This window comes from Salmo salar, chromosome 11 (genome assembly GCF_965601325.2).
Source record: "Salmo salar chromosome 11, fSalSal1, whole genome shotgun sequence".
NCBI classification, from domain to species: Eukaryota; Metazoa; Chordata; class Actinopteri; order Salmoniformes; family Salmonidae; genus Salmo; species Salmo salar.
In genome coordinates, this window is record NC_138301.1 from 87,217,637 (window position 1) to 87,492,381 (window position 274,745).

The 274,745-nt window shown below is 43.5% G+C and overlaps 4 protein-coding genes, 1 long non-coding RNA gene and 1 other non-coding gene across 10 annotated transcripts in view; 2 read left to right on the top strand and 4 right to left on the bottom strand.

Moving 5' to 3' along the window:
• Window positions 1-83,318: 83,318 nt before the first annotated feature.
• On the bottom strand, window positions 83,319-102,590 carry LOC106563050 (cytotoxic granule associated RNA binding protein TIA1). Of its 2 annotated transcripts, none has more exons than XM_014128268.3 (12): window positions 102,336-102,590; window positions 96,321-96,417; window positions 95,174-95,272; window positions 93,631-93,685; window positions 93,287-93,374; window positions 92,834-92,909; window positions 92,460-92,568; window positions 92,221-92,316; window positions 90,140-90,224; window positions 89,856-90,006; window positions 85,065-85,210; window positions 83,319-84,899 (listed from the first exon to the last, which is right to left on the bottom strand). In XM_014128268.3, the coding sequence occupies exons 1-12, from the start codon at window positions 102,362-102,364 to the stop codon at window positions 84,761-84,763; spliced, it is 1,170 nt and encodes a 389-aa protein (XP_013983743.1). In that variant the 5' UTR covers window positions 102,365-102,590; the 3' UTR covers window positions 83,319-84,760. The 2 variants fall into 2 exon arrangements, with proteins under 2 accessions (XP_013983743.1, XP_013983742.1); XM_014128267.3 differs by having other exon boundaries at window positions 85,065-85,213.
• A 141-nt stretch (window positions 102,591-102,731) lies between these two features.
• trnag-ccc (transfer RNA glycine (anticodon CCC)) lies at window positions 102,732-102,802 on the bottom strand. Its single transcript has one exon. It is a non-coding gene; the product is annotated as a tRNA-Gly (tRNA).
• A 12,320-nt stretch (window positions 102,803-115,122) lies between these two features.
• Window positions 115,123-202,465, top strand: LOC106563047 (homer protein homolog 1). Of its 4 annotated transcripts, none has more exons than XM_014128265.3 (10): window positions 115,123-116,350; window positions 159,557-159,713; window positions 163,645-163,776; window positions 189,038-189,130; window positions 189,496-189,567; window positions 190,185-190,333; window positions 191,216-191,375; window positions 191,970-192,080; window positions 192,399-192,479; window positions 198,651-202,465. In XM_014128265.3, exons 1-10 carry the CDS (start codon window positions 116,346-116,348, stop codon window positions 198,843-198,845), a joined length of 1,155 nt encoding a protein of 384 aa, XP_013983740.1. In that variant the 5' UTR covers window positions 115,123-116,345; the 3' UTR covers window positions 198,846-202,465. The 4 variants fall into 4 exon arrangements, with proteins under 4 accessions (XP_013983740.1, XP_013983739.1, XP_082814252.1 ...); XM_014128264.3 differs by lacking the exon at window positions 115,123-116,350 and adding an exon at window positions 130,585-130,702; XM_014128266.3 differs by lacking the exons at window positions 115,123-116,350; window positions 189,496-189,567 and adding an exon at window positions 130,586-130,702.
• A 421-nt stretch (window positions 202,466-202,886) lies between these two features.
• LOC106563046 (junction-mediating and -regulatory protein) lies at window positions 202,887-239,834 on the bottom strand. Its single transcript, XM_014128263.3, has 10 exons — window positions 238,233-239,834; window positions 223,710-223,883; window positions 212,967-213,117; window positions 212,476-212,645; window positions 210,488-210,653; window positions 209,814-210,001; window positions 209,499-209,585; window positions 205,971-206,069; window positions 205,363-205,876; window positions 202,887-205,252 (listed from the first exon to the last, which is right to left on the bottom strand). The coding sequence occupies exons 1-10, from the start codon at window positions 239,130-239,132 to the stop codon at window positions 204,930-204,932; spliced, it is 2,772 nt and encodes a 923-aa protein (XP_013983738.1). The 5' UTR covers window positions 239,133-239,834; the 3' UTR covers window positions 202,887-204,929.
• Window positions 239,835-256,717: 16,883 nt separating this feature from the next.
• On the bottom strand, window positions 256,718-261,908 carry LOC100194600 (betaine-homocysteine methyltransferase). Its single transcript, NM_001139685.1, is given in 8 exon segments — window positions 256,718-257,571; window positions 257,813-258,041; window positions 258,170-258,352; window positions 259,843-259,990; window positions 260,178-260,369; window positions 260,894-261,006; window positions 261,219-261,351; window positions 261,824-261,908. Coding segments are annotated over 8 exon segments (1,203 nt in total). The 5' UTR covers window positions 261,848-261,908; the 3' UTR covers window positions 256,718-257,390.
• Window positions 261,909-273,196: 11,288 nt separating this feature from the next.
• The window catches only part of LOC123725183 (uncharacterized), a 4,205-nt gene continuing 2,656 nt past the window's right edge, over window positions 273,197-274,745 (top strand). The window contains exon 1 of the long non-coding RNA XR_006757631.2: window positions 273,197-273,546. This is a non-coding gene — a long non-coding RNA (uncharacterized LOC123725183). The remainder of the gene's footprint in view (window positions 273,547-274,745) is intronic.

The following is a 274,745-nucleotide window of genomic DNA, read 5'->3' on the forward strand; positions in this document are numbered from 1 at the left end:
TGATGAGCACGCAACCCGCTGTGCCTTGGTCCCCTTTTCGCTTCAACGACGACCGTGACAGGAGTACGATTGAGATTGCGTCAGCTGTGGATCTGTTGGGGTGATATGCGAATTGGAGTGGGTCTAGGGTATCCGGGAGGATGCTGTTGATGTGAGCCCTGACCAGCCTTTCAAAGCACTTCATGGCTACCGACTTGAGTGCTGCGGGGCGGTAATCATTTAGGCAGGTTACCTTCGCTTCCTTGGGCACAGTTGGTTAGGAGCATGTAAAAGCATGTAAAAGGGCCAAGTCAAATGTGCAAAAAGACGTTGGTACCCAGCCGCCAATGCGTCTCTCCTCACCGAATGGGCGATAGAAATCAGATAGAAACTGATAATGTGCATGTGACTTAATTGGATTTGAATGAACTGAATGATGAGGGTGAATGAATCACGGAGAACGGATGTTCTGCCCCCTCCATCCAGTGACTCCACTCCATCCAAAGCCATCTTCACCGCAAGAAGTTCACGATTCCCCTCACCGTAGTTCCTCTCTGTGGCATTGAGGCGATGGGAGAAGAAAGCACAGGGATGTATCTTGAAGTCCAGGGCAGAACGCTGGGACAGGACAGCCTCCACTCCGACATCTGAAGCATAGGCCTCCACCACAAACTGGCAGGACGGTTCAGGATGAACCAAGATGGGAGCTGAGGTTAAACAGTGTTTGAGATCCTGGAATGCCCGGTCAGCAGCTGGGGACCACGTGAATGGAACCTTGGGAGAGGTGAGTGCAGACAGGGGGGCAGCCAGGGTGCTGTAACCCCGGATAAAATGGTGATAAAAGTTGGTGAATCCCAGGAAACACTGCAGTTGCACTCTGGACGTAGGCTGGGGCCCATTCACCACTGCTCTCACCTTCCCGGGATCCATCTGTACACTCCCTGCAGCGATGATATAACCCAGGAAGGGGATGGTGGAGTGATGGAATTCGCCCTTCTCTGCTTTCACAAAAAGCAATTCCCCAGGAGGCGTTGGAGAACCTGTCACACGTGGAGCATGTGTTCTTGGACAGAGCGGGAGAAAATGAGGATGTCGTTGAGGTAGTTGAAGACGAACCAGTTCAACATGTCACGGAGAACATCATTCACCAGAGCCTGGAACACAGCAGGGGCATTGCTAAGGCCAGATGGCATGATCAGACACTCGTAGTGACCGCTGGCCGTGTTGAAAGCAGTCTTCCACTCGTCCCCTTACCGTATCCGCACCAGGTGTTAGGCTTTCCATAGGTCCAGCTTGGAGAACACGGTGGCTCCCTGGAGCGACTCGAAGGCTGAGGAGATGAGTGATAGCGGGTAGAGGTTCTTCACCATGATGTCATTGAGGCCCCAGTAGTCAATGCACGGGCGCAGGGTTTTGCCATTCTTCTCCACAAAGAAGAACCCTGCGCTGGCAGGGGAGGCAGAAGGACAGATTAACCCTGCAGCTAGGGAGTCCTCAATGTAGGTCTCCATAGCCTTGGTCTCCAGACCCGACAGAGAGTACAGTCATCCCCGGGGCTGGAGCGGGGTCTGTGTGGCAAAAGCGAAGTGGCCCGGGCCTTACTGAACACCTCCCAGAAGTCCTGGTACTCTGCGGGAATGGCGGAGAGGTCCGGGGCAACTTCCGAGCCCCCAGGAAGACGTCCCAGGGCAGGCTGCGCTGACTTCAGGCAATGAGCATGGCACCAGCAGACCAGTCAATTAGGGTATTTTGTCGCTGGAGCCAAGAGAATCCCAATACCACGGGAACCTGAGGAGACTTAATTAAGGATCGGTGTCCCGCTTGCAGGACAACGTCCTGTGAAACTGGAGGGCACGCAATTCAAATAAATAATCATAAATATTATGGATTTTAAACATTTAGGTAAATATAACTGTCTTATGTTGGTTGAAAGCTTACATTTTTATTAACCCTTGTGCGGCCTACGGGACGGACATCCAGCGAAAAATCATATCGCCATTAGCATAACAAAATTTAATAATTTTTTTAAAAAACACATTTTTTCAAATTATATCGTTTTATAGATACACCTCTCCTGAATCGAACCACGTTGTCCGATTTCAAAAAGGCTTTACAGCAAAAGCAAAACATTAGATTATGTTAGAGGAGTATATCGTAAAAGTAGCCACATAGCCATTTTCCGACCAACCACATGCATCACAAATAACCAAAAAACAGCTAAATGCAGCACTAACCTTTGACAATCTTCATCAGATGACACACCTAGGACATCATGTTACACAATACATGCATTCTTTTGTTCGATAAAGTTCATATTTATATATAAAAACAGCATTTTACATCGGTGCGTAACGTTGACTAACTATTTTCCCTCAAATGCATCCGATGAAACAGAGCTACAATTTACTAAATTACTATTCGAAAACATTTTTAAAATGTAATATTGTCATTCTAAGATTTATAGATGAATATCTCTTGAAAGCACCTGTAATGCCAGATTTAAAATTAACTTTACTGGGTAATCATACTTTGCGATGAAAGGGGATGCGATACTCTGAAAAATAGGCTAACGTTACAGGTCAGCGCCATCTTGGAACAATCGCATATCACATCTAGTCTTGTATACTATTGTCAATAATCCCTTACCTTTGGTTGTCTTCATCAGAAAGCACTTCCAGGAATCCCAGGTCCACAACAAATGTATTTTCGTTCGAAAAAGTTCATCCATTATGTTCCATTAGCTTGTTCTTGTTAGCGCGTCTGAAGGCTGATCCAAATCCTCCGTCGGTCACGGGACAGCCATTTCGACAAAAAGCATTTTTTTCCCATTTAGGTTCGTTCAAACATGTCAAACGTTGTATAACATAAATCTTCAGGGCGTTTTTCAACAAGAGAGCCAATAAGATTCAAGGGGGACGATTGCATTGTGTTTCAAAACGTTTCGAAAGGGGAGGGTAACCAGGGGCGCCGGCGTCATAATGGTGATGGCCCTCTCTGTGTGACCACGTTCCACAGCGTCTCATTCATTCTTCAGTAGGTCCTATGATTAAGTATAGTCTGGCCCAGGAGTGTGAAGGTGAACGGAAAGGCTGGAGCAACGAACCGCCCTTGCTGTCTCTGCCTTGCCGGTTCCCCTCTTTCCACTGGGATTCTCTGCCTCTAACCCTTTTACAGGGGCTGAGTCACTGGCCTACTGGTGTTCTTCCATGCCGTCCATGGGAGGGGTGCGTCACTTGAGTGGGTTGAGTCACTGACGTGGTCTTCCTGTCTGGGTTGGCGCCCCCCCCTTGGGTTGTGCCATGGCGGAGATCGTTGTGGGCTATACTCGGCCTTGTCTTAGGACGGTAAGTTGGTGGTTGGAGACATCCCTCTAGTGGTGTGGGGGCTGTGCTTTGGCAAAGTGGGTGGGGTTATATCCTGCCTGTTTGGCCCTGTCCGGGGGTATCATCGGATGGGGCCACAGTGTCTTCTGATCCCTCCTGTCTCAGCCTCCAGTATTTATGCTGCAGTAGTTTATGTGTCGGGGGGCTAGGGTCAGTCTGTTACATCTGGAGTATTTCTCTTGTCTTATCCGGTGTCCTGTGTGAATTTAAATATGCTCTCTCTAATTCTCTCTTTCTCTCTTTCTGTCTTTCTCTCGGAGGACCTGAGCCCTAGGACCATGCCTCAGGACTACCTGGTATGATGACTCCTTGCTGTCCCCAGTCCACCTGGCCGTGCTGCTGCTCCAGTTTCAACTGTTCTGCCTGCGGCTATGGAACCCTGACCTGTTCACCGGACGTGCTTGTTGCACCCTCGACAACTACTATGATTATTATTATTTGACCATGCTGGTCATTTATGAACATTTTAACATTTTAACATTTTGACCATGTTCTGTTATAATATCCACCCTGCACAGCCAGAAGAGGACTGGCCACCCCTCATAGCCTGGTTCCTCTCTAGGTTTCTTCCTAGGTTTTTGGCCTTTCTAGGGAGTTTTTCCTAGGGAGTTTTTCCTAGCCACCGTGCTTCTTTCACATGCTTTGCTTGCTGTTTGGGGTTTTAGGCTGGGTTTCTGTACAGCACTTTGAGAATATCAGCTGATGTACGAAGGGCTATATAAAAATTTATTTGATTTGATTTGATTTGATTCATTCAGTTTCCACAGGAGAAGGCTCAAACCAATTTGTGAAGACTGGGGACATCTAGTGGAAGCAATAGGAAGTGCTCAATGAACCATAGCTCACGGTGTGATTAATAGGCAACGTGATGAAGTTGATTTCGCAATTCAGAATTCCACTTCCTGTTTCGATCTGTCTCGGGGTTTTGACTGCCATATGAGTTCTGTTATACTCACAGACACCATTCAAACAGTTTTAGAAACTTTAGGGTGTTTTCTATCAAAAATCGCTTTAGCGCCCCCTATCCTAGGGGAACGCCAAGAGGTTAATCTAACTGCACTGTCTGATTTACAGTAGTTATTACAGCGAAAACATGCCTTGCGATTGTTTAAGGACGGTGCCCCACTTGCACAGGTTTCATACATTCACACATAACGATTAAATATTCACTTACTTTTTGAAAATCTTCCTCTGATTTGTCATCCAAAGGGTCCCAGCTATAACATGTAGTGTTCTTTTGTTAGATAAAATCCTTCTTTATATCCCAAAAAGTCTGTTTAGTTGGCGCCATCGATTTGAGTAATCCACTCGTTCAACTTGCATCCTAAAATCTACCCCTAAACTTTGTTTCAACAAGTCAAAATACATTTTTATTTACTCCTCAGATACCCTAAAATGTAATCAAACTATAATATTTATTTCGGAAAGAAGTATGTTCAATAGGAAACTGATTTTAGCAGGTGCGTAATGTCTTCATGGCGAAAGCAAACACGAATTTCCAAAACTGTGTCCTTCTACTAAAACTGTTATTTCTTATTCGTTTTTGAAGTTACAAGCCTGAAACCTTGAACATAGACTGCTGAAACCCTGTGGAAGCCATAGGAAATGCATACAGGGAGCTTTCAATATGACCTTTCTTGCATTTCTAAGAGGACAGTCTCTCAAAAAGAAAAATTCTGGATAGTTTTTCTTTGGATTTGCTCCTGCCATATCTATTGTGTTATATTCTCCTACATTACTTTAACCTTTCTACAAACTTCAAAGTGTTTTTTTTCCAATGGTACCAGTAATATGCATATCCTGGCTTCAGGGCCTGAGCTACAGGTAATTTACTTTGGGCACGTCATTCAGGCAGGAAGTGGAGAAAAAAGGGGGCTAGACCTAAGCAGGAATTGGATCGTCTCGCTGTGGTTCCCTGACACACGTAGGTTGATGGGGGTGGTATTATGGTGACCCGGCCTTTAAGATGCTGGTCCAGCGCTCTAACGCCCATGGGAATGGACAGGGGCTGAGTGGGGATGCCCAGCTCGGATGCCAGGGTAGTGTCCATAAAGCTTTCATCGGCCCCAGAGTCGATGAGTACCCGGTGAGATTTGCACTGGTTCCCCCACAGCCAGGTGGCATGTAAAGATGTGCGAGTAAGGGGAGAAAAAAGTTATCCATATGGCCCACCAGAGTACTCGCTCCTGGTCTTTTGGTGGACAGGTGGCCACAAAATGACCAGTAGTCCTGCAATACAGGCAAATCTTCGTGTGAATCCTGTTCAGCTGGGGACAGCCTAGCTCTGCCTAGTTGCATCGGCTCGGGAAGAGGTGAATTGGCAGACTTAGGGGACTCTCAGGGGAACTTTGATAGCCTCGGGTTCTCTCGGCAACGGAGCCGTCGGAGACTTTGGCGGGTGAGTGAAATCGAACCTCCTCTCCTTCCTTCACTCCCCTAGTCGCCCATCAATCAGAATGGTTAAGGCGATGAGTGAGTCGAGATCCGTTTGTAGTTCCCGGGCTGCAAGCTTGCCCTTTACTTCCTCCGATACTCCGTGCAGGAACATGTTGAACAGCACTTCCGGGCTCCAGGCACTTTCAGCTGCCAACGTGCGGAAATCCACTACATAGTCTGCCACACTGTGGGAGCCTCTCTCCCGAACAATGGAGCATCGAAAAACGTTCTTCACCTTCGCCATGAACTCCTCCAGACTGAAGCATATGGCCGACAGTTGTTCCCATACTGCCGTAGCCCAGTCGAGAGCCCTCCCAGACATCAGCGTGATGAGGTACACTATCTTAAAGCGGTCCGAGGGGAAGGAGGAGGGCTGCAGCTCGATGATGAGGGAATTCTGCGTAAGAAATGCCCGACAGGTGCCCGACTCTCCAACGAAGCGTTCCGGGGGAGGTAAGCGGGGTTCCCTGGAAATCAGGGAGGTGGCACTGATAACATTTTTTATAAAAATGTTTTATTTAACCTTTATTTAACTAGGCAAGTCAGTTAAGAACAAATTCTGATTTACAATGATGGCTTAAGCCTTGTTCAGGGGCAGAACAACAGATTTTACCTTGTCAGCTCGGGGACCTTTCGGTTACTGGCCCAACGCTCTAACCACTAGGCTACCTGCCGCCCCAAAACAGCTGGGTTACTGAGGGGCTGGGAAGTTATGGTTGTGGTAGGCTGCCTAACAGACAACCCACTGAAATGCTCCAGCAATGTGTTCAATGCTCGGTCATGGCGTTCGGCCAAGGTCTGGAAACCTTCCAAAAGACCACAAAGCAACTCCTCATGCCTTCTAATGGTGGTTCCTTGGGAGGAGATGGCGTTGCAGAGTTGGTCCTAGTCTGCTGGGACAGTCGTGGCCAGTTTGTACTATCACATTTCAGGAGAAGACCCAGATGCCGGTAGTGTCGAAGTAACAAAAGTTTATTACTAAGACGGGGCAGGCAAAACGACAGGTTAAGGGCAGGCAGAGGTCAGTAATCCAGATCAGAGTCCATACAGTAAAGAACGGCAGGCAGTCTCGGGGTCAGGGCAGGTAGAGGTTAATAATCCAAGGTGGTGTGACAAAGTACAGAATGGCAGGCAGGCAGGCTCAGGGTCAGGGCAGGCAGAAAGGTCAAAACCGGGAAAACAAGAAAACAGGAACTAAAAAAAGGCAGGAGCAAGGGGGAAAACACTGGTAGGCTTGACGAACAAAACGAACTGGCAACAGACAAACAGAGAACACAGGTATAAATACACTGGGGATAATGGGGAAGATGGGGGACACCTGGAGGGGGTGGAGACAAGCACAAAGACAAGTGAAACAGATCAGGGTGTGACAGAAGAGGATGATTGAATTTAGAACAATAGTGTAATGATAATGAAGAATTCTGGGCGTTGTGGGCGGTCCCATTATTTTATTATGAAAGGCTGGAAATGGTATATAGTCTACCCTCTGGGAGTCAAGTCAGACACTGAGTACAACATACAAAGTGTATAGTTCACAATGGAAAGCCGAACCAAACGAATGGATGCAGTGACAGCATTGCAAATGCTGCAGAATTTAGATGAGCTGGAATCGGATGGAGGATCAGATACTGAGCTCGAAATCTACGTTACTGTTGAAGAGTCTTCATCTGAGTCTGATATTGACTTCGAGCCTCTGCCTCCGATGCCTCGCCACTGAAAAAACAGAACAGGGCCAACTGAGACGGTAAAGAGACAAATTCAACAGTTTTCTTTATTTATGTGACAAGTTGATTGCAAAGAAGACTAGCCTGCTCGGAACAGTGAACAAACAGAGTAGGGAGCTGCTGCCTTCTGTGCAAAACAATATACCAGTGGAACTGTACTCCACATCAAATCAAATGTTATTTGTCACATGCTTCGTAAACAACAAGTGTAGACTAACAATGCAAAGAGAAAAAAAGAGAAATGATAGAAAAATAAAAACACAAGCATAGCTACGGGAAGTAAATACATTTAAAAAATGCTCTCCCTCTTCCCCCCACACCACAGCTCCAAGCAGGTAGCAGGTCCTGCTCTCCCTCTTCCCCCCGCACCACAGCTCCAAGCAGGCAGCAGGTCCTGCTCTCCCTCTTCCCCCTGCACCACAGCTCCAAGCAGGCAGCAGGTCCTGCTCTCACTCTTCCCCCCCGCACCACAGATCCCACTTGAGGAAAAAGAACATACAATGTTAAGTCGGGAAGATGCACACGAAACAAGGCCCATGAAAACTGTGTGTAGTGCAACTGGTTTGTTTGTGGGGCTTGCTCACACAAAGCCCCGAAGCTGTGTGGTGACTGTGACTGAGATTGATTCATTCATAAAGGCACGGATATACGGCTACAATACAATGTCCAATACAATCAACAAATTACTGTTTTTATATCTTGCCATGGATATACTGTATTTCCACAAATATTTATTTATGCAATTCGTCCTTTACAATTGTACATGCACTGGTGCTTTTGTTTAAGAATATGGGAAATAAATTCACCTGTCACCTGGCTAGGTATATTATTATTGTCTTTTACTTTCTACTTTGCCCAAAATAAACTGTAACTGGACAGTGTTACTTACTATAACTCTATTACTAATCGAATCTTCAAAAATAATGTATAAAATGTATTACACTGTAATGTTTTTCTTGTAAATGAAACTAAAATAGGCTATACATTTTTCAGTAGGACTTTGTAGAATTATACAAAGCATATCCTTGACTCACTCTAAACAAATACAGTACCGATAATATGTCTTTATGCAATTCACCCTTTACAATTGTTTATGCACTATCAACCTGGTCTCAGAGCATTTCGTATTATTCTGTACAAAAATCTGAGATACACTCTATTTAGTATGGCAAGTTACACTTCGAATAGTATGTACTAATTTGTGGATATCCATCACCCATTTAGTATGATATCTTGTGAATTACAATTCGTATTATGTGTTACAAATTTGCAAAATGTACAATATGTAAGGAATTTGCTAAACGTACAATATGTTACGAATTGGCTAAACTTATATGTTACGAATTCTAGCTAGGTGGCTAGCTAGCTAACCTTAGCTAGTCTTATGGGTTAGGGTTAAGGTTAGGTTTAGGAGTTGGGTTAAAGGGTTAAGGTTAGGATTAGGGGAAGTGTTAGCTATTTACATTTACTATCTTACCTCTAGTCGGCGAGACCAGACAGGCACTATTTATCAAGCATTGGTGCTTATGTTTGCTCACCTTGCGGGTTGATATACATTCTCAACGTTCTCTAGCGGTTACTTATAGGCTGAAAGGGTCAGCAGTTCTAGTGTTAAGAAACACTTTGCAACAGAATAAGCAGAATGAATATACCCCTGCCCGAGTACCTTCTGCAGTGCCACTGATCTAGAGGGTGTTATAGACTTTAGAATGGTGTGTGTGTATGTTTGTGAGTGTGTGTGTGCTTGCCTGCGTGTGTGCGTGCATGGGTGCGTGCGTGAAGCCCACCTACCGCATTCCAAAAGACTGCTTTCCAAAAGACAGACAGTCACAGGTAGATTTAATGGGAATGGGGAAACGAATACTTGTTTTTCATTCCTAAAAGGTTTGTATTTATTTACACGTTGAGCTATAATTTCCTTCAGATGATAAATAGCTGCTGTGGCTAACATTAGGCTGGAGCGTTGATGGGAGGCTGGCGCCACGAGCCAGGGAGCAGACTGGGCCTATTGATCAGCTCACATACTCTACTGTACTCTACTCATTCAGCGCAAACCATAGTAGTTATGATGGGGATAGCTGAGGGGGAATATATTCTGTTTGAATGTTTCTGTTTGAATAATACAATAGAGCTGCTCCTACAAGTTCCTCCTACAACAGGTCCAATTGCTCCTATGCAATTCTTCCATTCTTCTTGATGCTGCCAGTCCTCTTTCTATTCTTCTTCCTCGTCAAAGGACAAATACAACGTCGTAGAGATATGTCTGTTGTTCCTTGTTGTTCCTCTCCTCCTCGCTGCTCCGTAGTGTTACTATTGACAGAGAGAAGATAGAGGTGAATATAAAAGTAACTCGGCAGACAGTGACAAATCCAGATGCCTGTATTCCTTGACACGTTCCGCTACCACAACAAAGAAAAACCATAAACAGCATTTTTCATGAAGACATGAAGTGTGTGTCAGCATCGGAGGGATAATATTCCTCTTCATCTGGGGAGTCGGGAGAGAAAAGGCAGCAAGTGACAGTGTGCTAAGAGGCTCCGAGCAGAGCAGAGCAGCAAGCTGTGAATATGTGAGTAGCCTTCTGCTAGTGCTGTTGTTTCTCATGTTCATTATAGTCCATCACGGCTGACAGAGACAATGATGAAGACAGCAGTATCGCTGTAGCAGAGACAGCAGAGACAGTATAGAATAGTACACTACATGCTTCCTCTAAGGCTTCTCTGTCAGGCCCGGCACGGATGTGTCACAATACTGTATCTCGCTCCCTGTTTAATTGATACTCTCGCTTTCAGATCATACCAACGTACTGCACTTCTCTCTCCCTCTCATACTCCTCCTCTCACATCTACCCCATCCTGTCCTCTCCACCCCACACCTGTCTCGCCATCCTTCTCTCCCCCAGTCTCCAACCCTTCTCCCCTATCCCTCCTCTCACCTACACCCTCTCTCCCCAGCTCCTATCCTACCCTCTCTGCCTCTTTTACTCCTTCTCTATTCTCTCCCCTCTCTCATCTTTGTTCTCCCCACTTCTCCTCCATCTCTCCTCCCCAGTCTGCCCCCACCCCCATCCCCCCATCCCCTACCATAAATCCTGCACACTGGTGCTTTAATGGATAATTAATTGCTGGTGGCTCTGTACTGTAATAAGACGATAAATTAGGACATGGACCTGTGTGTGTGTGTGTGTGTGTGTGTGTGTGTGTGTGTGTGTGTGTGTGTGTGTGTGTGTGTGTGTGTGGTGTGAGCGGTGAAAACGAGGAAGATATCATGCTTTGTCTTCGGTCCAAGTGTGTGTGTGTGTGTGTGTGTGTGTGTGTGTGTGTGTGTGTGTGTGTGTGTGTGTGTGTGTGTGTGTGTGTGTGTGTGTGTGTGTGTGTGTGTGTGTTTGCATGTGTGCGTGATAACAGGATAAATGAGGACATGGGCCAGTGTGCTGTGTCAGTGTGTGTTGTTAATGGGCCTTCAGAACAGGGGCATCTGGGTAATAAATTAGACAGGGATTAACTGGTGGGCTACGGACCTCGGGAGGGAGGGAGGGAAAGTAACAATTAGATATTTAACACATCTTTGTTGTCTAAATTCAAATTAAGAATGACAGAGGGAGAAAGACAGAAAGATGAAGAGGAGAGATATTCTTTGGGTGCCTCCAACAGGGGATGAAATTATTTTACAGTAGCAGCTTGAAGTGGCTTGAGATGTAGACGTATGGTTGAGAGAGACATGGTTGAGATCTCCCTGGTCTGAAGCTCTCATCATGTCAAGTGGGACTGTGGGATTTTGTCTCTCTTCCCGGAGGACAACCACAGCTTAGTAAACAAGGACAAAATCTCCCACTTGGAAACCCGGAATTTCAGCAGATAGTCCCTAATCCCATTTTCCTGGTTGTCTGATTAAGAGGTGAGAGAGAGAGAGATTAAAGAACGTGTGTGGGTGCGTGCGTGCGTGCGTGTGTCCGCGAGCGCGTGTGTGTGTATGCGTAAGTGTATGCATATCTGTGCACACGGTGTGTGTGTGTATGTTTTCTGGTTGTGTGTTTGAGAGATAACTCGAGAAGAAAGAAGAAATAAACCAAGAGAAAGCGGCAAGCAGCTGCACACTTCGCTCAAACACGCGACAGAAAGAGAAAAAGAAAAAAAAGGGGAGAAATTGCAAATGAGATTAGAAGTGAGCAGCGGAAGAAAAATGGTCGTTCGGTTTATGTCACTTTAATTAAAAGCCCCGCCAATCTTGGTGCTCCTAATGTAGCCCTAACGAGCCGGGCTTAGTGGCAGTTATGTAGATAAAAACTCCCACTGATTGATCCCAATGGCCTGCTGAAATTCGTTTCACTCCAACATATTGATTTCATTCGGTTGGTTGAAAACTGCTAATTAATAATGATAATAAAAACGTCGCAGTTCATTAAAATCACCCAGACAGCTTTTTACTCAAGCCTTTTTACACCCTCCCTCCCTCGCCCTTTCTCTCATTCTTTCGTTCTCTGATTCTCTCTTTCTCTCATTCTCTCATTCTCTCGTTCTCTGAATCTCTCTTTCTCTCGTTCTCTCGTTCTCTGATTCTCTCTTTCTCTCATTCTCTCGTTCTCTGATTCTCTCTTTCTCTCATTCTCTCGTTCTCTGATTCTCTCTTTCTCTCATTCTCTCGTTCTCTGATTCTCTCTTTCTCTCATTCTCTCATTCTCTGATTCTCTCTTTCGCTCCATTTCTCTCCCTCTCTGTATTTTAACTGGCTGAACTGGGGTTCTCCTTGAAAAGCTATTTTAGCAACACATAGGCCTATATACAACAAATAAAATGTGAAAGATCTGTGGATAGTATTCATTCTTAACCTACCCATTACTGTTTCCGTTTGTAATTCAATACAGCACATATTTACTCTAGACCAAATACACTGTGACTGTTAACCACCTAGGGATGAACCATAAGGGAATCAAACCCATAACCACTATGTTGCTAGCACCACACCCCAACCAGTTGAGCCATGTAGACCACACAGTAGGAGGAATGTTCCCTGCCCGCTATCGTACACTATGTTGGAAGGAATGGGACGAGGCCTAAGTACAGTATTAAGACGTCACATAGCCTGTCAGTGACATTCTCACCTGTGACGTCATGTGTGTTTTGTGGAAAGAGGTATCTGTGGTAAACTCTGAGCTTTTCTGGCGTCGCTGGTGGTGCGACAACTCAATCCCTGTCCTTTCTCTGCGTACTTCTCTTTTTCTTTTCATTTGTCAGCCCCTTCTCTCCCGTTCTCCTCATGCCGCGTATTTCATTTCCACTCCATCCCTCTAGCTGTCTTCATTTCATTTCATCTCTCTTTCCCCCTCCGCCCCTCTCCTCCTCCTCTTCACTCCCACCTTCATTCCTCTCTCCCTCATCCCAACACTCGCCATTTCAGCTTGTCGTCCTTGATTAAAAAAAAAGACAAAAGAGGAAAAAAAGAAAGGAAAGAATGAGAGACAGATGAAATATTAGCGGTGGGGGAGTAAAGGCAGGCTTACTGTTCTCTCTCTCTCTCTCTCTCTCTCTCTCCGTCCCTGCATACCTCCACCCCCCTATCCCCCCTATCCCCCCTATCCCCCCCCGCCCAGCCATGTCAAGCTAATAGTTTTCAGAGGGCCCGTGTTCCACATTAACTATAGCTCACTATTCAGCTGGAGCCATACTGTGTGTGTGTGTGTGTGTGTGTGTGTGTGTGGGTGTGTGTGTGTGTGTGTGTGTGTGTGTGTGTGTGTGTGTGTGTGTGTGTGTGTGTGTGTGTGTGTGTGTGTGTGTGTGTGTGTGTGTGTGTGTGTGTGTGTGTGAGAGAGCCATCCAGTTAATGCAATCCCCTAAATGCCTACTGCGCCAGGCCTGCTGACAGTGACATATTAGTTCTGCAGCCTCCTGCAATCTGATATGAGCCGGTTTGCCGCCATACTAAAGATTTGATTAATGCGCCTCCATTTGGCCCGCGTAATTGGCTGAGACCGTACTGGTGAATAATCAGAGTGTTCTCTTGTCTCTGATTGGCTGACGAGGTGAAGGCATGCTAATGAGTGAGTGGGTTAATTAAGCTCCGGGCGCCACGGCGACAGTTACTGATGACTGTTATGACAAACCGCCGCCGGCTGCCAGGCAGCCCTAGCTGCCTGGCAAAAAGAGAGAGAGAGGGAGAGAGAGAGAGAGAGGGAGAGAGAGAGGGAGAGGGAGAGGGAGAGAGAGAAAGGGGCAGGGGCACACACACAGAAAAACACACATACACTGAGGCATTCAGAAGCCAGGATAGGGAGAGCGGAGTTCGACAAGTTTGCAGGAGGGAGAATGGAGGGAGGGAGGGAGGGAGGGAGGGAGGGAGGGAGGGAGGGAGGGAGGGAGGGAGGGAGGGAGGGAGGGAGGGAGGGAGGGAGGGAGGGAGGGAGGGAGGGAGGGAGGGAGGGAGGGAGGGGAAAAAGAAATATAGAACATACAGTATATTAACCAAGGTAACCTTCATGCTCATTTTTCTTTTCTTGTTCCCAAGTCCTGTCCTTGAGTTTTCCTAATGCTCCACTCTCTCTCTATACAGGCCCCAGTGGTGCTGGAGATGTATTTTTAGAAGAAAGATGGGTCTTCAGTGGGGCCAGTCACTATATAATTTCAGAGGAAATAGAGGGTTACCAGCGATGGAGGGAGGCAACAGAGAAATAGAAACAGGGAAAGGGGGAAAGATGGGGGAAATTATATGAAAAGAAGGTAGTGTCAGGTGTAATTCAGTGTTTTGACATTCCAGGAGAGTAGAGGAGAGGGTGAGTGAGAGAGAACCAGAGAGAGGGGGCAGTGAGAGAGAGGGGGAGGGAGAGAGGCTAAGAAGTGAGTTACTGACCCACAGAGAAAGAGAGAGGGAGGTATAGAAATTGGGGATGTCTGTGAAGGTGGGTGGTTCAACTATAACGAGATTTGACCTTTTGAACTCCACCCTGCTCCTGCCTGAGGTCAAGAAGTCGCTGACCCCAAGAGAAAGACGAGACAGTTAGAAGTGGCTCGTCAAACATCTGGTGATGAGCTGCTATTGACATGAAACCAACAGGTTCAAACCAGATATGTTTGTCTGTTTGTCTGCTGGAGAGGCCAGCTAATTGATATGGTGTGTTTACCTGTCAACGGCAGCAAAACCACATGATTGGAACACTTCACACGTGATCACGTTTTCACATGTGCTGTTTCATGTAATTTACATTTACATTTTAGTCATTTAGCAGACGCTCTTATCCAGAGCGACTTACAGTAGTGAATGCATACATTTCATACAATTTCATACATTTCTTTTTTTATTTTTATTTTTTATTTTTTGTACTGGCCCCCCGTGGGAATCGAACCCACAACCCTGGCGTTGCAAACACCATGCTCTACCAACTGAGCTACAGGGAAGGCATGTAATCACATGTTGCTTTACATGTTGTCACGTGATAACATGTGTTTTTGGAACACTTCACGTGTTCACGTGATATTCAGGTGCTTCTTCTGTGAGGGCACACACACACACATACACACACACACAAAGAGTTAATATCAAGGAGACAATGTTTGCTTCTGAATAGGAGAGTAAGACAAAAATAACAAGAGGAGAAGCCAGTGAAAACACGAGGGCGGCAATTTCCCCAAATGCCCTGCAGCCACGGTCAATACGTGGCCACTGTCAAAACAAGGCTTTGATGAGATATGTAAAAGGAGTGTGTGTGTGTGTGTGTGTGTGTGTGTGTGTGTGTGTGTGTGTGTGTGTGTGTGTGTGTGTGTGTGTGTGTGTGTGTGTGTGTGTGTGTGTGTGTGTGGACGGCCAAAGAGGAACTGACACTCACACCCACCCTGACTATAGCAGAGGGGAGGAAAGGGGGAGGATGAAAGGGGGGATGGAGGGGTGACAGAACCTACAGTGCGAGGGCAGTAAAACACACTCAATCACTCAGAGACTGGTTCAGCCACACAGTGCTGTGAAAAGACACTCTGGCCTCAAAACCGTCAGCTAAGTATTACTGTAATGCTAGCGGAAAAATATTTGCCTTGCCTTCTTTTTCCTCCAACACATGGGAATTTCAGGCGGAATCATTGAACCTGTGTGTTAATCAGAACCGGGCTCTCTAGACAAGGTCAGCGTGTTAAACAAGTTCAGACTCTAACTAGTACAGTGGAGAGGAGAGGAGAAAGATAAAGTGAAGAAAGCAAGAACAAAGCCTTGATGGAGTGAAAAAGAGAGGAGAAACGGAGCAAGAGTGAAAGCGAGATAGAGGGCAAGAAAGAGAGAGAGAGAGAGAGCTCAGAGGGAAGAAAGTGTAAGTGAGTGATTGAAAGAATGAAGGACATATGCCCAGATGGTCAGAAAAAAAGAGACAGAAAGGGAGGAGAGGAAGAGAGAAGGATAGCAGATGAAGAGGAATGTGTGGCTGTGGCAGAGACCAGCTCATTCACAATATAATAAGCTGTGTGTGTGTGTGTGTGTGTGTGTGTGTGTGTGTGTGTGTGTGTGTGTGTGTGTGTGTGTGTGTGTGTGTGTGTGTGTGTGTGTGTGTGTGTGTGTGTGATTAATGGGAGCTGTCTCCCTCTGCCAGCAGTTTGTCTGTTCTAGCATGGAGGATGAATGGCCTACTGTCAACCCAGCCTGAACCTCCCCACCCACCCACCCACCCATCTCTCTCTCTCTTTCTCTCTCTCCCCAGCTCGCTTACTCTCTCTGTCATTCTGTCTCTCAGTTCTCTCTTTCTCTCTCCCCCTCCCTCGATCTTTCTCGGCCTCTCTCCAGCTCGCTCGCTCGCTCTCTCTTTATCTCTCTCGCTCGCTTTCCGTCTCTTTCCGTCTCTCTCTTGTTCTCCTTATATCTCTCACTTCCCTCTCCTCATCTTGCTCTCTCTCACACGTTCTAATGTCATCTCCCTCCTGTCCTTGTCTTCTATCTTCTACCCTTTCTTCTCTCCTTCTCCCACCATCTCTTTCCTCCCCTTCTATTTTATCTCTGCATGCTCTTCCTTTTACATTATATGAATAGTCCCCATGATGTCCTGAACATCCTACCTATGAATATCAGGAAGTTGTACGAACATAACATTTATGGGAAATATTGATCCATTGTTTAATTAATAATGTGGACTGTGGAAGGGGAAGTCATTTGTTTTCGTCTAAATAACAAAATAATTCAACAATAAAGTTAGAAAAGCATAACTGTACTGTACAGAGACCCTAAGAGATCAAACACAACAGGTGTAAAACAGAACAGACTGATTATGTTCATAGTAAACTATATTCTCTGAGACACCTTTAGTATAAAAATCCTAAGCATGGACATGAAAAATAATAAAGTTCTCGCTGTACAGATTCATGTTTCGTCGACAGCCACCCTGGCCCTACATCCCTGGTCTAGGATATCTGTAGTCAGCTCCTAGGAGTTTGGCTTCACCTCGAATGTAGTTCACTACATATTGGGCAATTCTGCCGAGACACAGTTTGGGGCATTTCCCATCCTCCAAACAGCACAGGAGCTGATTTTGATTTACTCCTGGTTTCATTTCATTTTTATTCAATTTGAAATGGATTCAGTTTGGAAAGTGCAGTCAGGTTTGCATCTTCGTCAGCGGAATTTCCGGGTAGAGAGAGAGAGAGAGAGAGAGAGAGAGAGAGAGAGAGAGAGAGAGAGAGAGAGAGAGAGAGAGAGAGAGAGAGAGAGAGAGAGAGCAAACCAGCAGCAAAAAATAAAAGATGAATGAAGGGAGAGAGAGAGAGAGAATGGTTGAGGGATGTGAGGAGAAAGGGGAGAGGAGGAAGAAGGGTGGTGTAAGTGGAGAGAATAGACAGAGGCTCAAGAGAAGTTAAGACTAATGCACTCAAACAGATGATTCACAAAGAGAAATGACTTGGAACAAGTGGAGGAGAAATGAGAAGTGTAGAGGAAATGAGGGAATAAAGGAGAGGAAGGGGGAGGAAAGGGGGATGAGGGGAAAGACAAGTGCTGAGACAGAGGTGGAGACCACCCAAACACAGCAAGAGACAGATGTCCCAATTTGTCAACATTAAATATGAGACAAGCCGTCACGGTTTAGGACACACTCTCTCTCTCACTCACTCATTCACTCACTCACTCACTCACTCACACACTCACACTCAACACTCTCACACACACACACACACACACACACACACACACACACACACACAAATACAAACACACACACAAACGCTATTAGTGGAGGAGAAACTCCCAGAATGCTCAGAATGCTGTGAGAGCAGGTTTTATGGTGTGTTTTTGATTAACTGTGAGAATGAGATAAGTTCAACTCGTTATCCCCAGTAAAACAGATATAGCTACTTCCCAGAAACCTTCATAACTCATACACCAGAACAGAGCTTACACTCTAAGTATACTTATAATTACTAAGTAAAAATCGAACTGCTCCAAATTATACCCTCATTACAATTGCATATAAGACACTTAAAGCGTCCCATAGCAATAGGAGGCAGTTATTAAAGGGGATATACAGCAGTGGTGAACCATGAGGGTATTCTACGCCTTCAGAGAAGGCCTAAGGATTTTTTATTTTTTTTATCTGATTTAATCTCTTCAGTTTTTGTTGGAAAGGAAAGGGTTAATACTGAAGAGAAACTATATCCAACCAGGATTATTCTTTGGTGGTCTCTGTGGAGATAAATCTAGCTAGCTAAGCCATTGGCTACGCCATCAGAAGCTTGATAGAAGGCATCTGCCATTCAACTGTATTAGGGCAGAATTTTGGAGTGACAGTGTTATCAACCAATCACATTTTGACTTTTAATGGGTGGAACCGATTTTACTAAAATGTATGGAAACTTCCGCCTTCTCGACTGCCATCAGGTCACTGTGTAATAGTGAGCTGTAGTTTTCCCAAGGTCTAGCTAGCTAGCTTATGTTGTAGGCTAGGCTGCAGCAGCTGTTATCGAAGAGGATGTTGTTGCTAATTTGTATAACTTCGCCCTTTTCAAAATGAACTTTCAACAAGAAGTTAAGTTTCAAATGATCATCATCTAATGTAGTTGGGGCTGTAACACTGAGCTGGATGCTGTATGTTAAATCCAATATAGCATCCAGCTCAGAGTTACATCCAGCATCCAGCTAAGAGTTAAATCCAGCATCCAGCATCCAGCTCAGACATACATCCAGCATTAGGCTCAGAGTTACATTCAGCATCCAGCATCTGGCTCAGAGATATATCCAGCATCCAGTTCAGAGTTACATCCAGAATCAAGCTCAGAGTTACATCCAGTATCCAGCACAGCCACAGAGTTACATCCAGTATCCAGCACAGCCACAGAGTTACATCCAGTATCCAGCACAGCCACAGGGTTACATCCAGCATCCAGCAACAGCCACAGAGTTACATCCAGTATCCAGCACAGCCACAGAGTTACATCCAGTATCCAGCACAGCCACAGAGTTACATCCAGCATCCAGCACAGAGTTACATCCAGTATCCAGCACAGCCACAGAGTTACATCTAGCATCCAGTTCAGAGTTACATCCAGCATCAAGCTCAGAGTTACATCCAGTATCCAGCACAATCACAGAGTTACATCCAGTATCCAGCACAATCACAGAGTTACATCCAGTATCCAGCACTGCCACAGAGTTACATCCAGTATCCAGCACAGCCACAGAGTTACATCCAGTATCCAGCATCAAGCTCAGAGTTACATCCAGTATCCAGCACAGCCACAGAGTTACATCCAGTATTCAGCACAGCCACAGAGTTACATCCAGCATCCAGCACAGCCACAGAGTTACATCCAGCATCTGGCTCAGAGTTACATCCAGCATCCGGCACAGAGTTACACCCAGCATTCAGCATCCAGTTGAGATTTACATCCAGCATCCAGCTCAGAGTTACATCCGACATTTAGCATCCGGCTCAGAGTTAGATTCAGCATCAAGCTCAGAGTTACATCCAGTATCCAGCACAGCCACAGAGTTAGATCCAGTATCCAACACAGCCAGAGAGTTACATCCAGTATCCACCACAGCCACAGAGTTACATCCAGCATCCGGCACAGAGTTACATCCAGCATCCAGCATCCGGCACAGAGTTACATCCAGCATCCGGCACAGAGTTACATCCAGCATCCAGCATCAGGCACAGAGTTACATCTAGCATCCGGCACAGAGTTACATTCAGTTTCCTATGAGCTGGATGTAACAAACTTCAAAATAAGACTCCCCCAATTTGACATGTATGTTATTTTTTTATGTATATTTAATTTAAATTTAATAGTAATATAATACCCCAGGGAGGAATGTCATAAAATGTATTGTCAAGGCACAGATATACATTAAACACAATGTCATGTTGTTAACCCACCCCCTTGTTTTTGTTAGCCAAGCTAATGTTTGGCTGCCTCTGACCAGAACGGACAAATCTATATCTGCATCTATGTCATATTGCTGACTCTACATTTTATAAGTGACATTGTCTGAAAAAACTAAATTCCACAAAGTTATTCCAGTCTCAGCTTCTCCCCTAGTGTCACGTCCTGACCCTAGTAAGATGTCATTTTCTATAGTAGAGTAGGTCAGGGCGTGACAGGGGTTGTTTTGTGTTTTTCTGTGTTTTCTATTTCTATGTTTAAGGTCTAGTTTTTCTATTTCTATGTTGGGGTTGTTTGGGTTGATCTCCAATTGGAGGCAGCTGGTCCTCGTTACCTCTGATTGGAGATCATATTTAAGTAGGGTTTTTTTCTTCCTGTTTTTGTGGGTTATTATATTTTGAGTAGTGTTTGTTTCTCTCTGCGTCACGGTATGTTGTTTTGTCATTTTCATTTTCATATTGCAAAGTTTCACGGATTTAATCAAATGTGGAACTACAACCACGCTGCACTTTGGTCCGCTCCTTTTGACAGCCGTGACACCTAGGTGAAACAGCGGGAGTTCCCACCAGATCTAAGGACCTATATTGAACTGTATTAACAGGCGGAGCTCCCCATGCTCTTGTTTAAACCTGGAGTGAAATAGGTTATCAACACACATATCCCTTTACAGCTACATATATACAGTGCATTCGGAAAGTATTTAGACCCCTTGACTTTTTCCACATTTTGTTACATTACAGCCTTATTGTAAAATGTATTGAATCATTTTTTCCCCCTCATCAATCTACACACAATACCCCATAATGACAAAGCAAAACAATGTTTTTCAGAAATGTTTGCAAATGTATAAAAACTTTTTTTTACGGAAATATCACATTTACATGCACTACCGGTCAAAGGTTTTAGAACACCTACTCATTCAAGGGTTTTTCTTTATTTTAACTATTTTCTACATTGCAGAATAATAGTGAAGACATCAAAACTATGAAATAACACATGGAATCATATAGCAACCAAAAAAGTGTTAAAAAATCTAAAAATGTTTTATATTTGAGATTCTTCAAATAGCCACCCTTTGCCTTGATGACAGCTTTGCACACTCTTGGTAAGACCCTGATCATCGGTGCCTCAATGACATCACGATCAAGAATCGGTACCTGCTACCACTCCTCTCCTCGGCTTTCGAACCTCTCCAGGGGTCTACCATCTTTTCAAAACTGGACCTCCGGATGGCCTACCACCTTGTTCGGTTAAACGAAGGAGAAGAGTGGAAGACGGCTTTCAACACAGCCAGTGGACACCATGAGTACCTGCTCATGCCGTTTGGACTCACCAACACTCCGGCTGTCTTCTAGGCCCTGGTCAACGATGTGCTCCAAGACATGTTGAATCGTTTTGTTTTGTCTACCTCGATGATATCCTGTTTTTCTCCCGTTCTGCCAAAGAACACGTTCTCCATGTTCAACAAGTTCTTCGGCGCCTCCTGGAGAATCAGTTGTTTGTAAAAATCAGAGAAGTGCGAGTTTCACCTCTCCACTATCTCTTTTCTGGGATACATCATTACTGAAGGGAATGTTCAGATGGATCCGGAAAAAGTGAGAGCGGTGGTGGATTGGCCCCAACCCACATCAACGGTGCAGTTACAACGGTTTCTGGGGTTTGCAAATTTTTACTACCGTTTCATTCGGGGCTACAGCAACCTGGCAGCTCCCCTCTCTGCACTCACATGGTCCCCAGCAGCGGAAAAGGCTTTTGTGGATCTGAAGCAGCGATTCACTACTGCCCCCATCCTCATCCATCCAGATCCGACCCATCAGTTTGTGGTGGAGGTTGACGCTTCCGACGTGAGAGTAGGGGCCGTTGTTTCCCAACGATCCCTCCAGGACCAAAAGCTTCATCCCTGTGCCTTCATGTCCCATCGTCTCAACTCGGCGGAGAGGAACTATGATGATGGGAACCGGGAACTCCTAGAGGTGAAGATGGCTCTGGAAGAGTGGAGGCACTGGCAGGAAGGGGCGGAACATCCATTTTTGATATGGACTGACCATAAGAGTTTAGAATAACTCCACACTGCCAAGCGCCTTAACTCAAGGCAAGCTTGTTGGGCCCTGTTATTTACCAGGTTCAATTTCACCATCTCCTACTGCCCAGGGTCCAAAAATGTGAAGCTGGACGCTAACCGGATGTTCGTTCCTGATTCGGCCCGGCCTCAAGTACTGGAATGGGCTCACTCCTCCAGGTTTACCCATCATCCTGGTGCTCGTCATACCCTGGCTTTCCTCCGACAACGCTTCTGGTGGCCCACCATGGCTCCTGATGTCTCGGCCTTCATCGCCGCATGCATGGTGTGTGTTCAAAGCAAGACTCCGCAGCAAGCTCCGTCTGGCCTCTTTCAGCCACTCCCTGTTCCTCATCGCCCCTGGTTCCATATTTCCCTGGATTTTGTCACTGGGCGTCCTCCATCAGATGGCAACACTACCAGCCTGATGTTGGTAGATAGGTTCTCCAAGGCCGACCATTTTATCCCTCTTCCCAAGTGACCTTCAGCCAAGGAGATGGCCCAGCTCATGGTGCAGCACGTCTTCCGAATCCATGGACTCCCAGTCGACATTGTCTCGGATCGAGGTCCTCAGTTTTTGTCCCAATTCTGGAGGGCGTTCCGCACCCTTATCGAGTTGTCGCACAGCCTGTCCTCTGGGTTTCATCCCCAATCCAATGGCCAGTTGGAGTGAGCCAGTCAAGACATTGAGACGGCACCACGGTGTCTTGTCGCCAGTAACCCCTCCACCTGGAGTCAGCAACTGGTCTCGGTGGAATTTGCCAGTGACACTCTTCCCTGCTCGGCCACTGGACTCTCCCCCTTCAAATGCTCCATGGGGTATCAGCCTCCGCTCTACCCAGAGCAAGAAGTTGCAGTCAACATACCTTTAGCCCAGATGTTCGTCCGCCGCTGTCGGCATACCTGGAAAAGAGCTCGGGCAGCTCTTCTCACGACCACCTCCAGGTATCGTCGACAAGTGGATCACCACCGGACTCTGGCTCCACGCTATCGTATCGGGCAGAGGGTATGGTTGTCCACTCGGGACCTAACCCTCCGGGTAGAATCCCGTAAACTTTCCCCCGTTTCATTGGTTCTTTCCCCATTTCTAGAGTCCTTAGTCCCACTGCTGTCTTCCTGCTGTTGCCCCGTACCCTCCGTGTTCACCCTACTTTTCATTTGTCCAGGATTAAGCCCTTGTCTCACTGTCCTCTGTCTTCTGTTTCTAGGTCCATCCCTTCCCCCCGTGTCATCGATGGCCAGCCAGCATACACTGTGAGACGCCTCCTAAGGGTTTGACCATGGGGCAGGGATTTCCAGTACCCGATTGACTGGGAAGGTTATGGCCCGGAGGAGAGGTGCTTGGTTCCCGCTGAAGACATCCTGGACCCGGCCCTCATCGGCAATTTTCACCGCCGACACCACAGTCAGCCAGGTATGCACCCAGGTAGGACGCCAGTTGGCGGGGGCGGGGGGGTACTGTCACGCCCTGAAATGTTTCACCTGTTTTTGTGATTGTCTCCATCCACCTCCAGGTGTCACCTGTTTTCCTCATTAGTCCCTGGGTACTTATTCATGTGTTACCAGTTCATCTTGTCTTGTCAACCAGTGTGTTTTATCGTGCTCCTGTTTTTTCCTTTTTTTTGTTTTTGCTAGTCCTCCCAGTTTTGACCCTTGCCTGCCTCTACTCTGAACCTGCCTGCCTGACCATTATGCCTGTCCTGACCATGAGCCTGCTTGCCACCCTGTAACTCCTGGACTCTGACCTTGTTATTTAAGATCTTTTGCCTGTCCACGACCATTCTCTTACCTGCCTCTTGGATTATAATAAATATCAGAGACTCGAACCATCTGCCTCCCGTGTCTGCATCTGGGTCTCGCCCTGTGTCCTTATAGTTGGAAGGTGAACCTTTGCCATGTTATGAGGTCCTGAGAGCTCTGGATCAGGTTTTCATCAAGGATCTATCTGTACTTTGCTCCGTTCATCTTTCCTTCGATTCTGACTAGTCTCCCAGTCCCTGCTGCTGAAAAACATCTCCACATCATGATGCTGCCACCACCATGCTTCACCGTAAGGATCGTGGCAGGTTTCCTCCAGACGTGACGCTTGGCATTCTTGGTTTCATTAGACCAGAGAATCATGTCAAATCAAATCTAATTTTATTGGTCACATACACATAATTAGCAGATGTTATTGCGAGTGTAGCGAAATGCTTATGCTTCTACTTCCGACAGTGCAGCGATATCTAACAAGTAATCTAACAATTCCACAATAACTACCTAATACACACAAATCTAAGTAAAGGAATAGCATAAGAATATGTACATATACATATATGGATGAGCAATGACTGAGCGGCACAGGCAAGATGCAATAGATGGTATAAAATACAGTATATTCATATGAGATGAGTAATGCAAGATATGTAAACATTATTAAAGTGGCATTATTAAAGTGACTAGTGATCCATTTATTAAAGTGGCCAATGATTTCAAGTCTGTATGTAGGCAGCAGCCTCACTGTGTTAGTGATGGCTGTTTAACAGTCTGATGACCTTGAGATAGAAGCTATTTTTCAGTCTCTCGGTCCCAGCTTTGATGCACCTGTAATGACCTCGCATTCTGAATGGTAGCGGGGTGAACAGGCAGTGGCTCAGGTGGTTGTTGTCCTTGATGATCTTTTTGGCATTCCTGTGACACCGGGTGCTGTAGGTGTCCTGGAGGGCAGGTAGTTCACAGGTCTTGTCCCTAGGCACGTGACGCAAAGATCCCGCTCCCTCTGGACAGAAGAAACACAGAAAATCATCACACGTCCACTCCGAGCTACCAGCTTTAACAGTACCCAACTTCTTTTCTACCCAGCCTGAGACAACATAAGGATCAACCAAAAGGCAGGGATCCACCTTCTCCAAAAATGTCACTCCCGCTGGGCCTAAATCATCCTTTGCATGACCATCGGAGTGAGGCGCAGACTGAGGTCTTCACCACACCTGCCACCACAGATAATTCATCCTCACTCTTGTCTGGCTACATTTCTGAGCCATCAAAGACAGCACAATATAATTTGTACTTGATGCCATTCTTCCTCAACACACATCTTCTCACTGCACTCAGCCCTTCTCCTTCTCCCTCGCTGTCCATAACCATGTCTATCTGTTCACCGTGCTCATGCCGCGACTTCATCAGCTTTACTGCTTGCAAAACACGCACTGATGGCCTTTCTCCAATACCCAACGTCTGTTCCTTAGCCCAATTTAATATCTCTGGCCTCGCCATGCTCCCAAAACGTGCCACAATCGTCAGCCAGGTCTCCTCCTCGTCATCCATTTTAGCAAACAGTGCTGTAAGTGCTGTGGATTTTATATGGTGGTTAGCAACCAACTTTAAGGTGCATTATCGCCAACAACTAGCCTGGAGTGTGGACCAGAGACAGGGAAGGTCTAAATCCTACCCATTATCCTCGTCTCCCTAAGGAAACTTAATACAAAATGAATTATTACATCCCTTAAAGATTTCTCTGTTGTTCATTTAAGCTTGGCTCTTCAACGCCATTACTCCTTAAATCTAATAACAATCTCTCCCTTTCCCTCCCTTATCGCTAGCACTGAAATATAATATGTTCCACTTTCTCCAGCTCCTCCTGACAGTGGTCACACCTCCCAGTCGGATGTTTTCCTACCAATTTCAATGTACTGTTGAGCCTTGCATGTCCCAGTCTCAGCCTTGTGATTACAGTTTACACCCTTCTCCTCCTCATTCCCCTATACTTCCACATGAGATGGTACCCAGAGGAACATCACAAATACTCACCCCTATACAAGCACAGCAAAATCTCATGCAATACATCTTGTCTGATGTATTGATGAATTTAAGCTCATCAGCGCTGCACAGGAGTCAGAGACGACCCTATCTGGCCTCACCTCCTCCACACTCTGCAGCCAAAGGTATGGCCAGCAACTCCATTGTGTAAACAGATAAGTAATCTGTTGCTCTTTTTGTCACTGCCACCTTATTAAACTCAGGAACACTAAAGCTGCACCACTCATTCCTGTTTTAGGGTCCTTAGATCCATCTGTGAATATATTCAGGAAAGCATAGTACTGTGTTCTTAAATCTTCACTTGCAATATTTACTGAATCTACTCCTTCCTCAACAGCTCTTAACCTCTCAAACAACCCTAGATATATCTGCATCGGCATCATGAGTTGTGAAGCCAGAAGGCTTCGTCTCAGTGAATATATATACACTATATCTACAAAAGTACGTGGACACCCCTTCAAATTAGTGGATTCGGCTATTTCATCCACACCCGTTGCTGACGGGTGTATAAAATCGAGCACACAGCCATGCAATATCCATAGACAGACATTGGCAGTAGAATGGCCTTACTGACAAGCTCACTGACATGGCAGCTCTGCTTCTAGCTCCTAAGCAACATCGCAGTATTTTGTTTTTTTGTGTGTTATTTCTTACACCATTAGCCCAGAACATTGTTTGTGTTATTACATACAGCTGGAAATAACTTTTGGATATCAGAGCGACGTTAACTCACCAGCATTACGACCAGCAATACGACTTTGCCGAATTGGATCCTTTGTTCGCTGCATACTCAGCCCCCTCCTGTACTCCCTGTTCACCCACGATTGCGTGGCCACACATGCCTCCAACTCAATCATCAAGTTTGCAGACGACACAACCATAGTAGGCCTGATTACCAACAATGATGAGACAGCCTACAGGGAGGAGGTGAGGGCCCGGGGAGTGGTACTATGAAAATAACCTCTCCCTCAACGTCAACAAAATGAAGGAGCTGATCATGAACTTCCGGAAAAAGCGGAGGGAACAAAGCTGGGTCCGAGAGACTGGAAAAACAGCTTCTATCTCAACAGACTGTTAAATAGCCATCACTAGCCGGCTAGCACCTGGTTACTCAATCCTGCACCTTAGAGTCTGCTGCCCTGTACACATAGACATGGAATCACTAGTCATTTTAATAATGGAACACTAGTCACTTTAATAATGGAACACTAGTCACTTTAATAATGTTTACATAGTGCTTTACTCATTTCATATGTATATACTGTATTCTATTCTACTATTTTTTTAGTCAATACCACTCCGACATTGCTCATCCTAATATTTATATATTTCTGAATTCCATTATTTTACTTTTAGATTTGTGTGTATTGTTGTGAATTGTTAGATATTACTACACTGTTGGAGCTAGGAACACAAGCATTTCGCTACACCCGCAATAACATCTGCTAAATATGTGTATGGGACCAATAAGGTTTGATTTTATTTGACTTTCAACGTGGCACTGTCATAGGATGCCACCTTCCCATCAAGTCAATTTATAAGATTTCTGCCCTGCTAGAGTTGCCCCGGTCAAATATAAGTGCTGTTATTGTGAAGTGGAAACGTCTAGGAGCAACAATGGCTCAGCAGCGAAGTAGTAGGCCACACAAGCTCACAGAATGGGACTGCCGAGTGCTGAAGCGCCTAAAATCATCTGTCCTCGGTTGCAACACTCACTACCGAGTTCCAAACTGCCACTGGAATTGACGTCACCACAAGAACTGTTCATCGGGAGCTTCATGGATTGGGTTTCCATGGCCGAGCAGCCTCACACAAGCCTAAGATCACCATGCGTAATGCCAAGCATTGGCTGGAGTGATGTAAAGCTTTCTGCCATTGGACCCTGGAGCAGTTGAAACACGTTCTCTGGAGTGATGAATCATGCTTCACCATCTGGCAGTCTGACAGACTAATCTGGGTTTGGCGGATGCCAGGAGAATGCTACCTGCCCCAATGCATAGTTCCAACTGTAAAGTTTGTTGGAGGAGGACTAATGGTCTGGGGCTGTTTTCCATGGTTCAGGCTAGGCCTCTTAGTTCCAGTGGAAATCTTAACGTTACGGCAAACAATGACATTCAAGACGATTCTGTACTTCCAACTTTGTAGAAACAGTTTGAGGAAGGCCCTTTCCGGTTTCAGCATGACAATGCCCCCATGCACAAAGCAAGGTCCATACAGAAATGGTTTGTCGAGATTGGTGTGGAAGAACTTGACTGGCCTGCTCAGAACCCTGACCTCAACCCCATCTAACAACTTTGGGATGAATTGGAACACCGACTGTGACTCAGGCCTAATCGCCCAACATCGGTGCCCGACATCGGTGCCCAGCTCTTGTGGCTGAATGGAAGCAAGTCCATGCAGCAATTTTGCAACATCTAGTGGAAAGCCTTCCCAGAAGAATGGAGGCTGTTTTAGCAGCAAAGGGGGGACCAACTCCATATTAATGCCCATGATTTTGGAATCAGATGTTCAACGAGCAGGTGTCCACATACTTTTGGTCATGTGGTGTATATATGTTCGTACTATTGTCACCAAATTACTAGAGTGGTGAGGAGGAGGAGTCTACCGTTTCCATAAGCAACACCACTATTAATTTTCTGTATTCAGGGTTCAAGCAAACATCACAGCTTTTGTTGTACTACTAACAGTCACAGCTGATTTCAGGATTGTATATCAATTCGCTCTCCTTACATAAATTATAAGTCATCTGATTTATTTGTTTCCGTCTCTGAATTGTTTAATCAAACTGTTTGCCGCCAGCTCCTGATATCAGGGCATAAAAACTACAAACTGTCTCCTGATTTAGCCTAGTGTGCATGTGCGCCCACATTTTCCCCGGCTGTTCCCGGATAACCCAGATGGCTAGCTTTACTATGCTAGTTTTCATCTTCATTGCCAAACTTTATAAACACTGCTCCCTCAGCTTCAAAACTCCTCTGCTAGTTATACAATCATGTAGCTAAGAAATTAGCTGGAAATAAACTCGAAAATTATTTATTGTTTTATTGTTTTGTTAAATAGTCATGACTGGTTTGAGATATCTTTTGTTAGATGACGGTGGTGAAGGACATCCCTTCTTAACAATGGGGGTCCAAGAACAGTTTTGAGATCAACCGGTGTCATTAGCGTAGGGTTATGACCGGTCTTGGAACTGTGACAATGGGCAGCCTCTTCTCGCTTGGCTCGTTAAAATATGTAGTGATTTTGCCAACACAGCCAGATATGTACGCGGTCTTGTACCATTATAGGCAGTGTAGAACCTATTTCTCAATGCCAGAAATGATTTAATAGTAACTTAGAGCAACCCAAGAAAACATTCCCAAACTACAAACTTTTATATTAATTGTTATAATATTGTAATGCTGTTCTAAAAGTTTTCTCCAAATCAGCTCTAACGTCAGAAACAATCCCACAATGCATCTCAAACAGCCAGCAGCACCAGCAGAGACTGAGCATTATACAGGTTCCTGAGTGGCACAGTGGTCTAAGGCACTACATCTCAGTGTAAGAGGCGGCACTACAGTCCCTGGTTCCAAACCAGGTTGAATCACATCTGGCCGTGATTGGGAGTCCTGTAGGGCGGTTCACAATTGTCCCAGCTTCGTCCGGGGTAGTTAGTCAAGTAATAATTTAGCCACCCTATGGCTGCCCTTTAACTGTCTGCCAGCGGTTGGTAGCTAACTGCTGACGCTGTCATAGACAGTACAAGTCCATGGGAAAGAGTCATTTTCAAGGTGTTTGTGTGGGCTCCGGGGTTGCAATAATTCAGTCTTTCTGTGGCTCTGAGGGAGTTTTAAACTGAAATGCGACACTTCGACCATGGATCCAATCATGGATCGGGTGGCAGATAGCCTAGTGGTTAGAGCGTTGGACCAGTAACCAGAAGGTTTCTGGATTGAATCCCTGAGCTGACATGGTAAAAATCTGTCGTTCTGCCCCTGAGCAAGGCAGTTAACCCACTGTTCCCTGGGCACCGTGGATGTCAATTAAGCAACCCTCCGCACCTCTCTAATGCGGAAGACACATTTCAGTTGAATACATTCAGTTAGACAACTGACTAAGTATCCCCATTTAGGAGAAACCCCGGAGCCATACTTTTTTGGAAGGGGTGTATTATGGATTTTGCTCCATGAGAATGTACTTCATTTTTTATCTTAGGAGCAATGTGGTTACAGTTGCTTCTTGTTAAAGAGGCAGCAGATAACGTTGCTATAGCTAGCTATCTTCTTCCTCATTTTCTGAATACATTTGTGGCTATTTCTTTTCTAGCTGGCAAAATAAGTGAAATAGATTTGGTTTGTGTACTGCCATATGTCGATAACATAGCTAAGTTTGTCACTGGTATGGGCTAGTAAATATCCCAACCCTAGCCAGTTAGACAGTGATAGCCGCAAGCTAAAACCGGAAGAGTGGGAGGAGAGAATTTACTTTCGGTTTCATCTGTTGCTGGCTTGCTAATGTTCACTCAAATATTTTTTTCCACATGTAATTGACTCAATTAGATTTGTATTCTATACAGATGGCAATTGTGTCAATAAGTTGTGAATATTGTAGAAAAATCCTAACAGCCGTGAAGTGCCACCAGCTTACCATGTACAGTAGGCTGCAGGCAATATGTTCATCCATCATGTGATTCATAGAAAATTACAATCTTGCTTTCGGGGCTTTCCGGCAGTCTTCGTGGTTTATGTTAAAACCCATGTATAACAAAAAAAACATGTATATTAGTTCATATATGTACAGCACCAACTACATACATATCTGATAAGGTCCTTTATCTGCGACCTGGAATTTAACCTTTTTTAAACTGATTATCGTATTTGTTGATTAAAATGGACTTTATTAATGTAATGAATAATGAGAAAACTTGAGAAAATAGCAAATTTACAGAGTGTAATGGCTACAATGAATGGCTAAATTACTTAAGGTCCGCGGAGCTCCTAGTCCTCCTCCTCACCACTCTATTATACTCAAAATCATTTGAATTCAGATGCTAATCTGGCTGACGACACTAGCAAGCTGAGTCAGCTACCTAACCACACCCTTTTTGATAGTTATCTAGCATGCTAGCTAGCCTGACTGCTACACCCAAAATAATTGTGTTTGCAACAATAACAGACAAGTTTAATCTTAACAAATGTCTTAAACAATGTCCAAAATAACATATAAGCCTGTTAGAAAAAAACATTTATTATAAAATGTACAGGCAGAATAATAATCACTACAAAATACCTCCAGATCTGGTTACACTTCCGCATTCCAGTTGAGCAGTGGCTATCCCTGACAGAGACGTCCTGGCATCCCGTTCAACATCCAGCATCCATTTCTGACACAGACAAAAATCCAGCTCGTTTGACTTCAAGGGCTCCAAGACGAACTATATAGCACACCTGGACAGCCCCGCCAGGTGGAGCCCTCGAGTGGATGTTGAACCGGATTCGGAAGTTGAACGAGCGAGACGTCCCCGTCCACCTCGGAGTTATAGCTGCCTCTCATCTGCAGCTTGCTTGCTGTTGTTAGCTATCTCTTTTGAAAATAACTTGTGTGTGAAACATTGTTGCATTTCAACTTTAGATCAACGGTTACTTTGTGTGCTGAACGTGAAAAATATGTTTGCAACGGGAAGTAATAATTGTACATTTCGATTGGGAAATGCTAAGCCTAACGTTTTTTTTTTTTTGTATTCTTGTGATTGGGACCTACTGGCTTATTATGTCAGAGTTAATGGGCTGCTTACTCTTTAACAACATGCTGTGGGTGAATTTCCATCAGACCTATGTGTTTTACATAAAGTGAGCTCTCCTACAATGGAGTGCACTGGTGCATACGGTCACTGATCATTCAGCATCCCAAACGTGTTACACTCACATCCTTTGACGTGTCACTGTTGCCGCTTTTGGTGATAGTGTGATAGTGATGGCGTCAGGCTACCATAGGTTGTGTAAGCAGTGTGGTTCTTGTTACTGGTAGCATTATCCGTGAGGGTGCTGTCTCTGTGTGAGTGGCATCCCCCCGAAGCGTGGCTCAGCCTTAGGCCTGTTTGATTCAGTTGGGTGCATTAAGTGATGCTTGTTTTTGTTCTTTTTCTTCATTTTTGAGTTTGGTACAACGTGTTGGAAGATTTTTTCCCCCCCCACTGAAGGCAGAAGACCTCAAAACCAAAAATTCATGCACCTTACTTTCAGGTTCCATTTACTATTTATTCAAACATAAAGCCTATAGCAGTGGTGGTCAGTGCCATTTACGATGAGGGAGGACACTTTTTTTAATGAGCATGGCCTTATTTCTATTACAGCATATTGGATGACTTTCATTCATACTCCATTCACCCAGTTCAATGTAACATCGATAGGTTTAGGCTACTACGTGATACTCAAATTGTCCCTGTACCCATCATGAGGTTGCTACAACCTAGCCTATGAATGAAAGATTACAACATAGGTGCACACAGATAGAGAGAAGAATTTGAGGTGAAAGACAGTGACACATTCAATACCGCCTTACCTTGCCTGCATCTAGAGCGTAATCATTAGTCCAACAGCTGCACACGAGAGTTTCTATTGGACAAATTCAGGTATGTTTATCCCCGTTTCGTTCCATTTGCTTCCGTTTAATAAACATTTTTCAACAGAATCAGCGGAATGAATACACCTCTGATCACACATAAACACAGCTCACTTTCATAGCAGCCACGTTGTATTCCTTCTGGCATCTATGCGCTCTCCCCCTCTCACCTTTTCCCTTTGTTTGTGGACTTCAATGCACAACACATCAGCTGTATGTGACCAGGCAAAAAAACCTTTCCAAACCAAACCATATCATAACTGCTACACACAGCCTACATTGTTGTCACCATATTAGCTAAAGTAACGTCCTAGTCAACATAGCTAATAGAACTAATGCGTTAGTAAACCTGCTACAATCATGCAGTAACGTTACAGTGTATAGTCACTAAGCAGTTTAGCAGGTGGCAATAAATTAATAAAACCAAAAGCTGAACTTGACTTGGAAGAGTTCAAGTGTTGTGTTGGATAGTCATAGCCAGATAGCTAACATAGCATCCCTCTGTTTGAGCAGGGTGTTTTGAGTAAACTAAACTAGCTAGCTGCATTTGCTAGTTAAATAAATGCTTTTCCTTCATTTTTTAAGAAATATATATTTTTTAAACTGTTAATCTATTGCCTTTCTATCTCTTTCGGTCAACTACAGAACTCACCACATGTTATGCACTGCACTGCTAGCTAGGTGTAACTTATGCTTTCAGTACTATATTACTTCTCTGATCCTTTGATTGGGTGGACAACATGTCAGTTCATGCTGCAAGAGCTCTGATAGGTTGGAGGACGTCCTCCAGAAGTTGTCATAATTATACCTTCATTGCAAAACAGTGTGTTTTAGTAAATTATTTGGTGACGTGAATATTTTTTGTGTAGTTTTATCTAAAAAGGATAACTTTTTAAATGTTTAACAATTTACATTTTTACTACATTCTCTGAGGAGGATGGTCTTCCCCTTCCTCTGAGGAGCCTCCACTGGCAACAGTACCAAGTCATACCTATAGATCACTATTAAACAGGATGTATAGAGCGAGCAGAATATTGAATCTAAATCAATAGAGCATAACAGAGTATGGTAGAGCAGAGTACAGTAGAGCAGAGCATAGCAGAGCAGAGTCGAGCAGAGCGGAGCAGAGCAGAATAGAGCAGAGCAGAGCAGTGTGTATTGATCTAGGTCTGATTTATAGTAGGTTAGTTCTGATTGCAGGGTCATTAATCAGGCCTAGATTACCCTATCAATAAACCTGCCAGATCCGCTTTGTTTGGAAAGTGCTTGTGTGCAGAGGGAGAGGGAGGGGAGGGGGCGGGGGGTTGACACACACACACACACACACACACACACGCACGCACGCACGCACGCACGCACACACACACACACACAGCCCTCCATCCCACTGAGTTTGTTTAATTAAACAGAGCTATTCACTCAGTATTCAGTGTCTTCAGAAAGTATTCACACTCCTTGACCTTTTCCACATTAGGTTGTGTTACAAAGTGAGATTAAAATAGATTTATTTGACATTTATGGTCAATGATCTGAAATATGAAAAATAAAACACTAATATATCTTCATTAGATAAGTATTCACCCCCCTGAGACAATACATGTTAAAAACACCTTTGGCAGTGATTACAGCTGTGAGTCTTTTGGGGTAAGTCTCTAAGTGCATTGCATACCTGGATTGTACAACATTTGCCCATTATTCTTTTAAAAATTCTTCAAGCTCTTTTAAATAGTTTTTTGATCATTGCCAGACAACCATTTTCAAGTCTTGCCATAGATTTTCAAGCCAACTTAAGTCAAAGCTGTAACTAGACCACTCAACATTCATTTTCGACTGTAACTATTCCCCAGGTCATTGATGTAAATGAGAAAGTGTTCTCAGTCAATTTACTTGATAAATAAGGGTAAAATAAAATTAAATGTTGTCTTGGTAGGCATCACCAGTGTAGATTTGGCCTTGTGTTTTAATTTTGTCCTGCTGAAGACTGAAGCAGGTTTTCCTCTAGAATTTTGCCTGTGCTTAGCTCTATTCAGTTTATTTTTATCATTAAAAATCATCCCTGGTCCTTGCCGATGACAAGCATACCCATAACACGATGCAGCCACCACCATGCTTGAAAATATGAAGAGTGATACTCAGTGATGTGTTGTGTCGGATTTGCCCCAATTATTATCACCATCGGCATTGCGAAATCACTGAGCAGGTTCCTTCCTCTCCGGCAACTGAGTTAGGAAGGACATATGTACAGTGCCTTCAGAAAGCATTCAGACCCATTGACTTTTTCCACATTTTGTTACATTACAGCCTTATTCTAAAATGGATTTTTTTTCAATCTCGGCAATCTACACACAATACCCCATAATGACAAAGCGAGAAAAAAAATATCTTATTTACATAAGTATTCAGACCGTTTGCTATGACACTCGAAATTGAGCTCAGGTGCATCCTGATTGATCATCCTTGAGATGATTCTACAACTTGATTAGAGTCAACCTGTGGTAAATTCAATTGTTTGGACATGATTTGGAAAGGCACAAACCTGTCTATATAATTCCAACCGCAAGCTCTGAACCTTTTTTCTTTTTTTTCTTCACCTGGATCATTGCAGCTAGCTAGCTCCTATCCGAGTGGCCACTCCTGGCTAATGTCCCTGTCCCGAAGCAAGAACCAATTAGCCTGGAGCTATCCCTGCCAGGCCCATCTCCCAGCTAGCCAAAGAGGCCCATCAGCCACTCCCTGGGCTACAATACCTATTTTGCCAACTGGCCCGGACCCCCGCCGACCCATCACGACTGGACCACCGACGTGATTTGCCGATGGGGGTCCTCAACTGGCTCCACCGTCGCGTCGTCCCCTGAATGCCTATCTGTTAGCCTGCTAGCCGCGGCCTGCTAGCTGACCAGAGAACATCAGACTGTTAGCTTAAGAGGCCCATCGGACATATTCTTTGGCCACCATACCTATTTTGCCAATTGGCCTGGTTTACCACAAGGAGCCCTGCTGATCCATCTGGCGACGTAATAGCACGAGGGGGCCACAACAGACTTTCGTCTGTCACAACGTCCATCCAAGAACTTTCTGCTAACTTGCTAGCTGCCTGAAGCCACTCATTGGACTCCTTTGATTCACTCGACTACGCATGCCTCTCGCTAACGTCAATATGTCTTGTCCATTGCTGTTTTGGTTAGTATTTATTGCCTTATTTCACTGTAGATCCTCTAGCCCTGCTCAATATGCCTTATTTAACACTTTAGTTCCACCTACCACACATGCGATGACATCACCTGGTTTAAATAATATTTCTAGAGACAATATCTCTTTCATCGTCACTTTATACACAGGTTTACCCCCACTGTATTCACATCCTACCATACCTTTGTCTGTACATTATGCCTTGAATCTACTCTACCGTGCCCAGAAATCTGCTCCTTTTACTCTCTGCTCCGAACGTACTAGACGACCAGTTCTTTTAGCCTTTAGCCGTACCCTTATCCTACTCCTCCTCTGTTCCTCTGGTGATGTGGAGGTTAATCCAGGCCCTGCAGTGCCTAGCTCCACTCCCATTCCCGAGGCGCTATCATGTGTTGACTTCTGTAACCGTAAAAGCCTTGGTTTCCTGCATGTTAACATTAGAAGCCTCCTCCCTACGTTTGTTTTATTCACTGCCCTAGCACACTCTGTCAACCCGGATGTCCTAGCCGTGTCTGAACCCTGGCTCAGGAAGACTACCAAAATTCCAGAAATTTCCATAACTATAAAATTTTCCGACAAGATAGAACTGCCAAAGGGGGCAGTGTTGCAATCTACTGCAGAGTTCTCTTACTATCCAGGTCTGTACCCAAACAATTCGAGCTTCTACTTTTAAAAATCCACCTTTCCAGAAAGAAGTCTCTCACCATTGCCGCTTGCTATAGACCACCCTCTGCTCCCAGCTGTGCCCTGGACACCATATGTGAACTGATTGCCCCCCATCTATCTTCAGAGCTTGTGCTACTAGGTGACCTAAACTGGGACATGCTTAACACCCCGGCCATCCTACAATCTAAGCTTGATGCCCTCAATCTCATACAAATTATCAATGAACACACCAGTTACATCCCCAAATCCGTAAACATGGGCACCCTCATAGATATCATCCAAACCAACTTGCCCTCCAAATACACCTCTGCTGTTTTCAACCAAGATCTCAGTGATCACTGCCTCATTGCCTGCATCCGTAATGGGTCCGCGGTCAAATGACCACCCCTCATCACTGTCAAACGCTCCCTAAAACACTTAAGCGAGCAGGCCTTTCTAATCGACCTGGCCCAGGTATCCTGGAAGGATATTGACCTCATCCCGTCAGTAGAGGATGTCTGGTCATTCTTTAAAAGTGCCTTGCTTGCCATCTTAAACAAGAATGCCCCTTTCATAAAATGTAGAACCAGGAACAGATATAGCCCTTGGTTCTCTCCAAACCTAACTGCCCTTGACCAGCACAAAAACATCCTGTGGCGTTCTGCATTAGCATCGAATAGCCCCCGTGATATGCAACTTTTCAGGGAAGTTGGGAACCAATATACACAGGCAGTTAGGAAAGCTAAGGCTAGCATTTTCAAGCAGAAATTTTCATCCTGTAGCACAATCTCAAAAAATGTTCTGGGACACTGTAAAGTCCTTGGAGAATAAGAGCACATCCTGCCAGCTGCCCACTGCACTGAGACTAGGAAACACTGTCACCACCGATAAATCCACGATAATTGAGAATTTCAATTAAAAAAATTATACGGCTGGTTATGCTTTCCACCTGGCTACCCCTACCCCGGTCAACAGCTCTGCACTCCCTACAGCAACTCGCCCAAGCCTCCCTCATTTATCCTTCACCCAAATCCAGATAGCTGATGTTCTGAAAGAGCTGCAAAATCTGGACCTCTACAAATCAGCCGGGCTAGACAATCTGGACCCTCTCTTTCTAAAATTATCTGCCGAAATTATTGCAACCCCTATCACTAGCCTGTTCAACCTCTCTTTCGTATCATCTGAGATTCCCAAAGATTGGAAAGCTGCCGCGGTCATTCCCCTCTTCAAAGGGGGAGACACTCTAGACCCAAACTGCAAAAGACCTCTATCTATCCTACCCTTCGAAAGCCAAGTTAACAAACAAATTACCGACCATTTCGAATCCCACCGTACCTTCTCCGCTATGCAATCTGGTTTCCGAGCTGGTCGTGGGTGCACCTCAGCCACGCTCAAGGTCCTAAATGATATCATAACCGCCATCGATAAGAGACATTACTGTGCAGCTGTATTCATCGACCTGGCCAAGGCTTTCGATTCTGTCAATCACCACATTCTTATTGGCAGACTCAACAGCCTTGGTTTCAAAAATGATTGCCTCGCCTGGCTCACCAACTACTTCCTGTTGTCTGGACCTCTGGCAGTCTCTATGGGGTGCCACAGGGTTCAATTCTCGGGCCGACTCTCTTCTTTGTATACATCAATGATGTCGCTCTTGCTGCTGGTGACTCTGATCCACCTCTACGCAGACGACACCATTCTGTATACTTCTGGCCCTTCTTTGGACACTGTGTTAACTACCCTCCAGACGAGCTTCAATGCCATACAACTCTCCTTCTGTGGCCTCCAACTGCTCTTAAATGCAAGTAAAACTAAATGCATGCTCTTCAACTGATCGCTACCAGCACCTGCCCACCCGCCCAGCATCACTACTCTGGACGGTTCTGACTTAGAATATGTGGATAACTACAAATACCTAGGTGTCTGGTTAGACTGTAAACTTTCCTTCCAGACTCACATTAAGCATCTCCAATCCAAAATTAAATCTAGAATCGGCTTCCTATTTCGCAACAAAGCATCCTTCACTCATGCTGCCAAACATACCCTCGTAAAACTGACCATCCTACCGATCCTCGACTTCGGCGATGTCATTTATAAAATAGCCTCCAACACTCTACTCAACAAATTGGATGCAGTCTATCACAGTGCCATCCGTTTTGTCACCAAAGCCCCATATACTACCCACCACTGCAACCTGTACACTCTTTTTGGCTGGTCCTCGCTTCATACTCGTCACCAAACCCACTGGCTTCAGGTCATCTACAAGTCTCTGCTAGGTAAAGCCCCACCTTATCTCAGCTCACTGGTCACCATAGCAACACCCACTTGTAGCATGCACTCCAGCAGGTATATCTCACTGGTTACCCCCAAAGCCAATTCCTCATTTGGCCCGCCTTTCCTTCCAGTTCTCTGCTGCCAATGACTGGAACGAACTGAAAATAATCACTGAAGCTGGAGACTCATATCTCACTCAATAGTTTTAAGCACCAGCTGTCTGAGCAGCTCACAGATCACTGCACCTGTACATAGCCCATCTGTAAACAGCCCATCCAACTACCTCATCCCCATACTGTATTTATTTATTTATCTTGCTCCTTTGCACCCCAGTATCTCTACTTGAACATTTATCTTCTGCACATCTACCATTCCAGTGTTTAATTGCTTTAGTGTAATTACTTCGCCACCATGGCCTATTTATTGCCTTACCTCCCTTATCTTACCTCATTTGCACTCACTGTATATTGACTTTTTGTTTTCTTTTTTTCTATTGTATTATTGACTGTATGTTTTGTTTATTCCATGTGTAACTCTGTGTTGTTGAATGTGTCAAACTGCTATGCTTTATCTTGGCCAGGTCGCAGTTGCAAATGAGAACTTGTTCTCAACTAGCCTACCTGGTTAAATAAAGGTGAAATAAAAAATAAAATAAATAAAACACAGTTTACAGTGCATGTCAGAGCAAAAACCAAGTCATGAGGTCAAAGGAATTGTCCGTAGGATTGTGGATTGTGTCGAGGCAAAGATCTGGGGAAGGGTACCAAAAAATGTCTGCTGCATTGAAGGTCCCCAAGAACACAGTGGCCTCCATCATTCTTAAATGGAATAAGTTTGGAACCACCAAGACTCTTCCTAGAGATGGCCGCCCAGATAACTGAGCAATCGATGGAGAAGAGCCTTGGTCAGGGAGGTAACCACTCTGACAGAGCTCTAGAGTGAAGCACGGTGGTGGCAGCATCATGTTGTGGGGATGTTTTTCAGCAGCAGGGACTGGGAAACTAGTCAGGATGGAGGGAAAGATGAACAGAGCAAAGTACAGAGAGATCCTTAATGAAAACCTGCTCCAGAGCGTTTAGGACCTCAGACTGGGGCGAAGGTTCACCTTCCAACAGGACAACAACCACAAGCACACAGCCAAGACAACGCAGGAGTGGCTTCGGGACAAGTCTCTGAATGTCCTTGAGAGGCCCAGCCAGAGCCCGGACTTGAACCCGATCCAACGTCTCTGGAGAGACCTGAAAATAGCTGTGCATTGATGCTCCCCATCCAACCTGATAGAGCATGAGAGGATCTACAGAGAAGAATGGGAGAAACTCCCCCAAAACAGATGTGCCAAGCTTGTACCCAAGAAGATTTGAGGCTGTAATCGCTGCGAAAGGTGCTTCAACAAAGTTCTGAGTAAAGGGTCTGAATACTTATGTAAATATATTTCATATTTTGTATAAATTAGCAACAATTTCTAAAAACCCGTTTTTGCTGTGTCATTATGGGGTATTGTGTGTAGATTGATGAGGGGAAAAAAATATTTAATACATTTTAGAATAAGGCTGTAACCTAACAAAATGTGGAAAAGTCAAGGGGTCTGAATACTTTCCGAAGGCACTGAATCTTTGTAGTGACTAGGTGTATTGATACACCACCCAAAGCCTAATTAATAACTTCAAAATGCTCAAAGGGATATATATTTTTTATTATTGTTATTTTTACACATCTACAGGTGCCCTTCTTTGCGAGGCATTGAAAAACCTCCCTGGTCTTTGTGGTTGAATCTGTGCTTGAAATTCACTACTCGATTGAGGGACCTTACAGATAATTTATGTGTGGGGTATAGAGATGGGGTAGTCATAAAAAATCATGTTAACCACTATTAACCTGTTGAGGACAGACGTTCCGCCTGCGGAACCCCTAGCCAACAGCCAATGGCATCGCACAGCGCGAAATACAAAACCAACTAAAATACCACAATTCAATTTTCTCAAACAATCAACTATTTTACACCATTTAAAGATAAGACTCTCGTTAATCTAACCACATTGTCCGATTTCAAAAAGGCTTTACAGCGAAAGCAAAACATTAGATTATGTTAGGAGAGTACATAGACACAAATAATCACACAGCCATTTTCCAAGCAAGCATATATGTCACATAAACCCAAACCACAGCTAAATGCAGCACTAACCTTTGATGATCTTCATCAGATGACACTCCTAGGACATTATGTTATACAATACATGCATGTTTTGTTCAATCAAGTTCATATTTATATAAAAAAAAAGCTTTTTACATTAGCATGTGATGTTCAGAACTAGCATACCCACCGAAAACTTCCGGTGAATTTACTAAATTACTCATGATAAACGTTCACAAAATACACAACAATTATTTTAAGAGTTATAGATACAGAACTCCTTTATGCAATTGCTATATCCGATTTTATAATAGCTTTTCGGCGAAAGAACATTTTGCAATATTCTGAGTACATAGCTCGGCCATCACAGCTAGCTAATTTGACACCCACCAAGTTTGGGGCTCACTAAACTCAGAATTACTATTAGAAAAATTGGATTACCTTTGCTGTTCTTCGTCAGAATGCACTCCCAGTACTTCTACTTCAACAACAAATGTTGTTTTGGTTCCAAATAATCCATAGTTATATCCAAATACCGCCGTTTTGTTAGTGCGTTCAGGTCACTATCTGAAGGGTGACGCGCGAGCGCATTTCGTGACAAAGAAATTGTAAATATTCCATTACTGTACTTAGAAGCATGTCAAACACTGTTTAAAATCAATTTTTATGCTATTTTTCTCGTAAAATAGCTATAATATTTCAACCGGGCAACGTTGTATTCATTCAAAAGCTGAAAGAAAAAAATGGAGAAGTCTCGTGACCGCGCATCTCCAGTCTCACTGTCCCCAGGCTGACCACACAAACAGAGCTGCTGTACTTTGCCGAGAGACAGCAGACACCCCATTCCACTACAGAGGTTACTGCATCCGGCCCAGTACATCACTGTGGACAAGCTTCCTGCTATCCAGGACCTCTATACCAGGCGGTGTCAGATGAAGGCCATAAAAATTGTCAAAGACTCCAGCCATTGACTGTTCTCTCTGCTACCACATGGCAAGCGGTACCGGAGCGCCAAGTCTAGGTCCAAGATGCTCCATACTAGCTTCTACCCCCAGTCCATAAGACTCCTGAACAGCTAATCAAATAGCTACCCAGACTATTTGCATTCCCCCCACACACAATCTCTGTTATTATCTATGCATAGTCACTTTTAATAACTCTACCTACATGTACATATTACCTCAATAACCTTGACACCAGTGCCCCCGCACATTGACATTGACTCTGTACCGGTACCCCCTGTATATAGCCCAGCTATTGTTAATTACTGCTGCTCTTTAATTATTTGTTGTTCTTATCTCTTACTTTTTTTATTAATATTATTGGGGGGTATTTTCTGAAAACTGCATTGTTGGTTAAGATCTGGTAAGTAAGGATTTCACTGTAAGGTCTACATCTGTTGTATGTGACAAATACAATTTGATTTGATTTGATTTAAGCACATTTTCACTCCTGAACCTATTTAGGCTTGCCATGAGAAAGGGTTTGAATTCTTATTGACTCAAGACATTTCAGCTTTTCATTTTTAATTAATTTCACCAAATTTCACCAAACAAAATTCCACTTTTACATTATGGGGTATTGTGTGTGTAGATCAGAGACACATAATCTGAGTTTTATCAATTTTAAATTCAGTGACTGGTCCTCCCAAGTGGCGCAGCGGTCTAAGGCACTGCATCGCAGTGCTAGATGCCGTTACTACAGACCCGGGTTCATTCCCGGGCTGTGCCACAACCGGCCGTGGCTAGGAGTCCCATAGGACGGTGCACAATTGGCCTAGTGTCATCCGGGTTGGTGGAGGGTTTAGCCGGTGGGGCTTTACTTGGCTCATCGCGTTCTAGCAACTCCTTGTGGCAGGCCGGGTGCCTGCAGGCTTACCCCAGTCGCCGGTTGCTTGTTTGTAGGTGACCAAATACTTATTTTCCACCATAATTTGCAAATAAATTCATAAAAAATCCTACAATGTGATTTTCAGGATTTTTTTTTCTGATTTTGTCTGTCATAGTTGAAGTGTACCTATGATGAAAATGACAGGCCTCTCTCATATTTTTAAGTGGGAGAACTTGCACAATTGGTGGCTGACTAAATACTTTTTTGCCCCACTGTATGTGAAGGCACTGTACATGTATTTCCTACACTGTGTTATTCTCATCAGGCACTTTGACCGAGACCTGGCTATGAATCTAACTCACAACCTTAATCTCCATCCTTAAATTGCCAGCCGGATAAAAAGTTATTGTCCCTGTCCCCGTGCCAACAGCTTTACAACACGCCATAAACAGGGATGTTGGTGGGGTTGCTGTGGTGTTGGACCCACAACCACTATCTGGAATACAACGTTTATGGCAGCTAGCAAATTGCGAATAGTGATTTTCCTTTAAAAGCCCTGAAGAACATGGAAACGGTGTGTGTGTGTGTGTGTGTGTGTGTGTGTGTGTGTGTGTGTGTGTATGCGCGCACACGTACTATAAAGGCCCTGAGAGTTAATGACTGTGGTTTGATGGCCGGCATTCTTTAACAGGAGGGGGGAGTTCTCTCTGTCTGCCAGAAGCTCTTGTCTTGTTATTTGTGAGAGTCTTCCAGTAACTGAATAATAAAACACTGCAGAGAGAGGCTTCAACCCAACACACCCCATCCCCTCCATGTATCAGTGACGTGATCATAAGATTTCGTTAAGCTTACATAACGCTGTAATAAACGTGTCACGACACCTACTATAAACATGAATAACGGTTTGTGAATCCTGATGATGAATGACGAGGCAGTTCTGCTCTGGCAAGATAGGACACGGACATGCAGGCACAGTAGGGATATGAAGAGGCTGGGGTTATAGGTTTGGGCCTGGAAACAACGCTAGCTAATGCTAGCGCTAGGGCCAGGGCCAGGGCTAGGGTTGGGTATAATGCTATGGCAAGCAGCTAATGTTGTGGGTCATTACACATTTGGAATTCAATATGTCTCTAACCCATGTAATGTAGGTAGGTTGTTGAACACAGCTTGTGTGATGTGTAACTTCTCCTGTGACCTGAAGACTTGTGCTAACCCCCCCCCCCCCCCCTCCCCTCCGAGTGTGAGGCTTTAGCTCAACAGGCTGAAATAGTATTGGTATTGTGGGGCGTAGACGACCCAGGTTCAAGCCCAGTTGGTTATGCACATACACATACACACACACACACACACACACACACAGACCAAGGGGGTTTGTTTTTTCTAAGGCCACCTCACACTCTTCATGCTGTTAAAAGAGATTACATTTCAAAAATACCACAGACAGCATAATCAATCATTTGGGAAGTACAACACGTACACACACAAGATAACGACACACACACACTGTAGTGACTGCTGGCTGTGTCTGTTTGAGGGAATTGGACTCATAAATCAGCACTTGCCTGTCAGAAGGACTAACGTTAGGAGAGAGCGACAGTGTGTGCGTGTGCGTGTGCGTGTGCGTGTGCGTGTGTGTGTGTGCTTCTATAACACTCTCAAAACTATTCAGTGATCTAACTTCACTACTCCTCCAGGACCACACAACAACAAAGAGGAGAGACATAGTAACGTAACCATTATTATATCATTATATTTTCAACATTCCTTTGAATCTCCCTTCATTCTTCGTTCATTTATGATACCAGCAGCTTCATATTCGATTATGTTGGGGAGTGGACCGAACACACAGAGATGAGAAACCATCAAAGAAACCAAAATATTTCACCAATATGGCAGTAAATATTTGTGAAAAGCTCTGTGGCTAAGTACGTGTTTTGGTTGACAGTTAGTTTATGACTTGGACTGCTGAGGAGTGTAGTAAGATTATATGGTGCTGATGACAGTGATGATGGTGAGGCTTATAGGTATTTATACAACGTGTGTCTAATCCTGAATGCTGATTGGTTAAAACCGCATTTCAGCCGGTGTCTATTCCACAAGTTGGCACTGGCTAAATCTATGATGTTAAAATGCCTATTTACTCTGTTCCATCTGACTGCGCAATCCACTGTCTCATCAGCCCAACCAGGCAATTTATAAACTTGATCTCCAATCTAAAAGGCATCTAGACATTGTCTCACATTTCTTTTAGATCAACATTTTGTTTTCAACAGCAGAGATTTGTATAAACCTTGCTGTCTGTCTCTCTGACATTTGCAATATTGTTTCAATGTTGAAATTGGATCTCATACTGTCCCATTGTAATGAACTTGTTGGGAGTCGGGACGAGACAGACAGGCAATGTTTCTCAGCCAGTCAAAATCATGAATCAGCTGGCATCATTTTTATGGATATATACAAAAAAAGGTCAATTGAAAAAAGGTAAAATGAAACACAGCTAATTTTCAGTCTTTCCATCTTCAGTTTGAAGTGATTGTGTTACTATAGCTGTGTTGTTGGCTAGTTCCTCTGAACATCAGTGGCCTGACAAGGGAGTACATTTTCTATGCCAGGCGAAATCGTGCCTCATTAGCTCATTGTTATGGATTTATCCAAATAAATGTCACTAGAAAACAGCTTAAACAAATGCAAATCCTGCAACTTTGCTGTTATTCTGGCTGCAATTTTTGATGTGACTGTAAGTTAGCCGTAGTTGGTTAGCAAACAAGCAAGGGATAAGAACATTGCCAGCCAGTATGGCAATGGAACATTTAGAACGAACGACTGGGTCGCATCCATAGATACAGCGTCTCTAGCAGCCCTAGATTTGCGTCGGGACTATATCTTGTGGAAGGATGAAATAGTATGAATAAATGAATCAAAATAATGAGGATATATTGTCTCGGGCCTAACAACACCCATGCCAATATATCCTCCAAACACCGAGTTCTCGGGCATTATCACTTAAGTAACTCTTCTGTCTCTGGTAATGATAGTGTCGACAGCTACAGACCTCCCACTCACATAGTCGTCACACTGTAAAATACCAACTCCAAGCCAAATAAACGTACAGATGAACACAATGTGGACACTATACACATGTTCCATTTCTGACAGTGCAGGGATGTTCTAGATTTGTTGGAAGGCCATCCGTAATATGTATAGGGAGATTTGAAATATCTGTTTGCCATTGTAGTCTCCACTACTCTCTTTTTATCTTTTGGATTTTTCTGTTTCATAGCTCTCTCTCTCGCTCAATCCAATCTCTATTTGTCTATCTATCAGGAATGTGTGTGTGTGCCTGCCTGGGTGTAACCTTTGCCATGGTTATATATGAAATAATAGTTATGGGGGGGGTTCTAAACTGACATATGGAATTGTTTTAAGATGGTCCTACTATGGATCATTTAGCTATTTGATTTGGAATTTTAGAACCTCTTTAGGTATAAAAAAATATATATATTTGATAAAATATTGAAATTGGCTTTTACTACTAAAGCACAGAGAAATGCACTGAATAACACGTTCATAAATGGCAAAAAAGACAGTCAAAAGATAAATCATAACAAACAAGGGTTTTAAAGTGTTGGTCCTATATCTAGGAGATATAAGAAAGCTCAGGAAATATTGTACGTTTTTTTTTACACATATTTAAGCCCTTTTTTGAGTAGGCACAAAACTACCTCCAAACAGTGCATTCGGAATGTATTCAGACCACTTGATTTTTCCACATTTGACGAAAATTGATTAAATCGTTTTTTCCCTCATCAATCTACACACAATACCACATAATGATGAAACAAAAAACTTAAATAACACATTTACATAACTATTCAAACCTTTACTCAGTACTTTGTTGAAGCACGATTGGCAGCGATGACAGCCTTGGGTCTTCTTGGGTATGACGCTACAAGCTTGGCACACCTGTATTTGGGGAGTTCTTCCCATTTTTCTCTGCAGATCCTCTGATGTTCAGGTTGGATGGGGAGCATCGCTAAACAGTTTTTTAGGTCTCTTCAAAGATCTTCGATCGGGTTCAAGTCTGGGCACTGGCTGGGCCACTCAAGGACATTCAGAGACTTGTCCCTAAGCCACTCCTGCGTTGTCTTGACTGTGTACTTAGGGTCATTGTCCTGTTGGAAGGTGAACCTTTGCCCCATCTGAGGTCCTGAGCAATCTGGCGCAGGTTTTCATCAAGGGTCTCTCTTTACTTTGCTCCGTTCATCTTTCCCTCGATCCTGACTAGCCTCCCAATACCTGCGCTGAAAAACATCCCCACAGCATGATGCTGCCACCACCATGCTTCACTGTAGGGATGGTGCCAGGTTTCCTCCATATGTGACACTTGGCATTCAAGACAAAGAGTTCAATCTTGGTTTCATCAGACCAGAGAATCTTGTTTCTCATGGTCTGAGAGTCCATTAAGTGCCTTTTGGCAAACTCCAAGAGGGCTGTCATGTGCCTTTTACTGAGGAGTGGCTTTCGTCTGGCCACTCTACAATAAAGGTGTGAATGGTGGAGTGCTGCAGAGATGGTTGTCCTTCTGGAAGGTTCTCCCATCTCCACAGACTAACTCTGGAGCTCTGTCAGAGTGGTCATCGGGTTCTTGGTCACCTCCCTGACTTAGGCCCTTCTCCCCCGATTGCTCAGTTTGGCCGGGCTGCCAGCTCTAGGAAGAGTCTTACAGGTTCCAAACTTCTTTCATTTAAGAATGATGGAGGCCACTGTGTTCTTGCGGACCTTCAATGCTGGATAAATGTTTTTGGTACCCTTCCCAGATCTGTTCCTCAGCACAATCCTGTCTCGGCACTCTACGGACAATTCCTTCGACCTCATAACTTGGTTTTTGCTCTAACATGCACTGTCAACTGTGGGGCCTTTATATAGACAGTTGTCTGTCTTTCTAAATCATGTCCAGTCAATTACATTTACCACAGGTGGACTCCAATCAAGTTCAAGAAACATCTCAAGGATGATCAATGGAAACAAGATGCACATGAGCTCAATATCGAGTCTCATAGCAAAGGGTCTGAATACTTATGTAAATAAGGTATTTCTGTTTTTTTATTTTTAATACATTTGCAAACCTATTTTCACTTTGTCATTATGTAGTATTGTGTGTAGATTGATGAGGACATTTTTTTTCATCCATTTTAGAATAAGGCTCTAATGTAAGAAAATGTGGGGAAAGTCTAGGGGTCTGAATACCTTCTGAATGCACTATACTTCCATACATTTTTTAAAACCAGTCCTGGTTACCTTCATACGAGTCCACTGACACTTGTGGGAGTCATAGAGAAAAATGGCGATGACCATCGTGAGAGTACCCCCTTTCCATAGAGTGGTCATAATAGTTCCTAGGTCAAACTGTTCTCACGTTTTTGTGAGAAGACTTTTCGGGATGTCTCACGGTCTCACTAACATCGCTTTAGCTCTGTCACCTTTCACCTCTGATGTGTAAGTGCGCAGATGTAGTGGATTGAGACACATCCAGTGGCGGTCGGCACAGTTAAAATGAGGTGAAGATTTGTATTTATTTTTTATGATCATGGCCTTATTTCTATTACAGCATATTCCATTCACCCAGCTCATTGTAACATCAATAGGTTTAGGCTACTACATGATACTCTAATTTTCCCTGTACCCATCATGAGGTTGCTACAACCTAGCCTATGAATGAAAGTTTACAACGTAGGTGCACAAGTCGAGAGAATCTTGAGTAATCAAGGTGACAGACAGTGACAGATTCGATACTGCCTTGCACGCTCTTGCCTGCATCTAGCTGATCTAGGGTGTAATCATTAGTCCAACAGTTGCAAATGAGAGTTTCTATTGAACAAATTCATGTATGTTTATCTCCGTTTCATTCCGTTTGCTTCCGTTTAAAAAAGTTTTTCAACAGAATTGGAGGAATGACTACAACCTTGATCACACTCAAGCACAATTCACTTTCATAGCAGCCATATAAAAACAGTGTGATCACTTTGCTTGTTGTATATATAAAATTCCTTCTCACAACTATCTACGCGCTCTACTCCTGTCAGCATTTCCCTTCGCTTGTGGACTTCAGTGCACAACACATCAGCTGTCTGTCCTAGCCAAACCTTCATATCATGACTGCTAACAGCTAACGTTACACACAGCTTGCATCGTTGTCACCTCATAGTCAACATAGCTACTAGAACCAATGCATTAGTAAACCAGCTACAATCATGCAGTATAGTGTACAGTCAGAAAGCAGTTTAGCAGTTACACCCGGTGGCAATAAATTAATTAAACTAAAAGCTTACCTTGACTTGGAAGAGTTCCAGTGTTGGATAGCCATAGCCAGCTAGCTAACATAGCATCCCTCTGTTTGAGCCAGGTGTTGGAGTAGGTTAAGCTAGCTAGCTGCATTCAGCTAGCTAAGTGAAAGTGAAAGTAAAAAAAAAAAAAAATATAGCTACTTCTCTCTCTCTTGCTTCTCCTTAATTTTGGAAGAAATGTATTTGTTCAAAACTGTTCAACTATTGTCTTTCTCTCTCTTTGAGTCAACCACTCACCACATTGTATGCACTGCAGTGCTAGCTAGCTGCAGCGTATGCTTTCAGTACTAGATTAATTATCTGATCCTTTGATTGGGTGAACAACATGTCAGTTCATGCTGCAAGAGCTCTGATAGGTTGGAGGACGTCCTCTGGAAGTTGTCATAATTACTGTGTAAATCTATGGAAGGGGGTGAAAACCATGAACCTCTTAGGTTTTGTATTGAAGGCAATGTACCCAGTGGAGGACAGAAGCTAGCTGTCCACCGGCTACACCATGGTGCTACCCTACAGACTGCTGCTGAGGCTACTGTAGACCTTCATTGTAAAACAGTGTCTTTTAATCAGATATGCCAGCGGAGATCCATGAAATGTACAAGAAGGGAACAGTGAAGACAGAGATGTCTAAATTACAAGTTAATTCATAGGCTGGGTTATTAATCCACCAATCGTATGCTCGCCTACTACAGTTAATTTAGGCAACCACCACCTGTGCTATGCAAGCCAGACCCACGTTTTGTGCCAATGAATTGAAGTTGAACATTTCCAAATGCGTTAGTTTAATTAAATGTGCCTCTCTGTGTCTCTCTCTCATTACCGAGTCCTCTCTAGCCACTTTGAACAACATGAACTTGCATTGACACTGCATTCTCACTAGGGAATGACTGAAACAGGTCGTAACGGTATTGTTTATTGTTGTTCTTAAAATGCTATATTGCACCAAATTTGCGTGACCCCATGTTCCATAGCGTTGTCATAGAAAATATTAATGTTGTTTCCAATTACCAATCAGCATCTTCACCGTATATCCGGCTGCATATTGAACGTTGAGATTGCCGAAAAGGACCGTCTCTTTGGAAAATGACAGGAGTGGCAAGGAGTGGAATGTTAGCTAATAAGACTGGTACCCAGACTAATGCTATACCACAATAGAGAGACTATTGAGTGCTTTTGACAACAAGTCACAGGTTGCCGCGAAATTCTTGAGCGGGCGATTTCAGTCTGCAACAACTGGCATGCGACACTAAATCAGTTTTGCTTAAATCCAGCAGTGGTTTCGCCTTTTTCACATCTAGAAAGTCATGGCTCTCTGGGTCAAGGGCACACAGGGCCTCCACCAGTTGGCTGTTACTTTTGCTGAATCGTTCTAACATTTCACCAATGACAGCATCCAAAAACAGTCTTTCTCTTTTCCTCTGTCCTGCTGGGCTACTTGCGCTGTCCGTCCGCCACAAATTGCTGGAGATTTGTACTTAAATACGATTGTCGTTTGCTTGGAGCTGGTGGTGAGTCAGTGCCACTGGCACTGAACTGTGCCCAAAAAGCATTGAACTCGCTGTCACACCTCAGCTTCTAGATGCACTCCAACGCACTGCGGACCACTTTGACTCCAGTGTAAAGATCCATTGCTTTTGCCTGGAGTCTTTTGTTTGGATGATCAAGAAGACTGAGGATTCTGTGCACCATGGTGGCTTCAAACTTACAGCCAGGGTCTATCACCGCCTTCAGCAGCCCTGTAGCCTCAAGTCTTACTTCCGTGTTGTACGAATGTGTGCATTCGATGTCAGAGAGGAACTTCACAATGCAGTCACAACTTTTAACAACCACTAACACAATTTCTCAATCATTTACATTACATTTACATTACTTTTAAGTCATTTAGCAGACGCTCTTATCCAGAGCGACTTACAAATTGGTGCATTCACCTTATGATATCCAGTGGAACAACCACTTTACAATAGTGCATCTAAATCTTTTAAGGGGGGGGGGGGGTTAGAAGGATTACTTTATCCTATCCTAGGTATTCCTTAAAGAGGTGGGGTTTCAGGTGTCTCCGGAAGGTGGTGATTGACTCCGCTGTCCTGGCGTCGTGAGGGAGCTTGTTCCACCATTGGGGTGCCAGAGCAGCGAACAGTTTTGACTGGGCAGCGGGAACTGTGCTTCCTCAGAGGTAGGGGGGCCAGCAGGCCAGAGGTGGATGAACGCAGTGCCCTTGTTTGGGTGTAGGGCCTGATCAGAGCCTGAAGGTATGGAGGTGCCGTTCCCTTCACAGCTCTGTAGGCAATCACCATGGTCTTGTAGCGGATGCGAGCTTCAACTGGAAGCCAGTGGAGAGAGCGGAGGAGCGGGGTGACGTGAGAGAATTTGGGAAGGTTGAACACCAGACGGGCTGCGGCGTTCTGGATGAGTTGTAGGGGTTTAATGGCACAGGCAGGGAGCCCAGCCAACAGCGAGTTGCGGTAATCCAGACGGGAGATGACAAGTGCCTGGATTAGGACCTGCGCCGCTTCCTGTGTGAGGCAGGGTCGTACTCTGCGAATGTTGTAGAGCATGAACCTACAGGATCGGGTCACCGCCTTGATGTTAGTGGAGAATGACAGGGTGTTGTCCAGGATCACGCCAAGGTTCTTAGCACTCTGGGAGGAGGACACAAGTGAGTTGTCAACCGTGATGGCGAGATCATGGAACGGGCAGTCCTTCCCCGGGAGGAAGAGCAGCTCCGTCTTGCCGAGGTTCAGCTTGAGCTGGTGATCCGTCATCCACACTGATATGTCTGACAGACATGCAGAGATGCGATTCGCCGCCTGGTTATCAGAAGGGGGAAAGGAGAAGATTAATTGTGTGTCGTCTGCATAGCAATGATAGGAGAGACCATGTGAGGATATGACAGAGCCAAGTGACTTGGTGTATAGCGAGAATAGGAGAGGGCCTAGAACAGAGCCCTGGGGGACACCAGTGGTGAGAGCGCATGGTGCGGAGACAGATTCTCGCCACGCCACCTGGTAGGAGCGACCTGTCAGGTAGGACGCAATCCAAGCGTGGGCCGCGCCGGAGATGCCCAACTCGGAGAGGGTGGAGAGGAGGATCTGATGGTTCACAGTATCAAAGGCAGCAGATAGGTCTAGAAGGATGAGAGCAGAGGAGAGAGAGTTAGCTTTAGCAGTGCAGAGAGCCTCCGTGACACAGAGAAGAGCAGTCTCAGTTGAATGCCCAGTCTTGAAACCTGACTGATTAGGATCAAGAAGGTCATTCTGCGAGAGATAGCAGGAGAGCTGGCCAAGGACGGCACGTTCAAGAGTTTTGGAGAGAAAAGAAAGAAGGGATACTGGTCTGTAGTTGTTGACATCAGAGGGATCGAGTGTAGGTTTTTTCAGAAGGGGTGCAACTCTCGCTCTCTTGAAGACGGAAGGGACGTAGCCAGCGGTCAAGGATGAGTTGATGAGCGAGGTGAGGAAGGGGAGAAGGTCTCCGGAAATGGTCTGGAGAAGAGAGGAGGGGATAGGGTCAAGGGGGCAGGTTGTTGGGCGGCCGGCCGTCACAAGACGCGAGATTTCATCTGGAGAGAGAGGGGAGAAAGAGGTCAAAGCACAGGGTAGGGCAGTGTGAGCAGGACCAGCGGTGTCGTTTGACATAGCAAACGAGGATCGGATATCGTCAACCTTCTTTTCAAAATGGTTGACGAAGTCATCCGCAGAGAGGGAGGAGGGGGGGGGGGAGGGGGAGGAGGATTCAGGAGGGAGGAGAAGGTAGCAAAGAGCTTCCTAGGGTTAGAGGCAGATGCTTGGAATTTAGAGTGGTAGAAAGTGGCTTTAGCAGCAGAGACAGAAGAGGAGAATGTAGAGAGGAGGGAGTGAAAGGATGCCAGGTCCGCAGGGAGGCGAGTTTTCCTCCATTTCCGCTCGGCTGCCCGGAGCCCTGTTCTGTGAGCTCGTAGTGAGTCGTCGAGCCACGGAGCAGGATGGGAGGACCGAGCCGGCCTGGAGGATAGGGGACAGAGAAAATCAAAGGATGCAGAAAGGGAGGAGAGGAGGGTTGAGGAGGCAGAATCAGGAGATAGGTTGGAGAAGGTTTGAGCAGAGGGAAGAGATGATAGGATGGAAGAGGAGAGAGTAGCGGGAGAGAGAGAGCGAAGGTTGGGACGGCGCAATACCATCCGAGTAGGGGCAGAGTGAGAAGTGTTGGATGAGAGCAAGAGGGAAAAGGATACAAGGTAGTGGTCGGAGATTTGGAGGGGAGTTGCAATGAGATTAGTGGAAGAACAGCATCTAGTAAAGATGAGGTCAAGCGTATTGCCTGCCTTGTGAGTAGGGGGGGAAGGTGAGAGGGTGAGGTCAAAAGAGGAGAGGAGTGGAAAGAAGGAGGCAGAGAGGAATGAGTCAAAGGTAGACGTGGGGAGGTTAAAGTCACCCAGAACTGTGAGAGGTGAGCCATCCTCAGGAAAGGAACTTATCAAGGCGTCAAGCTCATTGATGAACTCTCCAAGGGAACCTGGAGGGCGATAAATGATAAGGATGTTAAGCTTGAAAGGGCTGGTAACTGTGACAGCATGGAATTCAAATGAGGAGATAGACAGATGGGTCAGGGGAGAAAGAGAGAATGTCCACTTGGGAGAGATGAGGATTCCAGTGCCACCGCCCCGCTGGCTCGATGCTCTAGGGGTATGCGAGAACACGTGGGCAGACGAAGAGAGAGCAGTAGGAGTAGCAGTGTTATCTGTGGTAATCCATGTTTCCGTCAGCGCCAGGAAGTCTAGGGACTGGAGGGTAGCATAGGCTGAGATGAACTCAGCCTTGTTGGCTGCAGACCGGCAGTTCCAGAGTCTGCCGGAGACCTGGAACTCCACGTGGGTCGTGCGCGCTGGGACCACCAGGTTAGAGTGGCAGCGGCCACGCGGTGTGAAGCGTTTGTATGGCCTGTGCAGAGGGGAGAGAACAGGGATAGACAGACACATAGTTGACAAGCTACAGAAGTGTTGTTTCTTGTATTATTGTCTCTTGTGTCTTTAGAGAACTGTTTCACTTTGATATCCTTTTTCTTCTGTCCTGATTTTCTCTTTCTTTTCTTCTGTTAACTAGATATTCTTTGTTGTTCTTCGTTAGCTAGCTAGCTTCTTCCAAAAGAGTCCCTAGCAACTGCTTAGCAACTGGTAAACAATTCAGCTAGCTAAGATTACTACAATTTATGAAAAATAGTTATTTTTCAAAAGCCTTCTTTGTTTGTTGCTTTTTTTTCTCCTATTCAGTCTTGCAGTTTTCTTTTGCTTTTTTCCGATGTACTTCACTCTAAAAACCATGTAAATTTCAATATTTGTAGGAGCTCATTTTTCAGCTGCTGCTGCTGAAATTGGAGTTCCGGAACACCTTTTTTTCAATCACACTCCACACTGCCCTTCCCACTTGGACAAAAGGAACACCTATGTGAGAATGCTGTTCATTGACTACAGCTCAGCATACAACTCTATAGTACCCACAAAGCTCATTACTAAGCTAAGGACCTGGGACTAAACACCTCCCTCTGCAACTGGATCCTGGACTTCCTGACGGGCCGCCCCAAGGTGGTAAGGATAGGCAACAACACATCTGCCATGCTGATCTTCAGCATTGGGGCCTCTCAGGGGTGCATGCTTAGTCCCCTCCTGTACTCCCTGTTCACCCACAACTGCGTGGCCAAGCACAACTCCAACACCATCATTAAGCTTGCTGATGACACAACAGTGGCCTGATCACTGAAAATGATGAAACAGCCTATAGGGAGGAGTTCAGAGACCTGGCAGTGTGGTGCCAGGACAACAACCTCTCCCTCAATGTGGGCAAGACAAAGGCACTGATTGTTGACTATAGGAAAAGAAGGGCCGAACAGGCCCCCATTAACATTGACGGGGCTGAAGTGGAGCGGGTCAAGAGTTTCACGTTCCTTGGTGTCCACATCACCAACAAACTATCATGGTCCAAAGACACAAAGACAGTTGTGAAGAGAACACAACAACACCTTTTCCCCCTCAGGAGACTGAAAAGATTTGGCATGGGTTCCCAGATTCTACAGCTGCACCATCAAGAGCATCCTGACCGGTTGCATCACCACCTGGTATGGCAACTGCATGGCATCTGACCATAAGGTGCTACAAAGGGTAGTGCGTATGGCCCAGTACATCACTGGGACCAAGCTTCCTGCCATCCAGGACCTACAGTTGAAGCAGGAAGTTTACATACACTTAGGTTGGAGTCAATAAAAATCGTTGTTCAACCACTACACAAATTTCTTGTTAACAAACTATAGTTTTGGCAAGTCGGTTAGGATATCTACTTTGTGCATAAGACAAGTCATTTTTCCAACAATTGTTTACAAACAGATTATTTCACTTATAATTCACTGTATCACAATTCCAGTGGGTCAGAAGTTAACATACACTAAGTTGACTGTGCCTTTAAACAGCTTGGAAAATTCCAGAAAATTATGTCATGGCTTTAGAAGCTTCTGATAGGCAAATTGACATCATTTGAGTCAATTGGAGGTGTACCTGTGGATGTATTTCAAGGCCTACCTTCAAACTCAGTGCCTCTTTGCTTGACATCATGGGAAAATCAAATGGAATCAGCCAAGACCTCAGAAAACAGAATTGTAGACCTCCACATGTCTGGTTCATCCTTGGGAGCAATTTTCAAACGGCTGAAGGTACCACGTTCATCTGTACAAACAATAGTACGCAAGTATAAACACCATGGGACCACACAGCCGTCATACCGCTCAGGAAGGAGACGCGTTCTGACTCCTAGAGATTAATGTACTTTGGTGTGCGACAAGTGCAAATCAATCCCAGAACAACAGCAAAGATGTGAAGATGCTGGAGGAAACTGGTACAAAAGTATCTATATCCACAGTAAAACAAGTCCTATATCGACATAACCTGAAAGGCCACTCAGCAAGGAAGAAGCCACTGCTCCAAAACCGCCATAAAAAAGCCAGACTACGGTTTGCAACTGCACATGGAGACAAAGATTGTACTTTTTGGAGAAATGTCCTCTGGTCTGATGAAACTGTTTGGCCATAATGACCATCGTTATATTTGGAGGAAAAAGGGGGAGGCTTGCAAGCCGAAGAACACCATCCCAACCGTGAAGCACGGGGGTGGCAGCATCATGTTGTGGGGGTGCTTTCCTGCAGGAGGGATTGGTGCACTTCACAAAATAGATGGCATCATGAGGGAGGACAATTATGTGGATATATTGAAGCAACATCTCAAGACATCAGTCAGAAGGTTAAAGCTTGGTCGCAAATGGGTCTTCCAAATGGACAATGACCCCATGCATACTTCCAAAGTTGTGGCAAAATGGCTTCATGACAACAAAGTCAAGGTATTGGAGTGGCCATCACAAAGTCCTGACCTCAATCCAATAGAAAATGTGTGGGCAGAACTGAAAAAGCGTGTGTGAGCAAGGAGGCCTACAAACCTGACTCAGTTACACCAGTTCTGTCAGGAGGAATGGGCCAAAATTCACCCCAATTCACTACCAAATACTAATTGAGTGTATGTAAACTTCTGACCCACTGGGAATGTGATGAAAGAAATAAAAGCTGAAATAAATCATTCTCTCTACTATTATTCTGACATTTCACATTCTTAAAATAAAGTGGTGATCCTAACTGACCTGAGACAGGGAATTGTTACTAGGATTAAATGTCAGGAATTGTGAAAAACTGAGTTTACATGTATTTGGCTAAAGTGTATGTAAACTTCCGACTTCAACTGTATATACTAGGCGGTGTCAGAAGAAGACCCAAAAAATTGTCAAAGAGTCCAGTCACGCAAGTCATAGACTGTTCTCTCTGCTTCCTCATGGCAAGTTGTACCGGAGCACCAAGTCTAGGACCAAAAGGCTCCTTGTCAGCTTCTACCCCAAGCCATAAGACTGCTGAACAGTTCAGCAAATGGCCACCTGGACTATTTACATTGACACCCCCCCTCCCGTTTTTGTTTTTACACTGCTGCTATTCGCTGTTTATTATAAATGCATAGTCACTTTACAAATTACCTCGACTACCCTGTACCCCCGCACAATGACTTGGTACTGGTACCCCCTGTATACAGCCTTTTTATTGTTATGTAATTTTCTTGTGTTACTTTTTGATTTTATAATATTTTTTTACTTTAGTTTATTTAGTAAATATTTTCTTAACCCTATTTCTTGATCTTTATTGTTGGTTAAGGGCTTGTAAGTAACCATTTCACGGTAAGATCTACACCTGTTGTATTCGGCGCATGTGACAAATCAAATTTGATTTGAGAGCTGGTTCGAGCTAGCTAAATAGGCTGTGGCTAATAACACTACCACTTTTTACAGCTACCTAAGAAGCTAACTAAGCTCTGTAGTGGTGGGGCGTCAGGCAGAGTTGAGTGAAGCAGCTTTCACGGTAAACTTGACCAAACCTTTATAAATCCAAATCAAATATTATAGGTGGAGGCATATCACGTTATTCACTTATTCACAGAGATGAGAAGCGTTTTTTCCCTCTTTTCATGAAAACCCAAAGGAGCCATACCTAAACCCCCCAGGGGCTTTCCAATAGCCCCCTACACACATCGTGGTGTGCTCCGTCCATTGTGGTGACAGCGCAGCTGAGATTTTGAGCTGTACCTGTCACACAATTATAATTTTTCTTGCTATATTTATATAGGGACATAAAACTAACACTGAGGGGTTACAAGGTTCAACTGAGGGGCTAATCCCCATTTTGCCTGTGATTAGCTGTGGTCTTCAGCTGTTTTCTCTATGACTATTTTTGGACAATTCCATTTGTCATATGGTGAAACCATGTGTGAAACCATGTGTGAAGCCACGTTAGATTGGCTAGTATCATAATGCCATTTTGATAGTTTTGATAGTCTTCTCTGTGTCACGGAGGCTCTCCGCACTGCTAAAGCTAACTCTCTCTCCTCTGCTCTCATCCTTCTAGACCTATCTGCTGCCTTTGATACTGTGAACCATCAGATCCTCCTCTCCACCCTCTCCGAGTTGGGCATCTCCGGCGCGGCCCACGCTTGGATTGCGTCCTACCTGACAGGTCGCTCCTACCAGGTGGCGTGGCGAGAATCTGTCTCCGCACCATGCGGTCTCACCACTGGTGTCCCCCAGGGCTCTGCTCTAGGCCCTCTCCTATTCTCGATATACACCAAGTCACTTGGCTCTGTCATATCCTCACATGGTCTCTCCTATCATTTCTATGCAGACGACACACAATTAATCTTCTCCTTTCCCCCTTCTGATAACCAGGCGGCGAATCGCATCTCTGCATGTCTGTCAGACATATCAGTGTGGATGACGGATCACCAGCTCAAGCTGAACCTCGGCAAGACGGAGCTGCTCTTCCTCCCGGGGAAGGACTGCCCGTTCCATGATCTCGCCATCACGGTTGACAACTCCCTTTTGTCCTCCTCCCAGAGTGCTAAGAACCTTGGCGTGATCCTGGACAACACCCTGTCATTCTCCACTAACATCAAGGCGGTGACCCGATCCTGTAGGTTCATGCTCTACAACATTCGCAGAGTACGACCCTGCCTCACACAGGAAGCGGCGCAGGTCCTAATCCAGGCACTTGTCATCTCCCGTCTGGATTACTGCAACTCGCTGTTGGCTGGGCTCCCTGCCTGTGCCATTAAACCCCTACAACTCATCCAGAACGCCGCAGCCCGTCTGGTGTTCAACCTTCCCAAGTTCTCTCACGTCACCCCGCTCCTCCGCTCTCTCCACTGGCTTCCAGTTGAAGCTCGCATCCGCTACAAGACCATGGTGATTGCCTACAGAGCTGTGAAGGGAACGGCACCTCCATACCTTCAGGCTCTGATCAGGCCCTACACCCAAACAAGGGCACTGCGTTCATCCACCTCTGGCCTGCTGGCCCCCCTACCTCTGAGGAAGCACAGTTCCCGCTCAGCCCAGTCAAAACAGTTCGCTGCTCTGGCACCCCAATGGTGGAACAAGCTCCCTCACGACGCCAGGACAGCGGAGTCAATCACCACCTTCCGGAGACACCTGAAACCCCACCTCTTTAAGGAATACCTAGGATAGGATAAAGTAATCCTTCTAACCCCCCCCCCCTTAAAAGATTTAGATGCACTATTGTAAAGTGGTTGTTCCACTGGATATCATAAGGTGAATGCACCAATTTGTAAGTCGCTCTGGATAAGAGCGTCTGCTAAATGACTTAAATGTAAATGTAAATGTAATGTAAATGATAGCTTTACTGTTGAATATTAGAGCTTTTCATTTACACTTAAAGCCACTTTACAGAAGCTCAAGAACCATGACCAACATAAAGTATTGTGAGCTGACTCGATTAAATGCTTTATGGTTTCTCCTTTGCTCTCTTTCTAGATATGGCGTCCTCCAGCAGTTTCCTGTCCAAAGACCACTTCCTGTGTTCTGTCTGTCTGGATGTGTTCACTGAGCCTGTAGCCATTCCATGTGGACACAACATCTGCACGGCCTGTATCTGAAATTATTGAGATACCACTGACCTGTGCCAGTGTCCAATGTGTAAAGAGAAATTCGACAGCAGACCTGATCTTCGCATCAATACTTTGATTTCTGAGATGGCTGCTCAGTTCAGGAAGTCAGGTGAAAGCTACCAGCAGTCCAGACCCTGCTAAACCTGGAGAAGTGGGCTGTGGGACAAAGCTCAAGGCCCTGAAGTCCTGCCTGGAGTGAATGAGCTCTTACTGTGAGACTCAGACATTGATCAATAACAATAAGCATAGAGGATATGTGCAGGTTGGTTGGTCTGTCAGACACTGTCCCTCATCTTATGTCCTCTGGTCTGATGAAACAAAAGGAGGAATGGGCCAAAATTCACCCAACTTATTGTGGGAAGCTTGTGGAAGGCTACCCAAAACGTTTGACCCAAGTTAAACAATTTAAAGGCAATGCTACCAAATACTAATTGAGTGTATGTAAACTTCTGACCCACTGGGAATGTGAAGAAATAAAAGCTGAAATAAATCATTCTCTCTACTATTTTTCTGACATTTCACATACTTAAAATAAAGTGGTGATCCTAACTGACCTAAGACAGGGAATTTTTACTAGGATTAAATGTCAGGAATTGTGAAAACTGTGTTTAAATGTATTTGGATAAGGTTTATGTAAACTTCTGACTTCAACTGTATATGTTTCTCGCTCTTTCTGTGTTTCTCTCTCTCTGTTTCTCTCTGTGTTTCTCTCTCTCCCTCTCTCTCTGTGTTTCTCTCTCTCTGTGTTTCTCTCTCTCTGTGTGTTTTCTCTCTCTCTCTGTGTTTCTCTCTCTGTGGTTCTCTCTCTCTGTGTTTATCTCTCTCTCTTTGTTTCTCTCGCTCTCTGTTTCTCTATCTCTCTGTGTGTTTCTTTCTCTCTGTGTTTACCTCTATCTCTCTGTGTTTCTCTCTATCTTACTCTATGCTTTTCTTTCATCCTGTCTCTTTTCCACACCCTCTCATACCGCTTCTTAACTCTCTCTCTCGCTCCTCTCTCTATCACTCCTCCTCATCCCCTGCTTGAGAGGGCTGTGTCAGCTGACAGATCAGAGTTGTCGTGGGCGACAGGACCTGGCATCTCCTTCCCTCCACCTGATCTCCTCTGTGTGTGCGTGTGTGTGTGCGTTGTGTGTGCTTGCGTGTTTTTGTGCGTACGTGTGTGTGTGCGTGTGTATGTGTGTCAGGGAGCTGTCGCTCGTCACTCTTCCTCTGACAGGTGATGGACAGCAAGGGGGAGTAGTGCTGTGACAGGATGACAGAGGAGACATCTATCTCTCTTTCTCTCCCTCCCTCCCGTTCTCTCCTTTCCTGTCCTCCGCCTCCCAGCTCTCCTCACTTTTTTAAATATCTACTTGTCTACTCTTTATATCCTTCTCTCTGGCTAAGCTGTATTAATGATCGGGTTCAGTTAATGTTTTAAACAGTGCCGTATCAGGGAGAAAAATATGCATTATCTTTAATGATGCACATTATGAAAATTCATTAATCTGATAACATTTTACACAAAGACACTTCTGAATTTTCTATTCCCTGAAAAATGTGTTTCTTCCTTTTGTAAAAAGGCACTTTCTTTCTCTCTTTTTCTCACCTCTTTACCCTCTCTGTCTCATCCCCCTTTACCCTCTCTATCTCATCCTCCTTTACCCTCTCTCTCATCCCCTTTACCCTCTCTGTCTCATCCCCCTTTACCCTCTCTGTCTCATCCCCCTTTACCCTCTCTGTCTCATCCCCCTTTACCCTCTCTGTCTCATCCCCCTTTACCCTCTCTGTCTCATCCCCCTTTACCCTCTCTGCCTCATCCCCCTTTACCCTCTCTGCCTCATCCCCTTTAACCTCTCTGTCTCATCCACCTTTGCCCTCTCTGTCTCATCCCCCTTTACCCTCTCTGTCTCATCCCCCTTTACCCTCTCTGTCTCATCCACCTTTGCCCTCTCTGTCTCATCCCCCTTTACCCTCTCTGCCTCATCCCCTTTAACCTCTCTGTCTCATCCACCTTTGCCCTCTCTGTCTCATCCACCTTTGCCCTCTCTGTCTCATCCACCTTTGCCCTCTCTGTCTTATCTCCCTTTACCCTCTCTGTCTCATCTCCCTTTACCTTTCTGTCTGTCGGCTGTTCAAATACTAGCCTGTCTATTGATCCTGCAAGTCTGGAGGCTGAGAGAGGCTCTATAGGGAAATATTGACTCGGGTCCACTGATGCAGCAGAATATGAATGGTCCTCATTTCAGCTTGTCAAATACACCTGTGCTCTGCACCTCGCTGTGCCAAACACACACATACACACACACACACACACACACGCCAGCTGCATTCTGATGCCTGATAACTGAGCTTCTGGCAGCCCTCCTGTCTGTCTGGTCTCATGTTGGGATTTGTTGTACTGCACTCCACCGTGCCACAGGGGTCATGTCACATTGTGAACCCCGGCGCCCAGCTGTGACCCGACTGGCTGGTGCAATGCCAGGCTGCCCATGCTGGGGGTGATGTATTCATGTGTAGTGTCTGAGAGTCTGTGTGTGTCCCCTGTGCTGTAATTCCCCTTGGTAAATAGGATCCGCTGGAACAAAAGCCTGTAGAGTTTAAAACACTTAATTTAAAACTAGTTAGCCAGCTAGTATATAGTAATTGTGGCCACCTACACTAGTGAGTGCAGCGAGGGTGCAATCTACGGTTAGTTTGCTCAATACATCCTATCTAATTCCATTCATAGCCCAGAGCCTGTGAAAGAGTGTAATGGTGGCGCGGAGAGAAAGGATTAGCTATTGCTAACGAGGTTAGAAAAACATTAGAGTCTGGGAGGCATGGCTGGGCTGCCTAACGACTCCCTGGCTATTTTTAACAAATTGGTTTTACCCACTGGAGCTGGTGCTCAGCACGATTACACTCACTGTTAACCTCTCTTATAACCTGGTCTTCCTCTGTCAACTGGAGATGCAAAGGGGAAGGAGGCTAATGACTAATCAGCCTAATATGTCTGTTGCGCAATGGGTTAATTCCTGTTAAGCTGGCTAATGTAGTGAAAGAGGGGAACAGCCAATGTGATGTTTGATGTAGAGCTCTGCTCCCAGACCCGAGCACGACGGGCCCCGACATTATACATCGGGTTAGGGGCCGGACAGAGCCTCTTTATTCATCAATAACAAGGGTACGGGCATGGCTCGGGTATCACTAAATTGATCACTAACATTTTGATGCGGAGCCATTTGCTGGTTCTCTGCTGCGCCGTACGGTCGTATCTGACTGAGATCATCACATGGTGTCAGAAGTGCTTCAACCACGTCAGATATAAAGACAGGAGAGATTATGTCACAGGAAAAAGTAAGGTTCCTTGAGTTTTGTCGGAGTTCAGAGTGACGAAAAGTAGCTAACACTCACTGCTCTCTCATGTCTCGTCACTGAGGAGAGCAGCCCAAGCGGAGCCATTGCTATGAACTCAGAGCGCCATGAGAGCGCCATGAGGAGGGTGCATGCAGAACGAGCTGCCTGCGCGCAGGGATCAAGTGACAGACAGACAGACAACTGAGGAAGTTATTTCGAGTTTCGGGTAGGGCCGGGTTTTAAATTTGGCAATCGGGCCTCTATAGGGTAGGGCCTGAATGTAGCGGACATAGGTATAACTCGGGCTTAAAATTCATGCCCGTGCATGGCTCTAGTGAGAACCAGCAGCCCTGGGGTTGTTCTACCATAAAAGCCTGGGCCTCTTGGTAAAAGCACACAGTGATTCTCCTTTCAAAGATACAGGGATGGGAAAGAGATGACCTGGTCATTTAATTATAAGGGATATGGTTTGATTTAGGGGTAAACATAAAAAGGAATATCCTGCTACATCACTACAGTATATCCGGTGCAGAAAATGGGAAGATGAGGTGAGAGAAGGTGGGACAGAAAGAGTAAGAGAGAGGGAGTTAAAGACAGGGAGGAGGAGGGGACGTGCTGGTATTGATCATGTGCCAGGCGTGATGGATAGAGCAATAAGTGGCAGGAGCCAGTGGAGGAGAGAAGAGAGTGATTTCTGCTTTTCAAAGTTCTGATGAACGAGGGAGGCAGAGGGAGGCCAGTGTCCAGAACCTGCCACATGATAGAATGGTCTGTCAGGATGAGAGGAAAAAAAGAGAGTGAGGAGAGAAAGGGAGGGGAGATGGGGGGAGAGGAGGGAGATGGAGACAGAGGAAGGAGAGGCTGGAAGAGAAAAGAAGAAGAAAGATGAAGAGGGGACAGGCTGGAAAGAGAGGAGATAAAGAGATGAAGGGACGTGATGGAGGGGAAAAAGGAGCTGAAGAGATGGTCGATGAATTGGAGAGCGAGAATGAGAAAGGGAGGGTACAGAGAGCGAGAGAGAGAAAGAGATGAGGGCAGGGGCTGACAGTGCAGTCAGCTCATCTTTATTAATGGCCAAAGAGAGGGAGTTATTAAAAAAAGAAAAAGATGAATGAAAGCATGAGTGTGAAGGGGGATGAAGGTGGGTGGGAGGGAGGGATGAGAGGAGAAGTGATGTATGCCCCCTCCGGCCTATCTGAAATCCAATAATAACAATGAAGAATGGCCCAGCAGACGGACGGAGGGAGGGAGAAAAGGAGGGAGAAAAGGAGGAAGGGTGTAGCGAGATCAGACTGGGTATAGAGGACTGTGGCCAGAAGGGGGACTCAATAAGAAACAATGTTATAAACCAGAAGAGAAGTGTATCTTTTCAATCTTTTCTTTAGCTTTATTCCCACTTTAAATAGGCTATTCCAGGAGAGGAGGAAGTATAATATTAGTGTATTTACTTTGATAATACAGAAATATAACATATATTACATTCAGAGACCAATTTCTTCTTGTTTTTGCTGTTTGAAGAACAATTTCAGAGAGAGTGGGTATAGTCACATGCACACACACACCTCATCGGGGTTGATGAGTAGTTACGGCTGTGATCCCACGCAGCCACCATGCTTCAGCTCCTGTGGGACAGGTGAGGTGACCTCTAGCAGCCCAGCCAGGAGACATATACCATATATAACATATACCTTAACCAAGTCACTATCAGGCTCCTGTCTGTTCTTTCTCTCTCTCTCTCTCTCTCTCTCTCTCTCTAAGAGAACATTATATGACGCCAGTCACACAGAAATCTCTCCCCTCTGTCTAGCTCCTCTATTTCACCATCAACAAAAAAGAGAGGGATAGAGGTGGCCAGATGTGAGAGGTGGCCAGATGTAGAGAGAGAGTAAAGAGGAGGAGAGGAGGGGCAGACCCTTGACAAGCTCGTTAAAGAGAGTGACGATGGGAATGATTCAAAAGGGAGAGAGGAGAGAGGAAGGGAGAGGGGAAGATGGAGAGAGGAAAGGGGAGACCGTAGACAAGCTCGTTAAAGAGAGTGAAGGAGGAATGATTCAAAAGAGAGGGGAAGAGAAGGAGAGAGGGAGAGAGGAAGAGGCAGAAAGCCCCGACCAGCTCAGTCTTGGCTGGGCAAGACAGATAGAGGTGGCCAAACAAACAAAGGATGAGTAGAGAGAAAAAAAGAATGGATGAGCAGGAAGAGAGAGGAGAGCTTGAGCCCAGACAAGCTCATTAAGGAGAGGGTGACACAAGATGCATGAGTATGGCAGCATCAAACCACTCACTCTACAGGAGCCTGTCTGCTGGAGGGAGATGTATGGGCGTGTGTGTTTGTGTGTGTGTGTGTGTGTGTGTGTGTGTGTGTGTGTGTGTGTGTGTGTGTGTGTGTGTGTGTGTGTGTGTGTGTGTGTGTGTGTGTGTGTGTGTGTGTGTGTGTGTGTGTGTATGGGGGGGGAAGGATAGAGGGGAGGAGGAAGGAGCGAGAGAGAGAGAGGTGCCGTGGCAACAAAGAAAGAAAGAAAGAAAGAAAGAAAGAAAGAAAGAAAGAAAGAAAGAAAGAAAGAAAGAAAGAAAGAAAGAAAGAAAGAAAGAAAGAAAGAAAGAAAGAAAGAAAGAAAGAAAGAAAGAAAGAAAGACTCCATAAAAGTTGCCTCAATAACAACGAAAAGCAGAAAGCGAGAATAATAATAAGGATGAGCAGAGGGGAGAAGAAGGGAGAGAGAGACAGAGAGAGAGAGAGAGAGAGAGAAAAGAAGAGGTTTGTTGAGATTCCAGCAGCGACACTGGGACTATCATTACCATACATCAGGACAATGAATGAGGCTTTCAGCGAGCGGTAATAAGAATTTGATAAATCACGAGGCCAGAATTAACTAGACGTCACAACAATGAGACTCCTCTGATGGATGGAGGGAGGGCCACGGCACAGATTACTCAGTGGAGGAGAGGAGAGAGGGAACGAGAGGGGGAGGAGAGGACGAGGAGTGGAGGAGGAGGGCAATCCAGACAAGGTCAAAACAGGGTCTGAGAGAAAGGGGAGGAGGGGTGCCAGGCAAAGAGAGACAAGGGAGGGAGAGAGAGAGAAAAGAAGTAACACTCTAGAGAGAGAATGCAACGGAGAAGATATATAGAGGACAGAGATGAGACAGGTAGAATAGAAAAAAGAAAGAGAGGGAGAGATTGGGGGGGTTATGAGGGAGTGGACATATTATCTGTCATTGTATCTCCAGTCATTATATCTGTCATTGTATCTCCAGTCATTATATCTGTCATTGTATCTCCAGTCATTATATCTGTCATTGTATATCCAGTCATTATATCTGTCATTGTATCTCCAGTCATTATATCTGTCATTCTATCTCCAGTCATTATATCTGTCATTGTATCTCCGGTTAGGAGTACTACAGTTATCACAGAACAGTTTATCTCTCCCTCCCTCTCGCTCTCCCTCCCTCCCACTCTCCCTCCCTCTCTCCCACTCTCCCCTCTCTCTCTCTCTCTCCCTCCCACTCTCTCTCTCTCCCTCCCTCCCACTCTCCCTCCCTCTCTCCCACTCTCCCCTCTCTCTCTCTCTCTCCCTCCCTCTCTCCCACTCTCCCCCTCTCTCTCTCTCTCTCCCTCCCACTCTCTCTCTCTTCCTCCCTCCCTCCCTCCCTCCCATTCTCCCCCTCTCTCTCTCTCTCTCTCCCTCCCACTCTCTCTCTCTCTCTCCCTCCCTCCCTCCCTCCCATTCTCCCCCTCTCTCTCTCTCTCTCTCCCTCCCACTCTCTCTCTCTTCCTCCCACTCTCCCTCCCTCCCTCCCTCCCTCTCTCTCCGTCTAGCAGAGGGATGTGACACAGGGATGTTTATTTAATGAGAGCAGTCTGGAGGGGGTAATGAAATCTGCCGTAACACCGTTAACCATGAGGCTGATCAGCACCGCTCTGGTCTGCTCCGCATGGGGACACACGTCAGCACACTGCACCCCTTTGTTCTCTACACCCCTGGTGGCAGTGGCCCCTAACACAGGTCTGGGATAAAATTACCCATGTCACTCCAGCCTAACCTGGAGTGGTGGGTTGTATAAAAGTGACTTGAGACAAGTATTAAAGGGATCCATTTTATCTTTGTACATGTTGTGTTCCCCGTGTTGACATGGAGGAGAGTGGAGAGAGGGTGAACTAGGATGACGACAGTTAGGGTTAGTATTGGTTCAAGTACAAGTTAATTTGCCATATTCAAGTTCAAGTTAATTTGCTCTAATAACTGCATTGGAAATATAGCTGACGTTAAAGTGGTCTGATGATCTCCACACAGACACATGTAAATGAGCAGAGAGAGAAGCTCATTAGTCATCCTGCCAGTCTCTCTCAGTCAGTCAGTCCCATTATTATTTATGACCCTAATTGGCCCATGTATCCTCAGGCTACCGACTACTCTCCCCTACTCTCTGATGGATTTGCTGACGGCCCCACTCAGCCCAGCCACTCAACACTGCACTGCACTGTGTGTGTGTGTGTGTGTGTGTGTGTGTGTGTGTGTGTGTGTGTGTGTGTGTGTGTGTGTGTGTGTGTGTGTGTGTGTGTGTGTGTGTGTGTGTGTGTGTGTGTGTGTGTGTGTGTGTGTGTGTGTGTGTGTGTGTGTGTGCGCGCATGTGCACCTTTTATGAATCTCTTTAACCTCCTGACCTCCAGTACAATTAAACACCAACGTATTCCTGCTGACATCATTTCCAGGCGGAGGCTTTTCATTGTCTTAATTTATGATGTGAGTCACTTAAACGCTATTAGTAAATTAGCATGGCTGAACAGAATGAGACAAAGCATGGCTTCATGACCTTCTATAGGCTGCTACTGTACACTGGACTAAACACCTGAGAGGGATGAATGAGAAAATATTACAAGAGAAGAACTGGCTCTGATGTGAAGCTCACTGGGATACTACTGGTCCTTATGATAGTACACCACAACCTAATAAATGATTGAATATCATTCTTTTTTTACCTTTGTTTTTGCCTTTCTTCTTAGTGATCCACTGTAGCTCAGTTGGTAAAGCGTGACACTTGTAATGTCAGCGTAGAGGGTTCACTTCCCAGGCCCACCTGTACGTAAAATGTATGCAAGCAAGTTGTTTTGAATAAAAGTGTCTGCTAAATGGCATATATTCACGCCGCTTGGCTTTTTCTGCTTTTTGTTGTGTTGCAGCCTGATTTAAAAATGTTAATCATTTTGTCACGGGCCTACACACAATGCCCCATCACATGGAATTATGTTCTTAGAATCTTTTACAAATGAATTAAAAATGAAAAGCTGAAATGTCTTGTGTCAAGTATTCAACCCCTTTGTAAACATTTGCTAAACAAGCTACATAATAAGTTGCATGTGTGGGCAATAATGGTGTTTAACATGACGTTTAAAGGACTACCACATCTCTGTACCCCACACATACAATTATCTGTAAGAACCCTCAAACACAGATTCAACCACAAACACCAGGGAGGTATTCCAATGCCTCACAAAGAAGAGCACCTATTGGTAGATGGGTAAAAACAAAAAGGTAGACATTGAATATCCCTTTGAGCATGGTGAAGTTATTAATTACACTTTGGATGGTGTATCAATACACCCAGTCACTATAGAGGTACAGACATCCTTCCTAACTCAGTTGCCGGAGAGGAAGGACACTGCTCAGGGATTTCACAAGGCCAATGGTGACTTTAAAAGATTTACAGAGTTTAATGGCTGTCGGAGAAAACTGAGGATGGATCAGCAACATTTTAGTTACTCCATATGCTAACCTAAATGATAGAGTAAAAAGAAGGAATCCTGTAGATAATAAAAATATTCCAAAACATGCATCCTTTTTGCAATAAGGCACTAAAGTAAAACTGCAGAAAATGGGGCAAAGAAATTAACTTATATGTCCTGAATACAAAGCGTTATGTTTGGGACAAATCCAACACATCACTGAGTACCACTCATCATATTTTCAAGCATGGTGGTGCCTGCATCAGGTTTACATTTACATTTTAGTCATTTAGCAGACGCTCTTATCCAGAGCGACTTACAGTAGTGAATGCATACATTTCATTTTTTCTGTGCTGGCCCCCCTGTTGGAATCGAACCCACAACCCTGGCGTTGCGAACACCATGCGTTGCAAACACCATGCTCTACCAACTGAGCTACAGGGAAGGCTAAGGTTATGGGTATGCTTGTCATCGGCAAAGACTAGGGAGGTTTTTTGGGATAAAAACTTACCCAGAAAGACCAAAGGTGATTCTAACATGTATTGACTCAGTGAATACTTATGTAAACAACATATTTCTGAATTTAATTTTCAATATATTTGCAAAAGTTACTAAAAATATGTTTTCACTTTGTCATTATGGGGTATTGTGTGTAGATGGGTAAGAAAAAGTATTAAGTATTTAATCGATTTTGAATTGTAACAAATGAATCGTTGATTTAAGCAGGCCAGATGAATGGTGCTGTAATTGAACCCAGAGAGAGGAGCACAGAGTCACAGGGTCAGGTAGGATCATCCACCGCTAGGGAGGAGTACTGTCTCCAATGAACCCAGCGCAACCCTCATTCACCCCCAACATTAAAGGGAGAGAGAGAGAGAGAGATCATTCACCCCCAACATTAAAAAGAGAGAGAGAGAGAGAGAGAGAGAGAGAGAGAGAGAGAGAGAGAGAGAGAGAGAGAGAGAGAGAGAGAGAGATATCATTCACCCCAACATTAAAGGGAGAGTGAGAGAGAGAGAGAGAGCGAGAGAGAGAGAGAGAGAGCAATAGAGAGAGTTTAAGGGGAGAGATAGAGAGAGTTTGAGGAGAGAGAGAGGAGAGAGAGAGAGAGAAGGGCGGTGAGAGAGAGAGCGAGTAGAAGCTATTGGCAGGTGATTGGTATGTGAATGGGTTGGTCGGCTGGTTTAATGATTGACAGTCAGACCTCAGAGGTTAGTAGCTAAGTGGTTTCATTGACTCGTCTGAGAAGTGCTGCTTGACATCTGCTGATCTCTTCACTGTCTCAGTGTTCTTCAATTTGACTGTAGGTGAGTCTCAATAGTCTCAATACTCCTCTGTCTGATGTGTGCACTAGCTCACTCCACCTCATGGATTGGATTGGACTAAGCTGAAGGGCCTATAGGGAGTGTCCAGAAGAACTGTAACACTTTTCACACGTTGCACCAGAACTTTACAAGTCAAGCATTTATTAAATAATATATATTCTCTACCATTTGAAAGATTTTCCTTTATGGTTTGAATGCGAGTACCTTTTGGATTATATTTTGTTTTTTTACTCTTAGCCGCTTACTATATAGTCTTGGCTCACACTCTTGTTTTCTCTCTAATTCAGAATGACAAGGCTAAGAGAGAGCTGTCGTCTCAGTGTATGTCTTTAGTCTGGTGTTGACAGACACATACACACACAGATATATATACACATGCATCCACACACACACACACACTCACTCACTCACTCACTCACTCACTCACTCACTCACTCACTCACTCACTCACTCACACACTCACACACTGTCACAGTCACAGGGAGCTGGCTCCTGGCTACTTCTCACCATTCAATCATCATGAGACACATACACACTAGCGCGCACACACACACTCTGAAAATAATCACTTTGCGACCCTGAGATTTGAATCTACCAATGTTCTTTATAACTCGACTTTCCCTTCCTTTCCCCCCTTGCCCTCTCTCTCTCTCTCTCTCTCTCTCTCGGAATGGCAATTGAAGCTGTCGTCGCTCCCTCTCTCTCTCCCTCCATCTCTGTCGGCCTCTTTCAAGCCCTCTCCTTCCTCCTCCTCCAACTTTCAAGCTTGCTTTCATGCTCATGTCAAACAAGATGTCTCTCTTCTCTCCCTTAGTTTATTTCTACGCCTGTCACTGTCACACGCACACGCACACACTTAACACTCTACACTACAAAACAAAGGAATTGATTGTTGACTTCAGGAAGCAGAGGAGTTCCTCTGCGTCCACATCACCGAGGACTTGACATGGACCAACAACACTTCCACTCTTGTCAAGAGGGCGCAAGAGCGTCTTTACTTCCTAAGGTGGCTGAAGAAATTTGTCACGCCACCCCGGGTCCTCTCCAAATAATACCGCTGCACCATCGAGAGCGTCCTGACCGGTTGCATCACGGCCTGGTGACGGAATTGCTCCATCCACGACCGTAATGCCCTCCAGCAGGTGGTGAAGACGACCGTGCTCCCACCCATCCAGGACATGTACTCGAAATGGTGCACGAGGAAGGCCCACAGCATCATCAAGGAACCCACACACCCCAGCCAAGAGCTGTTCTCTCCCTTATCGTCGGGTAGACAGTATTGGAGCATGAGGTCTGATGCCAACCACGCTCAGAGACAGTTTCTATCTACAAGCCATCAGACTTCTGAACACTTGACCTGGACTGACCAGCTGCTCTGACACTCCGCACCATAGCACACATGCACTCATGCACACACCCACACAGATATACACTCATCCACACACGCACACACACACATATACATTCATACCATGTATCCTGTACATATGACTAATCAAACTTGAAACACTTGTGGAGGTTGTCTCCTGCGGGTCTGAGAGGGAGGACGAATAGGGCCATTGATGTTGCGACACCCACACACACCTCGGATACACTAATGTCCTCATCCTGCACTGTACAGTACTAATTTGTCATGGGGTTCTCTAAGGAGCATTAGCTGATTTGGTTCGTTTATGTAAATGTTGATGTTATTCTGTGACCGGGCGTGGTTGTACTTTCTGTAGATGGGTCTTTCCATGAATGAAGGGCCAAATGTGTGACGTCAGGTTCAACATTTCAAAATGGTTTGATATACATTTAAATAGGATTTTCCTGTAGCTTCACATGAGTAGTTAGAGGAATGAAAGTATAGCTACAACAAAACATCTACGTGTCATTCAAAATGTCACAAGAAGCATGGACACCACGTTTCTTTGTTATGCCTAGGTGCCAGACAAAATGTTGTGTTTCAAAATCATTGACAATATTAATAACCAATAATTCAATCATTATAATCAGTCAACTCTTCAAGCATTGTGTGTGTGTGTGTGTGTGTGTGTGTGTGTGTGTGTGTGTGTGTGTGTGTGTGTGTGTCAAAACTAGCCGTCAGATTCTTGCTTCCTCTGTCCTTGTTTCCTCCACTCCTTGCCTCTCCTTGAAAGTGCATTGTAGCCTGAGGGGAGGAACCTTCACTCCTCTCCCTCAATGTGCTTTGAGAGGGAGGTAAGGAATGGGGGAAACAAGGGGAGAATTTCATTTGTATTTCCTTGATTCCTCATGTCCTCTCTCCTCGCCTCCTTCTCAAAGCCCATTGGATAAGAAGGTGAGCCTCCTTTCGGCCCTTGGAGTGCTCAGTCTGATTGTGTGGGCGTTAGTTAGGAAACAAATTTGATATTTACATACACAGCCCTGATTGGCTGATAGGATGGTTTGAGCCCACCCCCTTACCCAGATGAACAGTCATTGGTCTATTATTAACAGATCACATTGTGATGTCATGAGGTGGGCCACAAGTTCCATCCCACTGGAACAGGCTGAAATTCCAGGCATTCATTTCTTACACAAAAAGGGCATTATCATAATTTTCACAATTTCAGTGTTATTTCGACCTCATAGTAGGGCCGGGACGATACCAGTTTGGAAACAAAACACTCAGCAAATTCAACTTCTTTAGGAAAACAGTTTGTTGGAAACAAACATCATTATGTTGTCATCGTCACATTTATTTATTTTCCAAACTACAGCACACAATATTTTACATACAGCAGCTTTTAAAAGGACCAAAGAGGTTATATTTTTGCCATGAAAAAAATATTGCGATACTGATATCGTCATGTTTTTAAGTGCACTGTCCCTTTAAAATGTTTAGACAGTGCCAGACTGACTGACTGAGCTACCATAATACCCATAGCCTGTCCAGAAACAACCCCTAGCCCCTAATGCCCAGAGTCTAGACACTTGTAGAGATCTGAGAGGGATTGATGGGCGGTGAAATGGTGAGAGCTTCACCTTACCCTCATATAGGCTTGGTGGAATTCTGGTGGTATTGCTTACACCTGTCCAATCCTTTCAGATCTCCACAAGTGTCTAGGGGCTAGGGGTTGCTTCCGGAAAGGACCCCACACAACCCTCCGGGTGTGGGGTGGACCTACAGCACGACTCGAGCCATTGGTCGGATGTTTCATTCCATTGCTATACACACATGGATTTGCACAGGTGTAACCTGGACACAGCCACAGCACCATATCAGATGATCTGACAGTTCTGGATTGCTGAAGACCTGCTGTTTCCAGTCAAATTATATATTTACATGTCTACTATTCACACCCTTGCTTCATTCCAGCGAGTTAGATGTGCAACCACTGACTAACTATAGCTAGGGGCATATCTCTAGTCTAGTTGTTTTGGCTTTATGGGTCTATTGAATAAGATTGCCAATGGTTAGCTAGATAGCTAGGATATATCAGTCAGCTAAACATTTACAGTAATAGCAGTTCATTGATAAGTCAATACAAGCTAAATCTTATGCAGAAATTAAGAAATTTTACTTTATCTTGGCACTGTGACACGGTATGGGCAGCTATTAATCAATAGAAGGGTGAACTCCTACTTTGAAAGGACAGGAAGTGTTGGCTGTGCACTTAACCAATGACAGGTATTCCACATTTAACCCACCCACATGTGAAAATCAAAATATCAAGTTGTTGTTTTTTTGGTTTTGTATGCAAAAAGGAAAAACAAACAATTTATTTGTTCTATTTCTATGAAAAAAAAATAAAAAAGCCATTTTCACATTCCCGATTGCTCCATTTTTACTCTGAAAATAAAGGATCAAAACATACACGGACCATAATCTTACCTCAGGAATCTTGACATAATGGTTGTCCACGACATAGGCTAATTATCTTGACCTCTGTAACATAGACAATTCTCCAGATCCACATGAATTCCCGCACTTTGGCTGTTGCTCAGTCACATGCTGTATCACACCAGCTCTTTATCACTTGACCGTCATTCAGAAAAACCTTTCCTGAATCAGCTGATGTTGCACAATCATTTCCCCATATAACTAAACAGCTAAACATCAAATGCACATCAAACAAGTACTATGCATAATTATGGAAGAACCTCGTTGACGACAGTGTCGACTTCTGTTTGATTCATCTTGTTAATAAAGTACTCATCTGTTAGAAGCATGCGGTTTTGCAATCACATGCATTATTTTGGATATGTGTGCCCATGAAAACTGTTTTCACACCGTAACATAGGGAGGTACAAAATATTAGGAGGCTCCACTACACTTCCGTGATCTCCATACGAAAAAGAGAGTCCGACAGCAGTATCCAGGAATTTCACAGGATCAAGTTCAATGTGTAATTCAACTGTTAAATGCTTAGCTAGTATATGACATAACGATAAACAGCAATATCATAAATGTAAGGTAAGGTAGTGTTTTATGTAACACGATTCTTGCCAAATCTGTGAAGACTCCTAGCATGAGAAAGGGTTTAAACATAGGTTTTGATTCCAGTCATTAATTATATTGAATGTATCTATGTTCGCCCTTTATATCTTAATGTGGTCACGTGAAAAAAAAGGCTCATTATTATTAATGACTTTGTAACAGTCCAAACAGTTGTCCACTACAATAAATGCTCACTGGTACCCTAGTTTATATACTGAACAAAAATATAAATCCAAAAATGTCAAAGATTTTACTTAGTTACAGTTCATATAAGGAAACCAGTCAATTGAAATAAATTAATTTAGGCCCTAATCTATGGATTTCACATGACTGGGCAAGGGCGCAGCAATGAGTGGGCCTGGGAGGGCATAGGCCCACCCACGCGGGAGCCAGGCCCAGGCAATAAGAATGAGTTTTACCCCGCAAATTGTCTTCATTACAGACAGAAATATTCCTCAGACGATCGATCCCAGAAGTGAAGAAGCCGGATATGGAGGTCCTCGGCTGGCGTGGTCTGCGGGTTGTGAGGCCAGCTGGACGTACTGCCAAAATCTCTAAAAATAGGGTGGAGGTGGCTCATGGTAGATAAATTAACATTTAATTCTCTGGCAACAACACTGGTGGAAATTTCTGCTGTTAGCATGCCAATTGCACGCTCCCTCAAAACTTCAGACATAAAGTATGTGGCATTGTGTTGTGGGACAAAACTGCACATTTTAGAATGGCCTTTTATTGTCCCCAGAACAAGGTGCACCTGTGTAATGATCATGTTGTTTAATCAGCTTCTTGACATGCTACACTTGACAGGTGGATGGATTATCTTGGCAAAGGAGAAATGCTCACTTACAAGGATGTAAACAGATTTGTGTGCAACATTTGAGAGAAATACGTTTTCTGTGCGTATGGAAGATTTCTGGGATCTTTTATTTCAGCTCATGAAACATGGGACCAACACTTTACATGTTGCGCTTATATTTTTGTTCAGTGTAGAAAGACCAAGATACGACAATATCCTGAGAAGGAGTGTGTAATTAAAGTGAGCTGTCTGTTCTTCAGGGGATGGAGCCATGGCTAAATAGTGGACAGTTACGTTTCTATAAAGCTAAACCTAATTTCTCTCTGCTGTAAACCTAATTTCTCTCCTATGTAGCCACGAGTCTAGTTTGTGGAACACTGGAGTGAAACTGTTAGCTAATGTTGCCACCTGGTGGACTGAAACTGTAACCTCAACACTTTGGCTGAAAAACAAGCAACATCTAGGATACAATAAGTGTGCACCATATATTTTTTAACAGCAATATAAGTGATCTAGAGAAGGGGAGAGAGGAGTGTTATGGAACAGAAATAGCAGTAACAGACTTGGGTCTCACATTCAATTTTTTGTAAGTACGAGCAACAAACGTAAATATCATATTTGACATTGAATCACGTCAATGTAAAAGGGTGAGAGATAGCTACACATCAGAAAGTTCTTATTCATTACACACTGCTTCGTAAACAGGCACACACAAACACACACACTCGTGCGCAAGGTAATCCGATGTCATTCATTTACAACCCTTCAGACACACATAAGCCTCAAATGCATGTTGATTATAACCAATGATTTGATATGCCATTCAGATTCTATAGTTCCATACAGAGTGAGCTGCAATCAACCAGTAGCTAATGTTATCAAGCACCTGCGATTTGATACACAGAAGTCACGTAATAGCGTACATAAACACAAATCCATGGTAGCTGCATTGGAAGGGACATGGAGTAACATGGGGGAAGATTGAACAAGCAGTGGCCATCAGCAGCAGTCTGTTCCCCAGCACTCCTTCACTCTCCGTCATCTCTCTTTCCTTCTCTCTAAACTGTTTTCCCCTCATCTCTCTATATTACCCTATCTAAAAACAGTCCTGTGGACTTCCATACTTCCAGAACTTCTAACTAACAGATCCTCCAGTGTGATATCTCACGGGACAGTTAACTGCTGTGTTTCTACAGTGGGTTTGGGTTGGGAGGAGTCTTATGATGATGATGACTTGTAACGACCCAAGTATTCTCCCCAAGTATTCCCACGCATAATAAAGAGACACGTGATCATATACAAATGTAAACAATTTTTGAAATTATTATGTTTCAGTCAAATACTAAATCTGTTTGGGCTTCTTGCGGTCAATTTGCAGTCTACAAATTATTAGTAATTATGTTCTGGCCCCCCGACCATCTGCTCCAGAAACATCCCATGGTTGAATCTAGTTGATGATCCCTGACATGAGCACGCACGCACTCACACTCACTCACTCACTCACTCACTCACTCACTCACTCACTCACTCACTCACTCACTCACTCACTCACTCACTCACTCACTCACTCACTCACTCACTCACTCACACAGGCTGACCAACTTTGAGGAAGTTGCGTATCTCCAGGGGTCGAATGGCCTGGGATATGTCTGTGCAGCAGTAGCCCTCAGTGGGGTCCGGAGTGGAGGGTTCGAGACAGCGGAACGGAGAATAAGAACCATCAATGTTCTTCACAAAACTCTGGTTCAACTCCAGGGTCAGCTACACAGCCAGAGGAGGACAGAGAAAGAGAGGGATTACATGATGAGACAGAGTGAACGTCACAAAGGAGGGATTGAAACCAAAACATGATCAAATCAACAACCAAAAATGTGACATGCGCCAAATACAACAGGTGTAGACCTCACAGTGAAATGCTTACTTACAAGCCCTTAACCAACAGTGCAGTTTTAAGAAGATATAGATAAAATAATATTTACCAAATAAAATAAAAGCAAAAAAATATATACACATATGTATACATATAATAAAACATTTATTCAAAAAGTAACACAATAAAATAACAATGAGGCTATATACCTCGGGTACCGAGTCAATGTGCGGGGGTACAGGTTAGTCGAGGTAATTTGTAAATGCAGGTAGGGGTAAAGTGACTATGCGTGGATAATAAACAGTGAGTAGCAGCAGTGTCAAAACAAAGGGGGTGGACATTTGTCAATGCAAATAGTCTGGGTGGCTAATTGATTTGTTGTTCAGCAGTCTTATGGCTTGGGGGTAGAAGCTGTTAAGGAGCCTTTTGGTCCTAAAGTTCCAGTATCGCTTGCAGTGTGGTAGCAGAGAGAACAGTCTATGACTTGGTGTTACTGGAGTCATTGACAATTTTTTAGGCCTTCCTCTGACACTGCCTAGTATATACACAGTGCATTCGAAAAGTATTCAAACCCCTTGACTTTTTCCACATTTTGTTACATTACAGCCTTATTCTAAAATTGATTTAAAAAAAGTTCCCCTCAATCTACACACAATACCCCATAATGACAAAGAAAAAAACAGGTTTAGACATTTTTGCACATTTATTTATTTAATATAAAACTGAAATGTCAAATTTACATAAGTATTCAGACCCTTTACTCAGTACTTTGTTGAAGCACCTTTGGCAGCGATTACAGCATCGAGTCTTCTTGGGTATGATGCTACAAGCTTGGCAAGCCTGTATTTGGGGAGTTTCTCCCATTCGTCTCTGCAGATCCTCTCAAGCTCTGTCAGGTTGGATGGGGAGCTTTGCTGCACAGCTATTTTCTGGTCTCTCCAGAGATGTTCGATCGGGTTCAAGTCTGGGCCACTCAAGGACATTCAGAAACTTGTCCAGAAGCCACTCCTGCGTTGTCCTGTTGGAAGGTGAACCTTCGCCCCAGTCTGAGGTCCTGAGCGCTCTGGAGCGGGTTTTCATCAAGGATCTCTCTGTACTTTCCTCCGTTCATATTTGCCTTGATCCTGACTAGTGTCCCAGTCCCTGCTGCTGAAAAAGATCCCCAAAGCACAATGCTTCACTGTAGGGATGGTGCCAAGTTTCCTCCAGATGTGACTCTTGGCATTCAGGCCAAAGAGTTGAATCTTGGTTTCATCAGACCAGAGAGTCTTTAGGTGCCTTTCGGCAAACTCCAAGTGGGCTGTCATGTGCCTTTTACTGAGGAGTGGCTTCCGTCTGGCCACTCTATCACAAAGGCCTGATTGGTGGAGTGCTGCAGAGATGGTTGTCCCTCTGGAAGGTTCTACCATCTCTACAGAGGAACTCCAGAGCTCTGTCAGAGTGACCATCGGGTTCTTGGTCACCTCCCTGACCAAAGCCCTTCTCCCCAGATTACTCAGTTTGGCCAGGCGGCAGGCTCTAGGAATGGTCTTGGTGGTTCCAAACTTCTTCCAATTAAGAATGATGGAGGCCACTGTGTTCTTGGGGACCTTCAATGCTGCAGAAATGTTTTGGTACCTTTCCCCAGATCTGTGCTTGAACACAATCCTGTGTCGGAGCTCTACGGACGATTCCTTCGACCTCAGGGCTTGGTTTTTGCTCTTACATGCATTGTCAACTGTGGGACATTATATAGACAGGTGTGTGCCTTTCTAAATCATGTGCATTCAATTGAATTTACAACAGGTGGACTCCAATCAAGTTGTAGAAACATCTCAAGGATGATCAATGGAAACAGGATGCAACTGAGCTCAATTTCGTCTCATAGCAAAGGGTTTGAATACTTATGTAAATAAGGTCATTCTGTTTAAAATAAATTATAAATTTGCCAAAATTTCTAAAAACGTTTTTGGTTTGTTATTATGGGGTATTGTGTGTAGATTGCTGAGGATATTTATTGATTTAATCCATTATAGAATAAGGCTGTAAAGTAACAAAATGTGGAAAACTTTCGGAAGGCAGCATATGTCCAGTGACCATATGTCCAGCATATGTGGGTGACCACGCAATCGTTGGTGAACAGGGAGTACAGGAGGGACCCCTGTGTTGAGGATCAGCGTGGCAGATGTGTTTTTGCCTAACCTTACCACCTGGGGGCAGCCAGTCAAGAAGTCCAGGATCCAGTTACAGAGGGAGGTGTTTAGTCCCAGGGTCCTTAGCTAAGTGATGAGCTTTGAGAGCACTATGGTGTTGAACGCTGAGCTGTAGTCAATGAACAGCATTTTTGTCCTGGTGCAGTATGCGAATTGGAGTGGATCTAGGGTTCCTGGGATGATGGTGTTGATGTGAGCCATGACCAGCCTTTCAAAGTACTTCATGAATACCAACGTGAGTGCTACGGGGTGGTAGTCATTTAGGCAGGTTACCTTCGCTTTCTTGGGCACAGTCCAAGAAAAGCTCTTCCACACACTGACATAAGAAGTTTGAGAACCTTGTAAGTAGATGAAATAAAAGAGAGCTCAAAGAGGGATGGGAGAGAGACATATGAGAGAGAGTGAGAGAGACCTTTTACATTTTAGCAGGGGCTCTGATCCAGAGAGACTTTCACTTTTGCACATTGACAGATATTTTTTTGTTCACCTAGTCAGCTCTGGGATTCAAACCAGTAACCTTTTGGTTACTGGCTCAACACGCTTAAGCGCTAGACTACATGCCTCTGGGGTGTCAAAGATACATTTGACCTGCATCAGGTTGGTGATGTGCCAGGTGTACTTTGGGGAGGCAGATCATCATTCCTCACAAACGCTGACCAAAGAAAACAAAAATCAGTTTTTACCTTGTAACTTAACCTAAAGGTTAACGCTCACATTTGATTGGCTCCGAGTAGAAATTACATTTCCATGTCTTGTCTGTGCCTCTTTTCCTGACGGGTTGGGCAAAGACTTAGTAGTCTACGCTGCGTAATATTTTTTATCTTATGCTAGCTAGTTTGTTACAAGTCGGTAAAAAAATATTTTATTGGTTTGATAGGTGGCAATGCTTCAACTAGCTTCCATCTAGACTCTAGACCGTATTTTGGGAATTTTTCTGCAGAAAACCTCCCCAGGCTTTCAGAACAATGTGAGCAAACGCCTGGCTATGTTAGGTTTACAGTACGCTCATTTGCAGAGTTGTAGTTGCGTTAGAGTTGGGTTTGGGTTAGGGTTGTGGTTCTGGTTAAGGTTTACCTGAGGTAACGTTAGGCAGCTGTGTGTTCTTGGATCCCAGGGACAGATGGTGCTGCAGGGAGTTGAAGAACACCTGGGGAACATGGAACACCAGAGCCTCCGGCTTACCCGGAGACAACAACATCTGCATCGTCATCATCAATTAAACAAACAGAGGGGCGGAGGGCTATGTGTGTGTGTGTGTGTTACTGTCAAACTGGTAATGCATGGTCTGGTGGATCCTCTGTGTAACGCTGCCTAGCCACTGCTGGAAGCCCAGACTGGCTGCTCCCTGACACACACACACACACACACACACACACACACACACACGTCATATTTAAAGAGATAGAGTAATTTAATAAAAAGTTTTAATGCTCAAGAAGCTGTGGTTAATTAGATACTCGTAAGGGGCATAAATGCAGTGAGAAAGGTAGTGAGAGACAGAGAGAAAGACAGATGGACAGGACAGCGACAGTGGGCGAGAGACAGAGAGAAAGACAGATGGACAGGACAGCGACAGTGGGCGAGAGACAGAGAGAAAGACAGATGGACAGGACAGCGACAGTGGGCGAGAGACAGAGAGAAAGACAGATGGACAGGACAGCGACAGTGGGCGAGAGACAGAGAGAAAGACAGATGGACAGGACAGTGGGCGAGAGACAGAGAGAAAGACAGATGGACAGGACAGCGACAGTGGGCAAGAGACAGAGAGAAAGACAGATGGACAGGACAGTGGGCGAGAGACAGAGAGAAAGACAGATGGACAGGACAGCGACAGTGGGCAAGAGACAGAGAGAAAGACAGATGGACAGGACAGGACAGCGACAGTGGGCGAGAGACAGAGAGAAAGACAGATGGACAGGACAGTGGGCGAGAGACAGAGAGAAAGACAGATGGACAGGACAGCGACAGTGGGCGAGAGAGAGAGAAAGACAGATGGACAGGACAGCGACAGTGGGCGAGAGACAGAGAGAAAGACAGATGGACAGGACAGCGACAGTGGGCAAGAGAGAGAGAAAGACAGATGGACAGGACAGAGACAGTGGGCGAGAAACAAACAGAAAGACAGATGGACAGGACAGCGACAGTGGGCGAGAGACAGAGAGAAAGACAGATGGACAGGACAGCGACAGTGGGCGAGAGAGAGAGAAAGACAGATGGACAGGACAGCGACAGTGGGCGAGAGACAGAGAGAAAGACAGATGGACAGGACAGCGACAGTGGGCGAGAGACAGAGAAAGACAGATGGACAGGACAGCGACAGTGGGCGAGCGACAGAGAGAAAGACAGATGGGTAGGACAGAGACAGTGGGCGAGCGACAGAGAGAAAGACAGATGGGCAGGACAGAGACAGTGGGCGAGAGACAGAGAGAAAGAGAAAAGACAGTAGGGAGACAGGCAGGCAGGCAGCACCTGGCTTTTTGAGTCCAGGAGAAACAGGAGCATCAGGACCAGGTCTCCTCTGGCCCCCACTCCTACCCCTACAGGACAGCTAGGGGTGGAGGGAGGAGAGGGGACAGGGAGGACAGGCAGGAAGAAAGGAGATACAGAGACAGAGAGGAGTAGATAAAAGAGACAGTCACAAAGAAGAAAGAGGACATATTGAGAGAGAAAAAACATGCTCAGGCAGCTCTCAAAGAACATACAGGTCAGGTCCTATTTCAATGACGAGGCACTCTCCCTTCTATTTGATGAACGGTGTGATTGGCAAGGCAACTCATCAATGATGTGCTCTTCCAGACAGAGTCTCTTAGTTTTGTGAGCTGTGATTGGTTCGGGCAGCTGAGATGGGTTGGAGACACAAAGAACTGCGCAGTCAGCATCCCATTGTACACCTACAGTACAAATGACAGGGAGGCAATTCACTCTCTTACATACACTGCACTGCACATACACCATAGGACATATTACACAAAGTGCAAAGATCACACACACACACACCAATCCCGCTCCTAGGGACCATTGGAGCTGTAGCTGAGGAAACCTGTGAACTGAGGCCAGTTTCTCATCGTTGGCAAAGGCACAGACACAGGCATAGAAGTGGAGGCGGAGGTATGGAGCTGCAAGGCCAGGACCAGGCTGAGAGGTGGAGTCGGGTAAGACACCGGAGGACCCTCTCACCTCCCCATCCTGGTAAGTCTCCATGGGTCCCCTTCCCCCCCGCCGTACCCTCTCTGGCACACTGAAACACAACCCCCTCTCTGCTTCTCCCCTCACCCCTTCCCCCCATGACCTATAGTCAGGTACAACAGCCCCAGAGGATGACTTGGTCTACTGTTACATTTGACCACCAGAGTATCTTCGTTCACCCTCTGGACCAGGGGTCCCGGGGACTCAGTAGCCAGCCTCCAGAATGAAACTCTTCAGAGGGAGAGGGGTGGTCTGCGCATGGCACCGCCATGGCTTGCTTCACGTGGACACAGGGAGTGACGGAATTGGAAACCTATTTGGAGAGGGCGTTGGTCAGAACAGCAGCCCTGGCCTGTCCTTTTACCCTGGGTGTGGCGACAGGTGGGCAAGACGAGATCCTGAGGTCCATTATCGTGCCATTCATCCGCCGCCATCACCTCATGTTTCAGCATGGTAACGCACGGCCCCATGTCGCAAGGATCTGTACACAATTCCTGGAACCTGAAAATGGACCAGTTCTTCCACAGCCTGCATACTCACCAGACATGTCACCCATTGAGCATGTTTGGCATGCTCTGGATCGACGTGTTTGACTGCCTGTTCCAGTTCCCGCCAACATCCAGAAACTTCACAAAGCCATTAGTGGGACAACAGTCCACAATCAACAGCCTGATCAACTCTATGCGAAGGAGATGTCACACTGCATGAGGCAAATACTGACTGGTTTTCTGATCAACGCCCCTACCTTTTTTTTATGGTATCGATGACCAACAGAAGTATTCTCAGTCATGTGAAATCCATAGATTATGGCCCAACACATTTTTAATTTGACTGGTTTTCTTAGATGAACTGTAACTCAGTAGCATCTTTGAAGTTGTTGCATTTATATTTTTGTTCAGTGTATTTTGTTTGTTTAAACGCGTAGTTCATAAATTCATGCTCAACAGCTTGTGTCAAAAGTTTCTGTACTGTAGGTAGGCCTGCTCTTGTATTGGCTCGATGAATGTTCAATTATTCCAGTTTCTGCTACTAACACGTGTTCTGATTTGAGAAAAAATTTTTTTTTTTTTTTTTTAAATATCACTGGATGTGAATATTACAAGTATGTAAGCTCATTGTCAACAAAAAAAAAACAACATTGCAAGACTGAACCACGCTCACATCAAGCCTTTTTAAATACAGTAACAAGAACAGTGAAGAGAGAAACATGAACAGTTCCCACAAGCTGTGTTTATACGCATCAGCATTTTAATGGGACAAAGCAAGAACACGTAGCATCAACATAACCCCCACAAAACACGAGGTCTGAAATAAAATCTGACCTTATGAGCTGTTCATGATAATAGGTTGGTTAAAATGAAATTAACTCAAAATAAGGCAAAACAAGGGGTCTCAACCAAACGGTATTATTAAAACAACTCCATAGGGGGAACCAGTTCAAAATTCTGATACGTTCAAGTTTTTTATTTTTATTTTTTTACTATTCACTACTTTATCATTAAAAAAAAAGCAAAAAAGTTCAATATTTAGTTTTATACACAGAATAACTTTAAGTCTAGCTCATTTTGTAATGCTGTTCGCTCTTCACAGGCCCCTGGAAGAATCAAATGTTGCACTGTCCTTACATTGTCATGAACCAGCATTAAACAGTGACGCTAATATGCCCACGTCTACTGTTAATGATCCCTTACCCCCGGGCCGCCAGTCCAAAAAAACAAGCAAGCTTCCATAATTAACAGGTTTTTTCCCCCTCTTTACCGTATCAGAACAGTTTAACAGACTGTTTGGTTATTTACATACATACGTACATATACTGTTTTGTATGTAAGCCCTTCTAAAATAAACTTTTCAAAAGGAAAAATGTGGAATGCAAAACAATTCAAAATACCTAGAATTTTTGTAACATCAAATTGTGTGAAAAGGTAACTAAGAGTAATAGTATTGTGCAATATGTCTGCCTCGTAAAGAAAGAACAGTGGCAGTAATCCCTGCAATTGGTTTTTAGTTGAGATTGAAAATCGTATTAAAAAAAAATTCCACAGTTGACATCCATTTGATCAACAACAAAAAAAATGTATAAACAAAAAAGGTTCTTACATTTCACATGATTCCATGGCGTCATTGCTATAAACATTTGTTTAAAATGACAGTCCCGAAACAAAACAAAAAAACTGGCAAAGCGTCGTTTCTTAAACGATATCAGCAGTTGAAATTGTTCTAAAACAAACCAACAAGAAAAAGCAAATCCAAAAGTCGCAGTTTTTTATTGTGTATTTTATTTATTTAATAGTCTTTCCGCTTCTTGAGTCAATCAATCTGACACGGGGCCAAAGACCTTTGTAGGGTATGTGTGTGTGTCTGTGTGGACATGGGTGTGTGTTTGTGTGCATATATCTATATGCGTGTATCTTATATCCCAGGACTGGGAAACGCTCCACCTCCGATGGATGACACACAAGCCTCATCTCCTCCTCCTTTAAACTTACATGTAAAAAAAAACAGGTTGGGGGACTGGACAGGAAGAGGTGGAATTACGCATCCCCACTCCCCGCCATAGAGTTGTTAATGGTGTTGTAAAAGACGGGGAACATGTCCACCCCGTGTGTAGGATCCCTGTGGTGGTGGTGGAGGGTAGGAGGCTGACGCTGGGCTGCCGGGCCGGCGCTGATCAGTGGGTGTGGTAGCCAGCGGTGCCCATGATGGACTGGTTGGCCAGCACCGCCCCGTTGACTCCCTGTCCAGGCTCCACCACGCCGCCATTACTGACCGCTCCCACGCCCGTCCACCCTGCACCCGCCTGTAAATGACTGCACACAGACAAGAGGTGAAGGATGGAGAGAAAGAAGAAACTTGAACAACAAGACTGATCTTTAAGGGCCGCTGTCATTTTATGCTTGTCTCATCCTGACATCGGGGCTGCATTTTGACCCAACACTTTTTTTTCTTCTCTTCAGTAGTTCATGAGTACTCACTTGAAGCCCTGCTGGTTCCAGGCCTGTCCGTAGACTCCGTAGGTCGGCACCTGCCACCCGTTGGGCACGTATTGGCCAATCTGCTGGGCATTACCGTACCACTGGGCATATTGGCCGTAGGGCTGCGCTGCAAAGCCAATTTTGTTCTGCTGTGGAGACAACGCTTAGAGATCAACAATGTTCTTCGGTTTCCCTTAGCAAGCCCACTTTGAACTCTCTCACACATACATACACAATTGAAGTCGGAAGTTTACATACACTTAGGTTGGAGTCATTAAAACGCGTTCTTCAACCACTCCACAAATGTCTTGTTAACTTCTTGGGGCTATGTGGGATGCTAGCGTGCCACCCGTGGTGCACCCCATCAACAGCAGGTGCATTTCAAGAGCGGCAAATTTGAAACCAAATAAATGTCAAAATTCAAATTTTTCAAACATACAACTATCTTACACCCTTTGAAAGATAAACATCTCCTTAATCTAACCACGTTGTCCGATTTCAAAAAGGTTTTACGGCGAAAGCATAAAGTTAGATTATGTTAGGAGAGTACATTGACAATAGCTGTGTGTAATGTTTTGTCAATTCAAAGACAGGGTCACCAAAACCATAAAACCAGCTAAAATGATGCACTAACCTTTTACAATCTCCATCAGATGACACTCCTAGGACATTATGTTAGACAATGCATGCATTTTTAGTTCTATCAAGTTCATATTTATATCCAAAAACAGCGTTTTACTATGGCATTGATGTTGAGGAAATCGTTTCCCTCCAATAACTGGCAGTCAAGTCAGCACCACAAATTAAATAATTAAAATTAGAAAACATTGGTAAAATATTATATTGTCATTTAAAGAATTATAGATTTACATCTCTTGAACGCAATCAACTTGCCAGATTTAAAAATAACCTTACTGGGAAATCACACTTTGCAATAATCTGAGCACTGCGCCCAGAAAAATATGCTTTGCTATACAGACAAACGGCCATGTTGGAGAGATCTAAAATACTATGTAAATAATCCATTACCTTTGATTCTCTTCATCAGATGTCACTTCCAGGAATCCCAGGTCCATAACGAATGTAGTTTTGTTCAAAAAAGCTCATCATTTATATCCAAAAAGCTCCGTGTTGTTAGCACATGATCTAAGCCAGCCGGACTTCTCGTCATGAACGAGGGGAAAAAAATATATTTACGTTCGTTCAAACATGTCAAACGTTGTATAGCATAAATCATTAGTGCCTTTTTTAACCAGAACATGAACAATATTCAAGGTGGACGAATGTATTCTCTTTTATAACGTATTGGAACGAGGGCACCCAACATGAACTCGCGCGCCAGAGTCTAATCGGCCATCACCGTTCCATGGCTCTTGTTCGGACAGATCTCACAGTAAAAGACTCAAAACACTTTGTAAAGGCTGGTGACATCTAGTGGAAGCAATAGGAAGTGCCAAAACATTAATCAACCCCTGTGTGTTTCAATGGCATAGGCTTAAAGGTAATTCAACACATCAGGTATCCACTTCCTGTCAGAAAATGTCTCAGGGTTTTGCCTGCCAAATGAGTTCTGTTATACTCACAGACACCATTCAAACAGTTTTAGAAACTTTAGGGTGTTTTCTATCCATATATAATAAGTATATGCATATTCTAGTTACTGGGTAGGATTAGTAACCAGATTAAATTGGGTACGTTTTTTATCCAGCCGTGAAAATACTGCCCCCTAGCCCCAACAGGTTAACAAAATATAGTTTAGGCAAGTCGGTTAGGACATCTACTTTGTGCATGACAAGTAATTTTTCCAACAATTGTTTACAGACATTTCACTTACAATTCACTGTATCAGAATTCCAGTGGCTAAGAAGTTTACATACACTAAGTTGACTGTGCCTTTAAACAGCTTGGGAAATTCCAGAAAATGATGTCATGGCTTTAGAAGCTTCTGATAAATTATGTCAATTAGCCTGAGTCAATTGGAGGTGTACCTGTGGATATATTTCAAGGCTTACCGTCAAGCTCAGTGCCTCTTTGCTTGACATCATGGGAAAATCAAAAGAAATCAGCCAAGACCTCAGAAAAACAATTGTAGACCTCCACAAGTCTGGTTCATCCTTGGGAGCAATTTCCAAATGCCTGAAGCTACCACGTTCATCTGTACAAACAATAGTACGCAAGTATAAACACCATGGGACCACGCAGTCGTCACACCGCTCAGGAAGGAGACACGTTCTGTCTCCTAGAGATGAACGTACTTTGGTGAGAAAAGTGCAAATTAATCCCAGAACAGCAGCAAAGGACCTTGTGAAGATGCTGGAGGAAACGGGTACAAAAGTATCTATATCCACTATAAAACGAGTCCTATATCGACATAACCTGAAAGGCCGCTCAGCAAGGAAGAAGCCACTGCTCCAAAACCGCCATAAAAAAGCCAAACTACGGTTTGCAACTGCACATGGGGACAAAGATCGTACTTTTTGGAGAAATGTCCTCTGGTCTGACGAAACATAAATAGAACTGTTTGCCAATAATGACCATTGTTATATTATGTTTGGAGGAAAAAGGGGGATGCTTGCAAGCCGAAGAACACCATCCCAACCGTGAAGCACGGGGGTGGCAGCATCATGTTGTGGGGGTGCTTTGCTGCAGGAGGGACTGGTGCACTTCACAAAATAGATGGCATCATGAGGGAGGAAAATTATGTGGATTTATTGAAGCAACATCTCAAGACATCAGTCAGGAAGTTAAAGCTTGGTCGCAAATGGGTCTTCCAAAAGGACAACGACCCCAAGCATACTCTCAAAGTTATGGTAAAATGGCTTAAGGACAACAAAGTCAAGGTATTGGAGTGGCCATCACAAAGTCCTGACCTCAATCCAATAGAAAATGCTCTGTCAGGAGGAATGGGCCAAAATTCACCCAACTTATTGTGGGAAGCTTGTAGAAGCCTACCCAAAACTTTTAACCCAAGTTAAACAATTTAAAGGCAATGCTACCAAATACTAATTGAGTGTGTAAACCTCTGACCCACTGGGAATGTGATGAAAGAAATCTGAAATAAATAATTCTCTCTACTATTATTCTGACATTTCACGTTCTTAAAATAAAGTGGTGATCCTAATTGACCTAAGACAGAGAATTTTTACTAGGATTAAAATGCCAGGAATTGTGAAAAACTGAGTTTAACCTGTTGGGTCTAGGGGGCAGCATTTGCACGTCTGGATAAAAAAAATGTACCCGATTTAATCTGGTTACTAATCCTACCCAGTAACTAGAATATGCATATACTTATTATATATGGATAGAAAACACTAAAGTTTCCAAAACTGTTTGAATGGTGTCTGTGAGTATAACAGAACTCATTTGGCAGGCAAAACCCTGAGACATTTTCTGACAGGAAGTGGATACCTGATGTGTTCTATTGACTTTAAACCTATCCCATTGAAAAACACAGGGGCTTAGGAATATTTTGGCACTTCCTATTGCTTCCACTAGATGTCACCAGCCTTTACAAAGTGTTTTGAGTCTTCTGGAGGGAGATCTGACCGAACAAGAGCCATGGAACGATGATGTCCCATTAGACACCTGGCGTGCGTGTTCATGTTGGGTACCCTCGTTCCAATACGTTATAAAAGAGTATGCATTCGTCCACCTTGAATATTATTCATGTTCTGGTTAAAAAAGGCCCTAATGATTTATGCTATACAACGTTTGACATGTTTGAACGAACGGAAATATATTTTTTCCCCTCGTTCATGACGAGAAGTCCGGCTGGCTTACATCATGTGCTAACGAGACGGAGATTTTTGGACATAAATGATGAGCTTTTTTGAACAAAACTACATTCGTTATGGACCTGTGATACCTGGAAGTGACATCTGATGAAGAGAATCAAAGGTAATGGATTATTTACATAGTATTTTCGATTTTAGATCTCCCCAACATGACGTCTAGTCTGTATCGCAACGCGTATTTTTCTGGGCGCAGTGCTCAGATTATTGCAAAGTGTGATTTCCCAGTAAGGTTATTTTTAAATCTGGCAAGTTGATTGAGTTCAAGAGATGTAAATCTATAATTCTTTAAATGACAATATAATATTTTACCAATGTTTTCTAATTTTAATTATTTAATTTGTGACGCTGACTTGACTGCCGGTTATTGGAGGGAAACGATTTCCTCAACATCAATGCCATAGTAAAACGCTGTTTTTGGATATAAATATGAACTTGATAGAACTAAAAATGCATGCATTGTCTAACATAATGTCCTAGGAGTGTCATCTGATGGAGATTGTAAAAGGTTAGTGCATCATTTTAGCTGGTTTTATGGTTTTGGTGACCCTGTCTTTGAATTGACAAAACATTACACACAACTCTTGTAAATGTACTGTCCTAACATACTCTAAATGTATGCTTTCGCCGTAAAACCTTTTTGAAATCGTAAAACGTGGTTAGATTAAGGAGATGTTTATCTTTCAAATGGTGTAAAATAGTTGTATTTTTGAAAAATTTGAATTTTGACATTTATTTGGATTCAAATTTGCCGCTCTTGAAATGCACCTGCTGTTGATGGAGTGCACCACGGGCGGCACGCTAGCGTCCCACCTAGCCCCAAGAGGTTAAATGTATTTGGCTAAGGTGTATGTAAACTTCTGACTTCAACTGTAAGTGTGTGTGTATGTGTATGTGTATGTGTATATATATATATATATATACACACACGTTTTAACATATAATATACAGATAATGTAATAGACAGTAATGGATGCTGTATGAGAAAGGGAGATGTTACCTGCGGTGTTAGCTGAGGCACCTGTACCTGCTGCATGGGGCTGACCATGTCTGTGGTCTCCTTCCCCCAGTAACACTTCACCACGTGACCCTCTATGGACGTCCCGTTCACTGACACTATGGCGTGGGCCGCTCCCTCGTGGGAGTTGAACCTAGACCAGGTAGAGACGTGCGAGGGGGACAAGGGTGAGACGGGGTCAGAGTGAGTAGTCATATGGCAATGACTGCAGTCTAACTGCAATATGGGTCTATCTCAAAACACACTCTCTGAGTCTGTGGTCTTACCTCACAAACGAGTAGCCTTTGTCTGGGAAAACTCTGATCTCCATGATCTGACCGAAGGGGGTGAAGGTCTGCCTCATCAGTTGTTCTAAGGAGGGGAAATAGAGGAAGGTTATATACACCTGTCAGTCCTATATTAACACGATCACAGTGATACTGTAGCGAGGGGCCACTAGTTACACTGTAGCGAGGAGGGCTACTAGTTACACTGTAGCGAGGAGGGCTACTAGTTACACTGTAGCGAGGAGGGCTACTAGTTACACTGTAGCGAGGAGGGCTACTAGTTACACTGTAGCGAGGAGGGCTACTAGTTACACTGTAGCGAGGAGGGCTACTAGTTACACTGTAGCGAGGGGGGCTACTAGTTACACTGTAGCGAGGGGGGCTACTAGTTACACTGTAGCGAGGGGGGCTACTAGTTATACTGTAGCGAGGAGAGAGGGGGGCTACTAGTTATACTGTAGCGAGGAGAGAGGGGGGCTACTAGTTATACTGTAGCGAGGAGAGAGGGGGCTACTAGTTATACTGTAGCGAGGAGAGAGGGTGGCTACTAGTTATACTGTAGCGAGGAGAGAGGGGGGCTACTAGTTATACTGTAGCGAGGAGAGAGGGGGGCTACTAGTTATACTGTAGCGAGGAGAGAGGGTGGCTACTAGTTATACTGTAGCGAGGAGAGAGGGTGGCTACTAGTTATACTGTAGCGAGGAGAGAGGGTGGCTACTAGTTATACTGTAGCGAGGAGAGAGGCACTACTAGTTATACTGTAGCTAGAATAGTTTAGAATGTCATTGTATGCTGTAGCGTTAAGATTTTCCTTCACTGGAACTAAGGGGCCTAGCACGAACCATGAAAAACGGCAGAACATTATTCCTTCTCCACCAAACTTTACAGTTGGCACATGCATTGGAGCAGGTAGCATTCTCCTGGCATCAGTCAAACCCAGTTCTTCCGTTGGACTGCCAGATAGTGAAGCGTGATTCATCACTCCAGAGAACGTGTTTTCACTGCTCCCGAGTTGGAGGCAAGCATTACACCATTCCAGCCGACGCTTGCATTGCGCATGGTGATCTTAGGCTTGTGTGTGGCTGCTCGGCCATGGAAACCCATTTCACGAAGCTTCCGATGAACAGTTCTTGTGCTGACGTTGCTTCCAGAGGAACTCGGTAGTGAGTGTTACAGAGAATCTTTACAGGCTTCAGCGGTCCCGTTCTGTGAGCTTGTGTGGCCTAACATTTCGCGGCTGAGCCGTTGTTGCTCCTAGACGTTTCCACTTCACAATAACAGCACTTACAGTTGACCGGGGCAGCTCTAGCAGGGCTGTAATTTGACAAACTGACTAGTTGGAAAGGTGGCATTCTATGACGGTGCCATGTTGAAAGTCACTGAGCTCCTCAGTATGGGCCATTCTTCTGTCATTGTTTGTCTATGGAGATTGCATGGCGGTGTGCTCGATTTTACACACCTCTCAGCAACAGGTGTGGCTGAAATAGTCAAATCCACTAATTTGAAGGCGTGTCCACATACTTTTGGTCATGTAGTGAATGTAATGGGGAAGTGATCAAAATAAACAAACAAAGGGCAAACAATTCACATGAAACAAATGCACAAGAATTGGCGGGAAACAGCTGAGTGGAGTCTGGAGAGCAGAGCGCATGCATATTGGAGAGATGCCTATAGCCTATATTCGCCACAAACCCCTCCCCTTCTTGTCTCAACATTTTCAATTATACTCAAGACACGTCACCGCCAGACATTTTTGTTATGCTTTTCGCTGACGGCTGCAACTAAATAATCAGTTAGGGAGCGCGTGGCAAAAAGGTCTATGAAAGACTTCTTCATTCGCCAATTTTCTCCAGTTCTATAATCAACTTTCTTTCATTGTTCAAAAGCCAAATGCACAATCCTAGTCATATTAGCAACCCATCCTAGTTTGTTGCATCTTTAGATTGACCCAAGTTTCTAACCGAGATTTTCGTCTCGGTCACATACCGCGTGCATCAGGTTTCGAATAGTTTCCCCTTTTGGCAAACCTTTCTGGTCACGTTGTCCATTTTCCTAAAGGAAACCCAGTGGTAGTTAAATACCTGTAAGCCCTGCAGTGACTCCTCCACAGTAGACGGTACAGTTGCTGGGGCTGGACTGGTTCACTACCTCCTCAAACGACAGGTGCTTTGTGTTCGCTGCTCCACATGGGGGGAGGAACAGAAGATTCATTTAAAACTTGAACGACAATAGATTGTGTCAATCTTTTTTTGTATCCAATGCCAGCAGGTGTGTGCAAGTCATTCTATGGAGCAGTGAGAGGTATGTGTGTCTAACTCACTCTCGTAGGTGGCTTTGGGCGCAGGGGGCTTCCTGCTGGCCCAGTTGGTCCTGATCTGCCGTCCTCCCAACCACTGACCTCCCATCTGTTGGATGGCATTCTCTGCATCCTACACACACACACAAACTCAGTCAGTCAGTTCCAATATCCACAGACTTTATAAAGCATGGTGGTAGTAATTCCAGTATAAACTAGAATCTAAACCTTATCTACACCAAAGTAGCAAACGAACTAGAGTGGTATTTGCTTGGCTAAACATTGCTGGCTGTTGTCTGAGGGGGGGGGCTCACACTCTTTGCGCCGATGCTAGTGATTTCTTACAAGCCACAAACCCAAGAGTGAGCAGTAAGCTGAGGGTGGTGGGGGACACTCACCCATTTGTTGAAGAAAGACACAAAGCCATAGCCTTTAGACTTGCCAGTAGCCATGTCTTTCACCACCCGGGCATCACTACGAACAGACAGAAATACTACGGTTAGCAAGACAAGAGCAAGTTATGGCCTCTGGCCACGGAATCAATCCTATGGAGCAGTGTTTCTAGAGAGCTTTTCCTTGCCACCGTCTCCCTGGTTTTGTGTCCAGGGAGGTTTCGCTTCACGTTGCTGCAAAGCACTTGATAAGTAGGATTCTAAGAAGTTCTGTTTGTGAATATTTGCTTCTTGGGAGATACGCGAAAAAGATCGGTTGAGAACATATTTGACAGATGAATGTTGTGAGTACAGGTTGTACTCTTCTGTTCAACCAATACAGTCACAATCTTTGTAGTGTTTTGAATAAGCATAACCGAGATAATAACTTGGGTAAGGAGAAACAGAGAGAACACTCACGATATCCTCCCAAAGGGGGCAAAAGCAGCTTTGATGTCATCCGTGGTGATTTCAGGACTGAGGTCTCCGACGAAAACGTGGAAGTGATCTGAACACAGAATGTATAATCATATGTATAATACTTTTTTTTTTTATAGCCAACACATTTTAGGCACTAATGCTAACAATTCTTGGAATATTCTTGGATAACATAAATGTGCTCTGAATGCACCAAGCACAGTCTAGCCCCCCCCCCCCCCCCCTAAAATAAACATCTTAAGTTTCCATGCTTTATACAGGCGCTACACTCCTTTAAATCAGTTAGGTATGGGCCGTGTCAAAGTATTAAGGGAGATATTGCTCACTGCTTGTGTCTTTCTTCTGGCTGCTAGGGGTTGTGGCCCAGTTGACTTTGACCTCCTGAAGAAGAGAAAGAAAGAGAAAGAAAGAGAGAAAGGGAGACAGAAAGAGGGGTGAAAAGCGAGCCTTACTTGGACAGCACACGTGTCCGTCTGTTTGCCGATCAGAGGGCTTGTTGTAGTCACACAATGATAGAGGGAAAGCCTGCTCACACTCAGACTATGTCACAATTCAGTCTCACTGTCTAATCAATCAAATTTGGAACAAAACGTCTAGGAAGTAAAAAGGTCCAAATAACAAGGGACTTACAAACAAGTGAATTTTACGAACTTGTATTACTCCTCAAATGGTCCTTCATTACCTGTTGAGGATAAAATATTTTCAACTGAATGTGTCTTTAGAGATATAGTATAGTTATAATCTGGATTCTTTATGCAAAGGAATTTGCAAAAGAACACATTGTACACAATAATAATAATAGAGGATGGCAGTGTAGAAGTAGAGGAGTGTTACTTGAAACAGGTTAATGGGGGGAACACTACTTAGAACGATTACACAACCCAACCAGGTTTAAAGTCATGGGACGTGCTGCCAATACTAATTGGCTATGACAAGTCTTCTCTTCTGAGCGTGAACCCGTTTACATGGGCGACGTCCAGAGGCTTTGCCTACCAGCAGGATTGAGCGAGAACTCCGACCACAGAACGTAAGGACAGAGGATGAGAAGAAGCTATTAGCTACACCCAATCTAGGACGGCAGGGTCAGGGGAATGCCACAGAATCCGTAAAAAAAAAAAAACACTAGCTAGCTACATTTTGTAGTTAAATAACCTGAAACATTTTTGGGGGTATCCATAACATCTTATTAACAGGTGTTTCATACAGTGTTTGAATTAAAGTGCAATCCCTTCTCCACGCTCGTTCGTTCAGCATTTCCCCTCAGGCCAAAGGAACAAGACGTTTTACTTCCAGTGAGACATATGCAGGCTTCAAACCCAAACAAATGGCACCATCTAATTCAGTCAAATTACAGTGTCAAACTTCCCCATTAATTCGAGATTGGGGCCTGCAGTGTGTTCCTAATGTATATAGAACGCCATCTACGGAATATGTAGTATTATCTAAAACCAGATCAGGAATGGAGAAAGCTAGATTTTGGGGTGAAGAACATAGTATGCTATCGCTGGAAGAACGAGTCTAAGTACCCTACAAAACTTTCTTCTGGTGTCGTGGTATTATTGACCAATCAGGAAACCCTTTCCATTCATGTCATACTTACTGATGTTTAATGTAAACTGTTGGGGTTGAACGGACAACATGATGCAATGTGATACCCAGTCAATGGGCCTCAGTCGCTACCCCTAGACACTTCTCATAGGTCTGCCATAATGCTTCGCACACATCCGACCTTTCCAGACCTGCATCAAGTCAAGTGTCTAGGGATAGGGGCTAGGGGTCGATTTGAACTTGGCTTCAATTCCTTCCTCCAGACTTTTGGCCAAACCGCCCCTCCCCAAGCCGACTCACCCTGTAGATACGATAGCTTACCTTACCCATTATTTTACGACCGTTCATGGCTGCGAGTGACGCGGCAGCGTGCCTGTGTTCGTAGAACTCCACAAAGCAGTAGGGGTCATTACCTGCCGTCTGGAGGGGGACAAGAACAGGGACGTCAGAACTGGGAATTTCATCCTACCATTGTAAAAAGGTAGGCCTAGTTGAGTCTCCCACCTTGCAATGTAAACCATGGGCAGCTCTAGCTAGCCTATAGAACTCAAATCCGTGATCATTCATCATCATTAAGAGATTGGCCAAACACGTCTTCTATTTCGCGTGACAGACTCAGATTCCCAATATGAATCAATCGCAGAGGTATGACTCACAACAGTACAATGTGTTCTTAAACAGGCTCCTGGCTAATATTGGTCAAAGCGGTTGTCCTATTGGGCTAATCAGTCCTGGGGCTCATTCTGTGGGGTTCCAGATAAAGCAGTATTGTATAGGACATACATTCCTCTCTGTCATGTTCAACAGTGAATTGTGTGGTCATGTCTGTTTTTCTATAGGCTCTACACATTACATTTCTGCAACGTTCTATGTGCCGCAGACCACTGAATAGACCCCTTAGTCATGGTCAACGTTTGGTTGGCACAAAACTAGAGAATTTTTTAAAGCAGAGGTAATCCCCTCAACGAGTTACATAATGCTAATATTATTATTTTTGCATTTTCTCCGGGTTTGTTTTAACTGAACACGGCGCAGTGTTAAGTCATTCTGAGCAGAATCATAGGGGAATTTGATTGGAGAAGGTTCATTCCTCGACATTCCAAACAACTACCTCTTCCCCTACTGTATTTATTTATTTTGCTCCATTGCACCCCAGTATTTCTACTTTGCACACTCATCTACTGTCAAATCTACCATTCCAGTGTTTTACTTGCTATATTGTATTTATTGCCTTTACCTCCCTTATCTCACCTCATTTGCTCACATTGTATATAGACTTATTTTTCTACTGTATTATTGACTGTATGTTTGTTTTACTCCATGTGTAACTCTGTGTTGTTGTATGTGTCGAACTGCTTTGCTTTATCTTGGCCAGGTCGCAGTTGTAAATGAGAACTTGTTCTCAACTTGCCTACCTGGTTAAATAAAGTCAAATAAAAAAACAATAGAAAGGTTGATTTTGACTCACATCTACTATCATTTTACAGCTCTTGCAGGGTCCGATCTGGCCGAACAGCTGCATGATGAGGGCTTCGGTCACATCCCGGGACAGGTTCCCCACATACCTGCAGCACAGTGACAACACATCAGCATGGACACCCTGGGCTCAGCAAATAGAAGACAAATGGACGCTCCACTTAGCAGACAATAAATACACAAGGAAGTGTGGTTAAGAAGATCTGGATTTAAAGGGATGGTTCACCACCATCCACAATGTTACTGAGGTATGAAACCATCTGGAATCGTTTGTTATTTTGGGGGTGAACTGTTCCTTTACACCACAGCATTCTACCTCACAGCTAACCATTAGGAAGAGGTTGAATTGACTGATTCAGTTTTACATTGGGTAAATCCATTTGAATTCAATTACTTTTGGCAGCATCCCTTTTGAACAAAACCTTGCATACATATTTGCTGATTGTAGAAGTGCTCAGAAAGTGACTTTTTGGGACCTGAATGCCAAAGTATTCAAGAGATAAAGGTGCTCAAAGTTGACAATGTTGCATACACCACCATACAGTGAAACATCCATGTCTTCATCACTGGAAAAGATAAACGGTTGAGATTAGTATAATTTAAAAAGCTTACAAACAGGGTTGTCAAACTATTTTATCATTTCTGGAAAACAATGTATAATAAAAATTGTAATTTAACCTGGAGTATCTAAAAACTTGTAAACTCCTAATTTTTCCATATTCACATTTGTAGCTTAGACCCAATTTTACAGTGACGTTTTTGTGATTCGCACGCCATGGGTTGGGACAGAACATGCTCTTGAATACAGGGTGGGTGTCACGTTTTAACTGATCAAAAATTGAAATGTCAACTTTCAAAAAAGGGTACCACAGAGATGGTTGGAGGTCCACACATCAGAGAATGTTGACTTGAAATCGGAATATCTGTTTTAATTATACTGTCAATCTTCAATAGGATACCCATTGAAATCATACGAACACAGATAAATGGTCATGTATATTCTAAGTTGCCATTTCAATAACAATTCAATTGTGTACCAGCTAAATTGCAGTGGTCTGAAGGGTCCATTCTATGAATTCTATTTCTATGATTGAAATGACCCACTGTATTCAAGATCATGTTGTCTCAACCGATGGCGGGCACAATACAAAAACACTAACATTTCAGATGGGAAATATGGTCTCTAAACTACACTACAACATATACAAATATGAATTTGCTGATTGTGCAAGATATGTAAACATAATTATTAAATTGGCATTAATAAAGTGACTAGTGATCCATTTGGCCACTAACAAATGGATCACTAGTCACTTTATTAATGCCACTTTAATAATTATGTTTACATATCTTGCACTACTCATCCCAGGTGTATATACTGTATTGTATACCATCTATTGCATCTCATGGTCCATCCATACATGTACATATTCTTATTCCTTCCCTTTACTTAGATGTGTGTGTATTGGGTAGTGGAATTGTTAGATTACTTGTTGATATTGCTGCACTGTCGGAACTAGAAGCACAAGCATTTCGCTACACTCGCAATAACATCTGCTAACCAGGTGTATGTGGCCAATAAAATTTGATTAAAATAAATAAAATTGACTTTACAGTGCTCTAGAGTGTGACCGTTTTACTCGCATATGCGCCTAATTATTTTGCTGTGCGACCTGGAATTTTAATTTAGGAGCACCAGTGTGCCTAGAAAAACGAAGGACTCTAGCGCCAATACCTCAAATATTTTTCATTGTGCTCCTAAATATTTGTGCGAACTTACATTTTCCAACTTATGCGCACACCTTGTAAAAAACATGGTTTACGTGCCTTTAGATAATTGATGTTAAAGGTGAAAAAAATCAATTCCTATTCAATTAAAAAAATGTTTTAAATGAAATAACTTTAACTGTTAGTAAGTTTTTAAATGATATGAAACTAAACCGTTTGTTCCAGTGAAGAAGCTATGGATGTGCGGAAGCCCATTCCCTCCACCCACATTATAATTTATTTATTTTTATGACTAGGAGTTTTGAGATACTATGTCATAATTATGAGTTACTAAGTCATTATCATGAGATAGTAAGTCTGGATCACGGACATTGAATAGTCCTGCAGGGCAATCTGGGATTCAAACAAAGCATTTCCCCGCCACTAAGAACGGGGCAGGAGAAATGTAGCCAACCAAATACATAGACGCAAGGACTTTCACATATGGATGCAAGTACTGACCATCCACGACATCCAAATTATAGTTTTAACCATGTTTTGAAGCTAAACAGTATTTGTTTACAACTACATTGTTAAAAAAAAAACATTGGAGTAAAACAAGCCTATATTTGGGGTTCTGATGGGGTAAGACTGTTGCTCATGAGGTTCTGATGGGGTAAGACTGTTGCTCCCAGTCCAAAGTTGCACTCAAGGTCTATATGAACAACCTAAAAAAAAATCTAAAAAATGTATGTACCAATCCCAGATTGCCCTTTTAAAAACAGACACTGTATAGCTTCAAACAATGGTTAAAACTATAATTTTAGAGTCCTTGCGTCTATGCATTTGAGAACAGTTACATTTCTCCAGCCCCATTCCTCAGCTGTTTACCAAATAAAGTAGCAGGGGAATGCTTTGTTATTGTTTGAATCCCAGACTATTCAATGTCCATGATCCAGACTTGCATATCTCATAATGACTTAGTATCTCAATTATGACTTACTATTAAGGGCTGTATGATATGGCCTAAAAATATTAGGTTTTTTTCAAACCTTTTCCACATTGTTACTTTACAGCCTTATTCGAAAAATTGACTAAATTGTTTTTGTCCCTCAATCTACACAAACTCCATAATGCCTAAGCAAAAACTGGTTTGCAGAATATTTAAATTTATAAAAACTGAAATATCACATTTACATAAGTATTCATACCCTTTACTCAGAACTTTGAAGCACCTTTGGCAGCAATTACTGCATCAAGTCTTCTTGGGTATGATGCTACAAGCTTTTCTCAAATTCTTCTGTGCTGATCTCAAGCTCTGTCAGCCATCTTCAGGTCTCTCCAGAGATGTTCGATTAGGTTCAAATCTGTCACTCGAGGATATTCAGAGACTTGTCCCAAAGCCACTCCTGCGTTGTCTTGGCTGTGTGCTTAGCGTAGTTGTCCTGTTGGAAGATGAACCTTAGCCCCCAGTCTGAGGTCCTGAGCGCTCTTTGCTCCATTCAGCTTTGCCTCGATCCTGACTAGGTGTCGTAGTCCCTGCCGCTGGAAAAAAAAACACACAGCATAATGCTGCCACCACGCTTCACCGTAGGGATGGTGCCAGGTTTCCTACAGATGTGACTCTTGGCATTCAGGCCAAAGAGTTCAATCTTGGTTACATCAGACCAGAGAATCTTGAGAATCTTGAATCTTGGCTTCCCATCTCCACAGAAGAACTCTAGAGCTCTGTCAGTGACCATCGGGTTCTTGGTCACCTCCCTGACCAAGGCCTTTCTCCCCCGACTGCTCAGTTTGGCCAGCTCCAGGAAGAGTCTTGGTAGTTCCAAACTTCTTCCAATTAAGAATGAAGAAGGCCACTGTTCTTAGGGACCTTCAATGCTGCAGAAATGTTTTGGTACACATCCCCCAGATCTGTGCCTCGACACAATCCTGTCTCGGAGCTCTACGGACAATTACTTTGACCTCGTGACTTGGTTTTTGCTCTGACATGTACTGTCAACCTTATATAAAACAGGTGTGCCATTGCAAATAATCTCAAATCAATTGAATTTAGCACAGGTGGACTCCAATCAAGTTGTAGAAACATCTCAAGGATGATCAATGGAAACAGGATGCACCTGAGCTCAATTGAATCTCATAGCAAAGGGTCTGAATGCTTACAGTACCAGTCAAAAGTTTGGACACCTACTCATTCAAGGGTTTCTTTATTTTTTAACTATTTTCTACATTGTAGAATAGTGAAGACATCAAAACTATGAAATGACATATGGAATCATGCCGTAACCCAAAAAAAAGTGTTACATATTTTGATTTGTATGTGCTAGCTGTCTAGTCTGCAATGAGCATAAAAATAAGTCTATCCAGCTTGGATCTGTTTGCTTGCTAACAAGGTAGAACAGTTGAACTGTTATGAATACACCCTTCTCTTCATCTCTTCGAGCAAAAGAACTGCGCATACATTTTCCACAATCACGTTCATTGTTACTCTAGTTTTAGTAGGGTCTGCTCGGTTCTACGTGTTGGGAGTTAATACATAAAAAGAGCATCGTTATAAATGTTCAGTTCTCGTCTATTACAGTAAAATAATGTATCTAAGTGTTTCGGTGTCCATATAAGTGATTCTGTTGGACCAAATCTCAAACACAAATAGCGAGTTTAAAATTGCTTGTTGTCAGAGAGGAAGAAGTTATCTTTTGTCATTAGTTGTGAGTGACAGGTAGAGGGGCTTGGTGTCTGAAGGTGCGCACAGTGCACACAGCACAGAAGGAGTGAAGGAGAGGAGACCAAAAAGACATAGAACACTCAAAAAAGTGTTTCTTGCGATACAGGCATTTGGCACATTGCACTAAAACAGTAATTCGATATACTTACTATCTCATATCTCTCTCTGATACATTTTTTGGGGTGGTGGGAACAGGCTTCCATTGATGTCTCATGGTATGGTGGGGTATGCGGTGTCAACTTTGAGCACCTTTATCTCCTGAATGTTTTGGCACACAGGTCCAAAACTCCACTTTCTGAAAACGTATTCTATGGGCAAACATGTATGTAAAGTGCTGTTTAAATCAAAGTGGATGTTGTCAAAAAGTTATTGATTTCAAATGGATTTACCCATTTGGGATATTGGGAGTTCACGTCTTAAAATAGATACCAGCCCAAGCAAGGCACGGTATAACCAGTGGCCACATGAACAAGCCAACGGAGGTGATACTGAAACCAAGACAGGGATGCGCCATACAAAGAAGAAAAACAACAGGGAAGTAAAGTCAGCTGGGCTGTTTGGAAACAGTAAACACCCGACCGTATTTTACAGCTACTGTACATATTATTTGTAACCTTGTCACAACTGAGATGACGTGACTGTCACAGTTTGGGTCTTCTGCGAGGGGAAAAAAAGCAACATACATTGATACAGTAACATTCACGGTTAGAATTTCCTTGAGCTAGTAACGTTAGGCGCCTAGGCCCCAGAAACGGAAACTCGGCATCCGACAAGACTAGGCCACGCTTTCACGTTGCATTACATTTAATATGTTCCTTAACTAGCTACTAGCATTAGCTATCATATATGGCAGTGTTGTAGTAACAACACCGACACTGCGACATACAAATGTTAGCTGACAAACCCAATTTGAATCTCTTAGTAGCGGTATGGACGGCAAGTTAGCGAACCAACATAACACAGATGTCTGATTATTGGTCATTGGTGTACGCCGAGCAGTGTGGCTAGTTAAATTGTAGCTAGTTAGCCAACGTTAGCAGGTTGGTTATGATTTCACAGATATTGTAGAGTATGGTCACCCGTGTGGAAAGGTATCAGACTGACGACAACAGCATTGCTTCGCATAATACTGAAACTAGAGGCCCGACATGCTGCCGACAAGAGTTAACGTTAGTTAGCAGCATGCTAGTCTTTCTCGAATAGCTGCTATTACCAAAATATACAATAATTAACAGTTAACTCCCGTAGTATAGGCTAATAAGAACATCGCAATGCCTTTAAATCTCAACATTTATTGATCTTTTTCGAAATTATTATGCAGTGGTAACAGTGTTCGCAACAAAATACAGCCTTTGCTTTGTCTAAAAAAAATTGACACGTCTGACATGTTGTTAAACTAGCTAAGTTAGCCAGTACGGCTGGCTCACAACTAGAAAATAGGAGGGTGGAGAACTGACTGACATGACTATTACGGACCACATATTATGAAAATGCAATTGATACACGCACCGCTACATGATGATACTTAAAATAAACGTTCAGTCGGCTAGTTAGCTTGCCGCTATTCATACATACAGGGTCTTGGGTTGTTCGTCGTCCATCATATTTTCCGACGAGGTGTGAGATCGAACCCTGAGCGAAAAATCCACGTGTGTCGTATTCTATGATGACCTTGGATTCTTGCTCCTTTCCCCTATTTTGCTGATGTCAACTGAACAATATCCCAAAAATGTTTTAATGCGCAGTAAATAGCTCCGCCACCCCTGCGAACTTCAATGAACAATGGAAAGGCGACATAAGATGGCGGAGAAAAAGAGCGGATATACGGCTTCGCATGCGCACTGTGGCTTCGTTGAAAGCACTGGCAGAATAGCCAACATCATATTTGTGCCACAGATGGCATGGTTTACATTTAGTTTTATGTGCATCCAAAATGTAGGAGAAAATTGGGATAAAATGTACCATAAAACTTGCGCCGCCCGGGAATCGAACCCGGATCGCAAGAATGGGAATCTTGCATGATACCACTACACCAGCGGCGCGATACAACATTATACCTTTTTCTGTTAAAACATCAGTCTTGCCCGCGGGCTCTCGGGTGCGCTAACTGCGCCAGTCGCGGGTGGATGGGTTATGTCAAATACTGTTCAGGTGTCCTTTAGTTCACATGCAGCATTCCATCACAATGTTTTACATAATCAAATAGGACATCAGTCACTTTTCTTATTCATCGTTTATTTCAACGTATGTATAAAAACAAATAAGACATCATTTAAAATAACCACACATTGGATTGGAAATATGGAGGTAGCCAGCATAGATATAAAACAGTTATATCTTCTATGGTAGCCACACCATGCACTCTGATCCAATTATTTTAAAGGTGAACTATGCAGAAATCACTTCTCAATTTCCTGGTTGCAAAAATTCTAATAGTTTGCCTAATTTCAGTTTATGTGACAAAACAACTAAGTATAGTGTAGAGAATCATTGTACCATTAAAACCGCTATGAAATATATTTTCCATAACCACAACTATTGTATTTTAAGCTGTTTGAAGCTGGTGTACAAAACCAAAAGTAAAACTTAAGAACGGGAAGCATAGACATAAGACAAGACATAGGACAGATATACTGCTTCTGGGAGTGCTTTAAATTAAAATGACAGATCTATAACTCACATTTCTATGTGAATTTGGTAAGGTCGCCCAAAAAGTTACATATTGCAGCTTTAAATCCTTGAGGGAGTCTGAATGGCAGTGTACTGCACAAACATCTGGGAAAAGTGGAAGAAATTAAATGAAATTGCATTCAGGTCAAAAGTAGTGAACTACATGAGGGATAGGCCAGGGTGTCCATTCCTTTCAGACACAACCTAGTAGTCCCTCATCTAGGGCAGCTGTGGTGGACCTGGGCCCCTTGCTGCAGCTGGAAAGAGCACAGAGCCTGCAGAGGCTTCAACAGAACCTGGAGGAGACAGGAAGAGGAAATGACAAGTCACATTCAGTGACAGGGGCACAGGGAACACACCCTGGACCTGGTCCTGTTCAGGAAGGTTGTTGTAAAGGGCCCTCCGGCATCATGGTGTGGGTCTGTGGCGGCCTTATGCGCAGAAGGTTAAGGCTGCCCTCAGAACAGCCTCAATTCGTCGGGGAATGGACTCTACGTGCCACAGGGATGCTGGCCCATGTTGACTCCAATGCACTGGATGTCCTTTGAGTGGTGGACCATTCTTGATACACACAGGAAACTATTGAGTGTGAAAAACCCAGCAGCGTTGCAGTTCTTGACATAAACCAGCGAGCCTGGTACCTACTACCATACCCCGATCAAAGGCACTTCAATTTGTTGTCTTGCCCATTCACCCTGTGAACGGCACACATAAACAATATATGTCTCAATTGCCTCAAGGCTTAAAGAGCCTTATTAACCTGTGTCCTCCAATGCACTAAAGAGGCCTTCCTACTGACTCTGAAAAACACCAAAAGAAAGATGCCCAGGGTCCTTGCTCAGCTGCATGAACGTGCCTTAGGCATGCTGCAAGGAGGCATGAGGACTGTAGATGTGGCCAGGGCAATAAATTGCAATGTCCGTACTGTGAGACGCCTAAGACAGCGCTACAGGGAGACAGGACAGACAGCTGATCGTCCTCACAGTGTAACAACACCTGCACAGTATCGGTACATCCGAACATCACACCTGCGGGACAGGTACAGGATGGTAACAACAACTGCCCAAGTTACACCAGGAACGCACAATCCCTCCATCAGTGCTCAGACTGTCCACAATAGGCTAAGAGAGACTGGACTGAGGGCTTGTAGGCCTGTTGTAAGGCAAGTCCTCACCAGACATCACCGGCAACAACGTTGCCTATGGGCACAAACCCACCATCGCTGGACCAGACAGGACTGGCAAAAAGTGCTCTTCACTGACGAGTCATGGTTTTGTCTCACCAGGGGTGATGGTCGGATTCACGTTTATCATCGAAGGAATGAGTGTTACACCGAGGCCTGTACTCTGGAGCGGGATCGATTTGGAGGTGGAGGGTCCGTCATGGTCTGGGGCGGTGTCACTACGTCATCGGACTGAGCTTGTTGTCATTGCCTGCAATCTCAACACTGTGCGTTACAGGGAAGACATCCTCCTCCCTCATGTGGTACCCTTCCTGCAGGCTCAGAGGGTGAGGGCTAGGGCCATTCCCCCAGAAATGTCCGGGAACTTGCAGGTGCCTTGGTGGAAGAGTTGGGTAACATCTCACAGCAAGAACTGGCAAATCTGGTACAGTCCATGAGGAGGAGATGCACTGCAGTACTTAATGCAGCTGGTGGCCACACCAGATACGGACTGTTACTTTTGGTTTTTACCCCCCCCCTTTGTTCAGGGACACATTATTTCATAGCTGTTAGTCACATGTCTGTGGAACTTGTTCAGTTTATGCCTCAGTTGTTGAATTTTGTTATGTTCATACAAATATTGACTTACTTGCTGAAAATAAATGCAGTTGACAGTGAGAGGACGTTTCTTTTTTTGCTGAGTTTATATACTTGAAAGCGCTTGATTTAGCTTGTAGTTTGCACTTCTGGGACTATTAAATTGGTTTCATTGTACTTAATCAATACACCCCCAGTGTAAAGTACGCTGTGTCCATTATACTTAATCAATACACCCCAGTGTAATGTACCCTGGTTACATTGTACTAAATACATTGTGCCCTATTGGACTGTAGCAATTCCACCTGTTTGGGCTGGTGGAGAATGGTGTTTCTGAGGAAAATGTATTTGGCCTGGCTCCAGGTGATGATGATGATGTATCCCACTGCCCTCACATCCTGGTCTCCCTGGTTCTGGTCTTCCTGTTTCAGGACTTGGTTCTGGACTAGCTCCTCCAGCCTGGGTACAGAATCAGCATTCTGCTGTGTCTGCACACTGCAGCCAGACTGTTAAATAGCAACACTAGCTGGCCTCCATCCAGTACCCTGCCCTGAACTTAGTCACTGTCACTAGCCGGCTACCACTCGGTTACTCAACCCTGCACCTTAGAGGCTGCTGCCCTATGTACATAGACATGGAATCACTGGTCATTTTAATAATGGAACACTAGTCACATAGTGTTTACATACTGTTTTACTCATTTCATATGTACATACTGTATTCTATTCAATGCCACTCTAACATTGCTCGTCCTAATATTTATATATTTCTTAATTCCTTTCTTGTAAAGTGTTAGATACTACTGCACTGTTTGAGCCAGGAACACAAGCATTTCACTACACCCGCAATAACATCTGCTAAATATGTGTATGCGACCAATAAAATGTGATTTGATTTGAAATCAGTGTGCAGAGAAAGGAAATGAGACAAGGATACAGTATTGTCAGAGTTTTCAAAACCTCCTTTGTACTGTAGTATTTGAGTAATAGCCTACCACTAGTCTTGCGAAGGGAATCCTTTCAAATCTCATCTTGTTAGAAGCAGCAGAATAGCAAAGACAGACAGTACAGTTTGAAAACTCTGAGTGTGAAAATAGTTTGTGTTGAGAATGAATATCCTCCTGTGGTTAGCTAATCCTAAATATTCAACTATGATAACAAGCTTAGGTCAAGAAAACACAAACTCCCAGCCTCCCACTGAACTTACCAACATGTAGCCAGTAGATCCGACCCGGTTGCTGACAGCTGCACTAGGGTCGGACAGGCTCCCTGTGTAGATTAAGACACCGGGGGAGCCGACACGAGGTATGACTCAGGAAACATAATTCAATCCAAAGAGGAGAAATGCGTTGTACTCAGAATTGTCCCATTATCCCAACTGTTCCACGAGAAGATTGAATGACTGCTAGTTTTTAAGTGAACTGCCACAACAGTAGCCACGGCAGTCATTATGGAATGGTTAAACAACAAAGGAGCTGATTGGCTGACACTGCCATTCCAAAATTGGAACTCTTCATCATCTTGCTAGGTAGTTCTGGCTAGTATCAACAAGTGCTTTCTACAAAATAGCAAAATTAGTGCCGTTTTTGCTTTGGAATCTATGGGGTATCTATGGAGCTTTGGAGTATTTTAAGGTCTTTGTGGTGTGAACACAAAAGAGAATGACTGCTGACACTGTTCAGAGGTGCTAAGTACTGTCGACAGGCAAACGTTTGACAATCCTTTCCTATAACTTCTTATGGCTAGGCCCCTTTTTCTCAATTTCCACCTGAATGACATGCCCAAAGTAAACTGCCTGTTGCTCAGGCCCTGAAGCCAGGATATGCATATAATTAGTACCATTGGAAAGAAAACACTTTTACATTAGTAGAAATGTTAAAAATAATGTAGGAGAATATAAGACAATAGATATGGTATGAGAAAATCCAAAGAAAAAAACAACCAGATAGTTTGTTGTTGTTGAGAGACCATCCTCTTAGAATGGAAAGTATAAGGTCATACTGAGAATTAGCTCCCTGGATGCAATTCCTATGGCTTCCACAGGGTGTCAGCAGTCTATGTTCAATGTTTCAGGCTTGTAACTTAGAAAACGAATAAGAAATATCAGTTTTAGTACAGGGACACAGTCTTTGAAATGTGTGTTTGCGCACGCCATGAAGACAGGACGCACCTGCAAAAATCAGTTTCCTATTGAACATACTTCTTTCTGTCGAAAATATTATAGCTTGATTACATTTTAGGGTATCTGAGGAGTAGATAGAAACGTATTTTGACTTGTTGAAACAAAGTTTAGGAGTAGATTTTCGGATTCCTTTCTCTGCAAGTAGAACGAGTGGATTACTCAAATCGTGGCGCCAACTAAACTGACTTTTTGGGATATAAAGAAGGATTTTATCTAACAAAACAACACTACATGTTATACCTGGGACCTTTTGGATGACAAATCAGAGGAAGATTTTCAAAAAGTAAGTGAATATTTAATTGCTATTTGTGAATTTATGAAACCTGTGCCGGTGGAAAAATATTTTGATGTGCGGCGCCGTCCTCAAACAATCGCATGGCATGTTTTCGCTGTAATAGCTACTGTAAATCAGACAGTGCAGTTAGATTAACAATAATTTAAGCTTTCAACCTAAATGTTTAATATCCATCATTTTTATGATTATTTTTTTGAATTGCGCGCCCTCCAGTTTCACCGGAAGTTGTCCCGCTAGCGGGACGCCTAACACACACACACACACACACACACACACACACACACCCTATAAGGTCAATGTGTACAAGAGGGATGTTTTACAACATTTGGACAATATCAGTGTTGTGTCATCCTTGGCCCTACAACACTGTCACTAAGAGGTTCACACTGAAGGACAAATTAATGGACTTCATTTACACGTAAAAGTAGGCCTAAATGCATTTTCCTTTACAATTTGCAATTTAGGCTACTGTTGAATGAACATGAGAATAGACAACAACCCTTTGAATGCATGTGATTTATCAAAATTTAGTTTTGATGAGACACTTTTATGACGTTTTGAACTGCAGCTTTTCTGTGATTTCGATTATTTATATGGACATTTGATTAGAACCTTATTTATTATGTGTGTGTAATAATATTTCATATAATAATATTATTATGTGTGTGTCTGATTGGGTGTGCTGCTTACGGTGCATTGGAAGAATTGCAAATCCATTGTGAAAAGCTATGGAGTTTGCATTGCAAACTATTCGGATGAAATGTGTCCATATATTGGTCTTTTAGTGCCACCTATTGGTTGTAACTGGGGATGCTACATTGGTCTATGGCTGAGCTGAGTTAAGTAGTGTGTCATTTTGTCGAATGATATGAAATATGCCGCCTTTGGAGGCTATTGCTTGTGTATCGTGGCTACATTGGTATTTTCATTTGGCGAAAATTGTTTGTCAATTTCAGTTAATAGTTTATGTCACTCTAGTTGTTGGCGCTATCTGTTGTATGGTGAACATTTTAGCTAGTGGTTACCCGGCCACTGACCTCACTGCTCCTATTTCTCAAACACACACACAAAGCTATAGCTCAACCAGCTACCATCCATCAACACAGAGGGGATTGGATGATCTGGAGCAGCGGGTATATTCCTCTCTTAGGCACAAAAGGAGAGGAATACAGCTAGCACTTTATTTTACAGTACAGAAATAATCAGGTATTTACTTAGACATTACATGATAAAATGGTAATAACCTAACAATTACTGCTCAATGGAGAATCTCCATTGAAAGTGTTTCTATGTCCAGGAGTAGGCTTTATCTGGCCAAAAAAAGGGGCCCAGAAAGGTGCTATTGATTTAAAATGCTAAAACAAACACTTATGCATAAAGATATCCAGAAAAAAAGGTGACATTGTCATTTTTGCATCAATTCATAATTTGACCTCTCCATTCCAAATTGCTGCGGCATAATAAACCAAGACTAAAAGCACATTGTATTTTTCCACTAAACTATAAAGGCACAAGGTGAGACCCAAATGCAGACACAGGAGGCAGATGGTAGAGCTCTGATATTTATTATAACAAAGGGAGAAGGCAAAGGCAGGTCGGGGACAGGTGAGAGTTCATAAACCAGGTCAGAGTCCAAACAGACACAGACGATAGGCAGTCTTGAGGTCAGGCCAGGCAGGGGTCAGAAACCAGACCCGAGTCCAAAACAGTACAAGGGGATAGGCAGGCTGGTAGTCAGAACAGGCAGAGTGGTCAGGCAGGCGGGTTCAGAGTCAGGACAGGCAAGGGTCGAAACCAGGAGGACTAGAAACAAACAGAGACTGGGAAAAAATAGGAGCAAGGAAAACCGCTAGATGACTTGGCAAACAAGACGAACAGGCACAGAGAGACAGGAAACACAGGGATATATACACCGGGGATAATAAGCGACACCTGGAGGGGGTGGAGACAATCACAAAGACAGTTGAACCAGATCAGGGTGTGACACTAAACAAGGCTTAAGGAGGATGCATCTTCTGCTATCTTTGGCTGGTTCAGTCACTGTGGCAGGCATTAGGGCAGTGGCAGGAGGAGAGGTCTGGCTAGCTCCTGTTGTACTGTAGCTGATGCAGTCTCACTGCTGCCCCCTCCTTTCTCTGGTTCAACCTCTGGCTTAGCTGACTCAGCTGGTTGTGTCTATCCTTTCTCTGGTATAGTCTCTCCTCAGGTTCTGTTTTGGTCTCCTGTCAATACCGGGTCAGTATCTGGCTTGGGGCTGTCACTCTCCTCAGCCTGATGTGGTTCTGTGTTTCCCTCAGCCAATTAAGTATTTTTGTTCTCTACTTTTACTGGTTCAGTGTCTAAGCGTCTTTTCGCTCCCTTCTTCAATTGTTGGGTCAGTAGCTATACTTGATAGCAGTGCAATTTGGGATTGGTAAAATGAGGATAAGCCGTCAACTGGTGACGCCTTGGCTTTCTCCTCCTCCCTCTCTTCCTTCCCTCCATCCCCTACTCCCTCCTCCAGGATCTCGACTGGGATATGGGCTTGAGCCATTGGCACTAGATTCAGAGAGGTCTTTGGAGGTGCAACTGGCTTCCTTCTAAGCAGGGCTACTTGCTTCAGAGCTTCCTGATTGGTTATCTTCTGGGTTCCACTGTCACTCAGAGGAAACGGGAGGGTTTGTAGTTCCTCTGTGGGAGCATCATGCTTGTGTGAGAGGTTTGGGTCTGTGGGGGGCTCAGTGACACTCCCCCCACCAGCCACCTCAGAGGAAGACTCTGGGTCAGACAGTGGCGGCTCATTTATATCTGTGACGATGCCCTGTGTCTCGCTCCCAATTCCGTGGTTTTTCCTTCTTCCACCACTTGAGGCTGAGGCGCTTCCTGCACTAAAACGTTATTGTCTGCCTTGACATGTTTATTCTCCTTCACAGGTTCTGCATTGTTCTTTTCTTTATCCAGTGATGAAACGTACCGATCATCGGATGGAGAGAACCTGGCGTTCGTCAGGAAGAAATCTGTCATGTCATGCTCAGACTCATGGATTTCCCCTTCTGTCTGTGCATCGTCAGGGTGTGAGAGAAAGCTGTCCAGCGCATATGATTCCTGGGCCCAAGTTCTGAAGCCTTCCTCTACGGCTGGCTACCCTTCCAGCTCCACCACAGGAGTCTCATCCTTCAGGACAAACTTCTCCAGGTACCCCCTGGCCTTCCAGTCTGAGTGTCTGCTGTGGAAAGACCATTCAGAGGTCATACTCTCTGTCTTCATCCTTCACTCCTTCCTTGCTGCCTCCCGCCTCTTCATACAGGTCTGTGTAGCAGTGGTGGTCGGTGCTGTTTAAGATAGGGAAGACTTTTTTATTTTTTATGAGCATGGCCTTATTTCAGTTACAGCATATTGAATGACTGTCATTCATATTCCATTCACCCAGTTCAATGTAACAGTAATAGGTTTAGGCTACTACATGATACCCACATTTTCCCTATTCCCATCATGAGGTTGCTACAACCTAGACTGAATGAAAGTTTATAACGTAGGTGCACACAGGTCGAGATAAACATTTGAGGTGACAGACAGCGACACATTCAATACCGCCTTGCACACTCTTGCCTGTATCTATCTGATTTTAGGGTGTAATCATTAGTCATGTTTACATACCACCACAGTAAGAGGCTGGCACTAAAATGGCATTGCATGAGCTGTATTCCGCCATAAGCAAACAAGAAAACGCTCACCCAGAAGCGGCGCTCCTAGTAGCCGGGGACTTTAATGCAGGGAAACTTAAATCCGTTTCACCAAATTTCTATCAGCATGTTAAATGAGCAACCAGAGGGAAAATAACTCTGGAGCACCTATACTCCTCACAAAGAGACGCATACAAAGCTCTCCCTCGCCCTCCATTTGGCAAATCTGACCATAATTCTATCCTCCTGATTCCTGCTTACAAGCAAATATTTAAGCAGGAAGCACCAGTGACTAGATCAATAAAAAAGTGGTCAGATGAAGCAGATGCTAAGCTACAGGACTGTTTTGCTAACACAGTCTGGAATATGTTCCAGGATTCCTCCAATGGCATTGAGGAGTACACCACATCTGTCATTGGCTTCATCAATAAGTGCATCGATGACATCGTCCCCATAGTGACCGTATGTACATACCCCATCCAGAAGCCATGGATTACAGGCAGCATCTGCACTGAGCTAAAGGCTAGAGCTGCTGCTTTCAAGGAGTGGGACTCTAACCCGGAAGCTTAAGAAATCCCGCTATGTCCTCTGACGAACCATCAAACAGGCAAAGCGTCAATACAGGACTAAGATCGAGTCGTACCACACCGGGTCTGACGCTCGTCGGATGTGGCAGGGCCTGCAAACCATTACAGACTACAAAGGGAAGCACAGCCGAGTGACATGAGCCTACCGGACGAGCTAAACTACTTCTATGCTCGCTTCGAGGCAAATAACACTGAAACATGCATGAGAGCACCAGCTGTAACGGAAGACTGTGTGATCACGCTCTCCGCAGCCGATGTGAATAATACCTTTAGACAGGTCAACATTCACAAGGCCGCAGGGCCAGACAGATTACCAGGACGTGTACTGCGAGCATGCACTGCGAGCATGCACTGACCAACTAGCAAGTGTCTTCACTGACATTTTCAACCTCTCCCTGTCCGAGTCTGTAAAACCAACATGTTTCAAGCAGACTACCATAGTGTGCCCAAGAACACTAAAGTAACCTGCCTAAATGACTACCGACCCCTAGCACTCATGTCTGTAGCCATAAAGTGCTTTGAAAGGCAGGTCATGGCTCACATCAACACCATCATCCCAGAAACCCTAGACCCACTCCAATTTGCATACCGCCCCAACAGATCCACAGATGATGCAGTCTCTATTGCACTCCACACTGCCCTTTCCCACCTGGACAGAAGGAATACCTATGTGAGAATGCTATTCATTGACTACAGCTCAGCGTTTAACACCATAGTGCCCTCAAAGCTCATCAATAAGCCAAGGACCCTGGGACTAAACACCTCCCTCTGCAACTGGATCCTGGACTTCCAGACGGGCCACCCCCAGGTGGTAAGGGTAGGTAACACCACATCCGCCACGCTGATCCTCAACACAGGGGCCCCTCATGGGTGCATGCTCAGCCCCCTCCTATACTCCCTGTTCACTCATGACTGCACGGCCAGGCACCACTCCAACACCATTAAATTTGCCGATGACACAACATTGATAGGCCTGATCACCGACAACAACGAGACAGCCTATAGGGAGGAGGTCAGAGACATGGTCGTGTGGTGCCAGGACAACAACCTCTCCCTCAACGGGATCAAGACAAAGGAGATGTTTGTGGACTACAGGAAAAAGAGGAACGAGCATGCCCCCATTCTCATCGATGGGGCTGCAGTGGAGCAGGTTGAGAGCTTCAAGTTCCTTGGTGTACCATGACAGTCGTGAAGCGGGCACGACAAAACCTATTCCCTCCCATGGGTCCTCAGATCCTCAAAAGGTTCTAGCTGCACCATCAATACATTGTATTTCTGATCAATTTGATGTTATTTTAATGGACAAAAAAATGTGCTTTTCTTTCAAAAACAAGGATATTTCTAAGTGACCAAACTTTTGAACGGTGGTGTGTGTATATATATAAACAGGTAACTACTAAAGGAAACACCAACACCAAGTGTTTTAATAGGGAATTGGGCCACCGCGAGCCGCCAGAACAGCTTCAATGCATCTTGTCATAGATTCTACAACTGTCTGGAACTCTATCGGAGGGATGTGACACCATTCTTCCATGAGAAATTCTATAAGGGTGTTTTGTTGATGGTGGCGCCACACCAGAATCTCCCATAAGTGTTCAGTTGGGTTGAGATCTGGTGACTGAGACTGTCACGCCCTGACCATAGAGAGCCTTTTTATTCTCTATTTTGGTTAGGTTGGGGTGTGACTAGGGTGGGTAATCTAGGTTGTTTATTTCTATGTTGGCTTGGTATGATCACCAATCAGAGGCAGCTGTTTAGCGTTGTCTCTGATTGGGGATCATATTTAGGCAGCCTAAATATGTTTTTCCCCACTGTGTTTTGGTGGGATCTTGTTTATGTGTCGTTGCCTGTGAGCACTTAATTTGCTTCACGTTTTGTTCATTCTTTATTGTTTTTGTGCGTTTCATTCAATAAACATGTGGAACCCATATTACGCTGCGCTTTGGTCTGAATGTTATTACGACGATTGTGACAGAGACGGCCGTGGCATATGCTTTACATCGTTTTCATGCTCATCAAACCATTCAGTGACCACTCGTGCCCTGTGGATGGAGGCATTGTAATCCTATGGGGGCATTGCCATGGCAGCCAAAATAATGGCCTGCCCAGCATTTTTATATATGACCCTAAGCATGATGGGATGTTAATTTCTTTATTAACTCAGGAACCACACCTGTGTGGAAGCACCTACTTTCAATATACTTTGTATTCTTCATTTACAGAAGTGCTTCCAATATTTTGTCAATTACCTGTATATAGCCATGTTCCCTGCTCACTCTCTTCTCAGGTGGTAAATCAGATGTGAGGTGAGGATTTAAGGGACAGGGCAGGAGAATGTTAAGTTTCAGTGAAATTCCATTAACACAAGGGCACCCCCAAAATCTGTGATTAATTTGAAGCAATGAACAGCCCAGAACAATTTGATAACAGCCAGGTTCGGTAACAGTGATTAATAATTAGATTTAGTAATCTGATAAAACTGATAACAGACATGCCATATTGCATGCAAGAAGGATCCTCTTGATGCCAAAGAGAGAATGGCAAGCATACAACAAGCCCTTAACATAGGTCAAAACTAAAGGCCAATATGCCACTGTTGTCTGGTTGAAAAGAAAACAAGCTGAAGGGTGGGAACCTGAGTTCAATAACAGTAAATAGACACGCTGTAGTGGCCACATTTGCCACTGACATCCATTGTCCACAAGGTGTCCACCATCAATTGCACAATAAGCTAAATGGAACTACTCAATGATGTATACACTGCATCGATTATCATTCTGTGTATGCTTTTAATGTATATAGGGTAACTAAATATGTCCTAATACAAAAAAGTTGTAGAGTAGTAATATGGTGGCTATCCATAAAGTCGACCTCTGGGTGAATCATCTGTAGAATTCTAATTCTTAATCTAAGATCTGTGCAGTGTGCTGAATTAGTGGATGCTTTGGAAAGGTCATATACATATAATGTAGGTCCGCATTCTCATCCAATCCATGGTCACAAAACATACCGCAATGAAAAACTTTAACTTAATATTGCAGGTTTATTATAGGGCCCATAATAAACTGCAGGTTGCTACCACTGAGGTATAATACGAACTATTCCTCAGTTGCTAAGCGGAAATGACGGAACTATTTTATTGCGTCAGATTTCTAAGGATACGGTGACGTTGTGCGGAGGGGCGGCGTGATCACGTAGGGCCAATTTCATGCTTTCAGTGAACACAACGGGAGGATGGGTTGAGAGAGGTGATGAATGGGATGATTGGAGAGATCAGACACTACACAGACAGACGGCTGGAGAAAAAGGGAGGCGTTCGATGGAGCAAAGACTGGCCGTGATTTGACATTTAAAATCCCAGTCTGATGAATAATATCAACGAATTGGCTATTGTTCTTATTTTAACTTAATTCAGCATAGCATTTCATATTCGGCCTTATTTGACCAGGCGTTGAAGATGCCGGTAGCTGGTTTGGTCTGACTAGAGGAGACGATGAAGCCATGAGAATGTACCAAGTCATTCCGCGAAAACAGATGGGAGATGAAGCCAATTCGACATAAATAATATTTTTCCCTGTAACTAAAATGAGTTTATTATTGCTGCAGATGTGTGCGTTTTGATAAACTGTAGTAGGATAGCTACTAGAGGAATTTTGATGGCACTTACGACGCCAGGGATTGAGCAACTGAGTAACGTTACATTTCGGAATGTTGAACAGTCGGGCCTTTCAAAGTGAGAAGCAAGAATGAATGTTAAGCATTTTTCTCGCCCGAGGATAACTGCGGTGCACGCAGCTGGTCACATTTTGAGAGCGGTGTCATCTTTGGAGAGTAGCGAAATGCAAGTCAACGGAGAGGGGCGCCGTGCGGAGCTGTAATAGTAATACCCAAATCCGTCTAGAACCAAGTGGATATTTTAAGCATTTTTTTTTCCGCAGACGAGAAGATGGTGTGCTGCCAATATCAATGCAAGCGGTCCCTATTTTTCCTACCTTTTTAAGTGTAAAAAGGAGCTCGCGCTACTTTGGAATTAAGAACCGTCAGTCATGTATGCGCGCCTCGGTAGCCAACGTTAGCGTAGCTGCTATATATCCTCCGTGCTTTCGCTTCCCATTGAGCATGATTGAAGAGTGCGTTTAATTTAGCTAACGTCAACACCGATGTTTTCGGTCATCATGAATCCACCGACACGTTTGTTTGGGTGAACTTTGAACCAACACCCCATAGCTTAGAACAGACTAGCAAGCCATGTCGGCGTGAAGGGAACCGCACTGACTATCTAGAATCTCCTGTCAAGCCACAGACGTCAACAGCGCCGTGAAGAGCTGCTTATTGGAGAGGAAAAACACATTACCTAGATTGTTCACTCCGCCTTTGGAGCCCTGCGCCCACGGACTGACTCCCTTCCCTTCGATTTAACAACCAAGCAAAATGGGGTACGTATCGCGCAATGTAGTGCCATTTAGTCTGTACTAATCTTCCCTGACAAGAATTGTATTCATGGGTGTGTTATGATTTCTTGGAAGCCTGGTTTGTTTCAAGATAGATAAGTGTGGGGGGGGGGGGGGGGGGGGGTAGAAGGTTGACAGCAACAATACGCTGTTTGGCGACATGATTTACCTGAAGTTGGCTTGCCTTGCGTTGACAGCCTCACCATCAGCCCATGGCCTGAGCTTTAGGTCATTTACATTTAAAAAGGACCCAACATATGAAGTTCATAGGAGCATATCGATTTGGCAGTCAAATAAAAAAGTATTTATTAGAGATTGGTAAACCATTTAATATCAATTAAAAAAATGTGGCAGAGGTAATGGGTTTTATTTAAAGTCAAACAGAAATATGAATATGGAAGCTTGTTTTCGCCATCCCCAAAACAATTCGGACTATGAGTTATGAGATAGTCAGTCATTACAAACAATGTACTAAAACAAACATATACAGTATTTTAGTTTCTGATGGGGTAAGACCATTGCTCATGAGCCATTTAAGTTTAATTCTTCAAGAATCAATAGCTATATATTAAATTAAGTCCAAAAATGGATGTACCAATCCCAGATTGCCCCTTAATGGATTTAAAGGGGCAAATAAATAAATAATATGGGCAAATAAATAACAATATGGGGATGAGGTAGTTGGGTGGGCTATTTACAGATGGGCTGTGTACAGGTGCAATGATCAGTAAGCTGCTCTGACAGCTGATGCTTAAAGATAGTGAGGGAGATAAGGCTTCAGTGATTTTCGCAATTCGTTCAAGTCATTGGCAGCAGAGAACTGGAAGGAAAGGCAGCCAAAGGAGGAGTTTGCTTTGGGGATGACCAGTGAAATATACCTGCTGGAGCGCGTGCTATGGGTGGGTGCTGCTATGGTGACCAGTGAGCTGAAATAAGGCAGGGCTTTACCTAGCAAAGACTTATAGATGACCTGGAGCTAGTGAGTTTGGAGATGAATATGAAGTGAGGGCCAGCCAACAAGAGCATACAGGTCGCAGTGGTGGGTAGTATATGGGGCTTTGGTGACAAAACGGATGGCACTGTGATAGACTGCATCCAATTTGTTGAGTAGAGTGTTGGAGGCTATTTTGATTGACTAAAGGATAAGGTTACACTAGAAAGTGCACATTGGACTCTTGATACAGATTGCCTAAATGGATACATCCAGGGGCGAAAATCTGATATCAACTTTGGAGGGGACAATTACATGAAATTTTCTAAAGAGCAATTCCTGAGGGGGACACCAAAAGTAGTGCTGTAACACATAGCCTACATTGTAATATGGTAAATGTATATTGAGGAACCAAAGAAATAAGGTGTTTGCCGTACTCCTAACTGCCGGTACCCAAAACTACACAACTAATCACAACAGCAATACCATTGCCTTTAACAAATCTTAGTTCAGTCACCAGTTTAAGTTGAGAGTGGGGGTATCCATGGCATTTTCCAATTATGTTCCTATTTTACATGTAAAAAAAAATGGAGAACCTTTCATAATGTTGCCAAACAAAGACTCAACAAACTTACCTGAGACTCCCTGTCTCTGCCAGTCTGTCCCTGCATATCTGTGCCCAACTCTGCTGTCTGTGTGCCATCTGTTGCCTGCTCTGCCTAATGACATCATTGTGAAACATTTCCATTAGAATTTCATTTCTTTCTTATGAACATTTTATCAACTAGTCTTTGAGATATTAGGCTACTAGGGTTCTTACTTTGCGTTTTGGTGTACTGAAAAATACTCTGATGTCCGTCTTTTATTTTTCTGCCATTTTTCTACCTGGCTGGCTGGCTACACACACACACACACACACAGTGTGTAGGTTATTTACAGTAGGAGATGGGCTTCTATCTTATCATTCTATTTGGGCTTCGATCTAAAAGGTAGCTAACAAATGTGAAACGGATTAAAATGACAAGAGTTGACAGCTGTATGAGTTCACCATTTACACAACATAAGCTGCAACCTTTTTGTAATTTTAATAGTTTGTTTCATATTGGTTGGCTTCCAACAATAGCTGAATTTGCAAAGCTAGCGAGCACCAATTCAGTTTCAGTGGTGTTTGCTATAATCTTTGCTACCCGGGTTAAACAAAATAAATAAATAAAAGTTCCCTTGCGACAATTTAGCTTTTGCAACGAGACCATTAAATATATTTAAGACAATGGTAGAAGAGAGTGTAGTTCTGTTCAGTTTGGACTTCAGTTTATCACTAACCTTATCACAGGGACTTTGAAGCACTAACTTACATCATCTGCATGCTGATCTCGGAATAAATTGACGATAGCAAAGATTCCATCTTTGACGAGGCCACATAAATGGAATAGGTACTAGCTAGCTTAATAGTTAATATTTGCGCGCTAGCTCTGCATATTCAGCTAGTGTGAGTGCGCGATTGACTGGATTAACCTCACGTCAGTTACGTTCATTGAGTGCCTTTCAGACAGTGGCTACAACCCCTCTGTTACCTTGCCAGTGGATCAAACCATTGTGAGGAAAAGGGGGGGGGGGGGGGGGGTCGCAATCTCTTGAAACTTAAAAACGCGCTATTAAGTGTCTATAATCAGCACAATTGCTTTCATTGCGTATTATTAATATTATTTAAATTACATAGTTATGTTTCAGTGATATATTGGGGGGGACAAATCATATTTTTCCCAGGATGGGGGGGTCGTGTCCCCCCTGTCCCCCCCCGGGATTTCCGCCCCTGGATACATCTTGACATATTCCTGAAAAACAAAATGCAGTTAAGGCCTGAATTAAAAATGTATTAACTTATATTTCTCTCACCCATCTACACACAATAACCCATAATAATATAGAATAATATACACTGAACAAAAATAAACACAATATGTAAAGTGTTGTAAAATGTTTCATGAGCTGAAATAAAATCTAAAATGTTCCATATGCACAAAAAGCTTATTTTTCTCAAATGTGCACAAATTTGTTTACATCCCTATTAGTGAGCATTTCTCCTTTGCCAAGATGATCCATCCACCTGACAGGTGTGGCATATCAAGAAGCTGATTGAACAGAATGATCATTACACAGGTGCACCTTGTGCTGTGGACAATAAAAGGCCACTAGAAAATGTACCGTTTTGTCACACAACACCAGATGGCTCAAGTTGAGGGAGCATGCAATTGGCATGCTGACTGCAGAAATGTCCACCAGAGCCGTTTCCAGTTAATGTTAATTTCTCTACCATAAGCCACCTCCAACAGCGTTATAGAGAATTTGGCAGTATGTCTAACCACGCCAGCCCAGGACCTCCACATCCGGTTTCTTCACCTGCGGGCTCATCTGAGACCAGCTTATGAAACGGTGGGTTTAAACAACCGAAGAATTTCTGCACAAACTGTCCGATTCCATCTTAGGGAAGCTCGTCTGCGTGCTCGTCGTTCTCGCCAGGGTCTTGACCTGACTGCAGTTCTGCTTGTAACTGACTTCAGTGGGCAAATGCTCACCTTCAATGGCCACTGGCACGCTGGAGAAGTGTGCTCTTCATGGATGAATCTGGTTTCAACTGTACATGGCAGATGGTAGATGGCGTGTACGGTGTTGTGTTGGCGAGTGGTTTTCTGACGTCAACGTTGTGAACAGAGTGCCCCATGGTGGCAGTGAGGTTATGGTATGGGCAGGTATAGGCTACGGACAATGAACCCAATGCAATCGGTAAAATGCAAATTTGAATGCACAGAGATACCGTGACGAGCTCCTGAGGCCCATTGTCGTGCCATTCATCCACAGCCATCACCTCATGTTTCAGCATGATAATGCATGGCCCCATGATTTGTACACAATTCCTTGATGCTGAAAATGTTCCAGTACTTCCATGGCCTGCATACTCACCAGACATATCATCCACTGAGCATGTTTGGGATGCTCTGAGTCAACGTGTAAGATAGCGTGTTCCAGTTCCTGCCAATATCCAGCTACTTCGTACAGCCATTGAAGAGGATAGGGACAACATACCACAGGCCACAATCAACAGCCTGATCAACTTTATGCGAAAGAGATGTCATGCTGCATGAGGCAAATGGTAGTCACACCAGATACTGACTGGTTTTCTGATCCACTTCCCTACCATTTTTTTTTTTTTTTTTTAGAAGGTATTTGTGACCAACAGATGCACGTCTGTATTCCCAGTCATGTGAAATCCATAGATTAATGCCTACTGAATTTATTTCAATTGACTGATGTCCTTGTATGAATTGTAACTCAGTAAAATCTTTGAAGTTGTTGCGTTTGTATTTTTGTTCAGTGTATGGAATTAGAATAATCATTATATTTCCATGATTCCAAGAGTTCACCAATTTACATGCAGCCCTACATGGCACAGTGTGGAAATTGATGAAAATGCTGAAAAAGATTTTTGTTGGATTGAACGGTATAAAACAATCCTAAGTCATACTGTAAAAAAAAGTGAAATATTGTGATATTTTGGCCATATCGCCCAGCCCTAATCTCTCCTGCCCATCTGTAGGAAAATGAGGAAGTGTTGATGAGTGACACGTATTGAAAGGGTGATATTACTTGTGATGTACTGTCAGTGATCATCAACTTGTGTCCCTTCTGAGATGTTTGCCAACTCCTGATGGCACGCAGCATAAATCAGCTCCAGGTCCCTCTCGTCTCAGATACTGCTTATAAAAGGAGCCCCGACTTCAGCTCCTATATCGCAGAGGGAGGGAGAGAGAGAAAGACTGTCACCATACAGTCACGGAAGCCAACAGTGAATACACTGTTGAACGTAGCCAATCAGAGATCCTGATTCACAGCTAATTCACAAGGGGCACGTGCCAGCATGGCACTGACTGGTTGGCATTACTCCCTGGGCCCAGTAGTAATCCATTGACGCAGTGGAAGGGGGCACCTCCTTACAACATACAAGACACACACAGTACTGATTACATTATAAATGGTGGTTTGGTGAATTCCAGGACAGATGGTATTTTGACCATTGACCAGGTCAAATGTGATCAACCTGATTCAAGTGTCCTCCATTACCCTGAAGTGGGACTGGTGACTGGCCACTGCCTCATCCTTCTGTAACGGCTATGATATGGTAAGGGGGTTCCCACAACCCTGCTGAACAACAAATTCACCAGGTTTTTTACATAACCTGTGAATGAAATAAAATATAAGTCAATCAACAGAGCCAAAAAAAATACTTTCTGTAGTTTGGAAGTAATGTATATGCTATTAAAGGGACTAACTACAGAATAGATTCAAGCCAGTGACGCTGACACTGTTACTATGCAACCAGCTGTGTACGTTGCTGAATGCTTGCTGATACGTTTTGCTGCTATTTGCTGCTAGAGTTGGCTGTTGTTGACATGCTACACCACATTACATGTTAGCTTGATGTATTCAGCTAGCTACAATGTCATTCCCCTTTCATCTGTGGTATGATAGCTAGCCTTCATCTTCTTCAAGGTTTTATGGCAGACTACACTTATTGGTGTATTGCCGCCACTCGCTGTACGGGATATTGTGGGAAGAGAAGGGAGGGACCCCAACATCATATACAAATAAAACATCCCACTCCTTCGGTCACAGTTCAAATTAGAAAAAAAGTTATATCAACACATTGACTGTAGTATTCGCGCTGCTAAAACACTCGACCATTGCTACTCCAACTTCCGGGATGCCTACAAGGCCCTCCCCCGCACTCCTTTTGACAAATCTGACCACGACTCCATTTTGCTCCTCCCTTCCTATAGGCAGAAACTCTGACTATTAAAACCTACCCTAACCAGAAACCGTGGATAGATGTCAGCATTCACGTAAAACTGAAAGCGCAAACCACCTCATTTAACCATGGCAAGGTGACTGGGAATATGGCAGAATACAAACGGTGTAGTTATTCACTCCGCAAGGCAATCAAACAGGCAAAACGTCAGAATAGGGACAAAGTGGAGTCGCAATTCACCGGCTCAGACACGAGACGTATGTGGCAGGGCCTACAGACAATTCTGGACTACAAAAGACAAACCAGCTACGTCGCGGACACACCGACATCTTGCTTCCAGACAAGCTAAACACCTTCACCCGCTTTGAGGATAAAACAGTGCCACCGCCGCAGCCCGCTACCAAGGGCTGTGGGCTCTCCTTCTCCGTGACCGACGTGAGTAAGACATTTCAGCGTGTTAACCCTCGCTAGGCTGCCGGCCCAGACGGCATTCCAAGCCGCGTCCTCAGAGCATTCGAAGACCGGCTGGCTGGCTGGTGTGTTTACGGACATATTCAATCTCTTTCTATTCCAGTCTGCTGTCCCCACATGCTTCAAGATGGCCAACATTGTTCCTGTACCCAAGAAAGCAAAGGTAACTCACTTCTGTCATGAAGTGCATTGAGAAACTAGTAAAACTAGTCATCCTAGACCCACTTCAATTTGCTTACTGCACCAATAGATCCACAGATGATGCCATCGCACTGCCCTATCCCATCTGGACAAGAGGAATACCTATGTAAGAATGCTGTTCATTGACTATAGCTCAGCATTCAACACCATAGTACCCTCCAAGCTTATCATTAACCTGTTATGGCTAGGGGGCAGTATTTTCACGGCTGGATAAAAAACATACCCGATTTAATCTGGTTACTACTCCTGCCCAGTAACTAGAATATGCATATAATTATTGGCTTTGGATAGAAAATACCCTAAAGTTTCTAAAACTGTTTGAATGGTGTCTGTGAGTATAACAGAACTCATATGGCAGGCAAAAACCTGAGAAGATTTCATGCAGGAAGTGGCCTGTCTGACAAGGTGACGTTCTTCTTGTCTCTGTTTATTGAAGAGTGAGGATCTTAGCTGTCCCGTGACACTTCCTACGGCTGCCATAGGCGGCAAAATACTGAATCGTGGCTTTGCAGGCTCTGGCTGAAACAAAGTAGCGCGTTTGGGTAGTGGCTGGTTACAGTACTGTGAGACTCAGGCTCGTGCCCGCGTCGACCGAAAGCTTTGTTTACTTTCCTCTGTTTAGCTAAATGGACATTCCCGGTCGGAATATTATCGCTTTTTTACAAGAAAAATGGCATAAAAATGGATTTTAAACAGCGGTTGACATGCTTCGAAGTACGGTAATGGAATATTTAGATTTTTTTTGTCACGAATTGCGCCACGCGCGCGACCCTGATTTACCATTTCGGATAGTGTCTGGGACGCACGAACAAAACGCCGCTATTCGGATATAACGATGGATTATTTTGGACCAAACCAACATTTGTTATTTAAGTAGCAGTCCTGGGAGTGCATTCTGACGAAGACAACAAAAGGTAATCAAACTTTTATAATAGTAAATCTGATATTGGTGAGTGCTAAACTTGCCGGGTGTCTAAATAGCTAGCCCGTGATGGCTGGGCTATGTACGTAGAATATTGCAAAATGTGCTTTCACCAAAAAGCTATTTTAAAATCGGACATATCGAGTGCATAGAGGAGTTCTGTATCTATAATTCTTAAAATAATTGTTGTGCTTTTTGTGAACGTTTATCGTGAGTAATTTAGTGAATTCGCCGGAAGTTTGCTAGTTCTGAACGTCACATGGTAATGTAAAAAGCTGGTTTTTGATATAAATATGAACTTGATTGAACAAAACATGCATGTATTGTATAACATAATGTCCTAGGGTTGTCATCTGATGAAGATCATCAAAGGTTAGTGCTGCATTTAGCTGTCTTCTGGGTTTTTGTGACATTATATGCTAGCTTGAAAAATGGGTGTCTGATTATTTCTGGCTTGGTACTCTGCTGACAATCTAATGTTTTGCTTTCGTTGTAAAGCCTTTTTGAAATCGGACAGTGTGGTTAGATAAAGGAGAGTTATCTTTAAAATGCTGTGAAAGTCATATGTTTGAAAAATTGAAGTTTTTGTATTTTTGAGGAATTTGTAATTCGCGCCACGCCTATCATTGGATATTGGAGCAGGTGTTCCGCTAGCGGAACGTCTAGATGTAAGAGGTTAAGCTTGAGGCCTTGGGTCTGAACCCTGCCCTGTGTAACAGGGTCCTGGACTAGGAAACAACACCTCCACGTCACTGATCCTCAACACTGGGGCCCCACAAGGGTGCGTGCTCAGCTCCCACCTGTACTCCCTGTTCACCCATGACTGCGTGGCCACGCACGCCTCCAACTCAATCATCAAGTTTGCAGAAGACACAACAGTAGTGGGCTTGATTACCAACAATGAGACAGCCTACATGGAGGAGGTGAGGGCTCTCGGAGTGTGGTGCCGGGAAAATAACCTCTCACTCAACGTCAACAAAACAAAGGAGATGATCTTGGACTTCAGGAAACAGCAGAGGGACACCCTCCAATCCACACCGCAGTGGAGAAGTTGGAAAGCTTCAAGTTCCTAGGCGTACACATCACTGACCAACTGAAATGGTCCACCCACACAGACCGTGTGGTGAAGAAGGCGCCTAAAACACTCAAACTTTTACAGATGCACAATCGAGAGCATCCTGTCGGGCTGTATCACCGCCTGGTATGGAAACTGTACTGCCCGCAACCACAGGGCTCTCCAGAGGGTGGTGCGAACTGCCCAACGCATCACCGTGGGCAAACTACCTGCCCTCCAGGACACCTACTGCACCCGATGTCACAGGAATGCCAAAAAGATCATCAAGGACAACAACCACCCGAGCCACTGCCTGTTCACCCCGCTATCATCCAGAAGGCGAGGCCAGTACAGGTGCATCAAAGCTGGGACCGAGAGACTGAAAAACAGCTTCTCTCATATGTATGTACTCTATTTTACTGTATCTTAGTCTATGCCGCTCTGACATTGCTCGTCCATATTTATATATTCTAATTTCCATTCCTTTAGATTGGTATGTATTTGGTATATGTTGTGAAATCGTTGGATATTACTGCACTGTCGGAACTAGAAACAAGCATTTCGCTACGCCCGCAATAACATCTGCTAAACACGTATGTGACCAACAAATTTGGATTTGATCCCTAAACAGGCTCGTGCCTGCATCTGCTGTAAAATCCCCCAAAATGCCCAACCTTACTTACAATGCCTATTTTCTGATTTCCTCTGTTTGCTCTGTGCAGTTGATAACCAATGCAATAAACACTGCAAAGTAGAGGTCGACCGATTATGATTTTTCAACACTGATACCGATTATTGGAGGACCAAAAAAAGCCGATACAGATTAATGGGCCGAATTATTTTTACTTTTAAAAAATGTATTTATTTTGTGTAATAATGACAATTACAACAATACTGAATGAATAATGAACACTTATTTTAACTTAATATAATACATAAATAAAATCTATTTAGTCTCAAATAAATAATGAAACATGCTCAATTTGGTTTAAATAATGCAAAAACAAAGTGTTGGAGAAGTAAAAGTGCAATATGTGCCATGTAAAAAAGCTAACGTTTAAGTTCCTTGCTCAGAACATGAGAACATATGAAAGCTGGTGGTTCAATATTCCCAGTTCTTCAATATTCCAAATTAAGAAGTTTTAGGTTGTAGTTATTATAGGAATTATGACGCGTCGACTAATTCTCTCTATACCATTTTCTATTTCATATACCTTTGACTATTGGGTGTTCTAATAGGCACTTTAGGCTGGCAAAACTAATCTCGGGAGTTGATAGGCTTGAAGTCATAAACAGCGCTGTGAAGCAAGCCTGCTGCCACCTACCACCGCTCAGTCAGACTGCGCTATCAAATCATAGACTTAATTATATTATAATAATCACAGAAATACGAGCCATTGGTCACCTCTTGAGGATACCCTAGGATAGGGGGCGCCACAGCGCATTTTGAAAAAAAATCGTTCCCATTTTCAACGGCCTACTAATCAAACTCAGAAGCTAGGGCATGCATATACTTATTATATATGGATAGAAAACACCCTAAAGTTTCTAAAACTGTTTGAATGGTGTCTGTGAGTATAACAGAACTCAAATGGCAGTCAAAACCCCGAGACCGATTGAAACAGGAAGTGGAATTCTGAATTGTGGACTCGACTTCTCATCTTTCCCTATTAATCACACCGTTAACAATGGTTCAGTGAGCACTTCCTATTGCTTCCACTAGATGTCGCCAGTCTTTTCACAGTGGTTTGAGCCTTATACAGTCGAAACTCAGTGAATGAGACGCATTGGAAATTGGTCACAGGGGATGGGCCATCACCATTATGACGCCGGCGGCCATGTCTACCCCCACCTTTCGAAACGGTTTGAAACACAATGAAATCATCCCCCTCGAATCTTATTGGCTCTCTTGGTGTTACAGGCCCTGAAGATTAATGTTTTACAACGTTTGACATGTTTGAACAAACCTACAGGCGGGAAAATCTCATTTTATCCGAAACTTCAGCCTGCGCACGTCGGAGAATTTGGAGAGAGCCCTAGGACGCGCTACCAACAGCAGGCTAATGGAACGTGAAGGAAGGACTTTTTCGACCGAAAATACATCTGTTGTGGACCTGGGATGCCTGGAAGTGCTTTCTGATGAAGACAACTAAAGGTAGGCGATTATTGACAATATTATACAAGATGAGATGTGACATGCGATTGTTCCAAGATGGCGCCGAGCTCTGTATATTAGCTAATTTTCTGAGTATCGCATCTCCTTTTATCGCAAAGTGTGATTACCCAGTAAAGTTAATTAAAAATCTGGTATGACAGGTGTTCTCAAGAGATATTCATCTATAAATGTTAGATTGACAATATAAATTTAAAAAAATCGTTATCGGATAGTAATTTAGGGAATTGTAGCATTGTTTCCCGGGACGCATTTGAGGGAAAATAGTTAGTCAACTTCAGACGCCGATGTAAAATGCTGTTTTTATATATAAATATGACCTTTATTGAACAAAAGAATGCATGCATTGTGTAACATGATGTCTTAGGTGTGTCATCTGATGAAGTTTGTAAAAGGTTAGTGCTGCATTTAGCTGTTTTTTGGTTATTTGTGATGCAAGTGGTTGGTCGGAAAATGGCTGTTGCTGCTTTTTACGATGGACTCATCTAACATAATCTAATGATTTGCTTTTCCTGTAAAACCTTTTTGAAATCGGACGACGTGGGTCGATTCAGGAGAGGTGTATCTATAAAACAAAAACAAAAATTATTAATTTTTTATTTATTTTTAATTATGATTTTTTTTAATGCTAATTGGCGATATGATTTTTCGCTGGATTTTGATCCCGCTGACGGGATGAGACGCTGAAGAGGTTTAAATATGGTCAAATCCGGAAACTATCATTTCGAAAACAAAACATTTATTCTTTCAGTGAAATACAGAACCGCTCCGTATTTTATCGAACGGGCGACAACCCTAAGTCTAAATATTGCTGTTACATTGCACAACCTTCAATGTTATGTCATAATTATGTAAAATTCTGGCAAATTAGTTAGCAACGAGCCAGGCGGCCCAAACTGTTGCATATACCCTGACTCTGCGTGCAATGAACGCAAGAGAATTGACACAATTTCTCTACTTAATATTGCCTGCTAATGTGAATTTCTTTTAACTAAATATGCAGGTATAAAAGAAAATATGCTTCTGTGTATTGATTTTTAAGAAAGGCATTGATGTTTTATGGTTAGGTACATTCGTGCAACGATTGTGCTTTTTTCGCGATTGCGCTTTTGTGAAATCATCCCATTTGGCGAAGTAGGCTGTGATTCGATGATAAATTAACACCGCATTTATTATATGCAATGCAGGACAAGCTAGTTAACCTAGTAATATCATCAACCATGTGTAGTTAACTAGTGATTATGTGACGATTGATTTTTATAACATAAGTTTAATACTACCTAGCAACTTGCACTCGCGTAACAGGTGGTCAGCTTGCCACGCAGTTTCCTCGTGGAATGCAATGTAATCGGCGTCCAAAAATGGCGATTACTGATTATGAAAACTTGAAATCGGCCATGCCGATTTAATCGGTCGACCTCTAATACAAAGTCCACTTTCTTCACATGCAACATGTCGGGATCCCTCTTGACAAGGAATATTATCTGGCGTCTCTACTCCTCCTACAATTATTTATTCAACTTCACTCCTTTCTTCCACTCTTCTCACCGCCTCCGCATAAGAGACATGCTGGACAGCCCTTATTCTTACCACCTCCGTCTCCTTCAGCCTAACAGGACACTTCACAATTGCAGCATTTAGGCTCAGCTGGCGATCGATACCCCTCCCGTCTACATCAATGGAGGCTGCTGAAGGGAGGACAGCTCATAATAATGTCTGGAACGGAGCAAATGAAATGGCATCAAACACATGGAAACCAAATGTTAAGAAAAAAATAATATATATATGTATGCGTCTGTCCTCTATTGCAACACTCAATACACTTAAGTTCCAAACTGCCTCTGGAAGTAACGTCAGCACAATAACTGTTTGTTGGGAGCTTCATGAAATGGGTTTCCTTAGCCGCATACAAGCCTAAGATCACCATGCGCAATGCCAAGCATTGGCTGGAGTGGTGTAAAACTCGCCGCCATTGGACTCTGGAGCTGTTGAAATGCGTTCTCTGGAGTGATGAATCACGCTTCACCATCGGGCAGTCTGACGGATGAATCTGGGTTTGGATGCCAGAAAAATGCTACGTGCACGAATACATAGTGCCAACTGTAAAGTTTGGTGGAGGAATAATGGTCTGGGACTATTTTTCATGGTTCAGGCGCCTTAATTCCAGTTAAGGTCAATCTTAACACTACAGCATACAATGACGTTCTATACGATTCTGTACTTCCAACTTGGTGGCAACTGTTTGGGGAAGGCCCTTTCCGGTTTCAACACGACATTGCCCCCGTGCACAAAGCAAGGTCCATACAGAAATGGTTTGTCTTGATTGGGGTGGAAAAACTTGACTGGCCTGCTCAGAGCCCTGACCTCAAACCCATCGAACACCTTTGGTATAAATTGGAACGTCGACAGTGAGCCAGGCCTAATCGCCCAACATCAGTGCCCAACCTCACTAATGCTCTTGTGGCTGAATGGAAGCAAGTCCCTGCAGCAATGTTCCAACATCTAGTGAAAAGCCTTTTCAGAACTAGGCTTGGATTTCTTCTTATTTACTTTTGCATTCACCACGGTAATCCAATTCTTCTCACCCTCATCTCCACCCGACACACCATCTGATTCAGACATAATTTCCACTTCTGCCATTTTTCTCCCTCCAGTTTGTTCCAAGAAGACCCCACTGGACGCCGTTGTTATTGATCTTCTCATAACTAGCCTGTCTCGCTAACATTATCAAATAATGTTGTATAATCAAAAGTAGCTACTAGCTAGCTAGTACCAGCAATCTACTTAGCTAACGTACTCACCAACACCAGTGGTTTGACGGTTGACAATCCATTTCTGGCAATATTGTTGAAATGCATTGGAAGTTTGCGCAAACTTTATGGAAGCCCATTTTCACTCGTATTTGCTGAGTGAAATGTGCGTGCGTTGCACCCATATGCAGACTTGACGACAAATGTTCACATGGCAGCTGGGGGCGGACCACAACATGTTGTTTCTGGGAAATTGGGCATCGTTGGAAAAAATGAGTACGTAAATAATCCACACCCACCCCTCCAATAAGTAGTGACAAACTCACGTACAAAACTCTGTTTGGGACGAGACTGACTATGACAAATTATCCTATTGACACTATAACGTTTCTGACTCATATTGATGCCACATACGCCGTTTAAAACCAGAGGAGTTGGTTTTAAGGGGCAATTGGCCTTTTAAACTTTGAAATCAATGTTTTTTGTTTTTGTTTAGCATACATTTTTAAAGTGTCCCTGCATAATTCCTTTGCAGTGGAATTGCCCTATAGCTTCCAAATGCCCACTGAACAATTGATCAAACCGCGGTTACTCCTGGTGAATAGGCTACTGCTTCCTTTTTTCTAATTTTCTAAGATAATAAACATACCATATGGCTTTGTGTTATGGGTTTTAATTAAATACATTTGAGCAGTGCCGGCTATCGGCTAAACAGCGGTTAACAGGCTCATTGTCAGCCGGCTACTGTTCCACTTCATACATTTAACTAGGCTTCTTTCAATTTAAAAGTTTAAATTTGCTAGTCAAAGTCTGTATGGCCTTTACCTGTGAGAATGAACGTTTATTATCGTCTAGTGATCTATTGATAGGACAGGTGCCTGTAAATCACAAAGCGATGACCGGGAAACACTGTCAGTCTGCTGTCTGTCCCGCCTCTCGGTACCGGTGTTTTTTTTTGTGCCCTGTGTTTGACTGCAGTCAAATTTCTTTTCACGGATGAGGGAGAACATGATGCTTTTTCATCGTCTCCTGTGAGTGAATTTACATGTCCCATGTAAGGGGTAACGATGAGTTGATATCCAGTTAATTCTTGTTTTGTGGCACATTCATGTATTTTCTTTCGCGTTTTCCTAGGCCTATAGCCAGCCACGGAGTCGATTTGACGACGGAACAGCTTGTGTTGACTAGTTTATAAAAGGTGTCGAACTGACTGAAGTCAATCTCCTATATCCCTTTGCTATTCATAAATGTTACACAGTAGTTATGTCCACGGTCTCACATCGTGACAAGTAAACCAAAGATCTTGTTTGTATTTGCCTAGGATTCGAAGCCCATGTCGAGATTTGCCAGTGACCGCTAAAGTGACTCGTCGGTGTAGCCTAGTGATACGAAGTTCGTGAACGAACAGCTCTTTTTGATCAAGAGAACCGTTCATTTCACTCCCTAATTTGCATACTGGAAGGCTACTACTGCACAATATATTTGCTTAAGTTGTTGCCAAACTAAACTCAATTGAAAGAGTAGACTATTTAGTTCAGTCATGTAGTCACAATCTACCACCTTTCCTCAGCCTCACCCACATTGATTGACAGGTCTGAAACACTACCAACTCTGTGACTCACAAACATCCTGCCGCCTCCCCTGACAATTCCACCCACATTGATTGATTGACAGGCCAAACTGTTAAAGGGATAGTTCACCCAAAGGACACATTGGTTTCCTTACCCTAAGTGTCCACGGCAGCAGAGCCAATAAAATACATCATTTGAATAACAAGCACTGTGGCAATTCATACCTTGCATGTAAATATGTAGGCCTACATACTGATTTCTTACATTTTCAATACCACAAGTAATTTGACCAATCTGGGAGGTAAAGTTGTTAAAGTATTCAGTCATTTAGCTGTGTATTTCAGGTGGAATCAAGGCCATATAATGTACCAGAGGCCACCAAAATAGAGCTTGTTCGAGGCAGATAATAATACGTCTATGTGGTATCATTGGAAAATGATCATCTCATCCACGGCTGGAGTGATGACCTTGTAATGGGTTGACACTGTCGCCATTGAAATTGGTAAATTCATTCATACATTTGTATAATATTTGTTCCAGTGGCTAAGCAAAAGCTAAGAACTACTGTAGAATGAGGCTGTCATACTCGGACATAGTATACTTTCTGAAGATACACTACCGGTCAAAGGTTTTTAGAACACCTACTCATTCAAGGGTTTTTCTTTGTTTTTACTATGTTCTACATTGTAGAATAATAGTGAAGACATCAAAACTATGAAATAACACTAATGGAACCATGTAGTAACCAAAAAAGTGTAAAACAAATCAAAATATATTTCAGATATTTCAAATAGACACCCCTTACCTTGATGACTGCTTTGCACACGCTTGGCATTCTCTCAACCAGCTTCACCTGGAATGCTTTTCCAACAGTCTTGAAGGAGTACCCACATATGCTGAGCACTTGTTGTCTGCTTTTCCTTCACTCTGCGGTCCGACTCCTCCCAAACCATCTCAATTTGGTTGATGTCGGGGCATTGTGGAGGCCAGGTCATCTGATGCAGCACTCCATCATTCTCCTTCTTGGTCAAATAGCCCTTACACAGCCTGGAGGTGTGTTTGGTCATTGTCCTGTTGAAAAATAAATGATAGTCCCACTAAGCCCAAACCACTCTATACAGTGCTTTCAGAAAGTATTCACCCACTTGACCTTTCCCACATTTTGTTGTGTTACAGCCTGAATTGAAAATTGATTAAATTGAAATTGTGTATCACTGGCCTCCACACAATATCCCATAATGTCCAAGTGGAATTATGTTTTTAGAAATGTGTACTCATTTATTAAAACTTTAAAGCTGAAACATCTTGAGTCAATACAGTTGAAGTCGGAAGTTTACATACACCTTAGCCAAAGGTACAAAGATGACATCCATCCTGTTTGCAATAAGGCACTAAAGTAAAACCACAATAATTGTGGCAAATATATAGCTTTATGTTCTAAATGCAAAGCGTTATGTTTGGGGCAAATCCAACACATCAGTACCACTTTTTTAATATTTTCAAGCATAGTGGTGGCTGCATCATGTTATGGGTATGCTTGTCATCGGCAAGGGCTAGGGAGTTTTATAGAAATAAGCGGAATAGAGCTAAGCATGGGCAAAATCCTAGAGGAAAACCTGGTTCAGTCTGCTTTCCAACAGACACTGGGAGACAATAACCTTAAACACATGGCCAAATAAACACTTTAGTTGCTTACCAAGACGACATTGAATGTTCCTGAGTGGCCTTGTTACAGTTTTGACTTAAATCAGTTTAAAAATCTATGGCAAGACTTGAAAATGGCTGTTTAGCAATAATCAACATCCAACTTAACAGAGCTTGAAGAATTTTAAAAAGAATGTGCAAATATTGTACAATCCAGGTGGTGATTCTAACATATATTGACTCATCGGCGTGAATACTTATGTAAATGAGATATTTCTGTATTTTATTTTCAATACATTTACAAACATTTCAAAAAACATGTTTTCACTGACATTATGGGGTATTGTGTGTAGATGGGTGAGATTATTGTTTGATTTAATCCATTTTGAATTCAGGCTGTAAGGCACTGTACCGATGGCACTGTACCGATGGCACTGTACCGAAGGCACTGTACTGATACAGAAAATAACCCAGAAGTCATTAAATTAAATTACAGTTCAGACTAATCATGGGAATATGGAATACCCATCGCAGAGGCTCCTGTTATATGTAGCCTTAACCCTAGCCAATGGGTCTTGCCTGATGCATATGCCTATAGCTACATGACAGACTGGGTTAAATAGGGACTAAATTCGACTTTATATGACCAACTTTGATTTTAGGGTGAACTGTGACTAACCCATAAAGAGCCTAACTAACCTTGAGTTTCTAGTCTATAATCTAGTCAGGAATTGGTTTCTGACAAAAAAAACGCAAATGTGTCTTTCTTCAAAGTGTGCCCTTTTCTTAAATTAGGCCTGTCAGAGAGTTGGTTGCTACAGCATTTTAGTGCAAGGCTTCTGTTCTGCATAATGAATGAATGAATGAATGTAAACCAGCCTGAAACTTGGCACTTCAGCAGCCTAAAGTACTCTCAGGAGGTGTCATAAACATTCAGATATATTGGATTAATAATAATTAGTATACAGTAGTTGTATTGAAATAGTGAGGTGACAAGGGTGTGTTCTACTTCTTTTTTTACATTTTATTTGGCATAACTTTCTAACTATTCTGGAGGGTAAAGTGTTCCACGAATGATTCCTCAAACAAAGATTCCTCCATCATCAACAGAACTAATTCACATTGTCTGCCCTGCCCTTATCTGGTTCAACAACTTTAACCCAAACCTTATTATGTTGTTCATACGTGTAGAAGTATGTCAGTGCTGCCAGTCCTGCCTTTTTTAAAACCTTCTCCCCTGTCCTCAGACTGAGTAGAAATGATCTCCAAATCATCTCATCGTACAGGGTGCCAGTGTTGGACAAGGCAGTTACTGTCAGACACTAAGTGGATGGTCAGAGTCAGGAGCACTTTGTTTTGAAAACCCCACTGTGTCCTTAGTGAAAACAGACATCACAACCAGACTTACCACAGCTACGCTAGGCCTAGCCAAGGCCCTTCCTGGCTCCTGCCCTGTGTCAATCATCTTACCCATGGCTAATGCCAGTCTGAAGCTGAGGATGCCGAATGGTGCACTTTTAAAGCATAAAGTACAGTTTCGTTGACGAAACAGGAAGAGATTGCACTGTGAAGGTATTAAGAAGGAAACCTCTGAGCAGATCCCTCCTGACTACTACCCATGGCAGTGTCCCCAGAGGTCCAACACTAGCTACAGGTAGTGGAATTAAGAGCGAGAGCGCCACATTTCAGTACAGGATTTGCCCCAGTGTTTTACCCAGACTCAGACTTTTCTCTTTCTGTCTATGCTGGCCGGCACCCGTGTCTCGCTGGGCCATGGCTCCGGCGGACTGGATTTCAGGCCACTTGTACTTTTCAGCTACTATTTACATAACAATGGCTAACTGAACTTTTAACACCTTCTGATAAAGCAACTGTCTTGATGCTGCAGAGGTTTTTGATTCTGCTCTCCCCGAGGTCTTAGCATCACAGTCCTAATAGAAACACAATTACACTGGAGTTTACATTAACAGAAAAACACTGGCGACACGCTGGTGTGGGGGTAAGTCTCCATGGAAATGCGGCATTATTGGAGGAAAGCCAGACATCTTCACTGGGCTCCAGCTGTCAATACTCCACTGACCCTGAGCAAACGACAGGAGAGATGAAAAGAGAGACGAGGAGAGAGCGAGAGAGACTATTGGGGGGGGGGGGGGGGGGAGAGAGAGAGAGAGAGAGAGAGAGATCAGAAGAGTCCACACAAACTACCCACCATATGTGTGTGTCACCAGAACCACACAGATCACAAACCAGGCCTTAGCATATGGGTATTTTAAACCAGAGGTTGCGCCAATATCTTCAGCCTGTGTATCCACAGGCCAGGCCTTAGCCTATCATATGGGTATTTTAAACTGCAGGCTGCGCCAAGCAAAGCCCCATACTCTCCCTCTGTGAGTGGGTTTATCGTGTATGGGACATGCTGCCTTGTGATTGGCTTAGAGAGCATGTGGGAGGGAGAGAGGGGGTTGGAGGATGCTCGCAGCTCCTGACCGGCCCTGAGTCATGTGGGTGTTGCCTTGGCAACCAGGCAGCAGCTACATTTGTAATGCAGGCAAGCAGGGATTTTTTTTTTTATGAGTGATTGGTGGAGTTCCAACCTGTCTTTAACACAGTCGCACTGCCTTGTCCAGATGATCAGATCTCGCAATTTCCTTTTAGAGAAGTGTTTCAACATCTCAGGAACCACATTACTATGATATATTAATCCTTATCATATGTGCCATGTAACTTTTTATAAATATAACCTGGATTTCTGAACGCAACTTCAGAAAATAGCCAGTGAGTGAATGATGTTTCCTGGACATTCAGCTCTATAGCGGTTGAGTGTGAAAGGGAATGTAATCAGTGGTAAGTGGAGAACTGCTGATTTGATAACATGGTCTGTGGTCGGATTCCTCTGGTATAGCTCTCGTCATTGAGCTTTGCATGCCACAAAATGGTCCATTGTGGTAGGGATTAGAGGCCCTCACACAAAAGCACACACACCTGGGCACTGATGGATAGATAACCGGGAAAGTTTGCTTCAGGAGGAAGTGGGTGTAATGACAATTGATGGCAGTATGTTTAGTCTCTGTATGAAAACAAGTTGTGGACGTTGAGTGTTCAGTGAGTTGGAACATTAAGGACAACAGAGAGACATGGTGATGGGAAAACTATAATGAAGGCCATGGGTTCGTACCCAGTGTAACACGTCAATATTATATTTCCATTGGCTCTACATTACTGCTCACGGACCTTCCATACATAGCCTGACTCTACAGTAGCTATTCTCTGCAGTCTGATCTAGTGTGAGTCATGAAGTACAGTTAACCGTCCACCCTCCCATCACATATCACCACTCTGATTACACCAGTCTGTGTTAAATGACAGCTGCCAAACCCCCACCACTCCACTCTGCTAACTTAATTAACTGGTTAAAACAGGGAGCCGAACATTCACGCTGTCCTACAGAAGAACCCTGGTATGCCGTGAGAATGGGACCAGCTCTGAGCCACCGCCGAGCAATTAATTGGGCTTTCCCCTGCAGACTTCTCTTCTCACCCAGCAGATAGTCATCTAAGGACTGAATCTCTATGAAATGAGACCCATTTTAAAGGCACAATGCCTGGCTGTCATACCGGAGGCTTCATTTATGGGGGTTTATTGCGGAGGACAGAAAAATCTGAGCTATAATAGTGTTTGTCTTTGTTGAGTGGCTGCTGGCTTGAACGGTGAGGCTGAGCTGTGTGAAAGCTCCAGAGGGGAGGAGAGACCCTGAGGCTTACAAGCCCAGGAAGAGCTCACTCTGGCCAGGCCAGGGCTGCTCCCCGGTGGCCCTCTCACTCATGGTTCAGTCAACTTAGTCCAACCAAGGGTTTTTTCAATGCCAAGTATTTTTTTTTTTTTATGTCAGTTTTCATTAGAGAGGACTATAGCTCGAAACCACAACCCAAACGTGTCTCAAGCTTTTGCTCTTGACTCCTTCTCAACCTCTGGTCTGTGGATCTGCACCAGTCCCTCAGATAGTGTCAGACAACAATCAAATTGTATTTGTCACATGCGCTGAATACAAGTGTAGACTTTACTGGGAAATGCTTACTTACGAGCCCTTCCCCAACAATGCAGTTAAAAAGTATGAAAATGAACAAATAAAGAAACCCAATAAAATAACAATAACGAGTCGATATACAAGGAGTACTGGTACCGGGCTAGTGTACTGGGGTATGGGGTAGTTGGGGTGATTGATTGGGGTAATATGTACATGTAGGTAGGGGATGAAAAGCAGAAAGTCTTGGTAGCCGTTACAAAGTCTGTTGTCAATAGTTTGTTTTAATGTAAGCGGCTCTACAAGAAGAATCATGGCTTTGCCGCTACAGTCAAGGCTAACGTGAGGAGAAAGGAAAGGGGGGGATGTCTAGTCAGCTGTACAACTGAATGCATTCAACTGAAATGTCTTCCGCATTTAACTCAACCTCTGAATCAGAGAGTGCCATAATCGACATCCACGTCTTCGGCGCCCGGGGAACAGTGGGCTAACTGCCTTGCTCAGGGGCAGAACGACATATTTTTACCTTGTCAGCTCGGGGATTCGATCGCTCTAACCACTAGGCTACCTGCCGAGTAGCCTACAGTTAAGACTGGCAGATTTTGTAAGCGGTTTGAGTTGAGCTGATTTTGTAGGGATGACTGATACTACACCAGGAAGAGGAAGTCATTATGCTTTGCATGTTGTGATCATCATCAGTGGGTAACCAAGACGGTAACCAAAGGATGCAGGGACATGATGTCATGCCCCAAAGGACATGATGTCATGCCCCAAAGGACATGATGTCATGCCCCAAAGGACAGACAGACACAAGCCTGGCGCTTTCCTGTTTTAGTATGCTGGCAAACTAGCCAGCAGAGTTCAGGTGTTGGCCTGTCATACGCACATGACAACCGTGTAGTCCCAGTAGAGAAGCTCTCCTGTTTGATCGTCAACACAGTGATAATATCCACTGGGTTGTTGTTTTTCAACAGTGTTTGTTTTACCTCAAAACAAGGTTATCATTAGAAACAACACCACCATGCTTTGGTATTTTTCCCTTCAGAAAGGCTTCATTCGTGTGTGTGTGTGTGTGTGTGTGTGTGTGTGTGTGTGTGTGTGTGTGTGTGTGTGTGTGTGTGTGTGTGTGTGTGTGGTGTGTGTGTGTGTGTGTGTGTGTGTGTGTGTGTGTGTGTGTGTGTGTGTAAGTTGGTACTATGTCCGTGCTTTCTTAATGGGGGCTCCTGCTCCTCACTGTTCTCTCTTATCGAGGAGAATAAATTCAAATGGCTCGTGATTGAGGTGCAATTTGCTGCCATGATGAAATGCGATCCATATAAAACCAAGTAAGGCCTCTACATCTCCTAACAGAACCAATTATGAGAACAATGTGTTCTTTCATGTCCAGAGTGTTTTTTTTTTTTCTAGTTCAGTTTTACGGGGGTCTCGAAGAGTGCAGTATAATTATCTGAAATGAACACTTGCTCTCTTTTCATGTCTCTTTTCTTCTAGCTCTCTCTGTTCCTCTCCATCTCACTCTTCATCATGCTCTTAATATACACTGAGTATATGAAACATTAAGAACACCTGCTCTTTCCATGACAGACTGACCAGGTGAATCCAGGTGAAAGCTATGATCCCTTATCGATGTCACGTGTTAAATCCACTTCAATCAGTGTAGACAATTTTCATTGTTGGACATTTTTTAAACACCAGGAAATCAGTGATTTTTAATTTAGGAAATCTCTTCCCAAGTATTCCCACCCCAATAAAGAGACACGTGGTCATACACAAATGTGAGCAAGGTTTGAAGTTATTATGTTTTAGTCAAATATTTGCAGTCAATTTGCAGTCTACAAATGATATGTCATTATATCCCTTTCCCCCTCCCCGGCTGAATCTAATGGATGATCGCTGGTGTAGATGAATACAAAGAGACAGGTTAAAGAATGATTTTTAATCCTTGAGACAATTGAGACATAGAATGTGTGCCATTCAGAGGGTAAATAGGCAAGAAAAAAGATTGAAGTTCCTTTGAACGGGGTATGATAGTAGGTGCCTGGCTCACCGGTTTGATTGTGTCAAGAACTGCACCGCTGCTGGGTTTTTCATGCTCAACAGTTTCCCTTGTGTATCAAGAATGGTCCACTTCCCAAAAGATATCCAGCCAACTTGCCAGTAGATGTTGGAACATTGCTATGGGGACTTGCTTCCATTCAGCCACAAGAGCATTAGTGAGGCCAGGCACTGATGTTGGGTGATTAGGCCTGGCTCGCAGTCTGTGGTCCAGTTTATCCCAAAGGTGTTCGATGGGGTTAAGGTCAGGGCTCTGTGCAGTCCAGTCAAGGTCGTTCCACACCGATCTCAACAAACCATTTCTGTATGGACCTCGCTTTGTGTACTGGGGCATTGTCGTGCTGAAACAGGAAAGGGCCTTCCCCAAACAGTTGCCACAAAGTTGAAAGCACAGAATTGTCTAGAATGTCATTGTATGCTGTAGCGTTAAGATTTCCCTTCACTGGAACTAAGGGACCTAGCCCAAACCATGAAAAACAGCCCCAGACCATTATTCCTCCTCCACCAAGCTTTACAGTTGGCACTATGCATTGGGGCAGGTAGCATTCTCCTGGCATCCGCCAAACCCAGATTCGTCCGTTGGACTGTGTGATTCACCACTCCAGAGAACGCGTTTCCACTGCTCCCGAGTTGGCAGCGAGCTTTATACCACTCCAGCCGACGCTTGGCATTGCGCATGGTGATCTTAGGCTTGTGTGTGGCTGCTCGGCCATGGAAACCCATTTCATAAAGTTCCTGACGAACAGTTCTTGTGCTGACGTTGCTTCTAGAGGCAGTTTGGAACTCTGTAGTGAGTGTTGCAACCAAGGACATACGATTTTTACACGCTTCAGCACTCGGCTGCCCCGTTCTGTGAGCTTGTGTGGCCTACCACTTCGTGGCTGAGCCGTTGTTGCTCCTAGACGTTTCCGCTTCACAGCTCTAGCAAGAAATTTGACCAAATTACTTGTTGGAAAGGTGGCGTCCTATGACGGTACCACGTTGAAAGTCAGAGCTTTTCCGTAAGGGCATTCTACTTCCAATGTTTCCTATGGAGATTGCATGGTTACGTGCTCGATTTTATACACCTGCTGTGGCTGAAATAGCCGAATCCACTTATTTGAAGGGGTGTCCACATACTTTTGTATATGTAGTGTATGTTATGTTTGGAAGCGGGCCAGGGCCACAGGGTCTGGACAGTTGTCTGATCTGTGTTTGTGGGCCCAGGTACTCCCAGGTCACTTCTTCTGTTATATCACATTACTGTTACTTCAGCTTTACTCATATGGACATCTGCCCCCTGCTGGACTGTTGGCATAACCATATTCACTCATTCACTTGGGAGATATGTAACAGAGGTGGTTTTGTTAACCATACTCGCATGATGAGTAACCTTACCTGAGTCCTGAAGACTTGCATTAGCTCCCAGGCCTAATGCCTAGGCTTTAGCTCCGCGGGCTAACACAGCCCTATGGTGCATAGGAGACCCAGATTCAAACCAAGTCGATCACAAACAGAATGGTAATGGCCTTTATTCTTGTATTCTGTATTGTCCTTTTTCTGTGTAAAAGCTCCACCTTACTTTTAACTATGGCAGAATCAGTGCTCAGCTTTCATACCTTAAATTGGTCATATTTCCCCCTATCTCCTGTGTGTGGTGTAGTAGGAGGTGTGGTGATGGAGGAGTGATGTGTGTCTGTGTGTGGGCTCTCATTGTTCATCTCTGTCTTTTTAAAAGTGGAGGGAAATTAGCATATCTGCCTTCACTTCGGTTGCTTTTAAAACTGCAGAATTTCTGCCTTATCTTATCACCACCACTCCCACACACACACACACACACACACACACACACACACAAGTTCGTTTTACTGTCCTTGTGGGGACCAAACAATTGATTCCCATTCAAAATCCTATTTTCCCTTAACCTAACCCCAAACCCCTAAATCTTAACCTAACCATAACTCCTAAACCTAACCATAATTGTAACCCTAAACCTAACCCTTAAACCTAAAATAGCATTTTTCCTTCTGAATTCTGCTTGTTTTACTGTTATTTTGAGGACTTCTGGTCCCCACAAGGATAGTAAAACCAAACACACACACAGGCAAGACGGTTCAAGATAGACCCACTTCTCTCCATCTTATTTCTCTCTCTCTTCCCCCCAATTCAATTCAAACGGCTTTATTGGCATGGGAAACATACTATGCATTCGGAAAGTATTCAGACCCGTTCACTTATTCCACATTTTGTTACATTTTACAGCCTTATTCTAAAATGTATTAAATCGTTTTCTTCCGTCATCAATCTACACACAATGCCCCATCATGATAAAGCAAAAACAGGTTAGCAAATTTCAACAAAAAATAAATAAATGAAATATCACATTTACATAAGTATTCAGACCCTTCACTCAGTACTTTGTTGAAGCACCTTTGGCAGCGATTACAGCCTTGGGTCTTCTTGGGTATGGCGCTACAAGCTTAGCACACCTGTATTTGGGGAGTTTCTCCCATTCTTCTCTGCAGATCCTTTCAAGCTCTGTCAGGTTGGATGGGGAGCATCACAGCACATCTATTTTCAGGCCTCTCCAGAGATGTTGGATCGGGCTCAAGTCCGGGCTCTGGCTGGTCCACTCAAGGACATTCAGGGACTTGTCCCGAAACCACTCCTGCGTTGTCTTGGATGTGTGCTTAGGGCCGTGGTTCCGTTGGAAGGTGAACCTTCACCCCAGTCTGAGCTCCTGAGTGCTCTGGAGCAGGTTTTCATCAAGGATCTCTCTGTACTTTGCTCCGCTCATCTTTTCCTCGATCCTGACTAATCTCCCAGTCCCTGCCGCTGAAAAACATCCGCACAGCATGATGCTGCCACCACCATGCTGCACCATAGGGATGGTATTGGCCAGGTGATGAGCGGTGCCAGGTTTCCTCCAGACGTGATGCTTATTATTCAGGCCAAAGAGTTCAATCTTGGTTTCATCAGACCAGAGGATTTTGTTTCTCATGGTCTGGGAGTCGTTTAGGTGCCTTTTGGCCTTTTACTGAGGGGTGGCTTCCGTCTGGTCACTCTACCATAAAGGCCTGATTGGTGGAGTGCTGCAGAGATGGTTATCCTTCTGGAAGGTTCTCACATCTCCACAGAGGAACTCTGGAGCCCTGTCAGAGTGACCATCGGGTTCTTGGTCACCTCCCTGACCATGGCCCTTCTCTCCCAATTGCTCAGTTTGGCCGGGCAGCCAGCTCTAGGAAGAGTCTTGGTGGTTCCAAACTTCTTCCATTTTAATAATGATGCAGGCCTCTGTGTTCTTGGGGACCTTCAATGCTGCAGAAATATTTTGGTACTCTTTCTCAGATCTTTGCCTCAACACAATCCTGTCTTGGAGCTCTACGGACACTTCGACCTCATGGCTTGGTTTTTGCTCTGACATGCACCGTCAACTGTTGGACCTTATATAGACAGGTGTGTGTGCCTTTTTTAAAATCATGTCCAATCAATTTAATTTACCACAGGTGGACTCCAATCAAGTTGTTGAAACATCTCAAAGATGATCAATGGAAACGCATGTAAATATGGTATTTCTGTTTTCTCCAAACCTGTTTTCACTTTGTCATTATGGGATATTATTTGTAGATTGACGAGGAAACACATTTGTTTAATCCATTTCAGAATAAGGCTGTAACAACATACATTTCATTTCATACAGGTTTATTTTCTTTTCGTACTGGCCCCCTGTGGGAATCGAACCCACAACCCTGGCGTTGCAAATAGAGGTTGACCGATTAATCGGAATGGCCGATTAATTAGGGCCGATTTCAAGTTTCGGTATTTTTGGCCGCCGATTTCAAATAAAAATAAATAAAAATAAATAAAAAATATATATTAAATTTTTTTTTTTTTTTTTTTTTTTTTTTTTTTTAAACCTTTATTTAACTAGGCAAGTCAGTTAAAGAACACATTCTTATTTTCAATGACGGCCTAGGAACGGTGGGTTAACTGCCTTGTTCAGGGGCAGAACGACAGATTTTTACCTTGTCAGCTTTGGGATGCAACCTTACGTTAACTAGCCCAACGCTCTAACCACCTGCTTTACGTTGCCACGGTAAGTTGCTAGCTAGCATTAAACTTATCTTATAAAAAAACAATCAATCAATCATAAACACTAGTTAACTACACATGGTTGATGATATTACTAGTTTATCTAGCCTGTCCTGCTTTGCATATAATTGATGTGGTGCGCATTCGCAAAAAAGGACTGTCTTTGCTCCGACGTGTACCTAACCATAAACATCAATGTCTTTCTTAAAATCAATACACAAGTATATATTTTTAAACCTGCATATTTAGTTAATATTGCCTGCTAACATGAATTTCTTTTAACTAGGGAAAATGTGTCACTTCTCTTGCAAACAGTGTCAGGGTATATGCAGCAGTTTGGGCCGCCTGGCTTGTTGCGAACTGTGAAGACTATTTCTTCCTAACAAAGACAGCAGACTTCGCCAAACAGGGATGATTTAACAAAAGCGCATTTGTGAAAAAAAAGCACAATCGTTGCACGACTGTACCTAACCATAAACATCAATGCCTTTCTTAAAATCAATACACAGAACTATATATTTTTAAACCTGCACATTTAGCTAAAAGAAATCCAGGTTAGCAGGCAATATTAACCAGGTGAAATTGTGTCAGTTCTCTTGCGTTCGTTGCACGCAGAATCAGGGTATACAGAATCTGGCTCGTTGTGAACTAATTTGCTAGAATTTTACGGAACTATGAAATAGCATTGTAGGTTATGCGATGTAACAGGAATATTTAGACTTATGGATGCCACCCGTTAGATAAAATACGGAACGGTTCCGTATGTCACTGAAAGAATAATGTTTTCGAGATGATAGTTTCCGGATTTGACCATATTAATGACCTGAGGTTTATTATATTATAGTTAAGTCTATGATTTGATATTTGATAGAGCAGTCTGACTGAGCGGTGGTAGGCAGCAGCAGGCTCGTAATAGTCAAAGGTATATGGTTTAGAGAGAAATAGTCGACGCGTCATAATTCCTGTAATAACTTGCGGCTGAACTTGAAAGGGGTTTCTTCGTTATTTTACCGTTCATGTCTTCCATAGAGAATGTCTTGATCTACTTCAAAAAAGGTCTGTGTTTTGTGGTTAAACCGCCTCGGCGTTTTGATAACCGTGTAAATCTCACTAGGTAACGTTTGTCAACATATTTTCATAAATCCACTCTACAAAAAAATGTATCTTCACTTATATTGATCAGCGTTATATCCTATGGATATCTACACAGTTATACAATTGGCAAGGTGGTGTAAGCCTAAACCAAACACAGACCTTATTTTAAGTTAATCTAAAAATATCCTATGGAATAAATGAAGGAACCACTTCAGATTTTGCTAGAAGGTGTCATGGGAATTATGACTCGCACTTTGGTAGTCAATTCTTACCATGCCCATTATTAAAATAGGATTTCCTGCATATAGAAATTACAGTTTTTGTTTTCAGCATTCAAACAGTTGAGAGTATTCAAACAGTTGAGAGTATTTGTCTCCTAAGCAGACTCTTCAATATCGTTGTCACTTCAGAGCTGTGTGTGTGTGTGTGTGTGTGTGTGTGTGTGTGTGTGTGTGTGTGTGTGTGTGTGTGTGTGTGTGTGTGTGTGTTTTATATATATATATATATATACATACATACATACATACATACATACATACATACATACATACACACACACACACATACACACACACACACACACACACACACACACACACACACACACAGTGGGGGAAAAAAGTATTTAGTCAGCCACCAATTGTGCAAGTTCTCCCACTTAAAAAGATGAGAGAGGCCTGTAATTTTCATCATAGGTACACGTCAGCTATAACAGACACAATGAGAAAAAAAATCCAGAAAATCACATTGTAGGATTTTTAATGAATTTATTTGCAAATTATGGTGGAAAATAAGTATTTGGTCACCTACAAACAAGCAAGATTTCTGGCTCTCACAGACCTATAACTTCTTCTTTAAGAGGCTCCTCTGTCCTCCACTCGTTACCTGTATTAATGGCACCTGTTTCAACTTGTTATCAGTATAAAAGACACCTGTCCACAACCTCAAACAGTCACACTCCAAACTTCACTATGGACAAGACCAAAGAGCTGTCAAAGGACACCAGAAACAAAATTGTAGACCTGCACCAGGCTGGGAAGACTGAATCTGCAATAGGTAAGCTGCTTGGTTTGAAGAAATCAACTGTGGGAGCAATTATTAGGAAATGGAAGACATACAAGACCACTGATAATCTCCCTCGATCTGGGGCTCCACGCAAGATCTCACCCCGTGGGGTCAAAATGATCACAAGAACGGTGAGCAAAAATCCCAGAACCACACGGGGGGACCTAGTGAATGACCTGCAGAGAGCTGGGACCAAAGTAACAAAGCCTACCATCAGTAACACACTACGCCGCCAGGGACTCAAATCCTGCAGTGCCAGACGTGTCCCCCTGTTTAAGCCAGTACATGACCAGGCCCGTCTGAAGTTTGCTAGAGAGCGTTTGGATGATCCAGAAGAGGATTGGGAGAATGTCATATGGTCAGATGAAACCAAAATATAACTTTTTGATAAAAACTCAACTCGTCGTGTTTGGAGGACAAAGAATGCTGAGTTGCATCCAAAGAACACCATACCTACTGTGAAGCATGGGGGTGGAAACATCATGCTTTGTGGCTGTTTTTCTGCAAAGGGACCAGGACGACTGATCCGTGTAAAGGAAAGAATGAATGGGACCATGTATCGTGAGATTTTGAGTGAAAACCTCCCATCAGCAAGGACATTGAAGATGAAAGATGGCTGGGACTTTCAGCATGACAATCATCCCAAACACACCGCCCGGGCAACAAAGGAGTGGCTTCGTAAGAAGCATTTCAAGGTCCTGGAGTGGCCTAGCCAGTCTCCAGATCTCAACCCCATAGAAAATCTTTGGAGGGAGTTGAAAGTCAGTGTTGCCCAGCGACAGCCCCAAAACATCACTGCTCTAGAGGAGATCTGCATGGCGGAATGGGCCAAAATACCAGCAACAGTGTGTGAAAACCTTGTGAAGACTTACAGAAAATGTTTGACCTGTGTCATTGCCAACAAAGGGTATATAACAAAGTATTGAGATAGACTTTTGTTATTGACCAAATACTTATTTTCCACCATAATTTGCAAATAAATTCATAAAAAATCCTACAATGTGATTTTCTGGATTTTTTTTCTAATTTTGTCTGTCATAGCTGACGTGTACCTATGATGAAAATTACAGGCCTCTCTCATCTTTTTAAGTGGGAGAACTTGCACAATTGGTGGCTGACTAAATACTTTTTTCCCCCACTGTGTGTGTATGTATGTGTATATATATATGTATGTGTATATGTATGTATGTATGTATGTATGTATATGTATGTATATATGTATATGTATATATGTATATATGTATGTATATATGTATATGTATATGTATATATGTATGTATATATATATATGTATATATATATGTATATATGTATGTTTTAAAAAAAGCACAATAATAATCAGCCGATTAATCGGTATCGGCTTTTTTGGTCCTTCAATAACCGGTATTGGTATCGGCGTTGAAAAATCATAATCGGTCGACGTCTAGTTGCAAACACCATGCTCTACCAACTGAGCCACAGGGATAAACAATAAACAATATAAAATGAACAGTAAACATTACACTCACAGAAGTTCCAAAATAATAAATACATTTAAAATGTCATATTATGGCTATGTACAGTGTTGTAACAATGTGCAAATAGTTAACGTACAAAGGGGAAAATAAATAACATAAATATTGGTTGTATTTACACTGGTGTTTGTTCTTCACTGGTTGCCCTTTTCTTGTGGCAACAGGTCACAAATCTTGCTGCTGTGATGGCACACTGTGGTATTTCACCCAGTAGATATGGGTTTGTTTTCAAATTCTTTGTGGATCTGTGTAATCTGAGGGAAATATGTGTCTCTATGGTCATACATTTGTCAGGAGGTTAGGAAGTGCAGCTCAGTTTCCACCTCATTTTGTGGGCAGTGTGCACATAGCCTGTCTTCTCTTGAGAGCCAGGTCTGCTTACGGTGGCCTTTTTCAATAGCAAGGCTATGCTCACTGAGTCTGTACACAGTCAAAGCTTTCCTTAAGTTTGGGTCAGTCACAGTGGTCAGGTATTCTGCCACTGTGTACTCTCTGTTTAGGGCCAAATAGCATTCTAATTTTCTCTGTTTTTTGTGAATTCTTTCCAATGTGTCAAGTAATTATCTTTTTGTTTTTCATGATTTGGTTGGGTCTAATTGTGTTGCTGTCTTGGGGGTCTGTTTGTGAACAAATTCCCAGGACCAGCTTGCTCAAGGGACTCGTCTCCAGATAGATGCCATCTATCTCTCTGTAGGTGATGGCTTTTCTGGATTTTGATAATTATCGGGCATCGGCCTAATTCTGCTCTGCATACATTATTTGGTGTTTTATGTTGTACACGGAGGATATTTTTTCAGAATTCTGCATGCAGTCTCTCAATTTGGTGTTTGTCCCATTTTATGAATTCTTGGTTGGTGAGCAGACCCCAGACCTCACAACCATAAAGGGCAATGGGTTCTATAACTGATTCAAGTATTTTTTTCCCAGATCCTAATTGGTATGTTGAATTTTATGTTCCTTTTGATGACATAGAAGGCCCTTCTTGCCTTGTCTATCAGATCGTTCACAGCTTTGTGGAAGTTACCTGTGGTGCTGATGTTTAGGCCAAGGTACAGTGGGGGAAAAAAGTATTTGATCCCCTGCTGATTTTGTACGTTTGCCCACTGACAAAGAAAGGATCAGTCTATAATTTTAATGGTAGGTTTATTTGAACAGTGAGAGACAGAATAACAACAAAAATATCCAGAAAAACGCATGTCAAAAATGTTACAAATTGATTTGCATTTTAATGAGGGAAATAAGTATTTGACCCCCTCTCAATCAGAAAGATTTCTGGCTCCCAGGTGTCTTTTATACAGGTAACGAGCTGAGATTAGGAGCACACTCTAGTGCTCCTAACCATAGCTTGTTACCTGTAAAAAAGACACCTGTCCACAGAAGCAATCAATCAATCAGATTCCAATCTCTCCACCATGGCCAAGACCAAAGAGCTCTCCAAGGATGTCAGGGACAAGATTGTAGACCTACACAAGGCTGGAATGAGCTACAAGACCATCGCCAAGCAGCTTGGTAAGAAGGTGACAACATTTGGTGTGATTATTCGCAAATGGAAGAAACACAAAAGAACTGTCAATATCCCTCGGCCTGGGGCTCCATGCAAGATCTCACCGCGTGGAGTTGCAATGATCATGAGAACGGTGAGGAATCAGCCCAGAACTACACGGGAGGATCTTGTCAATGATCTCAAGGCAGCTGGGACCATTGTCACCAAGAAAACAATTGGTAACACACTACGCCGAGAAGGACTGAAATCCAGCAGCGCCCGCAAGGTCCCACTGTTCAAGAATACATATACAGGCCCGTCTGAAGTCTGCCAATGAACATCTGAATGACTCAGAGGACAACTGGTGAAAGTGTTGTGGTCAGATGAGACCAAAATGGAGCTCTTTGACATCAACTCAACTCGCCGTGTTTGGAGGAGGAGGAATGCTGCCTATTACCCCAAGAACACCATCTCCACCGTCAAACATGGAGGTGGAAACATTATGCTTTGGGGGTGTTTTTCTGCTAAGGGGACAGGACAACTTCACCGCATCAAAGGGACGATGGATGGGGCAATGGACCATCAATCTTGGGTGAGAACCTCCTTCCCTCAGCCAGGGCATTGAAAATGGGTCGTGGATGGGTATTCCAGCATGACAATGACCCAAAATACACGGCCAAGGCAACAAAGGAGTGGCTCAAGAAGAAGCACATTAAGGTCCTGGAGTGGCCTAGCTAGTCTCCAGACCTTAATCCCATAGAAAATCTGTGGAGGGAGCTGAAGGGTTCGAGTTGCCAAACGTCAGCCTCGAAACCTTAATGACTTGGAGAAGATCTGCAAAGAGGAGTGGGACAAAATCCCTCCTGAGATCTGTGCAAACCTGGTGGCCAACTACAAGGAACGTCTGACCTCTGTGAATGCCAACAAGGGTTTTGCCACCAAGTACTAAGTCATGTTTTGCAGAGGGGTCAAATACTTATTTCCCTCATTAAAATGCAAATCATTTTATCACTTTTTTGACATGCGTTTTTCTGGATTTTTTTGTTATTCTGTCTCTCACTGTTCAAATAAACCTAGTATTAAAATGATAGACAGATCATTTCTTTGTAAGTGGGCAAATGTACAAAATCAGCAGGGGATCAAGTACTTTTTCCCCCACTGTATGTATAGTTTTTTTTGTGTGCTCTAGGGCAACGGTGTCTAGATGGAATTTGTGGTCCTGGTGACTGGACCTTTTTTGGAACACCATTATTTTGGTCTTACTGAGATTAACTGGCAGGGCCCAGATCTGGCAGAATCTGTGCAGAATACCAAGGTGCTGCTGTAAGCCCTCCTTGGTTGGGGACAGAAGCACAAGATCATCAGCAAACAGGAGACATTTGACTTTAGATTCTAGTAGGGTGAGGCCGGATGCTGCAGCCTGTTCTAGTGCCCTTGCCAATTCATTGATATATGTATATATATTGAAGAGGGTGAGGCTTAAGCTGCATCCCTGTCTCACCCCACGGTTTTGTGGAAATAAATGTTTTTTTTGCCAATTTTGACCGCAGACTTGTTGTTTATGTACATGGATCTAATAATGTTGTATGTTTTTTCCCCCAACACCACTTTCCATCAATTTGTGTATTAGACCCTCATGCCATATTGAGTCGAAGGCTTTTTTGAAATCAACAAAGCATGAGAAGACTTTGCCTTTGTTTTGGTTTGTTTATTGTGCAGGGTGAATATGTGGTATGCCATACGATAATTTGGTAAAAGACAAGTTGACATTTGCTCAGTACATTGTTTTAACTGAGGAAATGTACAAGTCTGCTGTTAATGATAATGCAGAGGATTTTCCCAAGTTGACTCATATCCCACGGTAGTTATTGGGGTCAAATTTGTCTCCACTTTTTCGGATTGGGGTGATCAGTCCTTGGTTCCAAATATTGGGGAAGATGCCAGAGCTAAGGATGATGTTAAAGAGTTTAAGTATAGCCAATTGGAATTTGTTATCCGTATATTTTATAATTTCATTGAGTATAGCATCAACACCACAGGCCTTTTTGGGTTGGAGGGTTTTTATTTTGTCCTGTAGTTCATTGAAGGTAATTGGAGAATCCAGTGGGTTCTGGTAGTCTTTTTAATAGTTGATTCTAAGATTTGTATATGTTTTTGCTGTTTGTTTGATGTCATAGAGCCAAAAAGATTGGAGAAGTGGTTTACCCATACATCTCCATTTTGGATAGAGGAAGTTGTCTAAAAGGGATTGAATTTGTTTTTGCCTAATTGTTTTTTGCCAGGTTTCCACACTACATTCCTTCCAGCTATAGCATTTCTTAATATTACTCAGTTCCTTTGGATTTGATGCCTCAAGATTGAGTATTGCTCTGTTCAAGTAGACTGTGATTTTGCTCTGAGAGACTCTGGGTTGAGGTCAGTGGTAAAGTAGTTGACAGTACTACTGCCAAGAGATGAGCTATGGGTTTACCTACCATAGGAGTCCCCTCGAAGCCTATCATTGACTACAGTTGAAGTCGGAGGTTTACATACACCTTAGCCAAATACATTAAACTCTGTTTTTCACCATTCCTGACATTTAATCTGAGTAAAAATTCCCTGTCTTAAATCAGTTAGGATCACCACTTTATTTTAAGAATGAAATGTCAGAATAATAGAGAGAATTATTTATTTCAACTTTTATTTCTTTCATCAGATTCCTAGTGGGTCAGAAGTTTACATACACTCAATTAGTATTTGGTAGCATTGCCTTTAAATTGTTTAACTTGGGTGAAACGTTTCTGGTAGTCTTCCACAAGCTTCCCACAATAAGTTGGGTAATTTTTGGCCCATTCCTCCTGACAGAGCTGGTGTAACTGAGTCAGGTTTGTAGGCCTCCTTGCTCGCACACACTTTTTCTGTTCTGCCCACACATTTTCTATAGGATTGAGGTCAGGGCTTTGTGATGGCCACTCCAATACCTTGACTTTGTTGTCCTTAAGCCATTTTGCCACAACTTTGGAAGCATGCTTGGGGTCATTGTCCATTTGGAAGACTCATTTGCGACCAAGCTTTAACTTCCTGACTGATGTCTTGAGATGTTGCTTCAATAAATCCAAATCATTTTCCTCCCTCATGATGCCATCTATTTTGTGAAGTGCACCAGTCCCTCCTGCAGCAAAGCACCCCCACAGCATGATGCTGCCACCCCTACGTTTCACGGTTGGGATGGTGTTCTTCAGCTTGCAAGCGTCCCCCTTTTTCCACAAACATAACAATGGTCATTATGGACAAACAGTTCTATTTTTGTTTCATCAGACCAGAGGACATGTCTCCAAAAAGTACGATTTTTGTCCCCATGTGCAGTTGCAAACCGTAGTCTGGCTTTTTTATGGCGGTTTTGGAGCAGTGGCTTCTTCCTTGCTGAGCGGCCTTTCAGGTTATGTCGATATAGGACTTGTTTTATAGTGGATATAGATACTTCTTTACCTGTTTCCTCCAGCATCTTCACAAGGTCCTTTGCTGTTGTTCTCGGATTGATTTGCACTTTTCACACCAAAGTATGTTCATCTCTAGGAGACAGAATGCATCTCCTTCCTGAGCAGTATGATGGCTGCGTGGTCCCATGGTGTTTATACTTGCGTACTATTGTTTGTACAGATGAACGTGGTGCCTTCAGGCGTTTGGAAATTGCCACCCAAGGATGAACCAGACTTGTGGAGGGCTACAATTTTTTTTCTGAGGTCTTGGCTGATTTCTTTTGATTTCCCATGATGTCAAGCAAAGAGGCACGGAGTTTGAAGGTAGGCCTTGAAATACATCCACAGGTACACCTCCAATTAACTCAAATGATGTCAATTAGCTTATCAGAAGCTTCTAAAGCCATTACATAATTTTCTGGAATTTTCCAATCTGTTTAAAGGCACAGTCAACTTAGTGTACATAAACTTCTTACCAACTGGAATTGTGATACAGTGAAATAATCTGTCTGTAAACAATTGTTGGAAATTTCCTTGTGTCATGCACAAAGTAGATGTCCTAACCTACTTGCCAAAGCAATAGTTTGTTAACCTCTCTGGGCTAGGTGGGACGTTTGCGTCCCACCCTAGTCAACAGCCAGTGGAATCGCGTGGCGCGAAATACAAATACCTCAAAAATGCTATAACTTCAACTTCTCAAACATATGACTATTTTACACCATTTTAAAGACAAGACTCTCGTTAATCTAACCACATTGTCCGATTTCAAAAAGGCTTTACAGCGAAAGCAAAACATTAGATTATATCAGGAGAGTACCCTGCCAAAAATAATCACACAGCCATTTTCAAAGCAAGTATATATGTCCAAAAAACCAAAACCACAGCTAAATTCAGCACTAACCTTTGATGATCTTCATCAGATGACACTCCTAGGACATTATGTTATACAATACATGCATGTTTTGTTCAAACAAGTTCATATTTATATAAAAAAACAGCTTTTTACATTAGCATGTGATGTTCAGAACTAGCATACCCACCGAAAACTTCTGGTGAATTTACTAAATTACTCATGATAAACGTTGACAAAATACATAAATTATTTTAAGAATTATAGATACAGAACTCCTTTATGCAAACGCTATGTCAGATTTTAAAATAGCTTTTTGGCGAAAGCACATTTTGCAATATTCTGAGTACATAGCTCGGCCATCACAGGCTAGCTAATTTGACACCCACCAAGTTTGGGGCTCACTAAACTCATAATTACTATTAGAAAAATTGGATTACCTTTGCTGTTCTTCGTCAGAATGCACTCCCAGGACTTCTACTTCAACAACAAATGTTGTTTTGGTTCCAAATAATCCATAGTTATATCCAAATACCTCCGTTTTGTTTGTGCGTTCAGGTCACTATCCGAAGGGTAACGCGCGAGCGCATTTCGTGACAAAAAATGTCTAAATATTCCATTACCGTACTTAGAAGCATGTCAAACGCTGTTTAAAATCAATTTTTATGCGATTTTTCTCGTAAAATAGTGATAATATTCCAACCGGGCAACGTTGTATTCATTCAAAGGCTGAAAGAAAAAAATTGAGAAGTCTCGTGACCTCGCATCTCAGTCTCACTGTCCTCAGGCTGACCACTTACAAACTCTGCTGCTGTACTTTGCCCAGAGACAGCCGACACCCCATTCCACTTTCTGGCAGCTTTAGAGAGCCAATGGAAGCCTTAGAAAGTGTCACGTTACAGCACAGATGCTGTATTTTTGATAGAGATGCAACAGAAGGACAACAAATTGTCAGACAGGGCACTTCCTGTATGGAATCTTCTCAGGTTTTGGCCTGCCATATGAGTTCTGTTATACTCAGACACCATTCAAACAGTTTTAGAAACTTTAGAGTGTTTTATATCCAAATCTACTAATTATATGCATATTCTCGTTTCTGGGCAAGAGTAGTAACCAGTTTAAATCGGGTATGTTTTTTTATCTGGCCGTGAAAATACTGCCCCCTAGCCCCAACAAGTTAACAAGAAATTTGTGGAGTGGTTTAAAACGAGTTTTAATGACTCCAACCTAAGTGTATGTAAACTTCCGACTTCAACTGTACATACACAGCGTGCGACAGAGCTGCAGGAGTTGTGACCAGTTTTTGTTGGTTATGTTGTCATAGTTGTGCCTAGAGGGGCATATGGGGGAGGGAATGCTGTAACCTCCTGGCAGGTGTTTGTCCCCCTGTGTGCTGAGGGTGTCAGGTTCTTGTCCAGTTCTGGCATTTAGGTAGCCACAGACTAGTACATGTCCCTGGACCTGGAAATGATTGATTTCCCCCTCCAGGATGGAGAAGCTGTCTTCATTAAGGTATGGGGATTCTAGTTGGGGGATATAGGTAGCACACAGGAGGACATTCTTCTCTGTTAAGATAATTTCCTTTTGAATTTCTTGCCAAATGTAAAATGTTCCTGTTTTGATTAATTTAATTGACTGAGTTAGGTCTGCTCTATACCAAATTAGCATACCCCTTGAGTCCCTTCCCTGTTTCACACCTGGCAGTTTGGTGGATGGGACTACCAGCTCTCTGTAACCTAGAGGGCAAGCAGTGTGTCCGTCTCCTCTATACCGTGTTTCTTGTAGGATGACAATGTCTGTATTTCCGATTTCTTTGGTGAAGTCCAGATTCCTGCTCTTTAGGCCAAAGGCAGCTGACCTCAGGCCTTGGATATTCCAGGATGAGATAGTGAAGGCTTTGTGTTCCATAAAGTGTCCAATGTTGTTAGTCGTGTGGTTTGGCCTCAGACCAGTAAGTGTGAGCAGAGCCTGCTGAGCATCTGGTGCATGCCATTGGCTTGGGCTAGTGTAAGAGTGGGGGTTGGGCCTGTTTGCCTGCTCACGGCCAGGGAATTTGTGTGACTCTAATGTTGAGGCCCTCTGCTGGAGTGGGGGGCATGGGGTGGGCTGGAGGGGCATAGGTCTGATCTAAGGGGGCCTAAATGGGGTATGGGCATGGTTAACTTGGGGGGGGGGGGTGGCTGGTGGTGGTGGTTTTCTCGGCGTGAGTCCTCTATGTGTAGGTCCGGGGGGGGGGTTGTCTCGCTGGTCTGGGCAGGGTGTCTAATCTGTTGCTCCTGTGTGAAGTTTTGGGGCTGCGTTTGAGAGTGGTGTCCTTTAGGGTCCAGGCGAAGGTGGGCACTGCTGCCTTGTATAGGTGGACCTGGTCATAAAGGCTGTTCAAGTCCAGGGTGGAGTGGTGGGCCAGGTAAACCTTTGGTTTTGAGGCACAGTCATGGGAAATACTTGCATTTTACCAACTGTATGGTATCAGGGTGGAAGTATTTTCATTGTAGCAGGGTGGATATAACCACTTGCGCGTTGGGGAAAGTAGAAGAAGCTTTTTAAATCACTCCCTTGAGTGCTGTGGCCACCCTTTCCTGCTGTGCTCTCAGGTCGTTTGTGCCTGTGTGTATTATTATGTGGCTAGGTGAACCTAGTTGGTCCTCAGACAGAAGGTCTAGGGCACGTGTTTGGACACCAGAGTTTAGACACTCTTGTATATATTCTCCGTTTGAGTCCATAAGGAGCACATTCTGTGTCTTGTGTATGTCCTCAGTGGGTGTGGGGGGGTTGTCAGGAGGGCTGACAGGGGGGTGACAGGGGGGGTGCTCAGAGGGGGTGAGATCCCCTGGGCTTGGGGTTCTTCATTTGTCTGTCCCGCTGTGTTGTCGACGTGGTCTGGGTTGGAATGTTGTGGTGTTGAGACTTTTGTCGGGAGCTGAGGTGGGCTGTTCTGCCGGCTTCTATGCGTGGGTGGCCACCTCTCTAATGGGTTGTTCTCTGTCACACGCCATCCCCCTCTCCCTCTCCTCCAGCAATCTGATCCTCTCCTCTAGTGCTCTGTTCTCCTGCTCTTTCTCCTGTTGATGGTGTCTCACCACAGTCCAGAGTGCAGATATGTCTCTCTCCAGGTCTAGTTAAGGGGGTGGTGTTGTGCTGGACTGTTGTCTGGGTCTGGTTAAGGGGGTGTTGTTGTGCTGGACTGTTGTCTGGGTCTAGTTAAGGGGGTGGTGTTGTGCTGGACTGTTGTCTGGGTCTGTGCTGACTGGAGTGTAATCACCTGCTGTTCCAGCTCCACCTGTCTTACCTCCAGCTGGGTGAATTTATCCTTCATTTCAATGAGGGAGTAGTACTCTGTGCTGGGAGGTTGACTTTCCGCTTGGGGTTGCTCGTCTGTGGGGTTATATAATGAAGAGGTCTTGGGGTTGGTGGTCTGTGGGGTTATATAATGAAGAGGTCTTGGGGTTGCTCGTCTGTGGGGTTATATATTGAAGAGGTCTTGGGGTTGCTCGTCTGTGGGGTTATATAATGAAGAGGTCTTGGGGTTGCTGGTCTGTGGGGTTATATAATGAAGAGGTCTTGGGGTTGCTCGTCTGTGGGGTTATATAATGAAGAGGTCTTGGGGTTGCTGGTCTGTGGGGTTATATAATGAAGAGGTCTTGGGGTTGCTCGTCTGTGGGGTTATATAATGAAGAGGTCTTGGGGTTGCTCGTCTGTGGGGTTATATAATGAAGAGGTCTTGGGGTTGCTCGTCTGTGGGGTTATATAATGAAGAGGTCTTGGGGTTGCTGGTCTGTGGGGTTATATAATGAAGAGGTCTTGGGGTTGCTCGTCTGTGGGGTTATATAATGAAGAGGTCTTGGGGTTGCTGGTCTGTGGGGTTATATAATGAAGAGGTCTTGGGGTTGCTGGTCTGTGGGGTTATATAATGAAGAGGTCTTGGGGTTGCTCGTCTGTGGGGTTATATAATGAAGAGGTCTTGGGGTTGCTCGTCTGTGGGGTTATATAATGAAGAGGTCTTGGGGTTGCTCGTCTGTGGGGTTATATAATGAAGAGGTCTGGTCTGACCCGCTTGGGTCGGGGTATCTTTCTCGAAAGAGAGAGCTTCTCCTGCTGGAATATTTCTTTGATTAGGTGAAAGTCCAGCTGAAACTGTTTGTGGCTGCCCTGTATCAATACTGTTCTAGACTTATAGAGGTTTATATTAGCTGACTCAGAGTCCTCGTTGTCTAGTATCCTGAGTTTCCACCCATCGGTAACACCCCCCCCCCCCAACAGAGGGGTAGTGTGTTAATATAGCGCTGTGCCACTCCAGGGGATGGTCTGTATGGAAGATACAGTTGCTTATGTTCCCATTTTTCTAATAGTTAGCAAAAAGTGTCTCTTGATTTTCCATACAGAGCTTAATTCTGTACTCTTTTCTTGTCTTATTATTCTTTACATACAGAGGGTACTGTATTGTAATGACCTCTGAACAGCGGGATGTGCATCCAAAGCCTCTCCATTTGGTTGGGGCTCTCCTGCCACTGTTGGGCTCAAGGGCTTTGACACCTCTCATTTCACACGTCAGTGCTAATTGAAGTTGTATCTCTTTGTCCTAGCAAGCTTGGTAGCCTTAGCATTCAGTCCTTATAAAGTAAAATATATCATTGTAATGTATTTTTTTCTTCTTGGCTTTTGAAAGTGAAAAATAGCTTCAGACTAAGCATTACTCACTCAGTTCCAGGTTGGATAGTGTTTTCAGGTTTCTGTTTGTTTGACAGAGCATTTGCTGTATAGCTTGGGAATAATAATCCTTGGGTGTAGGAAGCATTCCAGGTAATTCTAGGTAATTCCGTTCAAAATCAGGTTGTAGGTTTGGAGTTTTGATTTGGAGTGAAGGTTATGTTGTTTACGGTAGAATCCTGTATATGTCCAAGTTTGTCTTGTCTATTTTTTTAAAACATGCTAAAAAATGTGGGAGCTCATCTGCTCATGACCTCTGTCTCTCTCTGTCTCTATCTGTCTCTCTCTCTGTTTGCCGCTGTCTCCCTCCCTCTCTCTCAGTCTCTAACTGTCTCAGTCTCTATCTGTCTCAGTCTCTATCTGTCTCAGTCTCTATCTGTCTCAGTCTCTATCTGTCTCAGTCTCTATCTGTCTCAGTCTCTATCTGTCTCAGTCTCTATCTGTCTCAGTCTCTATCTGTCTCAGTCTCTATCTTTCTCGGTCTCTACCTATCTCTGTCTGTCTGTCTGTCTGTCTGTCTGTCTGTCTGTCTGTCTGTCTGTCTGTCTGTCTGTCTGTCTGTCTGTCTGTCTGTCTGTCTGTCTGTCTGTCTGTCTGTCTGTCTGTCTGTCTGTCTGTCTGTCTCCCTCTCTCATAGAGGGGACAATAGAGATAATAGAATCTACCCAGTACTCACTCTTTCTCCCTCTCTCTCTGTCTCCCTCTCTCTCTGTCTCCCTCTCGGTCTCTATCTCTCTCGGTCTCTATCTCTCTCGGTCTCTGTCTGTCTCCCTCTCTGTCTCCCTCTCTGTCTCCCTCTCTGTCTCCCTCTCTGTCTCCCTCTCTGTCTCCCTCTCTGTCTCCCTCTCTGTCTGTCTGTCTGTCTGTCTGTCTGTCTGTCTGTCTGTCTGTCTGTCTGTCTGTCTGTCTGTCTGTCTGTCTGTCTGTCTGTCTGTCTGTCTGTCTGTCTGTCTGTCTGTCTGTCTCCCTCTCACCCCCCCTCTCCCTCTCTCATAGAGGGGGACAATAGAGATAATAGAATATACCCAGTACTCACTCTTTCTCCCTCTCACTCAGCAGTTTCCCCTCTCTCTCTGTCTCTGTCAATTCAATTTGCTTTATTGGCATGACGTAACAATGTACAGATTGCCAAAGCTTACTTTGGATATTTACAATATTAAAATAATAAGAATCAAAATTGTCAATGGGACAACAGTAACAACAATAACCAAGTGTCAAAATAACTATACATTGTACAATAACCATAGAGGACATGTGCAGGTTGGTTGGTCTGTCAGACACTGTCCCTCATCTTATGGCAGGCAGCAATGTAGTGTGCTGCCAACCCACAGCTCTCTGTGTCCTCCCTCAACAGGACGGGTAGCCTATCCTCATCAGAGAGGTCTTTGAAACCTTGAATAAGGGTGTCAAATTTGGGGAAATGAAACTAATTGTTTTATATTTTTGACATTTTGTCAGGAAATGCAGCTCTGTCTCAGGTTCTGCTGTTGTGCGGTGGTTGCACAGCCTTTCCTCTGCGTCTCTCTCTCTCTCTCTCTCTCTCTCTATCTCTCTCTCTCTCTCTCTCTCTCTCTCTCTCTCTCTCTCTCTCTCTCTCTCTCTCTCTCTCTCTCTCTCTCTCTCATATCCTCTAAGTACCACAAGGAGACCAACAATCCAGTCCACTTCTATGGGTTGAATATTAATGCTACTTACCTGTACATTATATCAAAGTAAAAAGAGGCACTTTAACATTGAGTCATTTTCATCAGGCAGCCTTAACATTTTAAATGGCCCTGTGCTGGGAATGCATCATCTTTAATGACCCTCTTCTCTATAATCTTAGCAGAGGCACATTAGCTGCAATGAATAGACTAGTGGAACATCATTTATCCCTGTTGCTCCTGTTTTAGTACCTTTAATGTACCCAGCAAGTCAATTTGATTAACTTAAACGTAACGTCCATTCGTTTCTAGTAAATGATTTCTGTCTGTGGCTAGGTAATGTTTGTCTTTCTCCTGCTGGTATTAAAACTCCTTGCTAATGTTAATTGCGGTCCATCTGGATTGAAGAGATTGCACATCCATACCGGAACTGAAGTGTGTGTGTGTGTGTGTGTGTTCCCCTCCCAGTCATGGCCAGTGTGCGCTGTGCGCTGCACAGGAGAGTGTGAATAATGGATGTTTGTCGAGATCTCTGGAGGCTGTGTGTGTGTCTCTCACCTACCACACACACTCCTACCTCAGCCCTCACACACTCCCAGCGCTTTTGTTTCAGGGTGGTGAGTTTAATTCTCGTATATATGCAGACTCTCCCACTCTCTCTCTCTCTCTCTCTCTCTCTCTCTCTCTCTCTCTCTCTCTCCTCTGCAGAGAGCAACCTATCTTCAGTACGAGGGCCCATGTCTTCCAGATCGACCCCACCACCAAGAAGAACTGGGTTCCCACCAGTAAACACGCCGTCACAGTCTCCTACTTCTACGACAGCACGCGCAACGTCTACCGCATCATCAGCCTCGACGGCTCCAAGGTGTGTGTGTGTGTGTGTGTGTGTGTGTGTGTGTGTGTGTGTGTGTGTGTGTGTGTGTGTGTGTGTGTGTGTGTGTGTGTGTGTTAAAGATTTGTAAAAGGAAGGGGAAGATATTAGAGGTTGCACATGGTTCCCCTCTCAGCAAAGGTGATTTTTATGGGGAGCGAATTAGAGGTGGCACCAGGCTGGCTGGGCTGGTGCCACCTCAGGCTCTGGGCTGGTAGAACTATAGATCAGTTAGAATTAATCATGGATTGATTTACGTGAAACATGTGCTTGTGTACTGTACTCCCTCTTCCCCCTCACAAACATTTAATCGTCCCCTCACCCAGAGACACGGACAGAACCAGAAATTGAGCTGCAGTCTCACTCAACACACACACCCTACATTTCCCACCAGTGTGTGTGTGTGTGTTTCCATGGCCAACGGTAGCAGCGGCAGTAGCAGCAGAGCCCGTGGTTGGTAATGGCGTGGGGGCGTTGTGGCCTGTTATGTTCTGTACGTCATAACAACGATTATTTTTGTCTTCAGAGGGGTGCAGGGGGGGAGGAACTATTTCAGCACCGCAACGGTTATGTAATGCTCTCCACACACACACACACACACACACACACACACACACACACACACACACACACACACACACAGAGTCCTCTGCTTCTCTCTCCACTGCTGTGTATGTGACCCTTGGTGCTGTGGAGCTACTGTAGCTAGCTAGCGAGTGGGTGAACTCAACTGTGGGGTTACCGTTACTGTGCTGTGCTGTGTTAAGCTTGAAACAGCAGGGAGAGGGTGGGGTGCACTGTGGCGCTGGCTACCTGCCTGCCGCTCTAGGACACGCTCGTCATTAACATCAACACAGCCCACTGTAAGACACGCATAGACAAACACAGAACTTCACACACACACAACTTTCCATGGAAAGTACATACAGCAGTCGCTTTATCCTGGCGCCAGGCCCGGTTCTAAAGGGGCAGTTGAAATGGGCTTTCTTCCATTGGAATTATATCGAATTCAGCTTATATCATGCTATACCGCAATAAACATAACGTTCACATGCAGAGACTCTGAGACCATTGAGTGCTTTTTGACGTGACAGGTTGGCGCGAAATCTGTAGCCTATCTCCGCTGCGCTGTATCAGCACGGTGGACAGCGCCCTACACATTAAAGCGAGGCCGTTATTAATGAATATAGGCTACAAGATGGATAGGCTGTTTGTAATAGGTGAATTACCCTATGTGAATGCAGCCGTACACACCGCTGCCTTACGAAAATAATGCAAACTAAATGCAGAAAGTAGTAGCCCACATATTCATGCACGCCAACAAAAACACTGAGTAGCAGTTTAGCTACGAATAACGCCAGCCAATCAAAAACACTAGCAGTTTGGCTTCGAATAACGCCAGCCAATCAAAAACACTGAGTAGCAGTTTGGCTTCGAATAACGCCAGCCAATCAAAAACACTAGCAGTTTGGCTTCGAATAACGCTAGCCAATCAAAAACACGTTTCCAATACGTGAAGTTCTATTTACAACCACAAAAAACAATATGTTAACAAGAAAACCATCATAGAATGTATCTATTTCTATGATGAACCAACCTGATATGTAGCTATACCCAGGGGTGTCATTTGGCTAAGGAAGTCATTTTGCCATTCCGTACCCTGGCTATGCCACCTAGATCTCTATAAAAACCAAGCAGCTACATAGAACAAAAATATAATCGCAACATGTAAAGTGTTGGTCCCATGTTTCGTGAGATTGACAGAGTGTGTGGCGTCGTGTGGGCGAGCGGTCTGCTGATATCAACGTTGTGAACAGAGTGCCCCATGGTGGCAGTAGAGTTATGGTATGGGCAGGCATAAGCTATGGACAATGAACACAATTGCATTTTATCGATGGCAGTTTGAAGGCACAGAGATACCGTGACGAGATCCTGAGGCCCATTGTCGTGCCATTCATCCGCTGCCATCACCTCTTGTTTCAACATGATAATGCACGGCCCCATGTCACAAGAATCTGTACACAATTCCTGGAAGCTGAAAATGTCCCAGTTCTTCCATGTCCTGCATACTCACCAGACATGTCACCCATTTAGCATGTTTGGAATGCTCTGGATTGACGTCTACGACAACACGTTCCAGTTCCCGCCAATATCCAGAAACTTCGCACAGCCATTGAAGAGCAGTGGGACAACATTCTACACGCTACAATCAACATCCAGGTCAACTCTATGAGAAGGATATGTGTTGCGTTGCATGAGGCAAATGGTGGTCACACCAGATACTGACTGGTGTTCTGATCCACGCCTCTACCTTTTTTTAAAGATATCTGTTACCAACAGATACATATCTGTATTCCCAGTCATGTGAAATTAGGGCCTAATGAATTTATTTCAATTGACTTATGTCCTCCGTATGAACTGTAACTCAGTAAAATCTTTGAATTTGTTGCATGTTGCGTTTTTATGTTTTTGTTCAGTCTCGATTGTCTCTTACATTTTCAGAAGAGTTGCAGCCTCCTTGAAGCTCTGGAACTTCCTGAGTAATCGATCATTCCATTCTCCCCAAAATCTTCTTGTAAGATCCCCCTCAAATGCCAGTTGGATTAGTTGAGCTTTCCTCGGGTGAAGCATGCTTCTTCTGTACTGACTGAACACATTTGTCAAAGTGGATAAGTGAGTTCTCGCATGTAGCTGTGGCCCAGAGAATCATTGCAGGATATCAAGTGGGGTCCATTTCTCCTCATTGGAGAAGGAGTGAGCGATTTCAGTCTGCAAAAACTGGCAAGCGACACTAAACTCAGCTTCCACCAAATCAGTTTTGCTTAGATCCAGCAGGGGTTTCACTTTTTTCACATCTAGAAAGTCATGGCTCTCTGGGTCAAGGGCACACAAGCCCTCCATCAGTTGGCTGTTGCTTTTGCTGAATCATTCGGACATTTCACCAATGACAGTATCCAACGAGCTGAAGAACACTTTTACACTCAGTCTCTTCTCCTCTGTCCTGCTGGCCTACTGTACTGTCCAACACACATTGCTGGAGATTTGTACTTACATAACGTCGTCGTTTGCTTGGAGCTGGTGGTGAGTCAGTGCCACTTGGCACTGCACTGTGCCCAAATGGCTTGGAACTCGCTGTCACACCTCAGCTTCTCAATGCTCTCCAATGCACTGCGGACCACTTTGACTCCAGTGGAAAGATCTGTTGCTTTTGCCTGGAGTCATTTGTTTGGAGGATCAAGAAGACTGAGGATTCTGTGCACCATGGTGGCTGTAAACTTAAAGCCAGGGTTCCGTCGCCGCCTTCAGAAGTCCTTTAGCCTCGAGTCTTACTGCTGTGTTGTATGCACACGGGTATTCGATGTCAACTTCACAATGCTGTCGCAAGTTTTAAAAACCACTGACACTGTAGCCAGGTGTCCCCTCCTCCCTTGGGTTTGTTTGGATACTTTGGCGAAGGCAATTTCTGATATCCATCGTGGCAGTGGCAGATTAGCTGATTCGAGCTAGCTAAATAGGCTAAGGCTCATAACACTAAAGCTTTTTACTGCTAGCTAAGAAGCTATCTAAAATCTGTAGGCGTGAGGCAGAGTGGAGTGAAGCATCTTCAACGGTAAACTTTACCCCACCCTCGCCCTCTCCCTCACCCCTCTCCCCATTCAATGGGGATGTCACACACACACACACACACACACACACACACACACACACACACACACACACACACACACACACACACACACACACACACACACACACAGACAGCCAGACTTTCCATCTGACACAGATAGCTAATTTATATTCAGTCGTTACTGTTGCTGTAGGCAACCATCCAGGATACAAGCCCACTCATCTTAGACAAATGGGCTTCTACATAAAATGATCAGCATTGCTTTTGTGACTCATAGAACTCTTCTTCCTTTCCCAGGCAATCATCAACAGCACCATCACCCCCAACATGACCTTCACCAAGACCTCCCAGAAGTTTGGCCAGTGGGCCGACAGCCGAGCCAACACCGTCTACGGTCTAGGCTTCTCCTCAGAGAACAACCTGCTCAAGGTACACACAACTAGCACACGTTTGATTTGCCATGTGCACACAGTTTACAGCCGGTCTAAAAGGTGTGGCAAAATGCTTGTGTGCTAGCTCCCTCAGAATTGCATTACAATAAGCAATAATCAATATCAATAATAGTCAATTCAAATACGAAAATAAGTCATAGAAGAGGTATTATGCAAATGAATAGCCTGATATGTACACAATATGATATACAGAATAGGTAGCACATTCACTATGTCAAGTACTGTAATTACAATATAGGGGATAGTGGGGTAAGTTGAGCCATCCTTGTTTCTAGGAAACGATACGCAAAATGAATCGTTTGACCAAATATTTAGGAAGAGGTCATTTCATGGAGTCTGTGAAGGAAGAAACCTCTTGGGAAAAGTGGTAAGCAAGTTAGGTCCTAAACCTTTCTATATCTATCTGGGGCGACCGTTAGAGATATTTGGAACCCTACTCCACTATTTAATTATATTTAGTCCTACCTCAGGTCAAAAATGGGACACCACCACTTAACACACCCTGTAACTCTTCTGATGTCAAGTCTTGCACACCCAAATACCTCTTTGCAGCTGCCACCACAACCTACATTTTCTGCGACTTACGTTCCATCCCTGCAGTTCAGTTGATAACCATTGCTATAAATGCTAAAACTCCAATCTTACTGAAACATACAGTACGAGTCAAAAGTTTGGACACACCTACTCATTCAAGGATTTTCTTTATTTTCACTATTTTCTACATTGTAGAATAAAAGTGAAGACATCAACACTATGAAATAACACATATGGAATCATGTAGTAACCAAAAAAGGTGTTAAAGTAATCATAATATATTTTATATTTGAGATTATTCAAAGTAGCCAACTTTTGCCTTGATGACAGCTTTGCACACTCTTGGCATTCTCTCAAACAGCTTCACCTGGAATGCTTTTCCAACAGTCTTGAAGGAGTTCCCACATATGCTGAGCACTTGTTGGCTGCTTTTCCTTCACCCTGTGGTCCAACTCATCCCAAACCGTCTCAATTGGGTTGAGGTCAGGTGATTGTGGAGGCCAAGTCATCTGATGCAGCACTCCATCACTCTCCTTCTTGGTCAAATAGCCCTTACACAGCCTGGAGGTGTGTTGGATCATTGTCCTGTTGAAAAACAAATGGTAGTCCTACTAAACGCCATCCCATCTGGTTTGCGCATCGCTGCAGAATGCTGTGGTAGCCATGCTGGTTGTGTGCCTTGAATTCTAAATTAATCACTGACAGTGTCACCAGCATAGCACCTCCACACCATCACACCACCTCCTCCATGCTTCACGGTGGGAATCATACAGGCAGAGATCATCCGTTCACTTACTCTGCATCTCACAAAGACACGGCAGTTGGAACCAAAAACCTAATTTGGACTCATCAGACCAAAGGACAGATTTCCACCGGTCTAATGTCCATTGCTCGTGTTTCTTGGCCCAAGCAAGTCTCTTCTTATTATTGGTGTCCTTTAGTAGGGGTTTCTTTGCAGCAATTCGACCATGAAGGCCTGATTCATGCAGTCTCGTCTGAACAGTTGATGTTGAGATGTGTCTGTTATTTGAACTCTGTAAAGCATTTATTTGGGCTGCAATTTCTGAGGCTGGTAACTCTAATGAACTTATCCTCTGCAGCAGAGGTAACTTTGGGTCTTCCTTTCCTGTGGCAGTCCTCATGAGAGCCAGTTTCATCATAGCGCTTGATGGTTTTTGCGACTGAAATGTTCGGCTTTGACTGACCTTCATTTCTTAAAGTAATGATGGACTGTCGTTTCTCTTTCTCTGAGCTGGTCTTGCCATAATTTGGACTTGGTCTTTTACCAAATAGGGCTATCTTCTGTATACCACCCCTACCTTCTCACAACACAACTGATTGGCTCAAACGCATTACTACATGATTTCATATGTGTTATTTCATAGTTTTGATGTCTTCACTATTATTTTACAATGTAGAAAATAGTCAAAATAAAGAAAAACCATGGAATGAGTAGGTGTGTACAAACTTTTGACTGGCGCTGTATATTACTTGTTGGCCTATCCCTCTGGACTGGTACAGATCTACTACTCACACCACTCTCAGGATCCCTCCCCCTTGACCCATCTTCCTCTACTTTCTTCACTGCCTCAGCATATGACAACTTCTGCACTACTCAAACCCTGGAAACCTCAACCTGCCACTCTCGCACTGGACATTTCTGATCCCCAGCCCCATGGGCACCCCTACAATTAACACATACCACTACTTTACCCAATGCTACACATTCCTTTGTCTCATGCGCTTCTGCACACTTCTCACACCTAGGAACCTCCCTCATACACACTGCTGCTACATGCCCGTAAGCTTGACACCTGTAACAATGTAATATATTCGGCACAAAAGCTCGTACAGGATAACTTAAATATCCTAACATCACTTCGTCAGGCAATGAATCAAAACTCAAAAGAGCAGACAACAACTCTTCTGTTCCACCACTCACGCCACCCTGTCTGCGTCTCACCAAACGACGAGCATCACAAACACCGGGCTGCTTCGTCTTGATGTTCTTCTTTATCAAAAGCTTCAGAGACACTTTTCCATTTCAAACAAGCGCGCTCTTTCCACCGTCTCACTTCATGCGCTTGATACCCGCCACCGTAAATTATGTATGTCTATGCTTTATACAATTTAGGCACCTGATCTGAGCCAAAGGGGAGACTAGGCATCTACCATGCCACCACTATCAAATTAGGGGGGGGGGGGGGAGGCAATGTAGCCTATGTTTTTTGTCCCCCCACTTTGGTGCTGAAATCACCCACTAATTAACTTGCCATTTTTTGCAGATTAAGTGTTTGAGCTAGTAATGTATCAATATTTATTGTTTACAAATTAGCTATGTACATTTTTGGATTTCACCCCCATCTCAAAATCTAATGGTTTTGACTTGTTTGGATGTTTTTTAGTGAGCTTCTTTTTTCCTCCCACTTTGGCCATGCGGTTAGTGATGGGAAGTCCGTCTCTTTTTACTGACTCAAATCTTTGACTCGTTCAGACAAAAGAACAAATCTTTCGACTAATTTCACTCTGTTGTGTCAGTAATGCCCAGCGCATGCAGGACCCTCTACAAGCGAACGATTAGATGAAAACTTGAAAGTGTCATGATTCTACAAGCCTCTTGTTCACGTCGTTCACCATATGGGGCTTATTGGAGCGGTCATTCGAGACTAAGACTTGTAAAAGTGTGCTTTAAACAATGTACATTTCTTGATTGCTAGGCATACAAATACAATTATCTCTTGACACATTTTAAACGAGGTCTAGTTGTGGCCTCAACCGGACTAGATTGTGAGCGACTCATGGCTGAATACATTGCTTGACTGCCGTGAGGGTGGTAAGTGCAATATTGTTTTGCGAACTGCAGCACCCCAAACGATTCGTTTTCAAGTTTGTTTAGCAGAGGCTGTGTATGTTTTGGTTCTACAAAGCTGTGTCTATATGTATATATGTCATATATGACAGCCTGTTGGTGGTTGGAGCACGTCTCTGCAGCCGCTGAGCCAGAGGAGCATGTATCAATCCTGCGACAGCAGTGGTTCCCAACCTTTTAATAGTCCTGTACCCCTTCAAACATTCAACCTCCAGCTGCGTACCCCCTCTAGCACCAGGGTCGGCGCACTCTCAAATGTTGTTTTTTGCCATCATTGTAAGCCTGCCACACACTTTAACCATATCTACATGTACATACTACCTCAATCAGCCTGACTAACCGGTGTCTGTATGTAGCCTCGCTACTGTATATAGCCTCGCTACTGTATATAGCCTGTCTTTTTACTGTTGTTTTATTTCTTTACCTACCTATTGTTCACCTAATACCTTTTTTGCACTATTGGTAAGAGCCTGTAAGTAAGCATTTCACTGTAAGTTGTATTCGGCGCACGTGACAAATAAACTTTGACTTGACACACACACACACACACACACACTGTATGATACACTCATTCTTATGTTTTAATAAGTGTGAGTTTTTGTCACAACCCGGCTGGTGGGAAGTGACAAAGAGCTCTTACAGGACCAGGGCACAAATAATAATATAATAATCAATAATTTTGCTCTTTTATTTAACCGTCTTACATATAAAACCTTATTTGTTCATCGGAAATTGTGAATAACTCACCACAGGTTAATGAGAAGGGTGTGCTTGAAAGGATGCACATAACTCTGCAATGTTGGGTTGTATTGGAGAGAGTCTGTCTTAAATCATTTTCCACCCACAGTCTGTGCCTGTATTTAGTTTTCATGCTAGTGAGGGCCAAGAATCCACTCTCACATAGGTACGTGGTTGCAAAGGGCATCAGTGTCTTAACAGCGAGATTTGCCAAGGCAGGATTCTCTGAGCGCAGCCCAATCCAGAAATCTGGCAGTGGCTATTTTCACAGAGCTGCTTGTTGCAATTTCGATGAGGCTCTCTTGTTCAGATATCGGTAAGTGGACTGGAGGCAGGGCATGACAGGGATAACAAATCCAGTTTGTGTCATCCGTTTTCGGGAAAGTACCTGCGTAATTGTGCACTCAACTCACTCAGGTGCTTCGCTATACAATGATGGAAAGATCTGTGTGTTGTCCTTGTTACTGCAGACCGAGAAGAGCTCCAACTTCTTAATCATAGCCTCAATTTTGTCCCGCACGTTGAATATAGTTGCGGAGAGTCCCTGTAATCCTAGATTCAGATCATTTAGGCGAGAAAAAACATCACCCAGATATGCCAGTCGTGTGAGAAACTCTTTATCGTGCAAGCGGTCAGACAAGTGAAAATTATGGTCAGTAAAGAAAAGTTTAAGCTCGTCTCTCAATAAAAAATAAAAAAAACGTGCCAATACTTTGCCCCTTGATAACCAGCGCACTTCTGTATTTTATTTTTAATTTTTTCAGAGGGTGGATCAGCTTTAATATTACAGATAGATTGTTGCTTCCATCAATGTAATTGTCTGCATCATTTCCAATCCCCCATATATTTTTGTGGTAAATATATACACTGCTCAAAAAAATAAAGGGAACACTTAAACAACACATCCTAGATCTGAATGAAAGAAATAATCTTATTAAATACTTTTTTCTTTACATAGTTGAATGTGCTGACAACAAAATCACACAAAAATAATCAATGGAAATCCAAGTTATCAACCCATGGAGGTCTGGATTTGGAGTCACACTCAAAATGAAAGTGGAAAACCACACTACAGGCTGATCCAACTTTGATGTAATGTCCTTAAAACAAGTCAAAATGAGGCTCAGTAGTGTGTGTGGCCTCCACGTGCCTGTATGACCTCCCTACAATGCCTGGGCATGCTCCTGATGAGGTGGCGGATGGTCTCCTGAGGGATCTCCTCCCAGACCTGGACTAAAGCATCCGCCAACTCCTGGACAGTCTGTGGTGCAACGTGGCGTTGGTGGATGGAGCGAGACATGATGTCCCAGATGTGCTCAATTGGATTCAGGTCTGGGGAACAGGCGGGCCAGTCCATAGCATCAATGCCTTCCTCTTGCAGGAACTGCTGACACACTCCAGCCACATGAGGTCTAGCATTGTCTTGCATTAGGAGGAACCCAGGGCCAACCGCACCAGCATATGGTCTCACAAGGGGTCTGAGGATCTCATCTCGGTACCTAATGGCAGTCAGGCTACCTCTGGCGAGCACATGGAGGGCTGTGCGTCCCCCCAAAGAAATGTCACCCCACACCATGACTGACCCACCGCCAAACCGGTCATGCTGGAGGATGTTGCAGGCAGCAGAACGTTCTCCACGGTGTCTCCAGACTCTGTCATGTCTGTCACGTGCTCAGTGTGAACCTGCTTTCATCTGTGAAGAGCACAGGGCGCCAGTGGCGAATTTTCCAATCTTGGTGTTCTCTGGCAAATGCCAAACGTCCTGCACGGTGTTGGGCTGTAAGCACAACCCCCACCTGTGGACGTCGGGCCCTCATACCACCCTCATGGAGTCTGTTTCTGACTGTTTGAGCAGACACATGCACATTTGTGGCCTGCTGGAGGTCATTTTGCAGGGCTCTGGCAGTGCTCCTCCTGCTCCTCCTTGCACAAAGGCGGAGGTTGCGGTCCTGCTGCTGGGTTGTTGCCCTCCTACGGCCTCCTCCACGTCTCCTGATGTACTGGCCTGTCTCCTGGTAGCGCCTCCATGCTCTGGACACTACGCTGACAGACACAGCAAACCTTCTTGCCACAGCTCGCATTGATGTGCCATCCTGGATGAGCTGCACTACCTGAGCCACTTGTGTGGGTTGTAGACTCCGTCTCATGCTACCACTAGAGTAAAAGCACCGCCAGCATTCAAAAGTGACCAAAACATCAGCCAGGAAGCATAGGAACTGAGAAGTGGTCTGTGGTCTCCACCTGCAGAACCACTCCTTTATTGGGGGTGTCTTGCTTATTGCCTATAATTTCCACCTGTTGTCTATTCCATTTGCACAACAGCATGTGAAATTTATTGTCAATCAGTGTTGCTTCCTAAGTGGACAGTTTGATTTCACAGAAGTGTGATTGACTTGGAGTTACATTGTGTTGTTTAAGTGTTCCCTTTATTTTTTTGAGCAGTGTATATATTTACCCCAAAATATATTTACCCCAAAAATGTATGGGGGATTGGAAATATATATATATATATACAGCGTTGTATGAGATATTCAGTTTCTTGCCAATTCCTCGCACGGAATAGCCTTAATTTCTCAGAACAAGAATAGACTTTCGAGTTTCAGAAGAAAGTTATTTGTTTCTGGCCATTTTGAGCCTGCAATCGAACCCACAAATGCTGATGCTCCGGATACTCAACTAGTCTAAAGAAGGACAGTTTTATTGCGTCTTTAATAGCACAACAGGTTTCAGCTGTGCTAACATAATTGCTTTCTAATGATCAATTAGACTTTTAAAATTATTCAACTTGGATTAGGTAACACAACGTGCCGTTGGAACACAGGAGTGATGAATGCTGGTAATGGGCCTCTGTACACCTATGTAGATATTCCATAAAAAAAATCTGCTGTTTCCAGCTACAATAGTCATTTACAACATTAACCATATCTATATACTGTATTTCTGATCAATTTGATATTATTTTAATGGGCCAAAAATGTGCTTTTCTTTCGAAAACAAGGACATTTCTAAGTGACCCCAAACTTTTGAACGGTGGTGCATATACATAAACATACATACATACATACATACATACATACACACTTTTCTTTAGAATATACCTTTATTATTCCCCACAAACCCTACCACCCCTCCCCTAATTGGAGTAAACTAATAAACAATAATACTTAGGCTTCTACCTTCAGTTTATACATACTATACACATTTTACAGAAACAATCTATTTTACAATAGTTACATTTTGTTTGTTTTTAGTCCTGGCCTTCCTCTATTTCTTATGGCCATCCAGTTAGATTTTTATTTGTAACTGTGCTTTTTTACAAAATTTCTGAACCTATAAACATTTTACAGACCCTGTATGTTTTACATTGGTTATCTTGTTGTTATTAGTCCCACCCTTCAGCTCTATTCAACCCCTCCCATCTATCTCTTAACACCATCCATTTTGGATTTCTATTTGCCATATATTTTACAACTGTACTGTGATGCTTCACAAAAATACTGAACCTTTCTATTCTCATAGCTTCTACAGGTTGTAAATTAAAGATAAACAGTTTTGCTAAAATAATTATTATAATATTGATCAATTGACTATGACTTTTCAAATCACCCAGTATTGCTATCTGCAGCGTTAGTTCTAGGTAAATGTTGCAATTCTTCAGCCATTCCTGGACCTGTGACCAAAAACGAGTTGCATATGGACAGTACCAAAATAAATGATCTAATGACTCTGCCTCCTCACAGCAAAATCTGCAGAGCTGGGAAGGTTGTATCCCCCATATATATATATAACATTCTATTGGTTGCAAGAATTTTGAAGAATAATTTAAATTGAAAAATTCTAAGTTTTGAATCCAGTGTCGTTTTGCATGTCAATTCATAATCCATGTGCCATGGAATGGGTGCATTAAAAATCTCTTCCCAACTATTTTGCAACTTGTATGGCACAGCGGTCAATTTTTTTGGTCCTTAAATGAAATTGGTATATTTTTATTTATCACAATTTCCTTTAACCATTTTTGGTCTTTAATGCAGGGCCGACAGACAAGTTCCTTTCTTTTTCCCCCTTCCACTTGTCTCTTCCATTTTTGTGGTAATGCTGCAATTAGTTGGTTGTAATTTTTGGTAGAGCAGACATTTCCATATGTCTGTGTTAGCTCTGTGTGACATACCTCCACCAGTCCTATTTATGATATTATTTACAAAGAATATACCTTTTTTATCTAATTGTTTTTTTTAATCAATTAGTATATTTGAGTTTAACCACAATATTTGTTGTATTATTTGTTCTGTATTTTCAGGTGGATTAAACTGAAATTGCAACCAACTTTCTAAGGCTTGTTTAAAAAAAATAATGATATTTTTTAGATTTAATTTTCAGATAACTGAAAGTGAGCAGTTGTAATCTGAATAAAGGGAAAAAGGCCATTATTGAACATGGGGTGAGACATTCTTACTAATTTACTAGAGAACCATTTCAGATTTAAGTATGACTTTTGTATGACTGATGCCTTTTAGTGAGAGGTCTAATGCTTTAATATTTAATTATTTCTGCCCTTCGAATTCATATTCGTTATATAAATAGGCCCTTTTAATTTTGTCTGGCTTTCCATCCGAAATAAAATTTAATATTTTTTTGTTCATATAATTTAAAAAGCAGGTCACTAAGTGTAGGCAAAACCATAAGCAAATAGGTAAACTGTGATATGACTAAAGAGTTAATCAGGGTGATTTTTCCACAAATAGACAGGTATTTTCCTTTTAATGGTAGCAAGATCTTATCTATTTTTGCTAATTTTCTATTACAATTTATTGGAGTGAGATCATTTCTTTCCTTCGGGATATGTATACCGAGTATGTCCACATCCCCGTCAGAACATTGTATTGGTAAACTACACGGTAATGTAAAAGTTGCATTTTTTTGTGACCCAATACGTGATATAGTACACTTATCATAATTTAGTTTTAATCCAGAGAGGTTAGAAAAAGTATCTAGATCCTCTGAGGCTGTGGAGGGATTCTAATTGTGGTTTTAAAAGAAAACATGAATCACCAGCGTACAATGAAACCTTTTTGTTTTTAAGCCCTGGATTTCTAATCCCTTAATAGTATTGTTGGATCAAATTTTAGCAGCTAACATTTCGATGGCAATAATAAATAGATATACCGATAGTGGACAACCTTGTTTTACTCCTCTTGACAGTTAAAAACTTTCTGAGATGTAGCCATTATTTACTATTTTACACCTAGGGTTACTATACATAACTTTAACCCATTTTATAAGAGATTCTCCAAAATTGAAATATTCCAGGCATTTATATTTCTGACAATACCTTTTAAATTCTATGAGCCAAGCATTTAGCTAGAATTTTTGCATCACAACACTGAAGTGTAAGAGGTCTCCAATTTTTTTAAATGGACTGGATTTTTATATATACCACTTGGATCCTGTTTCAGTAATAATGAAATCAGACCTTCTTGTTGCGTGTCCGTTAATCTACCATTTATATATAAGTGGTTAAAACATGCTAATAATGGTCCTCTGCATATATCAAAAAAGGTTTGGTATACTTCCACTGGTATGCCATCCAGCTCTGGAGTTTTCCTTGCCTTAAAGGCTTTAATTGCATCAAGAAGTTCCTCCTCTGTAATTTGGCCTTCACATGAGTCTTTCTTTACAGAATATACCTTTTTTAATCAATTAGTATATTTGAGTTTAACCACAATATTTGTTGTATTATTTGTTCTGTATTTTCAGGTGGATTAAACTGAAATTGCAACCAACTTTCTAAGGCTTGTTTAAAAAAATAACGATATTTTTGAGATTTCATTTTCAGGTAACTGAAAGTGAGCAGTTGTAATCTGAATAAAGGGAAAAAGGCCATCATTGAACATGGGGTGAGACATTCTTACTAATTTACTAGAGAACCATTTCGGATTTAAGTATGACTTTTGTATGACTGATGCCTTTTAGTGAGAGGTCTAATGCTTTAATATTTAATTATTTCTGCCCTCCGAATTCATATTCGTTATATAAATAGGCCCTTTTAATTTTAACAGATGTTAATTTTACATTATTAGTAGGAAAGAAATCCATACAATTAGCTTCGGTTAGTGGAGATGGAGGCGACTGAAATGAAAACATATTCTTTAAGTACTTTTCTTCCTCTTTCAAAATATCGTTTTGTGAATCATGCGTGACTCCATCATTTGTAACAAGTTTCAATACATGTTTTTTTGGTAGCATTTCTATGATGAAAATTGAAAAGGAATTTGGTGCATTTTTCCCTTATTCCATCCAGTTCGCTTTAATTTTATAATATATTACACTGGATCTTTCTTGAATAAATTCCTCCATTTCTTTTTGTTTTTCCTCTAACTTATTCTGTGCCTCTATGGTACAGTTTTATTTGCTATCTAACTGTACTGTTATTCCTTCAAATTCCTTTGTTAATATGGACTCCTTTGACCTAAATTGCTTTTGTTTTATGGATGAATACTGAATTGCATGGCCTCTAAAGGCACATTTAAAAGTGTCCCATACAATAAGGGGATCTGCTGTACCTATATCGGAAAAAGTCAGTTATAAATTATTCTGTCCTAGTTAAAAAACAAGTTATCATCCAGTAGGCTTTGATTATGTTTACAATATCCTCACCCACGTGGAAATTTTGTAAGTGTAATATATATGCCAATTATGTGAGGATTTGACATCATTCTGTCCCTTCTCAACACTTTTTTAACTTTTGGTACCAGAGAGAATGACATAAGAAAGTAATCAAGACGACTAGCTTGATCAAGCCTCCGCCATGTATATGTAACTTGGTCAGGGTATTTAAGCCTCCATATATCCACTAATTCCAATATATCCATGACATTCATGATTTCCTTAAGTGCCTGAGGGTGATGGTTAGTAGTGTGATTTCTTTTACGGTCCATAGAGGTATCTAAAACCGTATTAAAATCTCCCACCATAATAATAGTCTAGTTTTGCTTGTAGAGTTGATCAATTCTTATATATATTTTCAAAGAAGCTTGGATCATCATTATTTGGACCGTATAGGTTAATAAGCCATATCTGTTTATTGTCTAATAACATATTTAAAATAATCCATCTACCTTGATGATCTGTTTGGACAATTTACACATTTGGCTCAAAATTACTGTTAATTAAAATCATCACCCCTTTTGAATTTCTTTGCCCATGGGAGAAATATATTTTTCCCATCCAGTCCTTTTTCCACAAAACTTCATCTAAATGTTTTGAATGAGTTTCCTGTAAACAATAGATATTATATTCCTTCTCTTTTAACCAGGTAAATACTGATCGTCTTTTCTTATTATTTGCTAGGCCATTACAATTATATCTGGCTATACTTATTTCACCACTTACCATAATGAGACACAAGTTTCAATTCTATTTATCAAAACATATGTTTGTAAACGTACCATTAAAAAGTAACATGATGATTGAGTATCTATGTAGCTGTACCATGATATTTGCATTGCTACTAAGTAAACCTCCAATTGGTCCTCACTATTCCACCCGCTAAAACCACTCCTCACCCCGAGTTCGGTTGTCATCCCAATGCCCAGTGGACCACCCCCGGATCCCTTGGCTCCGGAGAGACCGGGACCCACTCTTCGAAAAGAGCACACAGTGCCACCCACAGAACAGAAGCAGATCAAATGCATTTCCATCGCCTTCACCTCGATTTGTATTATGTATAACCATTAAAAAATGGTTTTATTTTTTTGAAATCCTGTTTCTTATTTTCCATAATTAGCAATTAATATTAGTAGTATTGTAGGTAGATTAAGGAAAAGGATTATTACCTCGCACCAGTCTCACCATTACCAAAATTACATTATGGCAAGCAATTATTATTTTATCAAACAATTATTGTGATTCATCCTATATTGTCCCTAACATCTTTTACTCCCTCGCAACAATTGTGGGATACACACTCATACACACTCAACCCCTTTCCCTCACAACAACCATAGACTCAGATTCTCAACAGTTGGACCATCCCAGAGCCCAACTCAAGAAAGGTCTTGATTTACGAATGCATGTGCAGTTGCAGCTGTATGAGAAGGCCTGCAAAACTGAGCAAAAAACATTTGTCAGAAATGGGGAGATTTGATTAACCATTGTCACGTCCTAGGTGATGGAGGTCAGATATAGCCCCTTACCCTGAAACACCCACAATACGGTCCCCCGTATTGACCATATTCCCAAGCACCTCCATGCAGTCAGACGTTTGATTTTGTGCCACCATGACCACAATAATATGCCCCCTCTCTGAATGTCCAAGTGTGACCTCCCCCTCCCCATAGGTTACTGTAGCTAGTGTTGCCAGCACTGCCACTACCTGGGTGGGGGCACCCCACCGGAATCCCCACCGGCTAGGTACAAGGTCGTCAAGTTTCTCATTAGCAGCTTTGAGAATTTCCCAATATATTATGCTCTCCCATCAGGGGGCTCTGGCTTTGCAGGACCAACCCTGCCAGGCAGGCTCATAAACTTGAGGGGGCTGTGCTGCTCTAGAAGGTCTCTGACCACATTTTGGCTGCATACAGGCTGCATACAGCAGGCCCATAAAACAGATAGGGACTTCTTGGTATCTGGGTCATTCAGGTGGGAGTCTAGGGTATAGTGTTGTGGAGTGTTCCATCAATATAGGACCATAAATAAATACATTAGATGTGTAATTTATTTTTCAAATGCTGTTCCACCATGATAGGACAATACATAAATAAGATTTATAATTCATTATAAAATGTATATCCCTCATCTGCACAAAATTGAAAGCTCTCTCACAACCCCTGCTCACAGAAATACATTGGTTCTGGGATATGCAACCATTTCCTTTCTCACTCACTCAATGCCACACTTTCCCAAACACCAAAAAACACACACCACACCATCCATCTCAATACATCCACACATACCCACATACTGTACCTTCTGTCTGATGTTATTATCTCGACCATGTTGAATTAGTGCTTTTGTGTTCCAATTAGTTGTATTTGAAGATAGATTGAAAAGCTATATGTATTTTTTTGTATTATTGCAATCCATAACAGGGCTAGAATTGTGTGTCATTATTTGCCTCCTCTATGAGAACTTTGTAATTTTTAGAATAGCCATGGAGTGGTCTTTGTGTGTCTGAACAACTGGTTATCAATATACAGTTCATCGACTACGAGAGCTACGCGTTTCCCTTTCAATCGATTCTCCTTGAAGATTGGATGTAGAACTTTGCGCCGTTCTGCAATTTCCTTCGGGAACTGGTCATACGTGTCTATTTTCGTGCCAGCAAGTCTTTTACCCAGGCTTTTAACCATTATTTTATCTTTAAAGAAAGCAAATTTGGCAACGATTGGGCGTTCGTACCTCTGCCCTCTCTGTCCGAAGCGGTGTACACGTTCGAGTTGGATTTTGTCGATAGCTTTGCTTGGGATCTGTAGCGCTGTAAAGAGGAACTCTTTAACTACAGATTCAGGAACTTCTCCTTCTTTCTCTTGGATACCTGTAAGTACCAGATTCTCTCTCATGGATCTAGTCTGTATGTCAAGTAAGGCTTCTCTCAGAAAGATGTTCTCCTTTTTAAGGTCATTAACTTCGGTTTCAATCTTATTGACTGTCCCTTTTAGCTTGTTTGTGTCTTTCTCCAATGTCACAGCTTTTTTGTCACTCGTCTCGAGGCTTGCCTTCAACTCTTTTATATCCTTACTGACTAGTTCAAGTATGCCCAGTTTGTCATTTATTGATTTTTAACAGATCGGTTTCGACCTTTACCATTCCGGGTAGTGAAAAGATTACAACGTCTGTGTCTGTAGAAGAGTCACGTTTTCGTTTTGAAATAGGTTCCCCTGTCTTACTCTCCGTCATGTTTGGGTGTTGCTTGTTTTTGTAATATTTTTCAATAAATTTCTCTAGTCTTATGATTTGTTTTGTGTTGTTTTTAGATTGAAGGTTATTACCCACCAGATTGTGTAGTGCTCATATTTAGTCTAACTTACCAATATTGAATATTACGTTTTTATCTTGAGGTGGTCTGCATACCTGCGTTCAGTCCGCAATCTTCCTTCTAGGCAGGTAGATTCTGGGAGCATTTCTGTATGTTGTAAAAGCGTTACATGGTCGCTGCCCATATCATTGCATAGTGCAGAAAATACACGAGAGTTCAGGGGCCTTTCTTTAACTTCTTATGGATGGTGGCAGTATTGAGTAGCTTGGATGACTGACGTGCCCAGAGTAAACTGCCTGCTACTCACTCCCAGAAACTAAGATATGCATATTATTGGTAGATTTGGATAGAAAACACTCTGAAGTTTCTAAAACTGTTTGAATGATGTCTGTGAGTATAACAGAACTCATATGGCAGGCAAAAACCTGAGGAAAAAATCCAAACAGGAAGTGGTTTGTAGTTTTTCAAGTTATTCCCTATCCAAACTACAGTGTCTGTGGGGTCATTTTGCACTTCCTAAGGCTTCCACTAGATGTCAACAGTCTTTAGAACCTTGTTTGAGGCTTCTACTGTAAAGTGGGGATGAATAAGAGCTCCTGGAGTCATAACACTGCCAGCAGGGCATGAGGCTCAGGCATGTGCGCTCACGTGAGAGGTAGCTCAGTTCCATTGCATTTCTGAAGACAAAGGATTTCTCCGGTTTAAACTTTATTGCGGATTTATGATAAAAACATCCTAAAGATTGATTCTATACATCGTTTGACATGTTTCTACGAACTGTACTAGAACCTTTAGAGATTTCGTCTGACCTGCGCATCGTGAATTTGGATTTGTGAACTGAAGGCGCGAACAAAAAGGAGGTATTTGGACATAAAGGATGGACTTTATTGAACAAAACAAACATTTATTGTGGAGCTGGGATTCCTGGGAGTGCATTCTGATGAAGATCATCAAAGGTAAGTGAATATTTATAATGTTATTTCTGACTATTGTTGACTCCAACATGGCGGATATATTGTATGGCATGTTTTTGTGTCTGAGCGCCGTACTCAGATTATTGCTTTTTCGGTAAAGCTTTTTTGAAATCTGACACAGCGGTTGCATTAAGGAGAAGTTTTTCTAAAGTTCCATGTATAACACTTGTATTTTCATGAACATTTATGATGAGTATTTCTGTAAATTGATGTGGCTCTCTGCAAAATCACCGGATGTTTTGGAGGCAAAAGATTACTGAACATAACACGCCAATGTAAACTGAGATTTCTGGATATAAATATGAACTTTATCGAACAAAACATACATGTATTGTGTAACATGAAGTCATATGAGTGTCATCTGATGAAGATCATCAAAGGTTAGTGATTAATTTTCTCTCTATTTCTGCTTTTTGTGACTCCTCTCTTTGGCTGGAAAATTGCTGGTTTTTTTTGTGTGTAGGCGCTGACCTAACATAATCATATGGTTTGCTTTTGCCGTAAAGCCTTTTTGAAATCAGAGACTGGCTGGATTAACAAGAAGTAAAGCTTTAAAATGGTGTATAATACTTGTATGTTTGAGGAATTTTAATTATGAGATTTTTGTTATTTTGAATTTGCCGCCCTGCACTTTCACTGGCTGTCGTCATATCGACCCCGCTAACGGGATTCAAGCCATAAGAAGTTTAACCTCTCTGGGACATGTGGGACGCTAGCGTCCCGCGGTACACACTATTCAACAGCCAGTGAAATAGCAGGGCGGCAAATTCAAAACAACAAAAATCTCATAATTCAAATTTCTCAAACGTACAACTATTATATCCCATTTATTTTAAAGATACACTTCTCATTAATCCAACCACATTGTCCGATTTCAAAAAGGCTTTACGGTGAAAGCATAACATTAGATTATGTTAGGACAGCGCCTAAACAAGAAAAACCACACAGCCATTTTCCAAGCAAGGAGAGGCGTCACAAAAACCAGAAATACAGCTAAAATGAATCACTAACCTTTGACGATCTTCATCAGATGACACTCCCAGCACTCAATGTTACACAATACATGTATGTTTTGTTCGATAAAGTTCATATTTATATCCAAAAAAACATTTTACATTGGCGCGTGATGTTCAGAAAATGTATTGCCTCCAAAACTTCCAGTGAATGAGCACATCAGTTTACAAAAATACTCATCATAAACGTTGAAAAAATTTACAACAATTATTGAAAGAATTATAGATACACTTCTCCTTAATGCAACCGCTGTGTCAGATTTCAAAATAGCTTTACGGCGAAAGCACATTGTTCAATATTCTGAGTACAGAGCTCAGCCATCAAAGCAAGCTATACAGTTACCCGCCAAGTTCTGGAGTCAACAAAACTCAGAAATAGTATTATAAATCTTCACTTACCTTTGCTGATCTTCATCGGAATGCACTCCCAGGACTCCCACTTCCACAAGAAATGTTTGTTTTGTTCGATAAACTCCATATTTATGTCCAAATACCTCCTTTTGTTCGCGCATTCAGATTACTATCCAAAGGCAAAATGCGCGAGCGCAAAACCAGAGACGATAAGTCAAGATGTTCCATTACCGTTCGTAGAAACATGTCAAATGATGTTTACAATCAATCCTTGGGGTCTTTTTAACATAAATATTCGATAATATTCCAATTGGACAATAGCGTATTCATTACAGAGGAAAAAGAAGGAACAGTGTGCCTGCGTGAAAGCGCAGTAAACAACTCATTGCTCTCAGGCAGTCCACAGCTCTTATTCTCTTCCCAGTAACAGTAGAAGCATGAAACAAGGTTCTAAAGACTGTTGACATCTAGTGGAAGCCTTAGGAAGTGCAAAATGAACCCTAAGTCTCTGTATACTGGATAGGGAATCACTTGAAAAACTACAACCCTCAGATTACCACACTTCCTGGTTGGATTTTTCTCAGGTTTTTGCCTGCCATATGAGTTCTGTTATACTCACAGAGATCATTCAAACAGTTTTAGAAACTTCAGAGTGTTTTCTATCCAAATCCACTAATACCATGCATATCTTACCTTCTGGGCCCGAGTAGCAGGCAGTATAATTTGGGCACGTCATTCATCTGAATTTCCAAATACTGCCCCCTGTCACTGAAAAGTTAACAAAGTTAAGCATTTTCACTGTAGTGCCTAAAACGTCTTTCAAGCTGTCAGGCATTCCCTTGGCTGTAAGAAACTCTCGGTGGATGCTGCAGTGTACCCAAGTGGCGTCGGGAGCAACTGCTTGCACGCCCGTTATCACTCCACTATGTCTCCCTGTCATGGCTTTTGCGCCATCAGTACAGATACCAACACATCTTGACCACCAAAGTCCATTTGATGTCACAAAGCTCTCCAGTACTTTAAAAATATCCTGTTTTCCTGGTTTCCAGTGGTTTTCAGAAGAGGATGTCTTCCTTAGGGGTGAAAAAAGTATTTTGAGTTGGTCCCTTTATGGATAATTTGATAGAGATAAGGTTAAAGCATTATATGACTGTGTACAGGGTCTGGGAAATAGTCTCAGAAAAAGATTGCCGTACTATGTCCACTTTTGGTAAAAGTATGGGGAATTGACTTAACCCTAATCAATAAAACTATAAACGCTTATGGGATTTTCTATCGAATAAACACTTTTTCCATAAAGTTAGAGCGAATCAACATGGAATATAGATGTAACTTGTGGCCTGATCACCCTCACTAGAAAGACTGAAGAATGGGTGAGATTTAGATGTCATATGAAAACACTGATAATTAGGAAGAGGTTTATCATTTAGCAATAGTCATATGTGTGATTCGGACCATGACAATGACAGAGATAGAGCGCTGCTCCTGAATGATGGACACCTTGATTCGAATTTCCATGACAATGGACAGCGCATGGGTGCTGAAAGTAGGCTAATTCGAAAAGGCCTAATTAATTTAAACAGTCTTCCTTTTAATTTGACTTTAGGCTCCTCCAACAAGAGGGCTTTGTGTTGGAGCCTATTTCTTCCTATTCAATAAATAAGAAGTAGGCCTACCTGTTTGCCAGACTAAATTATAGTCTACTATCCATAGATTTTGTCGGACAAGCTCTCAACCTGCTCCACTACAGCCCCGTCGATGAGAATGGGTCTTCCTTTTCCTGTAGTCCACAGTCATCTCCTTTGTCTTGTTCAAGTTGAGGGAGAGGTTGTTGTCCTTGCACCACATGGCCAGGTCTCTGACCTCCTCCCTATAGGCTGTGTCGTCGTTGTAGGTGATCAGGCCTACCACTATTGTGTCATCTGCAAACTTAATGATGGTGTTGGAGTCATGCCTGGCAATGCAGTCATGAGAACAGGGAGTACAGGGGCCCCCGTGTTGACGATCAGCATGGTGGATGTGTTGTTACCTACCCTTACCACCTGAGGGTGGCCCGTCAGGAAGTGCAGGATCCAGTTGCAGAGGGAGGTATTTAGTCCCAGGGTCCTTAGCTTAGTGATGAGCTTTGAGGGCACTATGGTGTTGAACACAGAGTTGTAGTCAATGAACAGCATTCTCACATAGGTGTTCCTTTTGTCCAGATGGGGGAAGGGCAGTGTGGAGTGCAATAGAGATTGCATCATCTGTGGATCTGTCAGGGCGGTTTGGAGTGGGTCTAGGGTTTCCGGGAAATTGGTGTTGGTGTGAGCCATGGCCAGCCTTTCAAAGCACTTCATGGTTACAGATGTGAGTGCTACGGGTCATTTAGGCAGGTTACCTTCGTGTTCTTGGGCACAGGGACTATGGTGGTTTGCTTGAAACATGTTGGTGTTAAAGTCTCAGACAGGGAGAGGTTGAAAATTCCAATGAAGACACTTGCCAGTTGGTCAGCGCATGCTCGGAGTACACGTGTGGTAATCCGTCTGGCCCTGCGGCCTTGTGAATGCTCATAAACGTAGCGGACATATACCAGGAGCTGTGCCAGGCCCGCCACGTCTGTTGACTCCTCCAGCTGTAACGCATATAATTCACTGGCTTGTATACGAAGCAGTAATTGTTTAAAAACATCTCCTGCCATGTCACTGATGTGTCGTGAAACAGTGTTGTTTTATGAAGTCATTGTCTGTATAGTTTTTTGGGCCTTTTCCCCCAGCATTGTCCCAGCCATATCCAGAGCAGCAGGAAGAATTAAGTCCGCCACAATAGTTTTGGGGCTTGCCTGTCCTAGCCACTTGGTAGCTCACCATATAAGATGCTTCTAGCCCCTTCTTATTAATGGTATCTGTTGCTTTTATACATGTCTTACTTCTCGAATGTTGTCTTATTTCTCACTCAAAAAACTCCTGTGGCTTATTTTCCAAATTCGCATGTTAATTTTCTAAATGTCTGCACAAGAGGTAAGGTTTCATCGAGTTGTGAGATGGTACTTTTGCACATGTAACACACTGGCTGAGGAAAGCCACTACTCCCAATATAAATGAACCCCAAATCAATGTAGTTCTCATCATATTTGCACCTCTTCGATGGTCCAACATCCCTGTCTGGTGTTCGGTGCTTTCCTGGGTACGGTGCAGTAGCTCTTTGGCTGCATTAGATTCACAACTATCAGTGTCCATGCTAGCTGGGCTAACAACAAATGTAGAATTACTGATGCTAGCATTGGATGTGCTCGTGGAAGTAGAACAACTTGTGTCGTCGACAGGTGCAGATGTAGTACTGCTGGTAGTAGCAAGAGCAGGTATGTGTCTCTATGGACGTGGGCCTTACTTTTTTTAACCATTTAATCAATTTTCGAGCAAACGGAATGAGCAGCAGCTACGTTTGGCTACATACGGACCGTTAGTGGAATTCCCGCGAGAGAGTAACGGTTAATGTGATTGGATGTTAATTATTTGACTAGGCTTCCTGTATTTGACATTGTGTTGTTATTTCGCTGAACACTAGATAGTTTAATTTTATTTTTGGCAGTGAAACGAGACTACTCAGGTGAGAAAAAACCTCACCCAAATGTATAGCCCTGTTGGAAAATATAAATGAACTGTTTGAATTTTTATTTATTTTTTAAATGTAAATCGCATTTGTATTTGGCGTACCCCGACGGCATTGAGCGTACCCCAGTTTGAGAATACCTGTGCTATAGGACTCATTGCAGCCAGCGGGTCAAATGAACGACTAAAATGAACAAGTCACTGAGAAAAATGGATCATTACTCTCGAGTCAGTAAAAAGAGTCGTTCAAAAAGAACGTATCATTTGCGAACTGCACATCACTACATGCAGAGCGCCTCACAAAAGTGATTCCTCGTTATGAAATTATCAACTTTAACGTGTATATCTAAAAATGACCATATGCACTGATAGTTTAACCTCTCTTGGGTATGCGGGACGTGACCGTCCCACCTGCGGGACACACTATTCAACAGCCAGTGAAATAGCAGGGCGCTAAATTCAAAATGACAAAAATCTCATAATTCAAATTTCTCAAACATAGAACTATTATATCCCATTTTAAAGATAAGATTCTCATTAATCCAACCACATTGTCCGATTTCAAAAAGGCTTTACGGAGAAAGCATAGCATTAGATTATGTTAGCACATCACCTTGACAAGAAAAACCACACAGCCATTTTCCAAGCAAGGAGAGGCGTCACAAAAACCAGAAATACAGCTAAAATTAAGCACTAACCTTTGATGATCTTCATCAGATGGCACTCATAGGACTTCATGTTACACAATACATGTATGTTTTGCTCGATAAAGTTCATATTTATATAAAAAAAAAAACATTTTACATTGGCCCGTAATGTTCAGAAATGTTTTTCCTTCAAAAACTTCCGGTGAATGAGCACATCAATTTATAGAAATACTCATCATAAATGTTGATAAAATATTAAACTGTTATTCAAAGAATTATAGATAAACATCTCCTTAATGCAACCGCTGTGACAGATTTAAAAGAAGCTTCACGGGGAAAGCACACTTTGCAATAATCTGAGTACTGCGCTCAGAAAACAACATCCGGCAATACAGATACCCGCCATTTTGGAGTCATCTAAAATCATAAATAGCATCATAAATATTCACTTACCTTTGATGATCTTCATCAGAATGCACTCCCAGGAATCCCAGGTCCACAATAAATGTTGTTTTGTTCGATAAAGTCCATCATTTATGTCCAAATACCTCCTTTTTGTTAGCGCGTTCAGTCCACTACTCCAAATGTAGGAAGCGCGCCGAAAATTTCACGACAAAAAGTCCATTTTTTTTGGTTGATTTACGTTCATAGAAACATGTCAAACGATGTATAGCATCAATCTTTAGGGCCTTTTTAACATAAATCTTCAATAATATTCCAACCGGACGATTCCAATGTCTTCAAAATGTAATGGAACACAGCTACCTCTCACGTGAACGTGCGCCACTGAAGTCATATTCTTTTCTGAGTCACCAACTTCCCGGCCTTCTCGTTCGCTCTCTGTTAACTGTAGAAGCCTGAAACAACGTTCTAAAGACTGTTGACATCTAGTGGAATCCTTAGGAAGTGCAAAATGAACCCTAAGTCACTGTATACTGTAAAGGCAATCACTTGAAAAAACTACAAGCCTCAGATTTCCCACTTCCTGGTTGGATTTTTCTCAGGTTTTTGCCTGCCATATGAGTTCTGTTATGCATATCCTACCTTCTGGGCCCGAGTACCAGGCAGTATAATTTGGGCTTTTCATCCAGAATTCTGAATACTGCCCCCTACCCTAGTGAAGTTAAAGCAAAACTATTACTGATGGTAAACCTGAACAATCAAAATAAAATCTATTGTAAGCCCCGTTCAGCAGGTATAGCCAGATGAGAGTTGTCTCCATTAGCTCACTTTTATTCCGGTTAAACACCATTTTCAACAGTGCATAGATAACATTAACCTCTATGGGCTAGGTGGGACTCCACCTATGAACATGCACGTAAACAGTGTAGCAGCCTTTAGAGGGAGGTGTAACTCAATCCTCATTCACATTACCCATAAACACTCCGTTATCCTCTCTAGGCTAGGCGGGACGAATTCGTCCCACCTACGTAACAGCCACTGCCAGCCTGTGGCGCGATTTTCAAAACCTTAAAAATCCTATTACTTCAATTTCTCAAACATATGAATATTTTACAGCCATTTAAAGACAAGACTCTCGTTAATCTAACCACACTGTCCGATTTCAAAAAGGCTTTACAACGAAAGCAAAACATTAGATTATGTCAGCAGAGTACCAAGCCAGAAATAATCAGACACCCATTTTTCAAGCCAGCATATAATGTCACCAAAACCCAGAAGACAGCTAAATGCAGCACTCACCTTTGATGATCTTCATCAGATGACAACCCTAGGACATTATGTTATACAATACATGCATGTTTTGTTCAATCAAGTTCATATTTATATCAAAAACCAGCTTTTTACATTAGCATGTGACGTTCAGAACTAGCATACCCCCCGCAAACTTCCGGGGAATTCGCTAACATTTTACTAAATTGCTCACGATAAACGTTCACAAAAAGCATAACAATTATTTTAAGAATTATAGATACAGACCTCCTCTATGCACTCGATATGTCCGATTTTAAAATAGCTTTTTGGTGAAAGCACATTTTGCAATATTCTAAGTACATAGCCCAGGCATCACGGGCTCGCTATTTAGACACCCGGCAAGTTTAGCACTCACCATAATCATATTTACTATTATAAAAGTTTGATTACCTTTTGTTGTCTTCGTCAGAATGCACACCCAGGACTGCTACTTCAATAACAAATGTTGGTTTGGTCCAAAATAATCCATCGTTATATCCGAATAGCGGCGTTTTGTTCGTGCGTTCCAGACACTATCCGAAATAGTAAAGAAGTGTCGCGCGCATGGCGCAATTCGTGACAATAAAATTCTAAATATTCCATTACCGTACTTCGAAGCATGTCAACCGCTGTTTAAAATCTATTTTTACGACATTTTTCTCGTAGAAAAGCGATAATATTCCGACAGGGAATCTCCTTTTCGGCAAACAGAGGAAAAAATCCCAAAGGCGGGGGCGGTCGGGGTCACGCGCATAAGCCAGTGTCCCTTGATCGGCCACTTGAGAAAGGCGATAATGTGTTTCAGCCTGGGGCTGGAATGACGACATTCTGTTTTTTCCCGGGCTCTGAGCGCCTATGGACGACGTGGGAAGTGTCACGTTAGAGCAGAGATCCTTAGTAAATGATAGAGATGGAAAAGAAGTTCAAGAAATGGTCAGACAGGCCACTTCCTGTAAAGGAATCTCTCAGGTTTTGACCTGCCATTTGAGTTCTGTTATACTCACAGACACCATTCAAACAGTTTTAGAAAATGTAGGGTGTTTTCTATCCATATGTAATAAGTATATGCATATTCTAGTTACTGGGTAGGAGTGGTAACCAGATTAAATCGGGTATGTTTTTTATCCAGCCGTGTCAATACTGCCCCCTAGCCCTAACAGGATAACCTAGAAAATTACATGGGTTGACACTCATCTAATGAAGCGTAATATTGCGCAAGATATTTTAGCCTTTGAATGCTGAAGGTGCCGCGCAGATGTGCAAGATCAGGAACAGGCCGACTACATCGCGCGAAGCTGGGCACAGTGCGCTGTTTGACTAGGCTACTGATATTCCCTAGGGTTGTTCGGCAGGCAAAATTACTTGTTGATCATTGACTGTCAACACAGTTACATGCTTAGTTTGACACTGAAGATGTCACAAAAGGTGAGGTATTTTTTTGGAAGGTAGAGAGAAAGTAATATGAGCAAAACCATGTTAGTGAATCTGCGATTTGTAATGTTTGAATCAATTTTCTGATCGGCGCATGCTACATTTGGATTGGTTTGGGACCGACGCAGTCATATCCTAAACATTTGAAACCGTTACATCCTTACTATATTTTCCTTGACGGAGTGATGCTGAATGTAAAAAATGGCACAACTTACCACTCATATACTAGAGCAACTGTGTGTGGTCTTGTGGGTGGTTATGTGTGTGTGCTTGTGTGCTTGTGTGTAAGGGTTGGATGTGTGGAGAGTCAGTGCAGATAGGCTCTAGGGTGCAAATAGTCACTAAGGTGCAGGTCTGTGCAGACTGAGAGACCGATAGGGTTAGCTGTTTTGCATTCTGATGGCCTGGTGGTAGAAGCTGTCTTGGAGCCTGTTGTTGGCAAACTTAATGATGGTGTTTGAGTCATGCGTGGCCACGCAGTCATGGGTGTACAGGGAGTACAGGAGGGGGCTGAGCACACACCCCTGAGGGCCCCCATGTTGAAAGTCACCATGGGGGTGGTTGTTGTTGCCTATGCTCACTGCCTGGGGTCTGCGTGTCAGGAAGTCCAGGATCCAGTTGCAGAGAGAGGAGTTCAGCGATGAGCTTGGAGGGGACTATGGTGTTGAAAGCTGAACTGTAGTCGATGAACCGTATTCTCACAAAGGTATTCCTCTTGTCCAGGTGGGATCAAAGTACTTCATGATGACATAAGTGAGTGCTACAGGGCGATTAGTCATTTAGGCAGGTTACCTTTGTTTGCTTGGATACAGGGACAATAAAGCTCGCCAGCGTCTAGTCCTAAAACCAGGAAATGAGTTACCTCTGGTTCGTTCAGCCTTCCCTATGGGGAAAATGAATAAGGAAAGAATAGGGTTTTAGGATAAACGCCCAAAAAAGTTCTGAGGTTAACACAGGCTTAGGAGATCTTCTACGTTTTGTTCTGTGCGATATCAGTCAGTTAACATGACCTTTATGAATTATGAAGCCTTTATGTGCTTATGTTTTCATTACATAAATGCTTCAAAATTCACAAAAAGTTGTGCTGATGAAGATGATCTCATAGAACAAAACGTATAAGATCTCCTAAGCCTGTGTTTACCACAGACCTTATTTTCTGAGTTTATCCGAAAATCCTACGGAAACGCCATTCATTTCCCCATAGGCTTTGTCCAACGAACCTTGGCGGAGTTAGTGCCTACAAAAAGACGCCATTACTATTTCTCTCTATGGTGGACATCTTGAAGCATGTGGGAGATCACAGACTGGGACAGGGAGACGCATACGCAAGCTTGAGCTCACAAACACGCTTGTGAGTACAGACACACACATCACAAACACACAGACTGGTCTAGTCAGTTTTGTCTGTGTCTTTGTGGTTCTTTCACAGTTCGCAGAGAAGTTTGCTGAGTTTAAAGAGGCAGCTCGGTTAGCCAAGGAGAAATCCCAGGAGAAGATGGAACTCACCAGCACCCCATCTCAGGTAATCCCAACAACAAACACCCCTAATCCTAACCCCATCCTCATGGAGTCTTTGGACCAGGATAACCCTTCCCTTACATATTTTAATTTTTTACCGGAAAACAATGGGAGTGAATGGACCTCAAATGATTTAAGTATCATAGGAAGTGATTGGAAACACTACCCTGCAAAAGCGTAAAGATGAGACGTTAAAGATGAGACGTTAAACTGATTCCTAATGGGAGTGTCCGTGGTCACCACACCCATGGCAAGAGTAGTGTGTTCACTCCAGTTTCCTGGCTAAACTCCCAACCTGGCCACCTAACCACCCCCAGCTTTCAATTGGCTCATTCAACCCATCTCTTCTCCCCTGCAACTCTTTCCCAGGTCGCTGCAGTAAAAAAGAATGTGCTCCCAGTACTTCCCAAAGTACCTCCCAAAGTACCTGTAAGAAAGAAGGTAAAATGAAATCAAAATCATTGTGATCTGACCAGATAACCCTCCTGCGTCGCCTCCTACCCCAGTCCAGCGTTGACACCTCCAACTACCACCCAACCCCAGGCTAACACACTCCAGCCCACCCCTTCAGGGGGTCTCCCCAGAATATTGTTACAGCAGTATCTTAGAAAAATGGATGTATAGTATATATTTAAACCAGAATTGAACAAGGTGTTGAATGGCACCGTTCCACTCTTTGGGGAGAACCCTGCCCTCCGCCGTGGATTAACAACCCCTCTCTCTCTCCTATCCTAATATCAGTTTAACACCCAGATTAACCCCTTCTCAGTGTCAGATGAACTCTCCTATCTCCCAATGTCAGATATTTATGCTCCCATAAAGTGATGTTTCAGGCTCACTTAAAAACACATAGGCCTACTCACTTGAGAAAAAACTAAAACTAACTTGAAAAAAAATATACAAAAAATGTAACATCACTTTCTGTGGAGTATAAATCATTTTTGCAGGTATTCTCTCCACATTACATCAGTCTTTTCTTTACCCAGCACATGAGAACATACAACAACAGTTTATGGGTCATTTTTGTTCCTTTAACCATCTGGTTTACATCATTCCAGGAGTCAGCCACTGGCGACCTGCAGTCACCTTTGACCCCGGAGAGCATCAACGGCACTGATGACGAGAGGGGCACCACCCCTGAAACTCCACAGTATCTCCCCGAGCCCCGTGCCGAGCCATCTCAGAACCAACTGCCCTTCTCTCACAGGTAAGAACCAGGCTCTAAAACCGGGGGCGGGAGTAGGGTGCCAAGCCCAAAGAGAGTGCGCCTTAGTGGGCAAGGCATGGTCGGACAGTGGATGAAGGCTGAAGAAATGAACACATTCAGTTCTCTGTGGAAATGTTAAGATAACACCAATTTAAATACAAAAACTGTCTTCCAATTCCCTCATTTAAAACTCCCTCATCATCCTCTGTTACCCGCTGAACAGACGCAGTTTAACTGTCCACTGGGACCTCTCTTTAGAGTGATGATTTAAAATGATGATTTAAAATGAAATTGGCGCAGCAGCAGCACCGTGTGTGTGTGTGTGTGTGTGTGTGTGTGTGTGTGTGTGTGTGTGTGTGTGTGTGTGTGTGTGTGTGTGTGTGTGTGTGTGTGTGTGTGTGCGGTTCGCCAGGCCTTGGATGTGTCTATTTATCCATCTCTTATTCATGTGGTCCCAGAGCCCCTGGACAGCAGTAAAGCATTACATTAAAACACTGTGTGGCTCTGATTTAATTATGAATTACTAAATGAATGGAAATGCATTTGGTCCCCCCAGCTCTCCATATTCACTATACGTGGTTCCCCTTATGTCACCTCTGCCCTCTGAGCTTGGTAATGCTGATGAAAATGAAGTTGAACGTGTATAATTTGTACATTGCTGCTGGAAATGGTTTAGTATTCTACCCAAGAGTCAAATGATAGTATTTTTATTCTTCAGGAAGACAATTATGCAGTTTTTATCAGAGATGGGAGTGTTAATCTTGTGGTCTTAAGACCACTCAAGACTACAAAAAAGCAGTCTTGGTCTTGTCCTGGTCTAAATAGACTGGATCATGGTCACCTAAACACGTCTGAAGTTTATGGCTGTCTGTCTGTCTCCAGTTCGTCCAGTATAAACAAGCACTGGGAGGCCGAGCTGGCAGCCCTGAAGGGCAACAATGCCAAGCTGACAGCAGCTCTGCTGGAGTCCACAGCCAATGTCAAACAGTGGAAACAACAACTGGCTGCTTATCAGGAGGAGGCTGAGAGACTACATACACGAGTAAGACTGACTAACTTTATAAAGGTGTAATAGAGAGAGAATACACAAAAGGCTAAGATATAAATAAACTATAGAAACTAGTAAGAGAGGCTACACAAACGGGTAAGACTGAGTTCATAAACGGGTAAGAGAGCAGACCTGGGTTTCAATACATGTGCATTTGATTATCTGTTATTTAAATACTTCTTTTCTGTGTTTGAGTTTTTTTCAAATAATGTGGCATGAATCAACTACTTATATTGGAACTTTTTGAAAGTATTTTCAAATGCTTAATTTTCATAAATTATTTTCAAATACCTCAGTTAAATGCATGCGAGTGTTTTTGAGTCAGTGTATTTGAGTCTTTTTAAACACATGACAATACTTTCCAAGTGTATTTTCAAATACGCTCCAACATTCAACTACTTGTCTTTCCAAATAAAACCTATCGGAATACTTACTTCGAAGTGTAATGTCAAAGTAATTGAGATATTAGAAATAGAATTTGAACCCAGGGCTGTAATAGAGAGAGGCTACACAAACGGATCAGAATGGTTACACAAAAGAACATAAAAAAAAAACCTGTATGATTACCCACACTGTGTGTGTCCTCAGGTGACAGAGCTGGAGTGTGTGAGTGGTCAGATGACCGTCATCAAATCCCAGAAGACTGAGCTCAACCAGACGATAGAAGAACTGGAGTCAGCATTAAAGTCCAAGGAGGAGGTAAGGAGTGTGTGTGCGCGTGTGCTTGTGGCATGTAAACTGCATTTTTGAGGGAGAACGCAATACATGTAAGCCCTGTGTCTTTGAGCCATTCCAGTATCCCTGTACATTTGGTACTGGCACTGACCCTGTATATAGCTTACATTCTCCTTTTTTCTTTTCTTATCTCTTATTTATCCTGTTTTTTTTTTTGTTAAACTATTTTGATATTGAATACTGCACTGTTGGGAAGGGCTTGCAAGTTAAGCATTTCACTATACTTGTGCACGTGACAAATAAAACTTGAAACTTGTAAATGTCTCTTTTTCCTCCCTGCAGGAACTGGAGAGGCTGAAAGAGGAAGTGGAGAGTGCCAATGAGTTCCAGACTCAAAAGGAATCACTAACACAGAAACTACAGGCGAGACTAATGAACACACCGCACTGGGCCTTACACACCTGTTCTCGTTCAGTCAGTCAACTTCGGTACAACGTAATATGGGCAGTCGCACTCTCGCGACTTCGGTTGAAGGATCTAAAATCACACCTGACAAGGCTAATGAAATCTGCGCCTCGCTGGAAGCCCCGCCTTCCACAGGAGATGAGCGTGAGGCTCAGATTCATTGGTTCAATTATTCTGCTCTTCACCTGGGTGTGAACAGGAACGATTCACGCTACTAAAACGAATGATTGGAACACGAGGCTGTCTTATGTTGCACTAACTAAACTGTCCCTTAGCGGTAGAGCGTGCTCACCCCCTGGATAATGATGGGAGAAAAAATTGATACAGTTACATATCGGGATATTCTTTTTGACGATATATCGTATAGTTTTGACAATATTGCAATATAATATTTGTGGTAGTTGGCTGTACCTGCACAAAAACTTCAGCATTGCTTGTTCTTCATCTTTTTAAATAGGAAACCAATTTGTTTTAGCACGTTTATTTCCATGACTGATCAAAACTCGTTTTCTCATGGCTCTCTCTTGTCCCTCTGCAGCAGACATACAGTGCATTCAGAATGTATTCATAGCCTTTGACTGTATTTTCAAGTAGATTTAACTCAAAACTGCAACTCGGCCACTCGGGAACATTCACCGTCTTCTTGGTAAGCAACTCTAATGTAGATTTGGCCTTGTGTTTTGTCCTGCTGAAAGGTGAATTCATCTCCCACTGTCTGGTGGAAAGCAGACTGAACTAGGTTGTCCTCTATGATTTTGCCTGTGCTTAGCTCCATTCCATTTCTTTATTATCCTGATAGTCTCTCCTGTCCTTAATGATTACAAGCATACCCATGACATGATTCAGCTACCGCTATGCTTGAAAATATGGAGAGTGGTACTCAGTAATGTGTTGTGTTGGATTTAGTGGCGGTTCTAGACCATTTCAACTTGGGGGGCCAAGCTGGGGCCAGTTGTACTGTTAGAGGGGCCAGTTACATTAGACGTTATTGTTGTCATATCGTTTTCTTCACTGCATTGCAGGCATTAGCAGGCAAAATACCATGTTCATAATCATTAGTGTTCTGCGTTGCCACTGTCTAATAACGGATGTAAAAAAAGAATGATAGCAAAAATTTGTTATGTAAAAATTATTTCATACTCCACATTTAGGGGGGCCACGAGGGTCCAAAATTGTTGTCACAACAAGAACCGCCCCTGGTTTTTATTCAAGACAAAAAGAAAATTGCTTTGACAATTTTTTTGCAGTATTACTTAGTGCCTTGTTGCAGAGAAGTAATATTGCACAATACTAACCTAAATGACAGAGAGAAAAGAAGGAAGCCTCTACAGAATACAAATATTCTAAAACATGCATCCTGTTTGCAACAAGGTACTAAAGTAATAACTTTTTGTCTTGAAAACGAAGTGTTATGTTTGTGGCAAATCCAATTACTGAATACTTCTCTCAATATTTTCAAGCATAGTGGTGGCTGCATCATGTTATGGGTATGCTTGTAATCATTAAGGACTGGGGAGTTTTTCACGATAAAAAAAAAAAATGGAATGGAGCTAAGCACAGGCAAAATCCTAGAGGAAAACCTGGTTGTCTGCATTCCACCAGACACTGAGATTAATATCCTAAAAAAACAAGACCGAATCTAAACTGGAGTTGCTTATCAAGAAGGCAGTAAATGTGGCTGAGTTACAGTTTTGACTTAAATCTATTGCAAGACCTGAAAATGGTTGTCTAGCAATGATCAACAACCAATTTGACAGAGCTAGAATAATTTTGAAAAGAGTAATGGGCAAAAGTTGCACAATCCAGGTGTGGAAAGCTCTTAGAAACTTACCCAGAAAATGTGCAGCTGTAATCGCTGCCAGGTATCGACTTAGGGGTGTGAATACTTATAGTACCAGTCAAAAGTTTGGACACACCTACTCATTCAAGGATTTTTCTTTATTATTTCTATTTTCTACATTGTACAATAATAGTGAAGACATCAAAACTATGAAATAACACATATGGAATCATGTAGTAACCAAAAAAATGTTAAATCAAATATATTTTAGATTCTTCAAAGTAGCCACCCTTTTCCTTGAACCAGCATCAACCAGCTTCACCTGGAATGCTTTTCCAACAGTCTTGAAGGAGTTCCCACATATGCTAAGCACTTGTTGGCTGCTTTTCCTTCACTCTGTGGTACAACTTATCCCAAACCATCTCAATTGGGTTGAGGTCGGATGATTGTGGAGGCCAGGTCATCTGATGATGCAGCACTCCTTTACTCTCCTTCTTGGTCAAATAGCCCTTACACAGCCTGGAGCTGTGGGACATTGATGGAATATTCTCCTAACCCATAGAAAACTGAACACATGAATGTTCTAGCAATGTTCCCCTGAAACCAAATCAAATGTATTTATATAGCCCTTCTTACATCAGCTGATATCTCAAAGTGCTGTACAGAAACCCAGCCTAAAACCCCAAACAGCAAGCAATGCAGGTGTAGAAGCACGGTGGCTAGGAAAAACTCCCTGGAAAGGCCAAAACCTAGGAAGAAACCTAGAGAGGAACCAGGCTATGAGGGGTGGCCAGTCCTCTTCTGGCTGTGCCGGGTGGAGATTATAACAGCATATGGCCAAGATGTTTAAATGAACATAATAATAATCATAGTAGTTTTCGAGGGTGCAACAAGTCAGCCACTCAAGAGTAAGTGTCAGTTGGCTTTTTCATAGCCGATCTTTGAGAGTATCTCTACCGCTCCTGCTGTCTCTAGAGAGTTGAAAACAGCAGGTCTGGGACAGGTAGCACGTCCAGTGGACGTTAAAGCTTGGTTGCAAATGGGTCTTCCATATGGACAATGACTGTGTGTGAGAAAGGAGGCCTAAAAACTTGACATGTGTGCCAGCTCTGTCAGGAGGAATGGGACAAAATTCACCCAATTTATTGTGGGAAGCTTGTGGAAGGCTACCCGAAACATTTGACCCAAGTGAAACAATTTAAAGGCAATGCTACCAAATACTAATTGAGTGTATGTAAACTTCTGACCCACTGGGAATGTGATGAAAGAAATAAAAGCTGAAATAAATCATTCTCACTACTATTATTCTGACATTTCACATTCTTAAAATAAAGTGGTGGTCCTAACTGACCTAAGACAGGGAATTTTTACTAGGATTAAAATGTCAGGAATTGTGAAAAACTGAGTTTAAATGTATTTGGCTAAGGTGTATGTAAACATCCGCCTTCAACTGTAAATCACTGACAGTGTCACCAGCTAAGCACCATCACACCACCTCCTCCATGCTTCAGGGTGGGAACCACATATGCGGAGAGCATTCATTCACCTACTCTGCGTCTCACAAAGACACGGCGGTTGGAACCAAAAATCTCAAATTTGTACTCATCATAGCCTTCCCTGTAGCTCAGTTGGTAGAGCATGGTGTTTGCAACGCCAGGGTTGTGGGTTTGATTCCCACGGGGGGCCAGCACAGAAAAAAGAAAAAAAAAGAAATGTATGCATTCACTACTGTAAGTCGCTCTGGATAAGAGCGTCTGCTAAATGACTAAAATGCAAAAAAAAACAAAAAAAAATGCAAAAATGCAGATCAGACAGATTTCCACCGGTCTAATGTCCATTGCTCGTGTTTCTTGCCCCAAGCAAGTCTCTTCTTATTATTGGTGTCCTTTAGTAGTGGTTTCTTTCTTTCAATTCGACCATGAAGGCTCGATTCACGCAGTCTCCTCTGCACAGTTGATGTTATGTGTGTTTCTTTATTTGGGCTGCAATTTCTGAGGCTGGTAACTCCAATGAACTTACCCAGAGGTAACTCTGGGTCTTCCTTTGCTGTGGCGGTCCTCATGAGAGCCAGTTTCATCATTGCGCTTGATGGTTTTTGCGACTGCAAATTTTCCGCCTTAACTGACCTTCATGTCTTAATTAAAGTAATGATGGACTGTCGCTTCTCTTTGCTTATTTGAGCTGATCTTGCCATAATTTGGACTTGAGCTCTTAATTTGATTTGTTTAACACTTTTTTGGTTATTACATGATTCTATATGTGTTATTTAATCGCTTTGATGTCTTCACTATTATTCTACAATGTAGAAAATAGTAAAACTAAAGAAAAACCCTGGAATGAGGTGTGTCCAAATTTTTGACTGGTACTGTATGTAAATGAGATATTTCTGTATTTCATTTTCAAAACATGTGCAATCATTTCTAAAACTTGATTTTACTTTGTCATTGTGTGTGTGTGTGTGTGTGTGTGTGTGTGTGTGTGTGTGTGTGTGTGTGTGTGTGTGTGTGTGTGTGTGAGAAGAAATATATTTAATCCATTTAGAATTCAGGCTGTAACACAACAAAATGTGGAATAAGCCATGCATTATGAATACTTTCTGAGAACACTGTATATCAATCTCCCCAGAGTGACAGTAATAAGTTAGTGGATTTACTCTCTGTCCACAAGGGGGCACTCCTCCCCCATAGGTGGCTCATTGCTCACTAGTCCCTATGAGGTGCTTCGTGATACACTGTTATGGGTTCTATAAACGATTGGTTTCATTCCTGGGAATTGGATTCTATTACGAATCGCCCATCTGTTACCACAGAAGGGGTCCGTTTTTTAAAGCTGTCTGTCCCTTTTCCAGCTGAGTTACAAGTTGCTGAGACGCCGGTACCTATGACTGGTGTGATCACCTTCATGATAGCGGTTTTCCTGGGTCTATTTTTTATGTTTACGGTCCATCGCTGGGTGCCAGCCGGTCACCGGCTAAAACCAAGGCAGGCTCGTTGTGGCTGAAGTACCACTAAGGGGCACTGCCAATCGGGGTACGTCAATGATTGCCAGAGTCCGTGAGCACAGCCTGGCCCGGGCTTCAGGCAAACCTTGGCGCATAAACACAGTTGTGTCAACCCAAAGTTCCACAGTGTTCACGGGTACAAAGTGTTGCGTCTCCCAGATGTGGGTTCAATGAAAAGTGTCCCTTCTCCACGTTCAGACACATGGTGGTCGAAACAAAAAAAATAACCAATCTCTTCCAGTCCACAAGATGGCATCGCGCCCCTTCAGATGGCACTTGACAGGGGGCTTGCTGTCTGCGCCGACCAATGACGCGCATGCACAGTGTTTCTCTGGATCATGCGAACAGTGATGTCGGGTTACAGGCAACAATTTGTTGCGCGCCCCTCACGCTCTTTGGGCGTCATCACGTCGACTGTTCCCAAGGCCTCAGTGCCCGTTTTGAGGGAGGCAATATCCTCCCGTCTCCAAGACGCGGGCAATCCGAGTTGTTTCTATGTCGGATCCAGGACGGCTGGTACAGACGGTATTTCCTTTCTTCGAAAAGGGGTCGGGACTTCCCAGCTAACAACAAACATTCTCACAACTTTCGAGAACATTCCCGTAGTTAGGTCATTAACAAAAAAATTCATAGGAATGTACCTGGGATGTGTAATAAATATTTCCAAGAGACCATCCCTTTAATGTCCAATATAACTTACCCCGAAACGTAGTTACTATGTTCTCAGAACTTATGACATGAATGTTCTAGACACGTTGCAAGAACATTCATGTGTCCAGTTTTCTGTGGGTTAGGAAAATATTCCATCAATGTCCCACCAAACATACACAGAACATGGTTGCCATGTTCTCAACATAAGATATGAATGCTCTAGACACGTTTCAGGGGACGTTGATGGAGTATTCTCCTCACCCTCAGAAAACTGGACACATGAATGTTCTTGCAACGTTCCCATGAATCGTGTCTCAAACATGAATATGTTATGTTCTGAGAATACAGTTCACTGAAGGAGGGAAATTAGGTATAACACCTTTATGGCCCCGCTCCACCCACTCCTGTGCTAGGTGAAGAGCAGTGTTAAATTGAAGGAACGAATCCGAGCCTGATGCTTGTCACCTGGGGAAGGCAGCAAGGCACAGATTTCATCAGCCTTGTCAGGCGTGATTTTAGATCCTTCAACTGAAGTCGCGAGAGTGCGACTCCCAATAGTATGCTGTACCTCATTCCCCTCCTTCAGGGAACAGTAGTTATAATCATAATAAGTTTTCACTGTAACGAGTGGGTGTCCCTTTGTGTGTGTTTTTATGAATGTGTGTGCACATGTTAACACCTGCCCCCCCACTCCCAGGAGACGGAGGAGAGGAACCAGACGTTGGAAGCTCAGCTGGTGGAGTTAGAGCAGCGTCTGGAGGGCAGTCAGCTGGAGAGAGAGGCCTTCAGGAAGAGTCTGCGCACCCTGCTGGAGCTGCTGGACGGGAAGATCTTTGAGCTGACAGAGCTCAGAGACAGCCTGGCCAGACTCATTGAGGGCAGCAGCAGCTAGAGGAGAGAAGTGCTACGACAGAGCTCCCTGGTGGAGCTTCACTACTCCTACACCATCACCACCATTATAACAACACAGTGACGGGAGAATATTGCTAGTCAGTGCACAAAGGCACTGCACGAAAATATTCACTGTTATTATTACACATATAGTCATTATGCTACGCTCTACTGAAAACATGCACATTGATAGTAAATAGATAGACTTGCTCGCTTGGATTTAGTTTTGGCTAATGTTCACAACGTGCATAATGCTGGTACACCTGTATACTGTATGCACATACACTCACTTCACAGAGGTCCTGTTGAGGCTATGCTTACACCCTGCCTTCCGTCTCTTCTCCCTCCCTCCCTGTGGAATGTTATTTACGCTCCGACTACAAACTGCTCAAATATCTACAGTGCATTTGGAAAGTAATCAGACCCCTTGACTTTTTCCACATTTTGTTACATTACAGCCTTATTCTAAAATGGATTGTTGTTTTTTTTCCATCATCAATCTACACGCAATACCCCATAATGACAACGCAAAAACAAGCTTGGCACACCTGCATTTGGGGAGTTTCTTCCATTCTTCTCTGCAGATCCTTTCAAGCTTTGTCAGGTTGGATGGGGAGTGTCACTACACAGCTACTTTCAGGTCTCTCCAGAGATGTTCGAGCGCGGGTTCAAGTCCAGGCTCTGGCTGGGCCACTCAAGGACATTCAGAGACTTGTCCCGAAACCACTCCTGCGTTGTCTTAGCTGTGTGCTTAGGGCCGTTGTCCTGTTGGAAGGTGAACCTTCGCCCCAGTCTGAGGTCCTGAGCGCTCTGGTTTTCATCAATGATCTCTCTGTACTTTGCTCTATTCATCTTTCTTTCGATCCTGACTAGTCTCCCAGTCCCTGCCGCTGAAAAACATCCCCAAGGCATGATGCTGCCACCACCATGCTTCACCGTAGGGATGGTGCCAGGTTTCCTCCAGACGTGACGCTTGGCATTCAGGCCAAAGAGTTCGATCTTGGTTTCATCAGACCAGAGAATCTTGTTTTTCATGGTCTGAGAGTCCTTTAGGTGCCTTTTGGCATACTTCAAGCGCACTGTCATGTGCCTTTTACTGAGGAGAGGCTTTTGTCTGGCAACTCTACCATAAAGGCCTGATTGGTGGAGTGCTGCAGAGACGGTTGTCCTTCTAGAAGGTTCTCCCATCTCCACAGAGGTACTGTGGAGCTCTGTCAGAGTGACCATCGGGTTCTCCCTGACCAAGGCCCTCCTCCCCTGATTGCTCAGTTTGGCAGGGCGGCCAGCTCTAGGAAGGGTCTTGGGGACCTTCAATGTAGCAGACATTTTGTGGTACCCCTTCCCAGATCTGTGCCTCGACACAATCCTGTCTCGGAGCTCTACGGACAATTCCTTTGACCTCATGGCTTGGTTTTTGCTCTGACATGCACTGTCAACTGTGGGACCTTATATAGACAGATGTGTGCCTTTCCAAATCATGTCCAATCAATTGAATTTACCACAGGTGGACTCCAAGTTGTAGAAACATCTCAAAGATGATCAATGGAAACAGGATGCACCTGAGGTCAATTTTGAGTCTCATAGCAAAGGGTCTGAATACTTATGTAAATTCTGTTTTTTTTTATTTAATACATTTGCAAAAAAAAAGTCATCTTTTTTCACTTTGTTATTATGGGTTATTGTGTGTAGATTGATGAGGAACTTTTTTTATTTAATCCATTTCAGAATAAGGCTATAGCATAACAAAATGTGGGAAAAGCCAAGGGGTCTGAATACTTTCCGAATGCACTGTATTTTCAACAACAACAAAAAATGTGCGAAGTCTGGCTAGCATTCCATCGGAGAGGATGTTGAATATGGTGGGTTATTTTGCTTCAGGGTTTTCTTCCATCACAGACTTTTAACAGGAAAAAGGAAACGCTAATTTTCTACATTTTATTTGGTGCAAAGTTCAGTTCAGTCATCCAGAGTCGCTCGCTGGTGGATGTTTTGCTTGCTATTATTGTTTACTCTTCGCTGTCGTCCGCCACACATTCAGGTCTGTTTTTTAACTTCTACATCTACTGGTTTCTTATTCAGTTATTACTTCAGTACTACTATTGCTCTGTTTACTATGGAGATATCAATGTCAGCCAAAAGGACAGTCAGATCAGATGTGGTCATGGAAATGGAGATAGTCAGACACTGGACTCTATGGCCGTTCGCTCTGAGGCCCCATCTGACACTGGACTAGGACTAAGGGTCAGAGGTCAGACAGATGACCTCCCAGTCACTTTATTAAACGCTCCCAACGTCCTCCCTCCTATCACAATGTTACCATGGAGATTGAAGAAGAATCTGGCATATTGTCCGAGATTGAGAACAGATCTTGGACAACCTTCTATACTAAATGAGCAATACAAAGAGGGAGCATCAAGAAGAAAAATAAACGTGTTTAAGTCTCACTTTCAGGTATTTTCCTCTTCTTCTGGGAAATGTAAGGAGAGACAAAGAAACAACGCTACTCCAAGCCCAGAAGCTGGGGTTTGGGTCAGCAGTGACTACAAAAGTCTTTCCTTTCTATAAACTTTTTTATTACAAATACTAATATAACAAATTTATAGTGCTCTTGTGAAAATGGAATTGTATGTTTGGGTGAATCCAAAACAAAGATTTTTTTTCTTTATTTTCCCTCCCCTTGTTTCTGTTGCGACTTGGAAGTGCAATGATTGATTGGTTCATGTTTTCCCTTTATTTATTATTCCAGATATATTATAACCACAGATTTTAATGAGAATTGTATCAAACAAAGATGTTTGTCACTTACTCTTGTTTTTTTTAATGTCTGATATGTGGGTATCAAGGTTTTGTTTTTTTTAGGTATGAGAAAAAAAGACTGGCAATATGTTTGAACTATTTGAAAAGCTAATGGATTTATAGTAATTTGTGCATAGCAGGTGACGTTTGCAGAGAGACTTTCTTTCCTTTTGCCAAAATATTTTCCTGTACAGAATGTGAATTTTGTTGACGTTGCCTTTGGTACAAATATGGATCAATGGTAACTAACTACGGTACTTTTGTGGGGTTTACTATTGCCAAAAATCTGTGATAATGTATAAAAAATTATAACTATATATGTATATGTGAAGAACACTATTTAAAGGTCAATTTTGGGCATGAAAAGTGGTCAGACTCCGCCCCTTTCTCAACCAGAAATGGGGTGTACCTTTGGTGGTTCGTTGTGTCATGTGCGCCGCGACCGATTTGTTTTTGGATGGAAGCTGTAGAGATTGGTAAGAAATGGCACTTCTTTAGCCAAATATCTTATTCATCCAATTATTTAAGTTTAAGCATTGACCTGGTATGATGGTGCATTGATCAGTTATACAGTTTAAAGCCATTATTTTTCCGTTTATGCCCAAAGTCGACCTTTAAGGGCTTGTTGTTGGTTCTAGTATCTTTGGGAGACTTAAAATGGGGTGTCTGGGCGAGTTGGCTTTATAGCATTTCATTTATGATCTGTACTTCTACAGTTTGAAAGGGGGAAAACGTTTGAGTAATAATTTTAAATGTTGATTATGCCACATGCTTAAACACAATTGTAATTTTCAGTTTATAGTAAAATAAAACAATTTAAACAAATGTGGGTTGTGTAATATTTTCCCCATTTTCACTCATCTGAATGTTGCTCTTGTTTCTTTGGTTGTCTAATCTGTACATTTTTTACATTTTAGTCATTTAGCAGACGCTCTTATCCAGAGCGACTTACAGTAGTGAATGCATGCATTTTTTTCCCCCTGGCTCCCCGTGGGAATCGAACCCACAACCCTGGCGTTGCAAACACCATGCTCTACCAACTGAGCCACAGGGAACTGTAGAGGGATCTGTAGAGACCACTTAAGTTTCCATCCAGTCCTGTTGCTTGTATAAAATCACATCCACTTACTGCCTAAAGGGGATCGTCTGGCTGTATTTTTATGAATTACTATTTGTGGTGGATGTGCTAGGCCCAACGCTGAGTTCTAATGGCTCTGTGATGCCAAGTCAAAGAACAGGACAGGAAGACATTTTGGTACTTTGTTTTATTTTGAAGGGAAAAAAATAACTGGGATATATATATATATAAAGCAGTTAGGAATACGATGACAGGAAAAGACGAGTCAAATGCAAAAAAAAATAAAAAACATCTTAAAAAGCACATTACATTTTGTGTGGTATTGCTTTATAAATTGTAACTCTATCTTTAAACAAAGTTTACTCAATAAATACTTACGTTTTTAAGCATGCCAATGTATTTTCAGGATGTACACTTGATTACATTATAATACATATTTTTCAGTTTAATATTATAATATTGCACTTACCTAGTGACAGACATCTTCAAATCAGACCAGGCCAGCCACATGCATAAGGTCATACAAGGCAAAGGTTATAGGTCAAACTGTAGAGTTAGCTGAAGACAGAAATAAGATTAGACGGCTAAAAATGGAAACGAATAATACATTTGGATTATACAAATCATGTATAACAAAGATATGTATAAAAGAAAACATACATAAATACCCCAAATTCAATGATGAAAATGAGTGATTTCCCAACAGACAGGTTTTTACAGCATGTATGTCTACCGAGAACATGAGACAGGACTAGAAGGGGTGCTAAAATGACTGCCTCTAGACTCCTAAACTTCTCTCCATCTGCACTAAAAAATCTGGACAGTGGAAAGCTAATTCCTCCGAGTCATTCCACTATGTTGCTGTCACCTACCCACAGTTTATAGATCAGTGCAGATGGAGAGGAGACGAGGAGAGGAACCCACTTCAGACTACTGAGATGCAGCCAGAGATCTGGATGCTGCAGCAAGTCACATGATTGGATTTTGACCACTTGCCATAAAGACACAGCATGAAACATGAGCTCCATATGCTCAGTCCACTAACTCACTGAGGTTAGTTACCACACCACTGGTGGATTCAGTGAGGTAAACACACAGATAGAAATATGATGAACGGAGCTGACAGGATCCCTATTCTATACGACAGACAATCATATCAGCTCTGCACCATACATTTCTATGTGACTGTTTTTCAAGACCACTGAAGATGGTGCTGGAAAAATACAGTACTACGACCTTTGACCTGGCCAAACAATTCGGACAGCAGTTGTGCACTCTCAGTCCTTCAGCTCCTAACAGCACAGCATTCTTTCTTCTTCGTGTCCTTCATACTCAGTGCATGAATTATTACAGTAAACAGAGATTGTTCCTATAGTAATAGTTTCAGTTTTGACACAACTCTTAGATATAAAATAATCAAACGTAGATAAAAACATGAAGCGACTCCTGGTAAAACCGGTACTAGTGGACTCGCTTGGAAAATAATAGCAGTAAAAACAAGGCGGTAAAAAAGAAAAAGAAACCGTAAAAGCACACTTAGAAAAAAAACGTCAACAGAAACAACACACTTCATGAGGGAATATGAATATGGTATATGGAATGAAGGACACCGGGGTAGAGCTGGATACTTCGGCTGGCTGTAAGGGCACCGATCTTACAGAACAACATGACTTCTCAACCTCCATACCAGCGGTGGCCAAGCTCACCCGTGTGGGGTGCAAGCTTTTGTTCCAACCAAGCAATAACACACCTTATTCTACAAGGGGTTGAATAAACATTGAAGAAAACACTCAATCCTGTCAAATGTAAAACAAACACAGCACAGCAACCTACAGTTCAACTCGCCAACCTCATAGTTCATTCTACATACGGGATCCCAGAACCCTAGCTTTCCAGACGGTGCACTGACAAGGGGCCTTATTCCCCCACTTGGTACAGGACAATGAAGGAATCCAATGAAGGAATTTTATTTCCATAGTGACTTCCATCACAAGGTTCTCAATGTGCTTGACTTCGGATAGAGCAGGAGGGGTCAGTCAGTACAACATAGAAAACCAGGAGGAAAGGCTAGTGGTCCATTTCAAAGACGAGAAGAAATAGTAAGAAAAAGTTACTTCTGACCTATTTTCTGAAGAAAAAAACATCAGGAAACATCTCTACTCCGCCTTCTGGGTCTGTCAGTGTGGAGCCAGAAATAGTAGCGCGCTGAGATCAAAGGTCAGAGTCCCAGTCGGTGCAGGGCAGGCCCTCGTCCTCAGACTCGGACTCAGGCGAAGCCTCCTTGATGCGTCTCAGGGCTTCGTGGATGGAGCGGGTCAGAGCGTCGGCAGAGTGGGGGAACGAGCCCTTGGGGTGCCGCTGCTGGTCCGGCCGCGTCCGCACCTTCCTCAGCCTAACGCCCTGCCGGATCTGGGCCAGGATGTTGTTGCTCTCGTCATCGTCTGGGTCGGGGGCTAGGACCCGGAGCTCTGCCTTCCGCAGGTGGAAGCTGCCTCGCTTGAGGGAGTTCAGGACCTCATCCATGGGGGAACTTGCTATAGAGATGGGAGAATGGAACAATGTCAGAGAAAAATCTAGTCAATTTGTCATTTAGAAATATTCTTTTAAAATACATTATTAGTAATAGTATGTTGTCATGACTCACCTCTCCTCCACTGTGAGGAGTCCAGCGAGGCGGTCTTCTTCAGTTTCTTCCTGGCTGTCTGCAGCTGACTGCTGTCAAAGAACCGTGGGGAGAACGGAGCCAGGGGGAGAGGATCTGAATCCGACCCAGCCTTGGACTGCCGAACTGGGCTAGTGGGGTGAGCCCGCTCCCCTCCTTCACTGGAGAGGTCCTCTAAGGAGGGAGGGGGTGGAGGAGGAGGAGGTGGTGGAGGTGCAGAGGACGGGAGCGCTGAGAGAGGAGTTAGAGAGGAGGGAGCAGAGAGAGGCCCAGTGGCACCCCCTAGCAGGGTTAGAGAGACACTCTGGTGACCACAGGCATCAGAGGGAGGGGCAGAGAGCTCTGAGAGGTCAGCGGTGTCTGTCTGGACGCTGGCAGCCAGGGTCTCAGGCCTCCCCGCAGGGGAGAGGGGGGAGGAGGAGATGGTTTTCTTCCGGGAGTGGCTGTGAGACATAAGCAGTCTGCTGGACTTCAGAGTCACCTGACCAGGGAAACGCTGCAACAGACAGAACCAACAGTTACAACATGACCCGAGTCTAAACACAGCATGCGAGTTTTAGAGTGTTCTTCAGAGGTAGCGGCGACCTCACCTGTTTGAAGCTGCGTAGTCTGTCTAGAGTTCTTGATCTATCGAGACTCATTCTGGTGTTACTCCTCTCCTCCTCCTCTTCCTCCTGCTCCTCCCCTGGCTACGGAGAAACACAGATAGGATGAAGAACAATACTCACTATCATCCCTGTTATACTGAATCAACACAAACGGGATTCCTTAAAAACACGTCACTTTGATACAGCTATGACCAGAAGTGACTTTCGTAGGATGTTAGGACAGCATTTTCGCTAACCCTTTTCCTAACATTAACCGAATTCTCCTAACCTGCCACATTAATTATCCTAACCTGCTACGTAAGTTCTCCTAACCTGCCACATAAGTCACATACAGTTGAAGTCGGAAGTTTACATACACCTTAGCCAAATACATTTAAACTCAGGATTTCACAAATCCTGACATTTAATCCTAGTAAAAATTCCCTGTCTTAGGTCAGTTAGGATCACCACTTTATTTTAAGAATGTGAAATGTCAGAATAATATAGAGAGAATGATTTACTTCAGCTTGTATTTCTTTCATCACATTCCCAGTGGGTCAGAAGTTTTGAGAATGACACAAATATTAATTTCCACAAAGTTTGCCGCTTCAGTGTCTTTAGATATTTTTGTCAGATGTTACTATGGAATACTGAAGTATAATTACAAGCATTTCATAAGTGTCAAAGGCTTTTATTGACAATACATGAAGTTGATGCAAAGAGTCAATATTTGCAGTGTTGACCCTTCTTTTTCAAGACCTCTGCAATCCGCCCTGGCATGCTGTCAATTAACTTCTGGGCCACATCCTGACTGATGGCAGCCCATTCTTGCATAATCAATGCTTGGAGTTTTTCAGAATTTGTGGGTTTTTGTTTGTCCACCCGCCTCTTGAGGATTGACCACAACTTCTCAATGGGATTAAGGTCTGGGAGTTTCCTGGCCATGGACCCAAAATATCGATGTTTTGTTCCCCGAGCCACTTACTTGTCACTTTTGCCTTATGGCAAGGTGCTCCATCATGCTGGAAAAGGCATTGTTCGTCACCAAACTGTTCCTGGATGGTTGGGAGAAGTTGATCTCGGAAGATGTGTTGGTACCATTCTTTATTCATGGCTGTGTTCTTAGGCAGAATTGTGAGTGAGCCCACTCCCTTGGCTGAGAAGCAACCCCACACATGAATGGTCTCAGGATGCTTTACTGTTGGCATGACACAGGACTGATGGTGGCGCTCACTTTGTCTTCTCCAGACAAGCTTTTTTCCAGATGCCCCAAACAATCGAAAGGGGATTCATCAGAAAATGACTTTACCCCAGTCCTCAGCAGTCCAATCCCTGTACCTTTTGCAGAATATCAGTCTGTCCCTGATATTTTCCTGGAGAGAAGTGGCTTCTTTGTTGCCCTTCTTGACACCAGGCCATCCTCCAAAAGTCTTCGCCTCACTGTGCGTGCAGATGCACTCACACCTGCCTGCTGCCATTCCTGAGCAAGCTCTGTACTGGTGGTCCCGCAGCTGAATCAACTTTAGGAGACGGTCCTGGCGCTTGCTGGACTTTCTTGGGCGCCCTGAAGCCTTCTTCACAACAATTGAACCGCTCTCCATGAAGTTCTTGATGATTCGATAAATGGTTGATTTAGGTGCAATCTTACTGGCAGCAATATCCTTGCCTGTGAAGCCTTTTTTGTGCAAATCAATAATGACGGAATGTGTTTCCTTGCAGGTAACCATGCTTGACAGAGGAAGAACAATGATTCCAAGCACCACCGTAGTTTTGAAGCTTCCAGTCTGTTATTCGAACTCAATCAGCGTGACAGAGTGGTCTCCAGCCTTGTCCTCGCAACACTCACACCTTGGTTAACGAGAGAATCACTGACATGATGTCAGCTGGTCCTTTTGTGGCAGGGCTGAAATGCAGTGGAAATGTTTTTTGGGGATTCAGTTCATTTGCATGGCAAAGGGGGACTTTGCAATTAATTGCAATTCATCTGATAACTCTTCATAACATTCTGGAGTATATGCAAATTGCCATCATACAAACTGAGGCAGCAGATTGTGTGAAAATTAATATTTGTGTCATTCTCAAAACTTTTGGCCACGACTGTACACTCAATTAGTAGTTGGTAGCATTGCCTTTAAATTGCTTAACTTGGGTCAAACATTTCAGGTAGCCTTCCACAAGCTTCCCACAATAAGTTGGGTGAATTTTGGACCATTCCTCCTGATGGAGCTGGTGTAACTGAGGCCTCCTTGCTCGCAAACGCTTTTTCTGTTCTGCCCACAATTCTATAGGATTGAGGTCAGGGCTTTGTGATGGCCACTCCAATACCTTGACTTTGTTGTCCTTAAGCCATTTTGCCACAACTTTGGAAGTATGCTTGGGGTCATTGTCCATTTGGAAGACCCATTTGTGACCAAGCTTTCATTTCCCGAACTGATGTCTTGAGATGTTGCTTCAATATATCCACATAATTTTCATGATGCCATCTATTTTGTGAAGTGCACCAGCCCTTCCTGCAGCAAAGCACCCCCACAACATGATGCTGCCACCCCCGTGCTTCACGGTTGGGATGGTGTTCTTCGGCTTGCAAGCCTCCCCCTTTTTCCCACAAACATAACGATGGTCATTACGGCCAAACTGTTCTATTTTTGTTTCATCAGACCAGAGGACATTTCTCCAAAAAGTATGATCTTTGTCCCCATGTGCAGTTGCAAACCGTAGTCTGGCTTTTTTATGGCGGTTTTGGAGCAGTGGCTTCTTCCTTGCTGAGCCGCCTGTCAGGTTATGTCGATATAGGACTCGTTTTACTGTGGATATAGATACTTTTGTACCCGTTTCCTCCAGCATCTTCACAAGGTCCTTTGATTTTGTTCTGGGATTGATTTTCACTTTTCGCACCACAGTACGTTCATCTCTAGGAGACAGAAAGCGTCTCCTTCCTGAGCGGTATGACGGCTGTGTGGTCCCATGGTGTTTATACTTGTGTACTATTGTTTGTACAGATGAACGTGGTACCTTCAGGCATTTGGAAATTGCTCCCAAGGATGAACCAGACTTGTGGAGGTCTTGGCTGATTTCTTTAGATTTTCACATGATGTCAAGCAAAGAGGCACTGAGTTTGAAGGTAGGCCTTGAAATACATCCACAGGTACACCTCCAATTGGCTCAAATAATGTCAATTAAAAGCTTCTAAAGCCATGACATAATTTTTCTGGAATTTTCCAAGCTGTTTAAAGGCACAGTCAACTTAGTGTATGTAAACTTCTGACCCACTGGAATTATGATACAGTGAATTATAAGTGAAATGTCTGTAAACAATTGTTGGAAAAATGACTTGTGTCATGCACAAAGTAGATGTCTTAACCGACTTCCCAAAACTATAGTTTGTTAACAAGAAATTTGTGGAGTGGTTCAAAACGAGTTTTAATGACTCCAACCTAAGCGTATGTAAACTTCCGCCTTCAACTGTAGCTGTATCGAAGTGGCGGGTTTATAGGGAATCTCGAACACAAACACTAATGACAGACAACTTACCTGTTGCAGCGCTTGATGCGATGTCTGGTCGTCCTGACTACCCTGGCGTTGCTGTATCTTCTGGTTGTGGTTGACGATACAGATCTCCTGGTTTTAGGTAAACAAGACATTAGAGCTAACACATTACAGGAGGATGGAAGACGTAAACAAAGTATTGGTCCTAGTCTTCTGCTTCCTTTTTGTTCTTGGGGCAGGCTTTCATGGCTTTGATTGGTTAGCAAGTCCAGAGGTAAGCGTGTGATTGGTCAGGTAGGCTTGCTTAGCTCTGACTGGTTAGTAAGTCCAGAGGTAAGCGTGTGATTGGTTGCTAATTACCTTTTTGTTCTTAAGGTAGGCCTTCTTGGCGGTGATGCGTCCCCTGCGTGCCTCTAGCTGTCTGGTCCTCTGCTGCAGCTGGCTGAGCTCGTCTCGGAGGGGCGGAAGGGGAGCTGAGGGTTCCTCCACCCCCTGCATGGCATCAGGACTCTCATACGCATCATAGTACACCACTTCGTCCTGGCGCTCTGTGGGAGAGAGGACACAGAGAGGATCACTGTTTAGTACAGTAGGCCGCAGTCTTTCTACAGAGGCTCTGGAGCTGAGCGGTTATAACAGGCAGAAGTGTTGATTAACAGTAACAGGTATAGATGTATAGTAGTGTTGTCATGATATCTGTATCGCGATACTAGGAAGTAAGGAAGCAAAGAAAACAAAACATGAAGTGGACTACATTTCTTAATGATGGAAAAAACAGCCTTGTGTTGTCGCCCAGTCACAGTTTATTTGACAAGCTCAATATTTTACAAAAGCAGGTTTTAAAGGACCATAGAGTTAAGTCTGCTTCGTGTTTTCGTTTTTGACAAGGAAAATCTGGTATCGTAGCATCGCTAGTGTATAATATTATTGTCTACCAGTGATCTGTCTGCGTAGACTGGTGCGCTGGCCATTAAGCAGCAGTTCCTAGTCTGAGTGTTCGTTAGCAGCAACAGGTATAAAGTGTGTAGTATTACCAGTGATCTGTCTACGGAGGCTGGTGAGCTGGGCGTTGAGCAGCAGTTCCTCACAGCGCAGCACCTCAGCCTGGATGTCATAGAGCTGCAGCTGGAGCTCATAGTACAGCGCCTCCATCTGGTCCAACCGCAGCATGGCATCCTCTCCCTCCTGCAGGTTTTGCATCTGAGACACCCAGAGAGAGAGAAAGAGGTGGTCAGAAAGACAAACAGAATATTGTGTACCTAGGGTAGCTGGTGTGCGGTGAGATAGCTGGTGTAAAATGGCTGCCGTGGCATTGGTGGTGGATGAGGAGTGATTCCCCAATACAATGTGCGTTGAGAGTCTGGAAAAGTGCTATACCATTAGTAGTACCTCCTGTTTCAGGCTGTTTCCTCTGCTCCAGTCAGATCTCCTTTATTACTTTTATAACAGTAGTAGTATAGTAGTAGTACTGTAGCAGTAGTAGTACCTCCTGTTTCAGGCTGTTTCCTCTGCTCCAGGCAGATCTCCTTTATTACTTTTATAACAGTAGTAGTATAGTAGTAGTACTGTAGCAGTAGTAGTAGTACCTCCTGTTTCAGGCTGTTTCCTCTGCTCCAGTCAGATCTCCTTTATTACTTTTATAACAGTAGTAGTACTGTAGCAGTAGTAGTACCTCCTGTTTCAGGCTGTTTCCTCTGCTCCAGGCAGATCTCCTTTATTACTTTTATAACAGTAGTAGTATAGTAGTAGTACTATAGCAGTAGTAGTAGTACCTCCTGTTTCAGGCTGTTTCCTCTGCTCCAGTCAGATCTCCTTTAATACTTTTATAACAGTAGTAGTATAGTAGTAGTACTATAGCAGTAGTAGTACCTCCTGTTTCAGGCTGTTTCCTCTGCTCCAGGCAGATCTCCTTTATTACTTTTATAACAGTAGTAGTATAGTAGTAGTACTGTAGCAGTAGTAGTAGTACCTCCTGTTTCAGGCTGTTTCCTCTGCTCCAGTCAGATCTCCTTTATTACTTTTATAACAGTAGTAGTATAGTAGTAGTACTATAGCAGTAGTAGTAGTACCTCCTGTTTCAGGCTGTTTCCTCTGCTCCAGGCAGATCTCCTTTATTACTTTTATAACAGTAGTAGTATAGTAGTAGTACTGTAGCAGTAGTAGTAGTACCTCCTGTTTCAGGCTGTTTCCTCTGCTCCAGTCAGATCTCCTTTATTACTTTTATAACAGTAGTAGTATAGTAGTAGTACTGTAGCAGTAGTAGTACCTCCTGTTTCAGGCTGTTTCCTCTGCTCCAGTCAGATCTCCTTTATTACTTTTATAACAGTAGCAGTATAGTAGTAGTACCTCCTGTTTCAGGCCATATTTCCTCTGCTCCAGGCAGATCTCCTTTATTACTTTTATAACAGTAGTAGTATAGTAGTAGTACTATAGCAGTAGTAGTAGTACCTCCTGTTTCAGGCTGTTTCCTCTGCTCCAGTCAGATCTCCTTTAATACTTTTATAACAGTAGTAGTATAGTAGTAGTACTATAGCAGTAGTAGTACCTCCTGTTTCAGGCTGTTTCCTCTGCTCCAGGCAGATCTCCTTTATTACTTTTATAACAGTAGTAGTATAGTAGTAGTACTGTAGCAGTAGTAGTAGTACCTCCTGTTTCAGGCTGTTTCCTCTGCTCCAGTCAGATCTCCTTTATTACTTTTATAACAGTAGTAGTATAGTAGTAGTACTATAGCAGTAGTAGTAGTACCTCCTGTTTCAGGCTGTTTCCTCTGCTCCAGGCAGATCTCCTTTATTACTTTTATAACAGTAGTAGTATAGTAGTAGTACTGTAGCAGTAGTAGTAGTACCTCCTGTTTCAGGCTGTTTCCTCTGCTCCAGTCAGATCTCCTTTATTACTTTTATAACAGTAGTAGTATAGTAGTAGTACTGTAGCAGTAGTAGTACCTCCTGTTTCAGGCTGTTTCCTCTGCTCCAGTCAGATCTCCTTTATTACTTTTATAACAGTAGCAGTATAGTAGTAGTACCTCCTGTTTCAGGCCATATTTCCTCTGCTCCAGGCAGATCTCCTTGGCCCTCATCAGCTGCAGTGTTTCCTTGGACACGGCGTACTGCAGACGCTCCATGCGGTCCACGGCTGCAGCCCACGCCGCCTTGCCAAACTTCCTCTGGTCCACACGCATCCGCTCGTAAACCGCTGGAACACACACAGATTTTTTTTAAATACAAAGGACCAAAGGTAGACAAAATATTTTTGAGGTTTTAACCAGAGTGTGAGCCAGTCGATAGTTGGGTTAAGGTGATTTTGGGGATTGGGGGAAGAGTTTAGACAAAGCAGTTTAAAGCATGGAGATTAGGGTCTGGCTCGGAGGGAGTGTCGGTATAATAGTCTGTCTATGGGCTGCTCTGCTCTGTGGAAGATGCATGGCTCTGGAGTTTGCCTCTACAGAGTTTGTGTGTGTGTGTGTGTGTGTGTGTGTGTGTGTGTGTGTGTGTGTGTGTGTGTGTGTGTACTTACCTTTCTGAGCCCTGGCGGTGGTCTCGAAGAACTTGACGGTGAGGTCCTGTATGGAGAGGACGGCAGCGTGAGCCTTCTTTGTCCACTCCTCATCCTCCCTCCTCAGCCCCTCCACACGACGAGGCCCCAGACGCTCCGTCTCCAGGGAGATCTGACCCAGGGGTCACAGGTCAACAGGGGTCACACAACAGTCAAATCAACTCCATTATTTTTTGTTTGTATAAGATTTGATTTTATATAAACAATAAACATACACATACAAACAAATACATCATACAAACATCACACCTGACTAGACCCACTAGCCCCCATATTCAGTAGCCTTATCCGTTTTTGCCACATGCCTCAAACTGCACAATTTAGCTTCTCTCCGTCGCCACGCTCTTTCAATCTTTAGATAATAAAGCATTTGACCTTTCCGTTGCATGAACGACAGAGGATTGGCAGATTTTTTGAGTACAAGTGTTTTTAAAAGGTAATCGATGAGAAGAGTACTGTCCAACCCATCGGGTAGCTCACTGCACCCTCATATGTCATGTCTTGAAATATACACACTGACGAATTAAAAGTACATTTACATTGCAATAACTCTGACACCCATCTTTCCAACTCCGCCCATAACTTTGGAATTTTGTAACATTCCCAGAAGGCATGAATTATTTACTCATTAGTCGTTTTACACTTCAGACATGACTGCAGTGGTGCTGTAGAATTTGGGAATTTTGTCTCTTGTATAATACATTCGATACATTCATTTATACTGGATTAAGCGTACATTTTCATTAACTGTAATTTTGTTAGTTATGTTCCAACTTTCCCTCCATCTTGTGCCAACATCAGTTATTTTTAAGTCTTGGTTCCAGTAGTTTATATTTTTTTCTAAAGAGATTGTCAGTTGGATATGCTCTCTGCAAGGTTTTGCCTAATCTTCCCTGTCATATGAACATAATTTTCAGACTCAAATAAGATTCCCTCAAGGTTGCTCTGATGTACAAAAGATTTTAAATCAACATTTGTTGATATAAAACTTCCAAGATGGATGTATTAGAAAATATCTATTCATATTGCTTTAAAGCTGTAATGGAAATAAATGTATTTCCTGTTCCCAAGTCATTTATGGTTTCTATGCCTTTAGTTTTCCATGTGGGCCAACTTATCGATGAATTCTGAAGAGCTATCCAACGATTGTTCCATAAGGTTGTGTTACTATGGAATACGTTTCATTTTCTTCCATATTGTTATAGTGTTCTTAACTATGAAGTTGTTCATGTTCTTAGCTTTATCCTTTCAATATGTACCCATTGTTCCCTTATTAGTGTATTTAACTATATGTCACAAGTAAAAGCCCTGGGTAGCGAGTTGATACAATTCCAAGTCTGGAAGGTTAAAACCACCCTCAGAATTAGGAAGAAGTAAAACTTTCCTTTTCATTCTATGAATTGTATTTGCCCATATAAAGTCTGTTATAACTGAGTATACTTTTTTAAAGAATGTCTTCGGTGGGGTAATTGGTATTACTGAAAATAAATAGAAACACTTTGGCAGCCATGCCATTCTTAAAGAGGTTTATTCTACCTGTAAGATTTACGGAAAGATTATTCCATTTAATTAGATCTGCTTTCATAGTGTTGAGTAATGGAATAAAGTAATGTTTTATAGTCCACTTAAAGGAATGCTGCAAATAGGGAGATATTATTTTTCCCGATTGACATTATTTTGTATTTTTCCATGTTCATTTTATAACCTTCCAGGTGAATCAACAGCCTGATCAACTCTATGCGAAGGAGATGTGTCACACCAGATACTGACTGGTTTTCTGATCCAAGGCCCTAGCTTTTTTGTTGTTGTTGTGACTAACAGATGTATAACTGTATTCCCAGTCATGTGCAATCCATAGATTAGGGCCTAATAAATGTATTTCAATTGATTGATTTCCTTTTATGAACTGTAACTCAACAAAATCTTAAAAAATGTTGCCTGTTGCATTTATATTTTTGTTCAGTGTATTATTCATGTACATTTTTGCTTTAGGACATCTATACAATATTTGTATTGAATGTTGTAACGTCTGCTTCCAACTCACACTCTCAAACACATAGATCCCCTGAACAAAGCTCACTCTCCAGATCCCAATCACCTGAATTCTGATCACCTGTTCACACACCTGTATGTCATTATCACACACTATTTCGTTCAGTTCTTTGCACCTCATTGTGAGATATTGTTTGTTTTGTGACACACTTCTTTCGTAGCTCTGTTTTTCCCGTGATTTACTTCTCCCGTGTATGATAGTTTTTGCCTGCCTCATGACACCTTTACCCTATTGGATTTCCTGTTATCTACCTATTGCCTGTCCTCCCAGACTACATTACTAGCCTTTTCCCTGCCTGTACTGTTGCCCTTTTGGATCCCCTGTGTATGACCTTCTGCCTGCCCCTGGACCCAGCTACCTGCCTCCTCCTGTGGTCCTTTACAATAAATACCTGATGCTCCCTGCGCTAGAAACCAGCTCTCTGTCTCCCCTCGTGTTCATTACAAATGTATTGTTTCAGCTGGAAAGTTGAATAGAAAAGGCAATTCCAGACAATCAAAAGCATTTTCGGGCAACTGAAACATGTTCTTGTAAGTGTCTATTTTTAATAATCCCCATTTGATTGATATGCATCAAGTCTTTTAAGACTTTTGCCATTCTATTGCTTATAAGATTTATAATTTTATTGTAACAATTGATTAAACTTATGGGTCTTTAATCAGCAGGGGACTCTCCAGATTTGAATATAACTGTTTGATGCAGGGAACTAGGAAGTACTGAATTACGTGACGTGTGTTGTCATTTGTGTAAATAGGGGGCTACTTTGTCCAAAATGTTGAATAGAATTCTACGGGAAAACCATCCCTTCCTGGTGCTTTTCTCCGTGCAAATATTTTAACAGTAATTCATATTTATTTTTGGGTGATATCTGTTTTTAATGCTGCTGCAGAGTTAGAGTCTAAGTAGGCTATAGTTCCCGTCCCACTGTTTAATTCTGATTTATATACATTTTCATAATACAATTGTGGTTAAATCGCATTGTTGCTTCTAATTAACGCTTTTGTATCTTAATCTTTTAAAATGTTTAAATTTGTGGAAATGTTTCCTTTCAAATGGTATCAAGAATATCCATATCCTTGCTTCAGGTCCTGAGCTACAGGCAGTTAGATTTGGGTACGTCATTTTAGGCGAAAATTGAAAAAAGGGTTAGATCCTTAAGAGGTAAATTAATAGAACCCCCCTCTCCCGACAGGGCTTAGACTCTTATGGGCACCTCAAATCACCTGGCATCATGTAGTACCAGTGTTTACCACCAGGTGGTGCTGTGGTGCAAGTCAGGGACATAGCGCTACATGCCTGGATGTGTTTACTGTACTACTAACCCAGTGTCTGTTTTCTTTTCATAGCTGTGGGACATTCTCTATGGATAAGAAGACCTAATTTAACCCAACCTACTGAGGCAATGGCAATCGAGTGCTCCAGTGTCTCTCACTTCTCAGACTTAGTCCTATACTTGGAAATGACTTGGGTCTATTACACAGTCTTTGTAGCTAGCTAACCAGCCCTGGATAAGCCCTGGGTGAGTTAGTAAGACAGCTGATCATTGTTCTAGGTGTGTTTAGACTAGACAGCAGCAGCTGGAACAGATTGTACAGTGAGAGTAGCTTACTTCCTAAGAACACCCCCCCCCCCACCACATACATACACTACACTCACGTTAGCCTAATATCTCAATGCAAAACAGATGTGTCTGTATTGGCGCTCGCACGCACGCACACATGCACACACACAGAGTGATCAACAGCACGCCTCACTGAACCTGAGCAGTTTACATCAGCCAACAAACTGTATGTTGAGTGTCTGTGGGAGGGAGGGAGGGAGGGAGGGAGGGAGGGAGGGAGGGAGGGAGGGAGGGAGGGAGGGAGGGAGGGAGGGAGGGAGGGAGGGAGGGAGGGAGGGAGGGAGGGAGGGAGGGAGGGAGGGAGGGAGGGAGGGAGGGAGGGAGGGAGAGTTAGATAGATAGAGGTAGAGGAAGGAGAGAGAACAGAGAGAGGAGGGAGCAGGAGAGAGAGAGAGAGAGAGCGAGAGAGAGAGAGTGTGTGTGTGTGTTAGAGGTAGAGAAGGATAGATAAGGGGAAATACATAACTCAGTCAGTCACACAAAGTTAGACATGACCTTAGTGCTGAGGTTTCCATTCTCCAATAGAGAGGGCATATTGGCCCGCCACACAAACTATAACATTTAGAATGATTGTAACATCTGGACCTAGCACAGCTCCTACCCAGCAGACAAGTCACACATCCTGCTCTATGGAACTATGAAACACCCTAACAATGAGGATGTCCATCATATCGAAGTGGAATAAAGACATATTGTAAACATTACTAGTCTCTCCCGAGTGGCGCAGCGGGCCGCGCCCAGGAGACCTATGAGGCGGCACACAATTGGCCCAGCGTCGCCCGGGTTAGGGGAGGGTTTGGCCGGCTTGGATGTCCTTGTCCCATCGCGCTCTAGGGACTCCTTGTGGCAGCCCGGGCGCATGCACGCTGACTTCGGTCGCCAGCTGTACGGTGCGCCTTGCTTCCGGGTTAAGCGAGAAGTGTGTCAAGAAGCAGTGGGGCTTGGCGGGGTCGTGTTTCGGAGGACGCATGGTCTCGACCATCGCCTCTCCCGAGTCCGTACAGGAGTTGCAGCGATGGGACAAGACTAACTATCAATTGGATATCATGAAATTGGGTAAAAGTACAACAACAAAAAATTGGTAGATATATATAGATTTTTTTTTTTTTAACTACTAGTATCACTTCACAGTGGGAATGTCTTTGACAGGGGCTGTTGACAAAATGTAAAATATGCCATTTCTAGTATGCCATTGTTCTCCGTTTCCCTGATACTGTGGTTGACTCAGTGTTTCCCGTATATGCGGCACTAAATTGTTGCCGCCACTGCAAAACCATTATATACAGTATACACATTTCTGTCGAGACATGATTTTAAGATCAGAGTGACACCAATGACTGTATATATGAATGGACAAAGCCATCAATCACATCACACCATTCCTCTGTAATGGCTCAATAGCGCATTGAAGCCAAATGAAGTCGGTTAAGATGGCCTCTCATGGAGACATAACATGCTCAGTTTGAACTACTCCAGTAAGTGACGTTGCAGGCTTGCTCAGTGCTGCCCCCTCTCAATGAGGAATTTGGTTCTTGTTTGTTGTTCATGTAGTGAAAAGGCTATATGTCAGAAATAAGTATGAATAGAATACAGTATTGGAATAGAATGTTGCTGAGAATTGAACAATGAGATAAGAATAGTGAATGTGATGATGCCAGAGAGCTTTAGTGTTTTCCTCTGGCCAGTCTACCACCTGGTCCAGTAAGCCCCCCCCCCCTGTCACTTCCTGGTTGCTGTGCTGTGTCATTGTCTCATCTCAGATGCGACACCCTATACAGCCATGACCTAACCCTACACCACTAAATTATACACACACTGACGCTGCCTCTCTCCGCATACAGTAACAGTACTACAGTACACCTCCATCCTTCTGTCCATCTTTCCACACCTCCTCTACAGCCCGCTCTGTAATCTGCAGCTCCAGACAGCTGGTGTCAGAGTGAGTGAGGCAGGAACAACAGCCAGGTCTGTTCCCAGGGCCAGAGGGCCACAGGCTGAAATAACTACAGAGATAGACCAGTGTCACAGTCCTTATCACAGACGCCTAAAACAGCCTTCTATCACCTACGGGAGTGGGGAACATCACCACACGCGCAAACACGCACAAACACACACACACACACTTTTTATCATACACGCCTTTTAGGTTCTACCTACTAACTACCTATGGTACTTAGCCACCGTTTCGTAGGTTACAGAAGCAACATTACTTATTAATGTATGCCCTTTGACCCTGGCTGTAACAGAATGCCCATGCTGCATCACTCCGACACAAGATAGGGCTGACCCACAATGCATCATTCATCCTATACCTGCTCTCCTTTGTCCCGGACACTCATCCACTTCATCCCTTCATTCATCTATTCATCTGTTTCCTCTTTCGCCTGTTCCTTTTGGCATGTTGACAGGGTTCAGCCCAGGGGTGGGCAACTCCAGTGCTTGTGGGACGCAGTGTGTGCATGCTTTTGTTCCAGCCCAGCTCTAACATATCTGATGAAAGTAAATGTTGTCGAAATTGAAGACCATGTTTAGTTGATGACTTGAATTAGGTGAGTTAGTGCTGAGCTTGAACAAAAGCCTGCATGGACTGCAGGGTTCTCGGGTTGGGTTCTATCCAGATTTTCATATCGTCAGACTGTCCTTCGCTCATCCCGGAATTTACGGTATTACCGGTTTAGTATACAAGAGGGAGCCAAATAAACACACAAAAAAGCCCATTGGGCATCTACCAGAAAGCTAACAAAATGAGCACAAATAATAGCAAATTTCCATGGAGGCTGCTAGCTAAATATGCTAACGAGCACAAATCAAAATAAATCAATTGCAAAGACAGGCAATCCAGCTCATAAAGCTGTACATATATAGGTAGGGGCTACCGAACGTAATATTGTGTGAGTTTGGACATTTACAAGCGAATGTGAACGAGAGACATTGTGCAAATGAACAAAGTTTTGACGCATGCTAGTCTGAAGGAAGAACAGTACTGGTTCTGGAGAAGCATGTGTACACGCTGTGTCTGTGTGGAGCCTGGAGTCGCTAGGGAAAGGGGCCTGTCTGCTCTGCTCGGAGAAGAGAGGGGGAGGAGCAGATGGGCCGAGAAAAGCGAGGTGAAAAAGGACATCAAGACGGCAGTGTCAGCTGTACAGATTTCTCAAACATCGCAGAAAGCTAACATTATATGATGCCCCGTCTCCTTATTAATTCAGCCACTTAGCAAGTTAAACTTTGGGGTTGCGTTAATGCAGAATTCTGCGTTTTTCACGCAGATTTTTCTTTTTTTATCTTGCTGGGTTTTGTAAACGCAGATCTAAAAGCATCTTATTGACATTTTTGATGGGTTCAGTTGCACTTCACTCAGATGAGAATTCATGAACGGGCAGAATCATTTTTTGCAAAACATTAGGAGTAAAAAATTCCTTTGTTTTCATTGTAAACTCATTTACTTGTGTGGCTGCCAGCCAAAAAGTTTCGCGCTTCTGTTGTCATCTGATGAAAATGTAGCTATTTTGTGACGAATGTGTTGCACTAATGTATTTCCTGTGAAGGAAAACTATAGTTGTATGACCCTGATGACTCTATTGATGCAAAAAAACACACATAAAACGCAACCCGTCAATACACAGTTGAACTCACCCGCTTCAGCTTTCCCCCGTTGTGCTATTTACAAACAAACACGTGACTGGCTCAACTGTTCTGGGGAACTACGGTAAGCTTCATAATGTAAAATAATGTGACAAGTGAAATGAAGAACGCAATTTGCTTCATCTCCTAACAAATTGGACAAGTTGACTGCAGGTATTTACTTAAAAAGCAGTTACAAGTCTAAAAATGTACTGAAAAATGTACTGAAAAAGAAATAGTTTCAACGGTATAAAAAAAACATCCGTGGCTATTTCCAAATACCCCGGCATATGGCATTCCGCCCAAGCCCACAGGGTTCCCACCCCTAGTTCAGAAGGTTCCAGGAAGAAAAGAACCATGTGAAATGGATACTGTTCCCAACTTCTCATCATAAGAGTACATCTCCCGTCTACTCGTACAACCAGCTAAATAACTGTGCATTCGGAAAGTATTCCGTTTTATTTCATCCGTTTTAGAATAAGGCTGTAACGTAACAAAATGTGGAAAAAGTGAAGAGGTCTGAATACCTTCCGAATGCACTGTATAGCTTAACCCATTGTCAGCTCCTCCCTTCTGAAGAGGTGACAGGATTCATTTACACCTTCCACTAGGTCCTAGGACAATTGGCATCAGTGCAGTATGTGGATGTGTGTGTGTTTACACTCCCAGGAGGTAAGAGGAAGCTATAACTTTATCAGGTAGACTACCTAGCCTACCCTCGGATCTGTCCACGTGACAATTCTCGCCTCACCTTACTCGCAACATTTACCCACTTGAACATCAAGGACAATGCAGAGCACATGCAAATACCCTATCCTTCCACTTTCACCTCTCCCTCACCCTTTTCTCGCTCTTCCTTCCTCTCAGTGACACACTCCTCCTCCCAGCTGTATAATGTAGGGCTGTTCAACTGACTCGTCCGTTTGAGAAACCATGCAACAACCAACATCCAAACGACAGACCAACTGACTGGCCCGTCTGATATTTGGGTTCATTTGCATACAGCTTTGTTTCCAGCCGTTGGTTTCCCCTCAGGGCAACAGGTGGTTGGGCTGAATCACTGTCATAGCATCAAATAGACCTACTGACCAACTATCCTAGACGGATCTACTTAGCTCACAACATAGCAAAGCTTAGGGAACATTTTGCTGTTGTCGTCACAAATAAGAACTAGTGTGTGGAAACCGTAGACATGAAGTAATAGGACTGGGAATTGCCAGGGGCTTCATGACACGATATCGCGATACTTAGGTGCCGATACGACATGTGATTTTTACGATTCTATGTATCGCGATTCAATATTGCGATTTCATGTTTCAAACATATTGTTCCCTCTATGTCTGCTGCAGAGAGACAAGAGAGAGCATGATAAAATGAGTTTTGATCAGCAATGGCAATAGAAGTGCTGAATACATGGCTCACTATTTAAAAAGATGGAGAACAAGCTAGAGGATGAAAAATACTGGAGTTCTGTCGACTAGCATTAGCTAACACTACCTAGCAAAAACATTTCATAATAATATTGCGATATGTAACAAACAATTTTTCCCCCCCATCACTATTAAATAAGATGGGGGAAAAAATCTGGATTTATATGGTGGATAAAATGTACAGTACTCTAACTCCTCCTACAAACAACATGAGCAAACAAAAATATTTGAATTCATATTGTAGGTGGTTTAATTAACAAAAGACTACCAGCAAGCCCACTAAGCGCTGTCTCCGGTGTTCAGAGTCTGCTGCAACCCAGTAGGCAGGCAGGATTACTGAGCCATATCATTGCACCAGGTTCTGGACATCTGGCAGGCATACTAGAGGAGAGCAGATCTGTGGAACAGCTTTGACTATACTGGCAGGATTATCAAACGAGCCCAGAGACAAGATCTCTCCTTCCTGTTTCACAGTGTTGGAAGGCTTAATAAGTGAGCCCAGACACCGCGAGCGATGATGAGAGTAGGATTGATTCGCCCTAGATGCCGATTCAATATCAGTTCATCGTTTCCCCCCTAATGGTTTGTGTTAGGATTTCGAAAGGTAAGCTGATCCTACATCTGTACCTACCGGGAACCTACCGGGAACCAGGACCTATCCAAAGCTCATAATGCTGCATTGTGTGTGTGTGTGTGTGTGTGTGTGTGTGTGTGTGTCCAGCGCAGCACCACAGACAGCCATGCTGGGTGAGGAATGTGGTGTGGAGAAAAGGCAAATAGTGGGAAATCACCCCCAACGCCATGACAACGAGCTACAGACTGGAACCTCACAAGAGATGACTGAAATAACACACAACCCTCACTAACGCAACACCCTCAGAAAGAGTGAACGAGAAGGGAAGGAGAGAGGGGAGAGTGAGAGGAGAGGTGTCTGCTGAGACTGCAGTATTCCAGGCTGGTCTGGTTTAGAGGCTGAGTACAAACTGCTGTGCTAATACTGTAGGTTAAGCTGCTCTGGGCAGAGAGGCAGGCGGACTGAAGAGGGGAAAGCCTCTCTAGCTGATCTGATCCTCTACCCCCCCAACCCCCATACACACACACACACACACACACACACACACACACACACACACACACACACACACACACACACAACTGCCCATCATATTGTGGGAAGAGGTTAGCCTTCACCACAGCTCTGGAATCAGCATAGCCATTAGAGAAGGAACAACGTAAAACTCACCTGTCATTTATTGCACTTCCACATTCATTGCACTCCCGCTATCTCTGCCGTCTAGTCCAGTTACCCACCTGGAGCTAACCCTAATGTCATTAGATAGGACTTAAGAAATACTGGGTATTAGAGTGTATGCTGCTGTCTGTCAAAGGGTTTTAGGCCTACTGCTACGCTAACCTTGACCTTAGCCCAGACTGCCAGTCAGAGACAGCTAATGTGTCTGTGTGTGTGTGTGTATATAGAGTGCGTGTGTGTGTACAGTGCGTGTGTGTGTGTGTGTGTGTGTGTGTGTGTGTGTGTGTGTGTGTGTGTGTGTGTGTGTGTACAGTGTGTGTGTGTGTGTATACAGTGCTTCTACCCCCAAGCTATAAAACTGCTGAACAACTAATCAAATGGCCACCCAGACTATTTACATTGAGCCCCCCCCCCCCCCCCCTTTGTTTTTATACTGCTGCTACTCGCTGTTTACTATCTATGCATAGTCCCTTTACAAATGACCTGAACTAACCTGTACCCACGCACATTGACCTGTATACAGCCTCCTTATTGTTATGTACATTTATTCTGTTCCTTTTTCATTGATTAGATTTGTTTTTATTTAGTTTATTTAGTCAATATTTTATCAACTCTATTTCTTGAACTGCATTGTTAGTTAAGGGCTTGTAAGTAAGCATTTCACGGTAAGATCTACACCTGTTGTATTCGGCGCATGTAACAAATACAATTGGATTGGATTTGTTACCTTGATCTGCTGTTTGCGCAGCATGGCCAGTTCTCTCATGTCCCTGAAGGGCTGCAGTAGGTAGTGGTAGAGTTGTGTTGTAGCCTCCAGTAACTCTCCGTAGGCCTCGTCCTCCTCTGGATAGACCTGCAGCAGCTCCACCATACTCTCCATGGCCCGGTGCCTCTCCAGCAGCTACAGAAAACACGATAATTTAGCAATTCAGAAAAACATCAAAGCAACAAAAATAATTGTAAAAATGTACAGCATCAAGACAGGGTTAGGAGGATTTGGTAGGCCTAGACGGCTAGGCCTGTACCAAAGAAAGAAAATAGTAAAATGGGGAACATGTTTTGAAGAACTTGTGTTTCTTCTGTGCCTCTGAATAAGGTGCTATAGGAGAGGTGCTAATAACGTTCAGGAATAGCTAATATTGTTGAGACTAGTAGCAGCGCTGATTCACAGGAGTGACTGGATCAGAGTGTGTGTGTGTGGTGGCCCCAGTCTCAGTCCAGACTCCAGACCATTTCATAATGGCTCCCTCAACAAAGAGCTCTTTCAACAGCTGGAGAAAAAAATTACAATACGTATTTACCAAATGTTACAGTACAGGTACAATGAGAAGGATTGAGTATTTGTGCAGTCAGTGCATAAGCATGATTATGTGTGTGTGTGTGTGTGTGTGTGTGTGTGTGTGTGTGTGTGTGTGTGTGTGTGTGTGTGTGTGTGTGTGTGTGTGTGTGTGTGTGTGTGTGTGTGAGTATTTCGGTATGTATTGTGGTTTTAGGGTCACGGTTAGGTTTCGTCATAGCGGGAAAATGAAACGCCAACCGTTACTGTAGTTAATTTTGGCTTATTTAAGAAAATCCTAAGTGTTGGTATTCCTGACTCCATAGATGATCATTAGTCATATAATGCCTGGTGAGAGCACCATCAGCATTAACACTTTGGATTTTCTTAAATGAAAACACATGATTACTCATTAACAACAACACAAAAATAAAGTGGAAAATGCGTGTGAAATGTAAACAGGGCTCAGACATTTGTAGGCCTATGCTATAATGAGGAAAATATGTGCACTTCTGTGTCTCTAATAAAGGGGTGTGTCTGTAGCGCTTCAAAATATACTGAACTAAAATATAAACTCAACATGTAAAGTGTTGGTCCCATGTTTCATGAGCTGAAATAAAAGTTACTAGAAATGTTTCATACGCACAAAAATCAGATTTCTCTCAAATGTTCTGCACACATTTGTTTACATTCCTGTTAGTGAGCATTTCTCCTTTGCCAAGATAATCCATCCACCTGACAGATGTGGCATATCAAGAATCTGATTAAACAGCATGATCATTAATTACACAGGTGCACCTTGTGCGGGGGGACAATAAAAGGCCACTCTAAAATGTGCAGTTTTGTCACAGAACATAATGCCACAGATGTCTCAAGTTCAGGGAGCGTGCAATTGACATGCTGACTGCAGGAATATCCACCAGAGATGTTGTCAGAGAATTGAAAGTTAATTTCTCTACCATAAGCCACCTCCAACGTTGTTTTACAGAATTTGGCAGTATGATCAACCAGCCTCACAACCGCAAACCACGTGTAATAACCATGCCAGCCCAGGCCCTCCACATCCAGCTTCTTCACCTGCGGGATCGTCTGAGACAAGCCACCCAGACAGCTGATGAAACTGTGGGTTTGCACAACTGAAGAATTTCTACAGAAACTGTCTCAGGGAAATTCATCTGTGTGCTCGTCGTCCAGGGTCTTGACCTGACTGCAGTTCTGCGTCGTAACTGACCTCAGTGAGCAAATGCCCACCGGCACGCTAAAGAAGTGTGCTCTTCACAGATTAATCAGAGTTTCAACTGTACCGGGCAGATGGCAGACAGAGTGGATGGCGTCGTGTAGACGAGAGGTTTTCTGATGTCAATGTTGTAAACAGTGCCCCATGGTGGCGGTGAGGTTATGTTATGGGCAGGCATAAGCTACGGACAATGAACACAATTTCATTTTATCTATGGCGATTTCAATGCGCAGAGATACCGTGACGAGATCCTCAGGTCCATTGTCGTGCCATTCATCCAGCGCCATCACCTCATGTTTCAGCATGATAATGCTGAAATGTCGCAAGGATTTATACACATTTCCTGGAAGCTGAAAATGTCCCAGTTCTTCCATGGCCTACATAGTCTCCCATTGAGTATGTTTGGGATGCTCTGGATCGACGTGTACCACAGTGTGTTCCAGTTCCCGCCAATATCTAGCAACTTCGCACAGCCATTGAAGAGGAGTGGGACAACATTCCACAGGCCACAATCAACAGCCTGATCAACTCTATGCGAAGGAGATGTGTCGCGCTGCATGAGGCAAATGGTGATCACACCAGATACTGGACTGGTTTTCTGATCCATTTCCCTACCTTTTTTTTAAGGCATCTGTGACAAACCGATGCATATCTGTATTCCCAGTCATGTGAAATCCATAGATTATGGCTAATGAATTTACTTCAATTGACTGATTTCCTTATTAGAACTAACTCAGTAAGATCTTTGAAATTGTTGCATGTTGCATTTATATTTTTTGTTCACCGTCTATAGAGCGGGTACTAACTGTTTACTGAAATGGGTGCGAGAGGTCATAACGTGGTGCTAAAACCCCCTATTCTGCTCAACCATCGAGAATGGGAGTATTTCCACACCTATAAACATACGTATCGCTCTTGTAATTTGTTTGGCCCGGTCAGAATCAGCAGCTAGGGGCTGCTTGAATGCAGATGGGAGACGGTGTTGTGTTGTTGTTTTTTTGCATTTCCGTCTTGCTCCGGTAGTAAGAATACTGGTGTGATGTCGTCAAAATATGTCAACGTGTTTGAGGTGTTGGCAGCTGCATAGGCTATTCTTGTTGAGCAGTGGAGACATACTCTCTCTGTCCATTGTCGTTGTAATCTACAGGGAAGCCTAAATGGTCCCAAACCGGAGATTAAAACAATGGTGGAGAATCCTCCTGGTTTACAACCCCACCACTCGCCATCGTACAGAACTAGTTCCCGGCTGCGCCTCACAAAAGGACAGTTTGAAATGAGCCCATTAAGATTAGAATTTTGTTGACAACGTGAGCATAGCCTGAAGAAGAAAATAAAAAAAGTTTGCTCAGCTTTACTCGAGTCATACAATGTAGCGTAGGCATAGCCTATTGGCCTAGCGTTTTTAACGGTCAGATATTTTATTCAGGTTCAGTGCAGACCGAACCGAGGTCCCCGTACTGAACGGTTCAGTAAGAACACGTGTACCATTACACCCCTAGTGTGTAGGTGTGTGCACAGCCATATGATAAAAATCCATTTGATATCAACTAGAAAGAACAAACCAGCAACTGCAGCTGATACAGAACATACTGTATATCCAGGAGTCCACACAACTATAGCATTGTTTCCCTGATAACACTATCAAAGCAACCATTGTCCACACCTCACAACCACCAAATGAATCATGTATTAGCCTAGGAACTACTCGCTTCAATTCATACAGTACAACTCTCTCCAAGTTCTCCCTGGGATAACATTGAATGCGTAAATGTATAACCAGCCCATCTAAGCAGTGAATAGCCTTAGCAGTACTCATCTGCTCTGTCTGGTGTGGACTGAAAACAGTGGAGGAGCTGTAGATCAGATGAATAGGGGCTCTTATTTGTTAACCCTAGCCAGGCTTTACATAGCCACACGCACACACAGAGAGACACAAGTCCACTCTAGGGACCAGAGGCTAGAGACAGACACTGTTCGATTCAGCTCCAACACTGCTCCTACTGTTTACCTTGGCCAGGCATCTCCATGGTAACCACAGACAGGCCAGCCCTGCACTAGCTGACTGTCTACCCCTGCAGCTGCTGAGAGCTCCAAAGAAACCCCTTAGCTACTGTAAGAGTGGGCTGGCTGAGAGGGAGGGAGCTACAGTAGCAGCAGAACTGATTTAGTAGGAAGGTACAAGTTGCCCATAGGCACAAATGACCAAATCCTGTCAATGGGAACAATGCAACCTTCGGGGCAAGAATGGAAAATGTTGTCTGGTGAGTGACATCATTTCCTGTGACCTCTGACCCAGGTGTGATTAAGGCAAGAGGCGGCTGAATGTAATTACAGCCCTGGGAGCACTCGTGACCATGTTTGTGTGTGTGTGTGTGTGTGTGTGTGTGTGTGTGTGTGTGTGTGTGTGTGTGTGTGTGTGTGTGGTACTTGATCTCAGGTCAGCGCTAACAATATCACCACAGGGATTGGCTACCTCTTCTCGACATACAGCCCTGATTGGCTGGGGCGATATCCGTTCTAGGCCTATTATCAAACCCTTCCAGTCTGTCAGTGTGAAATCTGCCTGGTCTTGCTATAGTGTAATGCCAGTAGGCCTGGCAGGCAGGAAACACCTTTCCTATGATGGGAAACACCAGTCCATTCTTTCAAAGAACACATCACTATCGAGTTCAGATGTCAGCTATTTATGAGTTATATAAAATGAGTCCGCCATTACAAAATAAGTCGTAAGGGAACAAGGCTGCAACACCTTCCACAGAGCTGTGTGTGTATGTGTGTAACTTTTAGAGGTCGACCGATTATAATTTTTCAACGCCCTCTCCTCGCTCCTACCTGGGCTCGAACCAGGAACACATCGACAACAGCCACTCTCGAAGCAGCGTTACCCATGCAGCGAGTGAGTGACGTTTGAAATGCTATTAGCGCGCACCCCGCTAACTAGCTAGCCATTTCACATCGGTTACACCAGCCTAATCTCGGGAGTTGATAGGCTTGAAGTCATAAACAGCACAATGCTTGAAGCATTGCGAAGAGCTGCTGGCAAAACGCACTAAAGTGCTGTTTGAATGAATGCTTACGAGCCTGCAGGTGCCTACCATCGCTCAGTCAGACTGCTCTATCAAATCATAGACTTAATTAATTATAACATAATAACACACAGAAATACGAGCCTTAGGTCATTAATATGGTCGAATCCGGAAACTATCATCTCGAAAACAAAACGTTTATTCTTTCAGTGAAAAACGGAACCGTTCCGTATTTTATCTAACGGGTGGCATCCATAAGTCTAAATATTGCTGTTACATTGCACAACCTTCAATGTTATGTCATAATTACGTAAAATTCTGGCAAAATAGTTCGCAACGAGCCAGGCGGCACAAACTGTTGCATATACCCTGACTCTGCGTGCAATGAACGCAAGAGAAGTGACACAATTTCACCTGGTTAATATTGCCTGCTAACCTGGATTTCTTTTAGCTAAATATGCAGGTTTAAAAATATATACTTCTGTGAGTTGATTTTAAGAAAGGCATTGATGTTTATGGTTAGGTACAGTCGTGCAACGATTGGGCTTTTTGCGCAAATGCGCTTTTGTTAAATCATCCCCCATTTGGCAAAGTTGGCTGTCTTTGTTAGGAAGAAATAGTCTTCACACAGTTCGCAACGAGCCAGGCGGCCCAAACTGCTGCGTATACCCTGACTCTGTTGCAAGAGAAGTCACACAATTTTCCTAGTTAAAAGATTTTCAAGGCAAAAACCTGAGAAAAAATCCAACTAGGAAGTGCAGAAATCTGATGTTTGTAGTTTTTCAAGTGATTGCCTATCCAGTATACAGTGTCTGTGGGGTCATTTTGCACTTCCTAAGGCTTCCACTAGATGTCAACAGTCTTTAGAACGTTGTTTCATGCTTCTACTGTGACGGGAGAGAATAAGAGCCATTGGAATCAGATGACTGAGAAAATGACATGAGCTCAGTGGCGCACACTCCCGTGAGAGTAGGCTGTGTTCCTTTTCCTTTTTGAAGACAAAGGAATCGTCCGGTTGGAATATTATGCAAGATTTATGATAAAAACATCCTAAAGATTGATTCTATACATCGTTTGACATGTTTCTACGAACTGTACATTTTTTGACTATTTGTCTGAACTAACTGTGCAAGCACAGTGGATTTGGATTACTCGACGGAACGCGCAAACAAAAAGGAGGTATTTGGACATAAAGGATGGACTATCGAACAAAACAAACATTTATTGTGGAACTGGGATTCCTGGGAGTGCATTCCGATGAAGATCATCAAAGGTAAGTGAATATTTATAATGGTATTTGTGACTTCTGTTGACTCCAAAATGGCGGGTATCTGTATGGCTTGTTTTGATATCTGAGCGCTGTACTCAGATTATTGCATAGTTTGCTTTCGCCGTAAAGCTCTTTTGAAATCTGACACAGCGGTTGCATTAAAGAGAAGTGTATCTTTAATTCTGTGCATAACACTTGTATATTTTATCAACGTTTATGATAAGTATTTCTGTAAATTGATGTGGCTCTCTGCAAAGTCACCGGACGTTTTGGAGGCAAAACATTACTGAACATAACGCGCCAATGTAAACTGAGGTTTTGGATATAAATATGAACTTTATCGAACAAATCATACATGTATTGTGTAACATATGCATTCTCACATAGGTGTTCCTCTTACCCAGGTCGGATTGGCAGTGTGGAGTGCAATAGAGATAGCATCATCTGTTGGTCTGTTGGGGCGGTATGCGTATTGTAGTGGGTCCAGTGTGTCTGGGATGATGGTGTTGATGTGAGCCATGACCAGCCTTTCAAAGCCTTTCATGGCTACAGATGTTAGTGCTACAAGGCGATAGTCATGTAGACTGGTTACCTTGGCATTCTTAGGCACAGGAACTATGGTGGTCTGCTTGAAACATGTAGATATTACAGACTGGGTTAGGGAGAGGTTGAAAATGTCAGTGAAGACACTTGCCAGCTGGTCAGCGCATGCTCTGAATACGAGTCCTGGTTATCCGTCTGGCCCCGCGGCCTTGTGAATGTTAACCTGCTTAAGGTCTTACTCACGTCAGCTACTGAGAGCGAGATCGCACAGCCGTCGAGAACAGCTGGTGCTTTCGTGCATGGTTCAGTGTTGCTAGCCTCAAACCAAGTATTGAAGTTATTTAGCTCATCTGGTAGGCTTGCGTCACTGAGCAATCTTTGTCCTGCATTGATGCTTTGCCTGTTTCATGGCTTGTAAGAGGTTGAAGCGTGATTTTTTTTACAAGTGTCCGGATTAGTGTCCCGCTCCTGTAAAGGGGCAGCTCTAGCCTTTAGCTCAGTGCGAATGTTGCCTGTAATCCATGACTTGTGGTTGGGATATGTACATACGGTCACTGGGGGAACAGTTGGTAGAGCATGGTGTTTGCAATGCCAGGGTTGTGGGTTTGATTCCCACGGGGGACCAGTACGGAGAAAAAAAATGTATGAAATGTATGCATTCACTACTGTAAGTCGCTCTGGATAAGAGCGTCTGCTAAATGACTAAAATGTTTGTTTTTTTATGTAAATGTAACGTCGTCGATGCACTTGTTACTGAAGCCAGTGACTGATTTGGTAAACTCCTCAATGTTATCAGATGAATCCCGGAACATATTCCAGCTTTATCGGACCACTTCTGTATTGAATAAGTCACTTGTACTTCCTGTTTGAGTTTTTGCTTGTAAGCAGGAATCAGGAGGATAGAGTTATGGTCAGATTTGCCGAAAGGGAGGGCAGGGGAGAGCTTTGTATGCGTTTCTGTGTGTGGAGTAAAGGTGGTCTAGAGTTGTCGCCTCTGGTTGCACAGGTGACATGCTGGATTTCAGCTACCCTGTATTAAAATCCCTGGCCACTAGGAGCGCTGCCTCTGGATGTGCATTTTCTTTTTTACTTATGGCCCTGTACAGTTCGTTGAGTGCGGTCTAAGTGTGGCAGCACCGGTTTGTGGTGATAACTAGACAGCTACGAAAAATATAGATGAAAACTCTCTCGGTAAATAGTGTGGTCTGCAGCTTATCATTAGGTATTCGGACTCAGGCGAGCAAAATATATAGAGACTTCCTTAACATTAGAGATTGTGCACCAGCTGTTAACAAAGAGACACACCCCTCCCCCCTAATCTTACCCGACAGTGCTGTACGTTCTTGATGTCCTTGTTCAAGAGGACAGATCAAGAAATTATTCATTTATCCACCATTTTTGATAGTACCACGACTATGGAGTGCGGGCTCAGCTCCAACTTCACACAGTTGAGTCCAAAAACCAAAGTACCAACTAGATGCCTATTTTTGCATATTTTATGGTAGTTTTCATTCTATGTCAGCCATGTTCAGGGTTCATACACATTTTGACAAGTCTCTGAATGTCCTTGAGTGGCCCAGGCAGAGCCCGGACATAAACCCGATTGAACATCTCTGGAGAGACCTGAAAATAGCTGTGCAGCAACGCTCCCCATCCAACCTGACAGAGCTTGAGAAGATCTGCAGAGAAGAATGGGATAAACTCCCCAAATATAGGTATTCCAAGCTTGTAGCGTCATACCCATGAAGACTCGATGCTGTAATTAATAGCTGCCAAAGGTGCTGTGTATTTTATTGTACTGATCAACAACATATGCATAGAAGTAGCTTATTTATTAAAGTGCACACTGTCTCTTTAAACAGTAATGATGTCATTCACGAGGAAAGAGGGGGGCAGTTTGCTGAGGAAATAGACCATCTTTGGAAGAGATGTGAGAGAGAGAACGATTATGTGAATTAATAAAGTTTTGGTGGCAATTAGCTTTGAAATCAGCATATTTTGCATTATCACAAACAAAGTACTACGGATAGTGAATTGATGCTGGCTTCAGCTGTAAGCTAGCAAGGATAGTTAGCCTACCAAGCTAGAAGCTACCGGTATCTTCTTGCATTGTAATGTGTTCTAGCCTGTATGGACATTGTTTTGCGAACAATAATGAACATTTTCAACATTTCTACATGCCGTGTCGCATTATTCAAGTGTGTTATTCAGAAGTTTCGGTATACAGTGCAACACTAGTGTGCATAGTCTTTCGTTGTTTTAACGGAATAGCCCAAAATATTTTTTTTTCAGCTCAGATTTACTCGAGGCATACAACACAGCGTACGCATAGGCCTAGTGTTTTTATTTTGTAAATATATATATATTTCTTTTTTTATGTATGTATTCGGGTTCAGTGTGGCCCAAACGAGCTCCCTGTACCGAACGGTTCGGTACGAATACATGTACTATTACACCCCTATTAAATACCTTTAGAAATATAGGACAGATTCGCTCCGACTCGACAGGGCTAAAAACCCATAGCAACCAACCAGAGCTGTCCCTCTACAGGCACGCCACTCACATCAAAAACACTCCACAGACAAGGTCTGAAAAGGCTTAGGGTAGCTATCGAAGCTGTATCTTGGGCTGAGCAGATGTGAAGACTTCTCAGACTCAGTGGGGTGTGTAGGACTGGGAGCGACGGAGGTTTGCCGTAATTACAGGAGTCTCCATGACTTTTACAGACGGGGAGTGTCTATCTTACTGTAAACCCTTTCTATGACAAACTAATGTTACTCTGACTCAAAACTCGGATCAAACTTTAAATCCCACAGAAAGTAAACATTTTTTTTCTTTGGTACAGATAACCTCTGGTAATAACGTTCATGGTAACAAACTAATAGACTATAAATCATTCTTTGAATTTTCCATGTTGTAGCCTACTTTTGAAGTCACATGTTATTTTTGACAAGTGCTATTGATGTTTATGTTTAGGCAAATATCTGGATCAAAGTTTATGAAGCCAAAGGCAAGTTTCCACAATGTGTGTGGACATCGAACAAGACTATTGCTCTATTCATTCTATTCCAATCTATTCCATAAATGCTTAGCACAGTGCTGCTCTCTCTTCTCAAGCAGTGCATCCCACAACTGAATCATTTTACATAGTGCAGGCAGGGCAGAGGTTGAGATAAGGACACTGAGTTAACCCAGTGATTCTCTGACTCGTATCCCAGCTGGTCCTATGGCCTTCTCACTATCAGCATGGAGGCCTGCACAAAGTCAGTGACTGTCTCCCCTCAATGACATCATCACCCAACGACTGACTGAGAGGTCGGAGCTCAATCAGCTGTGACATTCTCATCATAGCCCACAGCCTCAGTCAGAGGAAGCTATTGTGTGTCCATTGAGTTGCTGCTCTTACTCCTCTCGGTCCTTGGCCTTCACCACCAACCCACAGTACTAATATACAATGGCCTCCTCTCCCTCTGTTACCTCCTCTTTTACTGCACTGTATTCAGAGAGGCCTTCTCTTTGTCCTACTTTGTGAGATGTCTGTCTGGCCTGTCGTGAATTATTATTAGGTGTGGTGTAGTGCATTCTCTTGGGCCACGAACCACTGCCTACAGCTCAAGCAAAATCAACCCACGGAATCCCTCGCAAAAACAAAAACATGCGCGAGCACACCGGCACACACGATTACGCTCAGTTTTATTTTGTTTGTGGCGGAGGATGTGAGGTCAGTTTCAGCAACCTCCACACACACCTGCCAGTACCTACAATATGAAAACACAGTGTGTCTCCCTCTCCCCATCTCTCTGAGGAAGTAACACCTTACAGAGTCAAACCAGGTCACCACAGCAACAGGGAATCACACAATGTCTCCAGTAATAGACTGGATTGCTATAAGGATGCACATTTCAGTCAATTTTGCTACCAACTAACTGACCCACATTAACCGGTAAAATGACGTGGCCAACAGAAAATACTATCAGAGATTTGTATATAATGACGAGATGCTTATGTTTCCAGCCTAACAATTGGAGTCGTACCAAGGCGGGAAGGCGGGCGACAAGCTTAGGCCCAAAATGATTTTATTTGCAGGAAAACACAGCTCTAAACTGCACACCTAATGTGAGCAGTTCCATATCTGACAGAGATGAACATCTGTTAGAAACTTAGAAAGAGGAGGACTCTAATAGCAACTACTATGATGGGTTTCTAATATGACTAGGATTGTGCCTTTGGCACCTGGACAATGAAAGAAAGTTGATATGAAAATCAATAGAACAGGAAAGAAATGGCATGAGGAAGTATTTATAAAATAACTGCCTCCAAATTTCTATGAGTGGACTTTGGCCAGGCTACTTTGAAGCAAGGTAAGACATGCCTCATTATTTGAAGAAGTAAACCGTTCAGGTTTCAAACAATTATACTGCCTCAAGCTCACATTGCAAAGTGGTGGGTGACGTGCTGATAGTCAATGGTAGGCAGGCTATAGCCTATGAAGCCGAATGGCGAATGGGAGGAACGCGTTACGAGTTGAGATTGAGAAATAAAAATAGCTCCTTTTTTACTTTGTGGCCACCAAAGTTTTTAACACGCAATTTCATTTAGAATTGTTATTTGTTGCACAATGACTGGGCTTCACTCCAGTAGCCCACAGGCTTTTTGAGCTACTTTCGTGCTGTCTGACAGGTGGTAGGCTATTCCGCTCTTCAAACTAGGGTCTGTGTGCTGTGCGCGTGTGATAAATAAAACGCATGACAACTAACGAAAATACACATGTGCCAATTTAATTCCACAAAATGATGCAAATTAACCTATAGACTGATAAGCATTACAAATGTATTTTCGATGGCTAACCGATTTACATCCCTAATTGCTATCCTCATCCTGCCATTATTCTTATCCAAGTTTCTCCATCAAATAAAAGGCTGGGAATTGCCAGGGACCTCACGATACAATATTCTCACGATACTTAGTAGGGATGCACGACATATCGGATGTCTAGTTTAACGCCCGATGTACAAAACCCGATGTCAAAGCTGACGTGCATACCTTCTGGGGTAGCTAGCTTTAGCTTGGTACCTAGCTAGCACCAATACAACCAGCCTGAAAACAATGACCAGTAGAAACTGCAGTCATTTTCATTATTCTTATACTACATAAAAAATGAATGAACGCGTAAAATTATGTAACGTGCAGTCATATTCAGGTCCTGATTGGTCAACAAACTTATTTGACACGTCAAATAGTGTTAAATAGTATATTTTTTGACACTCAAAGACCCAAGCGGCGTTCAATAGAAATCCTGGTTGAGAATGAAACAACTGAACAAATGAACAATGAAACAGCAAGTGAAAGAAATAGGTTTTGATTATGTTTTACTGGTAATGGGGACATACGTAAATGCCAACAAAATAACTTTTTGGCCAGTGTGGTGTAACCTTTATTTAACTAGGCAAGTCAGTTAAGAACAAATTCTTATTTACATAGACGGTCTACCCGGCCAGATGGTGGGCCAATTGTGCGCCGCCCTATGGGACTCCCAATCACGGCCGGATGTGATACAGCCTGGATTCGAACCAGGGACTGTTGTGACACCTCTTGCACTGAGATGCAGTGCCTTAGACCGCTGCGTCCATGTGTGTGTGTGTGTTAACTATTTAACTGTACTAGAATGCTTAAAAGGCTGCTAAAATGTTAAATATTGGTTATCGCAATAGTTTTTTTTGGCAAGGAAAATATCAGATATCGGCATTGGACAAAAATGTCATATCGGTGCATCACTAATACTTAGGTGCCAATTCGATACGTATTGCGATTCTCATGATATATGGAATGAGATTTGATACTGTGATTCTTTTGGTCTGCTGCAAAGGGACAAGAGAGAGCATGGGAAAACAAGTTTATCAGTCATGGAAATAAAAGTGCTGAAAACTAATTGGCTCCCTATTAAAAAAGAAGATGGAGAACAAGCTATGAAGAAAACAAGTATGGAATTTGGTGCAGGTACATTCAACTAGCGCAAAAAATAATCTTGCAATATTGTCAAAATGATACGTTATGATTGGCATATATGGTTAAAAAAAAAAATATCCCGATATGTAACTGTATAGATCCCCCCCATCACTACTCTTCATATAGTTCAGTCCAGGTTTAGACAAAGCGCTATTACAAGAGAATAATTTGTTTATTACCCTGTAACAGGACAGGATGGCTGTGATGTAGCCTACTGTAAACAACCTAGTCCTCATAAACCAGAGCCGAGTGTGAGAGTAAGCCAGGGCAATAGCCTGCTTGTTTTTATGAATAACATTGTGAGTAACAGTGATTCTTATATACTCTTATCCCCATATGTTAGTTAGTTAGTTAGTTAGTTAGTTAGTTAGTTAGTTAGTTATGACCTGACTTAGCCCTGTCCTAGCCTGCCCAGCTGTTATGTGGTCTCTGACTCAAACAATCACACAATGACAGAGCAATGAGAAGACAAAGAAAATGGGATGGAGAGATAAAGGGAGAGAGAGTTTTTACAGTTTCCACCCTTCCCCCCTAGCACTTATACAGACAGGGTGATAGTAGGACCTGCCCTAAACGAGGATCACCCATTCAGCCCTATAAGAGCTGGCTTTTGTTACTATAATGTTGATTGTCCTTTCTTTGGTCCCTTGTTCAGAACTTTTGGTGTTATCATTCAAATTCTCACTCTCAAACCACGTTTGCTGAAACTCCATGACTCTAGTGTGGAGGAGTCCCTACCCCATTATCCAACAGCAACAATGAACTCCCCTCCCCTAAACAGCCAAATGGAGTGTCAGGGCAGGGGCCAGATCATATTACAGGCCTGGGACTGTGGCATGTAGAGCAACAGATGGTTGCTCTGAGGCTTACAGAAAAACAAAGGGAAAGGTGGAGAAAGAGAGACGACCATGTGGCCGAGTGCCCCTGACATGCACTTTGGACCTCATCAGCCAATGGAAACAATGTGTGTGTTTGTGTTCAAAGTACAGGCCTGCATGTGCATTTAAGCTTGACTGGGAAACAAAGTGATCAACATGTTCTTTGTACAGTAATGCCAGATTAACAAAATAATAACAGTAAACAATGTCAGGAATTTCTCCCGGCATTTTCCTACATGTGGAACAATAACTATTCTTCATTGTGAGACTCAGAATGTCTGCCGGTGGTATGATGGCATCAAATAAATGATCTTGTTATTTAAATTGAATGTCAACAATTTTCGAGTGTTTATCTGACCCATAATCTGGGTTTACAGGAGACGCTGAACATGGCGATTCTCCTTTAAGCCCAGAAAGCAGCCGTTCAACTTGCCATTCAGCGTGTCAAGCTGTATGTGCTTCCAAAAAAAGGTTTAAATAAAAAGTTACATGCAACCGAAAAAAATGCTTTGTTAGAAAATAATATAAGTATTGTTTTTGACCAAGTGCGCATGCACCAAATCCACCTCTTCTGCACCTCCTGCCATACTAGCATTGGAATTAAAATACACAAAATAAAGCCTATCTAGAAATATACAATCACTGTTAAAACATACGCTATATGGTATACTTACATGAAATATTTCTGCATTCCGTGGAGTGCGGGAGAAACAACAAATTGACATGACGTTCATACACTTATATGAAGGTCTATTTTTTAATAAGTACCAAACTTATTTTGACATTATTAAGCTTGAAAAGCTGGTGAATGACAAGTTGAATGGCTTCTTCCTGGTCTTAAAGGAGAATCACCATATTCAACGTCTCCTGTGAAACCAGATTCTGGTTCAGTGTTTATCATGCTGAGCAGTAGAAGATTAATGTAGCTACTCTTGCCATGTTATTTTTGTCTGGAGACTAGCCATTCCCCATAAACACATGGGTGCTGAGAGATTGGTGTGTAGTTGAATTTACCTCTTGGAGCCGTTTCTTGGCCCGCTGGAGAGCCTCCTCATATCCTTTCTGTCTCAGCTCACTCAAACTCTCATAGTACTCTTCTGTGTCATCACTCTCTGTAAATAGCACCTGGGCAAGAATCTTCCAGCCACATGTGTCCAGAGCATGGCCCAGGTACACCTGTAGTTGGTAACACAGAGCATCTGTCTCCCGTTGAGACACCTCAGGGGCCCCGAATAGCACCGTCCACATGCCTGACTGCTCCTCAGGGAAAGGGGGCAGACAGGGCTCCAGGTCCGAGTTGACAGCGCAGAGCTGGACGTGGGCTGCCCGCACGTCCTGGAAGGAGAACAGACCTGCCCAGCTGTAGCCCTCTCGGCTGCTATCCGACTCCTCTCCGTCGCCATCGTCCGAGGAGCGCGGCATCCCAGAGACATCCGCTGGTTCCAAGACCTCGATGTCGGTCATCTTAGAGGGCACGATGTCCCACGACCCTAACGTAAGTGTTTTGATAACACTCTCGGCTGGCCTTGACGAGGCACCCATCGCGGCTGTATTCTCTCGAATGGGGCTCTTTGTCGGACTTTTCCCTTTCGGTTTGACATTAGATCTAACTTTAATCAATGCGGAGATCTCATCTTTTCTTTTGGTGGGACTTTTTAGTGGAGTTTTGCGTTTGTCTGCCTCGGGCGCTAGTGTAGCGGGGGATGCGAGGTCGCATTCGACATCTTCCAAGAGCGAATCCCGAAACGCAGACCGTTTCTGTACTGTTCTATTGTGGCAGGTTATGGCGAACTTTCCCTCGATCTCGTTCCAAGCGACGATAAAAACGAATTTGTGTCTTTCCTTTTCGTCGAAAACATTTGGTCGAACGGCCACCCAGTCGGACTCTACAGAATCCTCCATCATGAATGACATCTCATCCAGCCAGTAAAAACGGAGCTAAAGAGCTCACACACAAATACCGGTACCCCTTATCGCAGTTCGTCGTTGGGGATAAACAGACTAGCTAACCAAGAAGATTACAAAAAAACAACCGTGGCTCGCTGTTTAGAAGCTTGGAGAGTTGATTAGCTACCCTCTCTGAACGTTACGCAGAATTTCCTCAAATCAAACGTCAAGTTGAAGAAGATATGCCCGTTAAATTGCTCGACTAACGTTACATCCATAAGAACAAAACAGCCACGAAAGGCGTAAAAGTCGAATTATTATTGTTTGTTGCCAGGCTTGTCATCGCTCCACCTGCCTCGCTCACCTGTCTGCTACATGCGTTGTCTGGCTCCCTTTGTGCGACTAACGTTACAGACCATCAATGCAGAGCCACGGTTCCCATCGACGTCAAGAGAGGAGGATCTGTTTACAAGCAGTAAAAGCCAGAGAGATGCGTGCAGTCAAATTCGGGGGAGGGCTTTTCTGAACAAAAACCCCCCTTCAGAAATGTATGGAAATACTGTTTTTACTGTGTCTGAGATGTTGTTAGTCCAAAGACAACCGGGAGATATTGTCCAGGTACTGTCCCTTTGTTCGGTTCGACAATTTGTTGTTGTTTTGATGTCGCATCTTTCCCTCTTTCCAACGTTTTTCTTCCAACTGCGAATTACTATGACGTAGTTCTGCACGAGGAGCGTAAACATCTGCACGTGGGACACGCAGTGGACGTGGTGACGTAGAATTAAGAAAAAAGGTCAACGTACAAATCCCTATTTCATTTAATCAAACCACTGTTAATGGAACCCTTTGTTAATGTGTTATAAATAATAACACAATTAGTAACAGTTGCATCCCCTGGCAAGCAATAATTTGTTGTCATAACAATATATATATATATATATATATATATAAATATAAAGAAACGCTTTTTTTTACTTTACACTTATTTTTCTTAAAACTGCATTGTTGGTTAAGGGCTTGTAAGTAAGCGTTTCACTGTGAGGTCTACACCTGTTGTATTCGGCGCATGTGACGAGTAACATTTGATTTGATAACACTTGCGCTCTATAATAAGTCAATGTAGCCTATACATTGAACAAATACATAAAATAACAAGGGCACTATGGCATAAAAGAGTCATATCAAGTATGGTGGTGACTATTTGGGTGTCTGAGCTGTGTTAGATAGGTACATGCCGTCTATGGGTAGGTTTTGCATTGACTTCAGACCATTTGTTGCCAGTGACAGAATCAGCCAAATGGTTAGGTTACTCCCATTTGATGTATTGAGGAGTCTCCATTCAACAGCAGTTGTATTTGTTTATTTGGGGGGTATTTAAATGAGAGAGGTTTCCACCTTTCTTTTGCCCCCCTTCTTCTTGGCCACAAGGCTACCAGTGTATCTATGTACACTGATGGCTCAACATTATACACGTCAGCTACCACAAAGTGAAATCACTGCAACACTTAACAAAGAGTTGCAGTCCGTTTTAGAATGGGGGAAAAGTAATAAGCTACTCCTAAATATATATATTTTTTAAACTAAAAGCATTGTATTTGGGACAAATCAGTTGCTAAGCCCTAAACTTCATCTAAATCTTGTAATGAATACTAAACTGCTTGGTGTAACCTTCGATTGTAAACTGAAATGGTCAAAAAATATTGATGCAATGGTGACTAAGATGGGGAGAGGTCTGTCCATGATAAAGTGCTGCTCTGCTGTTTTGACATCACAATCAACAAAACAAGTCCTACAGGCCCTAGTTTTATCACACCTGAACTACTGCCCAGTTACAGTCATGGCCAAAAATATTGGCACCCTTGCACTTTTTTAAAGTAACTCACACTTTCCCCTAAAAATGTTGAGATTAACCAAAATATTTGGTCTCCACAATTCTTTATTTCAATATTAATATTACAGAACCTTTGTTTTTGATTCAGAACTGAATATATCCATTTAAAAAATAAAATAAACAAAAATGGCATTGACAAAATTACTGACACCCTAGACTTAATATTTGGTAGCACAGCCTTTGGTCAAAATAACTGCAGTCAAGTGCCTCTGTACTGGCAGTTTGGCCTAGTCCTCTTGTACAAACTTCTACAGTTCTCCCAGATTTGAAGGGTGCCTTCTCCCAACTGCTGTTTTCAGATCTCTTCACAAGTTGTCAGTGGGATTTAGATCTGGACTCATTGCTGGCCACTTCAGAACAGTCCAGAATTTTATCTTGAACCATTCCTGGGTGTTTTTTGAAGTGTGTTTGGGGTCATTGTCCTGCTGGAAGACCCATGACCTTCGATGGAGAACCAGCTTTCTGACACTTGGTCCGACATTGCACTCCAAAATGACTTGGTATTCTCCTGATTTCATGATGCCATGCACACGTTCAAGGCACCCAGTGCCAGTGGCAGCGAAGCAACTCCAAAACATCACTGGTACCTCATCCATGTTTGACTGTACAGAAGGTGTTCTTTTCTTTGAAGGCTTCATTTTGTTTTTTTGTAGACATGGAGATTGTGTGCTTTACTAAAAGCTCTAATTTGGTTTCATCTGTCCACAGGACATTCTCTCAGAAGGATTTTGGCATGTTCAGGTGTGTTTTGACAAATTGTAGTCATGTCACGCTGTATAATGATAGGAGACAGGCGCAGGAATACGTAATACGGGGGGTTTATTTCTCCACCCAAAATAAGTACGTCATGAAAACAAAAGGGACTAAGCCCAAAACAAACGTGTGTGTGTGTATATATATATATACTGCTCAAAAAAATAAAGGGAACACTAAAATAACACATCCTAGATCTGAATGAATGAAATAATCTTATTAAATACTTTTTTCTTTACATAGTTGAATGTGCTGACAACAAAATCACACAAAAATAATCAATGGAAATCCAATTTATCAACCCATGGAGGTCTGGATTTGGAGTCACACTCTAAAGTGGAACACCACACTACAGGCTGATCCAACTTTGATGTAATGTCCTTAAAACAAGTCAAAATGAGGCTCAGTAGTGTGTGTGGCCTCCACGTGCCTGTATGACCTCCCTACAACACCTGGGCATGCTCCTGATGAGGTGGCGGATGGTCTCCTGAGGGATCTCCTCCCAGACCTGGACTAAAGCATCCGCCAACTCCTGGACAGTCTGTGGTGCAACGTGGCGTTGGTGGATGGAGTGAGACATGATGTCCCAGATGTGCTCAATTGGATTCAGGTCTGGGGAACGGGCGGGCCAGTCCATAGCATCAATGCTTTCCTCTTGCAGGAACTGCTGACACACTCCAGCCACATGAGGTCTAGCATTGTCTTGCATTAGGAGGAACCCAGGGCCAACCGCACCAGCATATGGTCTCACAAGGGGTCTGAGGATCTCATCTCGGTACCTAATGGCAGTCAGGCTACCTCTGGCGAGCACATGGAGGGCTGTGCGGCCCGCCAAAGAAATGCCACCCCACACCATGACTGACCCACCGCCAAACCGATCATGCTGGAGGATGTTGCAGGCAGCAGAACGTTCTCCACGGCGTCTCCAGACTCTGTCACGTCTGTCACATGTGCTCAGTGTGAACCTGCTTTCATCTGTGAAGAGCACAGGGCGCCAGTGGCGAATTTGCCAATCTTGGTGTTCTCTGGCAAATGCCAAACGTCCTGCACGGTGTTGGGCTGTAAGCACAACCCCCACCTGTGGACGTCGGGCCCTCATACCACCCTCATGGAGTCTGTTTCTGACCATTTGAGCAGACACATGCACATTTGTGGCCTGCTGGAGGTCATTTTGCAGGGCTCTGGCAGTGCTCCTCCTGCTCCTCCTTGCACAAAGGCGGAGGTAGCGGTCCTGCTGCTGGGTTGTTGCCCTCCTACGGCCTCCTTCACGTCTCCTGATGTACTGGCCTGTCTCCTGGTAGCGCCTCCATGCTCTGGACACTACGCTGACAGACACAGCAAACCTTCTTGCCACAGCTCGCATTGATGTGCCATCTTGGATGAGCTGCACTACCTGAGCCACTTGTGTGGGTTGTAGACTCCGTCTCATGCTACCACTAGAGTGAAAGCACCGCCAGCATTCAAAAGTGACCAAAACATCAGCCAGGAAGCATAGGAACTGAGAAGTGGTCTGTGGTCCCCACCTGCAGAACCACTCCTTTATTGGGGGTGTCTTGCTAATTGCCTATAATTTCCACCTGTTGTCTATTCCATTTGCACAACAGCATGTGAAATGTATTGTCAATCAGTGTTGCTTCCTAAGTGGACAGTTTGATTTCACAGAAGTGTGATTGACTTGGAGTTACATTGTGTTGTTTAAGTGTTCCCTTTATTTTTTTGAGCAGTGTATAAATAAATGAATAAATATATATATAAATAACACAGGGATATAGCCCAAACAAAAGAGCGAGGTGTAAACCTCTAAATAATACACGGGACGAGACCCGTAATAACAAGTGCACAATAACACATAGCACGAAAGCTGATACAACAGAGCACAGGTACTCATAAGACCAACGGACATGGGACAATAATCGACACGGACAATGGGGAACAGAGGGCACATATATACACATACTAATCAGGGGGAAAGGGAACATGGTGTGCGTAATGAGACAAGACAGTCTGGGGTTGGTGGTAATGATCCAGTTCAGTGACGCCTAGAAGGCCGGTGACGTAGACCTTCAGAGCTGGTGAACGGAATGAGTAGCAGTGTGGGGGGAATCCGTGACAGTAACCCCCCCCCCATCCCCGACGACACTGGCCTCGGGGACGGTCACAGGGATGCAGTGCGTGTCGGTCAGGGTGCCAAAGCTGAAAATGGTTAGCGAAGTGTCCAGGATGTCCACCGCAGGAACCCAGCACCGCTCCTCTGGGCCATACTCCTCCCAGTACTGGAGACGCCCCGCCTGACGCCACGAATCCAGGACTTCATGGACCGAGAACGATGGACCTCCTTCGATGTCCAGAGGAGGAGACAGGGCGTCACTGGGTCCAGCCTCAGCGAGGGGACACATGAAAAGTCGGTTTAATGCGGTAATCAGCAGGGAGTTGCAAACGGTTACCTCATTAACCCTCCTCAGGACTTTAAACGGCCCCACAAACCGTGAGCTCAGCTTCCGGCAGGGCAGGCAGAAGGGCAGGTTCCAGGTGGAAAGCCAGACCCGGTCGCCTGGAGAGACAACAGGCACCTCACTGCCGTGGCGGTCAGACTGTTCCTTGTGCCAACGCATGGCCCGCTGGAGACGAGTGTGCGCAGCATTCCAAGTCTCCTTAGCGTGCCGAAATCACTCGTCCATGGCAGGGGCCTCAGTCTGGTTTGAATGCCAAGGTGCCAGGGCCGGCTGATACCCCCTACACGCACTGGAAAGGTGTGAGGTTGGTGGAGGAGTGGCAGAGGGAATTCTGCGCGTACTCAGCCCAAGGTAGAAAATTCGCCCACTCCCCCGGCCGGTCCTGACAGTAAAACCTTGACGATGAAGGGGAGTGAGGGGTCGGGATGTGCCAGCATGGGAGCAGTGGTGAAGCGTGCCTTCAGTGTCTCCAACGACCTTTCCGCCTCCACCGTCCAACGAAGCAGCTGGGGACCTCCTCTCAGCAGGGAGGTAAGAGGCGCGACCACCGTGCTGAAGCCCCGGATTAACCTCTGGAAATAGTTGGCGAACCCCAGGAATCGCTGGACTTCTTTCACGGAGTTGGGGATGGGCCATGACTGCGCTGACGCGTTGCTCCTCCATCTCCACTCCCTCCGTGGACATGAGGTAGCCCAAAAAGGATAATGGGGAACAGAGGGCACATATATACACATACTCATCAGGGGGAATGGGAACCAAGTGTGCATAATGAGACGAGACAGTCCAGGGTTGGTGGTAATGGGTGACGTAGACCTCCGGAGCTGGTGAACAGAATGAGCAGCAGTACCGGGGTGATCCTTGACAAGTCAGGCTTTATTATGTCTCTCTCTAAGCAGTGAGGTCCTCCTGGGACTCCTACCATATAACCCTCTTTCATTGAGTTGGCGACGGTGGGTGCGAGTTGAAGCTGTCGCACCTTGTCTGAAGGTCAGCTTCAATCTGTGTGGCAGTTGATCGAGGTGCTTTCTCCACCATTCAAACAATCTTCCATCAAGTTCTCTTGCGGCCACATCCAGGGAGGTTGGCTACAGTGGCATGGGCCTTAAACTTCTTGATAACATTACGTACAGGAACATCAAAATCTCTGGAGATGGACTTGTAGCTTTGAGATTGTCCATGCTTGGCTACAATCTTGTGTCTGACCTCAGATAATTCTCTGGTTTTCTTTCATTTCTCCATGCTCATTGCGGTACACACAGTGACACAAAACAGGAGAATTATTCCTTTTCTCTATTCAAACTGGTTGAATGAGTGGTTTTTATATTGCAGGCACCTGCAACACACCACAGGTGAGTTCAATTCCAAAGTAAAGGAGAACCCCTGCTTGAAATCTAATTATTTCTAACTACTTCTAGAAGGTGCCAATAATATTATCTGGGCCATTTTAGGATTTATTCTTGGAATAAGCTAACATTTAGTAAATTATTCAGAGGTTTTTGTTTTGTTCAACTGCAAAGCTGTAATGCTTTCGTTAGGAGAAGTATCGGAGTCAGGTGCAGGACACAGGGATGAGTGCAAACAAAGCGTGTTTACTGAAAACTATAATCAAACTTCTCCCACAGCAATAAAACATAGTTGGGAGAAACACCTCCAACAACCACAAAACAGGAAACAATCACAGACAAGACAAACAGGAAAGCCAGAGGGTTAAATAATGAACATAATCAGGGAATCATAAACAGGTGTGTATAATTAAGACAAAACCAAACGAACAGGGAAACATAGATGGTGGTAACTAGTAAGCCGGTGACGTCGACCGCCGAACGTTGCCCGAACAAGGAGAGGGGCCGACTTCGGCGGAAGTCGTGACAAAAGCAAAGACATACAGTTGAAGTCAGACGTTTACACACACTTAGGTTGGAGTCATTAAAACTCGTTTTACAACCACTCCACTAATGTTTTGTTAACAAACTATAGTTTTGTGAAGTCAGTTAGGACATCTACTTTGTGCATGACACAAGTCATTTTTCCAACAATTGTTTACAGATGGATTATTTCACTTATAATTCACTGTATCACAATTCCAGTGGGTCAGACGTTTACATACAGTAAGTTGACTGTGCCTTAAACAGCTTGGAAAATTTCAGAAAATGATGTCATGGCTTTAGAAGCTTCTGAAAGGCTAATTGATATAATTTGAGTCAATTGGAGGTGTACCTGTGGATGTATTTCAAGGCCTACCTTCAAACTTAGTGCCTCTTTGCTTGACATCATGGGAAAATCTAAAGAAATCAGCCAAGACCTCAGAAAAAAATTTGTATACCTCCACAAGTATGGTTCATCCTTGGGAGCAATTTCCATACGCCTGAAGGTACCTCGTTCATCTGTACAAACAATAGTACACAAGTATAAACACCATGGGACTACGCAGCCATCATACCGCTGTCACGGCCGTCGTAGTGATTGGACCAAAATGCAGCAGGAATGTGTATGCTAATATTTTATTTTATTAAAGAAACACACAAACAAACAGAATGACGGAAACCAGTCCTGTCAGGCACACAGCTAAACAAGAAACAACTACCCACAAATCCCATAGAAAAAACACCCCTCTTAAATAGGACCTTCAATTAGAAGCAACGAAGAGCAGCTGCTTCCAATTGAAGGTCAACCCAATAAACACCACATAGAAATAGACATACTACAACTAACATAGAAATAGACTAACAAGAACATAGCCCAACAAACCCCGAAACACTCTAAACAAACACCCCCTGCCACGCCCTGACCAAATTACAATAACAAACAACCTCTTTTACTGGTCAGGACGTGACAACCGCTCAGGAAGGAGACACGTTCTGTCTCCTAGAGATGAATGCACTTTGGTGCGAAAAGTGCAAATCAATCCCAGAACAACAGCAAAGGACCTCGTGAAGATGCTGGAGGAAACAGGTACAAAAGTATCTATATCCACAGTAAAACGAGTCCTATATTGACATAACCTGAAAGGCTGCCCAGCAAGGAAGAAGCTACTGCTCCAAAACCTCCATAAAAAAGCCAGACTACGGTTCGCAACTGCACATGGGGACAAAGATCGTACTTTTTGGAGAAATGTACTCTGGTCTGATGATACAAAAATAGAACTGTTTGGCCATAATGACCATCGTTATGTTTGGAGGAAAAAGTGGAGGCTTCCAAACCGAAGAACACCATACCAACCGTGAAGCACGGGGGTGACAGCATCATGTTGTGGGGATGCTTTGCTGCAGGAGGGACCGGTGCACTTCACAAAATAGATGGCATCATGAGGAAGGGAAATTATGTGGATATTTTGAAGCAACATCTCAAGACATCAGTCAGGAAGTTAAAGCTTGGTCGCAAATGGGTCTTCCAAATGGACAATGACCCCAAGCATACTTCCAAAGTTGTGGCAAAATGGCTTAAGGACAACAAAGTCAAAGTATTGGAGTGGCCATCACAAATCCCTGACCTCAATCCCATAGAACATTTGTGGGCCGAACTGAAAAAGCGTGTGCTTGCAAGGAGGCCTACAAACCTGACTCAGTTACACCAGCTCTGTCAGGAGGAATGGGCCAAAATTCACCCAACTTATTGTGGGAAGCTTGTGGAAGATACCCAAAATGTTTGACCCAAGTTAAACAATTTAAAGGCAATGCGACCAAATACTAATTGAGTGTATGTAAACTTCTGACAAACTAGGAATGTAATGAAAGAAATAAAATCTGAAATAAATCATTCTCTCTACTATTATTCTGACAATTCACATTCTTAAAATAAAGTGGTGATACTAACTGACCTAAGACAGTGAATATTTACTAGTTTAAATGTATTTGGTTAAGGTGTATGTAAACTTCTGACTTCAACTGTACATGTGGATACCAAAATATGTTTTAATTTCAACAGTTTTCTGGAAGAAATTGTGCATGATTTTTAAAAAGTGCAAGGGTGCCAATACTTTTGGCCACGTCTGTATACGGTCAAGTGCCAGAACAGAACAGCACGGCTGGCCATTAAATTTATACCGAGGGCTAATAATAACATGCATGTGAATCTCTCCTGGCTCAAAGTGGAGGAGAGATTGACTACATCACTACTTGTCTTTGTGAGAGGTATTGACTTGTTGAAAGCATCGAACTGTCTGTTCAAACAGCTAACACACAGCTCAGACACCCATACGTACCCCACGAGAACAGGTCAGCACGACTGGCCATTAAATGTACACCGAGGGCTAATAATAACATGCATGTCAATCTCTCCTGGCTCAAATTAGAGGAGAGATTGACTGCATCACTACTTGTATTTGTGAGAGGTATTGACGTGTTGAAAGCATCGAACTGTCTGTTCAAGCAGCTAACACACGGCCCAGACACCCATACATACCCCACGAGACATGCCACCAGGGGTCTCTTCACATTCCCCAAGTCCAGAACCGACTCTGGGAAATGCACAGTACTATATAAAGCCATGACTACATGGAACTCTCTTCCACATCAAGTATCTCAAGCTATCAGTAAAATCAGGTTGAAACCGATAAAACAACACCTCACGGCACAACGCAAACTGTGAAGAGACCACAGGAGGCTGCTGAGGGGAGAACGGCTCATAATAATGGCTGGAACGGAGCAAATGGAATTTGATACGATTCCACTAATTCCGCTCCAACCATTACCACGAGCCCGTTCTCCCCAATTAAGGTGCCGCCAACCTACTGTGGAAGAGACACACTCATACGCACACACACTCTAAAACAGACACTTTTACACACACACACACACACACACACACACACACACACACACACACACACACACACACACACACATTGTAATATTGTACTATTGTATATGTTATATTGTAATTTTTTTATAACAGAGTAATAATGTAACAATGTATTGAATGATGTATTGTTTAATTTATGATGTAGGCTGTTGTATTGTTGTGATGTAATTGTTGTATTCCTGTTTGGACCCCAGGAGGCATAGGGATCCTAATAAATAGTGAAAATACTACAATACATTTTGTAAGTCATGAATTAATTATTTTGTACTTGCTGTTTTTGCCTTTGCCTTTGCTGTCAGTATTAGTTATGATGATACGACAGTAGCCTACTTGGGATGAAAGTGGGCCAGATCAGATGGCACAACACTGACACCTACAGATTGTAGTTTATTACAAAGTAGTATACTACAAGGTGATTTACATTTTGTCCACTTGATGGCATACTTTGCTTGTAAAATGTATGCAGCCAAACTGTTTAAGTTTAAACCAAGCAGTCACACTATGGCTGTTTCACTCCTTTACCTTTTGACCAATCACATCAGATCTTTTGACATCAGATCTTTTTCATAGCTGATCTGATTGGTCAAAATACCAATTAGTAAAACAAAGATCAGAATTGAGGTGCCTGTGTAAACCAAGTGGTGTCAAACTCATTCCACAGAGGGTTTTTGTTTTTTCCTTTCAATTAAGACCTAGTGAACCAGGTGAGAGGAATTCCTTACTAATTATTGACCTTAATTCATAAATTAAGTATAAGGGAGGAGCGAAAATCCGCAGACACTCTGCACTCCATGGAATGTGTTAGACATGTGCTGTACGTGAATGGACAAAACCATTGATCACTTGACACCATTCATTGCTATGTAAAGACTCATTAGCGCCTCATGGGTCTCCCCCCATCTGATGGCAACATCGCCATCCTGACCGTTTTTCCAAAGCCGCTCACTTCATTCCTCTCCCCAAGCTACCCTCTGCGAAAGAGACAGCCCAGCTCATAGTGCAGCATGTCTTCTGGATCCATGGACTGCCAGTTGACATGGTCTCGTACCGGGGTCCTCAGTTCTCGTCCCGTTTCTGAAAGGCATTTTGCACACTCATTGGGTCGTCGGCCAGCCTGTCCTTCGGGTTCCACCCCGAGTCCAACGGCCAGTCGGCGCAAGCCAACCAGGACCTTGAGAATACTCTGCGCTGCCTGGTCTCCGCCAACCCCACCACCTGGAGCCAGCAGCTTGTGTGTGTCGAATACGCCTGCAACACCCTTCCCTGCTCTGCTCTATCACATGTTGAGTGTTCCCTGGGATATCAGTCCCTGCTCTTCCCTGAGCAGGAAGAAGAGGTCAGCATACCTTCTGCCCAGATGTTTGCCCGCTGCTGTCGTACCTGCAGGAGAGCCCGGTCGGCCCTCAAGACTACCTCCAGGTATCGACGACAAGCGTATCACCACCGGACCCCGGCTCCCCGGTATCGTCTCGGGCAGAAGGTATGGCTGTCCACCCGGGATCTGCCCCTCCAGGTGGAATCCCACAAACTCTACCCCCGGTTTATCGGCTCATTTCCTATCTCCAAAGTCATTAGCCACTCTGCTGTTCGTCTTTTGTTGCCCTGTACCCTTCGTATAAATCCCACCTTTCATGTATCCAGAGTTAAACCCATGTCTCGCAGCCCTTTGTCTCCTGTTTGCCTGCCCCTGTATTAGAAATAAAGTTTGTTTCGTTGACACAGTCTGCATCTGGGTCATACGTGAAATGTGATAATATTAACCAGTTGCCGCTCGAACGATGAAAATAAATGTCTTGGCAGGAAGCAAGATCAGGTGGAACCATTCTAGCCAATGAGGGCAGATACCTCAAATAAAATTGTATTTGTCACATACAGGTGTTTAGCAGATATTGCGGGTGTAGAGAAATGCTTGTGTTTCTAGCTCCAACAGTGCAGTAATATCTAACAAGTAATGTCTAACGATACACACAATCTAAAGTAAAGGAATGGAATTAAGAATATATTGAACGAGCAATGTCAAAGCGGCATAGACTAAGATACTATAGGATAGAATACAGTATATACATATGAGATGAGTAATGCAAAATATGTAAACATTGTTAAAGTGACTAGTGTTCCATTATTAAAGTGTCCAGTGATTACCAGTCTATGTATATAGGGCAGCAGCCTCTGTGCTAGTGATGGCTATTTAACAGTCGGATGGCCTTGAGAGAGAGAAGCTGTTTTTCAGTCTCTCATCCCAGCTTTGATGCACCTGTACTGACCTCGCCTTTTGGATAATTGCGGGGTGAACAAGCAGTGGCTTGGGTGGTTGTCCTTGAGCTTTTTGGCCTTCCTGTGACATGCTGTTGGGCAGACAGTACCACCCTCTGGAGAGGCCTGCGGTTGTGGGCGGTGCAGTTTCCGTACCAGGCGGTGATACAGCCCGACAGGATGCTGTCAATTGTGCATCTGTAGAAGATTATGAGGGTTTTAGGTACCAAGCCAAATTTCTATAGCGTCCTGAGGTGAAAGAGGCACTGTTGTGCCTTCTTTACTACACTATCTGTGTAGGTGGACCCTTTCAGTTTGTCAGTGATGTGTATGCCTATGAACTTGAAGCTTTTCACCTTCTCCACTGTGTTCCCGTCGACTTGGATATGGGGGTGCTCCTTCTGCTGTTTCCTGAAGTCCACGATCAGCTCCTTTGTTTTGTTGACATTGGGTGAGAGGTTATTTTCCTGGCACCACACTCCCAGGGCCCTCACCTCCTCCCTGTAGGAGGCCAGCATCCCGGAGTCGCCTCTTCACTGTTGACGTTGAGACTGGTGTTTTGCGGGTACTATTTAATGAAGCTGCCAGTTGCCAGTTTCTCAAACTAGACACTCTAATGTACTTGTCCTCTTGCACAGTTGTGCACCGGGGCCTCCCACTTCTCTTTATATTCTGGTTAGAGCCAGTTTGCGCTGTTCTGTGAAGAGAGTAGTACACAGCGTTGTACCAGGTCTTCAGTTTCTTGGCAATTTCTCACATGGAATAGCCTTCATTTCTCAGAACAAGAATAGACTGACAAGTTTCAGAAGAAAGTACTTTGTTTCTGGTCATTTTGAGCCTGTAATTGAACACACAAATGCTGATGCCCCAGATACTCAACTAGTCTAAAGAAGGACAGTTTTATTGCTTCTTTAATCAGGACAACAGTTTTCAGCTGTGCTAACATAATTGCAAAAGGGTTTTCTCATGATCAATTAGCCTTTTAAAATTATAAACTTGGATTAGCTAACACATCGTGCCATTGGAACACAGGAGTGATGGTTGCTGATAATGGGCCTCTGTACACCTATGCAGATATTCCATTCAAAATCTGCCGTTTCCAGCTACAATAGTCATTTACATCATTAACGTCTACACATTTATGTCTACACTGTATTTCTGATCAATTTTATGTTATTTAATGGACAGAAAATTGCTTTTCTTTAAAAAACAAGGACATTTCTAAGTGACCCCAAACTTTTGAACGGTAGTGTATATCAATACATTACGAAACCTTCGATCAAATAAGCCACACCTAGCAAATAAACCATTACATTTTTTTGTTAACCAAATTAGACGCTCTCATTGACCTCCATACAAAAACTCCTTCTTTTGGTTGACAGATTTTGGGCGGAGTAAAACCTTTCGCTTTGCCTCTTCCTCGCTGGACATAAATACTCCCTTTTAGCTACTCCAGGAAGTGACGTTGCAGGCTAGATCAGTGCTTCCCCCTCTCATTGACGGCCGACCCGGGGTACTGCAGGATGCCATTAGCAACTAGATGATCCTTACAGCTTATATATATATATTATATATATATATATATTTATTTATTTCACCTTTATTTAACCAGGTATGCTAGTTGAGAACAAGTTCTCATTTACAACTGAGACCTGGCCAAGATTAAGCAAAGCAGCGCGACACAAAAAACAACACAGAGTTACACATAGAATAAACAAACGTACAGTCAATAACACAATAGAAAAGTCTATATACAGTGTGTGCAAATGAGGTAACATTAGGGAGGTCAGGCAATAAATAGGCCGTAGTGGTGAAGTAATTACAATTTAGCAATTTAACCCTGGGGTGATAGATGTGCAGAAAATGAATGTGCAAGTAGAGATACTGTGGTGAAAGGGGCAAAAAAACTAAAACAATATGGGGATGAGGTAGTTGGATGGGCTATTTACAGGTGGGTTATGTACAGGTGCAATGATCTGTAAGATGCTCTGACAGCTGATGCTTAAAGTTAGGGAGGGCGATATGAGTCTCCAGCGTCAGTGATTTTTGCAATTCGTTCAAGTCATTGGCAGCAGAGAACTGGTAGGAAAGGAGCCAAAGGATGAATTGGCTTTGGGGGTAACAGGTGAAATATACTTGCTGGAGCGCATGCGACGTGTGGGTGCTGCTATGGTGACCAGTGAGCTGAGATAAGGCGGGGCTTTACCTAGCAGAGACTTGTAGGTGACCTGGAGCCAGTGGGTTTGGTGACGAATATGAAGCGAGGGCCAGCCAACGAGAGCATACAGGTCGCAGCGGTGGGTAGTATATGGGGCTTTGGTGACAAAACAGATGGCACTGTGATAGACTGCATCCAATTTACTGAGTAAAGTGTTGGAGGCTATTTTGTAAATGATATTGCCGAAGTCAAGGATCGGTAGGATAGTCAATTTTACGAGGGTATGTTTGGCAGCATGAGTGAAGGATGCTTTGTTGCGAAATAGGAAGCCGATTCTAGATTTAATTTTGGATTGGAGATGCTTAATGTGAGTCTGGAAGGAAAGTTCACAGTCTAACCAGACACCTAGGTATTTGTAGTTATCCACATATTCTAAGTCAGAACCGTTCAGAGCAGTGATGCTGGACGGGTGGGCAGGTGCTGGTAGCGATCGGTTGAAGAGCATGCATTTAGTTTTACTTGCATTTAAGAGCAGTTGGAGGCCATGGAAGGAGAGTTGTATGGCATTGAAGCTCGTCTGGAGGTTAGTTAACACAGTGGCCAAAGAAGGGCCAGAAGTATACAGAATGGTGTCGTCTGCGTAGAGGTGGATCAGAGTCAACAGCAGAAAGAGCGACATCATTGATGTATACAGAGAAAAGAGTCTGCCCGAGAATTGAACCCTGTGGCACCCCCATAGAGACTGCCAGAGGTCCGGACAACAGGCCCTCCGATTTGACACACTGAACTCTGTCTGAGAAGTAGTTGGTGAACCAGGTGAGGCAGTCATTTGAGAAACCAAGGCTATTGAGTCTGCCGATAAGAATGTGGTGATTGACAGAGTCAAAAGCCTTGGCCAGGTCGATGAATGCGGCTGCACAGTATTGTCTCTTATCGATGGCGGTTATGATATCATTTTGGACCTTGAGCGTGGCTGAGGTGCACCCATGACCAGCTCGGAAACCAGATTGCATAGCGGAGAAGGTACGGTGGGATTCGATATGATCGATGATCTGTTTATTAACTTGGCTTTCGAAGATCTTAGAAATGCAGGGTAGGATAGATAGAGGTCTGTAACAGTTTGGGTCTAGAGTGTCACCCCCTTTGAAGAGGGGGATGACTGCGACAGCTTTCCAATCTTTGGGGATCTCAGACGATATGAAAGAGAGGTTGAACAGGCTATTAATAGGGGTTGCAACAATTGCAGCGAATAATTTTAGAAACAGAGGGTCCAGATTGTCTAGCCCAGCTGATTTGTAGGAGTCCAGATTTTGCAGCTCTTTCAGAACATCAGCTACGTGGATTTGGGTAAAGGAGAAATGGGGGAGGCTTGGGCAAGTTGCTGTGGGGGGTGCAGTGCTGTTGACCGGGTAGGGGTAGCCAGGTGGAAAGCTTGGCCAGCCGTAGAAAACCGCTTATTGAAATTCTCAATTATCATGGATTTATCGGTGGTGACAGTGTTTCCTAGCCTCAGTGCAGTGGGCAGCTGGGAGGAGGTGTTCTTATTCTCCATGGACTTTACAGTGTCCCAGAACTTTTTGGAGTTTGTGTTACAGGATGCAAATTTCTGTTTGAAAAAGCTAGCCTTTGCGTTCCTAACTTCCCTGAAAAGTTACATATCACAGGGGATATTCAATGCTAATTCAGTACGCCACAGGATGTTTTTGTGCTGGTCAAGGGCAGTGAGGTCTGGAGTTAACCAAGGGCTATATCAGTTCCTGGTTCTACATTTTTTGAACAGGGCATGCTTATTTAAGATGGTTGTAACGCCTGTCTTCATGAAGAGATGACCAAAACGCAGACGGGATATGAATGCTCATCTTTATATATAATTAGAATAAGGTGAACACAGAAAACGAAGAACGACAGGTGACAGTTTCACAGGCTATAACAAATACTAGCAGTGCAAAATCAACAACCCATAAACCCCAGGTGAAAAACACACTCCTAATATATGACTCCCAATCAGGAACAACGACATACAGCTGTTCCTGATCGGGAGCCACACAGACTAACAAAGAAACAGAACTAGATAAACCATACCACACAAACTATCTGCCACATCCTGACCAAAATACTAATACAATACTCCCTCTGCTGGTCAGGACGTGACAATGGTGAGGAAAGCACTTTTAAAGTGAAAAAAATATAGTGAATGGAATCTTCTGTGTGCGATTTTTAAATAATCTGTTCAAGGACATATATCCGGTTTTATTCGGAGCAATTATTGGTACCATGATTGTCTTAAATTTTTTGGGGTTTATTTACACAAAGATTGACCATGAAGATTGTCACTTTTCCATTCACAATAATGGGGGGGAGGGGGTGCAGGTCAGGTAGCAGGGAACCAGGAATTGAGGGCAGGGTAAGCAGGTCTGGAGCAGAATTCAAGGAAATAGTAGAGCGGGGGTCCAGGGCAGGGAAGCAGGGCTGACGAGACGAGGGACTGAAGACAGGGAACAGAGTCAGAGCAGCCAGAACTGTAGCAGAGAGAAAAGCAGCATCAAGCTAAGGAAAAACAGGCACAACAGGATAACAAGATCTATGCAGGAACAAGAGGCTAGAAATGCAGACTGACTGAGCAGAGACTACAAACTGACAGTGTGGAAGTGGCAGGGCTGAGTATTTGTAGAGGCCTTGATTATGGAACAGGTTGCAGCTGGTGGGGATCTGCTCCACCTCTAGCACACCTGTCTCCACACACAATCACATACACACAGAGAGGGAGAGAGCACTGGGGGGGGGGAGTGGTGGCAGGTTAGGGAGACATAGGATGAGAAGTAGAGGGCGTGGCAGGAGCAGATGTAAAGCTGATTAAAAAAATCCACTCATTGGTCTTTTGACTAATCAGATCAGCTCTAAAAAGATCTGACTGGTCCAAATACCAATTAGTGGACAAAAGATCAGAATTGGGCTGCCTGTGTAAATGCAGCTAAAGTAATTCCTGCAGGGTCAGGTAAATTCTTGCAGGAATTCAGCAGAACCTGCAGAATAATTGAATAGTCTTGCAGGACTTTTTTGTAAGGGTAGAATGACAGTGAAATAGCTTCAAAGTTCAATCCAAATGAGTACGATAAAGCTATTTGGTTATGTCGTTTAAGAAAAATTTACAATAATGATGTTGTGGAAATAAATCAATTCAGATTTTGCTATGATTGTCTTATCTTGGTATTCTGTGTATGTAAAAGTATTTTGGTAGCTTGAGGTTTCAAAACACCAACATGTTGATAGGATACCCCACACAATGAAGAAATGTCATCACATACAAGGTCAAGTGGAAGTTTATTGAATCAAACTACAGTTATGAAGTCAAAACTTTCATTTGGTATAGACATTTTTTGGCACCAGATGCATTCAGAACTAGGCTATGCTACATTCTTTACCAGCTATATAACATTGTGGTCACAGTAGTTTCGGTAACACGCCTTCACTTTTATTTCTAATCTTATGTGTTTCAATAGTCACGAGATCAGCAGCACACTCTGGAGGTATGGGTGGACGCACCACCGGGGGCAACGTTTTGGTTTGTTTAACTCACAGTACGTATCAATGGCTTGATGATTGCTGTAACATTCTGTCTGAGTAAGGCACATATCAAGTTTGAAATCCAGTTATTTAGAAATGAGATGCATCTATACCATAATAACTTTAGAATTATTACAGAAGAGAATACAATGGAGCTATACCATCTAGAGATGCTGCAAATCTGAATGAAATCATAAGAATAACTTTTGGTTCACAAGAAGGTGGTCCTAGAAATCAAAACAGAATAAGACTTCCATCTAATTATTTGTGTTATGTAAACTTCTTTAAAAAGGGAATGTGTGGGTGTTCTCCCTCTGCCTTTATCAAACCACAACACTACTTCGGAGTGCATGCCACTCCTTCGGTTTTCCTCCAGGGGGCTCCACCTCCCTCTCCTACCCCAGAAGGAGTGCTCAGTGGCTGGCCTTGGCCTTCTCAAACAGGGGCTTGAGCTCTTCCTGGCTGGTGGCCTCTTTGTGCTGCATCAGGTCGGCATGGCCCTTGGTGACACCCCAGCTATCAGGGGTGGACATGGAGGGACACTTGGGACGGCCGGATGCTGGCTTCAACTTCTCCCAGTAGTCACGGCGAGCCCTGGGGGAGAGAGGGACAGAGGGGGAAGGGAGAGGTGGGGGATTGAAAATGTAAAAGGTCAAATGTATACTCCAGGGAGTAATAAGCTGGTAATAAAATGGTACAGTACTATGTCTAACCTCATGTGTCTTATAGTAACAATTTAAGTTAAACTGAACTTTTGCGATTTTGGACTGGAGTCATATAAGGACACTCCTTTGTGGTTCCTGGTATCTAACTCATTTGTACCCGGTCTCCTTACCTGGCACGGACCCATGGCTTGGTGTGCATCTCCAGGCCAGCACCCCAGTTACCGTGCTTCTCTGAGGCAGCGGGCAGGTAGCCTCTCTCTGTGGCCAGCTCCTCAGCTACAGCCCTGATGTGGTAGGGCTCGAAGCCGCAGCAGCCGCCAATGAAACGGATGCCAACGTTGAAGGCCTCCCTGGCGTACTTGTGCATGTCCCACCTGGTCAGAATCCTGGGCTCCAGACCTGGGGGAGAGACAGACATGCAGTCAGAGAGAGGGAGTTGGAAAAGAGAAGAGAAATTAGGAGAAAGGGAGGAAAAAGAAAAGACGACCTAGTGGACAGGAGAGAGATATGGCGATGTGTGTACGTACCGAAGGGGAACTCTGGCAGGTCGATGAATCCCTGGCAGTTGCAGTCAGGGGTGTGGAAGGCCAGAGGCTGGACCATGTAGTGGGCCTTCAGCCCCGCCCTCTCAACACCCTCCTTCATCATTTTCACCGTCTTCACACAGGTCATGGGGTCAAAGTGACAGTTGATGCCCACAATATTGGCTCCTATTGGCAGAGAGTGAGAGCTGTGTGTGTATATAAACTCAGCAAAAAAGAAACGTCCTCACTGTCAACTGCGTTTATTTTCAGCAAATTAACATGTGTAAATATTTGTATGAACATAACAAGATTCAAAAACTGAGACAAACTTAACAAGTTCCACAGACATGTGACTAACAGAAATGGAATAATGTGTCCCTGAACAAAGGAGAGGGGGAGGTCACAAGTGAGTATCTGGTGTGGCCACCAGCTGCATTAAGTACTGCAGTGCATCTCCTGCACATGGACTGCACCAGCTTTGCTGTGAGATGTTACCCCACTCTTCCACCAAAGCACCTGCAAGTTCCCAGACATTTCTGGGAGAAATGGCCCTCACCCTCCAAGCGAACAGGTCTCAGACATGCTCAATAGGTTTGAGATCCGGGCTCATCGCTGGCCATGGCAGAACACTGACATTCCTGTCTTGCAGGAAATCACGCACAGAACGAGCAGTACGGCTGGTGGCATTGTCATGCTGGAGGGTCATGTCAGGATGAGCCTGCAGGAAGGGTACCACATGAGGGAGGAGGATGTCTTCCCTGTAACGCACAGCGTTGAGATTGCAGGCAATGACAACAAGCTCTGTCCGATGATGCTGTGACACACCGCCCCAGACCATGACGGACCCTCGATCCTGCTCCAGAGTACAGGCCTCGGTGTAACGCTCATTCCTTCGACAATAAACGCGAATCCGACCATCACCCCTGGTGAGACAAAACCGTGACTTGTCAGTGAAGAGCACTTTTTGCCAGTCCTGTCTGGTCCAGTGACGGTGGGTTTGTGCCCATAGGCGATGTTGTTGCCGGTGATGTATGGTGATGACCTGCCTTACAACAGGCCTACAAGCCCTCAGTCCAGCCTCTCTCAGCCTATTACGGACAGTGTGAGCACTGATGGAGGGATTGTGCGTTCCTGGTGTAACTCCGGCAGTTGATGTTGCCATCCTGTACCTGTCCCACAGGTGTGATGTTCGGATGTACCAATCCTGCGCAGGTGTTGTTACATGTGGTCTGCCACTGGAAGAATGATCAGCTGTCCGCCCTGTCTAAGGCGTTTCATAGTAAGGACATTGCAATTTATTTCCCTGGCCACATCTGCAGTCCTCATATCTCCTTGCAGCATGCCTAAGGCACGTTCACACAGATAAGCAGGGACCCTGGGCATCTTTCTTTTGGTGTTTTTCAGATTCAGTAGGAAGGCCTCTTTAGTGTCCTAAGTTGTCATAACTGTGACCTTAATTGCCTGCCGTCTGTAAGCTGTTAGGGTCTTAACGACCGTTCCACAGGTGCATGTTCATTAATTGTTTATGGTTCGTTGAACAAGCAAGTGTTTAAACCCTTTACAATGAAGAGCTGTGAAGTTATTTGGATTTTTATGAATGATCTTTGAAAGACAGTGTCCTGAAAAAGGGACGTTTCTTTTTTTGCTGAGCGAGAGAGCTAAATGAAGTCCCATACCAGCTTTGACCAGCCGGACGGCACAGTCTCCAGGGCTGACTCCGTTGAGGTCTCCGTCAGGGCCGATACACAGAGAGGCACACACTGGCTTGCCCGAGGTCTTCAGCACCTGCACGGCCCACTCTGCCTCCTCCACGTGCTCAAAGTACTGCACAAACACACAGGGTAAAAAAAGTGACAACCCAACCAATACAGAAACCAGCATTGTCCAAGTGAAGATCTTTTTCACATAGAATCGGTCAGGTCAAAATGATCAAAATCAGATTTATGTTATCAGTATGCCATGTGGGCAAGAAGTGGATCTACTATATGAGCGTACAACATGCCATTCCTACCTCTGCAATCATGAAATCCACGTTCTTCTTGACGAAGACATCAAGCTGCCTCTTGAAGATGCTCTTGACCTCGTCCTCGCACTTGCAGCTCAAGTAAGAGGGGGTCTGGGAGACCCCGCCCGCCACCATCGCGTCGCCCTCATTGGCCACCTCCCTGGCCAGGTCACAGGCGGCCTCGTTGATTTGTGTGCCCTGGTGTAAATCAAAGCAGATATTGATTGGTGTACAACTCTATTGATGTAGTTTGCGGTAGCCTGCAATGGTTGCATTTCCCTGCTCAGACGTTGCATGCGTCAACCAATGTTTCAGTGTTACGTGATCGACTGTCAAATTGCTATAACGTACGATGTGATTAGCTGATACAAAAAAAAAAAACACCTAACCAGGCGTTGTAAGATCTGTCAGGCATCAGCAACACCTGGGCAGAGGAACACACCCAATGTCTTCTATATCACCATTGTGAAACTTGCCAAGTTGGTTAAACACCAAGTTGGGAAATAAAATCAGTGCTGAACAGAAGAACAGGCTTCGAGAGATGTATAGGAAACCTGATTTACAGATAAATGGAATAATTATTTATAGAAACTCTTATCCCATTCAGTCATTGAACAATCCTGCTTAGAAATGCATGGCCTAAATGTAACAGTAGAATGGGTCTGGCATTCTCATTCATTCCTCTTGGTGAGTTTTCCCAACAGCTGCAGACGGATACTCACGGTGAAGCGCTGAGCGTTACCCCTGTTCTCCAGTTTATCATCGCTGGCGTAGAAGGTGAAAGTCTGCATGACATTTGACCCCGCCCGCAGGAATTCACGGTGCAGCTGTCTCACTGGAAACGAGAAGAGTAAGTGTCACTCACTCATATGGCTTTTTGCTAAGTATTTACAACTTTGCGACTTCACGCTCTCTCAACTTCATCTGGTTGAAAAATGTGCGTCTGATGGACAAGTTGGAGAGGCGAGAGGCTTCGCTAAATGCTATGTAGGCTAGACTATGACTGGTGCGAAGGGTCCAGGGAGCCAAAGATTAGATATCGTTTACCAGCCTCGGGGTGCTCGGCGGCAGCCTCAGGAGTCCAGGGACCCGCCTTCACATAGCCCCTTTTCTCCAGGGCGAAGACGAAACCTCCATCCCCAATAACAATCTCGCCTGCATCCAGGCGCTCCAGAATGTTCTGCACAAACATTGCATAATTAGCTCTCCATTCTACAAGTATGAAATATGCACCCGCAATAAATGCGTAAAAAGCTCCCTGAATGAAATACGCTAAAGGTAAACGAATGCATTGTTTCCCAAACTGGGTCCTGGGGACACCAATGGGTGAACATCGCACCCCAAGTTTAGGAAACGCTGATCTAAGTTATATAATAGAGTTGTAGAAGTCAGACCATTCTATGTTAACCAAAGTCAATGAATCATGCGCAATGGGAAACAAAATGTATATATTGCGCCAAACAAGACCAAGGGGTTCAGATGAAGTTAGAACTAAAATAAGCATTTTGATCCCTATAATAACATACTCTTAACACCAAAGCAATACACACATTAGCACATCTGCAATAGTTCTGCAAAAGGCTAAGTGCATTACGCAACAGGCATGCATGCCTTTACACCGTTAATGATGGTCATATTAAGTCTCGACTTACCCTCTTAGCTCCAGCTGGTGCCATGATCATTGGTGATTGCACTTGTACTTGTACTTGAGACACTCCTTCTCAAACACAGGCTTCCTCTAGATTTGGAGAGGGTTTGATACCCGTGATCCGTTTGCCTTTATAAGCCCAAGGAGGGGTGTGATGTGCACTGATGTCACTCACAGTCACACAGATCCGCCCGCTCCTGCTTGTTAAATAATCTATTTTTCTCTGCATCTACAGTGCATTCGAAAAGCATTCAGACCCCTTCACTTTTTTACAGCCTTATTCTAAAATGAAAAAATAAAAAGACAGAAATACCTTATTTCTGACATAAAGCCCTTTCACTACATGAACAACAAGCAAGAACCAAATTCCTCATTGAGAGGGGGCAGCACTGAGCAAGCCTGCAACGTCACTTACTGGAGTAGTTCAAACTGAGCACGTTATGTCTCCATGAGAGGCCATCTTAACCGACTTCATTTGGCTTCAATGCGCTATTGAGCCATTACAGAGGAATGAATGGTGTTGAGTTTGAGTTTATTATTTTATTTTTACAGGGACAGTGCACATTAATCAACGTTTCAGTAAAAGTGCCGGTTTTAGCCAGCCGGCTAATTTTCAACCGCAGTCCCTGGGCAGGTTATTAAAAACAATTACAATATAGACAATCATTGAACAGTGAGCACACGCAGAGTAACATAGGACAAGCAAGACATAGCATACAGACAGAGCAACATAGGACAAGCAAGATGTAGCATACAGACAGAGCAACATAGAACAAAAAGCAACAAGACAAAATCCATAAAAACAACAAAGTGTTTCCACACCTCACAAGCTACAGACAACAGACAACATGGAAAGCGGAAATACACAGCTAGGGATTATGTTCACAAGTCTGATTGACCTTTAGCCATGTCTTCATGCATTTTGTGAAAGTGTGATATGTGGTGCAGTTATGTGTGTCTGATGGCAGTGTATTCCAGACATGGGAAGCTCTCACAGAGAAAGCAGATTTACTAAAGGTGCTTTTCCTTAAGGGAACTATACAGTCACCTCTCATGGCAGACCTTGTGGATCTGCTGCCATATGTTTGGGTTTTCTGTTTTACAAAAATACTGAGTGGAGGGGGAGCTAGGCCATTTAGGATCTTGAATACAAGACATGCGTCGGTGTATTGCACAAGATTTTCCCAACTCAGGAGCTCATGCTTTCTGAGGATGTAACAGTGATGATGGCTATTGGGCTTTCTATCGAGCACTTTGAGAGCCTGTTTGTAGACAGACTGAATAGGTTTTAATGTTGTATAGCAAGCTTGGGTCCAACTAGTCAAGCAGTATGTTAAGTGGGGGAGTATCATCGATTTGAAATACAGTTTTGCTACCTCTGTGGTCAAACAATTTCGTATAAATCGGAAATTAGCTAGGTTGAATTTGGTTATTTGAATTACCTTTTTCACATGCTTTTTAAAAGAGAGGTTGGAATCAAGTATGATTCCAAGGTACTTAAAATCAGATACCACCTGGAGCTTCTCCCCTGACACATAGACATCTGGCTCAGTAGCATCTGTTGCCCTCTTTGTGAAGAACATGCAAACTGTTTTTTTCACATTGAGATGCAAACACGAGTCACTGAGCCACTTTGTAACCTGGACCATTACAGTAGTGAGTTCTTGTGCAGCTTGTTGTTTGCTCTTTGCATGCACATATCACTGTATCATCTGCATACATTTGAACTTCAGACCCAGTGCAGACGGAAGGCAGATCATTAATGTACAAGCTGAACAGGAGGGGCCCCAGTATTGACCCTTGGGGCACGCCCACATCATAGCTAAGAGTGGGCGACAGCTCATTGCTCACTCTGACACACTGAGTTCTGCCTTCAAGGTATGATTTCATCCATCTCAAGGCATCGGGGGAAAAGTTGAACTTGGACAATTTTGTGATGAGAATCTCATGGTTAACAGTATCGAAAGCCTTCCTTAGGTCCAGAAACACAGCCCCAACAACACCCCCTTTGTCCATCTTGGACTTCACATTTTCCAGAAGAAAGCAGTTGGCCGTTTCTGTGGAGTGTTTCGCTCTGAAGCCAAACTGCATGGAGTGTAATGTGAAGGGGCTGTAGTTGAGGTGGGAAATCAGTTGTTGTGCTACACATTTTTCAACAACCTTCGACACTACAGGTAGTATACTAATGGGCCTGTAGTTACATCAGCAGGGTCGCCCGATTTAAAGATGGCCGTTATTATGGCTGACTTCCATACCCTTGGAAACACCCCCAAACCAATAGATGTGTTGGTGACCTTAGTAATGGGGCCAATGAGTGACTCTTTGTAGTTTAAGAAAGGTAGAGTCCAGCCCAAACACATCTTTGGATTTAGAGTTCTTTAGTGAGCTAATCACCTTGTTCACCTTTGACTCAGAAACCTCCCTTATGATGAAGACAGCTTGAGCGTCATTCACTAGCACTGAGCCCAATAAACCAGTGGAGGGGTTCTGTGTCAGTACCTTGACAGAGTCAATAAAGTAGGAATTGAAGGCTATTGCTATTTCAACTGCATCCTGTGTTAGATTGTTTTTCACCATGATTTCTAGTCTTTTTGCGGTGTTACTATGGTCTTTCCCTGTTCACTTTTTTAGATTCTCCCAGATCAATTTAGAATTTCCCTTTGCCTCACCAATTATGTTAATAAAAAAGTTTGCCTTGGCCTGTCTGATTTCTTTCATCACCTTATTTCTCAACGTGGTAAACCTACGTCTGTCATGCTCTAATTTGGATTTTAGGGCTGTTTTTAGAGCATAATCTCGTTCTTTCATCAATTTCCAAATTTCTCCATTTAGCCAAGGAAGAGTGCTCTTTTGGCCAGGTTTGGATTTGATTTTCTTTAGGAAACCATTTATTGTAGCCTGGATTGTGGATAGAAAAACCTCACTATCAGCTTCCACGTCTGTATAGGACAAGAGATCATTCCAGTTAATTCCATTAATTGCTTTTTCAAAATGGTTTAATTCACTCTTAGGTGTTCTTAGTTGATCTGGCTTTCTAACAGTAGAGAGCTTAAACCTGCTCTTAGACAACTTTCTGGCTATAAGTGTCAAAATATGATCAGATAGCCCAGTAACCATATTGAATGATTTAGTCACTCTCTCTGGTTTATTACTGAACACCAAATCAATCTGTGTTTTAGAGCAACAAGTCACCCTGGTTGGCCCTTTAACGAGCTGTGTAAGGTCAAAGGTATTAGTGATCCGTTTGAGGGTTTTCCTACAAGACTTGTCGTCATAATTAATATTAAAATCTCCCATTAAGATGACCTCCTTCCCAAAATCACATTCCCTAAGCATGTTATTAAACTGATCAAAAAACACACTTTTGGTGGAAGGTGGTCTATACATTCCAATAAGGGTAAAGGACATTTGGGGAGACAGTGTAACGTTCAGGCCAATACATTCTAGTTCATTATCACATGACCACTCAATTTGTTTACATCGGATATGTTCTTTAATGTAAATCATCAGACCCCCTCCTCTTCCTTCAATCCTGTCTCTCCTGAAAACATTGTAGCCAGGCACAATCAAAGCAGCACATGGAGAGTTTGTATGGAGCCATGTCTCTGAGAGGCAGAGGAAGTCAAGGTTGGAGTCTGTGAGGAGATGTTGAATTTGATCACTTTTTGGAATGACACTACGAATGTTCAAGTGCCCTCCTAGTAGTCCCTTGGGCTTAGCCCGTGGGTCCCAGATGACTCGAGAGTGATTGACACATTGATAAAAGTTACATTTTCTGTGTTTTCTGACAGCTGGGTTTAGGCCGTTTTGTTTCGTTTTGATTAGGGGCAGTTCGGTAGCGGAATTAACAATCCCTCCCGCTTGCACTGGATGTGGGGAACTACTTAAAACAGCTTGCGTACCACGTTCATCTTTACAAACAATACTACACAAGTATAAACACCATGGGACCACGCAGCCGTCATACCACTCAGGAAGGAGTCGTGTTCTGTCTCCTAGAGATGAACGTACTTTGGTGTGCGACAAGTGCAAATCAATCCCAGAACAACAGCAAAGGACCTTGTGAAGATGCTGGAGGAAACAGGTACAAAAGTATCTATATCCACAGTAAAACGACTCCTATATTGACATAACCTGAAAGGCTGCTCAGCAAGGAAGAAGCCACTGCTCCAAAACCGCCATAAAAAAGCCAGACTACGGTTTGCAACTGCACATGGGGATAAAGATCGTACTTTTGGGAGAAATGTCCTCTGGTCTGATGAAACAAAAATAGAACTGTTTGGCCATAATGACCATCGTTATGATTGGAGGAAAAATGGGGAGGCTTGCAAGCAAAACACCATCCCAACCATGAAGCACGGGGGTGGCAGCATCATGTTGTGGGGGTGCTTTGCTGCAGGAGGGTCTGGTGCACTTCACAAAATAGATGGCATCATGAGGAAGGGAAATGATGTGGATATTTTGAAGCAACATCTCAAGACATCAGTCAGGAAGTTAAAGCTTGGTCACAAATGGGTCTTCCAAATGGACAATGACCCCAAGCATACCTCAAGTTGTGGCAAAATGGCTTAAGGACAACAAAGTCAAGGTATTGGAGTGGCCATCACAAAGCCCTGACCTTAATCCCATAGAAAATTTGTGGGCAGAACTGAAAGAGAGTGTGCGAGCAAGGAGGCCTACAAACCTGACTCAGTTACACCAGCTCTGTCAGGAGGAATGGGCCAAAATTCCCACAACTTATTGTGGGAAGCTTGTGGAAGGCTACCCAAAACGTTTGACCCAAGTTAAACAATTTAAAGGCAATGCTACCAAATACTAATTGAGTGTATGTTAACTTCTGACCCACTGGGAATGTGATGAAAGAAATAAAAGCTGAAATAAATCATTCTCTACTATTAATCTGAAATTTCACATTAAAATAAAGTGGTGATCCTAACTAACCTAAGACAGGGAATTTTTACTAGGATAAAATGACAGGAATTGTGAAAAACTGAGTTTAAATGTATTTGGCTAAGGTTTATGTAAACTTCCAACTTCAACTGTATATATAAAAAAAGATGCACTTTCAAAACATTGCATTGCAAACTTGCAGGGTCCATACAGTTGATTAAGTGTAGTCAGCGATCATACAGTGGGGAAAAAAGTATTTGATCCCCTGCTGATTTTGTACGTTTGCCTACTTACAAAGAAATGATCAGTCTATAATTTTAATGGTAGGTTTATATGAACAGTGAGAGACAGAATAACAACAAAAAAATACAGAAAAACGCATGTCAAAAATGTTATAAAATGATTTGCATTTTAATGAGGGAAATAAGTATTTGACCCCTCTGCAAAACATGACTTAGTACTTGGTGGCAAAACCCTTGTTGGCAATCACAGAGGTCAGACATTTCTTGTAGTTGGCCACCAGGTTTGCACACATCTCAGGAGGGATTTTGTCCCACTCCTCTTTGCAGATCTTCTTCATTAAGGTTTCGAGGCTGACGTTTGGCAACTCGAACCTTCAGCACCCTCCACAGATTTTCTATGGGATTAAGGTCTGGAGACTGGCTAGGCCACTCCAGGACCTTAATGTGCTTCTTCTTGAGCTACTCCTTTGTTGCCTTGGCCGTGTGTTTTGGGTCATTGTCATGCTGGAATACCCATCCACGACCCATTTTCAATGCCCTGGCTGAGGGAAGGAGGTTCTCACACAAGATTTGACAGTACATGGCCCCGTCAAATGATGCGGTGAAGTTGTCCTGTCCCCTTAGCAGAAAAACGCCCCCAAAGCATAATGTTTCCACCTCCATGTTTGACGGTGGAGATGGTGTTCTTGGGGTCATAGGCAGCATTCCTCCTCCTCCAAACACGGCGAGTTGAGTTGATGCCAAAGAGCTCCATTTTGGTCTCATCTAACCACAACGCTTTCACCAGTTGTCCTCTGAATCATTCAGATGTTCATTGGCAAACTTCAGACGGGCATGTATATGTATTCTTGAGCAGGGGGACCTTGCGGGCGCTGCAGGATTTCAGTCCTTCACGGCGTAGTGTGTTACCAATTGTTTTCTTGGTGACAATGGTCCCAGCTGCCTTGAGATCATTGACAAGATCCTCCCGTGTAGTTCTGGGCTGATTCCTCACCGTTCTCATGATCATTGAAACCCCACGAGGTGAGATCTTGCATGGAGCCCCAGGCCGAGGGATATTGACAGTTCTTTTGTGTTTCTTCCATTTGCAAATAATCGCACCAACTATTGTCACCTTCTCACCAAGCTGCTTGGCGATGGTCTTGTAGCCCATTCCAGCCTTGTGTAGGTCTACAATCTTGTCCCTGACATCCTTGGAGAGCTCTTTGGTCTTGGCCATGGTGGAGAGTTTGTAATCTGATTGATTGATTGCTTCTGTGGACGTGTCTTTTTTACAGGTAACAAGCTGCGGTTAGAAGCACTCCCGTTAAGAGTGTGCTCCTAATCTCAGCTCGTTACCTGTATAAAAGACACCTGGGAGCCAGAAATCTTTCTGATTTAGAGGGGGTCAAATACTTATTTCCCTCATTAAAATGCAAATCAATTTATAACATTTTTGACATGCGTTTTTCTGGATTTTTTGGTTGTTATTCTGTCTCTCACTGTTCAAATAAACCTACCATTAAAATTATAGACTGATCCTTTCTTTATCAGTGGGCAAACGTACAAAATCAGCAGGGGATCAAATACTTTTTTCCCCCACTGCATGTACACTTCCATGCCTCCTCCTCTATGTATCTATGTTTATTGTCTGTTCTACGCTAGTCTGACCATATACTACCACCCTGGTATCAACCTGAAGAAGGTCCACTACCACAGCATCAAGCTGTATGAGAGTCTCGTACACTACACATTAACCACAGAACGGCACAATGGATGATAATGTGAGTCTGTATCTGTATGCATGTACAGTATGTTTCACACCTTCATTTTCTCTGTGTGCCTCTAGGCGGTGGGTTCCCACCAGCCAGGCAGCATCCGTGTGTCCTCCACCCCAGTCAGAGTGGATGAGCTGAAGTACCAGATGGCCAGGACCCACTGACACCCCACGCCCCAGTGGCTCATCACACTTGAGAAGATCAAGGAGCTCTTCCCCCTGCTCAACATGGACAAGGTCTGGACCTGAGGGGAAATACAGTCACATATTTCATAGACATGTAGCCTGGGTCTCAGATAGGTTTGTGTTGTCTGGCCAACTCCTAAATGTCCGTGGTGTGACAAGACAGCACAAACATATATTGGACCAGGCTAATATGATCAAGAACGTCATGATTTCAGTTTTATGGCATGATTTCCGAGCCTAATGGAGATTCTGTAATGACTTAAAGAGGCTATACAGAACATTGGTCTCTGGAGGTGCTCCGGAGCCAAAAGGGCAACTAAACTTCCATAGTGTATAATCTTTAAAGCCTATAAGGGTGTCGTCAGAGGAGGCTGGTGGGAAGAGCTATAGGAGGACGGGCTCACTGTAATGTCTGGAATGGTATCAAACATATGGAAACAACATGTTTGACTCTGTTCCATTTATTCAATTCCAGCCATTACAATGAGCCCGTCCTCCTATAACTCCTGACCATGGCCCTGGCTGCTGGGGCCCCGTATGTACGGAGCCCAGATCTACAAACCAGCTCCGGTCTCACACCCACCAGCGACGGGAAGTGGGACGTCCAGACCCCACACGGGACCATCAGAGCTAACCGCATAGTCAACGCCACAGGTCCAATATCTGTCAGTGGCAAAATATCTGTCTCTATGTAAACGCCAATGGAGGCTGGTGGAGGGAGAAATCGGTGGGCAGGCTCATTGTAATGGCTGGAATGGGTTCCATTCATTCCATTCCAGTCCGTCCTCTGATTATAAGTGACACCAGCCATCGCTGGTATACACAAATACATGCACAAAGACAAGCTTGCAAGCATATATGCACAACATGTACCTCTTGCTGCAAACATGGAAAATAGAAACAAGAGCCTTTGGCAGACTGGGAGGGTGAGCTTCGTGCTAGAATGTGTTTTGAAAGAGAGCCAGAGGAGGGTTGGTGTAGTTGGAAGGTGAGCAACCAGGGACTGGGTTATTGTGCAGAGTGTGTTTGTGCTGCAAACCATGATTGATCGCTCCTCGCACAAGTCAGTATGTTCAAACAAACATTGTAAGAACCATACCACTCAGCAACAGAGCATGCATTGATTATTGATTTTTACATCAATTGAATATCAATACATTGCATTAAGCACTGTAGTATCTTGTAGATATATTAGTTGTGTTATAGTGTTTTTGTTTTTAGGGCTATAGAAGAGGTTGTCGTGATGTTTGGATCGTACTCAAGTAGTTTGGTCATTCAAAAACACAGTCCTGTTATACACAGGTCTGGGGTCACATTGAATTCTCACTGGAAAACGGGATTGAGAAACTATGACCAGCCAAAAGGTTTGAACAAACAAACACACTTCAGGTGATTAACATGTTTCTAGTCGTAATGTCTGTGAAGTTTGAGTAAGCTGATATCTGAACAAGTTGATACCCATCCCATGCAGCCTCTCCCAGGTTGTTGAAGACGTATCCCACAGTTTGGATTGGATAGACTGCAGAACTGGACATACTGGACATACCAGTTCTGGGATGGTTCAGTTGGCAAATATGGCTCCTTTTTTCCTTTCCTTCCACTGCTGTTTATCCAAGTCCAAGAATTCACCTCAAAATCTCTCTCCATCTTCCCCTTTCTCTTTCTCCCTCTCTCACTGGCCTTCACAAATGTAACTCATGTAAGTCACAGCGGGTGAGAGCATTACAGTCTATGTCCTATACATTGTACTTGGTGTACAATCAACATGGAGAGAGAAACATATAGCTAGCTACACGTATAGCTGCTGGGGGAAAATGAAGTCCACTTTGTCAGGGGTACAACATCCCATAGTGGAGCTAAAGGATTTAACTTGAAACCCCACCAGACACTGTAGATTTGTAGTGTTTGACCAATGCAGTAATGACTACCGTCTCCATATGGTCCAGTAAAGTAGTACAGCTCATGTACAGTACATACAGGTCCAGGAGTGGAGGTTTGTGTGGTGATTGTGGAAGTTGCTGTGTTTGTTTGCACTAACACACACACACACACACACAGACACACCCCCTGCCGTCTGAGAGTCTCTCTGGGTGTTCAGTCCTGGTTTTGTGGGCCTCTTTCTCTCAGAATAGCATTGGTTGTGCTCATAAACAGTAGCTACTACACCCCCTTTTAAAATCACTCCACCAGGAGTTAAATCTTTTAACCTCCTTCTTCTACTGTGAAATGGTCCCACTCGTTTGCGGTTGAGTTTTTTACATTCTGAGAGCATTGTTTGGATATGTGGGAATAACCCTGGTATGATAATTATGATGGGAGTGTAATAGCACTCACTGTCATGTTTTCTGTTGTTTCCAGCAAAGCCTCCCTCTCTATACATAACCTTGGGATGTTCGTATCTTCCATTACAATACAAATCTCTCTCTAACCCTCGGGTCAACCTCATCTCTCCTGTAGTGGATGGGTGAGTTGTGTAAAGTCATTTTATTTATTTAACCTTTATATAACTAGGCAAGTCAGTTAAGAACAAATTCTTATTTACAATGACGGCCTACACCGGCCAATTGTGCGCCGCCCTATGGGACTCCCAATCACCGCCGGTTGTGATACAGCCTGGATTTGAACCAGGATGTCTGTAGTGACGCCTCAAGCACTGAGATGCAGTGCCTTAGACCGCTGCGCCACTCGGGAGCTCTAAGTGTGGTGGGATTTGGGGGTTTACCCCTTGACATGCAGGTTAGGGAAGGGTATGTGATTTATGTTTGCGGGAGCTGTGGTCTGCAGGAATAACTCCATGTGATAGCAGATCCTGAAGTGCTGCTGCAGCATTCCTCAGACTCCATTCTCTCCAACGCTCCCTCCCTTTACTCTCACCCCATTCCATTTCTCTCTCCTTCCACTCTCACACTTGCCCCATTCCCTTGTTTGACTCCCAACCACCTCTACATCTCTACCTCCCCCACACACCCTAATCCCTCCATTTACGCTCTCCTCGGCTCCTTCCCTCCCTCTCAACTCTTCTTTCCTCCAACTTCAAACTCCCTGCTTGCCCTCCTCTCTCTCTCTTACTCCTTTTTCTAAACCCTTCAATTTTTCTTCCCTCTCATTTACTCTCATCTTCTCTCCCAACCCCACTTGCCAGGCCTCGTCTTCCCAAACATTTCCTCTTTTGCTGCCCATCCCTTCTCTCTTTCTTCTTGGTCGCTGGTGACCAAGCCTGCTCACGGAGAGCTACTGGGTGTGCAGGCTGTTGTTTATGCTCCAACCCTGCTCTAACACAGTGGATTGAACAAATCAATGTCCCCAGGAGCAGCTGTTCTAGGGCTGGAGTAAAGTCCTGTATCCCGTCTTTTTATCTTCTCCTCCCTCACCTTCAAACCATGACACTCCCTCTTCCTGAAACCATCAGTTGGCACCTTGATCAATGAGAATCCCCAGAGTAAGGTCAGGGGTTGTGGTTCTAGGAATGTGTCTCCCCCTGAAGGATCTGTTTCACCATGTGGGCCATGACCTACTAATGGAACCAAAAGGAGAACGGGCCACTGAGACAACCAGTGAAAGGTGTTCACACAGGACCTCAAATCACGGGTGAAACCAGTTATTCAGTTTACCTTTCATTCCTAAGTGGGAGCTATATGTACTGTGAACAGAAAATGGACAGTACTGTTTCACAGAGAGAGAAACGGTCTTTATCGGAGTCTCTGGCCTTTAGAATTGATTTAGCTTACCACGCTATCACTGGTGCTCATAAATAAGGAGGAAAGGGAGTGAGTGAGTTACTGTTATTTTACTGCTGCTCTTTAATTATTTGTTATTTTTATTTAACTTATTTTTCTTAAAACTGCATTGTTGGTTAAGGGCTTGTAAGTGACCATTTCACTGTAATACCTGTTGTATTCGGTGCATGCGACAAATAAAAATGTGATTTTGATTTGGTTAGTTAAAGGTGCGGCGGGTGTACTGTGGATATGGGTAAGCCCAGATGTAAAGCCCCATTGGAAATGGATCAGAGAGTCAATTCATTGGAGGTTATTCATGGGAGGGTTTGTGAATGACCTTGTGTGTATCCTGCTACAGTGAGCTGGTAAACATGTGTGCTATCTACTCAGATTCCCCCAGCAGCTCTGCTCTGGCCCTAACTGGCCATAGCCTACAGAAGAAGGGAAAGGCAACCTTTAAAAAAGGTAGAGAGAGTATGTATCCCTCTGAGATCATTTTTTTTTAACAAAGCTGAAGTTATAATGCAGCAAAACTCTGTTCAATTTGAGAGATATACTGTGAAGCAGTATCTAAAATGAGTGATTATATCAGACTTGCATACTCTACCGTTACTCTTTTCCCTACTTGTACCTCAACTATTTATGTCATGTATTTATGTACTTGACGCAGGGTCTGGTGTGGAACAGCTGCAACTCCGCAGAAAGCGGCAGAAGTCAACAAGTGGGGTTATGTGACATTTCTTTCAGCTGTCACGACAACTGGTTCCTGCAGGCCGTTACCAGTCTGTGCTCTGTAGGGACAAACAGCTGTAGTGTCAGCAGGGGTAATGGTGTGTGTGTTTGTCTATGTGCAGAGGGAGGGCAGCTGACTTTTGCCCCGGTAATCAGAATATTGATCTGGCAAGAGGCTCGTAGCAACAGGCTTCCTATACTGGTTAGTGGTCGGTCTACTGTACACAGAGGCTATGCCATACATTATTTTACTGAATCTTTTATTTCAGTTGTAAAATTGTGTTGGCGTCTCTTTTTAAATCTTTGTGTTACAGTATATGACTAAATGTATATACATTTTATGTAGTACTATGTGTTGACTGGGTTTGCGCTTGTCATGGTCAAGCGATAGTTCTGTGACTTACACAAGGTACTGTGGTGAGTAAATGTTCTGTTTTAGGGGTGTAGCCATGTCCCTGTGGATGTAGTGGCTCTGTCTGGTCTGTTTCTTTCTCTTTTAGAACGTTACGGAGTAGGAACATTCGTGTTTGTGCCAGTGTTTTGGTGGGGAAGCTAACAAGCAGGGAGACGGTTAAATGCTCCCAAGGAAAAGCGGTAACGCACCTAAAAAGTTGGTTTGCACGCTGCCATTAAACTCCAAAAGAACAAGGCCTTAGAAAGAGCCGTTATAAAAACCAGCCGTCTGACATTATACCAAAGATCAGCATCGATCATCAGATCACATTATCACCAACAGCCAGGGCTTGGAATCTCAGCTGACCACCTGAAATAGCTCCTAGAAAATGAAGTCCTTTGTAAATGAAGCCTTTGATGAAGTTTAAAACAAGAATAACCTTCTATGCAGTGTGACTCGACGTTCACTCTAAAGTGAATCAGCTGGTAGAACAGGGAGTCTCCTATCTATGTCTTAAGATGTGGAGTCATAGTGTTGGAGCCACAGACAGACAGATAATTGTGTTAGTGTTAATGTGACGGGCCCTTAACACCATGCCGCAGTCTGAAATGGTATCCTCTTCTCTATATATATATGACACTACTTTTGGCCAGAGCCCCATGGTTTTTGCCAAAAGTAGTGCACTATCTAGGGAATATGGTATCACTTCAGACACAACCATGTCTAAGTGTCATAGAGTACACCATAGTACTGTAATAACAGTCGTGTTTTTACTCTACCTATCTACCGGCTTTCATACTCTGCATCTGAGATTCTACTATTCTAACATTTTACGGCCATTTTCTGCTCCATTTCTGTCATTAGCATTGCACAATCTGTGGGACCGAGATGGCTTTGCACTATTTTGATCTGAGGATGTGAAGGCTGGGTTAGGAGAAGGCAGAGCGAGTCGGTGTGTGAGCCTCTGTTCTTAAACTTGTTTTGCTTTCCTTGCTGTGGAGACTGGG

Excerpts from the sequence above, each read along its gene's own strand:
- LOC106563050 (XM_014128267.3), bottom strand. The coding sequence starts at position 102,364 with ATGATGGACGACGAACAACCCAAGACCCT. Across the intron at positions 96,418-102,335 it reads GACGAACAACCCAAGACCCT|GTATGTGGGGAACCTGTCCC; the intron begins GTATGTATGAAT and ends ACTGTGCTGCAG. Across the intron at positions 84,900-85,064 it reads TGGAACCAGCAGGGCTTCAA|TCATTTACAGGCGGGTGCAG; the intron begins GTGAGTACTCAT and ends GTCTGTGTGCAG.
- LOC106563047 (XM_014128264.3), top strand. The coding sequence starts at position 130,668 with ATGAGGGAGAACATGATGCTTTTTCATCGTCTCCT. Across the intron at positions 189,568-190,184 it reads AAGTACCTGTAAGAAAGAAG|GAGTCAGCCACTGGCGACCT; the intron begins GTAAAATGAAAT and ends ACATCATTCCAG. Across the intron at positions 192,081-192,398 it reads CATTAAAGTCCAAGGAGGAG|GAACTGGAGAGGCTGAAAGA; the intron begins GTAAGGAGTGTG and ends TCCTCCCTGCAG.
- LOC106563046 (XM_014128263.3), bottom strand. The coding sequence starts at position 239,132 with ATGTCATTCATGATGGAGGATTCTGTAGAGTCCGACTGGGTGGCCGTT. Across the intron at positions 223,884-238,232 it reads CCAAGAAACGGCTCCAAGAG|CTGCTGGAGAGGCACCGGGC; the intron begins GTAAATTCAACT and ends TGTTTTCTGTAG. Across the intron at positions 210,002-210,487 it reads CCTCCGTAGACAGATCACTG|AGCGCCAGGACGAAGTGGTG; the intron begins GTAATACTACAC and ends TCTCTCCCACAG.